Source organism: Emydura macquarii, unplaced genomic scaffold, assembly GCF_026122565.2.
Source record: "Emydura macquarii macquarii isolate MOO-44397 ecotype Brisbane River unplaced genomic scaffold, CSIRO-AGI_Emac_v2 contig_383, whole genome shotgun sequence".
NCBI lineage: Eukaryota > Metazoa > Chordata > Testudines > Chelidae > Emydura > Emydura macquarii.
Genome location: NW_027130520.1, coordinates 7,833,073 through 8,121,430, shown reverse-complemented (window position 1 = coordinate 8,121,430; position 288,358 = coordinate 7,833,073). Strand labels below are relative to the sequence as shown.

General features: G+C 42.1%; 3 protein-coding genes across 8 annotated transcripts in view; 2 read left to right on the top strand and 1 right to left on the bottom strand.

Moving 5' to 3' along the window:
* KLF10 (KLF transcription factor 10) overlaps window positions 1-5,936 on the top strand; it is a 6,699-nt gene extending 763 nt beyond the window's left edge. Inside the window, exons 1-4 of one of the 2 annotated variants that reach the window (XM_067537340.1) lie at window positions 419-1,547; window positions 2,170-2,409; window positions 2,523-3,429; window positions 4,338-5,936. In XM_067537340.1, the coding sequence (XP_067393441.1) occupies window positions 1,545-1,547; window positions 2,170-2,409; window positions 2,523-3,429; window positions 4,338-4,597 (1,410 nt within the window). In that variant the 5' untranslated portion in view covers window positions 419-1,544 and the 3' untranslated portion in view covers window positions 4,598-5,936. Of the gene's footprint in view, window positions 1-418; window positions 1,548-2,169; window positions 2,410-2,522; window positions 3,430-4,337 lie in introns of those variants that run through there. The other variant, XM_067537339.1, reaches the window with a different exon arrangement.
* Window positions 5,937-61,458: 55,522 nt separating this feature from the next.
* On the bottom strand, window positions 61,459-65,806 carry ODF1 (outer dense fiber of sperm tails 1). The gene is made up of 2 exons (XM_067536011.1): window positions 65,419-65,806; window positions 61,459-61,993 (listed from the first exon to the last, which is right to left on the bottom strand). Exons 1-2 carry the CDS (start codon window positions 65,712-65,714, stop codon window positions 61,678-61,680), a joined length of 612 nt encoding a protein of 203 aa, XP_067392112.1. The 5' UTR covers window positions 65,715-65,806; the 3' UTR covers window positions 61,459-61,677.
* Window positions 65,807-104,614: 38,808 nt separating this feature from the next.
* On the top strand, window positions 104,615-261,056 carry UBR5 (ubiquitin protein ligase E3 component n-recognin 5). 5 transcript variants are annotated; one of them, XM_067537335.1, is made up of 60 exons: window positions 104,615-104,916; window positions 129,668-129,712; window positions 130,159-130,240; window positions 130,408-130,484; window positions 131,304-131,423; window positions 134,834-135,023; window positions 140,766-140,925; window positions 150,058-150,207; window positions 152,219-152,412; window positions 168,017-168,133; window positions 168,221-168,331; window positions 169,010-169,164; window positions 169,986-170,103; window positions 173,529-173,713; window positions 177,002-177,111; window positions 179,408-179,520; window positions 187,049-187,192; window positions 187,284-187,395; window positions 187,607-187,761; window positions 189,626-189,823; window positions 191,066-191,276; window positions 191,940-191,984; window positions 196,401-196,527; window positions 197,738-197,889; window positions 198,305-198,400; window positions 198,889-199,012; window positions 199,832-199,929; window positions 200,615-200,763; window positions 201,623-201,714; window positions 202,818-202,964; window positions 203,094-203,212; window positions 203,306-203,432; window positions 203,536-203,665; window positions 203,968-204,128; window positions 205,684-205,923; window positions 206,868-206,991; window positions 207,860-207,971; window positions 211,023-211,154; window positions 212,665-212,922; window positions 213,304-213,572; window positions 220,106-220,317; window positions 220,761-220,991; window positions 224,600-224,673; window positions 228,571-228,743; window positions 228,825-228,959; window positions 229,660-229,880; window positions 232,909-233,029; window positions 233,110-233,208; window positions 233,619-233,862; window positions 235,426-235,537; window positions 236,065-236,209; window positions 236,517-236,647; window positions 237,309-237,369; window positions 237,788-237,963; window positions 241,181-241,265; window positions 242,803-242,958; window positions 243,421-243,534; window positions 256,063-256,207; window positions 256,876-256,961; window positions 257,991-261,056. In XM_067537335.1, the coding sequence occupies exons 1-60, from the start codon at window positions 104,855-104,857 to the stop codon at window positions 258,201-258,203; spliced, it is 8,445 nt and encodes a 2,814-aa protein (XP_067393436.1). In that variant the 5' UTR covers window positions 104,615-104,854; the 3' UTR covers window positions 258,204-261,056. The 5 variants fall into 5 exon arrangements, with proteins under 5 accessions (XP_067393436.1, XP_067393437.1, XP_067393434.1 ...); XM_067537336.1 differs by having other exon boundaries at window positions 152,201-152,412; window positions 228,846-228,959; XM_067537333.1 differs by having other exon boundaries at window positions 152,201-152,412.
* Window positions 261,057-288,358: the final 27,302 nt, after the last annotated feature.

Below are 288,358 nucleotides of genomic sequence, written 5' to 3'. Positions count from 1 at the left end.
TGGGGGGGCGGGGGTAGTTTTATTGGGGAGCCCGTGGTGCTGTATGGAGGGGGGATGGCAGAGAGGGGGCAGCCTGGGGGGGCTGAGGTAGTTTTATTGGGGAGCCCGTGGTGCTGTATGGAGGGGGGATGGCAGAGAGGGGGCAGCCTGGGGGGGCTGAGGTAGTTTTATTGGGGAGCCCGTGGTGCTGTATGGAGGGGGGATGGCAGAGAGGGGGCAGCCTGGGGGGGGCTGAGGTAGGTTATTGGGGAGCCCGTGATGCTGCGAAGAGGGGGGAGGAGGTCGTCGGTCTGCGGGCGCTGGCGGTGGAGCTCCTGGGGACCGGAGTCTGTGGCGGGGGCGGGGGCACGTGGTTAGTTAGGCCGCCTGGGTGGAGGGCGGAGAGAGGTAGCAGGGCGCGTGTGACTGGGGCTAGGATGGTTTGTCGGGGGCGGGTTGTACTGCGGTGACGGTAAAGCGGGGGAGGGGGCTGGCCGTGGGCGACGCTGGGGTGGGGGATCCCCTGTAGGGGCTGAGTGAGACAGCAGGAAGGCGCATGGCGAGGCTCCGGGCGGGGGATCGGAACCGGGAGGAAGGAGGCTGAGGCACGTCCGCGGGGGCTGGAGGTCAGCCGGGGATGGGCGAAACGAGACTAGCTGGAGGCTGGGGGGATGGCGGGCCAGGCAGCCTAGGGCGGTCAGCTCCCGCCAGGCAGGAGTCGGTTGAACGGGATCAGGCTGCGGGCTGGGCGGGCTTGTGGCTGTTCGCTGGAGGTTCTTGTGCAACCTGGGGACAGGGAGCGCCCTTCCTCCGTTCTCCCGCAGCCCCTCCCGCCGAGCCTTGCCGCCTCCCTGGGGTTCGCTCGGGGAGCCCAGCGGTGCGTGGCGCGGGAACGCATCGGGTGTGGACACGTTGGTGATGCCGAGTCGGCGCCGGCGCCCGCCCTTTTGAGAGAAGGGGGTGTCAGCGCCTCGCTGGCTGGCTCCTGGGAGCCGCTCCGCCCTGCTGCGTAGGTGTGGCTCTGGCCCGCCCGGAGCTGGGAGGAAGCACGCGGCTGGCTGTCAGCCTTGCCGGGCACTGCGACGGTAGGCGGGCTCCGGCTCGGACTCAGCCCCCGCCCCCGCAGCAGAAGTAGGGGAAAGGTCGGCGAGCGCAGTCCCCAATCCAGCACGTTTCCCGAGCTGCGGCTCCAAGGCAGCTCCCTATGAGCAGCCAGCCGCTGATCACGCTTTGTTCACATGCCTCCGCCCCCAACCCCTCTTCGGCCAGTGCCAGCCAATCGGCTTCTGAGGTGCGTGACCTTGGGGACCAATGGGCGACAAGCGGGGGCGGTACTGCGTGGTTTGAGAGCACGCACTGAGGGAGTGAAGTGAATAATCACAAGGTTCAGTGAGGTGAGCGTGGCTCGGAGCCAGAATCCGGCTGCCCCCGAGGAGAATCCTCCGCTGCCTGCCTCCCTTCGGAGCAAGAGACGGTTTTTTCTCTGCTGCTTTTGCTCAGTGATCCATGCCTCTGTTCATATAGGTCAATTCCTTATAAAATCCAATGAGGATACCCTTCCCTCCATGGTCCGTCTTTGTCAATGAGTTTTTAGCAGGGTTTCCTTGATCTTCTGAGTATTATGTGTTCCATATTTTCTTGTATTTAAAACATTAAAAATCCACAAAACATAGGTCTTTTATCTATCCATATTATCGGGCAAACTTTCTTAATCAGGTCACAATTTAAGTTGGTAAAATTTTGTGCTTCAACCTCAGTATTGTCCCTTTTCATTTTATTCAAACAAAGAAATTAAGATTGTATCCTAACTAAAACCCTTGCAGGATGGAGTAAAGGAAGAGCAAGTACAAAATAACTGAAAGCAAAGTGTTCCATCATTCAAAACTTGCAGTAAGGGAGTAACTTACTGTTGCTTTTCAAAAGCTGTTTTGTATTTTGTTCCAAATAATTTCCTTAGACAACTGTGCAGACCCAATATTCATCAGTCTGATTCTCTTTTTCATATGAACCTTTTTATAAAGATTATATAGGAGAGGAAATAGGAATGAAGAGACTAAAAATATTGAATGTGCTCTATGAAGTATGATATGTTTTACAGGTTGCATTTAACTTTTGTAATTTTTCTTTAAACAAGGAACTTAATAGGTTAAATTAACAGTAAGCTGAAAAATATTCCTTTTTTCCTTTTAGGAGGAAGGATTAGAGATGATTACTGAAAAGCAAAGCAATATTAGACATTTCTGGAACAATATTGCTGAAAAGAGTGATTTTGAAGCTGTAGAAGCCCTTATGTCCATGAGCTGCAACTGGAAATCAGACTTCAAAAAACATGCTGAACTGAGACCTATAACACCAGCATCTGATATGTCAGAAGAAATTGATGATAGCCTGCTACCTGGTGCAGCTGACTGTCATGCAATACCAGCATTTGTAAGCTTTATTCTATTATTGTACATTCCTTATTAACGTTTTTAGATCACACTGTCAGAAATAATCATGCTGAATAGATTTCATTACCTTGCATCTTTTTTCCCTTCTCTTAGTGCTTGACTCCACCCTACAGCCCTTCTGATTTTGAGATGTCTCAAGGAATTCATCTGCCAGCAGCAGCGCCATCTGCTGTACAGTGCAAATCATTCACTAATATTTCAAAGCCTGTTCCTTCAGCAACTTTTAAAGAGACTGAAATGTCTCCAGCACCAAGACCAATGAAAGCTCAAGCAACAAGTGTCATTCGCCATACAGCTGATGCTCAGCTTTGCAATCACAGAACTTGTCCAGTGAGAGCAGCTAGTGTGTTGAAGTATCAGGACAATACTTCTAGGGAAATAAATAAACAAAATGATGGAACTGCAAAACAAAATCCACCCTGTGCAATTGAGTCACCAAACAGAGCAACTTACAAAAGTGATAAACCGCCAGTTTTAGAAGAAAAAGCATGTACAGCACTAGCTGTCAGTCCATCATCCCTGATCCAGACTTCAACCAGTAGACCTCAGCCTGTTCCTGGATCAGTACAGCAGTCATCGATGATAGTATCTTCACCTGCTGTGCAAGCAAGTAGTGTCTCACCTGTGCCAGTAATTTGCCAGATGGTTCCTCTGTCGTCTAACAACTCTGTTGTGACAGCCATAGTGCCCAACACTCCTTCTAGCCAACAGTCAACCCTTTGCCAGTCTATGGTGTTCATGGGAACTCAAGTTCCTAAAGGTGCCGTTATGTTTGTTGTGCCCCAGCCAGTTGTGCAGAACGCAAAGCCTCCAATCATTAGTCCAAATGGCACTAGACTCTCTCCTATTGCTCCTGCTCCAGGTTTTACACCTTCTGCAGCAAAAATCACTCCATCAATTGACTCATCAAGAATAAGAAGCCACATTTGCAACTATCCAGGATGTGGAAAGACTTATTTTAAGAGTTCCCATTTGAAGGCCCATGTGAGAACACACACAGGTAAGTCGTTAATCAGTGGATATTAGGAATTCAAAAGAAAGCTTTTCATGTATATTTATGCTAATATTTATCAATGTTCTAGTGAGTGCTGATTTTGTTCATGTTTGCAGCTTTCCAGAGGGGAAAGGCTAGTGCACTAATTCTTTTTACAGCTACCTTCCTGATGATGGTGACCTTTCTAGTTAGCTTTGGCTGAGCTATTTTAACATTGTACATCTCTGAGGGATTTTTGTCTTGACTGAATGTAGTCTGGCATTATGGAGCAGTCCCAAAGTGCTACTGCTTGTTTTTCCCAATAGGTGTTAATAAATGACTTCATCTTTGGGAGGATGCTTCAAAAAGGAAAGGTGATTAACATTCTCACCTTCAACATCAACACACCAGAGAGTTGTTCCTTCAGGTGTCCAGCAGGTTTTTTTTTGTTTCTTTGTTTTTTTAAAGTGGTAGTGAATCCCAATCACACTAGCAAAGGATAGGAACTATGTATTTTTACATAGCTGTACTAGTGCACTTCAGTCTTGTCTTGTAGCATCCCTCCTGCTTTTGGTACAGACTGCATCTTCAGCAGTAGGTGCTGGTCATGGAAAGCTGTCATGGTTTTGTAATGTATATAAATTGAGATTAGCATGAGAATATAACTGTTTTGAAACATGAAGCACAAGCTGAACTCTGCTTTCCAGAGATGAAAGGCTAGTGCGTAGATCCTTTGTACAACTGACTTTCTGATGATTGTGCTTTTTTGGAGGGTCACCATCAAAATCATCTTAATATTGTATGTCTGAGGGGGTCGAGGGGTTGTCTTGGTTGGCACAGTAGAAATTGGTTCTAAAAAAGTCAATATCGCCAATACTACCAGTCAAAAGCAAAATTGTTGCTAAATAAATGCTCGTGTCTCTATTTTGTTTTAGGAGAAAAGCCCTTTAGCTGTAGTTGGAAAGGCTGCGACAGGAGGTTTGCACGGTCTGATGAACTGTCTCGACATCGCAGAACACACACTGGTGAGAAGAAGTTTGCTTGCCCAATGTGTGATCGGCGGTTCATGAGGAGTGACCACTTAACAAAGCATGCACGGCGCCACTTGTCAGCTAAGAAGCTACCAAACTGGCAAATGGAAGTGAGCAAGCTAAATGACATTGTTGTGCCACCTGCATCCACACCTGCACTATGAAAGAACTCCTGAAGTTACCGGAAGTAACTTTTGTCACTATGGTATACCAGCAGTGATGTATAAAATCTTCCACTCCAGGTCTGTGGGTTCTTCAGTGCCAGCTGTGGATGGCACTACAGCAGAGAGGCAAAGGCAGTCTGTGCTTGGTCACAAGAAATGCTACCGAGAGAACTAACAATAGAATGTCAGGTTTCTTTTCAACTTGGTGAAAAGAGAGAATGTGTGAAGGTTTGAGAGCAGAGCAGCATAGGTTGTGAAGGGTTTTGAATTTATACAAATAATTCTTGTGTACTATAGAGTGGTCAGACATAAGTCCTGCAGAGCATTGGCTGATAATGCTTGAAACCAACTGAAATTACAGCTTTCAAAGATGTAGTGAGTTTTCAGTAGAGCACAGACTAGAGAGAAATATCAACGTATGGTACAGACTTGTAGATCAGAAATGCATCTGCACGAGATGGTATAAAACAGTTATCCGACTGCTGTTACCTTTCTTTGATAGGATATTTATTTTGTTTTTCTATTCACAAGGGGGCCCAATCCTGAGAGATGGGCATTGAGTCTCAGCACTCTTGAGATTAGGCCTTTTATCTCCAGGATATAGTATTTAACATATCAAGTACATCAGTTATGCCGGTTTTACGCTACTGTCCAAGTATGGAATTGAATGAGTGCTGCCATGTGGCAAGAGACAGCCAAAAGTACCTGAATCCCCATTAAGTTATTATAATATAGAATGCTAATACTATTTTTGCTATTCCTTTTGAAAGCCTCATGATTATTACAATTGGTTATATTTAGGCATCGTTTGATGCTTCTGCTTTTAAGTTGCTTACTTTCAAAATTCTATACCACTGTATTTTTTGTAAACACTGAGACAGTATGTTTTTTTTTTTTTTTAAGTATCCTTAAGAATAATAAACTACTTGAATTTATTAAGAAGGAAAGAACAAGAATGTTATGCTAGGCTACTTGCTGTGGAGGTCATTCTTTTGAAGATGGTTTCTATTAGAGATAAATGGTCTTTATGTAATGATGATATAATCTATACTGTATTAAATTAGAAAGTTAGGAGTTATTTGTAAAGTAAAATAAGGCAGTAAAGACAACGGCCTTGAATTAATAGTTTAGATTTTGTGACAAATAATGCATCAACTTTCACTAACTATATTTCTATTGTATCTTATTATGTTGAGTACACAAATATAGACAACTGAACAGTTGGATAATCGTGTCCTAGATAATGCTCTTTTGTGACTACTTTGAAATTTTGCACAGTATTTCTTATGTTGTACTTTATACCTTGTTTACAATAAAGAACAAATGTCTTTAATATAAACACTGTGTGATGCTTGCTAGTTATTTGCTTACAAAACACTAAAAGCTAGTGACAATGCCCATCCATTTTAGTCTTGATTAGTGATAGACTAGATGTTGCCCTCTTATTTATAAACTTCGTAAAGCTAACTTGAATAGAATGTACATTTAAGCATATACTACTTCTAAAAGCCATGTTCTGTGCCCTCTTTTTCCAAGGCACTCTTATTCCAGAATAAGTGTCCATGTGGGGAGTTATACCAGTATAATTATAACAGTAAAATGATACTGTTTGTACTGATTTCTGTTTGTAAATGTTCCTGTGTAGACCAGTCCTGAGAGTGCATCAACCAAAATCTGTTCTCATAAAGTCAGATACAGAGGCCTGGATGCACAAAAGGAGGTAAGTGCCTAAGCACCTGATATGGGACTTAAGTCCCAGTTTCTGGGCCCCTGCAATGCACAAAACTTCATCTGACACCTGTAGGTGTCTAAACTCACTCGGTGCCTAAGTTTTTGCAGTATAAATTCCCTAGGCACTTAGTTTCTGCCTGTGTGTGTGTGTGTACTGCTGCCACCCTCTAAACCTTCACATACCTATCTCTTACCTAAGCCCCAAAACGATTCACAAACTGGGGGAAGATAGGCATTTTGCCTCCTAAGTCACATGCAGAGCCTAATCCAGTAGGATCTAGTTCCCCTGCTTCAATGACTATCCACAGTGCAACAGCTTTAACAGGAGAGAGTCAGGGAGCCTCGCATCAGAATATCCCATAGCCCAATGGTTAGAGCACTCACCTGAGAGTGGCAGGTCTCAGTTTCAAAACCCTTCTCCCTGTCAGGGGGAGAGGGACTTGAACTGGGGGTCTCCCACATCCCATCTGAGAAACCTAATCCCTGGACTAAAAGTTATGAAAGATCTTTTCCTACCTCCTCTGCCCCTGCTTCTTGCTAAAAGAGCATAGGCACCTCACTCCAGGAGAGGGTTCACACTGGAATACCTACCCATGGTGCACCAGCACAAGCACTTCTGGTGAGTACCTGCAGTGCTGACACAAGGAGCCAAGTATGCCTGTATACAAGTGATATGCTAACTGTGGTGGCTGTGTGCTGATGTAACTTGCATTGGCAAAACTTTGTAGTGTAGACATGGCCTAAGAAATTCTTACTAAAATTTCCTGCCATTTCCTGCTAAAATTCTACCAGGGGTGGAGCTGCAATAGTGATAGCAAGGGTAAGTGAGCTAGTGTGGATAAGATGCCAGAAGCATCTAATATTTCAAGCACAATGTCATGTAAACGTGCTGTGAACAGGATTAGAAGACCTAGTTCAGGAAAAGCATAAGTGGCCATTTGGAGCATTGTGTATGCTAATTCTAATGTTGCTGTTGGTGGGGTTGAACTGAAGGATAGCAATGGGAAACTTCTGTCCAAAGTCTAGTGTAGATGCAGACTTTGTGTCACTGATGCTCGAGGCCTGTGGTGTGTATCTAGTGTGTATCTAGATTCTGGACAATTTCCTCCAACTCATACATATCCTTTAGCTGCTCATTTGCTCCAAACATACTCAGCTGGCCTCCTATCAGACCATTAAGGATGATATTTTACTCCAAGTGAGTAAAGTTTTTCTTTTTCATGTAAATACAGTAGGCCAAATCCTCAGTTAGTATAAGTCCACTGAAGTCAATGAAACTGCTGATTTACACTTGCTCAGTGGATCTACACTGACTTACTCTAGCTGAGTTTTTGGCCCACCAAGTAGTGCTAAAACTTGTAGAGCAGATTTCTACGAGTATGGGGGTGGAAGCATTTCTGACAAATTTCTCCAAAATCCAAAGTTCTTCGAGTGCTTGCTCATGTCCATTCCACTATAGGTGTGCATGCCTCCATTCACGGCTACTGGAACACACGCACATGTGGCGCTGCCGGCCCTATGCCCCCTCAGTTCTTTCTTCTGCCCGTGACTGTTACTGGACCACCTGTGCTTGCATTGCAGGCGCTTAATTCCCCATATTTTAAACTTTAAACAGGATTTTTTGTGTTAGTTATTTAGTTAGATTAATAACTGTTGTAGTGGTAGTTAGAGACTTAGAGATAGTCTAGCTCAGACTTTACCGGGAGCAGGTATGCTCCAATGTCATGGCTTCAAGCCGCGCGCTTTCAGTGGGAAGGCTTTCCCGCTAACTGACCCCCACTGCCTGAAGCATGGGTGGGAAGCCCTTCGTGAGAAGAGAAAAGCTTTCAGACCTCCGGAAAATCTGCCTGAAAGCCTGGCTCATGGAGCCCCCGAGTCGGCTCCAAGCCAACCCACTTCAACGCGGTATCCAGCATGCTGTCAGTGCAGAGGGCACCATCGGCACCAACCCAACTTGGCACCGCGAAGACGGAGCATGGATACTCTCCCGCAGCATCGGAGCAGGCGGGGTGGAGCATCTACCGGTATAGTCAACTTCAGTGGCTGACGGGCAGCAAGAGCCTCGTTTGCCTTGCATATGCCACCACCGCCCATGCCTTCACGAGGGAGAAGGGGCTGGCATTACAGGGAAGCCTGCGTTGGGACCCTGAATGGCTCAGGAGATCCCCGGTATGGGGAGGAAGATCTCCTGCAGACCGGTTTCCTAGGGTAGAGCAGGAATGTTCCCCTAGAAGTCATCCCAGGTCACGGTCGCCAGACTGACCTGCATCGAGGCGGACAGTGAAGTCGCCCGCCCGACACCAGTCTCGACATCCCCCTCCCCCCAGCACTGGGTGAGGTCCATCCCACCGCTACGGCAATGAAGAGTTCTCCTGCAAGGACGCACCACCGATCCCGGTCACCGGAGACAGTCTCAGTACCAAGGAGTTCGCCAGGCAGTGCAGAACCCTGTAGCTGGAGACAGGGTTGGCACCGAGGAGTTCACCCCCATGCCGAGACAATGCTGGACGCGGAGGCCGGAGACGGACTTGGCACCATGGAGTTCTCCTGCATCAAGGCAGAGCTGAACCCCAGATGCCGGAGATGAACTCGGCACCGAGGAGTTTGCCCCCCACACCGAGGCAAGCCCAGATGCCAGAGACAGCCTCAGCACTGAGGTTTCACCTCTCCCCTTCCCCCCATACCGAGGCTGCACAAACTCGATGGCCAGAGACAGTCTCGGCACCGAGGAGTTCGCCTGGTACTAAGGCCGGCCAGAGTGGGTTGCCGGAGCTTGACTCAGCACCAAGATGCACAGAGCGCAAAAGTCCTCAATGCAGGGAGGATGCCCTGGTCAGCCCAGCTCGCCGGAGCATTGTCTGTATGCCTGCTCTGGCCGCGGCACCCATGCTGAACCTGGTAGTCGAGGTTGTTGTCGCCGAGGGGTCACACTCTGGAGCGATGGTACCTCACAGTAAGAGGCTTTTGGGCAGCCCCAGCAGTGGTTTGTCCATGGTACCTCAGTGTCCCCTTGGGGATGCAGTACCTGGGGGAGAAACCATCAATGAAAGGTGCCAGAGCCCCAGGCGGATGGCCTCAGAGGCAATAGTCACCCCAATGGCTGTATGGGGGCCTAGGGGGTTTCCTGGGGAGGGACGGGACCACGGTCTGTCAACCCCTCAGGGATGCAGTCAGTGCCTCAAGTACAAGGAAAGGGCCACCATGCGCCCTCGGACGACAACTCGGCCCCATGGGCAGGGACTTCTGTGGGGACCGCCTGTCAGCGGGATGAGGCAGCCTGCATGGAGGCAAAGGAGCAAAAGGGGCATCAGACATCCTTTAATATGCTACCAAGGGGCTCCACAGTATGGTAGCCTTCCTGGCCTACAGAGGGGCGCTCAACATAGTGAGGGTCTCATGGCAAATCCCCTCCTCTGTAGCCCGATGCCTAAATGAGCCGAGAAAAGTATTACACTCAGCCAAGGGGTTTGAATACTGTTCACCACCCCGCCCCAGGTCTCTGATGGTGGTTGCCGCCAGCCACAGGGATGGGCAGGGCAGACGGGTTCTACTCCAAAGAACAAGGGCGACTGCAAGCCAGACTTGTTTGGAGAAAACTTTATCCAATAGCACTACCAGCAAGTGGAAGGTGAGCCCTCGGGGGACTCAGTGAGCCGCTTTGCTGAGGCTCTGCCTGGCAGCAGGTGCTGAACCTCTATGCCATTATAGAAGAGGGTACCATGGGAGCTAGAGCAGCAATCCTGGCACCCTCAGTTGCTGCTGATTACGGTGGGCAGAGCCATACCCCTCGCCATTGGCATACCCAGACGTTAGCGGCTGCAATCCTGAGCTATCCCGAAAAGGTCCAGCAGCCCATCGGGGCCCTTCTGTGGACAGGTCAGCCTTCTCTTCGGTTTGGATAGAGGTGAAGCTGCATGGTCTCAGGGACTCCTATACCATGGTCTATTCCCTGGGCTGCTACGCGCCACAGACCTTCAGGTGTCAGGCAGGTCTCCAGGGACAGCAGCAGCAGAGGTGCCAGCCACAGCCGTCTCGAGACCTACGGGCAATGGGACAGAGTCAGGGGGTCTAGGAGACACCATCTGCCCTGACTGGCTCCTTAGGCCCTAAGTAAGGGTTCTCTCAACAATAGGGCAATCAGAAAAGGCCCTTCTGCTGGTGAATGCAAGGGCAGTGCCCTAGCCTATACCCTCCTTCAGGCTTGCGTGAGCCAGAAGGCCTTCGGACCACTGGGTCCTTGAGATAGTTCAGTGAGCTAGGGCCCCCGGTTGTCTCCTCCCCCACGCCCCTCGATGCCTCCCCCTTCCTCCCTCTCAGTGGCAATTCCACATCTAAGAGGTTGAGGCCATCTCAGCCAGGAGCAGCGGGAGAGGTCCCGCAGGCGATGGTGGAGGAGGTCCTACTCGAAGTACTTCTTTGTCCCCACCCCCCCCAAAAAAACGGGGGATTTGAGGACGGTGGCAGACCTATGTCATCTCACAAATACCGAACACGTCTCACATGGTCCCCCCAGCTCCAGGAACCCGGTATGCCACCCTAGATGTCAGGGATGCACATCCTCAAAGATTCCTTCCCTTCGTAGGGGTTGACTCCCTCTAACACTTACGACTTACCCTGTGGTCTGCTACTTGGCCGACAGTGTTTACTGAAGATCTGGCATGGTAGCTGCGCGCTTGACGGTGCATGATCCGCCCAGGCAGGCCCAGGTCCCAAGCCCAGAGCAGGATGAGCCGGTCAGGCATCTCTTGCGGCTGGCGGGTCCTGCTGGTAAACACACAAAAGTTCACATTAACTCAGGTGCAGCCTGCAGAATGCATTGGCGTGGCCGGTTGCTTCCTGGACCAGACCTTCTTACCCCAGCCGTGCTGTGGGACAGAGTCCCTCTGGATGGGCCACATGCACAAATACCCTATGACAACAGCCAAATGTTGCCGCCAGCTGAGAGGTCACAGGGTGGCCTGCACCTATGGGGTGAGGATAGCTAGCCTGATGCTTAGGCCACTTCAGTCACGACCCTGGGATACAATCCGAGCAGGCAGCTCCTGCACGGGGAGGCTACGATCCCCTAGCCTCCCGAGACGGGTGAATGACTCCGCAGGATGTGCGAAGGGGCATTCCGTTCATGGAACAGCCTCCTTCAGTTACCCTTATATCGGCCGCCTTGAACAGAGGGTAAAGTGCCATATCAACGCTCACCTCGGCTCACAAGGCGTCGGGCCAAGGGAGGAGAGGCATTGGCACACTGATGTGAAGACCTGGGCTTGCGGAAGGTCCCTCCGCTTTATCGAGGGCAGGGAGGTACAGGTGCTGACAGACAGTATAGCAATCATGTACTACATCGACAGGCAGCCGGGGCCCATTCGTCAGCCTTATGAAGGGAACCTATCGATCCTTAAGACCTGGTGGTGATCACCTCCCGGGGGTGAGAAACGGCGAGGTGGACCGCGTCAAGGGGTCGCTCTTCCTCACCATGAGAGGTTGCTGCACCCACTAAGGGCATTTACAACCATCTGGAGGGGGTGTTTCCCCGAAGGGAATCCGTCTGTATCGGAGTGCAGCACAAAGTGTCCCCAGTACTGCTCTCTACATGGTTGAGGGGCCAAGCCACTCGCCAAAGCCATTCACCTGTAGCGGTCAGAGACCCTCATATTCACTTTCCCACCTTTCCCCTCCTACGTACAGTCCTATTCAAAACCAGGAGGGGCTAAACAGATGCCATTTCGCTTGTTCCGCCTTGGCCACGCCAGCACAGGTTCAGCATGCTGCTGAATTTCTCGATCACCTGCCGCGGGAGCCTCCGAACCAGCACGATCCCAGCTCCAAGGATCACGGTCACCTGTGGTGCCCAGACTGGACCCTCGATACCTCAGAGAGTGATAAATTAGTGGCCAAGAGGTGATGAGGGAGCCTCTCAGAACAAGCCCAGTGAGTACCGATGGGTAGCAGGAAGCCCTCCAGGCAGGTCGTGTACCAGGTTAAGTGGTTAAGGGCTGTTGCCTACTGGGAGCAGTCCCGGGATACTCTGCCCGGCCTCTTGCCAGTATAGGCGATCCGGGAAATACTTGCCGCAGCTAAAGCTCCAGAGACTGACTGTGGCCTCCCTGAAGGCCCACCTAGCAGACATATCAACCTTCCATCAGCTGTTGGAAGGGGGACTGCAGTCCTCCCGTCAGATGGTGGTTTAGTCCCAGAAAGGGGTGGGAGACTCTAGCCGTAGGCCCGCGACCCACTGCCTCCCTGGGATCTCGACCTAGTACTTCTTGGCCCATGGGCCCCCCCCCCACCTCAACCCACAGTGTCATGCCCTCTACTCTGGCCTTCCGGGAAGGTGGCCTTCCTGGGGGTGTTTACCTTGGCAAGGAAGGTCTCCAGGATCAGAGCTCTGACCTCAGAGCTCCTCCCCCATACTGTAGTCTATAAGATAAGGTTCAGTTGAGACCACACCGGGCCTTCCGGCCCAAGGTGGTTGCCCAGTCTCATTGGACCAATCATATATTCTCCCCAGGGTTCCCTGAACCACACAGTTCGGAGGGAAGGAGATGGCAGAACTCGCTAAAACGTGAAGAACATCAATTACTAGTAAGTAACCTTTTTTTCTTTCTGTACCAAACAGTAATTTCTTGTTATAAATGCAGCATTTTGAATGTAAAGAAGTGCATTGATGATTTGTTCCATTTGCAGACAAAGAAGAGAACTATGATCTATGAATTTAACACACAGATCCCCACACATGTAATTTTTAAGCTTAATTATGGAAGCCAAACTTGGAAATGAGGCCAATTATTCAAGTGCCTATCTCTAGACACCTGAAATAGGAAAAGTTTAGTTGAAATCCAGGACAACAAATCTCCATCATTTCATTGTTGATGGACACATGGCTTAGGATGTTAATTTATTCTGCAACCAAATTCTGTTGTTTGGTGGGAAACCTTATATTTTGTCCCTTAAGATTTTTATCATTTTTCTATTGATTGGTGGCTTGAGTGACACAGGACAGTAAGGGAAAACTAAAGAGAAAACTATTTTATTTATCATTTTCCTGGTGCCTCAGCTTTTGACGGGTCCAAGTAGAATAGAAATAAAAAAACTCAGAGATCTCTCTGGAGGATTCCCATAAAATCTTGGCATGCATTAATACGCTTCTCTGCCTCACTGCCTAGTTGAACAGGGGAACGAGAAGCACATGCAAACGCAGCTACTCTTTGCATTTCTATCCCTTCAACCACTTGTATAATGCAACAAAGCAAAGGACAGCTGTATCTCATATAACTGAGCAGCATCAGCTCAAAAAAAATCACTTACCCGAGCTCCCCTCTTCTGCATCCTGCACACCAGAGCTAGAGGGCTGGAACTGGCTTGAACCCTCCAGGGTCGGGAAGAGGTCCTGGCTCCCCATGTCAGCAAATGACCTGGTCCTCTGCTCTGCATCATCCTCCTCGCCTAGACTTCTTCATCAGGGTTGAGTCTGGTGTACGTTGCCTCTGGGCCCACAGAGGTATCCACTGATGTCTTGGGGGTGGGGATGGGGTTGCCACTGAGGATGGCTTCCAGCTCCTTATAGAAGGGGCAGATCTTTGGCTCTGCACCAGAGTGACGGTTTGACTCCCTAGCCTTTTGGTACCCCTGCTGCAGCTCCTTGATTTTTTCACATGGCACTGCAGCGTGTCGCATTCATAGCCCTTCTCTTCCATTAAACGAGAGATTTGACCATAAGTATTGAAGTTCCTTTGGCTGGAGCAGATCTGGGACTGCACAGCCTCCTCTCCCCAAATGCCGATCAGATCCAGAAGCTCTGGTGTGCTCCAAGAGGGAGAGTGTTTGGTGCGTGGAGCTGCCGCGGTCAGCTGGAAAGATGCATTGTGAGCTCTCCACACCAACCAAGCAGGAAGTGGAATTTCAAAAATTCCCAGGACTTTAAAGGGGGAGGGGTGGATGGCTGTAGGGTAATGGAGGTCAAACTGATGGCCACAGTGGTCAGGATGGGGATTGTGGGACACTTCCTGAAGGCCATTTACCACAACAAAATCAAGCCCGGTGCCTACATGATGCTTTGTCACTAAAAGTTTGGCGCAAAAAGCTCTACACCTCTCATCAAGGTGGTTTTATTTTGTCACAAAGTCAGGGGAGTTGGGTTGGCAGGGGGGGGGGGGGGGGGGTGATTGCAGTATGTACACCATCACTGTTTTGGTGCAAAAAGGTGACTTTGGTCGACAAAAGTCTCTAGTGTAGCCCAGGCCTTACTCCTTAAGTCTGACTGTAGTTACAAACTATTGTTCCACTTTTCTTACTTCTCTCCCTCTGTCCCCCATCCTTTCACACAACAACAGCATCTTTCTAACATGCTTAACACAGAGATGGTGTTACACCACACACACTAGGAGCTTAAAAATAAGCACACACACCCCCTTTTAACCCAGAAAAATCTCTGACTAATTAGATAACAGACTTAGTTTAATATTCATTTCTGGGGAACTACTAATGGTGCTGTTTTCCTACAAACACACACACACTGACGCAGTGCTGGAGTTTTGAGGAGTCCCTCATGCCATATAAGTAAGAAGTCTCTCTTCTTTGTTTCTTGAAGTCTTTAACTCACATGATTGTTGTTAACTGGAAGCAGGTGATAGGATAGGTCTCAGAACACATAAGGTACCTTAATGCCTATGAGGGGGCCGTCTCATTTGATTGCAGATTGGTCAGGATGGGCATGGCCAAAGGCCTGAGTCTTTCATCTTGTCTTTTGTGGATGACCTGTCAAAGGAGGATCAGGTTCTGGTGTTGCCCACGTCCCAAGAGACATTTAATTTTCATTGTCTTAACTTTTATAGGAGTCAGTATCCCCTTTACTCTATCTCAGGGGCCACTTTTGTATCTTCAAAGGCCAGTTGGATGGTCCCTGCATGTTGGATATGAGTGATGTGGTTGAAAGCTTTGGCAGTCTCAAGGTCTTCAGTCATTATGGGAAATTTCAGTCAGGAATGACTGTTTTCGTGCAAGATCTACTGGGGCTCTTCCAAGGAAACCAAAACCAGGACACATGTAGGGCTCATGCCGGAGGATCTGGCAACAGGCTTCTGCTCAGCAGGGTGGACATGGGGCCCACACTTCATTTATTTAAAAGTGAATAGCAACTCATCAGCCATTCTAGGCAAGAAATTAAGGAAGTGTCTCTGAAAATCCCACCTCAATGCAACTCAATGGCTTACCTCAGCACCCTCTAACATATAGTCACAAAACTACTTTAACATTTCTATCAAACTAATTTTATTTAGTGTTGAACAATTAAGTTATCCCAGACCCACTTGAATATGGACCCATGTACTTTACAACATACACACTGTGTCCCTTCCCTGGAAACTTCAGTCTATTTGGACAATACGGACAAAGGGTAGGAGAAAGGAGTATTATTTTCCCATTTTATATATGGTTAACTGTTAATTTTTGTGACTGGAGAACTATTTGCTGGAGCAATAGGTGCTATACAAATAAATTAAAATCCCTTTATTTCAAATGAGGAAGCAGTGGGGTTAAGTAGTTTGTCCCAAGCCACACAGCTAAGATTAGAACACGGCACTTCCTGTATCACAGTCGAGACCACTAGACCCTGACTGAGGTTGTTGATGCTGGAGTTTACAGTTAAATGGTGTTATTTCAAGCTTCCCTTAACCAACTAGCACTATGATCTTGGCAGAGATTGGCATTCCTTCTGGCTGCCAGGCTGGATGCCACAATGCAGACGTGACATCAGCCTGAGCCAATTGGAGGATTTGGTCTTAGACGTGTACAAAATATGAAGAAATATAGGGTTCCTCTCTTACCTTGCTATTTGTGCTGTAAATAATCTGCTTACTGGCTGCTTTGCCAGGAAAATTTGCACCATTCAGCAGATTCTCACAAGCCCTCAGAAAAGTGAAAACAATGACTCTGGGCAGGGCAAATGATGACTGCAGAAGTCAAAAGCCCACAATTCCTGCTATTCTCCACCGCAACCCTGTGTTTACCTGAGGGGGAAGTGAGAGCATATTTGTGTGGCCAGGGTCAGATGAGGCCCATACTCAAATGCCGCAACACATTTAGCTGAAAAATGTCTTGCCTTTTAATAAACTATATATAGATTATATACACCATATATATGTTTAAGATTCTGTCATGGGTAGTTTTAGTAACAATCAGGGACAGATCACGGGCAATAAACAAAAATTCATGGAAGCCCGCAACCTGTCCCTGACTTTTACTAAAAAGTTTACTATAAGTGTGGTGGGAGGAGGGAGGACTAATAGTGAGAGCGCTGCTGGGGGCTGACCTCCAGCAGCTGCTCCAGCTCTGCTGCTGCTCCAGCCCCAGAGGGGCTAACCCAACCCCAGCTGCAGCTCCAGAGGCCTGGAGATCACCGCTCCAGCGGGCAGCTCCAGCAGCTCCAGGGCCTAACCCCAGCTGCCACTCCAGTGGCCTCGGAGCCAGCCACTGGCCAGTTGCTTTGGCGGCCCCTGGGCTTTCCACTGGCTGCCGCTCTGGTTAGCCCTGTGGCTGGCTGCTGCTCCAGTGGCCCCAGGGGAAGATCGCCAGCCAGCTGCTCCGGTGGCCTAGAGGGTCTGCTGCTCTGGTGGCCTTGGGATTGACTGCCAGCCAGCTGCTTTGGCTGCTGCTCCAGCCCTGCTACTGCTCCTGCAGCAGGGGCTGACAGCCACTGCTCCAGTCCTAGGGGGGCTGACCCAACCTCGGCCATTGCTTCAGCCCTGGGGCTGCTGCCCCAGAGCTGACAGCTTCTCTAGCCGTGCCCCAGAAGAAGTCATGGAGATCCCGGAAAGTCACAGAATCCGTGACCTCTGTGACAGAATCAGATCCTTAACTATAGATTATATGAACTATAGATATTTTTCTAGAGGATATTTTGATCTTGAATTTTGTTTTGTTTTCATTGAAGGAAATCTGAAATGTTTAAGCAGTGAATTATCAGGAGAGTAAGACCATAGTCCACCTTTGTACCTCTCATTTTCTCCACCTGCAGTGCATATGTACTGTAATGATCAGTGTCCTACCTTTAGAGAGATTAGATTTGCTAGATTAAAAGCCTGATATTTCCTGAAATGACACTGATAATAAAAGTGTCAAAGTTAAAATCCCAGAAGCCTATTTTGATGACATATCTCACTTTACCTGTGTGTGTTGCTGTGCAATACGTGATCATTTCCTTTCAGAAAGAATTCTGCTATATGTACTTTTTTCATCCATTTTGAAGATTTCAGTAGTTTACTGATAGGTATCACATTATTATTTTGGCAGTGACTATGCAAATAAGTTGATTTAGCATTAGCTAGAGAATGACTATGCCAACAGCTGTGTTAAGTTCTGAGCATGCCAACATCAGCTAAATAGTCACGGAAACTCAAGCCTTAGTAAACTCAAACTGAATGGTTGCACTTTTAAAGAAAGCTTCTGTCTAACCAACCTGACTCCAGAGTGCTTATGAACTATTACAGGTAGAACCAATATAGAGGGGGCATGTTTGTGGTTTATAGATTGTTATAATAAACCATAGTTCTAGTGTCACTATTCAGTCCCTGATTTTTAGTGTCTAACAAAGTAATGAATTTAAGCTCCTAGGCACATCTTTTGAAAGTGTTGTGCAGGTTTCCTTTGAGGATGAGGACTGAGAAGTCAGATACACAGTGATCACTTTGTGAAAAATGTTCATCCACAAATGGTGTGGTGTTTTTGTCTTTGATCATTTTCCTGTTTGAGTTCACATGGGAGCATAGTGATTGTCAGGATTCACCCACAGAGTTGCTATGAGGCATTTAGTGCACTGCATGAGGTACAACACATGTTGTGATATCAATGGGTCCTACACATGCCTTTTGAAAAGTGTGTTTGGCGGGGGGTATTGATCGTTGTAGCAGTGGAGATGTGTCAGCAGGTTTTGTTGTTCTGGCAGGGTCTGATGCCGCTTTGACTTGGTGTGTCCTAGTCTGTGGGGAGCTTGCTTCTGATGATGAGCTTGGAGAGGTTGTGGGGGTTGTTTGAAGGCCAGAAAATGGAGGGGTTCAGGAAAGATCTTTCAGGTTTGTGTCCCCATTGAGTATGGGTAGTTGTTGGTTGATGATAGCCCATATGGGTTCCAATGTGGGGTGGTAGGTGACAGTAAGGGATGTGTAGTCAGAGGGGGTTCTCTGAGGATATTTCAGTGGCCCATTTCATGATGTGATCTACTTCTCTGGTGGAGTATCCTTGTGTAATGAAAATGATTCTGAGTGTTTTGAGGTGTATATCCCAGACTTGCTCCTCAGAGCCTTTTCTGTGGTATCTGAGTGCCTGGCTGTCGATAGATTTCTTGGTGTGTTTGGGGTGGTTACTGAATCTATGAAGGTAGGTGCGGTGATCCATGGGTTTTCTTATAATAGTAGTCTGTAGGGTTCCATTGTTGAAGCTGATCATGGTATCCAGGTAATTGATGCTGGTGTGAGAGTGTTCCAGATAGAATTTAATGGACTGGTGGTGATTGAAGTTGTGGTGGAAATCTCTGAGGTAGTTTAAGTCATCTGTCCAGAGGATGAAAATATCAATGTATCTCAATATATCGATTTCATAGTGCATTTGTCCAGAAAGTCTTCTTCAAGGTGGCCCATGAAGAGGTTGGCATATTGGGGAGCTATCCTAGTACCATGGCTGTTCTCATGGTTTGGACAAAGTATTTGTTGCTGAATGAAAATTGCTTTGGGCAAGGATGAAATGGATGAGTTTGGCAATGGGTTTGGGGTGGATATTTGAGGGTTGTCCATAATCTTGTAAGTATTTGAGTCAGGCAGCTATGCAGTCATTGTGAGGTGTGGTGGGGGCAGCTAGTTCAGCCCTCTCATGGGTACTGTGCCCTCTTTGGCTACGACTATGACGTGCCTGGGTGGGAGCAGGGGGAGAGCCCGGTCCCGCCCTCTGCTCCGGGCCCCAACCCAGGGACCCTGTGTGGAGTAGTCTTCAAACTGCCCAGTCCGTGACTTACTCCCTTTCCTGGGTCACCTGTCTTTGGCCCCACTGCTCACAGTCTGCTTCCTGGAACTGGGTGGGGAGGGGTTCTCCCTCAGGGCTGTGCCTTGGATCCCTGGCTGTAGCCAGACAGGTACCGTCTCTGGTACCTTTGGGGTTGTAGTATGTGGCAGTGGTTGCTCCAAGTCCTGTAGCAGCTTTCCTCCACTCCTTCTTCTAACTCCCTTCCAGCTGCCCCCATCTGCCTGACAGGGAGGCTTTTAACTGCTGGGGCAAGCTCCTTGATTGGCCTCAGCTGGCCTAATTGGCCCAATTGCCCCGGAGTAGCCCCAGCTGGATCACCCAGGGAACAGGGATTTGTTCACTCTGGGGCTAATATAGACCCCCTCTACTACTCTCCTGTAGCCATCAGGTCTGGCCCTGTCACAGAGGGATGTCAGGTTAGAGGGAGGGAGGGAGGTAGGGAGGTAGGTAGGTAGGTAAGTAACATCCATGGTGGCAAGGATGGTGTTCTGAGGGAGGTTATTAATGTTGCAGAGTTTGTAGGGGAAGTTAGCTGTGTCCTGGAGGAAGCTGGCCCTATATGTAGTGAGTGGTTTGAGAATGGTTTCTATGAGTCCCGATATTCCTTTAGTAAGAATGCTGTGGCCAGATGATGGGTCTGCCTGGGTTCCCATGTTTGTGTATCTTGGAAAGCACATACAAGGTCCCTGGGGTGGGTTTTTTTGAGGATGAGTTTGTAGAGTTTCTCTTTGAGTTGCATGGAGAAGGATTTGAGGATATCCTTAAATTCCTATGTAAATTGTGGTGTGGGGTCTTCAGGTTCTCTATAGTAGGTGGTGTCAGAGAGTTGGCTGCTAACTTCATTAACGAAGTCATCAGGGTTGAGGAGTACAATGGCACCCCCTTTGGATACACAGTGTCACATATAGTCTAATCAGTACTAAAGAAACCATTGCTTAAGGCAAATCACCTCACAAACTGCCACCCACTGCCTAACCTCCCTTTTCTCAGCAAGTTAACTGAGAAGTTAACAAAACGAAAACACAAACATCCCCCCCCCAGCAGCACCTGTCCGCTACCAACTAACATCAGTGATCTACCCCATACAGATAGAGCCATTGCCAAATAAGAAGTCAATTAGAATCCATGGCATGGCAAGGAGAATAAAAAGAGCCACAGCCTTTGAATAAAATAAAATAAAATTGGAATCACAGACAGTCCCCTTGGGCATTCCAGTCTATCTTGCCACACAGGCAAGCTGGATTTAGTGACAGTTGCTATACACCAAAGATCACAAAATATTCTGGTTGCACCCAGTCCCTAGAGACCAATCACTGACTCCAGATCAATTTGTACCTTAGATCTCACACCAAAGACAACGCTTGTAGCCAATCCTATAGTAAACTATCTAAATATTTATTAGCTAAAAAAAAAAAGTAATTACAAAGTAAAAGCAAGAAAACATACACACACAAGTGAGTTACAGTCTATGGTTTTAAAAGGTGATAACTTGTTGTGATGTCTCAGCTCTGAATGTCTATTAGGGCTAACCCAGCTTGACCCTGGGGATCTCTGCTTCTGTTTTGTAGCTCCGGTACTATGCGAGTCCCAACAGCAAAAGATGAAACATTTTCTTGTCAGCTATTTTTATTTCCTTCTTCTAGAATTCAAGCTGATGGGATAAGCCTTTTTGCACATAGCCTTTTCATGGATGCAAGGGAGTAATTCACAAAGTCTTTGTATTATGATGTTCCACAATGGTCCATTTAGTTTGGAGAGGCCTTCTTGATAGGCAAGAAATGATCCCTCCTGTCCAGGGTCACAGTTTCAGAGCAAACATTTTTTTACTTATACAAAGCAAAAACTTAACTATTACCTTATAGCATGTGATAAAGGTATTACAAGTGAGATTAATACATTCAGCATTTCATCAAGTCTAAACACTAAGCACATTGTAAGTCTAATACCCATCTTAACCATACTACACCCAGGGGAAAGACTGGTTTTCAGCAATGAATCTCAGTGCTTAGCTGAGGCCTCATGTCTTGGCAAGAGTTGGCACCTGGTCTGTCAGTGTCACAACCAATTTGTAGTTGTAGTGCAGCACTTGGCTATCTGGTGCTGTGTTTGTTGGGCTCCCATATTCATGAAGTATTTGTCTTTTAAGTATTTTTGACTGAGTGTACATAAAGTTTAGTTTTGTTCTTTCATCTCTATAAACAGCCTCTGACCTCAGATTGCTAAAAAGGTCTTCATCCTTGGGGGTCCTTTAGACTCCTCAAGGATTCTGGATACCCAAATAGCTCAGTGGCCAAAAATGCCCACTTCCAACTGCAACTGGCCATAAGATAATGCCCCATCTTTCTGGACTCAGTCCTAGCCACAGTGATCCACACCTTCATGCCCTTCCAGCTTGATTATTGCCATTCATTATATCTAGGAATTAAGCCACATGCTTTGAGAAAGCTCTAACTGCTACAAAACACAGCAGTATGTCTGCTTAGCACCACAGATCCCCATGAACACTGTCACACTCTCTTAAGTGCCTACCTCAGGGCAGACTGTTAAAAATAGGGCAGACACTCCAACCTGGTGGTGGAGTCTCTGATTAGATTTCACCACGCCAATAACAAATGAGAATTCCTGGATCACTTAAATAGTCTTACCACAGAGTCACAGACAGTCCCCTTAGACTCTCCAAATCTATCTTGTCACCCTGACAAATTGGAATCTGTAGCCAGAGTTTAATCAGCAAAAAATATGGAATATTATCCTATGACTTTGTTTTACTTCTTTCTTTCAGCTTCCAAGTCCACAGGACCAGCTTCCTTGCACATAGCATTTCCCAGGTGTGATAGGGCAATTAACCAATCTTTTGTATTGTGATGTTCCATGATGGCCCATCTGATAATGATAGTCATTCTGGATGGGCAGGGGGACAATTCCTGTGCTTGGGTTCACAAGTTGAGAGCAAACATTTTCAGTTATAAAGCAAAACGTACATGTTTTCTAATAGCATGGAATACAGACATTACAAGTGAGATTAATGCATGCAGCAATTTACAAGCATTTCATAGAGTCTAAACACTAAATACATTCTTATGACACTAATCCCTATTATGAGCAAAACTAAGATACAGGTGAATTGGCCTGGTGTCCAGCTATGAGTTTGTTAGTTCTTAGCTAATGTCAACAGCAAGAGCTGGGCAAGAGCTGGCGTCTGGCCTGCCAGTGTCACACACATCATCCCCATGCTCCATTCTCTGTGTTGACTCCCCACTGAATACAGAATCCAATTCAAAGTCTCTGTCCAAATAAATCACTCTCTCCATGGGATTAGCCTTAGCTACCTGAGAGATCATCTCTTCCTCTGCCAACTAAGAGCTACCACGACAGCTATGTTCCACTGGAACAATGGAACTGTCGATCAATATGGGGAAGCTTGTGAGCATGGGAGAGAGAACATTCACAGGAGTTAAAAAACAGAACTATGAAACTTGTAACTAGATTAATTAGAAGTAACTCACAATTTTCAGAGCTAACTGGAAAACTCATTTCATGGGCTTTGCTTCCCCGAAACAAGCTCTTCTCATTTATACCAACAAAACAAAAACACCCATCAATAAATTAAACTATTTCTCATACAGGGACCATATAAATATGTTGTGTGATTGAACAGAATGCATCGTTAATTTTAACAATATACTGTACCTTAACATGATGAAATGGCAGAAGATGCAGTATTTTAGATCTTTCTCAATAGGACAACATCATAAATAGTAGGTTGCTGATCTGAAGCTGGTGAATTTTTTCATTGATGTGACAGTTTCTAAATTCCAGGTTTAATAAAGATGACAAGTCTGATGATTCTACTATGAATCATCAGGGAAAAAAGCCAGAGATGACTGGATTTTTTTTTTAAAGTATTTTATAGATGCAGGGAATCTAGTAGATGAATCAAACCTATTTTGCTGGATTGTGTATTCCCACACCGTGGAATGAGAAAGTAAAACTCCCTGAGAGGAAAGGAGGAAAGGTTGGCCATGTATACATGGTTTTGGTGTGTGGTGAGACTGAAGATATTAAATTTTTTAAAATGGAAGCTGCAAGAGGACCTATGGGCCATTTGGATGAGCATACAGACCTCCTACAAAATACTGAAAACATTCAGGGTAGCTGCAAACACTATTCCAGGAATCCAACTATACCCACTCTCAAGAGTGTGGGGCAAACCTTCTACTTTATAGGCTCATATAGTCTGATAGTAGCAAACAGGCATAACATATAGAAACTGTACAAGTATTTCCAACACATTTTGCGTCACTGTTACTACTGGCTGCTGAGGGATTCTGGTTTCATAACAGAAACCTAGAAGGGAGAAAAGTTTAATATTTTGTGATAGTCTTAAAGTTGACACTGAATTTGTGTGTTAAATGAGAACTTTTATGATGAAGAAGAGCTCTGTTTGACTTGAAAGCTTGTCTCTCTCACTGACAGAAGTTGGTCTAATAAAATATATTACCTCACCCACCTTGTCACCTTTTATAACAGACTGGAGTGTGGTCTCAGTTGTGAAGCAATACAAAAACATCTATTGTTGGAGCCTGGTTTTGCACACCAGAGGTCTGTGGAAATTGCAGTTTCTCCAAAAATTGCTTGAAATGGTCTTTAAACATATGACATGAATATGATAGTGGAATTTTCAAGCAAACCAGCACAGCAGTCCTGGCACAAGAACACCAGAGGGTTACCACGAACCCTTACTGTATTTTGACGTTTATAACTCTCCGTAAGTTTAACTTTCCACCTTTGAATCTGTGTGAAAAAATGATTGCTAAGAATCCAAGTGGCATGTCTGAGGTGTTGAAAAGTCTAACAGCAAAATATTAATATCCATCTGAATGAGGATTAAAGCATGTCAGCATCTGCTGCTTTAATTTTGTTGAGGTCTTCAGTTTTGGCTTTTCAAGCTGCCTGCCATGGCTTTGCACTGCATTTCTTGGCCTATATCACATGATCTCTGTTTTTGCAGCTAAGGCAAAACACAAAGATCCTGTTAAAAAAGTATTTCAAAGGGCAATAGCTGGAACACACTACAAAAGGATTTGAAGGTAACAAACTTTACCTTTAGTCACAGATTGGATCAGTCATTGGCTTGATACAGTGCTTGTGATTCTCATGAGCCATTCATATCATTGTTTGGTGGCATTATCTTGTCTGTTTCATTGTTTAATTCAAAGTACACTATAGTAAGGGGGCTTTTAGATACCTGTAAGATTTAAAATATGAGTTTTAGGATCCAGCCCCACAAAGTACTGAGCTAATGGGACTCACGGGTACTCAGCACCTAGCAGGACTAGATCTTAGTGATTATGGGTTTGTCTACACTAGAAACTTGTATCAGTGCAGCTGCACTGATGCAGCTGCCCTGCTGTAGTGCTTCTGATGAATACGCTTTTAGCCAATGGGAGAGAGCTCTCCCATCAGCTTAACAACTCCACCTCCATGAGAGGCAGTAGCGATGTTGGCAGGAAGCTCTCCCATTGACATAATGCTGTCTACGCCAGCACTTAGGTCAGTATAACTACATTGCTATGGGGTGTGGATTACTCACACCCCCTAAGCGACATAGTTATACTGAATTAATTCTGTAGTGTAGAGCAGGGCTATATGGTAAACTTTTAAAATGCTGAATGCCTGAAACTGACCAGTACACTTTAAAATAGCAAATCATGTGCAAATATTAAACAGGTATATAGCGAGGGGGTGTAGCCTCCCTCCAAGACTGACAAGGAGTCTTGTCTACCTCCTAGTAGGTGGTGCCAGAAAGGCCATGCTTATCATGCGGGAAGCAGATGGGTGGCACAGGAACAGGAAGTATAAAGGGTGGGCTGGCCTAGTTCAGCTCAGTTGGGAGAGAGCTGCTGGTGGAGAAGGATGTCTCTTGCCTACTGCTGGAGCGGGAGCCCGGAAAGGACTTTGGCTGCATCAAAGACTCGCCCAATCCACCTGAGCTGCCTGACAACCCAGATGCTGAGGAGCTACTGGGATTACTACTGATGACTTATCCTGGGGAGGTGGATGACAACCCCTGGACTCAGGTACACCCCCAAGGGGAGAATAGGAAGTAGCCCAGGGATAGCTGACTACATTCTGGCTCTGCTCCTACCTGAGCACCAGTTGGCATGTTTGGCCAGAGCCCTGCCAATCCAGTGGTGGAACCCTTCACCACTGTTAGGGCCCTGTGCTGGGACCTGGTAGAGTAGGGTGGGGCTGGATCCTCCTACCCCTGCCATCCCACTGCCTGGTGTGGCAGGCTCCCCCACTAGGCCAGGAGGCCTGTGTTTGGTGCTTACCCCGGCCAGTGACCCCCAGACTGTGTTTAGTGCTCAGCTGCCCTGCCCGCCCGGAGGGCCTGGGGCCCTAGACTGCTCAGCTGCCCTGCCCGCCCGGAGGGCCTGGGGCCCTAGACTGCTCAGCTGCCCTGCCCGCCCGGAGGGCCTGGGGCCCTAGACTGCTTGTGACATTCCCCTCTGCTATCTGGACTGGTGTATAGCCGTGTCACCCCAATTCCTCACTCCTGAAGCCCATCTTGCTCTGCCTTACTGTGTGAACCCCCACTCCTGGGTCAGCCCACCCACAACCTCCTGCAAGCAAGCAGCCCTCAACTCAGTGAGTGAGTGCATCTGACCAGCCACTAATAGGATTATGCAACAGAATGATCCCAGCAAACACCCCCAGTCCCAGATACAGCTCGAGGAATTTCTGTCTTGCTATGTTCAGTGTTGCCCTCTGAACCTTGCAAGCTCGTAATTAGTTTGTCAATTTATCAAAGAAATTGATACACACCAGCTCTGTCACTTTAAATAAAGTCTCTACACATACCCAAACCACATGCACTGCTGTAGATAAAACAAAAAAGTTTATTAAGTACAGAAAGATTTTAAGTGATTATGAGTCAGAGGAAAATAAGTCAGATTTGATCAGGATGAAATAAAAGCAAATCACATTCTAAACTAAGTTTAACACTTTCAGTAACCTTGCAAAGTCAGATTATGCTCACCACAGGCTGGCTGATCTCCTTCAGCCAGGCCTTCCCCTGTGGACAGTCCTTCAGTTGCTTGATGTTTGTTGTAGATGGAAGTGGAAGAGAGAGTGAGAGAGCTCCCAAAATGTTCCCTTTTTTAACATGTTCCTTTGCCCCCCTTCCCTTCAGGGCCAGGTGACGATCCATGTCCATACATGGATCCCTCCATGTCCTGAGTCACATGAGCATCCCGTTATTGATGCTTAGGTTAGTCCATTGTTCCTGGAAGACCTGGGTTGTCTTATGCATGCCTTAGTAAGGCATGAACGATCTCTCTGCTTTTGGCTTAGGATCTACCTCGAGCCATGAGATACATATTTGGGAATATTACATAGCAGAGCTTCATAAACATCCATATGACATTGCAACAAGCATACTTCTATAACTATAACAATAAAGTTATGTATGCCATGAGCATTCCAAAAACACCTTACCTGACATACTTTGCATTAAACAATACACAATTACACTATAAGGATGAACATGAATGATACAAAATCACACCATAAGGGTGTACATGGGGTGCAGTGTGTCACACTGCTCAGTTGCCCTGCCCAGCCCGAGGGCCTGGCACCCTAGACTGCTTAGTAGTTTCTCTGCTTTGAGCTTGCCTACACAGGTGTGATAGTGAGGGACTCTACAATGTAGCAGCTTAGTGAATAAAAATGATGTGCTTAAGTGAGAACCCAAAACCTCGTATATACTTAAATGAAAGTATTGAAATGTGTGTGCGCTCCTGGGGATGTGGCCATCCTTTTAAGGAAGTCAAGGAGATTACTCACGTGAGTCAAGTTGCTCAGTTCCTTAAGCGTTCGGAGGAACGTCCCCATGTTTATTCTAGTTACATTAGGAAAAGTCTCACAATTTCCATGCACATTTAAAAAAAAATACCTTTCATGCAAAAGTAAAAAAATACAAACTATTTATTGGGATTTCTCTGGCACTCATCACTGTAATATCAAAGCTCCACACAAACATTAATGCATTTATCCTCACAACAGCCGTCTCTGGTAGGGAAGAATTCTATAGATTTTTAGGAACATACGTACAAGATTATCTTGACTTGATTACATCAAATCTAGCAAATACAGGCCCTAATTTGTGAAAGCACTTAAGCACATGCTTAAATTCATTCTTATTCAGGACATCATTTAAGCACATACTGTACTTAACTTTAAGCACACACTTGAAGCTAAACACATGCTTAAGTTCTAACCTGAAAAGGGTTGCTTCTATGAATCAGAACATTAACTAAAATAAAATTATCCTCAGTAATTAGGAGTCAAACTGTCTTATTGCTGTGCATTTGTAATATGTCTGATTGGCATGAACAGGATATATCCCGAACAATTTATTTAATTACATTTTGTTTCATTATATTTGTTCTTACTATATTTAGCTTGGTAAAATAAAATGATTAATTGAACAAATTCCTGAGAGACTGCTTAATTTATTTCACAAAGTTTTAGTAAGGGCTAATCTATATTTAAAACTTACAGCGGCACAACTGTAACAGTAGCTGCATTATGTTGGCGGGAGAGAGGTCTCCTACTGTCATAATAAAACATCCTAAAGAGCGGCGGTAGCTACATCAGCAGGAAAGCACTGTTCACACATGTGCTTATACCAGCAAAATTTATGTTGCTCAGGGGTGGTTTTTTTCCATACCCCCCAAGAGACAAAAGTTTTGCCGGCATAAATGCTAGTGCAGACAAGGCCTGACAAGGCTTAAGTTTGGCCATGCACAAAATTTTCCAGAGAAACTTCAGAATTTGTCAGGAAGTAAGTATGTTAGCGGCTTAACTTTGTTGCTAGTCAGGAGGGTTTCATCTGTTGTATTTATATCAACAGCGAATATATATCAATCCTGCTTTTTTTCAGATTTCCAGGAACTTGTGTTGTGTCTGACAGTTTCTTTCCTGTATGCAGTGTTTTTGTAGCTGTGTTGATCCCAGGATATTAGAGAGACAAGATGGGTGAGGTAATATCTTTTAGTGGGCCAACTTCTTCTGGTAAGAGAGACAAGCTTGCGAGCTTACATAGAGCTCTTCTTCAAGTCCAGGAAACTTACCCTGGCTATGGCTTCACTAGAGAGCTAATAGCAGTGCAGCTGCACCAATGCAGCTGTGCCGCTGAAAGTTCTCTGTGTAGCTGCTCTAAGTCAATGGGAGAGCTCTCCCATCAGCTTAATTACTCCAGTTCCCGTGAGCAGCAGTTGCTATGTTGGCAGGAGAGCTTCTCCTGCTGACATAATTCTGTCCACATTGTTGCTTAAGTTGTCATAAATTATGTCACTCAAGGGCTGGCTAATTCACACCTCCGAGCGACATAATTTGTCTATTTAAACTGTAGTCTGGCCATAGCCTCAGAGTGTCACAGCTAAATACAAGGTGGAACAGATTGCTTAACATAAGTCATTAACACACATTTCAAGGGATCATTCAAGGTGAAGTGGCCCATTAATGGAACCCTACAGACTACTATTACCATCCCAAACACACCAAGATATCTGTTATCTACAGCCAGGCACTCAGTTACCACAGAAAAGGCTCTGAGGAGCAAGTCTGGGATACACCTCAACACACTCAGAACTGCTTTCATCAAACAAGGACACTCCAGCAGAGAAGTAGTTCACATCACGGAATGGGCCACCCAAATACTCCAAGAGAACCTGAGTCAATACAGAAATAAAACCCCCTCTGACTGCACATCTCTACTTGTCACCTGTCACTCCATACTGGAACCCATATGGGGTATCATCAACCTACTACAGTAGAACCTCAGAGTTACGAACACATCGGGAATGGAGGTTGTTCATAACTCTGAAATGTTCATAACTCTGAACAAAATGTTATGGTTGTTCTTTCAAAAGTTTATAGCTGAACATTGACTTAATACAGCTTTGAAACTTTACTATTCAGAAGAAAAATGCTGCTTTCCCTTTATTTTTAGTAGTTTACGTTTAACACAGCACTGTGTACTGTATTTGCTTTTTTTTTTTTTTTGGTCTCTGCTGTTGCCTGATTGGGTACTTCTGGTTCCAAATGAGGTGTGTTGTTGAATGGTCAGCTCGTAACTCTGGTGTTCATACTCTGAGGTTCTACTGTACAACCAATACTCGATGGGCACCCCATCCTGAAATAAATCTTTCTTGAACCCCCTCTTCTGGCCTTCAAACAACCTCCCCAACCTCTCTAAACTCTTCATCATCAGAAGCAAGCTCCCCACATCCCAACTCAAAGTGGCACCAGGCCCTGCCAGAACAGCAGATGCAAAACTTGCGACAGACATACCTCCACTGTTACAATGATCAACATCGCCCACAACACACCTTTCAAGCTCCATGGGTCTTACACATGCCTATCATATCATGTGTCGTACCTCATTCAGTGCACAAAATGCTCCATAATGACTGAGTGAAACCGGACAATCATGATGCTCTTGAATGAACTCACCTAGGAAAATGATAAAAGCACCATATCACCTTTTCACAAAATGCTCATTCTATATCTGACCTCTTGGTCCTCATCCTCAAAGGAAACCTGCACAGTTTCAGCGCTACTCCTATCCCCTTCTGGTAACAAAACTGGAAACAGGCAACCTGGCTGGAGGGTTGGGCCCTGGAAGATGTAGATAGAAACATGCCATTGCAGGGCCAAAGAAGTGGTCAATAGGAGACACTAGAGGTGACCCCTGCAATGCCATGCTCTCATGTCAGGGAGTGCTATGGTAGTGAATGGAACCACTCACAGGACCTTATCCATGTCACAAACAATACCACCACGAAAGACTCTCTCAGCAGAGACAGCTATCTTCTCCCTCCCTACTGGTAGTCCCTAATGGGAAGGCATGTTAGCAGGAACAGATAGATGCCTGGGTGATATGGGTAGATGCCTGTTGATATCACTGCTGTAATACTTCTGTGGATAAATAAGGGACTTTGTCCTCTTTGAGTGATGAAGCAGAACCTTTCATCAATACTAAAATCACTCTAGAAACTGTGACAAAGCTCTTCCTCTACCTTGATGGGTCCAGCACTTTCTTCTAGCGGTAGGTCAGGGAACTGCTTCATCTCTTATTGTTCTTCAACCCTCTAGCGGTGGATGAGGATAATACAGCCTCTCTAAAATGGCCGCTCCTTGCTGGCTCCCAGTCCTGTCTCCGGTTGTCGTGGCTCTTGCCTCTTCGCTGGAGCTCTTGCCCCTCCAGTGAATGTGGTCAGGCCCTGGGCCCACGTCTGCGGTGGGACAGTTGCCCCCACCCCCTTCTGAGGGCCCTGGCCCGAGTCACCCCCTGCCCGTCTTCCACGAGACCTCTCCGGTCTTCTACCAGGACCTCCTCTGGACCTGGAGGCTGCTTTCAGCCTCCAGGTCTGTTGTGGGTGCTGAGTGGGAGGATCTCCTTGTGGAGCTCCTGCTACACAATCCACAAACTCCGTGTGCAGGTGGTGGAGACCCCCTCGGCATGACGGAGGTTGGTCCTGGCAGGCATCACCAGGATCGGAGACCTCCTGGACTACAACCAGAAGGACTGGGTGAATTCCCAGGCACTGGCCGGGTGCATGGGGCTCTCCACCGTTTGAACCCCCTGGCACGTACTCCAGGAGATGAGGGCAGCCTTGCCTCCCACTGCTCGGGTTTACCTGTGAGAGGACGCTTCCCACCCACCCCTCAGTTCTAGCCCTGTGGAGCTTTTCATTGGGCCCCGACCCCACGAAACCCCCTGGCCACCCCCTTCCCACACACTGAGCTGGCTGCTAGACTTGCAGCCGGTCCGCTTCTGAATCATGCCAAGGGACCATCTGTCCATGCTCATGCTCCATATCCTCCATTTGCTTGCCCTCGTGTCCTGCCCAGACACCAAGTGGCGGGACCTTATACCACCTGTGGAGGGCGAGGAACCCCGTTGGGCCAGCCTCTATTCCATCCTGACCCCATGGCCTGCTGGGGACATCAGCTGGTGGCTCCTCCACAGAGTCGTGAGCACAGGCATGTACTTGGCGCGGTTCACTCTTTGCCCCGACACCTGCCCCTTCTGCAGTGTGAGGGAGACCCTGGCACATGTCTATCTCGAGTGTGCCAGGCTGCCACCCCTGTTCCAGCTCCTCCAGAACCTGCTGCTGAGGTTCTGGTTGCACTTTTCCCCACACCTGTTCCTTTATGCACACCCCATCCATGGCCCCATGAAGTCATGGGACCTCCCGTCAACCTCCTCCTAGAGCTGGCCAAAGTGGCCATCTATAACACCAGGGAGACGAGGTTGGTTGAAGGGGTGCCCTGCGACTGTGGGGCCTATTTCTGTTCCTCCATCCATTCACGCATCTGGGCAGTTCCTCTGGGCAGCATCCACTGGCTTCCCAGATACCTTCTGGGAGCAGTGGCACTGTCCAGGGTTCTCTGCTCGGTGTCCTCTTCCGGTTCCCTTCGTTCGACCCTTTGACCCCCATGCCCGTTCCTGTTTTTTTTATTTGTTGTCCCCCGTAATTAGTTGAGTCCCAGGCCCAGTGGCTCCTCCCTTTAGGCTGGGGGAGGGGCCTTTAGCAGTGGTCTGACCCTGTCACAGAACATAAAATAAATGAAAAGTGATCATCCTCAGCAGCTCTCATAGCTGCTGCCATTCTTTCTAACTGCTCATTCCAACAGTTTGCAAACGCCTATAGAAAGGCATGTTTGGCAAAGTTATGCTCAAAGAATATTTTAGCTATTAAAAAAAAGTTGCTAGTTGAATTTATCAAATGTAATCAGAAGCCCTGAAAAGTATGATTTTTCAGGGTTACTAGTAAAGGTGAACAGCACGAGAACTCTTCCAATAAGTCACACGTTGCTCTGGCAGAGATCCAAATCAGATAGGCTTCTGGAAGTTACATGGACTGATTTCACCCTCCTTCCAGGAAGTGTGGACCAAAGAATTTTAAACCTGGATACTTGCTACTTGATATTGTGAAGTGATGAACTGAACAGCAGCTGTGGGCCTAATTGTCCAGGGAATTAATCTTCACACCATAATAAGACAGAAACATGGAAGAACTTCTCTTCAGTCCTTTAAACTGGATTTCTGTCAGCCCAGTGAAGTCCTCCCCTCCTATTATTTATCCATTGATTCTTCAATATTTAAAATCCCCTCCCCCCATATCTCAGTTCTCATTACATTCCTCTTTGTAAGGAAATCTTGGAAAACTATCCAGACTCTAAGGAAGCAGAAAGAAAATTAACCTCTTCCCCCCCCCTCCCCCGCTGTTCTGTTCAAACAAAGTGTTTTCTTATTTAAAAAAGCTTTACATTCTTATATTACTGATCCAGCAGAAATAGAGCCTACTGGTTATGTCTTGTTTTTCAAAGAGCAGAGTATAGTGGGTTTTTTTTTTTTTTTTTTTTTTGAAGAACGGCCAAAACAGCTTTGGATTAAAGATTTACTCCAGGTACGTAACTGCACAACTTTCAACAACTGTATGCAAGAAAGGGACAAATACCATGTCTGGTAACACCATAACTGAACATATTTCAAACCCTTAGAAACCTGACCTATACAGATGTGGCTTTACATCAGCGGTTCTCAACCTTTTTTTCCCAAGTACCATTTGACCTGATTGTACCTGACCCGAGTACCACTCGAGGAAAAAAAGGGGGGGGGCTTTCGGCGGCGGTGGGGTTTCGCGGCGGAGGGAGACTTTCAGCGGCGGCGGGGTTTCGCGGCGGAGGGAGACTTTCGGCGGCGGCGGGGTTATATGGGGGGAACAATGCCCTCCGCCCTCTGCCGAAACCCTGCCACCGTTTGCCCCTTTTCTCCATGGTGACTATGGTTACTTACTATGGCAATACAGAACAATAGAAGTTACACAATTAGATGTAGCTCAACTTTCTGATTACTTTTTTGGTACAAGTTCTGTAGGCTGGGTAGGGGAAGAAATATTTTTCTTTTGCTGTGTTTTCTTCCCTGCAAAGCCTCCACAGTTCAAAGCTGCCTTTTATTCTTTTGTCATAGCACTGGCTGAGCTCCCACTTGTTGGACACTCACCAGGCTGGTGTGCTTGGATCCAGACACTGGATTTATGTGCTTCTAAGCTTCCCTGGGTCTGAGCAGGCACCTGCCACCTTAGCACACTTTCTGGGCATGCACACATTCTGTCTTGTACGCCTTCTCAGAAGTTGCGACCATGTGGCCCAGCAACCCTAAACCTCAGACCTGTGCTGAACTCCCCTCTTACCTCCATGAGATCACCCATTAGCTTAAGCACACCTTCCTGAGAGCTTCACGCTCATGGTTATAGTTTAACCCTTCAGGGACACATAATAGATGAAGCAAATAAGGCACAGACTTTGCAGCGGGGTTTCCAGAAACACTCTTCTCTTTTAGACAGCACAAGTAAGATATATGTAGTCAAAACAATAAACACCTGTATGCCATTCCCTGCCTCAGTTTCCTCACTACTTTTGAGTGCTCTTTGGGATTTGGACAGTGTCCTTTAGGGTACCTGGTCGGGTCCCCTCTCCTGAACCTCACTCCTTCTAGATGAGATTCTCCTCTCTGATCCTGCACCCAGCCTCCTTCAGTTGGTGCAGAAGCTGAAGGTTCCTCTTTCTCAGAAAGTCTCCATCCTTGACCATCTCACACTCTGGAGTTTCAAAGGACTGTATCCACACCTGTCTCTTTCCCCTTTTGGGGGGATTTTCACTCTGTCCTCTGTAGACAATCTGGAGAGCACTGGTTTCACCTAGGTTGCAGCCAGCACACGATCTGCTAGGGCAAGATCTATTCAGTTGTTGATGGTCTTTAATAACTGTCCCATGCAGAGACAGATACCCAGGCACCACTTCTTATCTTCTTAGCACAAGAAGTATGATGCAGAAATAAAGTCACAAGGACATAAACATACAGAGAGTTCATAATATCTAACAGAATTCCTAAATTGTACAGACTCCCCAAATTGTTGCACTAAAGCAGAGCTGTGACAATAGCCTCATTAAGAAGTGCTGAGAATATTTTCATTTCCATACTCTACACATTCCCTTAGTTTATTCAGGATCAAGATAGCCTGAGTGAGACAAATCTGATCCTCAATGTTCAGAGCCAGAACTGAACTTTCTCAAGGTCTGGGAATGTTCAGATCAACCCATTAGAGATAGGGATTAGATCCAAACTTCAGGGTATTTTGTGTGATGGGCAGTGTTCACAAGTGTTATTGCCTGGTGGTTAGGGGTTTAGGCCCCTGGCTACCACATCTTTACTCTTTTCCACTGGACCACCTTCATACCTGGTGTTAGTCTGTCTTTGATTGGGGGTTGCCTTGACCCAATGGTTAGGTTATCACTCAGTCTTATCTTCCCCCTGTGCAGCAGGGTTTCTGGAGATAGAAGGTATGGCTATGGATCCCCACCCTGAGTGTCTGATCCCAGCTGGGGGTTGCAAGAAGTATTAATCGTTTGCTTCCTTCCTGCCCTCCAAGGAGGAATCTAGAAGGAGAGGGTTTTTGATGAGATGAGGGGTTGGTGGGCGGCCCAGGCCCTCCCACTCCGTCAGGCTCCAGCCCAGAGCCCTGTAAGTGTTACCAAATGTCTAGCACCAAGGACTATTTAAGGCTGCCTCCCACCACCCACTCTCTTGTCAAAGTCTTGCAGCCCAGTACAAAGTCATAGAGCAGGATTATTCACTCCATCACATCTGGATCCTGGGCTTTGGTTCAGACACATCCCTAATCCTCAATGATTTTGTATCACTTATGCTTGGGAGAACATAAACTAAGGATTGTAGTCCAGAGAATTTTATTCCTTTTCCCCTGTTTGGAGTGGTGAACTCAGGGGCACAAATATTTCTCTAGCACAGAGGTTCTCAAACGTTTGTTTCTGGGTCCTCCTTTGAAAATATTTCAGGCTGTGATGACCCCCCCGCAAGCCATGTGACCCTTACATGGCTGACAGTCACAGCCATGGCATGCGTGGGGGCTGACAGCTCACGACACCCCCTCCCCCATAATAACCTTGTGACCTCTTGAGGGGTCCCAACCCCCAATGTGAGAACCTCTGGTAGCCCCCAAAGTTGCTTGGAATCCATTCATCCAGGAGGGCCTGTAGGAGCTGCTATCACAAGCTCCAAGCAATACCCTTCCCCTCTCCTGGATTAGGCTGTAGAGGAAGAGGGGTGGAAAGAAACAGGAACTGCGGGGGAGATAAAGCAGCCACCGTCACTGCAAGAAGCTCCTGCTGCTGCTGCTAAGCAGGAAAACAGCTAGGAGTGGCTCTTTTTAAGCCACTCACTCATCCACCCACCCATCTAACTTGAAGCAGTCCCTCAAGGAGCCAGAGATGGGAGGAGTGAGAGAGAGTGAGTGTGTGTGTGTGTGTGTGTGTGTGTGTATATATATATTACTGGTAATAGGGTTGCCAACACTCGAGGATTGTCCTGGAGTCTCCAGGAATTAGAGATTAATCTTTCATTAAAATTATGTCATGTGATGAAACCTCCAGGAATACGTCTAACCAAAATTGGCAACCCTCCTGGCAAAGCAGTGATCTGCCCAGGGGAGCAGAAGACAGCAATAGCCTTGTTTTTTGCCAACCTCTAATGGGAATAAGTCAAGGCATCACCAGGTGGAGGTAAGACACAGCTGGGATGAACTTGCTGAGTGAATGGCAAAAAGGGCAGGGCACAGAAGAGTTGTAGATGAGGGAAAAGTAGAATCTTTGTGTGAGGGCCCCTCTGATTATTGCTACACTCTAGCATGCACTATTCTTGTCCCTCTATCATAGTGCACCTTTTATGTGCTTAGGTATCTTCTTTCAGGTTTTGCTAAAAAAGGGCCTCTTCTCAGCATTCAGAACTTCTAAAATCATGTGACATTTTGATGCGTAACAGCATCCCTCCTGGGCTTATATTTGCCATGTGACAGTCTCTTTTGCAATTCCAAAAAATCATAGTAAAACTTCTTGTATTAATTTTCCTTTTGGCATTAAACAGGCAAATTGTTGTTCTTGGTAGATCTGACTGATTTGATTGAATTCTGAGTGGTTCCTGTGTTAGTGTGGGTACCTAAGATGTCTTGTTTAGATAGCCCAGCAAACATCCTCTGGTCCAGTGAATGTTATTGCAGGTCCCTAGAGATGTCCTTGGTTTTCTTCCTCTCTCCTGTTCTACATGTGTAAAATGCAGAAGCAAAAATAAGTCCAAAAATTTCAGAAAAAGTCAAGGACCTGATTCTCCCTTACATCCTGGCAATTTAAAGGGGCCTTTAAAATGGCATAAATGAAAATGAAAATCAGGTCCTCTGTGTAAAGTAAGAGCATGTGCCACAAGATGCTTTTAGACTAAGTTAACATATTATCCAGTGAACTACTGGGTATTCCAGCAGAATGTGTTGTGTGCTACAGACCAAATCCACCCCTCAAGCAGCATCATTGATTTCCCTGTGGTTACACTGGTATGAATGTTGGCCCTGTGATGATAAATTTGAGCCACTAGCGGCTGTCTTTCAGGTAGCGGAGGAAAGTATACTAAATAGAAAAGTATCCTGTGTGGTAGGAGTTTTCTTATGCTTCTTCTTGTAAACAAATGCCAGACCATCTAAGATGCCTGTCCTCTATCTATGACAATGAGTAATCCAGAATCTGCACCAGCAGACTCCTCATACCTATAACTAATGCAGTGGGAAAACCCTAATTAAAAACCCTAATTAACCTGCCCTGGGGTGGGGAGTTGACTAGAGGATATTTCACTTAATGTTTTTTTTAAGTGCTTTTGCCAATCTGGCTTTTACAGTCAGAAATTTTTAACAAACCCACTGCTTCAGCCTTGGTTTCAAGTGATTTACTAGTTTCAAGTGATTTACCAATTGGGTTATTTATATTGGTTTAAGTAAAACTCCTCACCTAGTAGATTATAAATTGCTTCTGGCACCACTCAATATATTAGATACAAGAGGTGATACTCTGCTTTTGTTCATCTTTGTTTTTCTTTAATTGGAAGCTTTAAAACTAGTTCTTTGCCTGATCAATGACTGAGGCTAGATCACCTTTAGTACAGCCAAAATATGTTCCTGAGCTAGTTGTAGCTCCTGCTCAAAGACTGTCTTGCTGCTTCTCTTCATTCCATCACTTGCTATCTGCCATGATCTAGCATAATTGTTCTAGGAGAAGGTCAGAAGGATCAAAGCTGTTGACGTCACAAATGTCACTCGTTATTTGGCTTCAGAGGTAGATTTTTATTTATGTGCCTTGAATCCCCATGATTTTCTGCAATACTCCTTTGTACCTAGAGGGTTGAAAATTCTCCACTGTACCTCTAGAACATTTTAGAATGTAACTCCCTAGGCAGCCTGCGACTCAACCAGCTGATGCACACCTATCTAACCTAGATCAGCTCTTTTACATGATGCTGGTACATCAAGCACAACACCTTTTAAAGGTGCATACCTTCTTTTCATAAGCACAGTGGAAGAGCAGAAGAACGAACGGTCAATGTACAGGGAAAAGGACATACTAGTATTATTACAAAAGGACCAGTACTTTTCTGGAAATTTAACGAATGTTAAAAGATGCTTGATAGATAAATTCTAGTCAGTTACATAAACAGTAGAAATTTTACACTGTTTCTACAAAGCAGAAAATAGTTTCTGAATAATGATTATAAAAGAGTTTGAATAAGTCTATCAATCAGGTTGTGAAATATAACATAAACATCTGTATTTACCTTTGACTTTCAGTAGTGACTTTTTTTTTAATCTAATAAAATCTGCATATCTGAAGGAAAACTAGCACAAATAGTAAGTCAAAGAAATCTGCATTAGTGTTAGCCCAAAGAAAATCTCCATCACTTAGAATACATTTAATTATCACTCCACCAGTAGCAATCAATGGAAAATCCCAGACTGGAATTTTCTGCCATGCCCCCTCTCTCAGTGAAATGCAATATTACTGATAAAATAGCTAGATTTTCTCCATACTATGTTTAGTAAATAAAATGACCATTTTAATGCATTTAGTCATCACATACTGTACATAGATATACACTATATACAGTATATGATGATTAAATGCATTAAAATGATCATTTTGTTTATCTTATCTTTGAAATAAGCAAATCACCTTATATAAAGCAAATTTCAATAGGATTCCAGTTGCTGTAGCAACTGTGCTGGAATTGATTTTATATTCCTTTTGTGTCCTAGGATGATGATAAGGAACAAATCGGAGCCTTACCAGGATATATGCACACTCATGAGAAATGTGATCATACTGATAAAAACTTTGTAATACACCATCTCTCTCTCTCACTCTCTCACTCACACACGCACACAGATAATCTCTGTCTGACTAATGCAGAAGTGACTTCCAGACAATGACCCTCTACCAAAAATACTTTCTTAGCCCCAGGACATTCAAAGCTACAGACTGGGAGAGCTCCAGTGGTGCAGAGGCAGAGGTGATTTCTCAAGTAGCAGGAAACCAAACATACAGGTCTTGATCCAAAGTATGCTAAAGTAAATAGGAATCTTTCAATTTACTTCTGTGGACTTTGGATCAGGCTCTTAGAACAAAAAATTATCAGCCTTTTGAATCAGACCTGGAAAAAAGCACAGAGACAGAGCAGTTTTTGCAGCTCCAAGAAATGTCACAGGAAATATTTCTTTTTTCACACAGCGTATCCATGTGGTATCTATTGCTCATTTCTCTGTCGCAATAGCTGGTGGACACCATGGGATATCCCAGTTTTTATTCACTGGTGGTTTACCCATTCTGCTGGGAATGCTACACAACTTATATTGTTTTCATCACCTACAAAGAGGTCAGAACCCTGAAACAATAAGAATTAAGAAATTCATAGTTGGCGTTAGTTCCATCCCTGCATTTATTTGGGGATGTACAGACTGTAACATTCACTGCCATGGAGGAAGCAGCTCTTGAGCAGAACTTGAGTCATGCTAGGGATGAGCAATGAAGGCTTCTTGTGCCCTTCCTCCACCCCCACTGCACTGCTGTGTAAGGTGCATTTTGCCCTAAACAAATAATATTAGACATAATTCTGGTCATTTAAATACCTTTTGTGCAAGCATTTGCTGACTGGCTGGGGTCAGAAATTACTAATGAAAAGCACGGCCTTCACTGCCAGCTCATTGCAGCTGTTAGGCCTTATAGTCCTTCAAGTGTGCTGGTCTTCAAACCAGTCTCCCATTTCTGTTTGCATTAGTGTTGTTGGTGAGGAACTTGTTTCCCTGTGGCTCTCTTCATTTTGTTGGGTGCATCCTACTGGTCGTCCGTACTGCTCAGATACCTAATTTCTTTTAACTCGCCTACGTCAGGCCCGCTGATGTTTGTCCTAAGTCTTCCTGGTCCTGGCCCAGGCCCTGTTGTCTGCTGCTAATCCACTGTTGTCTTTGGTTTTGTCTCCCCCATTGTCCTGAGTCTGTAGCTACCTCATATAACCTGTGTCCCTCTGCAGCTTGGACTGTTGCCACTTGCCATTGCTTTGTGTGGCTACTTGATGGTTGCACCCAGACCCGCTCACCTATGTTTAATGGCCTCAGGTTCTTGGCTCCTTTGTTGTAGCAGGCTGCTTAGCGTTCTCTTAACTATTTCTGCATCTTGTCCATCATTCCTCCGCTGGGCTGCAGCAAACTACCCATCATGGGAAGCAGAGTCTTGGTTCTCTGACCCATCAGTCTCTGTAATGGGCTACTATCTAATCCCTGGGATGTGTATTGCAATTGTCCAATGTTGCAAAGTAGGAATCCCTTCCTGTCTGTTTTGCCTTTGCGATCAGTCTTTACAGCCTTTGCCATAGCTGTCTTTATTGCAGACTCCACCTTCCTGTTGCTTTGTGAGTACTCAGGGCAAGACATCTTGTGTTCAAACTCCCATTTGACGTACTGTGACCCACTGTCTGAACATAGTGTCAGGTATGCAATACCTCACAAAATGTGCCTCCTGATCATAGTTCTTGTCTGAGTGTTCTCCAGATTGTCCGCTGCCCAGAAATAGGAGTTGTAATCTACTGTGACCATGCAGGCCCTGTCGTTAAAAAAGAGCAGATCTGTTCCGACCTTTTCCCTAGGTCAGGTTGGGATTTCATGAGTCTGTAGAGTCTCCTTTTGTTGTCAATCACTGTACGCACTGTGAATATGTAATTAAAGACTGTATCATAATGGATATGCAAATAGGAGCCAAATTAAGGTTGCATGGGCAACCACAAGTCTGATATTTCCTAACTTTTGAATGAGAGAGCAAAGGAGTGAGAGACTGTGAGGGAGCTGCTGGGCAGAAGTCTTGCAGCCTACAGCAGGCTTCCTAAATGAGCCAAATAGAGACTCCTGGCCCAGGGGAGGAGTTGGTATCTTAAGCAGCTGATTCTTGATATAAGAGAGCCTGAAGCCTCCCCTGGTGTGAGCTCTGGGAAGTCTGCAAGGGAGTCAGCTCTGAGCAGGGCAGTCTCCAGCTAAACTGCAGAGCAGGTAAGACCTGATAAAAGACTCTGTGAAGGAACCTCTCTGCTCACTCAGGCTCTGAAGTAAGAGCCAGGCCCTGGGACAGATTTTTGAGTTTATTTTTTCTGAATAAACTTAGCCTCCCCTTACCCCCCAAAAGGGTGTTGTGAGCGGACGAGCAAAATGTGTGGTGTCTGTGTAAAAGGGCCTGGAAGAACAGAGCCAAGACAGTGGGGGTGCACAAGTGGTGGCCAACTCGCTGCATGACTTGGCAACAGTTCTGTTAATGTAATTTGTGTGTGTGTAGAGTACCATATATATGAAACTGCACTAACAACTGGTTTGGGGGGCATTGATTGTTTACCACCCCCACACACCCTCACGCTAGGGATAGAGACGTAAGCGAATTGATGAACAAATGCCTGAAATGTCATGTCAGTCTTGTGAAAGTTTCCAGACTGACACCCCGGGCACCTGAAGCCTCTGCCTATCCACACAGCAGATACCTCATGGGCAGTGCAAGTTCCTCTACATTCTTTGGCATTTGTCTCCACTTGACCTTGGCCTCTTTTGCCCATTCTTTGTTATTGTTTCACTCTTTTTAAAGTACCAAAGCAGGTGCTAGACAGAGAAAAGCTCCCACTGCTGTCCAGCATCAGATGGAGCTCCTGCTGCTGCTGTTCCCCCTCCAGGAGGTGGTTGTTGGGACTCCTGCCTCATATAGGTGTGTCTATGCTGCAATTAAAGATGCAATTGCAGTTAGGTAGGCATACCTGCACTAGCTTTAATCTAGCTAACATGGCTACAAATAGCAGTGAAGAAGCAGTGGCTAATACTAGTGGTGCTAGCTACACCAGGGTGTGTGCTGCTGTCTTCCCTGCTATTTGTAGCCAGGCTAGCTAGATTAAAGCTCGTGTGGATATACCTATCCAAGAACTTCTGATTGCAGTGTAGAGTGTAGACATACCACAGTGCTGGCAGTGGGTGCTTAGCGCACCAGCTAGCTCTCACCAGTGTCCAAGTGTTGGTAAGGGGGGTGATCCTGCCGGTGAACTGACGGCAGTTGCAGTGGTAGTTTTTTGCGATATGCACACCAGTACCATGGCAAATGGAGAGACCAACCCACTCATGTCGTATAAGCCATCAGACAGCAACTTTTGGTCAGTCACTGCTGACCTGTCCTGGATATAAGCTACAGATGAAAGGGTCTACAGTCTACTACTGAGCCCCAGAATTAGCCAGTCCTTCACTGGATTTTTTTAATGCCACTTTTGTGTCTCTTTTTAAAAAAAAACACATTGCCTTCTTGCATGTAAATCATACTGTTGTGTATTTTGTGTCTTGCCTTAGTGCCTAGGTTGCCATAGCAACAGAGCTTAGCTTGTTGCCAGAGCAATAGAGTTAGACTATTAGGGGATAGGTCAGCCAGTCCTGGCTGGTTTTAGTATAGTTCAATAAAGACTTGTCCTGGGTTTGCATCTCTCTGTGATCCGTGCTGAGCTCTCTCTGAATACAAGTACTTTCCAAGGAGTAAACATAACACTTACTTTGATAGTTCTCCCACTCATGATATACACTGCTGTGTCAGCTATACTGTTCTGTAAAAGCACAGCATATTTGAGTATAATAGGGCCAGGGGAAGTGGCAAGGAGGCAGGATTCAGGTATAAACATAAAACAATTCTCTGCCCAGTTTCAGGTTTATTTCAAAGGTTCTGGCTTAACCAACATGACATAAATTTGGCAAAACTCTTTGGCTGCATTCCTTGCATGGAGCTTTACATGCAGTAAACATCAGATCAAAAATATGAGACAAAAAAGGTAGCTTCTATGGTTCCCCAAAGTGCCTTGTCTTGGCTTCTGGACAGCCACACCAATCCCTTTACCAAGGGGTAACCCAGCACCCCTTTAAGGTGTTACATGTAAACAGGCTCCCAGCTAGGAAGGTGTTCCTGAGCTGACACAGAGCAGATAGAGTGCAATTATCCACAGAGCATACAGCATAGATAGTGACTGGGCATTAACCTAGACCACTACCCAGTTTCCAGGAGCTCCTTCTAGCGGGTACCACTAAGATGGAGGACAGCAGAATCCTCTTCAAAGTGGATACCAAAAAACTCCTTTAAAGACTAAGTTCTTCACAGCAGGATTATCTCTTTTCTATGGCTGTACATTGCTCAGCAAACTGGGGCCCCAGTCCTGATCGGGGCTTTGGGACTAACATAATATAATATTTACTACTTCTACTGCTACTCCTACTCCATCATGCTGCGTATGTGCATTAAGCTATTGTTTAGTTTTGTGAACTACTGCCTTATTTTTAAGACAGTAAAATTTTGAGATTTGTACCTAACTGCTTATACAATGCTGAAGCGTAAAATGCCATATATAATGCTCCATTTTATTTAATATTGCTACTTTGGGGAACATATATTATTATTTGTGTTAGCATAGCACCTAGGAAGCAAGCCCCTAATCACGAACCAGGAACCCATTCTGTGTTAGGCCCTGTACAAAAACAGTGCTTACTGTAGTTTATTTTGTTTTGCCTTCTTGATTTAACACAAAATGTTGTTCTTTATTCACACTTACATACAGTTTCTAGGAGGAGACTACTATATTGTCATTAAATCAAATGAACCATGCCGTAAAATAGCATCATCCAAAACAGGAGCACAAGCTAAGTTAGAAGTTTCACAGACTAAGTGGGCCAATCCCTTGAGCTATTTTTAAATAATAGGGTCATGTTACACTGCTATATTAACATGAGTAAATAGCTTTGGGTGGCAGCCCAGGGTGTAGAGTGACTGTCTGATTCTTAGGTCACAGTGATCTGGCAAGGAGGGCCAGGGACCAACACAGTGATTATTAATTGTATTAAAACTTCATACAATTCAGAAAGAACTTATGGCTTTAAACATCCACCACTATTCATGGCACAAACTGTTAGCATGGTACAAGAGCCTCATTGTCATCTACAGGCAATAAGAAGGTGTTTTCTAAATCTTTCATTCATTTTTGAATGAATGCCAAAACTGTATGCAGTACCCCAGCTGTGGCCTTACTAATAAGGTCCTTGCTGTGTCTAGTAGCTGTTTATATATCCCATTTCAGCAGTTGTTGTCTTATGTGCTCTTGTGCAATATGCTGTCTACTGAGTCCCTGGATTTGTTCTTGTAATATTGTTTCCTAGCCACTGTTTTCCTATTGTAGACATAGATGTTTGGTTTTTTTCCCCTCCTCAAGTGAAACTGTTCTCCATGCATTCAAATTAATAGCCCAGTTCTGAACATCTTTATCTCCCAGTGAATATTGTGGGAGCTGAGGGTGCTCAGCACCTTGTAGGACCAGGCCCCAAATCTCATTCTATTATTTATGGCCGTTCCTTTAACTTCTCTAGGCCTGGCCAAATTTTATAGCCCTTAAAACAGCATAAAAGCCGCAATAATGTTTTCTTTAGAAATCATATTCTACTCTTACTGCATGCCACATTTTATTTTCCCCATCCTTCTCTTTTACTACTAGGGACCATTACATTAAAAGAGAATCTGTTTTTAGGAGTTTATCTGCACATACTCCATCTGTTGTTAAAATCTTCCGTTAGTAACATCAGTTTTCTCCACTGACTGTTTATATGGAAAAGTCTTTAACAATTAACCAAAAGGTAGGATATACCTTGGAACTCTGACCTAAGAGGGAAAGTTGTTGCTAACAGAAAGCCAAGTTGTGACATTTAGCCACGGCCCTGGATAGATGGTGAAGACCCACACTGCCCCATGGGAGCAAAGGGAGAGATTGTGCCAGTGCCCACTTACTCAGTACTGCTGGCCTGTTCCATGAACCAATGTGGAGGGAGTATGGTGCTCTGGTCCCTCCCTTCCTTGTCCATCCTTATCCTCTTTGGGTGAATACAGAAGTGTTCTCAGCTGGCTGGTTCTTGCTCAGATGGTCAGGATCTAACTGATTGCCATATGTGAGGTCAGGAAGGAATTTTCCCAAGATCAGACTAACAGTGAGTTTATGGGGGTTTTTTGCCTTCCTCTGCAACATGAGGTACAGGTCACTTGCCAGGATTATCTGGGTATATCTCACTTAATCAGTTCCCTGCCATTGCAGGGGCCTCAGGCATTGGTGCAACTTGGTCCCCCCATTATCTCCCTATGGCATTTAACAGTCTAGTCTATTCCAGATTGTGGGGTTTAGTGCTTGGGTGCTGGGTGGTGTTGGTGGCCTGTGGTACACAGGAGGTTCGACTAGATGATCTGGTGGTCCCTTCTGGCCCTAAACTCTATGACTTCCCCGGTGGTGTGCCTAAATACAAGGACTGCAGTTGTGACAGGCACTTGTGGGGGTTGTCAAGGGAAGATGTGTATGCCACTTTGGCACTCTGTGTGACCATGAGTAGCAATGAGTCCAGAGGGACCCCAATGCTTTGCACTTCTTTAACAAGCGGTAGTCTGCTTCCAGTTGTTACCGTGGTTAGCATATTGGCAAGTTCCTCCAATGTTTATCTTTTCTTATATACAGTGTTGTTGTAGCCATGTCGGTCCCAGGATATTAGAGAGACAAGGTAGGTAAGATTATGTATTGTATTGGACTAACTTCCGTTGGTGAGAGAGATCAGGATTTTGCTTTGCAGCAGGGAGTTCCTTTGCCAGACCTGAAGAATTGTGTGGCTCAAAAGCTTGTCTCCCTCTCCAACAGAAGTTGGTCCAATAAAGATATTACCTCACCTACTTTGTCTCCCTTCTTACTAACATAACTTAACTCCTTCTCCTCCAAATTCCTCAACAGTCCAAATGCAATTAAGTCATATGTTTTGGGTGTTGTTCCTTGGTCAAGTATGGTTAGTACTGTCAGAGGAAGGCCCATTCTGATTTTGATTATCTGCAAAGAAGGAAAGAACTCTTTAAAGCAGGCAAGATTTGAGTCTAAGTTTGCGTGTAGACATCTGGACCTATTAGATTGTGTACAACACTAAACTGTTCTGCTTGTAATGAGCTAACTGATGCAGTGGTTTCTGTGTTCTTTTAGCTTCTTATAGAGCTAAGGCATACTGTAGGTCTGCAGAGGACTTTGAGATTTCATAGACTATGACTGAGTGAGTTCTGAGCCATAGGCATTCCAGTCCTCTGCCCTTTTTATTTATTTTCTGCCATTTGTCAGAGAACCACAGTGACCTGCAGGAACAGCGTGTGGGGGCTGTGACAGAGCCACCTTGGCAAAAGGTCTGTTCTTTGCAAACAACTCTTATTTCAGACCTGACAAACTCATTACACCAAGCACGTCTTGCAGGATATTTATCCATAGAGAGTAACAAGTAAAGTATCTAAAGAAAGCTTCTAACTTGTCAAGATTCATAGTTATTGCAAGATTATGTATGGGTAATACTTAAGAAATAATGTATTTATGTTGAAAGTACACTTTATGGTTGTGGAATAGAAATTAGTTGCTTGGAGATAGTGTCTCATTGAAGGCCCATTCACACAAGGGGAAGTTGCCACCCAGCCCTGCGTGACCAGTGATGCACTGCAAGGCTCAATTATTTAGCTTTGTGCAATACTAAGATTTTGCATGGGAAATCAGAAGCAACTGCAAACGATTGAAACCACTTAAAGGAAAAAAAGGAATTTTACAACAAGATCGGGGTTTGCCTTGTGTGAATAGAAACAAAACATTGTTTTTGGTCTAACACAGAAGAGGGAGAAGCACTCTATCCTTTCAGTGAGGAAACCCTTGGGGGAGCCGGGGTATGTAAGCCAGTGGCACCATCTGGCCAGGGCATCACGACCCTTCCTCGGGCCCAGGCTCTGAGGAGGGCCACAGCGTCTTCCTTTAGGGGGAATAAGCAGTGCCCGTTCACAAGTCTTTAGCCCCAGCCCTCAGGCAGGGTGGCGCAGGCAAGCAGTTTGCAGTCCCTAGCCTGCAAACTGGGCAGGGCTGGTTGGGTAGTCAGCAGTCCCCAGCCTTCCCACAGGGGGGCTTGTACAATAGTCTGGGATCCCTGGCCCCGCCTGCCTGCAAGGCCAGTAGAGCTCAGGATCCTCTGTCTGCAACTGCAAAGGATAGCACTCCCTCCCAGGGTGATTAGGGAAGTGCGGGGAGGAGGCACAGGCCCACCCCTCTCCACTGCATCCCAGCCCAGGGCCCTATCTGAATCAGCCAGGCTCCAGCCGCAACACATTGATGTGGGTTAGCCCCTGACTCAGCCACTTGCTAGCCGGCTGTCCCTGGGCCACTTCCTCCCTCTGGTCCCCAGGTACCTGTATGCCTCAGTTTCCCCCAGGTCACTGAGGTACACTGCGAGCAGCAGGCCCACAAGTCCCTCCCCATTGACTGGTGGCAGATCCAGGAACTCCTCTGTGTCATCAGCAGAGGACAGCTCCTCCAGGTCACAGGGTTCCAAGGCTTCCTCCAGTCCACAGGGTTCCCTCAGCTCCTGGGGTCCCCCAGCATCAGGCAGCTCCTCCAGGTCAGGGCCAGCCTCAGGGGGTATTACCCAGCCAGGAATCTCAGGTGGCCTGGTCCAATCACTAAGGCCCAGCAATTCAGGCAGGTTTTGGACATTCCATTCGGTGGAGAAGTTACTCCAAACAGCTGCTCAGTCAGGCCTAGGCCGCCAGAACAATACATCTGCCTGCAACTTCCTCTCTACTGAGCTGCTAAGCCAGCCTTTTATACTTCCCCTTCCTGCTTTGGCTCCGCCCCTCTGTTGCCAGACAGTTTGACCTGTAGGGCCCTGTTCTGCCCAGTAAGGGCGTCATGACCCTTCCTCGGGCCCAGGCTCCAAGGAAGGCCACAGCGCCTTTCTACAGGTGTTTCATGAACATTTGGATCCTGGTTCCTGAGAAACCAGCCAGCGTTGCAACAGACTGAACTTTGGGGGGAGAAACCTACTATATTAGTAAGGTCCCCGGATCAAGAACTTCTGTGGATGAATTGTTTTGGCTGGTTTACTGAAAAGACAAGGATAAATCCCACTAATCCAGTGTTTTCAAAGCATGGAGTATGCATCTCTGGGAAGGGAACACAAAGGACAAGTGGGGCAGGGGGAGTGAAATGTATAAATGAACACTTTACACACCACATGGCAAGACTGAAGGAAGGCGTGACTAGCTTTTTCTTCTTGAAGGAGGCATCAGTTTTCAAAAGTTTGGAAAATGCTGCTCCACTCTTTGTTCTGAGGAGGCAAAGGTCTGTCCAAGTATGCTACATTGTTCACTACTCTAAGATGCATCCCTAAACTGGAGAAAAAGGTCTTTGATGTGATCAGAGATCTGGTTACCATGACAGGTAGGAGACCTGCCTGACTTGTCTACATGGATTTTGAAACTTCCTATTATCTGAATCACTGTGAACATGTGGAATGAATTAAAAAGTAGGCATCTTGGCCTGTCACTTATTCAAAATAACTGAAAGAATGGAAACTCACAAATATTTGAATCACTTTCTTTATTCCCATAGGCACCTTTGTTTGTGTTCAGATCTTTTAAAAGAATATTACATTTATTTCTACTATTTTGTATTCACCTAGGACACAGACTATGGTTGATAATGCCACTTGAGCTGCATAAATATGAGGTATATCCTACAGTTCGTCTGCACTTCACATAGTGATCTTTTTTAAAGAGCCACAAGCAATTAGAATTAGCCTTAATTATTTGCTAACTAACTCTTTTTAGGTTTGCTATAGGAAGCAGTGGCAGGGCTTATGCTGGAATTGAAAGCTGCAAATAGAATGTTAAGGAAAGCTGACCCAACACAAATCTATTCTCTGCTTTGGTTGCACACTGCTAATGCTATATGCCATTTTGTTTAATTATACTGTCCTCATTTGAGCCTCTGGACTGTAAACTCATTGGGGAAGGGATTTTGTTCTTTGTTTTCTCTTTAGACCATTTTACATGTTGTAAAGTGCCATGTCAATTTATGTGGATAATAATAGTTCTGGCAAATACATCTCTCAGATACAGGAACACAGATGCACAAAACTATAACCAGAGACTACATTTTTTTCCAGTAAGTTAAGGCCCATACTTTTGATTGTTTGTTTGTCTTTTGCTTTTTATATAACTTTTACTTGCAGACAATCAAGCATTGTCTCCATGAGATATTCCAAATGAGGTCCTGGGAGGAAGGAAAGACACTAAAGACCTTAGATTATTTCAAATTAATGTTGAAAACGGAGAAAATGTTCCGTGGCATGTGTATCATTTCGCAACACATAAAAGCAACAGGAAGCCACATGATAACCTTACAATATTAGTACTTTTTGGCTAATCATCAGCTTGTGATATAACCCTTAATGAAGGGCAGTGCATTGTTGTGATATTTCTGGGGCAGACTAGGAGGAAGACTATAACTCCCCAAATCACAATCTCCCTTCTGGTCTCCCAGCTGCACTAGGAAGGAAGTAAACTGTAATAGTCACAGCATAGAATGGTTGATGCTGCGCTGATGTAACAGCACCACTGGGAGCATTGGAGAGGAGTGGAGCCTTTAGGAAGGGGAATTTTAAAAAGGAAAAAGAGGACTTAATTAAAAAGAAGCTAAAGACAAAATTATGAAATGCCAATATTTATAAGGATCCTGGAGGCTAGGTAAGCATTCCAAACTAGAGTCACCAGAGGCATTCCTATCACTTAACAAAAAAGGAAGCAGAAAGGCAAGAAGAAAATCAGTATGGTTAAATGGCCCTGTACAGAAGTTTTATTCAAGTGAAGAGTGTCCTTCAAGAAGAGGGAACCCAGCCCAAGTGATGCCAAAAGAAAGGAGCAAACTACAGCAATTAAAATGTAAGATGAAAACTAGGAGGGGAGAGAGGGAATTTGAAAAACAAATAGCCAGAGATATAAAAACAAATATAAATAAAGAATTTTTCATCTGAAACAGGAAGCTTGCAAGAGAGTCAATGGATCTGCTAAACTACCAGGGAATAAAGGGAATAAATAGAGGTGAGGGGAGGAATAACATTGCAAAGAAGATAAGAGACTTTGTTAGTCTTCACCTGCCACAGAGACTGAAGTGTCAAAGGATGTATTGGAACAAACTGATAGTGTAAATTGAAATGTCACCAAGACCTGATGCGTCCAAGAGTTCTGAAGGAATTTAAGAATGGAGTGGCTGAGCTATTAAAACTGGCCATTGGAAATGGGCCTGACTCTCCCACTGACTTGCTTCTCATATAATTACCTACACCTTTGCAAAGTAGGTGTAAAAAGCGACCAGGTCGGAATTCTCCATGCACTCACACTCAGGGTATGATTTTATACTCTTTTGCAAAGGCATAAATAACTATGTAAGTAGCAAACCACTGAAGAATCAGCTGCAGTGCCTCTTAGTAATTGAAGTAGTACTTCCCAGTCCTATCAAAAACTAATGAGAGGGATAATTTTGTCTCAATCTAAAGCCAGTACAAGATCATTCATGACAAGTGTGGTCTCTTCTTCTAAAGAGCCCAGGATGGCCACAAACCCAAAATGCCATTGGTGTCCAAGTATACTTGTACCTTCAAGCAACTGTCTGCTGAATTTAGTGGTTTTATCTATGGGAGATGGAGGAGAACAGGAATGTGGGAGTTTCTATGCAAATTGGGGGAACCAAAAGGATTAAAAATTATAATCGATTAATGTATTACTTCACTCTTTCACCTCTGGGTTAAATTTGGCTATAGTCACAAATCAAATGATTGAACTAAGCTTCCCATCTATTTCTACTTTATTTTCCTTGCAGGATAAAGTAATCAAATACTGATGCTCCCTCATAATTTTCTTTCACCTCAAAATGTTGTATCAGTGCAGAATGACAACACGTTCCCATGTTGTTGCACAAAGTCATCATGTATTGACTCCTCATAAGGTCTGAAATAAATCCAGGCTTTTTAACTGTCCAAGCTTGCAGGATGAGACAGATCTATAAAGGATAGGACTGTCCAGTGAATTCGGGCTGTATAGCTTTCTTGGGCATTCGCCCACTTACAAAAATCCCATCTAATCTGGTGCAATTTGTAGTTGCTAATAAAGTGACATAGGTGCCTGCCCAGGACTGGAATAACAAGGGTATTATTGACCATGACTGAGGTGCATTGGCAAAGCTACATCAGGAGAAGTTATTGTACCTGCCTGCACCTTCAGATTGTCATGCAGTTCACCTCATAATTTAAAATGTTTGAGGCAAATTAAAGTGGAATCATATCTACACAGCCCTCCATATAACTGCACCTCAATAGAAAAAACTCCTACATACCCATACATCAACCACAAGACACCTTGAGACAATATCCTTAAGCGACTTCTCATTACAAGTACTTTGTACTATTTTTATAAACTTCTGATAATGCAGCAAGGTCTCTAGTATCAGGGATGTTCTAACAGTAACCTTTATGTTAATAGGCCAAATCATAGACTCTTCACTTGGGCAGAAATCCAACTGATGTCAGTGAAGTCAAAGGACTTCACTGGTATTGCCTGTGTAAGAACAGAAAACTATGGCCCAGAGAGCATATTTTCACAAGAATAACTGAAGAAGAGTGTGCCCTTGTTACCAAGGCTAACGGCATACTGGGCTGCATTGGTAGGACCATTGCCAGCAGATCGAGGGAAGTGTTTATTCTCCTCTATTTGGCATGTTTGAAGCCTCATTTGGAGTACTGTGTACAGTTTTGGGCACCCCACTACAGGAAGGATGTGGACAAATTGGAGAGAGTTCAGGGGAAGGGCAATGAAAATTATTAGGGGGCTGGAGCACATGACTTATGAGGAGAGGCTGAGGGACCTAGGCTTGTTAAGTCTGCAGAAGAGAAGAATCGGGGAGGGGGGTGGATTTGATAGCAGTCTTCAACTACCTGAAGGGGGGGTTCCAGGGAGGATGGAGCTAGGCTGCTTTCAGTGGCAGCAGATGACAGAAGTAGGAGCAATGGTCTCAAGTTGCAGTGGGGGAGGTCTAGGCTGGATATTTGGAACAACTTTTTCACTAGGAGGGTGGTGAAGCACTGGAATGGGTTATCTAGGGAGGTGGTGGAATATCCATCCTTAGAGGTTTTTAAAGCCCTGCTGGGATGATTTAGTTGGGGTTGGTCCTGCTTTCAGCAGGGGGTTGGCTAGATGACCTCCTGAGAACCCTTCCATCACTAATCTTCTGATTCTAATACATCTTAAAAATTGTTTGCAGTGTAGAATAAGACCAGTCCTGTAAGCTGTTGCTTTTGCTAATAGTCCTTACATAAGCAATCCTACTGAAGTCAATGGAACTACTCACATTGGCAAGGTCTCTAACATAAGTGTTGCAGATTAAGTCCCATTATAGTATATTTTTGGTAACTAATCGATAACACATTGCATTTCTTTTTTATTTGTTACCCCTTTTTGACTGGAGTGGCTAGTCAAAGTCCAAGGCTCCAAGGATGTTCTAGTTGGGAGCAGAAACTGATGCTTGCTTTGATGCAGTCTTGTTTATTTACAAGTAATGTACAAAATCCTGCCTTTCTGAATGCAGAAGAAACAAAAACCAGGGGATAGCTTTTCTGATTATAACCCCAAGCCTCTTTTGCCAACACCAGACCCAGAAAGTTTTCAGTTCTCTTCTTCAGCTTCATACATAGGCTTGGAAGTATTAGATTTTTGTCAGTAAATGCTGGTAAACATCTATTTCTCTCTACACACACAAATGGCTGGAAATTCACAGATAGGCAGAGTAAGAGATATTCTCCTTGAGAACTTAATGGAGTCCCATACTTAAATTGTATAAAATGTGTTGTAATGTTGCTGTTGGTGGAGCTCGAGATGCCATTTAGGTAGCTTTAACTTTTTGAATCTCAATGTCCACTATCATTAAATAATTGTCTGGTTTCCCCCACCCCAAAATATCTTGCAACTGTGAAACTTTAAAATGATAAAAATAGGGAAAAAATGCTTAAAATAGCATCAATATTATCCATCAAAATTATTTTAAAAAAAAATCAAATTCTGCCAAGCCTAGTTAGACAACATGCTTGTTCAGGCTGTCCCCAGTCTGCCTTCCTCCAGATTGTCCTGTCTCTCTCTCACACACACACACAACAGTTCCACCAATCAAAACCCCAGCTCCTGCATTTTAAAACTCTTGGGCTACGTGATTCAGCATTTTCATTTGTCTGTGTTTTTGGTGCTACTGCCATTGTTTCAGTACCTGATTACAATGGCATCTTCACATTTATTCTGAATAGCAGGTAGCAACTACACTTGACGCATAACAGTATTTAGCCTAGCCCATAACAATTGCTATTAGTGTTACATGAGAAAATATAAATTGTAATTTTTACCAACTTAACTTCTTTTTGAGCATCAGCATCTTTATTATTTTCTGGTGTTTTTTTTTAAACAAATCTATAGCATCATACACTGTTTATTTTATAAAAACATATGCCACCTACTGGTAAAATTTATGTAAGTGCACCTAATTAACTGATAAAATAGGTTTCCAAAAGTATGTTTATTTAGCAAGGCGGAGAATCCAAGCAGAATTTGTTATACATGAGTTCTATTCAGAGCACTTCTGTGTCTGGCCACAAGCTGTTTTACAAGACATGGGCTTCTAATCCTAGAAGATTAATTTCTGTTGCAGAAAAGGTCGCAAAGGTGTTGTCAGTTGTTGGCTGCGTGTGTGTGAGTTCTCTCTGTGTGCTGCATTGGCTCTGACCAGGTAGCCAGTACAGTAGAATCAGATTGAACTGCCCAATAAATCCATAGACGGGATTCAGTAACGAAGACATACAGCCAGGTTTATTGCTGATAAAGCACAGTATTAGTGCCCTATATGTGCTACAGGTACACTTAATGCATATATGCCCATGACAATGGACACAGCTCAGTGAATGGTGGGACTTTCCATTCATCCCTAGGCTGGACAAAAACACTTCCTCTGAGACCCACTTTTATAAACTGATAGAAACAAGTCACATATTGCCCCTCTGACGGGGTTAGTTACTACCCTTTACCTTGTTCATGTTGGTTTGCTCAAAACATCTCTATCCCTCACCCTGTCATCATGTCCTTATCTTTAGGAGGGGTCAGTGTGTTCCTTTTATTATCTTTGGGGAACATGTTTACACCATAACTTTGTATCAGGGTGTTCTGGGGGTACTACCCTTCTGGAATGTGTTTACATGAATACTTAGTGCCTAGGAGTGCTTGTGTTTTTGCAGTGCCAGCCCTGTTCTTGCCAAGTTCATGTATTGGATAGTGAACCTGCAAGCAGGCATCTGCTTTGTAATAGGGCAGGGCCTGACTTGGCCTGACTCTTGCTAACTGCTTTATATTAGCCAGGCTTGACTTTGTTTGGGCCTTAGGCCTCACACTAGGCCCCTTATATTAGGCCTCATGTCTCAGGTTCTCTCTTTCTACTCTACGAGGTGCTTCTGTGAGGCATAAGGACACAGGAATTTTCTTTAGAATATGGTTCTTAATCTGTCTCTCAGCTCTGACGTCATCTTTGAGTTTAAACAGTAACACAGGGACAGCTTAATCAATAGAAAAACAGCTGTTCTGGGCCTCATAACATGAAAGTCAAAAACACAGAAAACTAGTCCGTTTATCTTACTTTTTGTTTTAATAACTGAAATGTGATTACATACTGAACTGTGCACATTTTGTCTCTAGGTTACTTGTTCAAATCCATCCCACATCAATAGTGACTGAAAGTTATTACCATTTGATGGCAGTTGTCAACAGAAAGGCCAAGGAGTGAGTGGGCATGGAGAGTAAGTGCACTGGGACCCTAGAGGTGGGCCCCCTAGGTCAGGGTTAAGTGACATTAACAGAACAGTGAGAAAAAGCTTGCACTGTTGCTGTCCAGACTGCATCTGTACAGGGCATAAATAGTCTTCCAGGACACATTTTTCAAATTTGGATTGCGAAAGTTAGGTTCCTAAATCCCAGTTTACATACCTGAATAACAGATTGGATTTCCCGACGTGGTGAGCTTCTGCTGAAGTCAATGGAAGCTGCAGGTGTTCAAGATCTGGTGAGCAATTACTAGGTATCCTAGTAATGATATACCAGCCCATTACTAGATGAAGATGGTAAAATTGTTAATGAAGCAGAAAAGACGGAAGTGTTCAATAAATGTTTTGAAAACAGCAGGATGATGTACTTGTATCACATGAAAATAATGAAGTATTTTCTAGTTCATTAGTAACCAAGGAAGATGTTAAACAACATCTACTAAGGATAAACATTTTTAAACCAGCAGGCCTGGATAACTTGCACTCAAGTACTAAAAGAGTTGGCTGAGGAGACCTCTGGCTCATTTATGTTAATTTTTAACAAATCTTAGAATACTGAGGAAATTCCAGAAGACTGGAAGAATGCTAATGTCATGCCACTATTCAAAAAAGGCAAACAGGATGACCTGGGAAACAGTAGGCCAGTTAGCCTGACATCAATCCTATGCAAAATAATGGAAAAGTTGACATGAGATATAATTCATAAAGAATTAAAGGATGGGGATGTAATGTCCATCAACGTTTTAATGTAAAGTTGGTCTTGTTAAACCTGATTTCACTTTTTCATGAGATTACAGATTTGGTCGATCAGGATAACTGGGTAGATTGCAATATACTAGACTTTTATAAGGTGTTTGACTGAGTGCTTTCTGACATTCTGTAAAAAAAAAAAAAAAAAAAGCATTATATGATATCAAAACTCATGTTAAATGGATTAAGAATTGACTAACTGACAGATCACATGAATTGAACAACATTGCTGAAAACAAGGTTTTTATTTAGGTATTTTAAATATGGATATAGGCCCCTGAGTTTGAACGCGCTGGCCATACTGTTAAAGGAGTCAGACTAGCAGTGAGAATAAGAAGCAGGTACAGCTAGTACCGCTCTTGATTCTTGTAAGAGTATATAAACACTTTGAAAACCTGAAGTCTCTGATCGATGGGATTCATTGAAACACATTCTTCTCTTGTGCCCCCAGGTAATGCCTGTTAACAAGAGCTGTCAGAACAGAATGAGCAGAATGACTTCCCAGTTTTTCACTCTGTGGATTACTTTGTAAGAGAGAGAGTCTCTCATAGACTCAAACTCCCAACACCCCAGCACCCTACCGCTGGTTTCTCAACATGTTTCGCTCAGTGGAGCACCAGGCCAGGCTTGGCACAACACTGGATGTCCACAGACAACAGTGTGAGAACCATGCTACCCAAACAATCCATATGCACACAAATGTTGCCAGTTCTTGGGACTTTTTTCATAAGTGATGGATTTCAGCCAGTGCTAGAGTCTGTCCAGGGATATCAGGAGAAGCTCCAACACTCGTGAAACCCCCTCCACTTGGCTGCATTCCCCAGGTTCCTGCTTTTGGGGTAGGACAGCTAATCAGGGCTGCTGCATACCTCACAGATAAACTAATGAGCACCCCTCTGCACATGGTGACTCAGATTGGGCGGGCGGATGTTGTGGAGCATCTGATCAACACTGGTGTGGATGCCAATTCCCAGGACGGGGAGGGGCCACAGTGCTCTGCAGGACACTGGGCAGTTCAATTGCTATAAGATCATTAAGACGCTGATCCTGTGCGGGGCAGACGTGGTGGCCCAGAAGACACAGGAGCCTGGCGTGAGAGATGAACAGAAGAGGTGCTGGATGGGGGATGGCATTCGGCTCCGGGGAACAGGATCCATTTCACAACTCAGCTGTGCAAATCTATGAATAAAACCCAGTAAATATGTGTGTGGGGAGGACTGGATGCCACTCTCACAGGAGAGGAAGGGGAAGAAGGAGAAAAGAGCCCAGCAGCTCAAGGTGGCTCTGCTCCCCTCATCCCTCCTGTTAGCACCCAGACAGCGCCTCTGCTCCTTCCACTGCCCTCTGCAGCATCAGACCTGGGAAGGGGCAGGGGTATGTGGGAAGAACCCCTGCAGCTGATCTCCCAACCTGGAAGGGGAAGAAGAGACCTTGCTGCAGTTTCCTCTCCCCGAAGGCCTGGAAGTGGGATGAAGAGAACCCCAGGAGGAGCAGAGATGAGGCTGGGTGGTGGTGGAGGTGCATGTTGAACTGATGTGAGGGGCAGAATTGATCCAGGGGCTGAATGGAGCCATAGGGGGCTGGATGGGAACTGAATGGCTGGGGAGCTGGTTGTGGACTGAGGAGCAGAACTGATGTGGGGACTGGGGGGACTGGATTGATTTGGAAGTTGGGGACAGAATAAATTGCTGGGCAGGGGATGGGCACAAGTGGGGGTGAGAGCTCACAGCATGGAGGCCAAAATCACCATACTCAATGCATTCTGGTGAGTTGGCCACACTCTCACTCTCTCTCTCACACACACACACACACACACACACACACACACACACAGGGGATGGGGAAGGGGGCATTCAAAAACTAAAAGGCAGAGCAATTAATACAGTACAATCTTTTTTTTTTTTAAAAGTCTCATGGTTTTTGAACCTGTGCGGTTGGCAATTCTGCATTAAGCTTTATGTATAGCTTAAAGTTCCTTGTCAACAACTTCTTATATAAAACCTGGGACGCTGAAAGTATGCTAGAGGAGGCACATAAATCTCATTGACACTAAAACACATTGTGTGTCAAGGCCAAAATAAGCCTCATACAGTTCCAAGGCACAACTTCCCAAAACATCAGCCCTAACAGGTTGGTCTCTGGAATCCTGTGCCTTCGCTAAAGATGCTTCTGGAACAATGACCCACCCGTCCCCACCTCTCCCCATATCCGAGCACAAGGTTGGAAAGACTAACACTGTCCAAGCCAAATCAAATCTACTTGGGGAATGATTAGACCTTTAGTGAGCATATTACAGCAGAAGCCTCTGTCTGTTTTTAACAATTTTCCTGTAGGGTATGTGACTAGCAAGAGGAGATGGGGTTGCAGTGGGGTGGGATGCTTTCTAACTACATAGTGAAATAGGTAATTGTTTACTCACTCCCTTGTAACCTTTGTTCTCTTATTTGGCTATCGCTGAATGGCAATAGTGTAAGCTGCAGACCTTAACCTGTGTATCAGATTCTGAACATCAAGACTTTTCTAGACTTTAGTATCTCTGGAGGAATATTCCTGGAAAACAGCTGTAACAATACAAGGGTAGATGACAAAGCTTCCCGGCTCACGAACACCAGAGTTGCTCAAGAGGCACGTTGCCAGGGCAGGATGGGAAGCTTGCACTGCTGCTGTATATGCTCCACTGGTACTATGGATAACGAGTATATTGCCCAATCAGTCACATCTCATGTGACTGCTAGGGAAGGCTCATTATTATGCAACTTGTTTTCCAACGAGACTCTTAAAGCTACAGCCTGCTTGCCTAGTAACACTGCCACCCACCATGTTGCTGGCTCAATTAACATTAGAGGCCCAGATTCATTCCTGCTTTATTCCAGCATAAATCAGAGTGCACAGGACACCCTGCTTGAGGGGTTTGCATTATTCTGTGGGGGGGGGGCGGTTGCAGCAGAGAGAGGTTGCCACCTTTCCTTCCCTCCTCCAGCAGGATTGTTGAGGCCCAGTTCAGTCTGAAAACAGTGCTGTTTGGGGAGAAGCCTTAGCCAGGCAGCCAGGAGTAGTGCAACCTGCCTACACCTGTTTCCATTAAGCCCTAAGTATGAATTAAAGCTGCCCTCTCCAGGCATAATCTGTGAAGGAGTGGAAATGCAGCCTGTTTTTCCCTAAGGATGAATTCTGCTTGAGATGCACAAATCTGATGTGGCAAATGCAATTCCTGAGCAAATCTGCAGTTCTAGTATTTCAAGACCATTTTAACCTCAAATCCTCCTGCCTGTGCTTAGAACAGCAATAAAAAGAACTTTAGGGTTGTACAGTGAAGGTACACAGCAGTCAGAAAACCAGACAGCTATATAAGATCTGAAGTGGCAAATATTTACCAAGCTGCTAGGCAACTGGTCTAAATGTTTTTTTAACACTGTGCAAAACGTGTGTATTTATGCCTTTCTGCCTCTTTCAATATGAAAATGTTTCCACCAAATCCCAGGCTATTGATTCCATTCTATCCTAAAGCAGGAAATGCTTTTAGTTGTTCTTACGTGTGCTGATAACTGCTGTTCAATATATGTGGGGCCTTGGAAATAAAAGCACTTTGTCTGTGAAGTGCTGCTCCGCCCTATCGTATCACTTTTTGTAAAATGTGAGGCAGGGAGAATAAATGGCCAGTGTTAGTCATCTAATTTATTTCAATATTTGTACGTGAATGTTGTCAGACTCCCGCTCTCCTTTTTCTTCCAGAAAGCAGATAGAAACCTCACCCACATAGCCTCCTACCGCATCAACAACCAAGGGGGCAAAAAAACCTAACTGGCTTCAAGGCTGAGCTTGATAAGTTTATGGAGGGGATGGTATGACGAAACTGCCTACAGTGGCATGTAGCCAGTCTGTGACTGCTAGCAGCAAATATCTCCAACAGACAGTGACGGGATGTTAGATGGGGTGGGTTCTGAGTTACTACAGAGAATTATTTCTGCGTGTCTGGCTGGTGAGTCTTGCCCACATGCTCAGAGTCTATCTGTTCATTATATTTGGGGTCAAGAAGGAATTTTCCTCCAGATCAGATTGGCAGAGACTCTGGAGGTTTTTCACCTTCCTCTGCAGCAAGGGGCACAGGTCACTTGCAGATTTAAACTAGTGTAAATGGTGAATTCTCTGACCGGCCTACATCTCCCACAATGAACCATGCTCAAGGACTCCTGTGGATACACTCTCACCAAGAGAGGAGAAAGTGGTGCATTATGGAAGATATAATCCAACCAGGAACCCCAGTCTAGAGGTGTGAATGGGCATAAGGCACCTAAATTACAACTCCAGTGAAGCACTAGAGTACCATTTCAAATGCACCATTTTTTCTCCTCTTTCAGTGGAAACAATTTCAGTAGAAAATTTGCAACTATCCCTAGTTTTTGTTTATTTGTGTTCCTAAAAATATAAGGATATGCATATGGTATAAACTAGAACACTAAAGTACTGTATATATATATATATACCCATGTCCATAATTCCCAGTAAATGTCCGAATGGAAGGATGGAGCAAAGAGGCATGGCCTCCTTCAGAGATTGACAGCAAGGGAGGGCCATACACCCCCGGTGGATGGAACCAGGAAAGCCACGCATGCCATGCCAGAATCAGGGGGGCAGGACAGAGACAGGAAGTACAAAAGGCAGGCCCTGCAGCTCAGTTTGGGGAGGTAGCTGCCAAGGAGGACAGACAGATCCCACCAGCTCCGAGAGCCAGAGGAGCTGCTGGGGCTGCTGCCTGAGGACTGGCCTGAACCAATGACTGACTGAGAGTCAGAGGAGCTGCTGGGACTGCCACTTGCAGTGTAACCCGGGAAGATGGAGGACAACCCCAAGCTGCAGGTACACAACAAAGGGGGTGTAGGAAGTAACCCATGGGTAGCTGACTACAGTCTGGCTCTTGTTCTGCCTGAGCACTGGTCAGCGCATTTTGGCCAGAGGCCTGTCAACCCAGTGGTGGAATGCTCCACCGCTGTTAGGGCCCTGGGCTTGGAGCCAATGGAGTAGGGTGGGGCTGAGTCCCTCTACCCCCTGCCCCTGCAATCCTGGGGTGGCAGGCTCCCCCCCACTGGGCCAGGAGGCCTGTGTTTGGTGCTCACCCCTGCCTGTGAGGCCTAGACTGTGTTGGTGTTCATCCCTGCCTGGGCCCCTTTGATTGTTTGGTGCCCCACCATACCTGAGGGCTTGAGTTTACAGACTCACTCCTGCTCTAACCTGCTGGAGGGTTGGAACCCTGGAGACAGCTAACTTCCCCTGTTGACAAACTGTCATCCTAGGACTGTGTAGCAAAAAGCCATGGCTTCCCTCGGAGATTGACAGTGAGGGAGGGCCCCGCATACCTACATCCCTACAAAGGGACTATTTTATTTCACCCCCTTTCTTAGTGAATGTAACGTAAAGGCAGCTGACAGTGCTGAAGAATGGAGAACATATCAGGTACATCATGAGTAGTGGGAAAGTGGTATTACCTTTTGTATATGGCATTAGTGAGACCATTAATGAACGCTATGTCCATGTCTGCTGTCCACATTTAAAAAATGATACTGACAAATTGGAAATGGTTCAGGAAAGAGCTATAAGAATGATTCACGGTCTGGAAAACATGCCTTATAGTAGGAAATGTAGGCAGCTCAGTCTATTTAGGTTACTCCAGAGAAAGTTAATAGGAGACTTGATCACCTACATAGTGAAGAGATTTCTTATAGTAGATGGCTTTTTAGCAGAAAAAGGCATAAGGAGATCCATTGGCTGGAAGCTGAAGCTAGATATATTAACACCAGAAATAACAGAGAAGGTAATTAACCAGTGAAACAACTTACCTAGGGATATGGTGTATTTCTCATCACGTGATGCCTTTAAATCAAGACTGCATATTTTTCTAAAAGATACGCTATAGCTCAAACAGAAAGTATGGATCTGATGCAGAAATTATTGGGTGAAATGCTATGGCCTGTGCTATGCAGGAGGTCAGACTAGATGATCATAATGGTCCCTTCTAACCTTAATCAACGAAAATATGAGCAGTGGTAATGCCAGCTTCTTGAATTACACTACCTGTGTAGGTCTTTTGTTATTTAACAAGTTACCATAGTTTCTAAAAAAAATTCTATCTTCGTATTGCAAAACTTTCCTATTTATTTTGACTGCTGACAAAGTCACAAGAAAACCTTCAAAATTAAACGAAAACTTGCACTCAAACAAGTAGTTTTGCAGCACTGTTTGTTTCTAAACTGGTCAGAACGGTTGCCAACTCATGCTTAAAAGGTAGAGTTAAAAAACACGGGAGGAGTTGCTTGTACTATGTACATGTACTATATGATTGCTGCTGCTCAGAGTCCACTGTCTTCATATTAGACTTAGGAGGCAAGGATAACATTTGCGTGGAGTTTCAATCTTCACCAAACTGCTAGGTCCTACAGAGTACATCACCTCTTCTTCATGCACCCCTGGAGGCAAGCTGATCTCCTTGGTAATGTTCGTGTAGTTGTATTCCTTTCCTCTTAGGGTCCTATGCTCCTCCTCGTGTTCAGCTAATACTTTAACTTTCCCATCTTTCACCTTCACTGTAACTTCTTCTGGGTCAAACCCCTTAACGTCCATCAGAGCTAAAACCTTATGCTCATGGCATGAGTTCAACATCCTATTAACTCTTCTTCGCATGCTACAATAAAAAAAATAAAAACAAGAAAATAAATTTAGGTCACCAAAAATAAAAAGTCACCCATTCATCCAAACCACCTTAGATGCTTTGGACAATTTTTTTGAAATTCCTGTCACCCAAGGCCTCTCTCTTAGCTACTTTCATTAGTACTCAGGAATTTATCCCTAGGAAGTATCAGAGTGACTATTCATTGTGTGTAAAAGCTGAGATACTTAATTCAGAGAGCTGTGCTAGGTCCTGGTTTGAAATCATACCAAGAGGTATGTAATAACGTAAATAATATAAAGATCCTGTATTTTCAATATTTACAAGTCAAATATTTTATTGTGAAATATGGATACAAGGAGGCTTTATCTAGACCTTTAACCACATTTGAGGAATCGACCCAAGAGTAAGATGGAACATAAGGTTCAGTTTCTAAGATTCAATCAAAATTGTACGTAAATGCTGTTGATAAAAAAACAACCGAGATGAAAAGATGGGAGAGAGATTTTTGACAAAGAAATTGATCTGGATGAGTGGGTCTGTATGGGGGAAAGGGATAAACAAACTTCTTCAATTTGTGTAGCGTGTAAAGAATTTTTACATAAATTACTGTATAAATGACATTTGAATCCAGTTAAGATCCATCATATTTTTGCTACTAAGGAGGCGCTCTGCTGGAGGGGTTGTGGGGCAAGAGGAATGTACTTGCACATGTGGTGGTTGTGTGCAGGAATTAGATGGTTTTGGGAGGAAATTATTAAAGAGATTCATGTTATGACAAAATGTTGGCTTCCTAGAGATCACCTGACCTGGTTACTTAATGCTCCATTAAAGAATCTAAACTTTAAACAGCATGACAAATTAATTTTTTTTATTGTTAGCAGCTAAACTTTGTATCCCACATTATTACAAATGTGACACCCCCCCTCCTATGGAATTGTGAAATATAGAAAAATATGGACTATCTTTGTAATGTAAAAGCTCAGGTATGTACACAAGAGGAGCACTAAAAAGAGGATAGGCATTTAGAAATTTGGTCACCTTTTCTAGCATACTCAAGAGAGGTGGGCTTCTCACCCAGCAAGCCAAAATCTTTACTTATTCAAATAATTGGCTAATGTATGACGTAGAATGTTAATGTTTTATTTTAACTTTGCTCAATAAGAAGTTTCAAAAAACAAGAACAAAGTTAAGATGAATGGAGTATACAGCATAGAATAAGAACACATTTATTTGAGGAACAAGAAGTAAATCAAAGTGTAGGGTCTATTCTTGTATATTAATGGGAGATAGGTGCATATTTTGATGCACACCATTGATGTGGAATTGGCTACACCATCAATGAACAAACATCCGTGTGCTTTGGTAATCAAGGATTTGTGTTTTCTTAGGATGAGACAACTGTGAAGATGAAACGTTCTGTCACTCTAAAGACACAACAGCCAACACTTATCATTAGCCAATAGACACCAATGTATGTCCACTTAACAAATCATTTGACATTTTCAAATGAATAGTTATAAATAATTACATTTTCAAGTGAGAAATTTGTTAAATGTGATCTATGTACAAGAGACATTTTTCGCATGCACACACAAAATTAAATGTCTCCTGTACAGTACTGGGATGGAAGCTAATTGGGCCATTAAAATCACTTCTTGCACTGTGAAATGACACTGTAATCAACCAAAACCATGACTCTCATTCAAACCATTTGCAAAATATCCAATAAAAGAGCCCAGTCTCAATTGTAACCGACTAAATGGGACTTAAGATATCAAATTCAATAGATATTATGTGTGATGTAGGAGTATACAGGAAAATAAATGAGAAATTAGACACAGCAAATCTGAGTGTAGCAGTTTATTACCAGTATACTCCAGATCCAGGTACATTATTCCTATGATACAAAACTAAGATGATTCGATTTAGCACAACATTTGGAAATATATTTATCTTGCTTTGTGAGAGTTCATGAATTCTGTGCTGCTGCCTCCTTGGGAATTCTGGTCAATCACTTAGGGATGTTTAATCTTAAGTGAATAAATATTGTGGAAAAGGAGTGATGTGACTGGACATTTACAGCATCACTATGGGTTTCAGTGTTCTTCGAGAGAGGATGATATTTGATTTTTCCAGACTTGTAGGCTGTGACAGTAAGTTAGAGCAGTGCAAGCAGATGCATAATGAAAATGAGGCCAATTTCAGAAACAGTGTGGCAAGGATTACACTATGGACCTGATACTTGGGCAAAACTCTCACTCTATCATTGGACCAGATCCTGAAGCCCTCAATCTGCTTTTACTCAGACAAAACTTCTGTTAACTTCACTGGGATTTGCATGAGTAGTAATGTCACAATTTGATGTTATGCATCAAATTCTGACTTGAATTCAGCTATTGAAAATCTAGAGTATCTTCATGTGCCAGCACCTACTCCACCTCCTCCTGAAGCCTTTGGCATATGCCGTGTGAAAGGGCTGTGGCTGCACTATCATTACTCTGAGATGGAGAGTTGTTACAGTGGAGAGAATTTAAAGCAGCCCCTCGGCTGCTCTCATTTCTGCTAGGGCTAATGTAAAACCCAACCCAGGGATTAAGGATCACTATACAGTCCCTAGGGGTTTCCCTCTCCTCCAGCTCTGCCATATCCAGTGGAGACTAGGCATAGCAGAGAATATAAACCTATATTCGATCCTCAGTGTATAGTTACAGTATCACATTTTAAACTGGCAAAATCAAGGCCACACCTCCAAGCCCAATATTTAACAGAAGTTTAAATTTTGTGTAGGGGGAAAAACTGCAGTTAAACAAGATATATTAAAATAATTTATTAGGTAAATACTATCCAAGTCCCCATCTCTTAATGAATATGATTGTCTCACTAGCAAAGGATTGCTTATCCCTTCGAGTTTCAGATTGCTCATTAATCCTTAACTTAAATGACAAGTTTATCATTTATCACAGCTTCTCATTTAGACCCAGATTCCATTTATACCAGTGTAAATCTGGAGCACCACTGAGCTCAATTTCATAATAAATAATACCTAACTCTTAATAGAGTGACTCTGGATTTACAGCAAGATCATTATCTGGCCCATGACTAGACCTATGTATTTTCATTTAGTTTGACATGTAGTCTGACATTTAATTTGTTGCTTTTAAAATTTTTGAATGATATTCTATTTCTTCTCCATAATAAGACTACAATATTTAACACTCAGGCACTGCTGGTATAACTACCTCCATACCTTCTAAGCTACGTCATTACATTTTTTTTCCCAAACTCTTACAGTTCCTACATTTCCCTGAAGTTGAGTTTTGTCTATTATTGTGTTTACCCGTTTCCACTTTTACTCAAAACTCAGCTGTCAAATTTCTTTCCTTAATTCAGTGTAAAGGTACTACTAGCTATAAAAAGCTAATAATAAGCTCATTTACCTGTCCAGTTCTCGCTCCGCCTCAAGTTTTGCTTTAATGGCTTTCCTCTCCCAAACTGTGAGGCATGATGGTCGGCAGCAGAGTGGGTGTATATCACACAGGCAATGTGGATATGGATGTATTTCACACACACAGTGTGGATGCAGATGTATATCGCACAGGCAGTGTGGATGCAGGTGTGTATCGCACAGGCAGTGTGGATGCAGGTCCATCAGCCTTATCTGTCTCCTTATTTCTCGATCTGCCTTTCTCAAATCTCGCTTGGCATCTTCCAAAAAGCGACAGCACAAAGACATCTTAAAGCTTTAAACCATATTAGCTTACGAGTACAGCTTTTGATAACTTGCACTCGTGAGGGAAAAAATTGTCTTGCAAGCTCTGGCCAGAAGTTAGTTTTAAAAACAAACTGCAGATGCTTTAGCTGTATTCCAACAGGTATTTTATGACATCATCAGCCTGCAAATGTGTCACAATCCTGCAGTTGGGATGGGAACTGCAATCAGGGGCTGTCTCCCAGAGAGCTATTAAATACAAAACACTACATGGATTAAACATTCTGGTTGGTATTTTATACGCACACAAGTCTGTCAGTTCAACGTTCTGGATAATTTATGGATTCCCCAGCAACTGTATCTTGGCCCTATTGTACATACATATTATTTTGTGTCACTGTAGGTGGTGTCAGCTTGTACTGTATGCTCTAACAGAGTATTTCCTGAATCATGAATAAAGTCTCAATAACAATATTGCATTAATGTAATAATTCACATAAATGTCCTCTTTTTAAAAATACAACATATGGATCAAAGCTGGAAGAATGTGCACAGATGTTCTCAGCCCTTCTATAGGCAAAACATTCTGTGGCCCAAGTCTGAAGTCTTTACTCACTTTTTAACTCATTCTTTATTTAGATACTCAATCCCTGGCTTTATAGACCATGGTGGTCCTTGGACATTGTCACAATTTGCCCCCACCTCTTTCTGTCCAGGCCCCTATTTTTCCCATGGATGGTAATTCACATAAAGAGCTCTTAGGTCTTGCTCAATATTATTCATCCATGTTCTTATTGGCTGGCCACTATAAGGATGTCCTCCCAAGAGAGGCTAAGCTCGCCTGTCTTGTGTCATTGTAACTACATGCCCTGCCTACTGAACTTCTTGGGATTTCAACTCAATGCTTACTCAGTTAAAATTCCCACTGACTTCACTGCCTTCAGAAGGAGATTCACTTAAGTAAGAAGTGAGTTAAAAATGTGAAAGGTACTTTGCCTGAACAGTAATGCGATTACTATCCCTCTTAAAAAAGGATTCCGTCAACATTCACCTACCTGGTACTTTTGTTGTTGCTACATTTACAATCTTGAAAAGGAAAAAATGTAAATTAAAGAGAGATGATCTGTATATGCTGATTTAAGACAATGTGGTTATTGCTTAGCGTTATAGTGGATTCCATTGTCAAAGTGGTACTTGAAGGTACAATGCAAGCACTTCTCTACATATCTATCATGTGCTCATCCCTACTGTACCTGAGTACCTGGGAAAGTGATTATGGTCCAGATTATCAGATGCATTACAGCCCCTTTATACCAACTTTAATCCAGGGAACCCCAACCCCTAGGAAATATCTCTATCATAGATAGATTTCATATGTGGCATAGAGTTGGTATAACAGCTCTACAGCCTAGGAGATGTAGCCAGGATGTGACAGGTTCAAGGGGGCATGGCTAAATGCATTCCAACTATTTTTAGCTGCTAGTACAGCTCCATGGGGCTGAGGACAGCCAAGTGTAAATTTGAGTAACCCTGAGGTTGCTCTGACTTGCACCTAGGGTTAAGCAGGGCCCTGGCTGGCCTCAGAATAAGAAGAGGTGCAAAGTTAGCATAAAACTACTTTTGTCTCCTCCATTGGGGCCTGCTGAGCATAGCATGACCACAATTGAGAAACTGGAAACTTTTATTTGTGTTATTTTGGGGACTTCCAGTTTGAATGATCTGGAGTTCAATTATCGAGGTTGGAAACTTTTGTACTAAATGGAAAAGCCTGTTTTATTGTTGTTGTTATAAATAGTTTCCCATTGTTGTAGGTTAACACTCTGTGCCATGTCTGCATGTCTCAGTGGGCAAGGCATTTTTCAAATTGTTAAGAATGTTCAGTCATGGATGCCTACATTTAGATTCCTGAATCCACAGGTGTCAAAGTGGCTTATTTCAGGCACTCCAGATTGAAAATTTTGGCCTTGAAAAATAAAATGATTATTTATTGGTTTCATTCTCATCTTCCTTATTGTCAGTGACTGGCATGTGTGCGGTCATGCCTAGTGGTTGGAGCAGGAGCCAGGAATTGGAGACAAGGGTTAGTCGAGACGAGTCACAGGCCAGGTTCCCAAGCCAATGCTCACAGCTGGAGTCAGAAGCCAGAACTGAAGTCAGAAATCAGAGCTAAGGGTCAGCACAGGTTACCTGCAGAGAGACAAGGCAGGGGCAAGACTGGAGCTAAGGCTGGAACAAGACTGGGAACAAGGAACTACTACAGTTGTGGGCAAGCATTCTGAGCAGCTGCTGAACTGCTGCTGGGATTAAGAACCAGTCTGATGACCCTTCCAATCAATCAGGCAGCATACTACAGGCCAGCTGCACTTGTTAGGTTGCCTTAAAACTGGCTCTGCTGCAGACCCTGATTCCTGACACTATCACATAAATAGTGACATTGAAATCAACTGATCCAGGTACGCACCTGTTGCACCTGACCTTTACAGATCTTGCATCACAGGCTTTTTCTTACTCACAATATCACATCGCCAATGAGTAATATCATAGTAAGAGTAGATGATATTTCAGTCAACAAAAGAGGGTGGACTGTCATTTCCTTTATAGCAAGGACTTCACAAGGAACAAACTGCAGCACATGTAACACATTCAGAAGCATTTATCTGAGATGACAGTTTTACCTTTTCAATACAACAGTATGATGAATAGTAATATCTACTTGCTCCATGAACATTGGTGCAATTTTCTGAAGCAGTGCTTTGATGACAAATGTTTGTGAGTCACGAGCTGATGCCTTTAAGGACTTTTGCAACTTCCTCTCATGTTGTTGCATCAGTTATTGCTGAAAATCACATGCATGAGTCCTAATCTCAGCTAGATGCCACTAGAATTGCTATAGATTTGCCTGATTTACATGGGAAAAAAACCACTGGCATAGCTAAAAGTAATTGCGAGCAGCATAACTCAGAGAAGGTTTAAATTTAGCATCAGACCACAAGGGTTCATTCCACTCTGCTGGGCATTTTCTATCTCATTTCTTCTAGGTGACTGAGCTAATAGCTCAGGAATTGCCACAGCATAAGTGTATCAGATACTGACCATAACATCTAACTGAACTCCATTATCTGCTCTAGAATAGCCATGCTGAACATGTTAAGCAGGATGGGAAACACAAAAGGACTCTTATGTCACATTACTTCATTGCTTTTCAGTTAGGCAAATGGCTATGAAGGAACTTAGCACACATAGCTTCAGGTATTTTTTATAAGCAGAGGAACTGGCTGAAGCTCATTTGCTCCTGGAATTCTCTCTCTAAAGAAATCACTCAATCATTTTGATGGCCTAACAGGCAAAGGATCGTTAGGGCCTTATTTTCAAAATTGCTGAAAACTTACACTTCCTATTGACATGACCTGGAGTTGTGCGTGCTCAGCACCTCTGAAAATCAGACCTTTAACTGCTTATAATGGGCTGACGCATCACTAGGAATTTATACTCCTGTGTTGCTAAGAAGTTGACTGAGGCCTTATCAAAAGAAGTAGAACATATTCCTTTACCAGGTGTCTGAAAAAATATCCCTTTCCCCTGGATATCATAATGAAGCTGGGCTGCTTAAACCTGAACAACTGGTGCCAGATGTCAATCATGGAAACATCAGAACACTTCTGTGTAATCAGCCACATGCTGGAATGCATTGACCTTGATGAACGTATCAGAGAGGCAACTGGTGCCAGTGTTACAGGAGAAAGAACTGAGCAATGGGATAATAGAGTGGGTCTGCTTCTCTATTGCCCAGTACTTTGCATTGTCACTCACACCTGTGCAAAGTGGGTGTCAAGGGCTACCTTTCTGACCCACTCCCTTTGCACTTGTGTCAATTACAGTACAAGGTGCAAGACAATGGAGAATTAGGCCCTAAATGGTTGCTTTATCAGCTTACCCCGGAGAACTGCAACATGATGGCAAGAGTTTGCCTTCAATAGATAGAGGTGAGTCAGCCTCCTCCCATAGGCTGAGCACACTGAACACCAGACCCCTGCAATGCCTCCAGGCCTGTCAGTCATAGGAATGAAGACAAAACCATGGCTTATGGTATTTAGCAGACGATGGGATGGGGTGCAACAAGACAGCCCGAGTGGAGGGAAGTTGTTAAAAGCAAGAAAATAAAATCCTTGAAACTTCTATTGGGTTCTCAGGTCTTTCCCCTCTTTTGTCCTTCAGGGAGATTTTCCTTGTCCAGAAAAAGGCTCCAAATGGAACCTCGTTTGTCTGTCAGTGCTGTCTCCCTGTGTCACTACTGAGAGATGCACAGTGCTCCGTTGGCTTCACAGACTGTATTTTCTGCCACTCAACACTTCTAGCCTCTGCCACCCCAGACAGTGAGAGATCAGCCCTAGGAATCAGACCCAGCTCTTTTCCTTTAACGCCTGAAGCTCTAACAATGGACGCATTGGTTGGCCTGCTAATTGTTTCTGTGTACTTAGAGTATGCCTGGTGTAACGTGACCATTTCCGAAATAAAATGTATTTATTTATAAAAACAAATCCTTATTTACATAGAGATATTTTGTAAGTGCAGTAAGATACTCCAGGGTGAGTCATGCTGAGGTATTGCCCCTTCTTGGGTGGTTACTATGCTCAGCCCTCAGCTTACGTGGTCTAAATCCTCTAGACTTTCCAAGGGTAGGACATTCACAAAAGCTCAGCAGTGGCCCAATTCTACTCGCCACTGAACTCAGTGGTACAGATCCCACTGCATTACACAGGAGCAGAGTTAGGCCAGAGCTGAACTCTTCTGAATATGCCCTCTAAGGTTCACAACCTTTTCTCTTTTGACAACTCCACCCTCCAAACCTTGGGCCAAATTCAAAGCCAAATCTCAGTGAGCTTAAGTAAGTCTAGAAGGAACCTAAATTGGAATAACTGACACCTTTGTTCGGCCCCTCTCTCCATTCCAGCATGTATATTGCACCAGTTTAGACTCCCTCTAGACCCCCCACCACTGATCAATATCTAACTTACACACCCCCTTACACATCATCTCTGAATCTGATGTTTTGAGGATAAAAGCATCTAAACTGCTATAATCCACCTGCTGAAGGTCCAGAAGAGGGGAGTATAGCAAGAAAAGCAGCTAACAAGAGAATGTAAGATTGGTGTGAGGCCATATTCTGCAAGCTTCTCCGTGTATTAGACTTGTTTACCCCTGTTTATATGTCAACTTACTGAAAAATAGGGGAGCTTATCGGTCTTCAGCAGTCTTACTGAGCACAAAGGGACTCTACCTGTCACTCCCACGCCCATCACCTCTGAATTTGTATCTGAATGACTGTTTGTAGCAGCTGGTCACAACCTTCTCCTTCTGGAGTCTGTCAAGGCTGCTCCTAGTTGGCCAGAGTGGTTGCTGCACTCCATCACTCTTGAGGATGAATGTTTGCCTCTCTATTTCTGTCAGCCGAAGAACTAGGGACTGAGTTTGGGTACTGAGGTTAGAGTCATATATTGTGCTAATGCTAGACTGCATGGCCAGCCTAAAGACCAGTTATCTCAGGCAAGAGGTTTCCTTCCTTAGCAGAAGGCAACCTGCTCCAGATTACAGCAGGGCTTTCCTAAGCTGTTCCTGAAATCTAGTCGTGCCAGTGAAAAAAAAATCTAACATATGACCCTGCTCATAGGAAGAACAGTTTACTACTGCCCACCATGGTTATTCCTTTGTGACTAATGGCCAAAATAGCATCAGACCAGAAGATTTCACAACAAAAAAGTAAACAGTATCTGAATATATCTGAGGCATTGGACACTCAGCTGTTGATCAGACTCTCTAAAGTGGGCATGCTAATATTTTGTCAGAGGCCTCTGTCAAGGACAATATTGATTTGGTGAAAGATGTGCAAAGTGCTCCCACTATGTTGCTGTGAAATCCTCTAGTTTAGACCAGGTCTACAGTACAGATTTATATCTGTATAACTACATTGCTCCGGGGTGTGAAAAATCCACATCCCTGAGTGATGGTAGTTATAATAACCTAGCCCCCAGTGTAGACAGCACTATGTAGGTGGGAGAGCTGCTCCCACTGACATAACTACCGCCTTTTGACGAGGTGAATTAACTACGCCAATGGGAAAAGCGCTCCCATCAGCGTAGTAGCGTCTTCACTGAAGCGCTGTAGTGGTGCAGCTGCACCGCTGATACAGCTTTTTAAGTGTAGACCCGCCTTTAACGTTTTCCTAAGGTTTGAAGCATATGACAAGGGCCCTACCAAATTCACAGTCTATTTTCTTCAATCTCATGGTCATAGGATTTTAAAAATCATAAATGTCACTGTTTCAGATATTTAAATCTGAAATGACATGCTGTTGTAACTGGGGGTGGATGTTGTGGGGGGATCACAAGACTATTGTAGGGGGGTCGCGGTATTGCTACTCTTATTTCTGTGCTGCTGCCGTCAGAGCTAGGCAGCCAGAGGGCAGCATAGAAGTAAGGGTGGCAATACCATACCATGCCACCTTCACTTCTGTGCTGTTGCTGGCAGCAGCACTGCCTTCAGAGCTGGGCTCCCAGCCAGCAGCTGGGGAGCTTCCTGCAGCCAGGGGAGGCTGCCAGAGGTGGGTCTGACCTGGCACTGGGAGCGGCCCAGGCAGGGGGAGAGGAAGTCCTGTCCCTCCCCAGCCCAACCAGGACTAGTAGCTGGAGCCCAGCGCACAGTAGGAGCCCCTGGCTGCGGCCCCCCCAGTCCTGTCCCTCCCCAGATCCAGGCCCAGCGCTTGGGAGTTAAAGGGGCCTTGGGCTGGCTGTGTGTGAGAGGAGGGGGAGGCGGTGACCACAGGGCTCCTTGACCACAAGGCCCTGGGTGGTCACCCACACATAAGGCTGGCACTGCCCCCCCAAAGTGACAACCCCACCATACCATGCCACCCTCAAATCTGTGCCACGGCTGGTAGTGGTGCAGCTTTCAGAGCTGGGCTCCTGGCCAGCAGCTGCCACTACTCTCTGGCTGCCCAGCTCTGTGAAATCTGGTCTCCCCTACAATAGCCAGATTTCACAGAGGAGACCAGATTTCACGGTCCGTGACCAATTTTTCATGGCCATGCATTTGGTAGGGCCCTACATATGACTATTATTACTAGCATAGGGCATTATAAACATCTGTAGTGCTTTGCATACATAGAGAAATATTTTGTACTACAGTCTAATAAAGGCTGTGTCTACACTACCAGCTATGTTAGTGTCACTTAGGGGTGCGAATAAGCCGCCCCCCTAAGCAACATAAGTGACACTGACATAAGCGCCGGTGTGGACAGCGCTATGTCAGTGGGAGAGCTTCTTCCGCCGACATAGCCACTCGCTTGAGGTGAATGAGTTATGCTGACAGGAGAGCTCTCTCCCATTGGCAGAGAGCGACTACACTAGAGATTTGACGGTGGTGCAGCTGTATTGGTACAGCTGTGCTGCTGAAAGCTCTCTAGTGTAGACATAGCCTAAGACAAGATAAATCAGGGTTAACTCCACAGTTTTCACTCTGTGCTGTTTGCTCCTCCCATGAAGGAGGATATTCTGCACTGCAGTGGTCAAAGAGGCAATGTGAATAGAAAAGGGCCTGAGAAACAGCATAGAGGATCAAACCATCTACGTGGATGCACTGCACCCTGCAGGATTTCCTGTAGTACATGAATTACTCTTGTCTTTCCCAGTGATTGTATTAGTTAAACTTCAGCGTGTGCTTGTTTTAGTATAACAGCCATGCAGCAATACATTTGGACAAGTTCAAACTTTTGAATAATTTTCATATTTATATGAGTCTGTGACAGGGTGGACCTACCCTACACTGGTTCCATAAGGCTTAATCACACTCTATGGGTTGAAGAGGCCACACCTATTCACCTCTGCTGGGCATGCTCAGACTGGAACCAGAGTATAAAAGGGAGTAACTTAGCTCACTCTGGGCTGAATATGGAGGAGACCAGATGTGTGTCCCAGGGTCCTATCGGGAAGCTGCCAGAGCCCCAGGTTGCATAGGCCAGGAGTGCTGAGACCCTAGTAGACACCCAGCTGACCACCAAGGCTGAGAGAGAAGAGACCGCTGAGGCCGCAAGATTGCTGCCACTAAATGTTAGGGTAGGAAGTGACACAGGGTTCGGGACAGTAGCAATGAGAGACTGAAACTGATCACAAAAGTGCTGGTTCCTCAGGGCCCTGGGTAAGGACCTGGTGGAGAAGGATGAGCCTGGGTCGCCCTCCCCTGATTGCACCTGTCCCACGGGGTGAGCTTTACTGTCAAAGGACAATTTATTGGCCCGACCACTGGGCCGCACCACCCTGAGCAGAAGGGTGGCCACGTAGACCCTGGCCACTGGGCTGAGATGCCCCGAGCAGAAGGGCGGCTTTATTGACACAAGATACTAGACTACTTGAGCTGTCGAATCCTTGTTTTGTCATCCCCGCCCCACACACAACCTGACACCCCATGATGGGATGCACCTACCCCATGATATCATCTGGAAATTTTTTCATTTTATTTATATATATGCTTTTCTTGCTATAACCACAAAGAAAAAATGTTGTTAAAAACCAATTAAGGTTTTTTAAGGGGAACACCTGCCCACACAAACACTTAAAAGTGAGGAAATGTACAGTTAATATAAATTTACTCTATACACCATAAATTCCAAATATCCCATTTACTAGAGTCACTTACCTTTCCCTCTATATCAGTTACATCGCCTCCAATATGTGCAATAGCACTATGCATGGACTATATTCCCTGATGTTGTACTATAATAGAAAACCTTAACTCTAACCTCAGCAACATCAACATGCATTCATGAACTATATGATGTGTTATTTACAACACATACAGGCCCAGGCTCATTGAACCTGGTGCAGGCAGGTAAACTCCACTTCCCTATACCATCCTGGGGGAGTATTCCCCATCAAGTGGGGCAGGTGATGCCACTGATCCCATCCTCCCTCAGCAGTCTCATGGGGAAGAGGAGCATTAGTGTACAGCCAGGACTTCATAGGCACCTTGCCAGCTGCTGAGTAGATATGCTGAATCAGTACATTGCCAGCCAGACCCCCTCCCACCCAGCACCGCCTATTTCTTGGGGCAAGGTGGGCTCCCGGCCTGTCTCACAGACATCCCACAAACGGGTGGTTGCTGGTGCTTTCTACTGCCACAGCCTCCTCTTCTGGCAGATTTTCCATTTAGTCAGACCCATTCCCTGGACAAACAGAATCTAGCTCATAGTCCTTTATCAGAAGGTCCTGGAACTTTAGACAACAACCACTGCCTACCCAGAATGGTTCTTTACAGTGCTGCAGTGCCTAGACCCAATGGGACTGAATGAAGAGTGCTGTGGCTAATGTACAAGGACCTTGCTGTTGTGAGTTTAAGCCATGAACAATATTTTCACATGTTAATAGTGAATTTAATTTTCTTAACAGACGTTGTTACATTACAGCACACACTGCACTAAAATCACGTTACAAAATGCTGTTTAAGAAAAAGGATTATGTCTTCATACAAGATATTTTTACGCAATGTGAATTCCACTAAAATTATTTTGAAGCTCTTACGTCTAATGGAAGAACCTCACATCACTCATTATGTTTGATGATTTGCACTGTTCCACAGATGAAAAAACTAAATGCTTTGGTGTGGTCTCTTGGCTCCTGCCACAACATCCAGTCAACAGTCCACTGCACAGGGAGTGGGGACTATTACAGTAACCAGCATCAGCAACAGCCACAAAACCATTAGGATCATATGATCCCAGTCAGTTTCCCTCAGAAGCCACTCCACAAATAAAGCACTGCTATTCACAATCCAAGTGCTACTCTTTTGCTGTTGATAGCAGCCTTACCCAGAGGAGAAAGAAGCAGGAAATGAAAACTAAACTGGTCTGAAGTCTGGATTTTCAATATTCAGCCTTGGGCAAGTGCCAGGAAAGAACTGCCACAGTGAGGGACAAGTGTATCCTATTGACCATTCTTTATACCATTAGAAAGCTGAGAATCTCAGCTTGCCAGTTTTATAAAGCTTTCCCTTCTAACCCTGCCAGGTCATGATACAGCTATCTCTGAAATCACACGATTCTAATTACCATCTTCTTGCCCTCCCTCCCCTTCATTTCATACATTGGCAGTCACTCTCACAGACAGCTAAGATTGCAGATTACTAATTTGAGATGAAACTCCCACTGACGTCAGAGTAGTTTCACCACTTACACCAAATCTGGATGTATTTAATGCTTTAAACCTTTGAAACCTGGAGTTCCAAGTTGCTTTGACATGGTATAAAGCCTGGGTTTCTAGTTCTAGCGGTTCTCGAGACCATTAGGCTTAAATTGCTACAGAAATGGAGTGGAAGAAAAGGAAAGTCATTATCAGAATACCACAACTGTAAGTTCCCATAGCTCATGCCCCGCCAGAGCTAGAAATGCTTTATGCAGGCCAGTACAAATGCTTACAGGCATAGTAAATATTTCCAAGTACTGGTCCTGGACCAGTGACAAGAGAGAAAAGGCAGAAGAAGGAAGTGGGAGAGAACTACCAATCCAGGCAAAGAAGAAAGAGCAGGGAAAGGCAAAAAAATGATACAGCAGAAATAACAGCAGATGTCCTCAGAGCAAGCAACCAAAGGTTAGAGGTGAAATACTAAAATAAATCTGTTGTGGCCCATTAGAGTACTGTATAACAGACCAGTTTGTTCCCTCCTGCTAACCAACCTAAAGAGATTAGTTGAAAGCTATTGTGTATTTTGTGTCCTGCCTAGCTTGCCATAGCTAACAGAGCTAGACTATTATGGAATAGCTCAGCCAGTTCCATCTGGTCTTAGAGTAGGAGAATAAACTCAGTCTGTGTGTTTATATCTCCGTGTTCCTGTTTGCTTGTTTCTCTCTGAATGCAAGTAACTTCCAAGTATCCAAACATAACAAAGTGGTGACCAGAATGGGATACTGTGCTGGTGCTGCCACTGGCGAGAAGCAAAAGTAAAACATAAGGAAAACCTTTTGCTATTCTGGGTGGCTGTGCTGTTTGTCCTAACGGTGGAAACTGAAAGTGAAGCAGACAGATTGGGAAGGGGGAGGAAACAGTGCTAGTGAAAGGAAATTGCTAGTAATTGTGTGTGATTGACCCCCAACACACATGAAGAAAAGACACTACAAGAAAAGAAAAGAAAAGAAAAGAAAAGCAGCAATGGCTAGACTTACTGGGCCCCTGGGGCATTTTGATGAAACTGTGGAGCAATGAATATAGAGCATTTTGAGGTTTTTTGTTGTTGCAAATGGAATTGGAGATGATAAGAAGGTGGTAACTTTCTGAAGTGTTGTGGGAGCTAAAACATTTAGTTTGTTGCGCAGCTTAGTGCAGCCTGATAAGCCAGGCACAAAATCTTACAGTGACGTGAAAATCCTAGAGGCACATTTTTCCCCAAAACCACTGCTAATTGCAGGGAGATTTAGGCTCCACAAAAGGAATATACACATGGAACTGGACACAGGAGCAGCAGTTTCGCTGGTCTCCGACATTGTGTATAAGGAGAAGCTAAAGCATTTTCCGCTTAAGCCAACAAAATTTGTTCTGAAGACGTACACTAGAGAAGCTGTACCTATGTTAGGTACTAGTGATGTTAAAGTGAAGTTCAATGGACAGACTGCTAAATTGCCATTGTTTGTGGTGGAAGGCAATTACCATGCCTTAAAAGGAAGGTCATGGCTTAGGAAGATCCAGCTGAACTGGGCAGAAGTGCACACGATGGCTAAGGGAGAAACAGATCTGACAGCTATATTAAAGAAACATGCAGCTGTTTTTGGAGAGGACCTGAGAAGTATGAAAGGAATTACTGTGAAATTGAACATTAAGTCTGACAGCCAACCAAAATGTCTGAAAGCCAGAACTGTGCCATATGCCAACAGGCCAAAAGTTGAAGTGCCTCGTCAAAAATTGAGTCCTAGTACCAGTTACTCACAGCCAGTGGGCAACACCATTTGTTCCAGTATTGAAGAAACATAACTCCATTCAGATTTGTGGGGATGTTAAGGTTACTGTTAACCCGGTGTTGTGTGCAAAGCAATACCCTCTTCCCCACATCGATGACCTCTTCGCTGGTTTGGCTGATGGACAAAAGTTCAGCAAGGTTGATCAGTGTCAAGTGTATTTACAGATGCACATCGATGAGAAGTCCCAAGAGCTGTTGACTATCAGGACGCATAAAGGGCTGTACTGATACTGTCACTTGCCCTTCGGAATAACGTCTGCTCCAGCTTTGTTGCAGAGGGCTATGGACCAGATCTTGAGTGGCTTGCCAGGAGTCCAGTGCTATCCTGATGACATCCTGGTCAGTGGCAAGAATGAGGATGCTGCCCTGCAAAGACTGGAAGAGTACGGTCTAAGAATCTGCAAAGACAAATGTGAATTTTTCCAGCCCTCTGTTGAATATTTCAGATATGTCATTGATGCTATCGGCCTTCATAAAGCTCCTGCAAAAGTCAAGGCTATTGTGGAAGCTCCACCTCCTAAAAATATGAGTCAACTTTGCTCTTTTTTAGGGCTATTGAACTATTATGGAAAATTTATTCCACAGTTAGCAACACTACTAAAACCACTACATGAACTCCTTGGCCAAAACAAGGTTTGGAAGTGGACTGAAGCCTGTGATGTTGCATTTAACAAGGCTAAATGCGCATTGCTAAATTCAGAGGTTCTGACGCATTTTGTGCCATCCTTACTTCTAAAGTTGGCCTGCGATGCCTCTCCTTATGGCGTAGGAGCAGTTGTGTCACACATTATGCCTTCTGGAGAGGAGAGACCCATTGCTTTTGCATCACACACCTTAAGCAAGGCAGAAATTAACTATGCCCAAATTGAACGTGAAGCACTGGGAATCGTTTTCAGAATTCGGAAATTTCACAAGTACCCATTTGGATGGAAGTTCACACTTCTCACCGAGCACTGAACTCTAACATCAATTTTTGGATCACGCACAGGCATTCCACCATTGGCTGCTAGTCATATGCTACGTTGGGCATTGTTGCTTTCCGTAAATACATATGATATCAAATATCAGAAATCCACCCTGCACTGCAATGCAGATGGTCTCTCAAGACTGCCTTTATCAGTTAAACATCAAGATATTGGCCAGAAAGAAATCTTCTACTTTGAACGGGTAGAGAACACACCTATCACCGCTACTCAAGTAAAGAAGGCAACTCGCGTTGACCCAGTACTGTCCCAAGTTATGGAGCTAGTGATGCATGGAGCATCTCTATGGGATACTCAGGTCTCACCCGACCTTCATCCCTACATGTCCAGGAGGATGGAGTTATCAATCCATTCTGGTTGCTTGTTGTGGGGGATGCGTGTCATTATTCCACCACTACTGAGAACGCAGATGTTAGAACAGCTACATTCGGGTCACCGTGGAATAGTGCGCATGAAAGAAATTGCTCAAAGCTACTTTTGGTGGACTGGCCTGGATAGTGCCATTGAAGAGAAGGCAAAACCTTGTACTTCATGTCAGACTGTTAGGAACACACCTCAGTTGGTGCCCCTACACCCATAGGACTGGCCTGAAAATCGGTGGCAGCGTATTCACATTGATTTTGCCGGCCCATTTGAAGGAAGCATGTTCCTGGTTGGTGTCGACGCCCACTCCAAATGGCCAGAAATCTCTGTAATGCCATCCAATACTGCTGAAAGTACTATGAAGAGACTGCGTAAAATCTTTAGTCGTTTCAGTCTGCCAGAACAACTTGTGAGTGACAACGGACTGCAGTTAGTCTCTCAGGAGTTTGAAAATGTTATGAAAGCAATTGGGATACATCACATCACTTCAGCACCGTATCGTCCATCCACAAATGAATTAGCAGAAAGGTGTGTGCTGTCTGTGATTACTACGGTAAATTTGTAGTGCTGTCTTACCAATACAGTGGTAATCACAGTAATCACCCAGGCATACGGTCAAAGACTGGTAGGTCTGACATTAAATCAGTCAAGCTTAGTTTTGGCTTTAATTGTGCTCTGTGTGTCTGCTCAGTTTCTACTTCCAAGCAGGATATTGAAATAGCCTGCTCTTTTGAGAGCGAGCTTTTTGTCTATTCCCGTAGTTTTTTTGCTCACAAAAACAGAGAAGACAGCAGTGCAGCCAATTTTCACTATTTTTTGTTTCTGTTTTTTGCAAATCTCGCAATATTTGGTATTTTTTCTCAAAGGCCCAGCTATTGGGTTCATTTGATGAGGTAAGAATCTCAGCTTTCAGGGTTTTTTTTTTGTTTTTTTAAATTGTTTCTAGCCCTCATCATTACCTAGATAAGCTTGAAAATGGGAAGTGAGTGTCCCCTAAATGCTCAGAAATAGAAGGCAAAGAAAAACAACCCAAACTGCAATTTTTTTAATCTCATGGTTTTGGGGACCTGACTCAGGATGTTTGAACCCTGGGGGTGGCAAGACAGAGAGTAGAGGGTCTCTGTGCTGTATGCACTCCACATCCACAGAGAAACTCAGCACTGTGGGTTTGGTGTCAGCAGATAGACTCCTAGCTGAGAATTTGGTATTTTAGCAATGCTGCACCCTTGAGAACAAAAGAGGATTAATACATTTTTTCATGATGAGGAAGACTGTTGAAAAAAAATTATGGCATTTTTAGGTCAGGTTTAATGTTGGATTTCTCACTCTCACTCTTTAATGCAAACTATGGGGTGTGCCCCCCTAGGGGGTGCACAGGAATGTTGAGGGGAGGTGCAGCAGGGCCCAAGACGGCCCTCATGGGGGGCGGGGAGGGAGCGCCACCCAGCCATGCCCCACCCCCCACCCACACCCGGCCCCTGGCTGGGCCTCGGCCCCCAAGCACAGCAGTGGTGCATGGCCTTGGTATCCAATCTCCAGCTGCAGCGCCCGGTCACGGTGTGTGACCTCAGCCCCTGGTCACAGCCCCTAGGCCCTGCATCTCATCCCCCAGCTGCAGTGCCCAGCTGTGGCCTCAGCCCGCTGTGCCCAGTCCCCACCTCAGCCCCAACCATATCCCCTTGACCATGGCCCCACTCTCAGCCACAGCCCTGGCACCCACTGTGGCCCCCCCTTCAGACCTAGCCCCAGCTGGGGGGTTGCAGACAGGGATAGTGGGGGCACAGGGTAAAAAGTTTGGGGACCACTGCCCTAAGAAGTGTGAGTGATTGGCCCTGGTCTCTTGTTAAACGTAGCACCCCATTAAGGAATCTTTGTTTAACAAAAATACCTTTTGTTGGTTTTCTGTAAAACAGAGCCCATGTCTAAATTACGCTGCACCTAAAGAGTCAGAAATGCAGCCATTCCAAAGAGCACATCGCCTGGCAGATTTAAAAGTGCTACTGAAATCTGACATAGAAAAGTTTGGAAGAACCATTGGGTAAGAATCAACCCAAAGAGCACTCAAAAGCCCTATAAGTTTGGGTTATCCACACTCCTATTCTTAGCATTCCTTTAATTTGAAAATGTTGACTTCACAAAAGAGGAATCAAGACAGGGGAGAAGGAGGGTGAAATAATAGAACTTCCATTGAAGAAGAGGGGGGGACAGCAGTCAGTGATTCCCCATACTCTTCACAGGAGGAAAGAGACAGAAGCCCCCTGTCCCCACAGGAGAAAGTCACCTCCTCTCCCCCTAAGACAGGGAGATGCTGGAGAAGAGGGATCAGGCCACCCATCCCCCCCTTTAATTTGCCAAAAATATACAGAGATGCTTCCTCCTCAAATACATCTGAGGGTGCCTCCCCCAAAGAAGACATCCACAGGTAGGAAAACATATCAGGAGACAAAGGCATAACCATAGTTTGACTTCTATATATGGGGGTGCAGCTCCAGTCAGGCCAATGGGGCTGTATATGGGGAGGCAAATTCCATGCTTGCCTGAGGTTTGCAGTTGGGGGGGGAGGAGATCAAAGATATTACCTCACCCACCTTGTCTCTCTAGGAACAGTCACAAACAGGCTTTATAAGTTGAGGTGCTCTAACAGGTGCACACAAACAAGTGATGCATTTACTAAAGCAAAAGCAGGTGTATACTTCTGCTCAAAGCTTGTGACAGAGAGCAAAGGTTATTACCACATCCATCTTTATAGAAGAATCATAAAAGTAACAGATGGAAAACACCTATTAGATCATCTGATCCATCCCTCCCAACTCTCATCCATCTCATGCAAGTACAATGCAACTGACTTGAGCAAGAAATACTAACATTCTTAAGAAAACTCCATACAGCTATGGAGACAGGGAAAAAATTGTTGCTAACCTGTAACTCTGTATGGCAGTAAAGTGAATATAGTGCTGCAAATTACTCAGGGCTCTACACTCTGGTTTAGTTTTATGACCTACAGCCCAGGTCTGAGAGTGGATTTAGCTGCATTTTCTAACTCAGGTCATCATTTATAACTTTAAAAGGCTTGTTGGCAGTATCAATAAAGATATCAAACTGGTATTTTGTGAGGACTTTGGAATGTTTAGTGCCACAAAAGATGTTCCAAATTCAGGTCCTCAGGAGGTGCCTGTGAAAACATGATGGATACTCTTGTGTTAACTGATTTTACAAAGAATTGTTTGTCAATGGTGAATGGTATTGTGATATTTCCACAATATCATGCTGTGCTATTTCCCCCAGGGTTCTAAGAAGCAGAGTGGGGGAGGGACTACTTCAATACAAAATTGGCAGAATCTTCATAAAAGTTACCCCTGGTGTTTGAGATCATTTTCATGGCTTTCAGAGTCAAACAGGGACAAAGAAATGAAAAAAATCAAGTAAAGTATAGTTTTCTTTTTAATGAGTATTTGTCCATTCCACATCACCCATACTTTTCTTATTATAGGCAGCATCCTGTATATCCTGTACCCATACAATATGCCTCCATTTCACTGTCCAATCCTGCAAAGTGCTGAACAGTTGGGCCTGGGGAATCAATCCTTTGCCACAGAATTGTGCTCCACAAGCTGAGTTTGCATTTTTTTAAAAAAAGTCTCTAGCCCTGAAAACCCTGATGACAAGAACCAAAAGTGGAAAGTGATGGAAGAGGTGTTTTCTTCTTGAGCCTGCAGATGGCCTGAAGTAATAACATTGGAAGGCATGAAGTGCCCAATTCAACTCAATGAACTGACCTTTAACAGCAACAAACTTCCATACTTTCACAGGTTCCAAAAGCCCCAACTGTCTTCTACCCACCTGTCAAAATCTCTTGATTCCTCCCTGGCATCTTTTCTAATGCCGTTATATGTTGCCAGTACAAAATTCGATGGTACATTGTAAATGTGGGGACAGCATAAAACAAATGGATTTTAATAACAAAATAAATAATGCAAGGGCTGCTCTGCTAACTGTATTATTCATTTTCATCTTTAATTTATTTTAAAACTCATCTTTTGAATATAAATTAAACTGATGAAGAATTACCAGTGTCCACCAATGGGAGAGAGAGGGAGATAGTTCCCTTTCACTGATTATCTCTGAGGTGGGTCCTCCTTTCCCTCAGGCAGCTGTGCCAGATTCTAAGCCTGCTCTCTTCCAGCTCTCCCACTCAAATGAGTTGTTTCTCTCTCTTTTAAATGCTCCACCAGATGGAGCATTTGCTGCAGGTGTGGGAGGGCGGGGCTGGCTGGGTCCAAAATAATCCCTTAGTCCATTGTTGCCCAGTGCGTACACCCCATCTCAGGCCCTTAAAATGGATGTAAATAAGGCACACTGGCCACACAGTGAAAAAGGGACCTTGGTGTAAATGAGACTCAGGCCCTATCTGTTTAATTTCTACAACAGAAACAATTCCCTCCACACATCTAATTCCTATGGCTTTTTTTCCCCCATCTGTAACATGGGGATACTAATGCTTCCCAACTTACCAGAAGTGTTGTGAGGATTCGTTAATAATTGTAAAGTGCTTTTGGTTATAAATTACTATTTTATGAAGGAGATTCCCCAAACAGTAATGTCCTCAGACAGAAAACACTGCTCTCCTGGAAGACTGTTGCCAGCATCTAATGGGAGGTGAATGAGAATTGGTTGGAGGTCTTGCTTGTCTGGTCTCCACATCTGTGATCAAAAACCCCATCAGTTATTTATAACACTAGTTTGTATTTTTATGGTGATTACAGCTGGTTGAACTTTAAGAATTCTGTTTCTTGGGAAGTTCACGCATTTCCAATTTCCTTTCATCCCAAAATTGGAACAAAATGTCAAAATTTCCCATAGGATCATGTGTCCCAAAAAAATTTCATTTAAAAAATGTCAAAATGACTTTATGAAATGATTCCTTCCATAAGGTCAAAGAGCTTCAATTCAACTGCATCATTTCAATTAATTATCATTAATTTATTTATTATATTTTATTTTATTTTAAAAGTCAAAATGATGATGTCTAAATGAAGCACTTCCATAAGTTTTCATCAAAATTTGACAAAAATGGATACATTCCTGCAAAATGTTTCAATTTAATCAAATCAGCATTTTCCACCAGATGTAATGATGATGAATTATTAGTTACCACCTATTACTATATCATTCATCAAATCAGTAATTGAACACTCTACTAAATTAAAGGATATTCCTGCAAAGGGATTGTTCCCCTCTCCCTCATTTCATTTGGCCATTTTCTGTAACATGTTTGCATCCAAACCATGTCACAACGTCTGCTTCCTCCTATGTAGACAGCAAAATATACATGTTATAAATCTGTTAGAGAAATCTATTTAGATTCCAGTGCCTTAATATGGTTATAACTTTTCTTTTTTGTTCACACAGCATAAACAATCCCTGTTATAACATAGCTTGCCCACAGGTACGGGCACCATTTTAGATTGGGGGGGGGGGCAACTTTAACCTTGATTCCAGGGGGCTACATTACAGACACAACTAGATTTCAAAAATAACTAAATACCACCACTAGCCTGCAGACTAATTACTTTAAACCTTGTGGTACTGTAACAATTTGAATGATGCACATGAACAATATTTTATCACACCCTAACTCAAAGATTGTTTCATAGTACCCCATAACTGAAGCGCTTTTCATAGCAGCAGATTTTGTATTCTTACTTTTCCATTGAACAAATGATTGAAATTCTACTAAATTTAGAATTTCAATCAATGAACCTCAGGTTTATATTAAGAAGGTCAAAATATATTATTCAAAATCCTGTATGAATAAGATCAAAACTAAAAATGAAATAAGATGGACCATATTCTGTTCTTATTTACACAACTCCAAATTCAGAATAAGGGTTGAAAACCATGCAATTACTCCAGATTTACAGCATTGCTAAGGAGATCAGAATTTGCCCCTTTGTGTTTGTTAGTTGCAATTTCTATTGAAAATGGTGTTAGAGATAGCTATGGCTAGGGATTCTCTGCTAAAATCTCTCCATATGTGTCACACTATGTTAAAGAATTTATTCAGCACAACTTACTGTAAGTATTAAAGTGTATCTAATTACTAGAACCTACTTAATGATGTTTCTTTGTAAAACTTCTGTATAGTAAAAGTTGGAACAAACATTGCCTCCCAGTAACATTAGACCTTTGTGTAGGACCAATTGCAATGAATTAACTATGATAAAAGGTCCATCTGTATGGAAATTATCCACAACAGAACCCTTTCATGGGGAGGGAGTGGGCAGGAAGCAAGCCATTTTACAAGGGAGTACCCTTGATACAAAGTTGTACCAGAGGCTAGATCCTTAAACACATATATCACAAGATATTATCATCCAATACTTATGCATAGGAAAATGCAGGAGCATTCTGGAAGTAGCTCTTGCTCTTTTTCTTGAAACACTGGAGATGAAACTAGAAGCTGAGGAGATCTGAAAAGAAACCCCTTTGGATAATTCAGAGCTACCCCTCGCTGCTGAGCATCATTTACCCTCTCTGATCTTTTTCCTTTAATTTCTTTAGGGTGCTGTCCTAGGCATTTTAGAAATAATGCTACATCATGTCAGTAAAATCACTGGCTTTTATTGACTTGATTGCATGACAGACAGCAATATATTTCAATTGTGAAAGGTTAGAAAACGTCTCAAAAATACAATGAACTCACTAACGGTGACATAGATCCATTTGGCAGATAAGGATCTGAGATTATCAGATCAAACCCTTTTTGCAGGGAAGGGGGTTTGCAATTGGCATCCTGGAGGATGAAGGAGAGGCAGGATCCAGAGACCAGAGATCCACCTCCATTCCCTGCTCCAGGACAGTTCAGCAAAGGAGCAGCCTGGGGTAGTGCAAGCCCAAAGCTTTGGCAGGGAGAGGCACAGCACAGAGCCCCCGGGGCAGGGTGCCAGCCAGGCAGGAGCTGAGGACTGTAGGACATCAAAGAATCTGCAACATGAAGACTGACAGCTCAGGAGAGGGGGTTGTGTAACTTCTGCACATACACAGAGATCTGCTGGCCTGTGTTAAAGGGCCAGCGCTCCTGCACACCCAGGTTCATCCATGCTGAGTGATCTGGAGCCTGGCTCAGGTATGAAACTCAGGGGGGCAAGTGCCCCCCTGGATCCTCTAAATGGCACCCCAGGCTTTACAGGCTATAGCTACCCTAGCCTTAAAGGAGATTCAGACAACATGGTGATTAAAGTGCAACAGCTGTTGGTGCCTTGTTTGCCTGGTGCCTGTGACCACCAATGGAGCACCAGTGGATAGCAAGGGTAGGCAACATTAAGGAACAAAGGCTATTCTAGAGCTGGCCAGAGTGATCAGACCCTGGTCGTACTTCCAGGAGAGGAGCATCAGGTGCATTCCAAACTGGTTACTTTGGGTCAATGCCTTCATAATCATAGCACTGTACATAATTAAGTAATGCTAACTACATCCATATGCATTGCTAAGTACTGTGGTCCCCATTTTAGAGATGAGGCCATGATGGTAAACCCAAAATTTTTAAGATGCTTCTAATTTTGAGTGCCTACTTCTAGATACCAGGATGTCTAAAGCTGGACATACAAAACGGAGGCATCTCAAATCAGAATCCACTTCTCATACTTTGGCCCTAAGCGACTTGCTCAAGGTCACACAATGAAGGGGTGGGTCCCTCTAACCAAAAGCCAGGTGAATTTCAAATGGCTAATGATATCAAAGCCAACGTGTTGCTAAACTGGTGGAAAAACAGCCTGAAACAGGTGTATGAAGAGTTAATTCAGGGTTAATTGAAATGATTTTTGATTCTTCTGGGCTTAATCATCCAGTTAAATCGCTTAATAATAGAAATTGGACAAATATTTATTCGGAGAAAATAACATAATCCAGAGCTTGGTTTCCTTGCCCAAGAAAGTCATGCAATCTCTCTTACGAAAAGAGAAGGGTAATTTTAACTTATTTTATTATAAAATAAAATGGAGAAATTAAAGAGTCTGATTGAATGGCTAGTATTCCCAGCCAAATATGCCTTCAAAAAGCACAATTCATAGCAAGGGAACATGCTAGTCATATCTAAATTAATACATCTATAAAAAAGCTGAAAGGTAGCAGAGAATTACTATTCTTACTATATTTACTTAATTTTAAATTACTGTTGAATCCACCTATTAAAGAAACTGTGCCACAGGTCTGATCTTTTGGAGGGCTATAGCACATTTACATCATTGTTTAGTCCTCTCTGTCATAGTTTGTGCTATGTTTAAAATAGAATTGGTCAGTATCATGGCTTTTTTCCATAAGAAAGTTTTTAAAACATTTAAATTTTGTTAAAAAATTTGTTTTTGATAAAAAATTCTAGATGATAGTTTTCTAAAATTTTTTTCCAACTCTGCTCTCTTCACTTTTTCAAGGAGATGGAGAGAAAGAGCATGTTCTCTTCTCTACCATAACCCTCACAAACCATTTTGAGAGTCATTGCGTCTCAGGATAGAGTCCCCCATTCTGTAACCATAGCCTATATTCTTTCTCTCCCATTCTGTAACCATAGCCTATATTCTTTGATCCTAGATGTGTAATTTTACATTTGGCTGTATTAAAACTAATGTTGTTTGTTTTGGCCTAGCTTACCAAACAATTCAGATCTCTTTATGCAGTTCATTTGATACTAGTCTCTAGACTGTATCTTCACAGCAGAAATAGCCTTGGCAATTGGCATCCACATTAGCCTCCTCCGGGAAGGCAGCCATATTGCAAAGCCTTACCTGAGATACCTTGCCTTCGTCAGTTCTGTGTTCCCCCATGCATTACTAGAACTTTTGGAAACACAGTTCCTGATTCTTTGTGCTGTAGTAAGACGAGCCCCTCTGTGATTCTTTCCTCATGAATTGTGAGAATTTGTCTGTCATTCTGGGCACTCGAGGACTATTGCCACTTGAATGGCTCAGTCTGCATCCTCACTGCAAGGTGGGCCAATTACCAGCCCAAATGAAAGTGGAATCTGGGCTCTAACTCTCCCCAGTCCAGTGATGAAAGCATGACTGAATTCGGGTGAGAGGTTTTTGTGTGTTGATGGGACTAAGGAGTAGGGTTTAGTGGCAACACCTGAATAAAAGCCTGGGCTAACTCTGTGGTGAATACATACCAATGTGCTTCCATAACACTAAAGTCTACGCAGGAATATAAAAACAAACCATGTCAAAATATTGCTGGAGCTGCAATATGATTATAACAGCAGTAGAGATGGGACTTAGAGCCCTGCCTTCACTGTGATAAGAATGGTGCCAGAAATTACTGCATTTGAAGCTGGCAGCTGTTAGCAAGGTCGTAGCATGATTTTCCTGAACAGCATGAAGAGGGTCTTTTCTGATAACCTATTTATGAGTGTATCACAAACAAATGGTAAGAGACAAGTGATCAAATCTTGTCTGAACACAGATGTTGTTGACTTGATTTTCTCAGTAATGTGGACAGGACCTTAATGTCTAACCTTCAGCAAGACCCCTGGAATGGTCTCTGTTGCCCTGCGTTTTCTTTTGAGTTTTCAATTTTAAATGGTTTTTGAGGCATTTCCTGGCATTTCATTTAAGGAAGTGTATGTTGGCTGCAATTTTGCACTTCAGTTCTTGTGAAACAAAGACTGGGAATTGGATACAATTCCATCTTTGATAGGCACATTAACTGCAAAGTTAGCCCAATGCAGCATACACGTTTCCTAGCAACTTCCTTTCACTGTATCTACACTCAATCTGTTTTGAGAAGTGGTATATCACAAAATATTATTCTTACTTATTTAAATAGTTGTCTAGTTCTTTTAAATTGGCAAGGCAAGTGTGGTGACAGCATCAACATCTGTTAACTAATATACTTTGCAGCTGTTCACTCCTAAAATAACAATAAAGCCAAGACTCTATAAAAGACAGTTGCTACTTTTCCTCTACCTAGATAACAGATCTATAGCTTGAACTGCTGAGCATTTGAAAAAGTTTATTAAAAGTGGGCACAACATTCCCTTTGTCTGTGCCCTTTCACATCACTGATCACCTCCTTTTATATTTTCAAAACCAGCCTATGTTGCTTATATGCAATGGACCCCTTCCCACTAGATAGCTATTGTGCTTTCAAAATAACAACACAAGGACCTGGCAGATCTGTGACCCAAGCTACTTCAATCTTTGCATATCCAAAACTCCCACACAAGGCCTTGTCTAAATACAGGATTTACATGGTTTAACCAAAATCAGTAAAAAATCCCAAGTTAGCTAAACCAGTGCAAATACCTCTGTACACAGTGAACTTGGTTTAAAACTGGCTATCTCTGTTTAGTTTGTGAAGTTTATTGATGCTAACTAAATAGATATAATTCAGGTGTAAGCAGTTTTAAGAGTATCCATGCCAGATTTTGTATTAGTTTAGCTAAATCCGTTTAACATTGCATCTTTTATTAAACTGGTGCAACTTTGTGTGAGTAGAACATGCCTAAAATAGTGCAAGTTTGGGGTACACAAGGAATAATTTAAACACTTTAATCCATGGAGTAGCATCAAATCAAATTGTTTATTTTAATAGGAAGTCCTTTATTCATCTCTTCAAGGCTCTTCAAATCTAACAGACAAGACAGAAAACATTTAGAATTTGATAAATGAATTTAAAGTATCTTATTGTTTTCCTTGGAACCTGCTTGTCCTGAATCTCAGCAGGTTTTCTCTTGTAGGGCAACCATGAAGCACTGAAGAGGCAGAGTAGAAATAAAAGTCCTCTCAAGTCTTTATATGCTGCATCCAGTCTCATTCTTCACATCAGCAGGGGCAATTCCCATCCTTTTCTGAACAAGCCACACATTTATGAAGTCACAATAAAATCTAAATAAAAAGGTTACTCCAAAATAATCCTATATGAAATGTCAGCCCCCAAGCCTTCTTCTCACGTTTAGCTACCCCTTTTATTACTTTACCTTAGCAGAAGACCTCTTTCCCAGCTTAATTATACAAGGAATTTGTCCTGATCTCAGCTATCTTCTTCTTCCACTAATATAAATAATGGTTTTCTTCATATAAATATGGGATTTACACTGGTGCAGCCATATCAGTGACTGGAATCAGGGCAAATTTTCAAAGCAGCTAAGTCTTAGAACTCTTTCCATCAAAATCTCTATTCTGGTTGAGGGAAACTCCTACCATAATGAGCTAATTAGATCCATTAGTTAGCATAACACTTAGCTCTTTAAATAACCCTCTCCCCTAGAAAGTGATTGATTTTATTGTATTTTGTAGTACCAGTCATTTCAAAGAGTTTCAAAGTTAACTTTCAGTTGACAACATCAATTGCTTTTAAAGTGATGGTGCAGTAATGGCATTTGGAAAGCAACTTCTCCCATACTAGTCAGTTCACACCCTTCGGAAACAGTTTGTATTAAACAGTGACTGACTGGCAGCTATGCTGCTCCTATTTCGCAGAACACCCACACTGAATGCTGGCTTGTATTGCAAATTCTGGGCAAGAGAGCACGTTTAGCTTCCCCAAGACTGGGGCCTGATGGTGCTAGGCACTGCACAAACAGAGTAGATGGCTCCTGCCCCAAAGAGGTTATAATCTAAACAGATAAAACAGACACAGGGTGGAGGAAAAGGTATAACATAAAAGCAGCGTGAACAATGTGATGGCAGCAAACAGCATGTTAATTCCCTCTTTTTCTTTTTTTTTTTTTTTTGAGGGGGTATGTTTACTTAGGAGGGGATCAGTTAAATTATAAGTGAAGGGGAGGGGGAAAAGAACAGAGGAGAAGAGGGTAAGAGGGCAGATGTGGAGCTGAGCCAAGGTGCAAAGACTCTGAGGGAGAGGGAAGATTGGAACAAACAGTTCAAAGCAGAAATAGTTTAGTCAAAATTTTAGAAATTTCTCTGAATGTCTAAAAGGCAAAAGGTCCATGGCTTTGGTCACTTCTGCTACACCGATTGCAAATTGGGTATTTGCACAAGGGTTAGCCTGTTCATTCCCTCAAGTCCTGCCTTAATAAAGGTTATTAGAGAATCCATGGGAGTGAAAAGAATTCAAAATCGTAGTTCTTTTGTTACAAAATCTACAATTAACCATAACAATAAAAGTTAATGTTATGCTGAACGTCTACAAAAAATCTGCATGATGTGGTATTTGGCAGCTTTTCTGCATCATTTTAAATTTCTCTTTTTCTTTTGTAAATAAAATCTAATGAAGAATTTCAAAAAATAAAAGTGGTGGATATTAACATAATAATTGCATTGTCCTATTATACATATCTGACTTATTCATTTAAAAGTTTTAAAATAATGTTTACTGAGAATTTGTTTAAGTATTTAAATGTATTTGATGCTTATGCATTATTATTATTATTTAGTATTTGCATTATCATACCACAATCATAGTATGGTAATGCAAATACTGTGCAAACACAGAACAACAAAGTACAAGGAAACAATGGGACGATATTGATCAGCATGATATGCTGTGGTCTGAATACAATAGAAGCCTAACTGTTGTCAAGTTTTTTGTAGGCATCACAGCAAAGGAGAATTTTAAAAGGGGTTTTGAAGGAAGATATGTGTTAGTTTTGTGGATGTTATGGGGAGCTACTCCCAATGGTAAAGAGCAACATGGGAGAAACCACAAAGGTGATTATTTGAAAATGTAACAATTGGGCAATGGAGGTTGGCAGTATGGGCCAATCGGAGATGTATGTCAACCTCTCAACAGTGAATGAGAGATGATAGGTAGGGTAAGGATAGGCCATGAAGCTCCATGTCTTTAATTTCAAGGCCATTGTGTTTTAAAAGGGGGACCCTCTGAAAGGACACAAAAAGAGGAGTGACATGGTCAAAGTGACAGGCTAGGTAAAGGATCTTTGCAGCAGCATTCTGTATGGATATGAGTGGGGCAAAGTTACATTTGTTGAGGCCAAAGAGAACTATGTTGCAGTGCATAAGAAATGAGATGATTAGAGCCTGAGCAAAAGTTTTAGCTGCATGGGGGGATAGGAAAGGCTGTATCTTAGAGTCATCATGCTGAAAGAAAAAGCATGATTTAGACATAGTCTCAATGCGAGGGCCTAGGGAGAAGTCTGAGTCTAAGATGATGCCCTGGTTACAGGCCTGAGTGACACACAGAATGCTGGTGTTTCCAACAATGACTGAGAAAGGTGGTAGCGGGGAGAATTTGGAGGGGATAATTTAGAGCTCTGTTTTAGCCATGTTGAGCTTGAGCTGATAACTAGACACACACAAGGAGCTGTCAGGGATGCTTAGTTTGGACAGAAGGAGAAAGGTCTGGAGTAGAGAGGTAGGTCTGTGTGTCATCAGCAGAGTGATGGGAGTTAAATTTGTGTTTGCAGATGAGATTACTCAGAGACAGGGTGTAGAGGGAGAAATGAATGGGACCAAGGACAGAACCCTGTGGAACCCACACAAAAAGTTGGAGCGGAAATGAAGATGATCTTCTGAAGAACACGTTGAAGGAGCGATTAGAAAGCTAGGAGTAGAACCAGCAAATGACACAGTAATGGAAGCCAAGAGAGGACAAGATTTCAAGAGCAGCATGGTTGGCCATATCAAAGGCAGCTGACAGGTCTAGCAGGATGAAGATGGAGTACTGGTTCTGCGTTTTGGGTACGAAGAGGTCATTAGAGACTTTGGTAAGAATGATTTCAGTGGAGTAGAAGAGGCAGAAGCCAGACTGGAGAGAGTCTGGCATAGAATTGGAGGAGAGGAACTCCATACAGCAACTGTACACAATTCATGAGCTAAGAGATGAAAGAAGGGAGGGGGGCAATAGTTGAAGAGGCAATTTGGGTCAATTGTGGGCTTTTTAAGATGGGAGAGACTAAAGCATGTTTGTATTGTGAGGGGAATGAGCCAAAGGGAGTGGAAGGTTAGGGAGAAAGTGAGGGGATGAGAGTGGGTGCAAAGGAGATCAGGAGTTACTGGGGCAAGTGGAAGGGATAGAGGAAGACAGCAGAAAAGAAAATTTCTGTGTCTGTGATTGAGGAGGAGAGAGTTGTAGGAGCGCAAGAGAAGGCAAGCTGAAGGAGAGGGGCAAAGTCACATTGTATTTTGTCAATTTTCTCTTGGAAGATATTGGTGAGATCCTGCACAGAAAGTGAAGTGGAGGTAGGAGAAGGGGAAGTTTTGAGGAAAAGGCAGCTGGGATTGAAGACATGGGGTTAAATTAAACTGGAGTAGAGTTGTTTAGCTAGGAAGAATGTAGAACTGAAGGAGGAGAGAACGAATTTGTAGTGCAGGATTTTTGCCAAAGATACTCTGCAACATGAGTGCAGAGATATTGGGATGAGACAGGGGTTGGGGATGGAAGGGTTGACTTTACAATGGGAGAGAGGGGAAAAGAGTCAAGGAGGAGAGTGAGACGTGGAGGGAGTCAACAACCATATCAATGGAAGAAAGGGAAGTGAGACTGGGGAGGAGAGAGCTGAGAGTAGACAAGAAGTCACAGAAAGGCTGAGTAAAAGGGCATAAGGGGGGGCTGATGGGTGATATTGAAGGGGCAACCCAGCAACAGAGGGATCAGGGAGCAGTACGTGGTGAAGACCAATTCATGGGAATGACCCTTTTGGTGTGTGGGAGTGTTACCCACACAACAGAGCATCCCACCTTTACCCCCAATCCATAGGGCTCAAGGCATAACCCAGTTAAGGCACCCCCACCCTTTCTCAATTCATAGGGCTCCGGATGTAATTCTCTGTGGGCTTGCAGGATCTTTTACCAGTGAAGGAGCCTTACACAGTAATATCCTTATTCTCTATTTATTAACAATTACCTAAACAGAATACACATGCTAAGCATACAATGCTCACCACTCCCAATAATGCAGACAAACTTCTCCGGGTGGCCAATCAAGATTAGGGACTCCAGCTCCTGCACGGTATGGTTGGCAGTATGTTGAGGTCTGGCAGCTCTGATCTTGGGCTGTGTTCTGGAGTTAGGTTCCAAAGAACTTCCTTTTGGACCTCAGTTTACATAGTTAAAACTTGGGTCCTGCTTAGCTGTACCTTAACCAATCATTTTAAACTAAAGTACTACAAAACACAAATTCTAGTCCATTACGAAACAGTTCTTTAACCAATCATATCCCACCACATTAATTGATTTAAATAGTGCACACTTAGTTATGCAACAAAAAGAAATAATCAAAGAACCAGAAAGAAATCATTCAGATAAACAGTAGAGAAGAGGGTACCGTAAAGACAAAACAAACAATAAGAAGTGTACTCCTTGCCAGAAAAAATGCTATCAAACGTTTTCTTTAAAACATCTTAAGATCTGTTTCTTTATCTGGTGATGGTAGATACTATTAGGATAGTAGCACCTTATTAACAGCTCAGTATTACATTGTCTTGATGTAATTTTAGGAACGTGTAGATGTGACTACATGCTACTTAGCTTATCAATGATGTCTCTCCTAATATGTCTGCTACTGCTTAACCCAAGAACAAGGCCTAAGCTTAGCCAAAAAAAAACCCAAGGCCTCAGACTTTACAGGAGAGTTGAACCATGACTGGGGTTGAATGAAGAGGTGAGGATGAGGGAAAGTACAGCTAAGTGGTCAGATGGTTCATCAACATGGAAGCTGAAGTCTCTGAGGCTGAGGATGAAGGATTTTGAGGAGAGAAAATGGGAGAGCCAGGAGTTGAAAGAAGAGTTGGGTGGATAGTAAATGACAGTAACATGGAGGTGGAGAGGAGAAAAGGGATGGATGCAGTGCTGTTCAAAAGAGGAGACTGGAAAGGGGGAGGAAGGAGTGTTGGAAGCAAAAGGAACAGGAGAGAAGTCCCACACCCCATCACGATCTGATCCAAGGTATGAAGTGTGAAAGGAGAGGCCTCCATAAGAAAGAGCAGCTGCAGAGGCAGTGTCAGATGAAGGGGGACAGATCTCGGAGAGCCAAGAGGGGGATGGAATGAGACATGAAGAGGTTGTAGGTGGTTATGATCTTAGATAAGGAGTGGATGTTCCAGAGACAGGAGGAGAAGGGAGGGAGGAAGGGGGGATAGGGGTAAAGTTAGGAATGGTGGCAGCAAAGTGTCATTTTAAAAGTCCTGAAGAGTGAAGTCTTATTTACCCATAGAACAGAGGCAGCATGGAGGGCAGCAACAAGGCAAGATTCCTGGCTCTGCCCTGCCAACGCTCAACCTTAATCTGGAGGGATCCCCAGCTCCAGTTCTCCTGGCTCTACAGTCAAGTTCCTGTTGCACTTGCTGTCTAGGAAGAAATGGCTGCCTTTGAGAGCACAAGTGCCAGTGGATAATTGTTACCAGACTTGCCTGTCACCTTGGTGTATGCTCATTTATTAGGGTTACCTTCCTGGAAGGGGTGTGTGTGATTCTACTAATGTACTGCTTGTGTTATTTCTGTGTTCATATGGCTATAAGTCCCCTCCCAATGGAGCTATCCTGAAGAACCTAAGGTTTTTAAGGCTGGGTTCCTCCAGCCCCAGATTCAAATAAACCCCCCACAGATACACACACACATTCCAGATTAACTGAGGGCGTCTGAGCGGACCGGGCTATCAGCACGCTCAGCTGACCCCTTATAAGTCCCTGAACTCAGCAGGCTGGGTGACACAGCACTTTCAGTGACCACCCTTATATGCCCTTTTACACCACACCAGAATAGAGCACACTTCTGAGCAGGCCGGGTCAAACAGCACTTTCAGCTGCCCCCCCCTTATATGCCCCTGGACTCCGTAGGCTAGGCAGAGCAGCACTTCTCAGCTGCCCCTCACTGCTCTACAATTGTTCTAGTAGTAATCCCCTTGATGAGCAAACCCCATAGGATTTTTTGGGCACTGTAGGGATCTTTGGCTTAGGTAAAAGAAGTGTTGCTGCAGAGCAAGATAGGGAAGCCAAGAACACAAAGGAGTAAATGAAGTTTGGAGAGAGAGACTGGCAACCAGCGTGATTATAAGAGTTAGTTTATTGCCAGGTATATAAAACTTATACTAATAGTAATATCATACAAGGAGAGAAAAACAATCAAACGCTTACAATACTACACAATTACAGTTGGGGTATTGGAGAAGGCTAGCCCAGGTTTGATTACAAAAGTAGAAAGTTATACCTGGACTGAGAGAGAGAGAGAGTGTTGGGGGATGATGGGGTCTCACCACTCCGTGTGGCTCAAAGGTTCCCAGGAGACAGGCTGTTCAGCTTAGGGTCTGGAGCACATGAGACAGGCAGAGCCCCCAACATGATCGGTCAGGAAAAGGTAAAGTCCCAGTGGAGCTGATGCAGCATTTGGATCCAGGCATCAGAACCCAGGTTTGAACTTGGGTAGGGGTTTTTGTAGGGAAAAAACAATGGTTCAAGGGAGAACACTAGGTTTGTTTATGGGTAAACGATGACTCAAGGGAGTATACCAGAGTGGTTTTGTTTATGCTGGACAATAGGAGCTGATCATTCCTGGCTATGGGCAGTGTTCCTTGAGGGAGCTCACAATGCAATCAGGCAGATTCAATGTTTTGGATATCAATAACTAGAATGGTCTGATAACTGAGGAGCTGGGTGTGTGCAGGTGTGGGTTCATTAACACCAGGAGCAGAGATCTCCCATCATGCAGTGTGTCCCTGATTTGCCACTCCCAGAGTTCAGTGCGGTTCCTGCTTTGGAGCTTGGTTCTCCATTCAGTATGCTAATTCTTGTTCCATCTTTGATGTAGATGAGGCTTTTGTTCTCCATTGGATGTGCTAATTGGGATGCCTCCTTTTTACATCTTTGATGTAGATGAGGCTAGGGGAGTTGCCTTAATCCTATCACCCTTGTTTGGAGGGGTTTAGATGTGTCTCCCGCTGCCTTTTCATTGCTTTTCTGGTTCAAGCAGAGGCTGAGGGGGGAATTCAGGTGAGCCAGAGAGAGTAGGGGTTTTGTGCCTTGCTTCCCCAAGAACACAGAGTTGACAGGCAACTAATACCCCACTCTTATGGGCTGTTCCCCATTGTGGAAGGCCTCAAAATGCCACCAAATTTAGGACCCAATCCTACAAGGAGAAGGCATGTGGTGAACCTCACGTACTCCCACTGACTTCAATAAGACTTACTCACAGTGCAGAAAGATCAGCACATGCAAAAGTCTTTGCAGGACTGGAGCCTTAGTGAAGTTTTTAAAAAGAGACAAATGGCATAAAAGCATTCCAAAAAGCCAAATCTATTTGATCATTTACTTTTCTTTGTCTCAAAGAAAACATGAAATTCAGAAGCAATACATATGATTATGTATGCTATCTCCCTGTTTTCTTCCCATGTTTTCTGACTACTGTAGTTGCATTTCCATGAAAAGACCTTTATATTTAAGAGCTCATCTGTTAGTGCTGTCTCTTTCCCACGTGAGGTCATAATCTACTTTTGGCAATTTAATCATTTTCACAGCAACTAGCTGTGTTGTCCTGGCAGGATTATGACCTCAGACTGGGAATAAACCACAAGAGAATAGATGAATGTTTAAAGAACAAAGATTCTGTTTTCATGTAAATTTCACTAGTGATTAAAAAAAAAAAAGAAAAAAAAGTAGTGTAAGGTAGCAGCTGAACAGTAGCCTCTTTCCTGGACGCAAAAATCATCACTTGAACGGTAACAGGATGGTTCAGGCGATTGGTAATGGAACTATAGAGCTTTCATTTCCAGATTGCTGGTTCAAAACCATCTCTGGCTGGCAGTGACTGAAAGTTGTTGGTTGGTGGTTTATGTGCAATGACTTTTGTGGTCTTATCCAATTCCAGTATAGGTTCTTTTGTTTGAGGAACCCGTAAAAGCATTTTTGGGTCAGTCTAATATACAACATGTCTATACTAGGAGGGTTTGCTGGTATAGCTATGCCAGTATGGCTATACCAGCAAACCTTTTCTAGTGTAAACTAAACCTAAGGTACCCAGCAGCACCATTTACAGAAAGGGGAAGTGTGACATAATGAACTGTATTTCCTGTGCCTAACCTATGTTCTTGTGATTATCTGTTAATTTCTGAAGAAATTTATATTTAAAGCATGGTTTAGTTTTTCATGAGTTAGTAAATGCATGTTTTACTGTGTTTTAAAAAATTTATTTTGTAATCAGATGTAGTGATTAGGGTCTCTCAAATTATTCAAGTTTTCCTTAAGAATGTCTTTTTGATGTCCTTAAAATGTGAGCATTGTGGGAATAAGCTGTTCTGGCATCAGAAAGATTCACTTCTACTGAGCGAAGAGACTCTTGAATGCTGCCATCCATCTACATATGTCAGTCTTTACAGAGAAATATGTGCATGGTGCAACAAAAACATGAACAATATTGTGACTTCAGGGACTTACGGCTTGCAATGTTGAGAATCAAAGCACCTAATTTTTAGGCACTTAGAAAATCACAGGAACAATACTGGGAGTGGGATCCATAAAGCTGAGTTATGCATCCTATACAAATTTTGAATGGGGAGGGGCGCCTTAGAATGCAATCCACAAAAACCAGCATGCTAGGTGGCGCCACGCCTTAGCTAGTCAATGGGACATAGTGAGGAGAATGGTGTGTCTTAAGCCACACCCCTCTCATAGAAAGAGGCATGGCTGTTCCACTGTGGATAAACAGTTATTGGGCTGGAGAGACAGCAAGAATGACTCTGTAGTCCAGTGGTTACCTACGTGGGAGATACAGGCTCCAGTCCCCGAGTCAAAAACTTTCATTATTTATCCACAGTGAAACAATTTCAACGAGCGAGACTCATCAGAGTACTCCCTAGCTCAGTGGTTACATCACGCTCCTAACAGGTGGCAGATCTCTGTTCAAATCCTTTCTCTCCCTGTAGCAGAGAGGGAATTGAACCAAGTGCTCTAACAACTGGGATCAAAGTTATAAATTGGGCATCACCACCTCTTCCTGGGGCAGCCACTATTTGAATGGAACTGAGCAGATAGGTAGGTAGCCTCTGAGTACACCCACCGGACTAAGTCCCACATGCAACATGGCAGATGCTCATCTTCTCCTGGGTTGTGAATCATACTGGAGCTTGCTGGGGGAAATAGGCAGCTAGACATCTAGAGTGAGGCAGCGACATAGATGCCTAGGGAACTTTTACCCTGAAAACTTAGGTGCAAAGTCAATTTATTCATCTACGGGGTTTGGTGGGAGTTCTGTGAATCACAGTGGAGCCAAATCTAGGACTTAGGCATTTATGTACCTTTCTGGCTCTGGACCTTACCGCTATCCTGAAACTGAATTTATAAATAAAAATAAGGAAGTTGACTCAATGCTGTACATTAATTAGGTCTTATTGATAAGTGACACTGTGACAGCCAGTTGGAAATTCCATTTATGTCCATTGTTCCAAAATAATTACAGATTACTGTGTTATTCTGAAAACTGCTGGTTTTCTCTGATGGATGAAGCACCCTTAAGTCTTGTCTATGCTTGAACTTCGCTACAATTTTAGCCATCAGCATAGCATCATCAGTGCAAACCCTTACTGTGAAGAATGCAAGCTGAGATTTGCACTAGTGGAGCTTATTCTGATTTCAAGTGAGGTAAATTCCACTGGAGCAAATCCTGGCTTTCCTTGTCTACACCAGCAGTTTACACTGATGCAGTTACACCAATGGCTAAAATCTGAGCTAATTCCAAGTGTAAACAAGGCTACAGGAAAGGCCCATATGCAATTCTGGGCCCTCAGAAGAGGCAGGCTCCCATAGGTGTTTTTCCACCATTTTTTCCTTGTCTGTCTTATTTAATGGGTTTCATAAACACCTAAATTCCAAATAGTGCATGTAAGAAAGAGGAAGGAAGCAGGTGACAAGTTGATTGTTCCCTAAGAGAGTTCCACTGCATCAGTCTTTGCATTTGCCAATTTAAATGACTCGGAGAACCAGGAGACCCCAACTAACTAGTGCAGTGTTTCTCAACCTGGGGGTTTAGAGGGGTCGCAAGTGCAGAGCTGGGGGTGGCAAGAAAGGCAATTGCCTGGAGCCACAGGGGCGCCATGAAACTAAGTTACATGCCTCAGCCCCGTGGGGGTGGGACTCAGGCTTCAGGGGTACAGTAGTTTGGAAAGGTTAAGAACCACTGAACTAGTGTGTAGAGGCCTCCAAGCACCTGTACATAAACACACTGCTAATATATTTCTTAAGAGAAGCAGCAAGATCCATGGCAGAACTCCCCATGAGCCAATGTTCTACTCACAAACATAGTGCAATGGAGAAAAGGAATATGTCTGTCATGAAGACAGGTATTTGAAAATTATTTGAAATAAAATCAATGAAATCTGAGATACAAAGCACCAAGAGGAAATTGTTAATAGATGTAGAAGATCCTGCTGTTTCAACTTCAGTTATTCTGATTTAAAGAACATTCAGCTGTACTAACTGATGTAAATAACAGATTCTGATTGGCTGGGAGCTTGATAAGGAAATTCAGCCTTAAGGCATCCAAACAATCTTAACTCTGCCCTCTAGGGATACCAGGAGGAAAGAGAGTAAAAAAGGAAAAAATCTACTATCTTTATAAATCCATCTAACCTGGGACTACAAACACTAACATTTCTTATTCATAAATGTATGATCATTGTATAGCATCATTACAGAGGAGAGTTCATTATTTGTGTGTCTTAAATGTGCATTTCCACACTAAGATATTAGGATTTCTTTTAAGCTTAACCTTAATACCGAATATGTTGGGTCAATAATGCTTGTATTGGGATAACTGCAACATCACTGTAATGTTCTTCTACTTTAAATTACTGATTTGTACTCAACTCCATTTTAATGCAGTTATGTCTGGAAATAAATATAAGAGGGTAATAACAAAACTAGCAAGATGTGCATCTACCTTCTTGGGAATAAATGCAGAACAAAATTGTGCTATATTCAGCTGTTTTGATAAAAGCTACTCTCTACTACAGTGACTCGTTATGAAAAAATTATGGAATTTGGAAAAATTATAGACTCACCAAATCCTAAAACAGTGAGCTATGCTGGCTCCTTCTTGGCATAGCTCATTGCAGCTGTGCTGAAAAAGGGAATAAGTTTCAAATGAGCCAAATTTAGAATCTCACCTCTATCTGATGACATGGGAGCACTGTGTGGGGGTAGGAAGGAGAGGGCAATTTGGGATTTCTAAGGATTCAGGTTCTGTAACTGCAGAGGTGAAACTCCCAACCTTAGACTTTACAAAAAGTGTGACTTTTTTCATCTTACTGTTGGTATACTTGCCAGTGTTCCAGAGATTTTAAAATAATTCAACCTGAGTGTTCGCTATTTTTAGAAAAACAAAACATAGGAAACAGGCTGAGTTACAAACAGATGTTAAGGTCCCATCACAGCAAAGCTTGGTACAATTTTAACTATGGTGTCAACTCCATTATAAGCCACAATTTGTATTGGTGTTTCATTATTTTGTTTTCTCTCCACAACAGAGAAATTAGAGTGGGATGGTTGCTTGTATTAGAATCTGGTCCATTCCAGAAGATATCCTCTCTTTAAAACTGTTTGGTCATATACTGTATTTCTGAATTCTAATTATGGCCATCTAATCCTGAAATATTTTACCTGGACAAAACATCCATTCCAATTTACTGCACTTTTGCCTGAGTAAGGACTGCAGGATTTGCTCACTTGCTAAACTTGGTAAGAGCTGTGAAACAGCAATCCATGTTGCTGGCTGATCAATACTAGAAATGAAAATTCTTCACACAGGCTGCTGAAAAGCATGCTACACAAACAAGCTGATTTCCCAAACTTTTGATCTGACAGACTCATGAGTTCATGCATACAATGAGGAAATCAAGAGAAAATTAACTTTATTACTAGAACTTGGGTCACACAGGAAGTCTCTGGGAGAGCCAGGAATAGAAACTATGTCTACTGTCCTGTGCCTTCATTTCTGAAAACAGGTATTTGTTTAGCAGTGATAACATTCTCAATATCATACAGTACACAATCTTGTACCATATATAATATAGCATTGTTGGTACACTGAATTTTCCCCCACTCACACCAAGTTCAGGGAGACTGATAGGCAGCAGAAGGCTAATGTCACAAACAGCTGATGGGGAGAGAAGTATGGGAGCTAAGCCAACCTGTCACTGGCAGGAGTTGGAGGAATCAGCTTCAGTGCAGCACCCACATTCCATGTAGGGAAAGCACTCTTGAGCCACACAGTAATGTTATTAGAAGACAACTCATGCCCAAAGCAGAGATGTTCTCTCTCTCTCTCTCTCTCTCTCTGATTCCTGTCTGTCTGCCCCCCCATGAACCATTAGCAGAGGAAGGGAGCCAGCGTTCCCACTGAAGAAACAAGTTAACTAGTAGAAGGAAATGATCTAGAAAATGAGCAGGTGCATTGTGCTCTTTTTATAGTTTTCCATTTACAATCATTCCTCCCACTCCTATACAGGTGATCCCTTTAAAGGAGAAAAAAGGAATGCCCCTGCCCCCTTTGCACTGAGAACAAAAAGGGGGAAGAAAAGCAAGAAAAAGAACATTAAGCTAAAGAGCAGTCTTGGTTACATTTTAAAGTGACATTACTAAAGAAAACTGTACCACAGCATTCACTAAAATTGTTTTATTAGGTTTATAAAATGTTCAGTTTCAGGGAATCTTTAACTGTTTTCTCCAGACATCTCATTCAGAATCACTTGTTACAACTTAATGCAGTTGGTTATGCATCTGAAATATTGTGGAAGTGTAGATCCTATTAAAAATTGACCTTATCTACTGTTATTGATTCTCTTGAGAAAATATTTTATGGTAGTGCTTCACTATATTTGATACATAATTTGTCTAGTTTTACAAGTGGGTTCTCCAAGATGATTATAATCATTGTGTAAATGAGATGTTAAGGAGAGCTGGAAAAAACTTACAAAAAAATGTCTTTATAAAACCTAACACCTCAAATAGTTTCCCTCTTGTAAAATGCTAAAGGAAGGTTGCTTTAATATGCACAAAGAATTGGATATTCACAGAGATAAAGAATATCCAGTTATCACTAATGACAATTTTTGAAGGCATATTAAACCTCATACTTTAAGTCAATTCCTAACTAGTTCAGGTTATGTGGAATCTTCCCTCCCACATGCCCACTGCAGGGCTCTTACACCATTCTCTGAAGCATATAGCTGTGGCTGCTGTGGAAAACAGGCTAGTAGACCACCCATCTATTTCATAAAACTGCATAACTGGTGAATAACTAAATTAAGATTTCCATGTTAATAACCTAAATGTTTTAAACAAATGCTTTTTAATGTAACAGTAAATTGTGAAAAGACAGTGCCCTTGACTACGCAAGTTGAAAATACATGTAGTCTGTAATATTGGGCTGGGGAAGTCCTATTTAACTGAATGTAATGCTAGTGAAAGTAGCCCTCGTGCCGACTTTGCAAACTGCAGTTATCTATCCCTACAAAAGGGTACAACAGAGAGATGCTGACTTGCAAAAGCAACGTCTCAGGCTCTGTGGGCTGTCATGTTACCCTAACAAGATTGAATACCTCCCCTTCTCCACCCATAGCAGCTGTCAATGGCTTTTAACATTGCTTCAGTCTCTCTCGGTCCCTCACTAGTTAACACGATTGAAACACCAAACTGTCCACAGTGCTGCTACCCTGATGGCTGGAAGTCTTCAGCACACCCCAGGTCAGAGCATAAATCTCTTCTGGAGTCTGCTGTCCCGCTTGTGGCTGTACTTGCTATTGGTTAGCTGGCAAACGCGACTATAATCGCTAGCCTGGTCCCCTCACAAGCATTGGAGCGCCCACACCGCCCTTGTCCGTTGTGCCGTTAGTTAACGCGTTGAAGTTACACCCTCCCGCCAACGAAGGGACTAGCCTGGCCGCGGCCCGCAGAGGTCGCCACCCCCCACCTAAGGGCAGCGGCCCGAGGGGAGCCTGAGGCAGGAGCCCGGCTGTCCGGCGGCGACTCCTTTCCCAGCCGCTACTGGCTTGGGCTGTTCCGGCCCTCAGCAGGCGCCGCCCGAGTTAAAAGCAGAGCGGAGGCACCGGGGGGTCCTGAGTTCCGACCGGCCAGGGACATCCCCCGGTCTCGCCACCCCGGCCTAGGGACAAGCCGGACACGCCCAGCAGGCCCGGCGCCCGGACACGCCAGACCAGGCCGGAGAAAGGCCTCAAACCGACGCCGTGAGCCGAGCGGGGGAGGGGGAGCGGCCCAAGCCTCCTGTCTGTCATAGGGAGCCGCACCGGGCGGCAGCGGCGGCAGGCCAGTAGCCGCCCCCACCGCCAGGCTCAGTGGCTGGCGGCTGCCTGCCTCTAGGACTCGGAGCAGCCTTGCCTGCCTGCCTGCCTGCCTGCCTGCCTCCCTCCCCCGCGGTAGCCCAGGACTCAGGAGGGCAGTGCCACTGCGCGCCGCACCCCCCCCCCCCCCAGCTTCTCCCCGTTGCACGTGGTCTTCACGCAGTTCACGTCCTACGTCGTCGCGCTTCACAGGCTTTGGTAGCCCAATCCGTTACTTCGTTACAGACACACCGCCGATGAGCCTCCCGTGCACCAGTAAGCGCGCGCCTTACATCGCGGTCGGTCGCTCGGTCGGCTCCCCGCCCCTTCCCGGCGCGGCGCAAGGAGGGAGCGAGAAGGGGCCGCTGGAAGTTAAGATGGCGGTGCGTGTGTGAGTGCGGCGCGGAGCGAGTCTTTTCCTGGCGCTGCCGTTGCGGGCTCTCGCATCCCGCTCCACGTCGCCTCGCCGTGGTGAGGGAAGGACTCTGCTTGCGGGTGCGAGCGCCCCCGCCGCCCCGGGGGAGACGCCGAGCTCCCCCCACCTCCATTGTGTGCCCGGCCTCTGCCTGCCTCGCGGGGGAGGAGCGCAACATGACATCGATCCACTTCGTGGTGCACCCGCTGCCGGGCACCGAAGACCAGCTCAATGACCGGTGAGGGGAGGCCCATGTGGGGGAGGGGGAGGGGCGCGGCCCGGCTCCCGTGTGTGAGGGGAGAGGAGGAGGGGCCGGGCCGGGCCCATGTGTCTGGGGGTAGGAACGCGGCGTGTGGAGGCCGGGCTTCGCGTAGGCAGGCAGCCTCGCCGTGTAGGTGTCCGCGGGGTCGGAGGGATGGGGGAGGTCGAGAGTTAACCCGCTTCTCTGCCCTGTGTCTGATGAATCGGAGGGATGGGTCACCCCCCCGTTCCCCATAGCCAACTGATGTGGGGGGTGCCCCCGCCACCTCTGCGGGGAACGCCTCTAGGCTACACCGTTTACAGCATGATCGTTTCTTTATAGTCCCCTGGGACCGTAAACGCTGGAAGATCGTGACCTCTGCGAGTGGGTGTCTCACTCCCTTCCCCGTCTGTCTGTCTCCACCCAGCTTTTCCTGGTCAGGGGGAGACCAGGGTTGTACCAGGCTCCCGATGTGAGAAGAGGGTTATAATTACTCCTGGGCTGGGGCTGAGGAGGAACAAGAATTTGTCTGTATAAATTAACGATGACTTGACAGACGATGCAGATGGAAGGTTGGGGGTGGAAATGATGGAAGATACGCGGGGATGGTGAGGGAAGTATACAGCGGGATAAAATATAAATGTTGTATTAGGTTTTAGGCTTTTATTTGGAAAGGGCTGTTCTATCAAGTGCTGACTGAGTGGCTCAGGCAGGGAAGAGAAACAGGAGAGAAACTTGGAAACCCATTGCATCTTTGGAGTGTGGTAGTTGGAAACCTTACAATTATATTTTAGACTCTGGGGAGAAGAATGCAAGCTATGAAGAAATTAAAACAGATCTGGGGAAAGGAAGGAAACCTTTTATTTGAATCTCAAGAGGTGTGATATGTTTTAGAATTCTTTGTTGGTGTCTTTTACTCTAGCCTTTATTAATTGAGTTTTCTGCAACTAGTAAATTTCAAAAATATAAAATCTTAATAGGATCTGAATTGATATGTTCTCAGCTTGTATTAATTTCCTGTCAAGTTGTTTGTGGTTAATAATAGAGAAGACCTGTATTTAGTTATAGGGTGGAAATCCAAGTATTCTCCTTTCTAAACAGGTTATGTGTGTCTTTTGGATATGGACTTCTGGCCTTTTTGCTGTCTCCCAGGTTTGAGAATAGGTCTAGGCTGCTTCCATCATGGTGTCTTGCTGAGCAATTTGGAGTAGGAAAAAAGAGAGAGAGATGCCTCCATTAAACCACATCTGAGATTCAAGGGCTTAATGTTTATAATGAACAAAGTGAGTGAAATGTGATCCTTATAAAATGACTTAATCTGCTTCATCTTTGACCTTAAACAGAGAGGAGAGATTTTTAATGATAAAATGTGGGCTGCGATGTGAAGGTTGTCAGTTGGGTGTAACTTTTTTGGGGTTATCTGGTGACACGTTTTACAGGACACTGTCATGTGTTTCCCAGAGGAGGGGGCCTAACTACTGTTGGGAGATAGACCTCCTCCACAATTATGCCTTAAAGTATGGTATGCAGCTATTTCCTGCAGGAGGAGGAAAATGGTGAGCACTAATACTGTGTAGGTAAAAAAAATGGAAATATCCCTAACTTTTGGCTTACAAAGATTTTTGATCTTGAAAGAACCAGTGTGTTTTTTAAAAAAATATGACAAGGCTGTTGTTCATATAATTATCCACATTGCTCCAAGTGTATTGAAGGAACGCTCCAGGTTTTTCTTTAATGTATTACCTGTCTTGTTTATTGGCTTATCTTGTGAAGATCTTGCATTCAGCTAGCCTGCATTTCTCTGTAATTCAGTAAGTTTTGAACACCACAGCTGATCAATTTCAAAATAACAGGAAATGTGCTAGAAATCCATGACCAGAATTCTATTGATTTGGGGAAAAGGGGGAAAATGGGGGACATACGGAACCTGTGCTATCTAATTAGAAAAGCATTGCATGTCCTCTCATCAGAGCTTATCATCTTGACACCTTGAATAAATTATCTCCTGGGCAAGGTAAAATAACAGTGCGGGGAATGGGAGTGTGTGCATAGTCCTGGGGGTGGAGAGAATTGGGGACCTGGTATGGGGGAGAGAGGCAAAGGGGTTACCAGGGCCATTGGCATAATGGGTAAGGTGAGCATGGGATGCAGACAGAGTCCCGATCATCAGGGGTTAGAATTGAGGACACTGGAATGGAAGGGGGAAGAGGGGACACACACAGCTCCTTATGGGGTGGAGCAGGGGGACCCTGCTATGGGAGGTGAGGAGGAATGGGGAAAAGGAAGTGTGCACAGAGCCTCTGCTATGGGTGATATAATGGGAGATCCTGGAATGTGGGAGGAGGAATGGGGAGGGTGCACAGAACCCTCTGATGTGGGAAGATTGGGATACCCTGGTATGGGGAGAACACAGAACCCCTGACATAGGGGAAGGGTAATGGGGGGCATATAGAACTGCTGGCATGGAGAGAAGATTGAGGAGCTCTAGTATGGGAAGAGAGTGAATGGGGGGCACACAGACCTCTGGGAGGGTGGAGGTTGAGGGACCCTGGCATTTTGTGGAGTTTGAATAGGAGGGTACACAGAGTGCCAAAGTGAGGGGAGGTGTTGGGGGAAGTTGCATGGAGCTGCTGAAAGAGATGGATGGCAGAATGGCACATAGAGAGTTTGTGATGTGAAATGAAGGAATTCAAGAAGCCCTTCGTACAGGGTTGGGCTAACTTTTTGGCCTGAGGGCCACATCTGGGTATAGAAATTGTATGGCGGACCATTAATGTGAGAAGGGAAGGGGTGAGGCCGGGAGGGGGAGCGGCCGTGGTGCTCTGGCCAGCGCACTGCTGGGCCCACGTGGTGGGGGAGGGGCAGAGGGAAGGTGCAGGGCTGGGAAGAGGATTGGCCACTGCCGTACCGCACAGCTTGTTCTGCAGCCTTTCCGTGGACCAACTGAATGGAGCTCATGGACCACTGGTTGAGCTGGAGGGCCTGATGAAAAGCTTAGATGGACCATAGTTTGCCCACCCATGCCCTGGTATGTTCAAATACAATAACCTTGGCCTACAAGAATTGCAAAGTGTGTGCCCACTCCTGCTCCCCCTTCCCCCGCCACCGGTTATCTGTACTGAATATGTCCCTACAGTCCTTATATACTTCCTAATTTTATTTTACCACAGCAGCAACCCTTAAGACTTTTTTTGATACAGGAAGCTTCACAAAATGTGGTAATTAATATATGAAAAAAGCTGTAAAAGTGCTAATAAGTAGTGACTTCTGTTGAATCAAGTGCCTTCCTAATCTAAGCTGCAAATCATAAGTATCCTCTTCACAAACATAATTTTACTAGAAATGTGGTAAATGTGTATCAGAACTTGTAACTGTATGAATTGAAAGAGGTTCCAACTTGAGTTTGTTGGGGGGAGGAGGGAGGTTTTACTCAGGAAATGCCAGTTCTCATTCGTTTATAGCAATACTACTTATCTCTATAATGTGACTATCTATAATGGGGTCTAGATAGCATTATGCTTGGTTTCCCATAAATACGCATTTAAAAATTCCTGTTGATGTAAGATGTTTTTCCACATCTTTTTTCCATTTTATAAAGTTTGTTTTTTTTCTTGACTTGCTATTTTTTCTACCACGAATATTGGCAAAGTCACTTTTCTCCATCCCCACTGCAGTTTCTAATTGCTTCTCAATCTGATTTTTGTGAGTAGAATTCCATTTTGACTGCCTACTGTATACTCTGCGCAAAAAGAACCCAATAACTAAATAATGTTGGTCTCATGAAATGATAAATGGATGAATGTCAACTGTTTAAATTTTACATTTGGGGTATCTTTCCCTATTGAAGCATGGGATTGACACATTTAACTTCCCTGTGAATCAAGATACTGGATGGCCTCAGATCTTAAAGTAAGGCATTTAACCAGTGCAAATTTAGAGTAGCAAGTATAATGTATGAAAGAGGCAAAGTCAATTTAAAAAGCACAGTTCTCTGAAAACGTTTAACTCCTATTGTTACAAATAACACTTGAAATTTGAGGAAAAATCTTTTCACTTTACTTTGTGAATTTGATTGCAGTTAGTGTATAGTTTTCACTAATTTCTCCCAACATAATTAGTCTCCCCTTTTTCTGAGTAGGCATTTCACCCAATAACGGGAAAGGAAAACACATTTTAAAAAAGATAGTAAAACCCACAAAAATTGGGAAGGGGACTTGGACAGTTGTAGTACCTGAAATTGCTTTTTAACTTTTCTTTTTGAAAATAACTAGACTCCACCTTGATTGTGTCCCTTAGTACTGTCTCATAGAACTTGAAGTAATATTAAAATAATTGTTCAGGGAATTTACAAGATGCCTAGAAGCTATTTACTCTGGAGAAAACAAAGTACAAAATTATGTTTACAAGGAAGGAAATATATGGGGCTTTTATTAGCATTCATTTTTTGAAATGGTTAACTGATATGCTTAACGTTTGTTTAGGACGAATTGAACTAATGAAGCTTCTCCAGAGCAGTACTATGTTTGTTAGAAAAATAGGTGACTTGAGATTTTTCCAAACAATTTTTCTGCTCTGCAGACCAAATAGGAAAAATTTGAGCTGCAGTCTGCAGCTTGATGAGCTAGAAATTTTTCTTTTTGCAGAGTATAGGTGACACAAGTAGTTTATGGCTTTAATTTTTAAAAGCGAAGTGCCTAGCTACAGTGACAATAGGCATTAAAGATATTAATATACTTGGGTAAACTATGTTCCTTTGCTTAGTAAGGTGTTAATGTGTGCAGGGCTGGAGACCATGTATTCTGTGTACACCTCATGGAGCATAGCTCCACAGGGGCTCTTGAACTGATGCAGAGAGGGTATCCCGGGAGAGGCAGGGATCTGGTGGATCCTTAACTTCTAATTAGCCTCTTCCCATTGTAACTTTCTTGTTTAGACAAGCCCTTAGTACAAACAAGTGTATTGGGATTTTGTTTTAAGGCAGGGGTGTCAAACTCATTTGCCGTGGTGGTCCAGATTTGAATTAAATGTTCTTCAGGTGGGCCATACATACCATAAATCGAAATATTAGGCACAACCATTTTGATGTAGTATTGTATTTTATTTGCTAGATATCAGCGATATAAAAACTGCAGTAAATTCACTTCTACAACTACTACTACTATTTTACGATTAAAAGAATCGATCACTGATTAAGAATTATAGTACTGCACGATGCCCCAAGACCACATTGTCCCTCTCCCGCCTTTTGGAGCGCTGTGTCTCGTGCACACAGCGCTCCACGCGCTGCTGCCAGAGTACAAAGATCTCGCGGCGTACGTACCCTCTGGCGGCGTGTCGCGCTGCCGCGAGATCTCGCGGCGTACGTACCCTCTGGCGGCGTGTCGCGCTGCCGCGAGATCTCGCGGCGTACGTACCCTCTGGCGGCGTGTCGCCAGGGGCTGGACCAAAAAGTTTAGTGGGCCGTATCCGGCTCGCAGGCCGGATGTTTGTCACCCCTGTTTTAAGGATTTATTCTCTTAAATGCACAGGGGATTTAAACTTAATTTCCAGAAGTTTTAATGTGAATGACATGTCTGCTTCCTGTAATAAATAATGACATAGCATTTAAATATCTATTTATTGTCTTGAGGAAAGTATCAGTAGTGTTTCTGGAAAGCTTAGTCTTGAAACAATCCATTTTTTTGAAAAACTAGGAATTTGTTTGCAACTTATCATAATGCTGCTGTTATCAACATCCTTTATCTTCTTACTGACTGCCATATGTTGTGAAAGATAACTAATACAGTATGAAGATGTGTGATAACAAACTTATTTACAATGCTTCATACACATTTTTAGGAATTGCCCACTGATTGTAGCTTATGTTTCTAGGCAGTAAACCATAAAACTTGTATGCTCCTGTCCGTAATAGACCCAGTTTTGTATGTAATTGATTATATAAGGATTCATTTAGTACTTGTCCACTTTCTGGAAATAAAGGTATTTGCAAACTTGTAGAATTTTTTCCTTTATCAATCCTTGTTGCTAAAATCCACCATTTTTTATCTCAAAAGGTTTAAGTACTTTGTTTTATTATTCAGTTGTTTGTAATTATTTTGAATATGAAATAAGATTCTTGAAACTGTAATGGTCTGCAGGAGTTCTCAAATTCTTTCATAGGGTGAATTGTGTTTTAAGAGAGATTTCTGTCAATCATCTCCTCATCCATTCATGATTACACAACATCCCTGTGGCAACTGTGTGACTTAGAAAATATTCAGTATATTTGTAGCTGTCCCTAATGCAATTTAGGAGGTGGAGACAAGAAGACACATGACCACCAGCTCTTCATAGACGGCTAGTGGTCTACAGGCAGCAGTATGAGAACCTTTGTGCTATAGAGCTCTTTTCTATATCAGATCAGACCTTTGGTCTGTATAGCACAGTATCTTGTCTATGACAGTGGCCAGACAGTACCAGGTACTCCAGAGGAAAGTTACAACAATTTCTATAGTGTACGACTTTGAAATAGCCTGCCAATAGGATAAATTTTGTCCAAACTCCAAGCTGTTAGTGCAGTGGTTTTCAACATTTTTTTTAGATTTGTGGACCCCTAAAAAATTTCCAATGAAAGTGTGGAAACCCTTTGGGAATCTTAAACATAGTCTGCAAGACCCCAGGTTAAAAACTACTGTGTTAGTGATTTTTTTAAAGTGAAGTTGCATTGTATGCATACTTTGTGTACCTCCAACAAGGACAAACTTCTGATCTGATGTTCATATGCAAACTCTGAGCTCTTTTTATGAATGGCACCACAAACCTGAGATTGAAAATGGGGGTCAGTGTAGAGTCTCTTCTTAAAAGCCAGTAGTAATAGGCTCTGCTCAGACTGCACCCCAGGCTTGACTTCAAGGACAGCACATACATGACTGACCGTGCATATTTTTCCGAATGTGTGGTCTGAGGTGTAACTGGCAGAGCAGAGCCAGAAGAAGAATTTAGCAGCGTAGCAAGCTGGTCACATAAATTCTCCAATTCCTCTTCCTTCCTCCCCTCAAATCTCCAGTTTTAGTTGCCTTTGGGATCAAACTTTGTGTTTACTAGTCTTGCTAGATTAGCCCAGTGGAATGAGATCATACTAGCTATATCCTGAGGATGGATGTGTAAGTCAGAAAAACAGTCACTTTTTGATCATACACAAAAGTAGGATTTTCATTATTAGTATTGATATTTTTGTAATGTTTTAATTGTAAAACTTAAAACCTATAACCAACCAAGAGCACAGTACTAATGTGATTGGCTTCAACATACTAAGTATGTATTCATATATCAAAATAATTCCTGATGACAGTTGCTTTAGTTGCCATGCTGAATGAATTTGTAACAAGATACATTTGGTGCCATAAATTCAAAGTTAGGTTTAAAACAGATTTTGTATGTGATCATATGTTCTTAATATCTAGAAAGACTGTTGAGAGGAATATAATGGATACAAACATTTGTACATAAATGGAAAGAAATTTTCACATAAATGTAAATAATAACCTTCAGTTGTTTCACCCAAATGGTATGCCTAAATACTAGTTTTCCAGTATGTTGCAGCTATACTTACTACGTCATAATTGTAAAAGTAATTATGATATTATCTTAAATGAAATACTTACTGTAGGGTATGTGTATTATATAAGGATATATATTAGGTCTATCAAACAATTTAAAATGATTTGTAATTAATTGTGAGATTAAAAAAATGAATCGCGATTAATCACAGTTTTAGTTGCACTGTTAAACAATAATAGAATACCATTTATTTAAATATTGCAATAACCTATGCAAGAGGAGGGTGAGGGAGCTATCTTTTTGCTGCTTCTGGAAGGGTGGTTTCTGGTGCTGGGGCTCACCTCCTTTTACTGAGCTAGGTGGGCTTCCTTCAGTTGAGCGAGCCCTTGTTTTCAAGGGAGACTGAATTTTATCTCAGGGACTTGGCATGTTGCAGGGAAGGAGAGGCTGGTGGAGGAAGGCTGAGCTCGCCAGGCCCTTGTTCTCTGTGGCGTACACTCTGGAACAAGGGTCCAGCCCCAGGGGTAGTGGGGCACAGCTGGGGGGGGGGGAGGGAGGGAGATGACCCCAGGAGCCATGGGGCATGGCACAGGGGACATGTCGGTTCCCAGAGCAAGGGGCATGGCACGGGGACAATGGGGCATGGTGCAGGGGATCGGGTGGGTAGCCCCCAGAGCGAGGACCTGACCAGAGGGAATGGGACATGGCGTGGGGGATCGGGTGGGTGGTCCCCAGAGAGAAGGGTAAACGGGTAGAGGGGCATGGCACAGTTGGGCGGTTAGTCAGTCCCCAGAATGAAGGGCCGACATAGGGCATGGTGGAGTAAGGATCCCTGCCTCTCCGCCAGAGCCCGGATGGGAGCCGCTTTCTCTCTCCTCCTTTTCCTGCCTTCTGGAGGCTGGATTCAGTTACTGTGCCTGACCAGACATTGTCAGGGTCCTTCGCAGCCGATACCTCCCTCCCTGCCCAGAGATATGTGATTGACGCTGTTAAAAAACTAATGCGTTAATTTTGTTTTCCGTTATTTGCAGGCATTAATTGCGATTGACAGCCCTAATATATATAATCAGAGATGGGGGTTCGAAGGGTAACTGACAGAATGCTTGTTTTTATAGTGGCTGCACTTTTAGCATCCTCTGTAGTTAAGTTTGCAAAACATCCATGTTATAGCCTATTTCTATCCTTCCCACCACATATCAGCCCTGCAGTCTCCTTGCTTCTTACTGGTTTAAAATACACATTTTTTTTTTTAAAACTATGCTGGAGACTCCACGAAGTCTTTACTGCTAGCGACTTTACATGGTAGGCACTCAAGCCCAGATCCTCAAAGGGACTTTAATGGAAGTTAGAATCTGGGCTTCAGATGCTACAGGGGTGGGCAGTAGTATAAAACTTAGGTCGGTAGGTAGAATGAATAGACTGGGGGACTGGCTAGGGACAAGAAGATGCAAGTCAAGAAGCAACAAACAACTTAGGCAAAGATTGACTGCCTTTAACAAGTTTGGGAAGTGTGCAGTTCAAATTGTGCATGTATTTGTGTTGCATCTAACCTCTCAAATGAAGGGTCTGTGTTTGGTCACTAAGCAATTTTGAAATAACTCATTAAAGCAGTGGCTCACTTTACCAAGTATCTGCTTTCAAACTTTAAAAACAATTTATATTTTTTGCAGAGACTTTTAAGCAGAAGTATTTTACCTCCACCATCTCACTGATTCAAAAAACAGATAGCAGGATTTTGTTCAAACTTTCACACACAAAAAATTACTTTCTGAGACAAAACATGGAAAATTTCTGAAAGCTATGAACATGTGAGAAGCGCTTTCATTCATAACCATTGTTTTAAACTGGTCATTTGTAAACTTATTCAAGAGCACAGATAAGGAAATGTGTAGAGTGCGTTTTGAGTAATACTGTAGTGCTGTACATGGCAGGATGATATCTGTTACATATTTGAAGTGCTGATCTATAAAGACAGAATAAGAAAGTGGGAAAGGAGATGCAATATACAAGCATAGTGGTCAGGATGGTGATTAGCAATTCCAAAACAAAGTCAGGACTGAAGGATTGTTCATTTAATCTTCTTGAACAATTATTTCTTGCTTTTGTTTTTTTTAAGTGACATATATGTGAAAACCACAGGTTGTAGGCACCTGAACCACATAGGATATGACATTTACTCCAGAAGAAGTGACACTAAAGATTTGTAACAGTTTGAAAAATGTTGCTGAAGAGCTGAATCTGTTTACGCACAGTCAATACTAGAAATGCACCTCTTCCCCATCTGAGATTCAAACATAGCACTTGTTGGGGAAATGTGTGAGGCTTATCAAGATGCAGTTCCTGAATCCTGCCGACCAGCCCCATCTTTTGTATCATACATTGATAGCTAATGTTTACTAAGGCCCTAATGCTGCAATTGGATTTACATAAGTTCAAAAAACTGCCTGTGTGAGAATCTAATAGCTGATCGGGGCTTAAATATGGAGCTTGCCTTTACCTTGCCTTCTGAGAAACATAAATCTTCTAGCAAAGCAGAACTGTCACAATTCTGCATTTCATTCTGTTGCCGTTGGTCCCCATTTGCCAAGGGAACTTTCTTACTGATGAATGAGAGGGTGCTCCCACTCCTCCAGGCAAATCTTGATAATTAAATCTTAAAACATGACAGGCTGTACATCTTAGGTGTGTTGGGGCTTGAGGAGAAATGCTTCAAATGCAGTTTGTGCATTTATCAGCACTACTACACAGTTCATCTTATTGCTGTTACAAAATGGGCCTTTGATTAAGATTGTGCTATATTTCACATGTTTTGTCTTTCTCTGTAATTATTAATTTGATAGATATGGATTGGGACAAGATTGTTACCCAAAAAGCCACCAAAATTATGTTGTGAAAGGGCTCCTAGGGATTTCTTTGTAGATTTAGAAATTTTAAAATAAATTGAGGCAATTAATTGTTTGTTTGTTTGTTTTGGTTTTTTTTGGTTCTGACTCTGCCCTATTACTTCAGGTCCCTTCTGTCAAAAATGATCTTTTCCAAAGTGTCTTCTACCCTTCCTCCTCCAATTGATTTTCTCATTTCAATTTACAAAATTTTCATTTTACAAAATTTAAAGTGCAAATGCTTAATGCTCCCAAATGCCTTTTAAAAAAAAAAAAAAAAAAAAAAGGCTGGTCAAACTGTAGGAGGAGTTCAGTGAGGACCTGCAACTGCAAATTTTAAAAGACAACTGCAGTGAATTTGTTGTAATACCATACATAGCAAAAATGGTTTTACTAAAAAATACCAGTTAACAAGGGAGTTTTTAAAATGTTTTGCTGTTTTTAAATACCTCTTTGCTGAATCAGCAGAAGGAATTACAATCACAATTGTTCTACTACTGCTGCTACTAGTATGAAGTTCAGTTTTGCTGATTTAGTCTGAGACAATAGAAGTGTAACTTAGCAGTTGAAAGCATGAAAGCTGAAGACTTTCATAGTTTTGTCAGGTTTATCTTTTAATATAAAATATCGTGTAGAAAAACACACAAGCACAAGTTGCTTGCTGTTCTTTACTCAAAGCAATTAGTACCAGCCACAGCCAAAGATGTGGGTAACTTAGTATCATTTCTGCTGTATTTCTGTAGTGCTTTAATGCATAACAGACATCTTCACCGCTTTCTAGGATACCAGCTTCAGCAGCCTCTCCTCCAAATGGGAATCAGTGGTAATAGCCAGGAGGATCCTTTGTTGCCTCTTGACATCATTCACTCAGCTCAAACTTAGACTCTGGATTTCTTTTTTCTTATGCTATATTGCCAGTAGTTGTTGGCCCCTTCTTGAACCTCTCCCATTGCAGCATCTCTTCATCTGCCTAATCTAATTCTCTCTGCTTATTATTCTGCTTGCCATCTTTTCTCCTACTCCTCAGGTTCCCTTGCACTTTATCCACTCCTGCTTCAACAGTTCTTTCCTATCCTCCCATTACTCCCTGGAATGGAATATATTTTTCCTATCCACCTGGAATGGAATCCTCCCAAAGTATCCTTAAACCTATTGTCATAAAATTGTCATAAAAATAGATGGTTTATATGAACCAGCATATAAATAAAATAATCAAAGTGATAGTAGATCCAAGTCTTTGTTTAATTATATATAAAAAAAACTTACAAGACTGTCTATCATTGCACTGACTATTTTACTTACATGCTGTATCCCTTTCACCCACCTTTCATATGTTTTGCCTTTTTAGATTATAAATTCTTTGAGATAGAAATTGTTTTTCTGTATGTTTCTACAAACTTAGTGCAATAATGCAACCATCCTGGTTGGGAGTGACCACATACTAAAAAAATAATTTACCACAAATTTAGTATTAAACTTCCCCTTTGCAATTTGACCTTACTTAATATGTACAAAATAAGTATCTGTGCTGCACTAAATTTTCTAATCAAAATGCTTAGCCACCTTAATGCATTTACCTGAGTGTTGCTTCCTTGGTCACAAGCTATTGGTCTGATTCTGCCACCATTGAAGTCAATGAATTTTGCTGTTTATTTAGGTAAGAGGAGGATCTGGCCACATAACATGAAGAAAATGAAGATTTCCTAAAAACATTGATTTCCTATTTCTTTAACTTTCATTTGTAGTACATTCTTTTAAAATTGTTCATTTTTTACAACTAGATGAAATATTAAATCACTCTTCATAACTGACATGTAAAAGGGAAGAATTGGCTTCCATGTTTTGTGTAAAGAGCCTGAAAACTTAACCCCCCTCTCCAAAAAGATTCCTAAACCTGCTTGTTCTTTTCTTTAGAAATACCAAAAATGTCAAGTCTGCTTCCCTGAGTTTGAAATATGGATATTGAGCTTTCTCATCTTTTAATATTAAGGGGCTGAAGATGTCAAATCTTTGACACTTTTCTCTAGTATTTCTTAACTGTTGTTACAATGTGGTTTAAACATTTCAAATAAAAATAGCTTCTTCTCTCATATTTCGTTTACATTGTCTCTGATTTCTTATTCCGACAAATTGCCTATAGTGGCTTCCAGGTTTAAATAGAGTAGACAAAATCTGAATTTCTAATGGAAAAAAAATTACGCCCTCCCAAAAATTTCAGGCTTCCTTTATACAGCATAAAGAAGCAAAATAATTGGGAGCCATTTCTTTCCTCCGCCCTCCTTTCCTGTTCACTTTTTAAAAAGTACTTTTTAAAAATGCTATGGTATAATGGCAAGGGTTTTTTCTAGAGGTTCCCTCTTCTTCCTTCTTTCTTGACACACAGTGTTCCAAATTATTAGTATATTTTTTTTTCCCTTGGTGAAAATAGATTACTTATATAGTACTTCACAGGCTTTACTGTCAGGACCGTTTCACCCACTTCTGAAAAGTGCCCATCTGTAGGGTGGAACTCTGGAGCTATTTAACAGTACATAGTGATGTGCAACCCATTTTAAGGTATTCAATACTGCATGTTGATATTACAGGGGGAAAATAAGGCAGGAAGAATATAATGTGATCAGAACAGCCCTACTCCTGCAAAAAGGTATCGTTCCCAGGATTGGCCAGTATCTCAGCTTTTAATATCTGCTGAAAGACTGCACTGCTGTGTGGAGCCAGTGGTTCAGTCAAAGCAGGGTTAGGCAGCTTATATCTGACAAAATTGCTACCCTAAATAGTATGGTTGCAGGCACAATATGAAGCAAGAGCTATATAGTGTGTTGTTTAATGAGTTTCTCAGCATAAAACCAAAAGGCTTATTGGACTGTGGGGGAAGTAGCTGGAAATTCTGTGGCTGCTGTACTACTGGTAGATGGAGTGAGTGGGGGGAAGAATCAGTTTTTGGGAAATGCAGGCAAAGTGGTTTGGTAACCTCCCCACCTCAGAGGCTGACTAGCTGTTCAGTTTTCTTTTGAGTTATTCAGCCTGAGGTCCCACTTCTGACAAAAGTATAGCTGCTTGTTTTCTGCACTGTCTCCTAGACAAGTTCTCTCTCTGTTCCCCCTAGAACAAGGTTGCAGTATCTGATGATAGATATAACTGAAAATGATTTCCATGTTCTTTAAAAATTCTGTGATTATAAAGGTAAAACTTCATAATCTAGTCAAGAGATTTTAGTAATACAAGCGAGGCACTATGTAGCCTGTCACTTTCTGAACACACATTCTGCAGCAAGTCTTCTTAATTTCTGCAGCATAACAAAATTCTGACTGTTGTATTCTGGCTGCATTTGAAAGCAAATTATAAATCAGTTTTATTGAATTTATTTTCAAATGTTATAATGCAGTTAGAATAATGTTCCTTAGGTTTAATTTGATAAATTTAACTTTGGAATGTTCATATATTTATCATTTGTGTGCTGCTGTATTTTGTATTAACAATTGCATTATTGTATTTGTAAGTTAGGAAGACTAGAGGTTTTTGCACCTGCTTTTGGTATTGAGAAAGTAGAGTTGAGGTGGTTAATTTTGGACTTGGAGGATTTTGTTCATCAGAAAAGTAGGACTGACTTTTGACCCTAAACTATTTCAGAATGTGCCTTTAAGATAATATTGTTGGACTGGATCATGGTTGTGCATTGACCAGTGTATCTGATCTGGAATGTGATGTCTCACATTTCATGATTGAGTGTGTAGGCTGCTGGCCTGTCTCCCCAGTCCTGGAAGGATTAAATGCCATGCCCAAGATCTATTCAGGCCCTTTCTATAGGCCCCACTTATTGGTTGAACCAACAGTCTTTAGCAAATCCCAAAGTAAAACAGTTCAGCATAAATCCAACAGCTTTATTTCCCCTGACACAAGAGCTTTCTTGCCAGAGCCTCCCTGCTCCTGGCAGCACTTCCCAGGTTGTCCTATGGACCGTCTATCTGGTAGTCCCCTTTCTCCAGGGCCTGCCACTGGAGCCAGTCTGCTGCCTATAGGTTTCCCATCTCAGAATTAGCTCTTTCAGCCTTTATAGCAGGGGTGGGGAACCTTTTTTCTGTCAAGGGCCTGATGGTGGCCCTGGCGACGGGGGAGAATTCGGCGGCGGCGCGGTTTCACTACGGCAGTGGGGTTCCGTTGAGGGGGAGGGGAGGGCAGTGCCCGCCGCCGAAGTCCCCCGCCACCGAAAAGGGGCAAATGGCAGCAGGGTTTCGGCGGCGGGCGCTGCCCCCCCCACAGAACCCCGCCGCCACGAAACTGCACCGCCACCGAATTCCCGCCAAAATCCCCCCCGCCGCCAGGGCTGGACCAAATGATTTTGCGGGCCTTATTCGGCCTGCGGGCCGGACGTTCCCCCACCCCTGCTTTATAGGAATTAGATGCTCATCAGGCAATACCTAACCTTTTCCTAGCTTGATCTGGTGATCCCTTTCTGCCAGGCCCAATCACCTATTTATTCTAAAATAATTCTGTCTCAGAACTGCACTGGCTTGCCTCAGGCCCTCCAGCCCTTAAGGGGCAGACCACCCTGTTTTAGAGTGTCTGTAAAAATGCATCAAGACCACTGTGCTTGTGGGGCAAGTTCTCTCAAGACCATCTTCTAGCTTGCAGAATGTGGTCTGCAAATCCACTGCACTCTGCCTGTTTAAAAACCTACTTATGCTCTGATGGCTAGCCGCTAGAGGAAAGTAGCTGAACAACTCATTTGCTCATTTATCTTTCTTTTTAAGAGGGGGAGGGGGAAGGAACCTCTCCACTTGCATACACTGTATGCCATGCACAAGGCTTTACTGAGTATCCATGTTGCCTTACTATTATTGCCTTTGTCTGTTGTTCCTTATACTTTTCATTAAGGTGTCTTGTGACCCTCTTTATTGTATCATGTCCTAAAGTAGTTTGTAAGTTTCACTGGGTATGAGTCTTAGTACATTTTTTTAATTATGTTAAAATAATCCATAAACATGTCCTCTCCTACAAAAGATTTGGGTATGGATGTGAAAAAATTGGGTATGGTACACTTTGAGGATCCAGTAGTAGGAAATTATGTAGTTGAGGATGGATCATGGCTTCTAAGGTTCTCTACACACAGTTAGCCCAGCCCATTAGACTCCATATGTCCCAAGTACACTACTTGATATTAAGACTGCTGGTGGTAGCTATAGTCCTCAGTAACTTATTCAATTCCTTGCACCATGTCACCTCCAAAAGGTGGGGGAGGCTTGAAAATCTGGTCCTTCCCTGAACCAGTATCTTGTTTCCCTATGTACTGTAACAGTCTCATGACTGAAGACTGCATGTGTGGACTGCTTTGCCCTAAACCAGTTGCCATTGCGTTGTTACTAACAGCACTTTGCTACTATGGCTCACTGACTTCTGTGAAGGAAAGGATTCCATCAGATGGAATAAGGTTTTATATTGACTATAGATGTATAAAGAAGATTGTTTAGTTAGTGTAATGTATATGGATGTTGATCTAAGTGATGATTTTATCTGTTTTCCCTTTTGGGAAATAATTTCTGTCCTGTGTTCTAAAGAAAAGGTGGAGTCAGTCTGTCAAATACACCATATAAGTATCGATGCAGTTCTAAATGGCTCTGTTATGCCAGTAGTTCAGGGACCAAATTTCTGCCTTGTGTTTTTGACTTCAGTGCGATTGCACCAATGATTTATTTAGTTTAAGGTGTTGTCACCTACTTTTATAAACTCTCTTCCTTTGAATGTTCTCTTAGAGCAGGGGTATCAAACATACAACCCACATATTGTATATACTGGCCTACATAACATATCTAGATTCTCTAGAATCTAAGCTTTCATTTAAAAAAAAATGTCTAGTGCTACTATCTACAGAGATGCATTTAGTTCACATTTGGAAGGTTAATTGATGCAGTGATGTTGGCTTAAGTCTTCAGACAGCTTGAAATGATGACTTAAAGGTATGAGCTGCTCCCTCTTCCCCTGTCCCAAGTTGATATTCCATTCAGAATAAAGCTCAGTAATGGTACTTCAGTTTCAACTTTAACAATCTAATCACTGATCATTTTAGTGGTTAGAATGGAGTAGGCAGTAGTAAAGTGGAATGGAGGAGCACACTTGGTTGGAAATTGGGAGTTGCTTGAGGGAAGGAAACAAGGAGAAAATTACAGAAGACTATTAAGGATATGGAAGCAGGAGCGAAACAGACAAAGGAGGATAGAGAAGGAAGAGAAACAAAGCATAGAAATAGTGGTTGTAAAGGGAATCATGTTTCTCAATAAGTAATGTATGCAGTTAAGACACTAAAGAAATTTACATAAAAAGCTGTGCCAAAAAGAATTATTAAAGTTGCCTAGTCAAAAGATTGGAAATGACAGAAATAAAGGTTGCTTGTTCATATGCTTTGTTAGTCTTTAATTATTTTTTCCATAGGATCTGCCTCATTCTACAAATGTGTAGATATTCAATATTTCTTTTTATTTTCCTCATTCACTGTGTGGCCCCAGACCTTATTTAACACACACCATTCACTGAATACAAAATTATTAATGTCCTAATCTGTCTTTCTGTGGTGTTCTCATCATAGTATCTGAGTGCTTCATAAACATTTAATTAATTTATCTTCACATCACCCCTCTAAGTTTAGGTAGTATTATCAATTTACAGCTGGGAACTGAGGCAAAAAGAGAGGAAAGACTAAATGAAATGTCCACTAATCTGGGTTCCCACTTTGAGAAGCGTAGGGCCTGATTTTTTTTTCAGAGTACTCAGTATTTTATATGTTCAAAGCACAGCTCCCATTGACCTAAATTGCAACTGTGCTCAGCATTTCTGTGAATCAGGCCACAGATATCTCATATTGGGCATGTAGAAAATGAGAAACATATAGTGACTCTCTATGAAAAGTTCAGTTTAAGTGTGAGTGTGTTGCCCACAGTCACATAGGAACTCTGTAGCAGAGGCAGGGTTAGAATCCAGTTTGCCAGTGTGACATTCAAATTCCTTAACAGTGACACAGTCCTTTCTCTTCTTGCAGTCTCTTGCCTCATTCACTACCCACCATCCAGTTTCTGCAACAAGTGAGGCAGGGGTCCTCTGGAAACAGAGTCATTCACTATACAACTCTGATTCATTCCCAGAGTTGTCCATCCTGTGCACTGATCAAGGCGGGGCCCTGGGGAAAATTAGTATGTAATCATGTGCTTAAAGACTATACATCATAATTCCTACGCACGAGATTAAATTAAGGTTACATAGTCAACTTTAATTTTGGAATTTTCTAACTTTCCAACGCTTGACTTAGCAATCATAACGTTCTTTTAATTTTAGTTTTTTTAATATAACTTTCTAGCATTTATATATAATTAAAAAAAACAAAACAAAACCCATCATGTGTAACCCAAGTGGGGAAGATCGCTATTGGTATCAGCAGGGTTGGGATCTTAAGATCCCCAGCACAGTCCTCTGTCTCTTCTTGAGCAAATGGTGTAAGTAGTAGTTGTAGAGGCATTATCTTCTATGTGGACCTTCTGCTAAAGGGGGATGGAGGTATGCACTTTGCCAGTCAGCTGTTTGCTGACATCAGAAGAACATTGAGACTTGATAAGAATGGATTCAATTCCAGATTCTGGAAGGGAGTATTCTGTAGTAATTGTAGACCCATGTGCCCTCAGCCTGTTTGGCTCTTTTCATCTTCTATGCAACCTATCTAGCTCTTGCCTACTCCCCTGCTTCTATCCAACAGATCAATCCTGTCCTTTGCTCCTATCCCCATCCCTTTTTGCCTCAGCACCTATGTGTCCCGACGCCCTCCCCTTTGTAGCTGTACAACTTCCTTACCAGTGTCCTTTTCCCTTCTGCTCTTCCACACCCATAATTCAAGAAACTCTCATTTCACCACCCTTTAAATCCCTCACTTATCTGCATTCCAGTCAGACTGTTCCTCCTTTTTTTCCACACTGCCTAGATGCAACAAATGGGAGCACGAGAAATAGTCTCTCTGCTCTCAGTTCCAGTGTATGGCACCACAGTAGTCTCTCGCAGTGTGGAGCAGCATTTGTAGGGAATCATAGAATTGTAGGACTGGAAGGGACCTCATGAAGTCATCTAGTCCAGTCCCCTGCACTTATGGCAGGACTAAGTATTATCTAGACCATCCCTGACAGGTGTTTAGTCTAACCTGCTGTTAAAATCTCCAATGATGAAGATTCCACAACCTCCCTAGGCAATTTATTCCAATGCTTAACTACCCTGACAGTTAGGAAGTTTTTCTTAATGTCCAATCTAAACGGCCCTTGCTGCAATTTAAACCCATTGCTTCTTGACCTATCCTCAGAGGTTAAGGAGAACATTTTTTCTCCCTCTTCCTTGTAATGACCTTTTATGTACTTGAATATTGTTGTCATGTCCCCTCTCAGTTTTCCCTTCTCCAGACTAAACAAACCCAATTTTTTCAATCATCCTTCATTTGTCCACATTTTTTCTGAAATGTGGTGCCCAGACACTGTATTTCAGTTGAGGCCTAATCAACGTGGACTAGAGCGGAAGAATTAATTCTTGTATTAGCAGGAATGTTGTAAGCAAGCAACATCTCAGAATGATGTTTTGGGTTTTTTGCGACAGGGTCATACTGTTGACTCATATTTAGCTTGTGATCCACTATACCCCCCCCGATCCCTTTCTGCAGTACTCTTTCCTAGGGAGTCATTTCCCATTTTGTATGTGTGGAACTGATTGTTCCTTCCTAAATGGAGTACTTGGCATTTATCTTTATTTAATTTCATCCTGTTTACTTCAGACCATTTCTCCAGTTTGTCCAGTTTATTTTGAATTTTAATCCTATCTTCCAAAGCACTTGCAACCTCTCCCATCCCATCATCCACAAACTTTATAAGTGTACTCTCTCTGCCGTTATCTAAATCCTTGATGAAGATATTGAACAGAACTGATCTCTGCAGGACACCACTTGATATGCCCCTCCAGCTTCACTGTGAACCACTGATAACTGCTCTCTGGGAATCGTTTTCCAACCAGTTATGCACCCGCCTTTATAATAGCTCCATCTAGATTGTATTTCCCTAGTTTGTTTAGGATAAGGTCATGCGAGACAGTATCAACAGTCTTACTAAACTCAAGATATACCACATCTACCACTTCCTCCCATCACAAGTCTTGTTAACCAGTCAAAGACAGCTATCAGGTTGGTTTGACACGATTTGTTCTTGACAAATCCAAGCTGACTGTTATTTAACACCTTATTATCTTCTAGGTGTTTGCAAATTGATTGTTTAGTTATTTGCTGCATTATCTTTCTGGGAACTGATATGTCCTGCTTGGTTCCTGCAGCTCTCCTGGCTTGGAGCACACTCAGTGCAAATGGAATCCTCAGAATTTACATAAGAACATAAGCATGGCCATGATCCATCTAGCTCAGTATCCTGTCTTCTGAGAGTGTCCAATGCCAATTGCTTCAGAGGGAATGAACAGAACAGGCAGTCGTTGAGTAATCCATCCTATCAACTCTCAGCTTCTAGCAATCAGAGCCTCGGGATGCGCAAAGCATGGGGTTGCATCCCTGACCATCTTGTCTAATAACCATTGATGAACCTATGCTCTGGGACTTTATCTCATTCTTTTTTTAATCCAGGTATACCTTTGGCCTTCATGGCATCACCAGGCAATGAGTTCCACAGGTTGACTGTGCAGTGTGTGAAGAAATACTTCCTTTTGTTTTAAACCTGCTGCCTATTAATTTCATTGGGTGACCCCTAGTTCTTGTGTTATGTGAACGAGTAAATTACACTTCCTTATTCATTTTCTCCACACCAGTCACGATTTCATAAACCTCAATCATATTCCTCCTTTGTAGTCTCTGTTCCAAGATGAAAAGTCTTGAGTTTTTTTAAACTTTCCTCATATAAAAACAGTTATATACCCCTAACTATTTTTTGTGCCCTTCTCTGTACCTTTTCTAATTCTAATACATTATTTTTGGGATGGGGTGACAAGAATTGCATACAGTATTCAAGATGGGGACATATCCTGGATTTATATAGTGGCATTATAATACTTTGGTTTTTAATTTATCCTTTTACCTAATGGTTCCTAACATTCTATTAGCTTTTTGACTGCCACCGCACATTGACTGCATGTTTTCAGAGAACTGTCCAAAATTACTCCAAGATCTTCGTTGAGTGGTACCAACAACTAAGTTAGATCCCTCATTTTGTATGTATAGCTGGGATTATGTTTTCTAATGTGCATTATTTTGCCTTTATCAACACTCAGTTTCATCTGCCATTTTCTTGGCCAGTTCATCCAGTTTTGTGTGTTCCCTTTGTAACTTTTCATAATCTTCTTTGGATTTAACTATCTTGAGTAATTTTGTATCATCTGCAGCTTTTGCCACCTGTTTACCCCACTTTCCAGATCATTTATGAATATGCTGAACCGCACTGTACCCAGTACCGATCCTTGGGCGACACCACTATTTAGTTCTCTCCATTCGGAAAACTGACCACTTATTCCTACCTTATGTTTTCTGTCTTTTAACCAGTTACTAATCCAGGAGAGGAGCTTCCCTCTTATCCCATGATTGCTTAGTTTGCTTAAGAGCCTTTGGTGAGGGACCATATCAAAGGCTTTCTGAAAGTCCAAGTACAGTATATCCACTTACACTTGTCCACATGTTTGTTGTCTCTCTCAAAGAATTCTAATAGATTGGTGAGGCATAATTTCCCTTTACAAGGGCAATGTTGAGCCTTTCCCAGTGTATCGTGTTCATCTGTGTATCTGATAATTCTGATCTTTACTATAGTTTCAACCAGTTTGCCTGGTTCTGAAGTTCAGCTTCCCGACCTGTAATAGTCCGGATCGCCTCTGGAGCCCTTTTAAAAAATTGGTGTCACATTAGCTATTCTCCAGTCATCTGGTACAGAAGTTCATTTAAGTGATAGGTTACACAGTAGTTCTGAAGTTTCATATCTGAGTTGATTCAGAACTCTTGGGTGAATACCATGTGGTCTTCGTGATTTATTACTGTTTGATTTATTAATTTGTTCCTACATTTCTGCTACTGATGCCTAAATCTGGAACAGTTCCACAGATTTATCACCTAAAAGAATGGCTCAGGTGTGGGAAATCTCCCTCACATCCTCTGCAGTGAAGACCTATGCAAAGAACTCAGTTAGCTTCTCCACAATGGCCTTATCTTCCTTGAGTGCTCCTTTAAGCACCTTGATCTTCCAGTGGCCCCACTGATTGTTTGGCAGGGTTCCTGCTTCTCATGCACTTAAAATGATTTTTGCTGTTAGGTTTTGAGTCTTTGGCTAGTTGCTCTTCAAATTCCTTTTGGCATGCCTAATTATACTTTTACACTTGACTTGCCAGATTTTATGCTCCTTTCTGTTTTCCTTTGTAGGATTTAGCTTCCAATTTTTAAAGGATGCCTTTTTTGTCTCTAACCAATTTTTACTTTGTTTAGCTATGGGTGGCACTTTTTTGGTCCTCTTACTATGTTTTTTAATTTGGGGTATACTTTTAATTCAAGCCTCTGATGGTGTTTTTAAAAAGTTTCCATGCAGCTTGAAGGCATTTCACTCTTGTGACTCTGCTTTTTAATTTGTTTAACTAGTTTCCTCATTTTTGTATAGTTCCCCTTTCTGAAGTTAAATGCTACTGTGGTGGGCTTCTTTGATATTTTCCCCCCAAAGAGGATGTTACATTTAATTATATTATGGTCACTATTACCCAGCTGTTAAGCTATATTCACTTCTTGAACCAGATCCTGTGCTTCATTTAGGACAAAATCAAGAATTGCCTCTCCTCTTTGGGTTGCAGGACTAGCTGCTCCAAGAAGTAGTCATTTAAGGTGTCAAGAAACTTTATTTCTGCATCCTGTTGTTAGGTGGAGATATGGGGATAGTTGAAATCCCCCGTTTTTATTGTTTTCTATTTTATAGCCTCTCTAATCTCTTGGAGCATTTCACGATCAGCATCTTGATCAGGTGGTTGGTGATTGTATACCCCTGTCAAACTTTAACAAGTCTCTGCTGAGCATGTGTGAATTGTCATTTGTCGGAGGCTCATAACTTGGCCAAATTTGAGTGAATTTTAATAGGGGTGGCAACAGGCAAATCCTTCACACCAGAGAAGGATCGTCTCCCTCTCCCCCCTCCACTGTTGTCTCCAAAACATGTATATGCTAGAGCTTCTCCACAAAAGAATTTCAATAATTGTTTTCACATGGGCTAAACAACATATTCCCCCCCTCCCCATCTTGTTGTTTGGAAACATCTGAACAGTTCTAGTTGAAACTTTTAAAATACATAAAAAATTGATTTTTTTTTTTTTAAATGCAAACACCTGGCGTGCAGAATGTCAGGTTGAACATTTTAAGTTTGGCAAAGTTACAAGCAAATGAAAATAGGGTCTTACAAAGTTTAAGCAAACTTACTGTAGGACATGCTACCAGCTCTCCTATAATAGCTAAATGTTTAACTACATAAAGGTAATATTGTATCCTTAATCTTTGTGCTAATCCTATTGATACCAGTGGGCATGTCATTGAGGATTGTGGGGAGTATATAGTCTTGGTTTATACCCTAGCCTATCTATGGATTGTAATTAAACATTGAGGGAGAGAGCTTCTCCCCTGCTTTGTTTCCTTTATGCTGCATAAAAGTTCTGGAGTATGGTGTGAAGAGACCTTTAAATGTCCTATATCTAGCTGGGAAAGGATAGCCATAATGCTGCCTCCTGTTGGTCCTGTCCTAAGACCTGGTGTTGGAAATGGGGGTCATGGATCTGAGGTGCCTATTGGGAGGTATGAGTGCAGCATGTGTAGACATAACCAAGTGTCCTGCAGCAAGCTCTATGGCCCTCACTCCCAACTGCAGTGTAGCTGTACAAGTGTTCCTGCTCTCTGCAATGCTTAGGAGAATGTTACTTACAGAGAAGTAACAGACTTACCCCTTTGCTCCATAAAGGCTGTTTTATGCATTTAATTTTTCCTTATCCAGGAAATAGTTGTACTGTATTTATAGGGTAAGAGTCCCCCTGGCTTTGGCTCCCAAACAAATTAAAATACGATCTTTAAATCTGGGAGACATTTGGAATCAGTGTGTTGATTCTAAATCTTTGAATCCTCTTACTCTGAGGCTTCAGGCACCTTGTCCAGATCATTGAGGAGAGAGAATAGGCGTAAGCAGTCCCTGAACTCCCACTCATCTGTTGGCTAAATGGCGCTGTAAGCATCTTCAAACTGAGGGTGCTTCACTGTCTAGAGACAAATTTTGTTCCGGGGGAATGGAAGTTACTACATGTTCCCTGAGGACTCTGTCCCATCTCTGAATACACCACTTTTGTAATGGAGCTCTATCCAATGGATACATGCTTTTGTGGGTTCTATTCAAGCTCAGATCTTTCAATCAATGAGTGTCATAAACAGCGTCTCAGAGATGCTTGTGTAAATATTAGACTTCCAGCTTTCTGGAGCTGGGACCATATCTTAGGCACTATTGAATAATAAATATTTTTGATTTATCTCATTTGTATATTTTCCCCATCACCAAGTTGCATTTATCATTTGTCTCTATTTGACCCTTCTTGATTTTTGAGCTTTTTTTCCTGTCCCTCACTTCCTCTTATTTGAGAATCATGTTTGTTTTAAATCTTCCAAGATCCCACAGCCTTAAATGCCCTGGAAAATGGCAACTCTCCCTTCTGCTAAATGGGGTTGGATATAGTTTAATCTTAGAGAAGTACTTGTTCCACCTGATGTTTGCTCATTCTTCTCCTGCGTTGTTTCATATGATTGGCTAGGAAGTGTGTGGTGATGAGACAGGAGTAATGAATGCACTTTCCTTTCCAACAACCAAAAAAGAGTGAGAAATGGGAGCAAAAATATATTGTATTTGGATACTATAGTAATGGGTGGTAGCATAAAATCCTAAAATAGATTGTTGAATTGAGGTTGACCCCCAGAAGAAAATTGTATTGTTTGTACAGGGTTTCATCACTATATAGTAGTGAATAGTTGCTATAATGCAACTTTGTTGCCTACTGATGTAGTGTCCAGACAAATTGTGCAATTTATTGTTGACGACTTATGCTCTGAAATGTAATTTGATTATTAAGTGGCTGTTCAGGTCTTCAAAGTAGAGTTAAGCTGCTGTGGTGATTTCCAGTTGTATAGTATGTTGGAGAAACAATAAAATGGTAAGTCATTGACCAGAATAAATCATGTCACAGAACAAATATGTTAAGTCAATTTTGCATATAATAGAGGATATCTTTCATATAGCATGAATTTTTTTTCTTTTCCTTTTTTGCAGGTTAAGGGAAGTTTCAGAGAAGCTGAACAAATACAATTTAAATAGGTAAGACATATTAGACAATGCTGTAAAACCATGCAGAAAAAACAAATTTTCCGACTGACAAAGCAAAAGTTTACTTTGTAGATATTTTTATTACTAATGTTAACTTATGTCTAGGCAGGAAATGTTAGCTGTTGATCATTATCTACAAGCACCTATCTCATAAAATGACTTTAATTTTGAGTATAGGATCCACTTTTTATTGTTGACTGAAATAAAATATATAATAATCCTCTATCACCTTTTTAAGGTTTTTTTTTTGCATTTTCTATATTTAATGACTGAAAATACATCATAGTTGCTTCAACTAATGTACGTTTTTAGTCATTTTTAATGTTTTATATCTGTAACCATCATTGCACATTGCTCCTTCCATATACCACTTTTTTATTTTTGTTCAGAGTTCAAAAGTTTAAAAAATATTATACATGCTCACTTTTTGTTTTCAGCCACCCCCCTTTGAATGTATTGGAACAGGCAACTATTAAACAGTGTGTGGTGGGACCAAATCATGCTGCATTTCTTCTTGAGGTAAATTACTCAAATCTGTTTTCATAACAAATTTGAAACCATACAATTAAACATAGTCCTTTAACATCAAATTAATCAGCATTAATGAGCAACTAAAAACTTGATTTTTCTCTAATTCTGACTTACACTTCAATTTTGGATACTTGTTTTTCTTGTTTTAAATATAGGATGGTAGAGTCTGCAGGATTGGCTTTTCAGTTCAGCCAGACAGACTGGAATTGGGTAAACCTGATAATAATGATGGGTAAGAAATACTTACTTTTTGTACTCAGCAGATACTTGAACTGGATAAATCTGGGTTTTCTTACATATGTCTGTGAAATCTATCCTCAAAATTTAAAATGAATGATAATACCATGTAGGAAATCTTTGAGTATTCTACAGTGGTTGTGATGATGTAGCCAAACAATTCAGTTCTAGTTTGATAGTTATATTTCTGTGTTGAAAGAAATGCCATACCTAATACTAAAATAAGTCATACAGGATCTCTTTAATGTATTAAAAATAACTTTCTGAAAGGAACAGATTAAGTATTTAAGCCCCATATTGAACCTACTTTGACAGTGGGCCCAAATGGAAGGACTTTCAGTAACTTTAGCCCAGGTAAATCCTTTTGATAGGACTACTATCAAAATAACTCAAATCTGGTCTTAAAACAATCTTTTTAATGCTAAAATAGCAAGCTGTTGCCTCTGATTTACAGAAATAACATTTGACAATTGCAATCTGTACATATACCATAAATTAAACATTAAGTTCAGAGGTTACCTCAGTTCAAGGTAATTAGAATAATATGTGTTTGTGGTTATTTTGTTGAACAGTTATTTTGTAAGAAGAAAACATCTGATTGCTGTCATGAATATCTTTTTAGGCATGCTTTCCATTTTTCAGTAGACATCTTACTATTTCTCAGTTAGATTAGTTTGGAATATTCCCCAAGGGTGTTGCTTAAGCTGGTATGTTACCAGACTAAGTCCCTGAGACTTTAGACCTGGGATTCCAGGTTTTGTTCTTAACCCATTTGGGATTGTTTTGTGACTGATTTACCATCTTTTACTTTCAGTTCAAAGTTGAGCAGTGGCTCAGGGGCAGGAAGGACATCCAGGCCAGGCAGGACTAGTGACTCCCCATGGTTTCTGTCTGGTTCTGAAACTCTGGGCAGACTGGCAGGCAACACCCTTGGGTAAGTTTTGATAGGCTTGAGGCTGCAATCTTTTTGTACCATATTTGGGTATGTGTGTATACACATATATAAATTGTATACAATTTGTATGAAGGAGGTTTAAATGCAGCAATTGTTTAGCTAGGGCACAACAAAAATCCCTGTTTGTTAAAACAATGCATTCACAACTGACCACTGGGCCAACTGACAGCTTGACACCTAAGATTTGGAGATATCCTGTATTCAGGAAGTAACCAATCCAGAATATGTACAACCAACACTAAACTCATGTTGTTGGTTGTATTGTCCTTTAAAAAGTATTAGTATTTTGAATTTTGGGATGTCATTAATTTTTAGAGGGACACTGTCATTTTAAACACCACAGTTCAGCTGGAAATCTTTTAGACAACTAGTATTAAAGTAACATTTAAAAATTTTAAATGAAGGGATTACAGAGGGGGGGAAATTATGGTTTATTTTGTGAATTTGACAACATTCTGTTTTAAGTCAGTTTTATTGTTTGTCCTCCTGTGTAATTTGGTTGGTTTCCCCTGTTTGTATAGGGCTTTCACACAGTAATGGGAGACAAACTCCTTTAAAAAAAAAAAAAAAAAAAAAAAAAAGTGACTGCAAAACCACAAAAATTGAAAAAAGAATTTGGAGGAGTACTACATTAGTTTTAATTATTTCAAATTGACTATATTTCAAATGAATGGTATTCTGTTTAAGTCAAATGTATATATATATCCATGTAAATTAGTCTTCGTTATTTAATCACAATAGGTTTTTGCATTTTATACTTTTTAAAGACATACTGCTGCATCTTGTTAGTGAATATTTCTGTGGATATTATGAAATTCTGTAATCATAATCGCTGAATACGTGGCAAATTTGCAGCATGGTTAAACAGAGGGGAGGCAAGACTTTTTGACCAACGTGGAATTTGTCTCTTACTTATATCAAAGAATAAACTAACTTAAGCTAGTGCTTTGTATGATTAAAGTGTCTGTATGATTAAAGAATGCAACCCCGTGAAACTTATATAGAGAGTCTGAGCCTTTTGTTCCAAATTTGTTTTTAAAACAAGCTAAAAAATGTCTGCGTTTGTAAATGTGTAGAAAAAACTTTGTGTTGGAACAATTCTTTTCTAGTTTAAGGAAGGTAGTGTCTCTCTGGGATCTAGAGAGCACTAAACTGAATTTTTATATTCTTAATTGAGCACAATCAGTGTGCTTGACACTGAATGAACTGGACAGCAACCCTAAGAAGTTTCTGACCTTCCCTGGCACAATTTGGAGGTGGATAACTAAAGGATACCAAACCAGCATACCAACAGTAATTGTGAACTGCTGTAATGAAAGGGATTATTCACATCACTACATTGGTTCTCAAACTTTTTGAAATTCTGGAATACTTAAACTAGAAATCCTCTCATGGTCCACATCCCGTATCTGCTTAAACTGGGGTTAACAAAGTTATAACACATTATCCAGAATCACTGTTTGCAGAAGCAGTGTTTTGTGCAATTGTTTAAATTTGGTTTCTTAGCAAGGGGAAAGTGCAGAGTAGTAGACAGACCTCTAGAAATGAGATGAAGACAAACTTCATCTATTTCAATACTGGATTTCATTCAGTCCCGTTTCCTCCCAAATATTTCACTTTTTCTTTTTTTAAAAATCTCCTGGGATGTACAACTTTACATGCATTGGTACCAAATTTCTCCTCGGTGATTGAAGCCTCTGTTCTTATTTGTCCAAGTTATTTCATGTTTGTTTCTGTTCACTTATGTTTTTGCTGTCTCTCCAATTTTGCTGCCATCAAGAAGTTATCCTTGTTGATGTTTATACCAAAGGAATACCCAAAAGAGCCTTGTTAACAGGCTTCCTATTTTCTTGGATAATATGTTTCAATTGTGTATTTTTTCTTTGTTGTGACAGACCATGTTTAGATCATCAGCAGTCTACTGTGTACAGTTTGAGAACTGCTGTCTTAGTGCATTCATAGAAATAACTTGATTATTTGAACCATGTAGACAATATTTGCCTATTATAATTCAGATTAGTTGCTTGTATTCTGAAGTATAGGATTGCACAAATTAAGGTGAAAAACAAGATATAGGTATGTCTACATTCAATAAAACTCTCACAGTTGACTATGTTAGTTGACTCTAGGCTCGTGGAGCTTGTGCTGTTGGGCTGCAAAACTGTAGTGTAGACATCCAGTCCTTTTTTTTTTTTTTAAATCCAGCAACTGTATTTGTGTCTGAACCGCTTTCCCAGGAAACTTTTAGCAGGTACTACTTCAGACAGCATATATATATTTCCTCTTACCGATCAGAGATTTGGTCGTCTTTATTTTCTCTTCTTGAAACCATAGTAAAGATGAGGCTGGTCCTGTCTAACTGGTTCTGTTCATACTGTTGATTAAATTGTCAGTGATACTATATCTGACGTCCTTAAGCCTGCAGTTTGCAATATGACAGCATCTATATTGGTCAGAAAAGCTCTCTTTCTGAAGGAATGGATGGTTGATTCATCTTCCAAAGCCTGGTTTTACCTAATGATAAACTAGGGAGACTTTCAGATTCTTAGCATGCTGCGAGTTACCTAGGTTTACTCCAGGATAGACCCATCTGAAGGAATTCTGTGGCTGATTTAAACTAGTTATCCTATCTGTAAAATGGGAATGTGTACGCACCCTTGTGAAGTAACATACCGTAACTCCTAAACTTTAGTAACTATAATAAATGGAATAGGTTCAGACAGGGTAGAATCTGCCCCTTGCAGGTAGACTAAATAAGTAATTGGAGAAGCTTGTCTTAGCATCAGGCAAATGACTGAATGCTTCAAAGCACGATTCTCTTGAGTAGTGGCCTCTTCTAGACACAGACATCAGAAGAGCTGTTAAATATTTGTATGGCAGCAAGCTGAGTGCAGTGACCATCTCAGAAGCTCTATTGGCTGAATGTGACTGTCTCCTCTGATGTGCACTTCTCAGTACAATCTTATGCAAATTCTTGTTGATGTTACTGTTGCTTTGAGAAACTCCAACATTCATGATTGGTGTAGAAGAATGAACATTAAAATTTGTTACCTCAAAATTTTTTCTGTATAGCCAAAACTTATACTTTCAGTTCTTCTAAATTGGCTAGTCTTACTGCTGTTTATGCTTTATTAATTTAGAGACTACTGCTCTGGAGAAATCAACTGAGGGTTCAGATTGACACGCTCCTCTCCCTCTTACATGGGGGTAACACAGCTCAGCCTCAGTTGTATTGTCTCAGCCTGACAGAAATTAAATATATCCCATAAGTGATCTGATGTGAAGTTTCCTGTGAATAAAATTAAATACCTTTTACCCTTTTAAAATAGCTCAGAAAATGTACAGATGTGTTTAAAAACATAATAATAAAAAAAATGTAAATCCTTTAGAAGCCGCTGGAGTTCAGGGGTTGGTGGAAGTGGAGGAGGATCCTCTGGTAGATCATCAGCTGGAGCTCGAGATTCCCGAAGGCAGACCAGAGTTATTCGCACTGGACGTGACAGAGGATCTGGACTGTTGGGTAGTCAGCCACAGCCAGTGATTCCAGCATCAGTAATTCCAGAAGAACTCATTTCACAGGTAGGTGAGCTGGCAAAACTTTGTTGCCTCTGTTGATAAACCTTTGGGAACTGCTTGTAGACTGATAGTTGGTGGGGTACTATTTGGTATTGTGTGTTCTCTTTGCCTTTTAATTTTCTCTTATGTCTGAAAAACTGTACCTCGTCTAGCTGAATTTTTTTTATTTTTAGATTTATCAAATCGATATTTGAGGACCCAATAGTACCAATTTACTCATAATGGAATGAGTGATGGGAATGGTAGATATGGGGATCTGATGACTTTGAATCTGGGTGTCTGCACATGAGGGAGTTGAAAATGACCAGAACTGGAGAGGTGGAGATGAGGCATGACATACATGTGAAATGTTATGGAATTGGTAATCTGCAGATATAGGGGATGTTGGAGAATGCATGTCAGGTTATTGACAGTAGAGGCAATGAATGTCTGTTAAGGAGGGTAAAGGAGATGGAATTGATTGGGATTGCTTTTTGTCCAATAGAAACACTTTTTGGGTGACAATCTGGGGATCACCTAGCTATGGATAACTGTTCAGGTCCACATTAGAGAGAAACTGTAATAGTTGCACTTCCATTTGTATTGGACACTGTCAGTTTGTGGCCTTCTTACCCACCTGAGACTCGAAGCAATTGGATATATAGTAAGACTCTGTACTGACAGTGGCTCATCAGACTCCTGTAGTCGTCAGAGACTATCCTGACCATGCTCTTTGCTTTCCTCAAGGATCAAAGCAGTAGGCAACAGATTGAAATTGACCTGATTCCTGTAAATTTTATTGCTACCTGCAGACTTAAGACAGCATTTCATTCACTTCCACTCATTTCACATTTGGAAAGCTTTCTTTGAATTAGAATTTTTTTTAAATAAATGCTTAAATGCTGAAGAAGCTGAGAGTATTTCCTGGGAAAGTTTTTGTTTGTCATCAGTGATTGAGGGAGTTTTACAAGACCTGGTTCAGCAAAGAAAAAAGAAAAAGATGCATAAGCAGAGGAGGGTAGACTTTAAAAACAAACCAACCAACCAACCCCAAACCAAGCTGCAAATTGAGAATTCATTCTTAAAAAGTCTGTCTAGGATGGCATGGCAGCTCAGGCAGAGGAGAGAGAGAGCCACTGCTGGCAGAAAGGAAGGGATTAACAAGGTTATGGAACCAGTTGCAGTTTCGTAGTCAAGGTTGAGATTTTCACTTGCAGCTGGATTAAACATCTTTATATGCAGAAAATACATAATGGGGGACTTGGTCATTAGAAACATATATAGCTGGGTTTGTGATGATCAGGAGAACTTCATGGTGACTTGCCTGCTGGGTGTGAAGGTTGCAGATCTCTCGAGACATCCAGACTCATGTAGTGCTGGGGAGAGCGGGTGGTTGTTGTACATGTAAGGACCAATGCCATACGGAAAGGTAGGAGAGGTCCTGGAGGAGAGAGGTCCTGGAAGCAGTTAAGTAAGAGGTTGAAGTCCAGAACCTCCATCGTAGAATTCTCTGAAATGCTTCTGGTTCCATGCGCAGGGCCAGTTAGATAAGCAGAACTTCAGGGTCTCAATGAGTGGATGAGACGGTTTTGTAGGGAGGAGCAATTTAGATTTATTAAGAACTTGGGAACCTCTTGGGAAAGGGAAGGCCTATACAGGAAGGATGGGCTCCACCTAACCAAAATGGAACCAGATTGCTGGCGTGAAAAATTAAAAAGGTCATAGAGCAATTGTTAAACCAAGGGCTGGGGAAAGCCGACAGCTGCAGAGGAGCATGTGGTTTGGACAGAGACATCCCTTACGGGAGGATTTATTAATGGAGATTCTCTATATCCTAGTAAGGAGGAGAGGATGTAAGAAGATAAAATATGGGTAGGATCTGATAAGAAATAGTCAAATGAAAGAATCCCATTCAATTACATCACATAATGGCAGACATCTAAAAAGTGACCATTTTTAAAAAATTGCTTATATACAAATGCTATAAGTCTAAGTACTAAGATGGGTGAACTTGAATGTCTCATATTAAATGAGGGTATTGATATAATAAGCACCGCAGAAACTTGGTGGAATGAGGATAATCAATGGAACACAGTAATACCAGGATACAAAATATATTGGAAGGACAGTATAGATCGTACTGGTGAGGGAGTGGCACTATATGTGAAAGAAAGCATAGGGTCAAATGAAATAAAAATCTTAAATGAACCAAACTGTGCCATAGAATCTCAGTAATAAGAGTATATCAGTAGGGATATACTACTGACCATCTGATCAGGATGGTGATAGTGACTGTGAAATGCCAGAGAGATGGGGGAGGCTATAAAAATAAACTTAATATAAATAGGGGATTTCAGCTATCCCCATATTGACTGGGTACATGTCACCTCAGGATGGGATGCAGAGATAAATTTTCTTGACACCTTAAATGGCTGCTTCTTGGAGCAGCTAGTCCTGGAACCCACAAGAAGAGAGGCAATTATTGATTTAGTCCTAAGCGGAGCACAGGATCTGAACTGCTTGGTAATAGTGACCATAACATAATAAAATTTAACATACTTGTCGGGTGGAAAGGGAGGCACACCAAAGCAACCCACCATGGTAGCATTTAATTTCAGAAAGAGGAACTACACAAAAATGAGGAACGTAATTAAAAAGAAATTAAAAGGTACAGAGCCAAAAGTGAAATTCCTGCAAGTCTCAATTTAAATGTATACCCCAAATTAAAAAACAGTAAGAAGACCAAAAAAGTGCTACTGTGGCTAAGCAACAGAGTAAAAGAAGCAGTTGGAGACAAAAAGCCATCCTTTAAAAAGTGGCAGTTAAATCCTTTTGAGGAAAATAGAAAGGAGCATAAACTCTGGCAAGTGAAGTGTAAAAATATAAATAGGAAGACCAGAAAAGAATTTGAAGAACAGCTAGCCAAAGGCTCAAAAAGTAACAACAAACATTTTAAGTACATCAGAAGCAGGAAGCCTGCTAAACAACCAGTGGGCCCACTGGATGATCAAGCTGCTAAAGGAGCATTCAAGAAGATAAGGCTATTGCAGAGAAATTAAATTTATTCTTTGCATCGGTCTTCATGCCTGAGGATGCAAGGGAGATTCTTAAACCTGAACCATTCTTTCTAGGTGACAAATCTGAGGAATTGTCCCAGACTGAGGTGTCGTTAGAAAGGTTTTGGAACAAATCGATAAATTAAACTGTAATAAATCACCAGGACCAGATGGTATTCCCTGAAGAGTTCTGAAGGAACTCAGATGTGAAATTGCAGAACTGCTAACTGTGCTATGTAACCTATCATTTAAATCAGCATCTGTACCAGATGACTGGAGGATAGCTAATGTGCCAGCAATTTTTAAAAAAGGCTCCAGAGGCGATCCCCACAATTACAGGCCAGAAAGCCTAACTTCAGTACCAAGCAAATTGGTTGAAACTATAGTAAAGAACAGAATTATCAGACACACAGATGAATATGATTTGTTGGGGAAGAGTCCACATGGTTTTTATATAGGGAAATCATGCCTCACCAATCTACTAGAATTCTTTGAGGGGGTCAACAGCATGTGGACAAGGGTGATCCAGTGGATATAGGATACTTAAATTTTCAGAAAGTCTTTGACAAGGTCCCTCACCAAAGACTCGTAAGCAAAGTAAACCATCATGGGATAAGGGGAAGGTCCTCTCCTGGATCGTGACTGGTTAAAATGTAGGAAACAAAGAGTAGGAATAAATGTCAGTTTTCTGAATGGAGAGGTAAATAGTGGTGTTCCCCAGAGGTCTGTACTGGGACCAGTACCGTTCAACATATTGATAAATGATCTGGAAAAGGGGTAAACAGGAGGCAAAACCTGCAGATTATACAAAGTTACTCGAGATAGTTAAGTCCAAAGCAGACTACGAAAAGTTACAAAGGGTTCTCACAAAATTGGGTGACTGGGCAGCAAAATGGCAGATGAAATTCAGTGTTGATAAATGCAAAGTAATGCATATTGGAAAGCATAATCCCAACTATGTGTATAAAATGATGGGTTCTAAATTAGCTGTTACCACTCAAGAAAAGAGACCTAGAGTCATTGAGGATAGGTCTCTGAAAACATCCAGTCAGTGTGGGGCGGCAGCAAAAGAGCTAACAGAATGTTAGGAACCATTAGGTAAAGGACAGATTAAAAAACAGAAAATATAATGCCACCATATAAATCCACGGTATGCCCACATCTTTAATACTGCATGCAATTCTGGTCACCCCATCTCAAAAACTATGTATTAGAATTAGAAAAGCCACAGAGAAGGGCAACAAAAATAATTAGGGGTGTAAGGAGAGATTAATAAAACTGGGACTCTTCAGCTTAGGAAAGAGATGTTTAAGGGGGCATATGATAGAAGTCTATAAAATCGTGACTGGTGTGGAGAAAGTAAAAAAGAGTGTTTACTCATTACATGAGAATTAGGGGTCACCAAATTAAATTAATAGGCAGCAGGTTTAAAATGAACAAAAGGAAGTATTTCTTCACACAACGCACAGTCAACCTGTCGAACTCCTTGCCAAAGGATGTTGTGAAGGTCAAGACTATAACAGGTTTAAAAAAAGAACTAGATAAGTTCATGGAGGACAGGTCCATCAATGGCTATTAGCTGGGATAGGCGTGGATTGCTGTTTGCCCAAGTCTGGGAATGGCCGACTGGATAGGTCACTCAATGATTGCCTGTTTTATTCATTCTGTCTGAAGCACCTGGCATTGACCACTGTCGGAAGACAGGATACTGGGCTAGATGGGCCATTGGTCTGACCGAGTATGGCTATTCTTTTGTTCTTATACATGAATGTGTAATTAGGGCGCCCAGACAACCTTAATGCTGTCCCTCTTGCAGTCTGATGGGACGAAATGGAATTGGGAGGGTGGGGGCTTTCTGTTTTTTTAAAAAATTGGTTGAATCCAATCAAGCACAAGTATTCAAGTGTTTTAATCATAATTCTGTTATTTTTTCATGTTGTTCTTATCAGGTAGAGTTAAAGTTGTTTCTGTGCCCCAACTGCACAGTTCCATACCTTAATACATTTGGATTTTTTAAAATTTTAATTCTGAATATCCTGGGTTTCGCCTTCTTGGTTATGAGATAATTACTACATCCCTATAATGTGTTTTACTTTCTGATTACTTTACTTTAAATTACTGATGTGTACTTTCAACCTTAACTCCATCTTAATGTGGTCTTTATCTGGGAATGAAGAAACAACTGTTGGTGAAGCCCAGATTGCAATCAAGCATAATAATGCAAAGCATATGTATGCAATGTTGTATTTTCAGAAGGTGATATTATGAGAGGTGGAAAGCCAGCTCTTTTTAAAAGGAAATTGGAAGATCTTATAGTATTGGGGAAAGTATGTGGGGCAAAAGAATGGAAATGCAGTATTGGCTCTCATAACAAGTTATCTTTCAGCTGCATTACTGCTTCTCATTAGCTTCTTCACCTTGGCATTCTTCTCTACTGTATGCAAATTCACATGTGGCTCTTGGGGACTTACAAAACCCAAATCCCCAAATTTTGCTTTTCATTTTAGAGACTTGATTTCCAGGTACTGGTGAACCAAAATGTGTGACCATTTTCCTTTATACACTATGCTTGCCTTTTGAGGAATCAATAGTAGTGTTCCAACTTTTCATTACTTCAGGAAGTTTTGTTCTTCTAGACAGAAATCACCCTTGGGAGTGGTGGTTGGTGAATGGGAATGATGAATAACAAACTGTGTTTTGCATTTTACAGGCACAAGTTGTTTTACAAGGAAAGTCTAGAAGTGTCATTATACGAGAACTCCAGCGGACAAATCTTGATGTAAATCTTGCTGTAAATAATTTGCTGAGCCGTGATGATGAAGATGGAGATGATGGAGATGACACAGCAAGTGAATCATATCTACCTGGAGGTTTGTATATTGTGATGCTTCTATTCTATTCTTTAGCCACAAAATATCCTCATTTCTAAATGTTATAGCAGTGCGGGAGTGTTGCTCTAGTGCAAGTCAAGCCTTTTTTGGAATAGTATCTTTCCCATGTAATTGCTTTTAAAGTCCCTTGAGCCTTTTCTTGCATTGACTAATATCCTTTTTTCCATCATCAAAATACTGTTGAGGTCTGCTGTCCCAAAAGGGTTATCTGAAAATGTAGACAAGTTCTCAGCTCTCTATTTGAACATCAACAATGTGCTCTCTACTGTGCAAGGTACAAAATGAAGACAGTCCTTGCATCCAGGAGATTTCAGTGTAAGATATGGATAACAGGTTGCACTGGGAAGCCCGGAGAAGGGAATAGCTTTGACGTTTAAAAAAAATTAGCTATGGTCTCTCTACTTTGTGGGTAACCTATAAGTGAGTCTTCAGGATCTGGGCTTCATATTATCAGCATTACAAATTATGCTACTGTTCAGTGAGATGACTGCCATGCAGTTTGCCATAGATGCTAATTCTAATAACAAAATCAATTCTTTACATTTTTTGATCTCAGTCTTTATGTGATAATATTGTGAACTTTTACAATGCATTATTTAGAGCAAAATGTGTACAGCTTTCTATTAAGATATTGTTTTGTTTAAAGGCCAAATAAAGCATATTAAGCTAGATCTTGTCAGTTTTAATGAGAAATTCTATTCTTTAGCCACAAAATATCCTCATTTCTAAATGTTATAGCAGTGCGGGAGTGTTGCTCTAGTGCAAGTCAAGCCTTTTTTGAATAGTATCTTTCCCATGTAATTGCTTTTAAAGTCCCTTGAGCTTTTTCTTGCATTGACTAATATTTACATATGTCTTTTTTTACTGAGTTAACATGCTTGAAATTATGTAGTAGCCAAGTCTAATGTTGTCTAAACTGAGTGAATAGTAGTTTTTCTTTTTGTATAATAGAATGACATTTTAGTATATTTTTCTAATAAATGGGTTTTTCTGCTCATCTGGTTCACCAAGAAGCTCATGGGCTTCCTTCATCTTTATCTTGTCTATCATGTGATTTGACTAAGTGTTTTCCTGCAGCAAAGGCTTTGTAATCCCTTTTGCCTCTTCTGTTTTCATTTGCATCTGACAAACTTCTTTATTTTGCTTGAGAATCAGGGGTCCTTTGATTGAACCTGTAGGCACAGAGAAAGGGACAAAGTGCCTTAATTTGCATCTTACTCTTCTGCAATTGGTTGCATGATCTCTCTGCCAGAGATGTAGTTGAGGAAACAAGTTCAGTTTACTCTGTCTTCCCAAACTTATTCAAAGCAAGTATTCTTACTCCTGAGAAAACAAGGATACATCAATCCTGAAACTGCCTTCAGCTTTGTAGGTAAGCGGAGTTGGTGACTGTTTAGACCAGAGTTTCTTTCCAAACCAATTGTATGCTGACTTAATGATTCTCTTGATTAGTACTAATTCAGATTACAGGGGCAAGATTGCGGGGACCATCAGATAACCTATGACTTGTAACACGTCTGTTTTAGAACGCTGTGACTTCATTTGATGATTCTAGCCTGTCTTGAATCAATGCAAGATAATTAGTCATGAGCACAATGTCTAAGCGTTCAGTAGATGCCTAGACATTTTTTTCTTCCTTAATTAACTTTAAGAGCCTCCCTTTAGAAAGACCAAACCTTTCCAGATAAGACTGCAACTTCCTGGTATGAAATCTTTCTTACCATCCTTTACCCCACTGAGAAATGGATTTAAGTTTTTGTGGGGAAAGCGTTTGGGAATGGCAACAGAAATGGCACTTTTGACACCCTTCAGCTCCATCCTGGATGAAATTCATCCATAATTCCCAATTCTCAGAATATGCTTTCCATTGTCTTTTTTCTTTTTTTTTTTTTTTTTTTTCTTTTACGGACTAAAGTTGATAACTAAGAATTGTCACTCCCCCAAAGAGAATTATATAGTCAAGATATGGACATGGCAGAAGGCCAACTTAACAATATTATGTCTGTATACCTGTGACTTTGTTCTTTTGTACACTGAATTTTGCCTATAAATTTAGCAGTTATCCTAGCTCTTTATAGTCAAGTTAATTGTTAGGATTAGGATACAGTTAGACTCTAGGAAAAATGGTGGACCAAAATGTCTTCCCTGCATCTCTTGTTAAAAATAGTGACGCTCTCCTTTAGAAGACTCCCATAACAGATACAAATCAAATTTTTGATTGTCTTAATTTCTCATCCACACAGAACATAACCTTGACCTAAGTCCTCTGAATCTTCCTTATTATCTGAAAAATTTTCCTCTGCTCTTGCCTCTGGATATTCTTTTGAACTTACAGTGCTATAGGCTTGAAGAGGAAGAAAATTACAGAAGACCAACATTTACTATCCAGAATCTCATGTAATAACTGCAAGTAACTTTTTTTTAAAGGTGATCTTGAAATATATTGTTTTTCAAAAGTGGGGTTTGCCTCTTAGTTTTTGATGATGTAGAATGAATGCTTGAAAGTTGTTGTTTCTGCTTGTTTTTAAACCTTAGAAAAAGCAGGAATGTCAAGGCTGGCTTTGGTGGAGGGCTTCTTGAGCTCTTCAGGGGTGTTTATTTTAAACTCTGGCCCCTTAATTAAAAGGATAATGGTATTGAAACTTCCACACACTGTTCCTTTCTCCCTCATGGACACCTGGTGCTCCATGATCCACTGTGGTTGGTTATTCCTCCTCCACATCTGCCAAACATGGAAATGGCTTTTTTTCAAGTGTTCATTAAAGTTAAATAAGTGTTTAAAAAAAATTTTTTTTTTTAAATCTGAGTAGAAAATCCCTTCCCCCTCATTTGTGCAATTTACAGCTTCCTGTCTATTATGCTGTCATAATTTCACTTGTACTTCAATTTCCATAGTCTTCTAGGTTACATAAGTCTTGACTTGAATTTCAAACATTAAAAAAAGATGAGCAGAAAACACTTGGCAGTACTTTCAGACATTTTTTTAAACATCATAAAAAAGCAAAAAAGGGGCATAAGCCCAACTTGTTTTTGCTTTTCAGGTCACCTTTAATGAATGCTTTTGCTTTTCTTATGGATTCTTGCTTTCATGACCTAGGTTTAAAAAAAAATCTTGTTTGCTGGTGGCAAAAGAAGGAGACTCCATTGAATACATTACTATTAAGTAAAATAAAGCCAAGTAAATGAGACTGTAGAAAAGAGACTGTCATTCGGTAGAGTGAATTTTGGAACAGCCTTCCAAGGGGAGCAGTGGGGGCAAAAAACCTAGCTTGCTTCAACTGAGCTTGATAAGTTTATGGAGGGGATAGTGTGATGGGACAGCCTAATTTGGCAATTAAGTGATCTTTGACTACTAGCAGTACATATGCCCAATGGCCTGTGATGGTATGTTAGATGGGGTGGGTTCTGAGTTACTACAGAGAATTCTTTCTTGGTGTCTGGCTGGTGAGTCTTGCCCACATGCTCAGGGTTTAGCTGATCACCATTGGGGGTAGGAAGGAATTTTCCCCCAGGGCAGATTGGCAGAGGCCCTGGGGGTTTTTCGCCTTTCTCTGCAACATGGGGCATGGGTCACTTGCTGGTGGATTCTCTGTACTTTGAAGTCTTTAAACCATTATTTGAGGACTTCAATAACTTGGTCATAGGTTAGAGGTTTATTACTGGAATGGGTGGATGAAGTTCTGTGGCCTGCCAGACTAGATGATCATATTGGTCCCTTCTGATCTTTAAAGTCTGAGTATAGTGTCCGGTTTAGCTTTTAGTTGCCAACTAAAATCAGGTGATCAGGTGTCCGGTTTAGCTTTTAGTTGCCAACTCATGACAAGTGAGCCAGCTGGCTTGGAGTCTTGACTTGACTTTATGTGGCTCTAATAAATTGCTGTGATTCTCCAGAACTTAAGATTCTGGTAGGTAAGTTAATTAAATTTTGTATTTGTTCCTCCCTAGCAGCTTATGCATGATACACATACCTGGTTTTTGTTTTCAATGTGAAGAATATATTGATTCTAGGGAAACTTGTGAAGCATAGTTGTAGTGATGTTACTTATTGCTTTAAATATTGGAACCTAAAAGAAGGTGTGTTCTAAAAGTTCTGATTGTTTGGTAGGAAGAATTTTTTAGTGGTGCAGCACTGTCTGCTATATTTATATTACACCATAATGAGTATGAACCAGTAACATTGGGAGATAGCTACCTGAGCAGAATACAGGGAAAAGATTAAAAGTGGGATCTCTAGAAATTTCCCTATTTTGGAGAATAACCAGTTGTTTTCTTAAAATGATGCCCAAGGTGGAGAAGATCCAGACACAATACCTATAAATGTGTGTGATGACAAGTTGTTTGCTAAAGTTATGGATTGCTTGTTGATGCACTTATTGAAGTATTTGGGTGTGGTCAAAAATAGTTTTGTTTTTACCACAGTTTTCACTGGTACTTCATTCAGATGAAGTAGGTGTAAATCCCTTCTAGCTGGACAAAGCTATCAGGATCATAATATCTTGATCACCAATGAGAAACATACGATCACAAGTTAACACTGCTGGAAACATGAGTGATCAAATCTAATGGGATTTTTGAGAACAGTGGAGCATAAAGTCAAGTGGAGGCATTTCTTGAATAAATAATGGAATATTTTGTGTTTTCACCCAAGCTTCTTAGGCTAAATTTTAGCCTGACTAAATCTATTTGTATCTCCACAGAATCCAAAGAAAATACACGAAGGATACTAGATTTGGCTTCTAAGTCCAGTATTTTATGTAATTTGCTGGTGTACAGAATGGAAGGAAGAGGGGACTCCCTAAATTTTATCTCTTAAAGTGAAACTGGTCCTATGGGAGGAAAGAGAAATGTTTAATATTTGTGCCCTCCTCCTCCTCCTTTTTCATAACAACCTCTGAGCCAAAAATATATATGGTTTGAGTTGTTAAAGGATTTATTCATATTTATGAAGGAGTTGTGCTGACTTACCTACAGAAAAATATTTCACAACTTCAGATGAAGAAGAGGGCTGGAGGGATGCCTGTTAAGTTCTAGATGTCCTGTATAGGACCCTTCCATACCTGATAGAAGAGCTGAGGAAGTAGGCTATTTTACTTGGATGAATGCTTGAGAGCATTCTCTGAGATGCTCTCTATAGCTTAATTGTATTGAAAAGGGCTGGAATGATGGCAGACTGTTGCTTTGTGGAGAGCTGCCAGTAGGTACAATGAGGTTAAGCTGCTCTGGTATGTGTATGGAAGGATCTGGTAGAAATTTGAACAGCAGGGTCCTTGTTTTTTCCTACACCGTTATATGTACTTGGATGGTCTGATAATATAGGCTGGTCTGTGCTGCTGCATTGCTGAGGAAAGCCAGTGGAAAGTGTGGTAAGATGACAGGCTGGGTTAGGGAATCTAAAGCACAATCAAAGGGAGCGGGTAGAAATGCATTCAGCAAACAGGATTCCAGTGGCTGAGAACAGATAATTTGGAATTTCCAGCAGTTTGTGAGGGAAAGCTTCCTCGTGAGTTTTGTTGTGGAGAGCACTAACTCTCAAAATATGCCTGTAATGCTGCAGTAATCCTTACAAAGTAAACCTGAAATGCCTCTATTGCTATGAAGTGGCAGCTCAAATGAAGTACATCAACATTTTTTTTTAAGTTCACCAGAAGCAGGAAGCCTGCCAAACAATCAGTGGGGCCACTGGATGATCAAGGTACTAAAGGAGCACTCAGGGAAGACATGGTCATTGTGCAGAAGCTAAATGAATTTTTTGCATAGGCCTTCAATGCAGAGGATGTGAGGGAGATTCCCACACTTGAGCTAATCTTTTTAGATGACAGATCTGAGGAACTGTCCCAGATTGACATGTCAGTAGAGGCGGTTTTGGAATACATTGATAAATCAAATAGTAAGAGTTCTGAAGGAACTCAGATATGAAATTGAAGAACTGCTAACTGCTATGAAACCTATCACTTATTTCAGTCCTGGTCTACACTTACCTGGCGATTCAGTGGCAGTCGACGGGAGTTACGCAAGCTACTCTGCCTAGTTTGCGTAACTTCCGTCGACTGCTGTGCTTCCCTTCTGCGTGGCGTCTTCACTGCACTGTGCTGACAGGAACTGCATTCCCGTCGACACAGCACTATGCCACTTGAGGGGGTGGTTTTACAGCATCGACTTCTGGATCGATTGAGCGGGTCTTCACTGACAGCTCAATTGATCCAGAAAGGTCGATCTGACAGCGGTGACTTTGCTGCCGTAAATGTAGACATACCCTCAGTTTCTGTACCAGTTGACTGGAGGATAGCTAGATTGACCTTTTTTTAAAAAAAAAAAAAAAAAAAGGCTCCCGAGGTGATCTCGGCACTTACAGGCCAGGAGGTCTAACTTCAGTACCAGAGAAATTGGTTGAAATCATAATAGAGAACAGAATTGTCTAACACACATATTAAAACATTGTATTGGGGAAGAGTCAGCACAGCTTTTGTAAAGGGAAATCATGTCTCACCAATTTATTAGACTTCTTTGAGTGGGTCAGCAAACATGGACAAAGACGATATAGTATACTTGGACTTTCAGAAAGCCTTTGACAAGGTCCCTTACCAAAGGTTCTTAAGCAAAGTAAGTGATCATGGGATAAGAGGGACGGTCCTCTCGTGGATCAGTAACTGCTTAAAAGGTTAGAAACAATGGGTAGGAATAAATGGTCAGTTTTCAGAATAGAGAGAGATAAAAAGTGGTGTCCCCCAAGGATCTGTACTGGGATGTGTTCTGTTCAACATATTTATATATGATCTTGGAAAAAAGGGTGAGCAGTGAGGGGACAAAATTTGAAGATGATACAAAATTACTCAAGATAGTTAAGTCAAAAGCTAACTGTGAAGAGTTACAAAGGGATCTGATTAAACTGGTTGACTGGGTAACAAAATGGCAGATGAAATTCAGTGTTAAGTGCAAAATAATGTACATTAGAATACCATAATCCAAAATATATATACAAAATAATGGGGTCTAAATTAGCTGTTACCATTCAGTAAAGACATCTTGGAGTTGTCTTGGATGATTCTCTGAAAACATCTGCTCAATGTGCAATGACAGTCAAAGCTAACAGTGTTAGGAACCATTAGGAAAGGGATAGAAAATGAGACAGAAAATATTATAATGCCACTGTCTAAATACCTTGTATGCCCACATCTTGAATACTGCATGCGTTTCTGGTTGCCTCATCTCAAAAAAGACATATTAGAATTGGAAAAAGTTCAGAGAAGTTCAACACAAATAACATAAATAGGGATATGGAACAGCTTCCATATTAGGAGAGATGAGAAGACTGATTGTTTATCTTAGAAAAGAGACAGTTAAGGGCGATATAAATGAGGTCTATATAATCATGCATGATGTGGAGAAAATCAGTAGGGAAGTGTTATTTACCCCTTCCCATAACACAAGAACCCGGGGTCACCCAATGAAATTAATAGACAGCAGGTTTAAAACAAACAGAAAGGAAATATTTCTTCACACAATGCACAGTCAACCTGTGGACCTCATTGCCAGGGGATGTTGTGAACACCAAAATTATTAGTGGGTTCAAAAAAGAATTAGATAAATTTCTGGAGGATAAGTCCTTCAATGGCTATTAGCCAAGATGATCAGGGACGCACTCAATGCTTCAGGTGTACCTAACCCTCTGACTGCCACAAGCTGGGGCTGAATGACAGGGAGGGATCACTCGATAATTGTGCTGTTCCACTCGTTCCCTCTGAAAGATGTGGCACAGGCCACTGTCAGAAGACTGCATACTGGGCTAGATGGTCTGACTCAGTATGACCATTCTTATGTTCCTAAGACTGTCATCAGTGAATGTCCATTTATGTGAAATGCCTTACTGCTAAGAAAGCAATTGAAGGACTTAGTCTGGCTTCAGAAAACGTTATTGTCCTTCTGGTCTTTAGACTGAGGTTCACTGACCTTTTCACTGTCAAGAAATGAAATGAAACAGTTGCAGTGAACAGATGCTTAGAAGTTACAGCATGAGGTGTCTGCTTCTTTTCAGTTTTTGGATGCCATCTCACCTTAGTTTCCCCTTCTTAATTCCAAAAATCCAAGTAGAAATTACTATCTAGTAGCCGAGGTTCAGAGCTTTGATTATTTAACTCTCAGATTAATTCCACTAAATCTAGACTGTTGTTGCTGCATTTTTATTTATTTATTTGGTGTATGATGATTTAGAGTCTTTACAAATTCCATAATAGGAGACGTCGTGGCTGAAGAAGCTGGGTGTATTGGATTAGATGGTGGTTTAAGTTTGAAATTAGCTCTATTTTTTTTTTATTATGGGATTCGGTGTTCCTACCTTATGTTAGACTCATTTGATAGTACGAATGTAGAGGAAACATTATGAATGTCTGTATTTAGGGTCCTAAGATTTTTTTGACTAGTGGTTGGGATTAGACTCATGGTATTTCAAATTAGCTCTTAAATTTTATTGTATATATCTGAAATAGTGACCATTTCTTGTAGACATCACTTCATTCATTTTAATATAGATAGTTAACCGTATGCCTGACCCCAAAGCTTACATTCTCTGAATGCACAGCGACTATTTCCTGGACTGAAGACCTTTCTTATTTTCTGAAGCAAACTTGCTGGACAGACACATGGAAATGTGTATAGTCTTTTTGTCTGGCATCAGAGGGGAGAGGCTGCAGAATCTTTGGAGGGGATGGCTTTTACCAAATAGTGGTTCCAGTCTTTTCTAATTCTAGGTAGCTAATTTATGGAGTTAGGCTGTTTTTAATTGATGTTTTGTTCTTCCCAAGTGCGTGACTAATGTTTGAATTTCTGGGGTATGGAAACTTTTTTGTTTTGGAGTAAGATTTCACTCGAAAACTTGGCTAGACTAGTGACAGAGCAGTTCCTATAGGGATAATTGGCTGCATACCTTGGTCCACTGTGCTTGATTGTAAATGTGGGTGCATAGGAGGCACATCAGTTCGCCCTGGTGAATCTGAAGAGCAGAAATTCAACTTATTGGTAGGAAATTTTTGTTTTGATGTTTATTTGGTGATGGTCTCTCTAGTTGATGTTTTAAGTAGCTGATTATTCACTTAAGACCCTTGTCTCCTCTTATAGAGGATCTTATGTCTCTTCTGGATGCTGACATACATTCTGCTCACCCAAGTGTCATTATTGATGCTGATGCTATGTTTTCAGAAGATATTAGTTACTTTGGTTATCCATCCTTTCGGCGCTCATCACTTTCGAGGCTAGGCTCATCCCGAGGTAATTTTGCATCTTTTTTTCATTGTAATAAGTAGTTTGCAGAAAGCTAGTGATAGTACACACTGGTTGTTTAGTCTTTGAATTGTGTGCACAAATTCATTGTTAAACATTAAGTCTATAATAGTTTTGATAAAATCAATAGTAAAAGATTTTGAATATGAACAGGTAAGTTTTTTTTGTAAAAATCACAATAGCAACTTGTTTGAAGTTTGTCTGAGAAAGTTACATGCAAAGTGTTGTAGAAATTTTTAAAATCACAAATACCTACTAATTATTTTTTAAATCACAAGGGCCTACTCATTATGTTCATGTATCTAATTGAGAATGTTAATTCTGATCTAAAAGTAATACTCAAAATTCACATGACATGCAGCCTTCTGAAAGCTAGTTTCTTTGGTTTAGGTTGCTCAGTATGCAGTGCTCTTCTAACTTTCTTAACTAGTTAACTTATTCCATGACAAAAAAAAAAAATAAAAATGATTGAAGGCCATTTTAAATGCAGGGGAGGGAAATGGGAGCTAACCTGCTCTTCTTGAAGCATTTTTAGAAATGGGCTAGTAAATTATCTGAGGTTAATAAACACTTGCAATAGTAAAAATTATTACAAATGCTTTGAAAAGTATATTAAATCTTAAGATTTCTGGCACAGAATCTGTAGCTTTTTCAAAATAATTCTACTCCGTAGCTGTCTAGAGCATTTTACAAACTGTTAATCCAACCTCTGCCATGATTGTTCATCTAGTGCAGCTCTAACCTGTTTCATAATTCTGTTTTCTTCATTAGTATATTAACTGCTGAACATATAATTGCTTAATATAAATTATCAGTCAAGGGTCAGTATGTTTCCTAATAAGCAGTAACTTTGTTGTGTGAACTTTATCTATAGGGAAAGGATTATGGATTATGTAAAAACTTGCTCCCGTTTGTCTAGTGTAGTAAAAGACCCTAGACTTTTGAGGAATTTATTGAAAGGATGATACAGTAGTGACCATTTCATACATGTAATTCCAATTGAATTTTATGAATACAAATGGTACTTAATGGGCTAAATGCATTATGTGCATGTACAAATATTCAACATTTGACATAACTCCTTCTAAATCCCTCCTTTTTTTCCTTTCCTAAGGTTATTCTATGTAAGACGTTACCACGAATTTTATAATCCTTATTTTCCATGCATAGTTGACTCTTGGAAAGTTAGTTTGATTACCTGATTTAAAAAATTTATCTGCATGAGCGAACTGCAGAGTACTGGCTTTAGACAGTTTGTAGGCCAATTGGAGGGGAAGCATTTTGGTAAGGAACATTTTCCTACAAGGATCCTTTTTAAAACTTGTCTGACTGATGAAAAGTTTTCATTTGAACTACTTAAAAAAACAGAACAAAAAAACCCCCCACACTAGATATGCTTTAATCTATTAAATCCAGTCGTGTAAAACGTTGCTTTAAACAAAAGGGGTTGGATTATCAAATTTTTACAAGAGCTTTTTTTAAAGATTGTTTTGTCTTTAACCTTTTCAAGTTATTATTTTTGGGAAACTTGTTATGAGACTCTCTAATAAATACTCTTTTTTGGCTTGCCTAAATGTATCTAACAGATGTTACAGATTATATTTTTCTATTAGATAAACCATCGTACGGTAAAACTTCAGTGCATATCGTAGTATAAAACCTTAAATTACCATGTTAAACATTTTGTCTTTACCATTCTGAGTAAAAAATGAAGCATTATGTTTTCAGTTGTGGACAAACTATATGATTTTCTTATTTCTAAACTTTATTTCTAGTTTATCATTCATATATTTTATATTGTAGTAATAAGTACATATGCTTGAAAGGGTTAATATATTGAATGTTGCATGTCAGGATTTTTGATATATCAATATTTTAAATTTTTGTGAATAGATTTAACTGCTGTTAGTTGCATCCTGAAGGGTCTTTACTAGAGAGTGGCTTACTTTTATCCCACTGGTGTGACCCAATTGCATACCAGTTCTCCTTCTTCCCTTAGAGAGAGACTCTGAGCTGTTGCGTGAACGTGAGTCCGTTTTACGTTTGCGTGAACGAAGGTGGCTTGATGGAGCCTCATTTGATAATGAAAGGGGCTCTACAAGTAAGGAAGGGGAACCAAACCTGGATAAGAAGAATACACCTGTTCAAAGCCCTGTCTCGTTAGGAGAAGACTTGCAATGGTGGCCAGATAAGGTACTGAGAATTTTTTTTGGCTCCTTTATATGCTTAGTATATTGCATGCATTGCATGATCTTACTGTTCCACAGAAATGTTTGTACTTTTGATTTCCCTGGAGAAATCTTGATTTTTTTGTAAGTGTGATGATATTGAAGTAAAATAATTCCTTATGTGCTTGTTTAGTTCTATTAATATTGTTGCCATTCATGCCCTTATAACTGAGATTCAGTTGCCACTTCTATTCTGACCTGGTTCATCTCTGTGGCTGCCACTCGTGGGCATCAACCAGAGAAATCTCAGAGAACTTAAACTCTCTCGTCCATGAAACAATTTCCTGTTTCCTGTTCAGTTGCACTTGTGCCAGGGACAGAATGGTCATATTCATGTCCCTCTCCTTTCAAAGAGGCTCGTATTTTGATTAGTCCAATTTTTTCAGTTTTGTTTACCAAGCAAAACAAAATAGAATAAGTATAATTTAAGGGAAGATCAGGAGCTGCACAAATAATAATTAAGTATCTGTCTGGCTTTGATAGCTGAATACACTTGCAGCCCATATTCCATCTCCATGGGAGCTCAGGTTAAAATTATAGGTGCTCTTCTTCAAGCAGATGAAGATATATATTCTACCTAAGTGTGTGGAGCTGGACCCCCTGGCCTAAGAATACCCATAGAGCGGTAGCGCTTACACCTTGTGGCTGTAGCCCTTCCCCTGGCTATATAAAGCGCTGCCACCCTGACCCCTTTCAGTTCCTTCTCACAGCCCATAGAGGGAGTCAGAGCTGTGTGTGTTTATAGTTATGCAACCTCATATTTAGTCTTAGGCTAGCTTATTGTATATAGTAAGTTAGTGTTAGTCATTAGTCAGTAGTTAGTGTCCCCAGTGAAGCCCTCATCGGTATTTAAGTACTGTCCTTCCTGTGGAGGTGTGGTCTCCACAGTGACCCCTTGCTTTGTCTTGGCGAGGCCCCCCCTTGAAGAATGATGTTAGATTTGTAAATCATTTAGAAAGAGGACTCATGGCGCGGGACCTTCGCATCTAGCAGTTCCTGCTTGAACAGGCCATGTGGCCTGATTTGGTACTCAGACTCACCTCAGACCAAACATTACCCTCTGGCTCAGAGAGCATTGTTGCCTCTTGTACCGGGATAGGCGCCTTGCCAAAGAGGCAGAGGAGCCATTCTCTGTTGTCGGCAGTGAGGAAGAGGTCTCATAAGACCAATCAGGACCGCTCCAGGTCACGGGGTGACTCCTCTGCCTCCCCCAGGAAAAGCGTGGACCGGCATGGTGGTGGTTCCGGTGCTGGGATAGTGCAGGTACTTCTGATGCTTCCCAGTACTGAGTGAGAAGGCAAAAAACCCATACTGTTGACTCCAAGTTCTGGCCTCCATGTGTCTATTGAGCCCAGTACCAACAAGGAAGATGCCAGAACTGACTGTGTCAATGTCGTAAATGTATGAGGCAGCCACAGACCTCTTTTGCCTTTTAGTCCCAGTCTCACTGTTGGTCCAGGACTTTCCCAGGGCTGTACCACCTATGGATTCCGATGGAGTGAGCCACTGAACTTTCATGTTGGTCAACACTGCATCCAGATGCTGGTACTGGAATCATATGGGGGACCTCAGCATTAGGACCCTCTTCAGTGCCGCTGCTTTTGATGCCACAAGTGCTTCCATGGTGGCTGTCACCATCTTTGACATCGACGTATTCGAGTGCACCAGTACTGTTTGTGCTGGGACTGAAACTGTCAGTGGTACTGGCATGCTCTGTGCCAATGGTACTGTCTTAATCAGGGATGCTGATTCCTGCCTCGTTCTGAGTGATGTACTTGTAGTCAATGCTTTTTTTGTGTCTATTTTCAAAGACCAGGTCAGCTCCCAGACTACTGCACTGGGCAGCACAGTATGAGGAGGAGGTGAGCAGCCCTCAGTGGTGAAAGAACAGGTTCAGGACTACTTAGAAAAGCTGGACACGCACAAGTCCATGGGGTCGGATGCAGTGCATCCGAGGGTGCTGAGGGAGTTGGCTGATGATTGCAGTGCCATTGGCCTTTATCTTTGAAAACTCATGGTGACTGGGGGAGGTCCAGGACAATTGGGAAAAGGCTAATATAGTGCCCATCTTTAAAAAAGGGAAGGAGGAGGATCCGGGAACTACAGACCAGTCAGCCTCACCTCAGTCCCTGGAAAAATCATGGAGCAGATTCTCAAGGAATCTATTTTGAAGTAGTTGGAGGAGAGGAAGGCATGACCAACTTGATTGCCTTCTCTGAGGAGGTGACTGTCTCTGGATATGGGGAAAGCAGTGGACATGATATACCTTGACTTTAGCAAAGCTTTTGATACGGTCTTCCACAGTATTTTTGGCAGCAAGTTAAGGAAGTATGGGTTGGATGAATGGACTATAAGGTAGATAGAAAGCTGGCTAGATCATCGGGCTCAACAGGTAGCTCAATAGCTCAATGTTTAGTTGGCAGCCAGTATCAAGCGGAGTGCCCCAAGGGTTAGCTTCTGGTTCTGGTTTTGTTCAACATCTTCATTAATGATCTGGAGGCTGAGGTGAATTGCACCCGCAGCAAGTTTGCAGATGACACTAAGCTGGGGGAAGTGGGAGATATGCTGGAGGATAGGGATGGGATACAGAGTAATCTAGACAAATTGGAGGGTTGGGCCAAAAGAAATCTGATGCGGTTCAACAAAGACAAGTGCAGAGTCCTGCACTTAGGATGGAAGAATCCCATGCACTGCTACAGACTCAGGACTGACTGGCTACACAGCAGTTCTGAAATAAAGAAATTGGGGAATTAATTGGACAAGAAGCTGGATCTGAGTCAGTGTGCCCTTATTGCCAAAAAGGCTAACGGCATATTGGTCTGCATTAATAGAAGCATTGCCAGCAGATCGAGGGTAGTGATTATTCCCCTCTATTCGGCACTGATGAGGCCACATCTGGAGTATTGTGTCCAGTTTTGGGCCCCCCCACTACAGAAAGAGTGTGGACAAATTGGAGAGAGTCCAGCAGAGGGCAACATAAATGATTAGGAGGCAGGGGTACGTGACTTATGAAGAGAGGCTGGGGGAACTGGGCTTGTTTAGTTGGCAGAAGAGAAGAGTGAGGGGGGATTTGAAAGCAGCTTTCAACTACCTGAAGGATGGTTCCAAAGAGGATGGAGATAGGCAGTTCTCAGTGGTGGTAGATGACAGAACAAAGAGCAATGATCTCAGGTTGCAGTGGGGGAGGTCTAGGTTGGATATTAGGAAAATCTTTTTCACTAGGAGGTTGGTGAAGCACTGGAATGGGTTACCTAGTGATACCATTACTAGGTAATGTGGAATCTCCATCCTTAAAGATTTTTAAGGCCCATCTTGACAAAGCCCTGGCTGGGATGATTTAGTTGAGGTTGGTCCTGCTTTGAGCAGGGGGTTGGACTAGATGACCTCCTGAGGTCCCTTCCAACCCTAATTGTCTATAATTCTATGACAAAATAATCTAACAGCCTATTGGATCCCTCAAGGTTTCTCTGCCCATTTCGTCAAGATCCCAGGGCTTCTCCAAGTTGGAGTCGTCATCCTCCTGCTTCACATCATCCAATGAATTCTGAGGGATGCAAGTAGATCATATGGCTCCCAGGGCTGGTGTGTGCCCCGTGACTAGGATGGAGGTCTCTGGCCCAGCCCCTACTGGCCACCAGTGCCCTACGTATATCTGTGGCCTTGAACTTAGTGGCATGCTCCTCGTTTGCTGAGATCCTGCTTTTCGTTCTGTTTGAATCCAAAATCATCTGCCCAGTTGACGGTGGAGGATTCGGGTTGACCACAGACCCCGGCATCAGTGCTTTTCCTCTCCGTGGAGTCAGTGGAGTTCTCCATCCTGGATACGTCTCCCTGGGAGCAAGAGCTGGTTTGGGTTCAGCTGAGACCTTCATCCTCATCACCGTGCAATGCTATGCTGCCTGGTTCGTTGTCGTCTTCTATTCTGGAGGACTTTAAAGCATACAAGGACCTTTATGCCATGGAGTTCCTCCAAGAGAACGTGCACAAATTGGTGGACATTTCACAGTCTGCCATCCCTGGAAGAGCTGGAAGAGTGGCCATCCCAATCAATGATACGCTCTTTGAACCGGCCTCTGTAGTGAAACGCATGGAAAAGCACTACCGTGTTCCCAGGCAGTGATTTGAAGGGTTTATTCTCATCCAGCCTCGAATTCCTGCGCTGTAACATTGGTAAACGCCACTGGTAAACAGTAAACGCCTGCACTGGCAGAGTAGGTTCCAGTCTGAGACAGAGACTCAAAGTGGCTGGATCTTCTGGGCAGGAAGATCTATACCTCATTGTCCCAACAGATGAGGATTGCATATCAAGAGGCTTTGCAGGCTAAATATGATTGTCTCAATTGGTCAGCCATGACTAAATTCAAGGATCAGTTATCTGAGGCCTTGTTTGGGGAGTTCTGGGCATTCATTGTGGAAGGCTGCTTGATGGCCAAAATGTCCCTGTAGTCCACCCTTCATGTTGCAGACACCTTGGCCAGGGTCATGGCCTCGATGGTAACTATGATGTGGGCTTCCTGCTTGCAAAATTGTAGAATCGCCCTGGATGTCCAGCAAGCCATCGAGGACTTGCCCTTGGCAGTTGTCTTGTTCTTGAACGAGACTGATAATACTTTGCACTCCTTCAAAGCTTTCAGGGCTTCCTTAAGATCCTTGGGAGTGTACATGGCATCTGCAAAGATGCCACTAAGGGGCGCAGCAGCAGCAACAGTATTGCTTGCAGCATTCCGTTACACAGTCTTTTCCCCACAAAACACCAGGACTACCTTAGAAAGAGGGATAGATCCCACAAGAGGAAGCAGTCAGACAGTCCACATGTCCTCCCTCGGCACAGACTAAGCGCCCATTTTGACTCCTTTGTCCAGCGCAGTGGTCCAATTGTTACTCCACCCCCTCTGTCCTTTTTGGGATGTGCTAGCCCCTTTTTTACAATTTTTCGGACTCATTTACCTCTGACAGCTGAGTCCTATACTGTCAGATTGGGCTATGCAGTTCAATTCTTCTCCATGCTCCCTTCCCATTCCCCTTTCCTGTCACTCTTTAAGGACTCCCTCATGAGACACTGCTCATTGAGTAGGTCAGCTCTCTGTTGAAGTTGGGAGCTGTGGAGAAAGTTCTGCAGGCACACCAGGGCCTGTACTTTTATTCCCAGTGCTTCCTGATACCAAGATCCAAGGGTGGGATGAGACCAACCCATTCTTGACCTTCATGGCCTCAACAAATTCATCAGGTATATGAGAGTCTGGATGATCATTCTGTTGGCTATCTTCCCCATGCTGTCTCAGAATGACTGGTTCGCTGCTCTGGACCTTCAGGATGCTTGCTTTCATGTGGCAATTCTGCTGAGCCACAGAAAGTTTCTGCGTTTTGTGGTAGGAGAATGCCATTTTCAGTACACGGATCTCTCATGTGGCTTCTTTTCTGCATCCCCCTCACCTGAGTCTTCACCAGATGCGTGGCGGTGGTCATGGCATATCTCAGGAGGAAGGAAATCACCTCTTCCTGAACTTCAACAACCAGTTGCTGAAGGATGGCTCCAGAGAGGAGCTTCTCGCCCACGTTGACACCACGTTGCACTTGCTCAACCGTCTGGGACCCATTTTAAACATTGCAAAGTTAACCTTGGCACCCATTCAAAAAATCTAATTCATTGGAGCCCTGTTAGATTCCACGAGGTTGAGAGTGTTCCTGCCGACTGACCACTTCCAGAAGATTCAACAGCTCTGTCTTTTTCTGCAATCTCAGTCATCCATGACAGTTCGTATGTGTCTGAGCCTGTCGGACCACGTGTCCATGTGCACTCAGGTGGTTCAGTTTGCCAGGTTGTGCCTTTCTCCTCTTCAGATGTGGCTCATACCAGTTTACCCCACCATGCCCTGAATCTTCTTGACAGGTTGGTTCACCTTCCTCCACCATTTCTAGATTCCTTGCGCTGGTGGGAGTCCTCACACAATGTGGGCCAAGGGGTCCTTTTTGCTCAGCCTTCTCCAACCAAGTCAGTGGTTATCAACACTTCCCTTTTGGGTTGGGGTATGCATCGGGATTCGTTGAAATTTCAGGGCCTGTGGTTGAAACAAAAAGCCTCACTCCGTATCAATAAGTTGGAACTTTGGGCCACCCACAATGCATGTCTTGCCTTCTGAGACTGCATCAGACACTCAGTGGTTCACATACTCACTGTCAATATCATTGCGATGTACTATGTGAATAAGTAAGGAGGAGTGCATTCCAGGTTACTCTGCCTGGAGGCAATCACCTGTGGCAGTTTTGCATAGAAGAAGTTATCACTACTGTAGCAGTCCATTTGCCAGGGAGGGTGCAAAATCATTTCATGGATCATCTCAGCAGGGTTTTCTCCTTGAGCCACAAATGGTTCCTGAAGAAGAGTGTTCTCTGGTTCGTCTTGCAACATGGGGCATCTCCGTGACGAGGGAAAACAGGAAGTGTCTCCTCAAGGGGGCCTTAGCCCAGGTCCCCTCAGACATCTTCCACTGCAGCTGGTGGTCAACTCTTCTGTATACTTTTCCGCTGATTCCAGTTATTCCTCAGGTTATCCTCAAGGTCAGAGCGGATTAGGCCAAGCTCATCCTCACAGTGGCAGCATGTCAGAGACCATGCTGGTTCTCAGATCTCCTTGCTCTGTCAATTCAACCTCCAATGTCACTTCCCCTCCATCCCAACCTGTTTGCTCAGAACTATGGCTGCACCATCCTATCTGGGTAGGACTAAATAGTTTCCTGTTTCACCTTACCTATTTGTGTCATATGCAGACCACATAAAGGAACAAGCTGTCTCTGCACAGTCCATCTCTAGAGGGATAACATCCTATATCAAAGCTGCATACGAAATAGCTTCGGCTACGCTGCTTCAGCAAATACGGGCTCACTCCATGAGAGTGCAAGTGACTTCGATAGCATACCTCGGTGACATTTCCATACTGGACATTTGCGGGGTGGCCACATGTTTGTCCATACATACATTTATGGACCATTATGCAATTTAATGCATCTTCCAGAGTGGATGCAGGCCTCAGAAGGGTGGTCCTATGATCCCTATTGAAGTAGACTCTGAGCACATTTTCTGGATTGGGGTAGTACTCTTGAGTAACATAAGTGGAATACATGTCCGCATTTCTTGGAAGAAGAAGAAACGTTACTTACTGTAATTGTGGTTCTTTGAGATGTGATGCAGACACGTATTCCACGACCCACCCTCTGTCTCTTCTGCATCAACGTCTTCTCTCAAGGGCTTTCGGTACGAAGGAACTGAAAGGGATCAGGGTGGCACCACCTAATATAGCTAGAGGAGGGACCACAGCCATGAGGCTAGGGTGCTGTCCTTCTGCAGGTACTGCTAGGCAAAAGTCTCCAGGTCCAGTGCACTGGGTGTACGCACACCTAAATGGAATACATGTCTGCTTCACATTTTGAAGTTACTGCAGCTGTGGTTCTGTTTCATAGTCATGTTCGCAGTGTAACATTTAACTCTCTAAAGCCTTCTGTGCCCCAATGATCTTTTTCTCTGTGAGGATCTCTATGTTGATGCATGGGGAACCAAGAAGGAAGAAATGGCCCAGAATCAGGAGTGAGAGACTTGGTTATTCTGAACCCTCACTGGGACAGATCTTTCTTGTGGAGGCATTCTCTCTCTCCTTCTTTTTCCCGTTCTCTCCTACATTCATTGCTCAGCATTCTTTTGTTGTTCTATGTTTTGATTTCCCACTTCTCTGGTTTATTTGCCCTCTTGTGAGGCTAAGGGCTAAAGAGCTTGAGAAGGGTTGTCATGTTCCATTTCCATCTGCTGACCTTGACCACCACTTCCTCCTTCCTAGTACGTAGGCTGAGCAATGTGGATACTTGGAAAAACTGTTCATATTTGAATAAGTGCATTTCAACCCATGCCTGGGACTCTAAAGGACAACCTGAACAGGTAATTCTGAACTGTTAAATCAGTGCTTTTGGCCTTCTGACTTGTCTTAACAGTAAAATGAAGAAAGTCATATAGCTCATATAGACAAAATAATCTATTTTAAGTAGTGTTAGAATGTGACAGACTTAGTCTAGTAACCCTAGTCCTGAACTATCCTCCAGATTTCTGCTTCATGTTGTAGTATCCATGCTTTTTCTTGGGGGTGAAGAGGTCTACCTCTAAAGTGTCTCACCCCTCTTATTTTATTCTAATACTTCCTTAAGAGACTATTTTCTGGACTGGATTTCTTGCTGATTCAGCCATTCTTGCTTTAGTGTAACTTTCTGGGACATCTATCTCTGGGTTTTTGTTTTTTTTAATAAGTTCATTGTCACTGTATCTAAGCACTTCCAGTTAAAATAGATCTGCATAACATGGCCCAAAGTGGATTTAGTGTTCTGCCCTTTTCAGATTCTAGGAGGCCTCTCTATGGCTCACGTCTTTGTATTTTTTGAATTTATAAATACATTTTTGCATGTTATGTTTGAACACCCATCCATGAATACACACATGCCCTATCTCCCAGTTAAGGCAGGAAAGCTTGATCAAAAAAGATCTGGCATCAAGTTCTAAAAGGTGACCAGATTTTGGGTTATCTCCTCTTAGCTCATTCCATAGCTGAACCCTCTTTACTGGGAATGCTTTTTCTTCTGTCATTCTCCATTACTTCATCCTGGGTTTTGTTAGTTGCATTGTTCAAGAGGAATACTGCTGTCTTGGGGATCATGAGTGGAGGTAATCTAGCTGAGGGACCTGGGTCCTAACCCACTGATGGCCTTAAATCATAAACAAGGCCTTGAGTTGATAATGAAAGAAGTCTGGAAGCCAGTGGAGGGTACACGGCCAAAGGGGTAATCCCACATTGGCACATCCCACTGACAAGATGAGCAGCTAAAATCTCCATTGTTTCCATCTTCAGTTCCAGAAACAGAATTGTACTAATCCACAATGAGAATGATGAACATGTGGATTACAGTGGCTAGGTCTCTAGTCTGAGACGAATGAAGGAGATCTAGCAAACCTGAAGGCATTTCCCAACACACCCTGCTTACTCAGGTTAGGGAAGAGCCCAGCTAGAACCTGGGACTTCGCACAGCTTTGATAAGTTGCGTGAATGTTGATAGATTCTTGTCCACTAAACAGTAAAATGAACTCTTGCATCAGTTCTTGGCTTTGAATTCCCTTCCTGAAGGCTCACATTAGCATCAACTGCAGTATTATCCAAGCACAGAATTTATCAATAGCAAATATTTGCCATATGCACCAAAGCCACTCTTGAGTTCTGCACAGTGGTATAGCCATTTCCCTTCCCAGGATGTCATTTGTTGCAAATAGAAGTTTCTCGAGTTATTTTACTGTACCCTTTTAAGTGTGTTCATTTTATTCAGCTAAGGAGACATAAAAGCTTCACTACAGCTAATACCTTCAGTCTGAGGTCTGAATCTTCAAGCGTGTGATCCTTTCTGTCTGAAGTGGGAAAACTAGTAATTGAGTCCCTGAGACTGTTTTGTCATTTAGGATTCTCATTTAGCTCAGGCACCTTTTTGGGCTTAACCGTTCTCTGGACTGCCCTATTTGTTGAGCATGGGGCTCAGTGTTCGGCTTTAGAACACAATAAATATTAACTTTTAAAAAAGATATAGGCAGGAGAATTGAAACATATTGCCCACCTTCACTATTTTAGCTTTCAGGTGTTTTATTATGCTGGATCACCCCTGGAGGTTGTGGTCCCCCTGGTCAAGTGGAGAAAAGAGATCTTGGTGGCTGAATTGTATAAGGCAGCTTCTTAGAACTGCTTTTATAGAACATTGCAAGCTTAGTTTGGGTCTCAGCATCCAGTAACAAATACCATGTTTGCCAGCAGTTGTCAACATTAGTGTCTAACTTATGGTAATGCTGCTGCTGCAGTCTACACTGATGGCAGCCAGATCACACCAAAACAATTTATCTACTAAGTTATTTTATTAACCTGTTATGCTAGTACAGACAATGACAATAGAAAACTGTTGTCTTTTATTTTTCTTCCTCAGTTTAAATGCTATTTACTCCCAAACTTAGTTGGGAGAGAATTTTGGGTTAGTAGTGGGCTTACTAAATCCCAAATGCGTATGTGTGTCCTTGTGTATGTGAAACTCAAGATGTATGCACAAGTCAAAATTTGGGTTATATGTGCTTCTGAATATTGTACCTCCTGCTTCTGATTGAAAACTTCTGAAACTGAAAGGAAAGTCAATTAATCACCAGAGGGCATAAAAATGCACTGAAATTTATTGGCTGACATCCACCCATGTGCCGTCTATCTTGATATAGTCAGATGACTGAACACGGACATCTTATTACTGCAATTTATAGCTTTATCCGTGTCCAAGGACCACTTGATAAATACATGTTTGATGTTAGCCCAGGAGTGTTTTGAGACCCAGTTAAAGAAAACAGATTGCATCACTTTTCAAAAGGGAGGAGGGAGGGGGGGATGTTTTGTAGGTTTTTTTTCAGGTATAGAAGATAATCAGAATGATTTATGTTACATAATGCTAGTTGAGGTTGGCTTCTGTTTTTCTCCTCTTCCTCCTTCTAGCAGAGGAAACTTTTTGGTTCCTCCTTGTTTTCGGCTGCTTCTCTTGGTAATGAAGAGTCTGGATGTCTGTAGGAGCAGCTACAGAGGAGCAGCAGCTAGCATTTTGATTTGACAGTTTTCCACTAACCAGAAGCAAGTGTTCCATGGAACTCTTGTGGTTCACAGATTTTCAGTTTGAGAGCTGATTTTCAATACTTGGGAGGAAAAGGAAACATCTCAAAAAGTGGAGCTGCAACTAAACAGTTGCACACTGTCATAACTGCAGGGTAGGTGCAGAATCAAGACTGGAAAGAAAGGTGGTCTGCACAACAAGATATCTAACTAAATAAATTGTCTTTGTGAAGTGGTTAAGCACCACAGCATTAGTTACAGGATTAATAGTAAAATGATTGCATACAAAACTAGTTAAGATATTGGCAAGCTTGATTAAAAACTACTACTGTACATTAAGAACCAAGGATTCATCTGGCATGCAGTGTCATAAAAGCGCATTGTAATGAGATCTTGTACACTGATTTTAGAACTCTATCTTGCTCACACCGAAGTTATTGACTTCAGTGGGAGAGTTAAAATTGTTCTAATTGATACAACACTGGATTCAGCTTGATCTCCTCAATTATTTTTGGATCACTGCATTATAAACATTCCCTAGATTTGTATACTTCCATGGTGGGTGTTCCTTTAAAAAAGCAGACATTTAGAGGGAAACTTTCACATGCCTATATTACACTTGAGGTGACAAACATCAAAAACCAGAAAATTTTAACATTTTAAACTCTCTGTGTGTAAGGAGAGCATGTTGAGGCCTCAAAAATTGTAATCATATAAGCATACATTGTGTACGTAGAGTATGTGTATGTATAAAATAATATTCAGCATCAAAAAAACATTACAATAGTGTTGAGGAATCAGGCACTGAAAAGTTAATATTGAACATTAACTCTATCCCCACTTTCATATGTCTAAAAACAAAAAGACTTTTCAAAGTAGTGAAGGAGATTCAGCCACATCTTCCATTAAAAGGTATGGCTAAATCCTCTGCACTGCTTTGAAATTCTCAGTCATGCTCACTTTAAATAATATATTTATCAAATAATATAAAATCACTAGGATTCTGTACAGTCTTTATATTTATTATTTTATTACTATAAATTTAGATTTCTGTAACACCTGAAGGCCCCAGTTGGTTGGCATTCCATTCTGTTTAGCTCTGTTCAATCTTTTAATAAACTAGAATCCCTCCTTCAGGGAGCTTACAGTATAAAAGACAAGACATGACAGATGGATGAGACAAAGAAGCAGGCTGGGGCATAGTGAGTGAAGGTAACGATAATAAACATAAGGTATACCCAATTTGTAGATGTCAGAGGTTGTTGGAAATTTGCCAATGGAATGTGTTTCCATCAGAGAATACGAATTCATCTAAATCAGAGACTATTCATTTTTGACAAAGGTCTAACAACAGTCAAGCAGGAGTCCAATAGAATCCTATCTGTTTTCCTTCCAGCTTGCCCACCAGGCTCCTCAGTAGTCCGCCTGGTGAGGAGCCAGAGCACTGGCTACTTTACATCTCACCTGTTGGGTTGCCATGAAGCAAGGCTTCCAGGCTTCTTGCTCCTCTGCAGCTCACAGGTGGGCTGACTGGGAGCCTGGGAAGTATGGCTCCTTGGCATCCCAAACTTTCCATAGCTCTTGAGCAGCCAGCTGAGCAGACTGTCCTTGGGCTGGGGACCCCAGGGCTTTCCACTTTGTAGAGAATTTCAGAATTTTTGGTTTTCATTCCAAATCAGAGTGAAACCAACTTTCAGAATACCCAGATCTTCCATTAATGGAATTATCTTTCTCTACAGCGCTCTGGTAGCCATACAATAGCAGTGATAGCAACTTTCCATCTATCTAGCTGTTTTTGTGTTGCTGTTTTCTATATGAAGAATAATTCATGTTATATCCTCTCATACAATTCTGTATCTGTATACTTAGTTAAATTTGTTACTGAATAAGACTTTATTATATTTTGGTATTATTATAGTAGATGAATTTGTAAAATGAACATTTAATTAGTAATAAACATTTGCTAGAATATGCATATGAAGTGTGAGCATTAAATGTTTCACACTCAATTATATTAACTATTGTAAATGTTTTGTTTTTTTATCACAAACCTGATGCTTAGTTACAATTTTTGAGGACGATGACCTTAATCAATGTAGCATGTAATATTTAATTCATCCAGAATCATCTTGGAGTGGATATTTGAGCCCCTGTTTATAAACGTATCTCTAAAATGGCAATCTATATTAATTAAAAAAAAGAAAAAAGGCAATTCTTGTAATGATATCAGATGAATAGCTTTTACAGTTTTGTTTCACATGAATAAAAACTATCCAGAAACATTTTGGAAAGCCTAAATTAAAAAACGTATACTGCCAACAATATCTGTATGTTAAAAAGTTTTGTACTTGTCTGGTTCTGGGTCTAACTTACATAGTATGTTGGCCCTTATAGCCACAGTCTGAATACATAATCCAAAGCGTATATATACATTGAAGGTCACTTAAACTTGAAACATTTATGAAAGTTTCACCTAAATTTTATGAGTGACATCATTACACCATGTTACTAATGGTGCCCTGTATATGTAGGGCACATCACAAAACATTTTTAGACATTTCTTGCCTAAGGCTTTTAAAATATAAATCTGAAGAACAATGCATAAGATTAGGGATGAGTTATGAAAATAAGAGTGGCATAGTTGATCAGTGCCCATTTTATACATTTGTATGTTTATAAACACTTCCTGTGGCACTTTGATATGTTTGAGTGCTCTGGGGGCAAAAAAGAACTAGTCTTTTAAAAATACTATAACCTAAATGGGTGTCACAAATCACAGCATGGCAGTTGATTTGCAATCAGTGTCCTGTGAAAGAAACAACCTGACCTTTTGGAGGATTTTTCTGTTTTTCATAGAACAGAAAACAAAATGATCAGATTATATGCTGAATCTGTGTTACATAATAGTATATTACTATATATATTGTATACATTATGTGAAATACACTTGTTTGTTTATATGTATGTATTCATAAATATATATAATACTCTAAAGATACAACTTTTAAAGCATATGCAAAAAGGGGAAGTGTAAAGGCTTTAATGTCCAGCCTTAACCTCATCCTTATTGTTGTATTTGCTCTTTTTTTGCACAAAATTTCCTTTTTAGAGAGAGAGAGAGAGAGAGAAATCTGAGCTACTCAGTTGCCTACTAAAATGGACCCATCTCTTAACTGGGACTATCTTGAACATTTTTTCAAAAGATTTCCCAGCTGAGGAACTGATTTTAAACTTTTGTAATTTTAAATCCTCAGAACTAATTTAATAACAAAATCACTCTCCCCAAAATGCCACCCCCCCAAATAAAACCAAACCGAATGAAAACCTTATTTGATCTTTAAAACCTTAGTTTTGCAAAACAAGCTAAATTCAAAGAAAATTAATCTTAACTTTAAAGTTGGAAAACTGTCGTGAACTAAGAAGGCCTTAAATCCCACTTTTTAAAAAAGTTCTACCACCCTGTGCATGAAATTGACAAATTAAAGGCTTGATCCTGTAATCAGATCTGCATAGGCAGGTCTTCTTTACCTGCATGGAGTTCTCTTTCAAGACAGTGGGGCTTCACATGGACAGAGAAGTCCACCCGTGTGGCTTTGACTGTCGGATCCAAGTCCTAAAATGTCTGTCATTTTAAAACTGCTGAATACCTTTGTTCTAATGTTTTGAACCTTCTACCTTGAGCTATGTAAAAGTCAAGTGTGATGTTTTCCTGCTTAAAACATTTTGACTTGTAACACAAAATTGATACATTATTATATCTTCCCCTTCTTCTCCCCCACCTCCAGCTATGCTTGTATAATTTAAAAATAGCCAAACAGATTTTGCTCATACTTAAAATAAAAATAAAAGTTTTCAGGGATGAGACAGAACATGAAATTTTCAGTCCCAAAAGAGGAAGCCTTGATAAACTGAAAAAAGGGGGGTTAGAATGGAAACTGGAAAAGGGTACAACCTTAACTAATAGCATGTAAGCAGGCACACACTGGGTTGCAGTTCTGAGATAACAGAATTTAAAATTAAGGGAATGCTGACAGCTTGAGATTTTTAATTGATGAACTTAAAAATTCTTGAGCACCCTTTAAATGGTGTATTTTGAATTTTAAAAAACTTTTAAAATGTTTTTCTATATCTGTATTTATGTGTAGAATGGTGAGAGGCTCAGAGATAATGAGAGCAATACCAAAAGTAATTATATCCAGCTTTGCTTCCATCTCCCCCTTTCTTTGTGTACACATATACCTGCTACTTGTTGTCAGCCGCTCTCTTCCTGTTACTTATCACCATTCTCCAGCAGGATCTGAAGAAAGTCACTCCATCACCAAAAAGTGCAACTGACAGTATGCAAAGATGCTGTCAAATATATAATGTAAAAGAGACTTCAGATTTATTTTTCTCGAATTTTGTGGTTATGGTATTTTTAGTTGTCACTGATGACAGTAATGGGTACAAATATTTCCACATGGAAATGGGACTTTTCTAAACTGATACATTCTGTCTCTAACAGGACATTTATCTGTAACATTTAAATATCCTTCCATTTGTATCTTTGAGCAAAAAACCCCATGGTCATAAAAGTTTTGTGGTTGTGAATTGAATTTTTTTAATGTGATTATGATATTACTAAACTGAAGGAAAATAGCTTCCTGAATAAAAGATCTTGAATGCTGAGTTATTTGGTTTTGAAAGCATGATCAGCTTCAGGCAAGCAGACACATTAGATAAAAAATAAGTTATTACTAAATTTTTAATTCAGTGGAACTCTAATAGTACAGATGAATTGATTAAAATTTCAGTAACCATTATAAGTTGTTCTTTGCACACTTGACATTTTTATAATGTTTGTTAAAATTTGCTGTTCCTCAAAGTTTTAGTTTACAACACTATCATCTTAGACTTCATCTTTTTGAATTTGTAGGATGGAACAAAGTTTATTTCTATTGGAGCTTTATATTCTGAGCTTGTGGCAGTTAGCAGTAAAGGGGAACTTTATCAGTGGAAATGGAGTGAATCAGAGCCTTATAGAAATGCACAGGTACTGTACATCCTTAAATCCATCTTTAAAATAATTCTGTATGTATGAATTTATAAAATAATAACAACCTCTTTTATGCTTTCAAAGAATCCTTCATTACATCATCCACGAGCAATGTTTTTGGGGTTAACCAATGAAAAGATAGTGCTTCTTTCTGCAAATAGTATCAGAGCAACTGTAGCCACAGAAAATAACAAGGTATGAGGCTCTCTTCATTGTTGTTGAGTTCATAATTAAACTCTTGGTGTATTTTTCAGCTATTGTTTTGCTCTATGAAGAATTAAGTAAACCAAAGTCTGCAGCTAATAAGTCAGTAGTAGAGATTAATTTAATTATAAAGATCATATTTAATAATCTTTGTTCCCGGGTTCAGCTTTTATAATTGTCTTCTTTTGTACTATATCAATTTTAAATTAAAAGCAATTCTGAAGTCTGTCAGTAAGCAAAGCGTCACTGGAATTTGATATCAGAGAGGCCCAATTCTGGAATGGAGTTGTAGCAAAAAAAATATTAGGATTTAAAGATTTTTGAGCTGCAAATACAATAAAACAAATTACTCAAGTAGTAAGTTTGTTTTGACTGATAACTCCAAACCTTTGAGGTTCATTTATTCAGGTCTGGTTTGGATAAATATTCAAATTTGTTGAAATGCTTTGTCAGCAGTACCCCTTTCAGTATTTTGATACTTTCATTTTCTGGTTGGGACCAGACCTGGAAGGGAAAATTATCCAAATAGATCAAAATTTTAAAGGGTCAGTTCTAAAACTGAAGTGAAAGTTGAGGTGATGATACTTTTCTCAAACTGATTAATCCTGAAATATGTAAATAGTTTATTTAAGATGCAATGTTTGGGTTTTTTCTCCTTTTCCTCCTTAGGTGGCTACCTGGGTGGATGAAACGTTAAGCTCTGTAGCTTCTAAATTGGAACACACAGCACAGACCTACTCAGAGCTGCAAGGAGAACGGATAGTTTCATTACATTGTTGTGCTCTTTATACCTGTGCTCAGCTAGAGAACAACTTGTATTGGTGGTAAGTGTATATGGTATTGAATATATTAGTCCAAACATATCTGCAAACCTTTTATAATGAGGCTCATTGCAAGGAAACTTCATGTTATAGTTCTAGTGATGACGTTCTGTAACTCTGCTTTTATGGCTTATACTATCCTTGAGGGAAGTATTTGGATTATTGCACATTGTGATTATAAAAGAGAAGGATACATAGCATTCCAGTGGGCATGGCGGGGAGTATGTTGTAATTGCTTCTCAACTCAGTCTCTTGAATGACAGCACAACTTCAACCGTGTTGCCAGGTTGGTGACAGTGTAGTATTTTAAAACATATTTAAATAGCTTCACCTTGTTCTTTTGTTGAGCTAGATCCAAAATTCCATTATGATCAGATGACTTGAAATTGGTCCCCTTTTCCTGAACAGATCTCTATATAGTATCTCCATTTAACATTGCACGCACTGCAGAAGAGCAAGTGGTGTTTTTCCTTGTTTCTTTGGCAGAATTGCAAAGTGAGTTTTGATTATAGATTCTCTATTGTGGTATAGAAAGCCTTAGAAAACTTTTTTCATTTTTTCAAATAGTATGTTGAGATTTCAGTACAGTAAGTTTACAAGTCGTTTTTTTTTTGTTGTTTTTAAAAAGAGCATTTTGATGTAAACACCTTTGAGATTGAGGTGGCTTGAATATGGAACAGCAAGATGTCACTTTTAACGTGGGCTTTTGGCAGAGTTGTGTTTTACCATGTCTGCTGTTTAAGCTGTAGACTTGAGCAGTTCAAGACTATGAACAGAAATTTCTTTTGTAGCTCTTGGTTTAATAATTTTTGTTCTTTCTCTAGGGGAGTAGTTCCTTTTAGCCAAAGGAAGAAGATGCTAGAAAAGGCCAGAGCAAAAAATAAAAAGCCCAAGTCTAGTGCTGGCATCTCTTCAATGCCAAATATCACAGTTGGCACCCAAGTAAGTATAACCACTGTGTTGTGAGCTGTCCTAAGTGTTTTGGGAGGGGATACAGGTTGTCAAAAACATATCAGGCCTGGTTCTCATTTACACTAAGTCCTTGTCTGTGCACAAAAGTTGTACCACTTTAACTATACCGGCATAGTTAAAGTGCTGCAATCCTCAAGGTGTAAATGCAGTTGTACTGGTATGGTTTATTCCTGTAAATTTAGGGGAATTAGCTGTCACAGTTCCAGAGTTAACTGCACCTCTGACCGCCTCCTGTATCCATGAGAGCACTCCACTTAGATGATGGACAGAGGCCTGAGACCTGCCTCAGGATAGGATCCTATTATCCTTTCCCTCCAGACTGGGGACTTAGGCTGCAAGTTTCTGCAATTTATTGTGATTATCTCAGCAGTCTGACTTTTGTTCAGCACCTGCAGTAATGTTTCAGGGACAATGATAAGGTTAGCCAGTGATCAGACAGCTCTCATAAAGCTAAGTACTGTTTTTTTGGAATAAAAGCACTACAAAGAAAACATCTTAAATAATAAACATCTTCTATGCATGTCTAACTGAGCAGACAATCACCAGTCTCCCACATAGGAACCCTAATAGGTAGGGTCCTACCAAGTTCACGGTCCACTTTTGTCATTTTCAGGGTCAGAGTTTTTTAAAATTTGTCAATTTCACATTTTTATATGTTTACATCTGAAATTTCACAGTGTTGTAACTGTGGGGGTCCCGATCCAAAAGCAGTCTGGGGGGGGGTTCGCAGGGCTATTGTAGGGGGGTCATGTGATTTCCACTTTCACTTCTGCCCTGCTACTGGCTGATGCGCTGCCTTCAGAACTGGGCAGCCAGAGAGAAATGCTGCTGGTTGGGCGCGCAGCTTTAAAGCCAGTACCACCAGAGAAGTGAGGATTGCAGGATATGGGGGGCAGGTTACCATATGTCCAGTTTTCCTAGCAATCTCCAGCTTGCACCAGGGGATGACAGCTGGAGCCGCAGCCTTCCCACACTGAGAGACGAAGCCTGGGGGGAGGGGGGAGAGTTGCCAGCTGGAGCCATGGAGCTTCCTCCAGCTGGAGGAAATTCCCAGAGGTGGATCTGACCTGCGGCCCCTGCTGGGAAGTGGAAATCTCTTTCCTCTCTATCCAGGGCTGGGACTAGCAGCTGGAGTCCTGTGCAGAGTAGGAGCCCACAACAGGGTGCCAGATTTCATGGGGGAGATCATATTTCACAGTCCATGATGTGTTTTTTCATGGGCATGAAATTGGTAGGGCCCTACTAATATGACTAAAGTGCTTTGGGCCTTTCCTGCAGGGCCTGCCTCTCTTGTTCACAGTCTCATGTTTATTCTTAGTTTGAATGTGAGTGGATTCTCTGTTCATAACTGATATTTTATACAGTTTCCAGTTCTTTGTCTGCCAGGCCTCTTACCAGATCAAACCAAAAATGTGCTATTTCCCCTGAGGGAGTGGAGTGGTGAAACTTTCACTGACTTGTTATTTGCCTTGTTTAATCAGTGAGGATTAGCATCAATTATCCTTCAGTTACTATAATTTCTGCAGAAAACCCTTTAGCTCACCCGTTGAGCTAGGAAAACAAAATTTAAAATTTGTTTTTGAATATTCCATGTGCCCATAACATCTGTCACATCTGAATGCAATAGGCTGTTTCCAAAGCATCACATCTGTCACATAAGGTTTCCAAGTTCAAGGTACCTTTATACTGGTATAACTACATCCTCATTAAGGGGTTGTATAGATCTTACTACTTTATTTAGGAAGCTGGATTAAAAAAGTAGAATGGTACACAATTAACGTGGCATGCACATATTGAATAGATTTAAAACTGGCTCACTGATGGGTCTCAGAATGTAATTTTAAACAGGGAATCCTCACTGAATGTCTGTTTCTAGTGGGGCTGCTGCAGGGATCAGTTCTTGGCCCTATTTAACATTTTTATCAATGACCTGGAAGAAAATGTAAAATAATTGATAGAGTTTGCAGATGAGACACAAATTGGGGGAGTGGACAGGTCACTGATACAGAGAGGCTTGGATTGTTTGGTAAGCAGGGTGCAAGTAATACGTTTTAATACGGTTAAATGTAAATGTGTACAAGTAGGAACAAAGGGAAGGCTAAGGAGTTACTTGATCACAGCCTATAAATACCTACATGGGGGACAAACATTTGATAATGGATCCTTCCGTCTAGCACACACAGGTATTATGATGACTAGATGTTGAAGCTAGATAAATTCAGCCTGGAAATAAGTCCTGCATGTTTAACAGTAATTAGCCACTGAAACAATTTACCAAATGTCATAGTGGAAACTTGATCACTGGCAATTCTTAAATCTAGATTGGATTTTTTTAAAAATCCAGTGCTGTATTTCAAAAAGAATTATTATTCTATCGTCTGTGTCATGTAGGAGGTCAGACTAGATGATCACAATGATCTCTTCTGGCCTTGGAATCTGATTTTGTTTAATAATAATAAAAAAAAAAAAAAAAAAAAAAGTTAAATCAGTACAAAAACTCTGTGTAGACCCGGCCTAAGATCCCTTTACACTGTTCTCTGAAACGCAAGTGGTTAGGTGTGGATATCGCCTTCATTTCTTAACAGCTGTGTACAACTCTGAAAGTGTATTGTAGTTATTGTTGCCTAGCTCTGAACACCAGTTTTGTGTGTTGAATGATTTTAACTAATCACACTCTACAAATGCATTAGGAGTATAGAACAGACAATACAGATGAGGTAGCTTAATCTCCAACTGTTTTATCTCTCTAAAATCTACATACATGAGCTTTGCCCAAGATGTGTCCATAATTCAATATTAATTGCTTTAAAAAGTAGTAAAGAATGTATTATGGGCAGGGGGACTAAACACCTGATGTACTCTATTGAGCATACTGCTTTATAAGTCATTCAACATTTATGCTGTGATCTGGCAAACACTTATATGTTTACTTACATAAGCATTTGCCAGATTGGGGCCTAAAATTAGTGAAAAGGTTTTAAAGAACCTAAGACTCTCAGCATTGCATGCTATGTGATTACCATAACAGTGCTAGTCACAATGCCAGAACAGCCCCTTTCCAAGGAGCAGCCTTTTGTCCTTTTTGACTCTCCAGGACAGGATGGCACTTCTCTGAACATTTTTTCCTATCATTCTTTTCTGAGGGTTGTAGCTGCTTGGTAAAGTTATATTTTAAATGGCCATTTTGCACTGGCAGCTGCTGGCTGCATCTGTATCTGTTGTGTTTATGTCCCCTCCTCCCCCTCAAGTTTTCCCTTTCTAAATTGCTGAGAAAATGAGACACTTTCACAGAGATGTTTGTAGGTTAAATGTTTGCTTGTACTCTTACTTGACTCAATATCATTCTTTGTCTGATCTTACATAGAAATATTTAGTTATTTCTAACTCGTCTACAGGTGTGCTTGAGAAATAATCCCCTCTACCATGCTGGAGCAGTGGCTTTTTCCATTAGCGCTGGAATTCCTAAAGTGGGTGTCTTAATGGAATCTGTTTGGAATATGAACGATAGCTGTAGGTTCCAGCTTCGATCACCAGAGAGCTTGAAAAACATGGAGAAAGCTAGCAAAACTACTGAGGCAAAGTAAGTGCACTAAAAAGAATCTTGATATATATTTTTAGAGTGAAAATTTTCTAGTTTGGCAAAGTATTGAATATTAACTGAAGTACTGATTTAATTGATACTAGCATTAATCAGGAGTTTGCATTGAGCTTTTATGAAGTACCTGTTAGACTCTAATGAAATCCTATCAAATTCTGCAGGGTGCCGCTGTGAGCTCTTTCCTGACATCACTGATGGAAATTATCTGGCAAATAACTATTCAGTAAAATTGATTATTTTAGGGGTAATAAGTGAGTGACATTAACCAGTTGCATTGTTTAACGTTAAATTGATGGGGTATAGCAACAGAGCAGCATATGAAAAAGACTTTCTTGTGAAGGATCTCTGGATGACTGAATCTAAAGGAGGGAGTTATCAATAACGGGGATCAGGATAGGCAGGCAACAAATAGAGGCATGACATTGCCATTTGTTGAAACTACTAAACTATTAAAAAAAAACTCTACAGGTCACTAAAAGAGATTTTCATAGGGAAGATATTGTAGATCCCAGTCTTCTCTGGTACCAGCAGAACTGTTTGATATGAAAGGGGAAAACAGACTATTGGGATAACTGAGTTGTTGTTCATGTCAGGCTGTCTGACTAAAATATCACAGGATTACTGAGCACCATATTTATGCTTCAGTCTAGTTCAGCCAGTAAATTTTGCTCTGGAATTAATGAGTAGAAGAGAGCATTCTACTTACCTATTGTGTCACTTGACTGTGCTTGTTTCTTCTCTTCACCCTGCTCACATTTTCAAAATCCATATGTTAATATATTTTTAAACTGTACAGTACTTATTTGTAAATGTAAAAAAATTAAGGGACTTATCATTCTGGTAAGGTTTTAGGCTTGCCTTAGTGCATTTGCTTTAGAAATTTGTAATCGCTAAGTTGTTTGGGTTTTTCCTCAGTTCTTATTAGGACCCTTTTCTGGAAAGTTGGCATCTGTTAGATATTTAGCCTAATGTCCATTAAAATCCAAAATCCAGCTTTGTTTGAATAACTTTTTTCAAATAAAAATGTAAGGCCACTGAATGGTGGTGCCATTTTTCTCCCTACCTATGGCCAGCTCAGCTATTACTTCCTCCTATATTAATCAAATGATAACCTGCCAGATGTCACTGCTGTCCTGGTCACGCCCCACAGCACTGGCCACTACTTTTTTCTTTTCTCTTAATGCAGTTCAGGTCAGATGTTTCCACTACCATTCTTCTTTCCCATATCCTTCTCCTGCTTTTGACTGTCATTTCCTCCTCAGAGTGAACTCTGGTATAGCTCAGATGTAAAGAGTGAAGGTAATCTCTAGGGAAATTCATTAAAACAATGGTTTTCAGCCTATGGATCCCTGGGGGTCCGCAGACTATGAGTAAGATTTGAAAAGGGGTCTGCACCTCCATTTGAAATGTTTTAGGAGTCCGCAAAGGAAACAAAAGTTAATGACCACTGCAGTAAAATAAGCAAGAGCATTCAAGGTATGGTCCTCATAGTTTCCAGACGGCATTAGTCCACTTTTTTTTTTTAAATACAAACTTATTTTTTGGAATATATTTGCTTTCCCAAATAGGAATAATAACTTTTAATTTTTTATCGCTGAGGGACTGAAATTGCAGTTCATCTGTTAAAATTAAAAGTACAAAGATTTGCAGTACTTTTTCTATAATTTTGGATAGCAAATAGCAAGTTAACACAATTTTAAAGAAAAATGTCTAGTTGATACCTTGTTTTGAGAGGTGGTGGCTGACTTCACTATTGCTTTTGGTTTCTGTTACTGAATTATTGATGTATTTTATTTGATTGATTTAATACATGTGACCATATTTATTGCTTTAGCTTTTATTTGCTTTTGGCGGAATATCATTTCCAGTTGGTGGCATTACTTGGATAGAGCAATAAATGATTCTCTTACATATTATAACAGGAGATTTGTAATTAGGCAAACTATTGATATTTTTAACAGAGCATGCTTGCTAGTTTATAGCATCTTGTTATAACTTGACATTATCCCACAATGGAGGGAGAAGGAAAAAACACTCCAAAAAGAGTGACTCAGTTATTCAACAATGTATCTGCTTGATAAAGTATTTTATTTGAGAGAGCTTTGAATTGGTGATGCCAAAATATAAAATAAAAGCATGGAAGTTTTATTTTAGCATATTTTAGCTCTGGAGTATGGGATTGAGCCAAATCTTCAGTGTTTATTTTTATTCTATCTCTGATTGAGACTCAGATTTGCTGGTAATGTTTGCATTTTCAAATTGCCTAAATGTGCATATATTTTAATTGCAGTCAAGATGTCACAGCAAGTGTTTGAAACTATGGACACTTGAGGAGTATTATGTGAAGTCTGAGACTCTTTTGTTTACTGTGTTGTTTTCATAGTGGTAGTAAGTTTTACTTGAACAATTATTTTGTATTTTAGTAAGCTGGAAATTGCTTCAGCCTTGGTACTAATCATATTTGAAAAGCTGTATTAGGTAATCTCTCCAAAGTTAAGAGATCAGCTTCCGTTATAAAGTCCTGTCAACCTGTTGATTGCTCTGATTTGAAAAAACTGGTCTGGCATCAAAATTCTCACTTATTCCTAAAAACAAACTGTTTCTCTGAAGTTGTAAGAAAACTGTCAAACTATTTTGAGTTATAGGGCACTTTAGAAAATAAACACCTTTCTTTCCTTCTCACCCCATCCTCCCAAGTTAGTTCACATTTGGGGATGTTTTAACATTCTGAAATGCCTGATTTAAACTCTCCAATGAGCACTAGTGTAGACAGTGCTATGTCGACAGGAGAGCTCTCCGACAGATATAGCTACTGATCCTTGTTTAGGTGGTTTTATTATGTCAATGGGAGCACTGTCTCTCACCAACATAACGGGGCTACACTAGCGCTTATGCCGGCAAAACTTGTCACTCAGCGGGGTGGTTTTTTTACACCCCTGAGTGACAGAATTATACAGCCAGATCCTGAGAGAGGAACATAGCATCATCTAGCATTACAACTTTGTCCTAGTAGCACTATTATGGGATATGTTAAAAGCACTGAAATATAGATTTATGTTTAGGATTTTTATTGTTTCATTCTAAATTAAGAAAGTGTTTGCAAAAAGAAAGTGTTTTTAGCTCTTACACAAGTTACAATATGAAATGCTTGGCTAGACTAGCTTTTTGTTCAGTGGAACAAGCCCAAGAAACTGTTTGTCCAAATCTTGAAATAGGCTTCACATTCTGTTAATGTTTTTTCATAAATATAATCAAATTCTTAAATGCTAGGCCTGAAAGCAAACAGGAACCAGTGAAAACTGAAATGGGTCCACCACCATCCCCAGCTTCTACTTGTAGTGATGCATCTTCAATTGCAAGCAGTGCGTCAATGCCATACAGTAAGTTATACTTTAAATATTAGTGCACTGTCTATATAACTGTTATATATCACAGCTACAGTAAGTTTATCACTGTGTATGTTTGATTTTATTTAAATCTAGCACTGAAGAGTGCTCTTGGCAAATAATTTAAAATTAGTGAATGGCAGATGTCTTATGAATAGTATAGTTAACAGAAATCTTTGAAAATGTAAATTTCTGACTGGCAAAATTCATTCTGGCTCTTCCATCCTACCTGCAGTTCACTTCAAAAACGTTTTCACAATGGTCTTTAATCCACGGATGCTGAAAGTTTAGATACACCAGTTTTATACTAATGTAGAATTTATTAGCATAAACAGTGGGAGCTTAGTTCTGGATATCTCCAAGTAAATTTAGTAAATTTCAGTCATGGAACTTCAATAACTATATGATGCTCATTTGGTAGAAACACTGTAGTTAGTGATACAGAGACTTCAATTATAACCCTGTTTGCATATGTTTAGAACTTCCTGGAATTAAGTTTTTTCATGCTTGGTTTCAACCTAGATAAGAACTGGTTTTGAAAAATTGAGTAAAATCCATTCTTCCATTTTTGAAATGTGCAAGGGTAGCAGAAATATATCTTAGGCACTTCTAAATTATTTAAAGACATTTCTTTCTATTTTGCTCAGGCAGGGCTTGTACACTGGTGCTTATGCCAGCAAAACTTTTGTTGCTCAGGGGTGTAGAAAAAACACGCCACTGAGTGACACAAATTTTGCCAGCATAAGCACTAGTGTAGACAGTGCTACGTCGGCAGGAGAGCTCTCCCGCTGATATTGCTACCGTCCCTTGTTTGGGTGGTTTTATTATGTTGGCAGGGGAGCTCTCTCCCATCGACATAATGCGGCTACAACAGCACTTATGCTGGAAAACTTACGTCACTCAGTGGGGTGTTGTTTTTTTCACATCCCGAGCGACAAAAGTTTTGCCAGCATAAGCACCAGTGCAGGCAAGCTCTAATTAGGGCAAGCTTCTGATTGGATAGTCTTCCATTGAGGACTTTCTTCCACTCTTATGCGCATATACACGAAGTAACAGTTTAAAAAATTTAAAAGTTCAGTATTGCACATATGCTGTGAAACTATTTGCATCAACAGTTCTCAGAATACCTAATGTACCACATTAAAAACTCAGATGTACTTGTCCCACTGTTCCACTTGCAATCAGGATAGATGTAATGGATTCTTATTTTGATACTGTAATTTAAAACAACTTCCTAATTTTGTCCCCTGTACCTCCAGTTGTACACATACCAGAATGTACTGAAGGGCCATGTAACTACCTAGATTAGAGAACTTAAGGTTCAGACCTACAATACTAATTTTGTTGTTCTAGCCAAATCTAAATATAGAAAGCTTTTGAATTAGAAAACTCTTTCATAGATCAGTTTTGAATTCAGTAACTGTTTCTTTTGACTTTAAAAACCTTAGACCACAGTTGTCTGTTTAATCTTTCTTTATAGCAAAATTTAAGCACTACAATCTTTCACGGTTGACTTAGTTATGTTGCAGGTCTTCTGGCTATTATAAGACCCCGTGTTATCAGCCCTGTACTTACACATTTGTGTGAAATTTAAAGCTCTAAGTGCAGAGCTTTAAATGTGTGGAGCTTATAAATCTTTTTCCTATTTATTTAAAAAAAATACAAAATCAAATGTTCAAATAGTGTTAGTTAATATGAACTCTTACAAGTAAGGAAGCTAAGGGTCTCATTCTAATGTTAACTCAGACATGTTAGACTATTAACAAGAATACAAATGTGCATCTTACCACTTACTCTTCTGATATTGATCTTTAAAACAGACTTTATAACACTGCCATGAATACATTGCAGTCCAGCTACAAAATGTGTTCTATCACATTTACCATGGTAATACTGTTTTATTCACCTATCAAATATTGTTCTGGGGTAGTTGGCAGAATTCTGCAAGGTTGTCATAAATCATGCAGCAGATTTAACATGTCTGAATTAAGGATTCTATACTAACTTTAACTTTTTAGGTCCTTTATCTTACTTATATGAACAGGTTTACTATGTAGTACAAATTTATTAGCAAAATATTGAAGTAGTATTGTGAAATTCTGTCATGCTACTCTGACTTCAGACAGTGTTGGAATCAAACTGAAGTTTACCTCTGATTTAAATTTTGATTTGAGTATTGGTACACTTTTTTCAAAGAGAATTTGTGCTAGGCATAAAGTAAGATCTCTGATTATATTTAGATGAAATGTTTCAGATTTTTTTGGTACTTATTATTTTGTTATTGTCTAAGAACGACGACGGTCCACTCCTGCTCCAAAAGAAGAGGAGAAAGTGAATGAAGAGCAGTGGTCCCTTAGGGAAGTCGTGTTTGTAGAAGATGTTAAGAATGTTCCTGTTGGCAAGGTTTGTTTAAAAAGAATTCTGATTGCTCTCCTTTTTAATTGCTGTGAAATAACTTTTCCTTTCGATTGGCTGACTCTACAGTTGGTTTTACTTTGTCTGTAACTTGACCTAGTTTGAGGGACAGATGGGAGTGTTCTTAGCTGTGCTTCCCAGCACAACTTTTGCCGTATTTTAATATTTGTTCTTAATACAGTCAATGATGCTCATCAACTGCAAACACACACTGATTCCAAAACGCTGACTCTGAAGGAAGTAATCTTTGATTTTTTTCTTGGACTTGAGCCAAGTCTAGCATTGCAAGAATGGTTCAAAGATTTGGCCTTGCTCAAAAGTTCTTACAATGGAAGGAACAGCATCACCTGAACATTTGCTTGGGCAAATCTGTTGGTGAAATGGGATCCTGGAAAGCAAACAACAAGATTCAGGCTAGAAATAAACCGACATGTTTACTGGAGACTGGGAATAATTTTATTTCATTTTTTACAAAATGGCACCATCAGATATTTCATACTTTATTCAAGAAAACCAGTTTGTCTGGTCCTATGCATCTCAGGAGCCCAAGCTCCCCTCTGTTCCCACAAGTGAAGGTGAACGTACTTTCAGAGATCTTGCACAGGATCAAGAGTGCCAAAGAGGGCAGTACTGTCCTACACTGTACTGCCCTTTGGTTCCAGCACTACTTTGGTTCTGGTTCTGTGAAACTGGTTGTAAGGGATGAGGTCAGCTGGGCAGATTTCTACTGTATTCTCCAAACTTACAGAAAAGCCAGCACTGCAATTTGTAGTAAACTGCAGAAACTTGCACTGCTTCTCATTCTGAAGGGGGAAGATCCCATAATGAGTTTCCACTCCCTTGTATGGTTTATTGTGGCATAGGGGAACATGGAATGGTTTATGTAAGAACACCCGAAAGCTATTGCAGATTTCTCTAGGGGAGACAATGTGTTCTAGTGGCACTGGAGGGCACTGGACTGGGAATCAGGAGACTTGGATTCTGTTCCCATTTCTGCCACTGACTTTCTCTGTGACTTTACAAAAATCATTTAATCTATTTGTCTGTCTCTTCTGTTTAGATTGTAAGCTCTTCAGGGCAGGGACTGTTTCTCACTGTGTCTGTATTGGTGTTCAGTCTGGGATGAGACCTGTAGGTGCTACTGTAATACAAGTTAAATAAATTAGATTACATTTGTCTTGTGTACACAGTTTTTGTGATGTGCAAATATAGCAATCTTTTTCAGCCTGTACATTTTTACAACTTACAAATTTCCACCAATTGCTATTAAGGAGGCCAACCACTCAGGACTACTCAGAGGCAGCTTTGCTGATTTTTTAAAATTTAGAATTTAATACAGAAGGCTAGATGGCATTAGTATAATGCAAACAATGTTTCTAAAAGTAAAACTGTAAAATGTTCGTTATCAAAAAGAAAGGGATGATTCCTGCTAATGGTCACCCAATCCTATTGCTTTGAAGAATGCTTCCCACCTTCTCCTCCAGTAATCTCTGCACACTGTCCTTTGTCTGAACAGAAGTGAAGCCTAAAAAACCTATTCCTCTCTTCCAATAAATGGTATCAGGCATGAACACTTTGGAAAAAATAATTCTCGGTCTCCAATTCTTGAATTACCAACTAAAACAACCACACAATTGCGCTGCTGTTATCCATGTGCTCCCTTTGCCCTGGTTTCTGTAATCATGTGATATCAAGTTGACTTATTTTAGAATGTGAACTCTTGATGGCTAGGAACACATTTATGGTACTGTTTAAATATCCTCTTATATCTATCTTAGACTGTAGTTCTTTAGGGCAGGGAAACATTACTTATTATATATTTATACAGCACTGTAAAATGTACAGTGCAATATAAATGTCAGCTAATTTTAAGTTGAAAGCAATGGTATAAAAATAGACAAAAAATAAAGTTTTAGATGAACACAGTCGCTTCCAGAAGCCAGCATGCAAAAACAGACATTCACTTGTAATGTTCAGTGAAAGAGGGCAAAGAAATGCAAGTTGCAACCTTACTGATTCAGAAATGGCTTAGCTTCTTTCTGCCCATGAAGTTGCATAGAACAAATTAGGGTTGCTCTTGATATCCACTGGAAAAATACTGTTTGTTATGCTTCCCTCTTGCAAGTCTCCAGAATAGCCAGTCTTGTTCATCTTGAAACAGAAGTCTTTATAATTGTTTAACCTTTTTAAACTCTTTATGGAATGGAAAGAGGATTTGAGTTCTTAGATTTATACATTGCATGTATACAGATGCATACAGACTTCCAAATTGCAAGCAATTATCAAACATGTCAAAATGACAAGCTGACTTGCCCAACTGTGGAATGGACTCAATCCTATTCTTTTCCATTTCACCCCTTCCTTCTCCCCACTCCATATAACCCAGTCGTCCCTCTCTCTGCTCCTGTACCATCTTTGATGACTGGAAACGTAGATGTTCTGCACAGTGTCCTGTAGTATAAAATCAGGGATCTTGACAGATCAGGGTTTGTGAGACTTCCATAGCTGGAGGATACTTCAGTGAGAATCTTCTCCCATTTAAAACAGAAGTCTGCTACCTTAGGTATCCCAAATAACTGGAGGGGGGTAAAGCAGTCCCTCCATTAGCCAAGGTGCAAACCATATAGGCTTTCAGGGTCAAAACACACCACCTTAAAACTTCACTCACTTAATTTGGCTTCTAGTGAATCACATGGAGCACAGAACTAATGTGACCTCTTTGAGAAATACTGCTTAATAAGCAGGCAGTCACAACCTTCTTGCCAAGAGCAATACTTGATAGCTCTCTTCTAACCAGCAGAAAGCATCTGAATTTCCCTATGATTCCTCTGTTGGAGCATGGTGACAAAAGTAAATGTTTGGGTTTAGAGTAAAAGACCCTGTGGCTCATGTATTGTCACTCTAGGGTAAAATTTCAGTTGCTCCAGAAATATGAAAGTGTCAGTAAAAGTTTCCAAAGGAGGTTGAGTTTATAGCTAGGGGACTAGTTCAGAATCACCACAAAGTATTTGATGGGTAGATTGATCCAAGAAATAACGTTCAAGAATCTAGATTAATAAAAACAATGAGCTATTCTGATCTCTGGAAAGTTTTAGTTTGGCAAGTACACTTAGCTGTGTGCAATGCCTTTTAAAGATTTAGACGATTTCTGAATGCTGCTAAAATACCGCGCAGACCAGGTGGTGTGATCTGTTTGTAGGACCATGTACAGAGGAATGAACTTAAGCTTTGACCAGCAGAGGTTTTTGATTTGCTTTGGGGGGAGGAGTGGTGAAGTGGGGACTCTGCCTCTGATCCTGGTAGGCTACAATCCTTATATTGGTCCCTTTGTCCCATAGCTTGACTTCTGCAGTGATCCTATTAACACTGGGCTTGGTCAGTTTCCTCCAGAGTTTCTACAGCCACTATGTAATAGAAATGGACCACATGGAATTGGCAGGAATATACTTGTGTATTTTTTCCTTTGGTACTACAGAGAAGATGGTCTGAGTGCAGTAACTGCTAGTTTATTGTATCCATAAAAGACATGAGACAGGAGAGCAGCAGAACTTGTCAGATAGAAGCTCTTGGATGTAGGTTCAGGCTATTTCCCAGACTTATATTGTTTCCTACTCCTTGATGTTCCACTTAAATCTTAATCCTCATGGGTTTAGAACAGAATCCAGTGCATGTTCCTTAAAGCCCTCTGGGTCAAGGAGATCCTAATTAGAAGGTTTCCACGGTGGTGAAAACTGGATACAGGGAATGTAGATTACTTAGTGTCAAAGTCTTGCCTCCTATTATTAGTATTAGACTTTGCTGCTTGGAATGGTTGAAAAGATGGCTTCTAGAAGCAACTAGTAAATTGGAAGTGTAGGGAACCTGGGTTGAAGCTGCTTCTTTCTTGAACTTTGGCAGCTACTGTTCTTTTGGTCAGAAGTATCCAGGGCCTTCCCAAACAACTTCAGTCCACTAAACATATCCTAGATCAGGTGAGACTTCAGGATAGTGTCCATTTTTAAGTTCCTAAGCCAAAATTTTGTTCTGATTCTGAGGAATCTTGTGTATAATACACAAATTGGATTGAATGGGTGGAAAAGCTTGGTCAGAAGGTTGGGATATTAACCTTTGTAGCCAGTACTTCAAATTCATTTAGTCTTTGGTTTAGTTTCTGGAATTTTTGTCTAGGGCCTCAACCCCATAGGAAAGATGCCTTGGAGGTGCTCACATCTAACATGGTCCCAAAAAGATATCGTAACCTCTTTTCATGGCTGTACTTGTCTTGATTCGTTATTCCTATAGGCATGGCCTTTTGTACATGTCCCCTGTTCTCTGAGAGTAAGGAAGCAGTCTTCTCTTTACATAGAGTAATTATGGAAGCATAATAATGAAGTAGGCCAAGCTATTAAACTGGTCCTGTTCAGTCCCATGATGAATAGGTTAAAAAGGATAATATTGCACTTTCACTTGGCTAGCTGTGCTGCTTTTTGGAGAGGGAATGCAAACACCCTGCAGAGATGGAATATTTATGCAGATTACCAGTAGATCCAAAAGATGTAGTTTCTAAAAGGATCAGTTTTGTAACAGAGATCTTCCGTATTCTTTAATACCGGGATATGTTACTCTCACATAGTCTACTGAGCCCTAGGGGGAGGAACCTCAGCAGAATTGCCTCCATTTGGTGCTGAAGGACAGAATTTACCATTGAAAGTTTGTCTGATCATTCAGAATATTTTTTGCTCCACTTTTGCTTTTTCAAGTATAACTTAATGAAATGCACGAGAAAGTGTGGTGTGTTTGCTTAGTGTTAGTAAATGCACATTTTTATGTATGGGAAGCGGCAAATTTAATAAATATTTTCTTTCCATCCAAATTCTAAAATATTGAAAAACTAAGGTAAGAATAGTATAAAATTGTATTTTATATAAGTGGAATGAATGCAGCATCAAGGGAGAATCGTGAAAGTGAGCAGATGCCATGGAAGATGAATTTTGCTTTTGGAAATATATTTAAACTTACATTTCAGCATTTTTAAACTTCTTGTCTTTATTCTAGATAAATTTTTGACAGCTCTTAGAGGCTATCTCTTACTGATGTGTACAATATATGTATATATTTTGTTACTAAAATTGTAATGTTCTTATCACGTGATGTATTGCAGTTTGTGATAGAATTTGCACGAATTGTGAAAAGTTGCACTAGAAGTGTTGAATGTGTGTAGTAAACAATTCTGTTTCTGAAAGATATGTCTGTCAAGTATTTTTATTAAAAAGAATAAAATAATAAAACACCAGGGTTTAATAGTGAGCTTCTTTCATTGAACTGAGACTAAAATAAACTGGGAATAAAAATGAGTCTGAGCTACTTGATTAGTTTTAAGAAAAATGTTGCTGTTGTATGCTGGTCAATTACTCTTTCTCTAAAGGCAAATATATAATAATTCTTGGATCTGTGTTCTTTGTGTATAACTGGGTTCAGAGCATCCAGTTTTACGTTCCCAATTGGTTGCTTGATTTGTCAGTGGATGGTCCATCCTGACTAGCTTGACATATAACAGCCAATAACTACCGTAGCATCTGTAAATGAAGGAGCTACCATAGTTGTCTTTTGCAGGAGCTCACTTCTCATCCCTTCTCTCCCAAATCTTCTTGAGTGAAGGTTCTCCCTAATTTTCCTAAATCAACTCCTAGTGACTATTAGTTTCTTTCTAAATATACATTTTAAATTTTGGTGCTTGACCTTTTAAAAAAAATAAAGTTTCCTTTTAGGTTCACTGCATTTTTCTTATTCTGTTAGTATTTCTTTTTACTGAATATATGAAAAGCAACACAGTTGCTTTAAATGGTGACTGAAGTATAATCAGAAGACGTCTAGAGCATATTTGCTTTAGGACGATGTGTTGGCCTGTTAGATGCTGGGGAGAGCGCCAACTTTGTTTTCCCCTGCAGCAGGTTATATAAGTCTTGAAGATGGGAAAGAAGGCAACATGGAAGATGGCCTCAGTGCTCCTGATAGACGTGAAGACTCTGTACAAAGCCATCTGTTTTCAGAAGAGGCCCAGATCAAGACTTCCATAGCAGCACTTAGTCATTTCTGAGTTCCAAGAGCAATGGTTGTGCCAAGGCTTCAGTGTGGGGTCTTGCACTCAATCTACAGCACTGATCACTGAAGAAGTTGACACTGACGCCTCCCTTAAAGTGTAGATTATTTATCAATACTTCCTATGTACAGTTTTCCCTGGAATGCCTGGATCAAACTGCTTGAGACCTCCATGCAAAATCATTCTTTCAGTAGCATTCCTGCTAGCTCAACTCTGATCTAGAACATGTTATCTTTTGGCAGGGCCAGGCTTGTGACTGCTTTACACCATGTTCTTAAAACTGTTAATCCTATATGCTCTGTATTAATTGACTGAATAGGGCATCAAGCTCACTCCCATCTCTGGGTGAGTGTGTCTTATGTTTTGGCACCAATGCTTATGATACTGCTGGTTACTTTGTCGCCATCCTTGGTGCCATCTTTCTTGGTAGAAGGTGTTAAAGCATTTTGTCTTTATCAATGCATCTACTTCGCATTTGGCAGCCTGAGATTGGTTGGAAGAAGGGTTGGGAGTCTGTAGGAAGTCTGTTACCCTGAAGATTTAGAGGGAAATTCTCTTACTCCCTACAACTCTTCAGGAAAAGAGGATACAGCAGTTGGCTAGTGAACAAAATATATCTTTTCTTTCCTTGCCAGCAGGGTAACTGCACCAAACTCACTTAATTTTAAGGACTAGCAAAAACTCCAGAGTTACCATTATTCCTTGAGATAAAGGCCTAAGTAAATCTGATGGCAGATCATATCACTTAGTTTTAACCAAAAGGTGGAAATATTATTGGACTTTTATTCATCCTAGACACCTCAAAAATTAAAGGAACATCACACTTTTTCTGCTGATTGCAGCTGGAGTGACCAAGGGACAGGCTGGCTTTGCAGTTTGGTGCAATTCTAGAACGCAATTCTGAACTGAGGAATTCGTTTGGCAAGCGTACCAGTTATGCATATATAATGAGCAGCTCTTCAAGAGCAAGTACCACTTAGAATTTCAGAAGAAGTGGCTTAGTGACTTTCAACTGTTTAGTTAGGGGAAAGATGTTTCTTGTAGTGTAAATGTTCCTGAGTACGTGTAGCTGCATCCTTAGACTCAGAGTTTTAATGGTAAACTTTTTGTGATTGGATTGGGGGAGAAGGGGTGCAGATAAGTAAGACCAATCTTTGTTCATTGGGTACTGTCATGCTGCTTCTTTCCTTAGTCATTCCAAATACTGGATTAACAGTAGGCATTAAGAAATCCACCTAAACAAATAGGTTCACAGGTGCCCAATAACTGCAGAAGAATAATGCCCTTAATAACCAGGGACCTCTGAGTTTGACCTATCGTCTCAGACTGAACTTCTGTGCTCTGACCAAAAGGTTCAGGGTACATAAAATTACTTTTCAGCTTCATCTCAAAGCTTTTAATAACAGATCAATTATATTTAATGTGTTCCGCTTGTAGGTACTAAAAGTGGACGGTGCCTATGTTGCTGTGAAATTTCCAGGCACATCCAGTAACGCAAACTGTCAGAGCAGCTCTGGTTCAGATCCTGATCCTTCTTCCCTTCTCCAAGATTGTAGGCTACTCAGAATAGATGAACTCCAGGTATGTTGGATGGAGAAATAAAAAACAGGAATTTGAAATGTTACGTTTCCTCGTGCTGTTTGCATACTGAAATCTTACTCTTGTTTTTCAGGTAGTCAAAACAGGTGGGACTCCAAAAGTTCCAGACTGCTTCCAAAGGACTCCTAAAAAGCTGTGTATTCCTGAAAAAACAGAGATTCTTGCAGTGAACGTAGATTCGAAAGGTAAGTGTTTTCAGTAAACTACCCTGCTGCCCGTCTTAGAGGTGTTTTTCCCTTTTGTGGAAAACATTTAAACTGTTTAAATTAAGGTGTATGCTTGGCTGCGTTGATTATCAAATCATTAGATACAATAGTTTGTATGTGTTTTCTGTTGTATTACAGAATGCTGCCAGTGAGAGATGTTAACTTTTTTCTTTCTTATGTACCTATGAAGGAGTGCATGCTGTCCTGAAGACTGGGAACTGGGTTCGATACTGCATATTTGATCTTGCTACAGGGAAAGCTGAGCAAGAAAATAACTTTCCCACTAGCAGTATTGCTTTCCTGGGTCAGAATGAGAGAAGTGTTGCCATTTTTACAGCTGGACAGGTTTGTTTGGGTTCTCTTGTTAATTTCCTTGTTAGATTTTAGTCATTTAACTTCTCAGTGCTAGTTTTCCTAATCTGTAAAATGGGAATTCTGCTTACTTTTCTAAGGCTTGTTTAAGGTTTGCAAAGGCTTGGATCTTCAAATAGTTTAAGGGAGCTAGACATCCAACTCCCTTGACTTTCGTTGGAAGTTAGGCACTTAAACACTTGTAAGCATTTCTGAAAATCCTATATCAGTACTTCAAAATCCTTGGGTAAAAGGTGCAAAGTATTTTTATTACAGAGGAAGCAGCCACTGCTTTAGTAAAGACTTTAGTGAAGAGTAGTTATAGCTTTGTTCAGGAAGAAAGTAGATTTTCATTTTACCCATTTCTGAACATTTGAAAATAGCGAAAAGTATTTCATGCTCAGTGTGTGATAAACTTGTTGAACATCTGTGAAGTGGCTTGTGGCTATAAAGAGCTTAATGAACACTAAGAGCTTGTCTATACTCGCACTTATGCCAGCAAAACTTTTGTTGCTCAGGGGTGTGAAAAAAAAAAATCCCGCTGAGCGATGTAAATTTTGCCAGCATAAGAGCGAGTGTAGACAGTGTTATGTCAGCAGGAAAGCTCTCCCACTGACATAACTACCACTGCTCATTTATATGGTTTTATTATGTTAGCAGGAGAGCTCTCTCCTCCTGATGTAACTCAGCTACACTCGTGCTTGTGCCGGCAACATTTTGTCGCTCAACGGGATTTGTTTTTCATACCCCTGAATGACAAAAGTTTGTGTCATTGTATGTGTAGCACATCCTTTCTTAAGTGCATTCTGAGCTACTAAATCCCTTTGAAGCTATTCCATAAGCCTGAAACTTCTTGAATGATTCTCAGACCCAGGATCTTATTAAATGGAGCTTCCACTTTGGTTTCCTGTGGCATCACGGATGACCAGATTCCAGTGGTGATGTACAGACAAATTGATCTGGCTCTGGACTTGCATGCTCTTCTTTGCAAGTCAGAGCTTCTAAGTCCTGTTGTATGAATCTGCTTCTTTTAGGTTTGTCCCCCTCCCCCTCTTAAAATCATAGAAACCATGGGTCAAAAATATATTCAATCAGTATAAAATTTCCATAGTTAAATACACAAGTCAGGAAATCCCAAACTTAAGGTTGAACATGCAAGCTTAACTCGTATTGTAATGCATATCCTTATTTCTCAATGCCGGTTATTATCTAAAGGCTATAGAGAAAATACATGACACAGAGCAATATTGAATTTTTCTATGTATTGTAGGCAATCCATGATTGTAGCCTTGATAGGTGACATAAGTGAATAATGCATCTGCAGGCATATATAGGTGTTTAGAAGAAGAAACAGAAAAATAATTTTCAGTGACTTCTGCAAGCTTTTGTATGACTCACATCTTTAGTAAAGATCTGTGAAAAAAAGTTTATTGTCAAAGGCACTTTGAAAATTAGTAGACTTCATTGTTTCCATTCAAGTTTGATTGTAAGTATTTTTCAACAAATTAGAGTGCCAAAGATCCAGGTGCCATATTGGGATCAATATGTATTTCCTTTTAATTACTAAAATTTTTTTTTTTTTAGTAAATTGACTCTTATTTGTGCTATCACCTGTAATGTGCTAGGCATTTTCCAGTCATTCAAGAAGACATGGTTCTTGCACCAAGGTGCTCAATCTAAGATTAGGTAGAGAGAGGTTAGGAATTTCAAATCAAATAGTTTTCTTTTAGGCAGCATAGCAGAAATGAGTCTTTAGGAGGGACTTAACTGTGGAAATATGTATTATATGATTATTAAAATACTTATTTTACAAAATGGTGATTTGGTGTTAATTTTTTTTTTTTTTTTTTTTACATAGGAATCTCCTATTATTCTTAGAGATGGAAATGGAACTATCTATCCAATGGCAAAAGACTGCATGGGTGGAATAAGGGATCCCGACTGGCTTGATCTCCCACCTATTAGTAGTCTTGGAATGGGTGTTCATTCCTTAACAAATCTTCCTGCTAACTCAACCATCAAAAAGAAAGCTGCTATCATCATCATGGCTGTTGAGGTAATGTCTTATGTCTTGCTTTCTTCATTACTAAGTCTCAATAGCAGCTTTAAAAAAATGATACATTAAAGCAGCTTGGTATTTCTCTTTAAATTACCATTGCATTTATACTCTTTTATCATTTTAAATAAACCTACTTAAATTAAGTAATCTTTTATAAGCACAAAAAACAAACAACTATTTTTTAAACCAAAAGGTCTTTGACACATGACTCCACTGAGATTTTTAAATCACTTTTATCATTGTTAGAATTATTAGGGATTATGCTGCTAAAATTAAAAATATTAGCTAGTATGTCTTGTATAAAACTGAATTATTCTATCATCAGTGTACCTGTTTTCTCAAGTGATCAGGAGTTTGTCATCTAACTGTAAATGCACTACAGTTTGCCTGTAATTTGAACTAGGGCAGGAAATGATAAAGGAATAATTGTAGGAGTGATTTCTTGTGAATCTCCACTGTTGTGACATAAAATCTTTGCGGCAAGAACCTGTCACATGAATCTTCTGTAGAGAGCCATATACACTTATAACACTGTATAAATAATTATAAAATATATCATATACTAAATTTATGCAAAATGTATACACATGCTAAAAGAACCTCCACTACTTCCTCTTAAAATAGCTAGCGTGGTGTGTTATCAGATTCCCTAAATTATTAATTTCATGCCACACATCATACTAAACTGACATTGAGTCTCGCATTGGGGTACTCCACAAAGGAGGAAAAGTGGTCACCCAGAAATGAGGTGAGCATCCAAGACAACTTCAACCCTCTCACCCGACTTCTACCAGTCATTAAGAGAAAACTCTTTAAATGCCAGTTCATACAGACCTCTTATGTCCCTTGAATCCTACCATTTTTCTGTGTTATGTAAAGTCATGAATCCTAGAAATCCTCTATCTTACAAATTGATGTAGCCATGTAAGAGCCAAGCTTTTTGTAGGTTTGACAGATCCTTGATATTTTAGCATGTCCTTTTTCGTCAATTTCCTTTTATTATTTGTTTACAGTAGAAATGACATTCAGACTCCATATGAGATCATAATATAAAAGAAAAGAAGTTCTTCTGGTATATTTGTTCTCAACATTTCCTGTGTTGGTTACTAGTGAAAATCTCTCAAATTTAAATTTTTATGTTCATTTCTCAGTGCGAAACCAGAAGAATCTAGAATTGTATAGCTGTCTAAATTTTTTGTTCCATTTTATTAAAGTCTTTTTTCATTTTTCTGAACACAGAAACAGACTTTAATGCAGCATATACTCCGATGTGACTACGAGGCCTGCAGACAATACCTGATGAATCTTGAACAAGCTGTTGTCTTGGATCAGAATCCACAAATGCTGCAGACGTTCCTCAGCCACAGATGCGATGGAAATCGTAATATTCTACATGCTTGTGTATCTGTATGCTTCCCAACCAGTAACAAAGAAACTAAAGAGGAAGAGGGTGAGCAATGTATCATGAGAACCCTTTTGAAACTACCTTTTTTTAATGCAGTTTGAAGAATATTCTGAGAAGAGGCCAAAATTTTCAAAACTAAGTGTCTAAAATCTGGCACCTAAAATAAATGGCCTAACTTTTCAAAGACGTGGAGCATATGCAGCTCCCATTTACGTCATTGGGATTTGTGGGAGCTCAGCTCTAGTTTATTTAGGTGCCTAACTATGGTTTTAGGACAAATTTAGGGCACCCAGATTAGAAAATTTTAGAAGATGAGATAACTGAGTGCATTGTCCCTTTATATCACTGTTAGTTTGAGGGTTGGTTTTTTTACACATACAGTATTGTTTAAGTTTTCTTTCCAGGATTATCAAATAACTTGCCTAATGTTTAGTGGTATCTTTGGTATTTCTTCCATTGAGAAATCTGTACTGGAAAATGTGAACGAAGAGCTTTCTGTTGATGTAAGGGACTGACACTTTTTTATAACTCTTAAAATACTATTGCATCCAAAAAAACACATGAAAAGAACAGCATTTGCAAAGTCAAACGCACAAAAGATAGGAAATGCCAGAAATAAGGCTGCCCATGCAATTTTAATTCAGCCCCCTTGTGCATATACATTATGATAGTCTTTAATTATATGATCACATACTATTGTTTCCACAGGACTACTTGATTCAGTGCACAAGATGGACAGTGCTCACCAAATGGGTAGCTATTCAATATTTCTTTTATCCTCATCATTCAATGTCTGGCGCCCCATTCCTTATTTATTGTACACCATCCAAACCCTGCACTGAATAAAGATTTAACTTCCTCATGGGGTTTACTATGGTTCTCTCATAGTAGTATCTTGGCTCTTTATAGACGTTAATGAATTTATCTTCATAACACCACTGTGATGACTGGATGGTGTTATCCTTATTTCATGCATGAGGAACCAAAGCACAGAGATTAAATCCAGAAGTGCCAACTAATTTTGGGTGCCCAATTTGAGAAGCCATGGGCCTGATTTTTTTCAAAGTACTTGGCATTTTATAGCACTCTAAGTTTAGAGCACACCCATTAATCTCAGTTGCAGTTGTAGAAGTGTAGACCACTCGCAAGTCAGATACCACATGTCTCAGGTTGGTTACCCAAAAAATGAGGCGCACAGTGATCACGAGTGAAAAATTTGATTTGTGACTTTGCTACAGAGTTCTTATATGGGGGAGGCAGGAATAGAATCCAGTTCTCCAGAGTGGCATGCAGCAGCCTTAAGTGCAAAACCATCCTTTTTCTTCCTGCAGTTCCTGCCTCATTCATTACACACCTTCCAGTTTCTGCGACAAATGAGGCAGGAGTCCTGAAGACGACAGCCTCATTCACTACACGACACTGATTCGTTCCCAGAGCACTGTCCATCATGTGCACTGATTGAGGCAGCAGTCCTGTGGGAAAAAATATTATATGATTATGTAATTAAAGACTGTATTAAAATGCATATCCAGAAGAGGACTAGAATAAGGTTGCATTAGCTGGCAAGCTTAATTCTGTCTCTTCCTAATTTTGAATGCTTCACTTTGCAATCTTAACATCCTTTTAACCAAGTTTTTTTTGGATGTAATTTGCCAGGTTTTCTTAAAATATAATATCCAAAAAGATAAAAATTACATCATGTGGAATCATATTGACTCCTCCCCTCCTTCTAAGTAGGGTTGGGCTCTTTAGTTCCGCAGCACAATCCTCCACCACTTGAGTTAATAAAAGCAGTATTTTGCAGTAGCAGTAGAAGGTTATCTTCTCTTGACCTGTCACTAGATGAGGATGGGGAGACATTCTACTTCAGTGGGTTTCACAGCTATTTGCTAGACAACGAAGGAATGTTGACTCAGGAATAATGGATTCAATTTCATATTCTGTAGAGGGTGTGCTAGAGCTTTTCAATGAAACAGTTATACAAATTTTAACATGGACTAACTGTTTGTTTCTTTTTGAGAAACAGCTGAACCAATCTGGCTTAAACATTTGAAAAAACATTTCAGCCCTAGGCTGTCAGAATGACATTTCAGTCCAAACGGTGCGAATTTGGCAAAGTTACAAGCAACTTAAACAGGGTCTTATAATGTAAAATGTCAGGCATCCTTAAATATAAGCGTTAAGACAGTATCACGTATAATAAAAACATACATAGCACTATATAGACAGTACCAATACTGTAACTTCAGAACTTGATCATATTAAAGTAGAAACCATACGCAGTTCTAGTTAAATGCTGGTACAGAAATGCTTATGAAATTTTCTAACTCAGATATAAATCCAGGATGGTGGGTTTTTTACAGTTTCACATTATCTTCCTGAATAAAATAAACTCAGAAAATGACCTTGCAAAACTACATTAACTACTTAACTAGAAATGTTTTGTTTTTAGCTTGTATCTTGCTGAACAATATTTCTAATGACTTTTATTGATGCCTGTTTTCTGAGATTCTGACCTAGAATATTTCATACGGAAGTAAGTAGAGGACTATAGAGGAATATAGTAGATAAAATATGATTTTTCATTATCCAGGCAGAAGCACTAAAAGTAAATGACTAATCAGTCTTTTTTTGGATTTTTTTAGTTACCACAGCATTGTAGTATTTAGCTGGCATACAGTTTCACAGGAATGTTGTAATCCAGACAAAACTCTCTTTACTTTGAGAGAAACCCTTTATACTAAATTAACAAATATTTTTTGTAAAACTTTTTTAATACACAAAGCAAAGTACTATTTGTACATTACTTTTAACACTATTGCTTGCTCAATATTGTTTTGTCATTAGTATCTTGATGAATTTCATTGGGTTGACACCTCAAAGAAATTTCAGAGGGGAGTGTTATGCAATTGTTTCTTTTCCTACGACTTTTCAAATGCTGGTTCCAATTTGGCACTTACGCCCTTTGTATGTCTTTACAGCCATTAGAGGAGATTTAAGATGTTTTTGGTTGTAGTATATAAAGATACTAAGCTCTATACCATATTCATTGAATCCAGAGTCATATTCCAGTAATTATTACACACATGTAAGGCACACAGCAGTGATATCTGGATATCACTTGCAGAATGAAAAACATATGATCTGTGTTTTTCCAGATAATAAAGTATATTCTATGTAATTATATCCCATCAACAGTAACTTTCCTCCTAGAGTCAGGAATTTGCAATTGGAAGACTAATTTCCAAGAGAGTGCCAACTTCTCCTTTCATCAGCTAGACCAAGGTTAAATTTTGCCAGGTGACCTAAACATGGAGGGATTCATGTTTGGATGGATTGTCAACAGGAGTGAGTTATAGAGCTCAGGGACCACTATGAGTGCATCTGTGCTGTAGACCCTACAGTTTTAATTCTGGGGATCCCTACCAATCATTACCATGATGGGACATGAGCAGAGAAGTGTTTTTTAGGATAACTGGCTCCTAGATAGTTTGATTTTTATAGACTGAACTGCACCTGCAAGCAAATTGGCAGATAGTGTAGAGCTGAGAACACAAGTGTAATATTGCTCTTACTGGTCTACTGGAAATGCATTTGGTAGCATTCTGTGATCGCTGAAGTTTCTTGGGTGACTGAAAGATAGGCCTACATAAAGCACGTTACAACAGTCAATGCTGAAGGTGACACAGAAATGATGGTTGTGGAAAGGTCTGTATATGAGGAAATGACAAAATCTTGAGGTCAGGCAAAAATGAAAGAAGACATTAATTATTACTGCTAGAGGTGACTCCAGTAAGATCCTAAAGACTTAAACTAATGTAACCATTGACAAATATCTTCAATTTAGGTCTCAGACCACTTCTCCCATACCTTCTCAAAGTGCTAAAATTCTGCCAGTAAACACTTTTTTGTCTCATTCAGGCTGAGTTTAACCCAGCCATCTTTCATCCAAATCTCCTTACCGCTATCAAACACTGGGAATACAAAAAAATAGCAAAGGCACGTTGCGAACACACTGGGAAGATCAGCACCACTCACAGCAACATAGTGCAGTCTGTCCAAAAAAATGAGCAAATTCACTTTAAAGCATCTTTGTCTACCACTGTCATACTGTGCTTGGAATCTGCACCTTGTGAATCCATGGTATAGAAGATTGCCAATAATTCACTGTCAGCATGAACAGCTGTGGTGTGTGAGATTTTTTGAAGTGGCATACCCTATTGGTCTGAAATACTATTTCGGTGTCGTCATTTTCTCATCATCTGTCTGTGAAATGTGAATCTGGTTGAAACTTAACTGGCTTGAAATCAAGCTGCAGACAGAAGTCTTTAGAAAAATGGGCAGAGGTTGTGTGTATATGTGTACAGTTATGTGAGGGACATGAGCCCTTTTTTCACCACCGTAAATTGCACTCAGAGTCCTCTTGGATCCATTGCTACCGTTTGATTCATAGGTTACTATATGGTGGTTACTAGTGCATTTTTCTCGTCCACAGCTCTTAAGGAGACTGTAACAATTTCCCTCTGATGCAGACCTTGCAACAATCTCTTGCTATTATCTTTGTGCAGCTAAAGCACTTGAGAAATATTGTTTTTACAGACACATTAAAACTGGTCACTGCTCCAAAGAGTTTATGCTCTGTCATCACTGCCTTTTTTTTTTTTTTACTTGTGGATTAAACTGCTGCAATGCGCTCTACTTAGGCTACCCTTGAAATCACCCAGGAAGCTCCATTTGGTGCAGAATGCATGTGTTATGTGCTGAATCTTTGCATTGGCTTGCTGTTTACTTCAGGGTGCAATTAGAGGAGATGATGGTTCTCTTTAAAGCCCTGAGCTTGTTTGGCACTAGCTATTGGATAGGTCTCTCTCACCTTAGATGCTGTTGTGGAACTTAAGATCAGTGAGATGTCTGTTCTTGAGACTTCTGTCTTTTGACTTTCTTCCTTAACTGTCCACAGCAATATAAAATTAAATCAATAAATAAGATCAGAATTTGAGCCTAATCTCTGTCAGTGCCCTTTTGAATGTAAAACGACCCAACCTTCCCTCCCCAAAATGAACAATTTGCAGGAGAGTCTTTTTGACAATAAAAGTTTTGTTTTAATTCCTTTCTTTATAATATACTTTATTTAAATTTTGGCACCAAATGTTTTTCTTAATGTTTCAGAAGCAGAGCGCTCTGAAAGGAATACGTTTGCCGAAAGACTTTCAGCTGTTGAGGCTATTGCAAATGCAATCTCAGTAGTATCGAGTAATGGTCCAGGAAATCGGGCAGGATCATCAAGCAGCAGAAGGTATACATTGGTTTTAACAAGCTTGTTTTGTACTTTGAGTACCCCTTGTACATTAATGTAAGTTTTTTTGCCTTTTAGTTGTGGTCGAGCATAGGCTTTGTTGTCAATTTAAAGAGAAGGAAGTGGGGTGGAGAAGGTCTAGTGGTTAAAGTGCAGGACTGAGGGCCAGACAATCTTGGATCTGTTTCTGGCTCTAGCATGGACTTGTGAACATGTCTCTTACCTACTCTGCCCTACAGCTTCCTCAACTGTGAAGTGACAAGAGTACTTACCTACTACCAGGAGATTTTGAGGGTTTAATTAATTGCTGCTTTATAAAGTGCTTTGAGAGTCTAGGAATAAAGGTGTTATAGCAATGTTTGACAATCACTACTTGTATTTGTGTCTTAGGAGGACTTCTAGGGTAGGCTTATGATTTCAGTGTGGGTGGTCTGTGTATATTAGAGTGTAGTTTCTGTGATGGCAAAGTGAATGAGTAATATTGAGATTGATGTTCCTAATATTCCCTTTTATGGTGATCCATTCTGAAAACTTCTTGGATTCGCTCAATTCTTCTTCTTCCTCTCCCCCAGCCAGTCATTGTTGAGGGATGGGAGGGTGGGTATAGTACCTATGTTGCACTACGTATAGGGATATCTTGTGAGTTTATAAATTTATTTGCCCTCTCCAAGACCCCTAATTTCATTAAGACCTTTCGTACCTGAATGGTGTCTACATTGACAGATGTCTAGGATAGAACTTATAGATGAGTGTAATAGTTCCTACCTTTCAAGTGTCAGGTTCCAGAGCCATTCCTCAGTTTCCCTTTGACTGGATGGAGAGACTGTATGATATTTGTGCTTTGGTTTTGTGGCCAAAGCACAAATCCACATGAATTAAAGCAGTCCTTTGCTATCTCTGGACCACTGTCCTCTGCTCAGTATCCATACAGTCTTCCCTTCTGATGCAGGAAAATAAAAGGTGGAGCCTTCTTCACACCCTCTCCGAAATCCCTTGGCATTGACCTTGAAGGGCCAATATATCCTGCTACAATAGAATGTTGAGAGTGAATTTAAAATTACTGCTTTGACTATGTTCTATATGTACCTAAGAATATTATAGGAATAAAAGAAGTTTGGTCTGCCTTTAACTACAAAAATTTTGCTCTAAGTATACTACCTAATTATAAATCAGCATAGAAGTGAATTTGTTCTTTATGGTTTGTATTCAGTTTGAGACTAAGGGAGATGATGAGAAGATCCTTGCGAGCAGCTGGATTGGGTAGACATGAAGCTGGAGCTTCATCCAGTGATCATCAGGACCCAGTTTCTCCACCAATAGCTCCCCCGAGCTGGGTTCCTGATCCCCCAGCAATGGATCCTGGTAAGACTGCTAATTTATCAGTTCATGTGAGTGTAAACTAGACATGTTTTAAAAAAAAAAAAAAAATCCTGACTTTTAAGGTGAATTTAAAATTTAGTGTGAGACTCGCATGTATAATGTTAAAAAATGCCCTGAAGAGTAATGTTAGTAATGGGGAGTAGTCAGATGTACTTTTTGTATGGGAGCAGTAATTTAGAATTTAAAAGCACTTATTCAAATTGATACAGTAAACAAAATTTATTTAAAATGCTGTTGCCAAACTTTCAAAAAGTATTTGCTATAATGCGGGCTAAAGTGTCAATTAAATATAAAGAACATATGTATAGTGTAGCTTGCTAGATACTACAGAAAGAATTTTGTTAGGGATATTTTTTATATATTGATGTGTACATCCTACTGTTCTGTTTACTGAAAGATGGTGACATTGATTTTATCCTGGCCCCCGCTGTGGGATCTCTCACCACAGCAGCGACTGGTACTGGTCAAGGACCTAGCACCTCCACCATACCAGGTGAGAACCTGTTCTTTATCTGGATATGCTTTAGAAGGGGGAAAAAATCACAGAAGCTACCTTTCGTAGGTTTTTGTGTATCCAAACTCTTCCTTCTTTGTAAATACAGATAGCTTTGGCTTGAAGCAGCATTTTACTAGTATTCTTAAACTTATTTTTATGTAAAGCACAGCTCAAGGAATTTATAAACTTTTATTTACCTGCAAATTATGTGCAAGTGAAAAATGTTTTAATAGTGGTATGAAATGGTTTACTGTCTGTTTCAGCTGATAACATTTCACATTCTCAAATATATGATCCTTTATGTACAGTGAAATGCATAATGTGTTGCTGAAACTGCTAAGATCCTGTCATGGTCAAGGTGCTGATGAATGATAATCTTAACTCAGCTATTTCTCTTTTTGATTAAATATTTTTAGTAAATAACCCATTTTAATAAGAACCCATTTTGGGCATTGTTTCCACAAAAGTATTTTTTCTAATTGCAGGTCCTTCTACTGAGCCATCTGTAGTGGAATCAAAGGATCGGAAGGCAAATGCTCACTTTATACTGAAGTTGTTATGTGATAGTGTCGTTTTACAACCTTATCTTCGAGAGCTACTATCAGCCAAGTAAGGGTTTTCAAATTAAAGTGTCAAAATTGTTTAATATAAACGTCCCCTGAAGATGGTACATCAGCTGAAACTTATTCATGAACATCTTGGTGAAAATGTGTTCAGTATGTAGGCAAATATTAAATATGAAACAGTATGTTAAAATGGACTTAATGCAGAGTGTCTGCAAGAGAGTGTGTGCACACATATATGGATTACAAAGTACTTCTAATCCATTTGAGGATATTTAATTTAGGCATTTACACTGTGATAATGCTGTATTGTAGAGGATGTAACATAAGCAATCAACACCAGGTCTAGAGATTCATTGTGAAGAAAGTATCAGGAAATGGTAGAATTTTGGAAGAAAGTATCAGGAAATGATAGAATTTTGGAAGATGTATTGCCCTTATAGCAATATACATTTGCTATAAGATACCAGACGAGACTGAGTCAAAGATTATAAGGGGGTCAAACATTTGAATTCCTTTCCAAAGAAAGACTATTTAGAATATTACAGTGAAAAAACAAACACTCTTAGTTAATTATGTTTCTCTATTTAATCAATGTGACAAAGTTTTAAAAATATGGTAAATTATTAAATTACCAACTCCTGGCTTTTCCTTAGTGTCTGTGCTATTGTCCTGTTACACACCCACACACACCCACCCTCATTCTTTTTAGTTACTTTACATGCCATTATTCAGCAGCCCCATTTATCCAGATTAATTCCTTTGTATATAGGTGTAAATTGGCTATTTCGTATATTTCTATGGCAACTACAAGTTCGGTATATTTAGAGTGATTTGGTAATAATTTTACAAATCTGTTTACTAGAGATGCAAGAGGTATGACACCATTTATGTCTGCTGTTAGTGGCAGAGCATATCCTGCTGCAATTACCATTCTTGAAACTGCACAGAAAATTGCTAAAGGTAAATGAGTTTCAAATATGTTTTATACATATAGAGTTGTTTCCTGTTCTTAATTTTGGTTTTGGCATGCATACAAAGACAGTAATTGAATGCATAACTAATTAACATTCTTTTGTGTAAAATGTCATATGTTTGAGTAAATGATGGTGTTCAACATTTACCCCCTCCCAAAATACAGTGCCTATTGTTGTATGTTATGGAAAATTTGCTATTTGAGAACATGTGCTAATATGTGTTGTAGTAGTAATGGAGTTTTGGTTCTATTACTTACTACTTCGATGTTCTATACAAGGCCTTTCATTCAAGGATCTTGTGGCTTTACAAACACTAATGAATTAAGATAGTATTCTTAGAGTGCTAAATGATTAAACTTCATAGTACTCCTATAATATAAAGGAATCACTTGACCGACTACTTAAGTATATTCTTTATGGTTTGGAATACAGTATCTAGTGCAACTATATACCTATTTATATCTCATTCCTGCAAAGACTAATGCACCAGCTTAACTTCCTGTTACAGTTATCTGCAGTTGTTCTCTGTAGGGAAGGCCTATAGTGTGGTGGGGAAGAAGTCTTCTAAAAACTACAGGGAGCATTTTATTATTCATATTTCTAACTTCTTTAACATGGATTTTACCATGGAAAAACTTCATTATAAAACAGTTATGCTTGAATTTTTCTAGCTGAGGTAACGTCTAGTGAAAAAGAGGAAGATGTGTTCATGGGAATGGTTTGCCCATCTGGCACAAACCCAGATGATTCTCCATTATATGTTCTGTGTTGTAATGATACATGCAGCTTTACGTGGACTGGAGCAGAGCACATTAATCAGGTAAGTTAAACACTTTTTAATAAGTTAAATGGGAATGTGTTTCAACTATGCATTATCTATACTTTATAGTTAGTATACTGAACACCACTGGCCCCATTCTTGTGTAGACTTAGTGTATTAAATTCATTTTATCAATTCGAAGTTGTGCTATTGCCATTCGTATCCATTTCTGCTTCTGAAAAGGCAAAACATAAACAGGAAGCTGTTTTGTTCAAAACCTTGTTGCTAAGAGAGTTCTAGGGTTGTTTGCCTGACCAGTGTGGACAAAGATTTTTAGGTGAGCAGAGCATTCTGCAGTCTGCTTTATGGACTAACTTGCAACTAATATTTCACAGTAGTCCTTGTTGTGTTACAGGAATATTTTTAAAAGCATGATTTTAGAGGCATTGCAGTCTTTGATCAACCAACAGAAATGCACCTGCTTGGCAACTTTTAAAGTCCATTTTACCTTGGCATCACTATGGGTACTCTTTAAGCCTTAATGCAGCTCTAAAAATCGAGGTCATCTTCCTTTCAGCTTGCTCTCTCTCCTCCCCACCCCCCGCCACCCCACCCGCCTGAACTGTCCTGTTGCTCAGTCTTGCCTTGGTTTGACATTCAGTTTTAATAGCTTCACTTTTACTGAAGGGAATGCCAAAGGAAAGCTATATATTTAAGTATACTGTAATATACTTAATCCTATATCAGTGCAGAGGATGGAGGTGGACTAGATGACCTCTTGAGGTGTCTTCCAGCCTTATATTTTTTAATACTGTATTGAATTATATAACAAGTGAATATTGATACTAAATATCCATTGTGAGGGGAACATTATGCATATAACTTTGTGTTTGTAAAATGGTAATTTTTTTCATTCTAGGATATTTTTGAATGCCGAACATGCGGCCTACTGGAATCTCTTTGTTGTTGCACAGAGTGTGCAAGGGTTTGTCACAAAGGTCATGATTGCAAGTAAGTACACACTGAGTTCAGTATCTTAGTGAGACAAACTCAGGTCTTAATTGGTTCCTCTCACTAACTGCTTTCTCTTCTAATTCGTTGTTGCTTCATATTCATTGGTTTATGTACAGAATACTTGCAAATTAATAAACTATTAAAATATAGTTTAATGTACACCAGTCTATATCCATAAATTGCCCTGTTTTAAGTCTTTCTGCTATTTGACTGGAGGCAATTGTATACAGAGTAAATGATTTGTGTATTTAACCACAACCTCAAAAGTTTGCTCTGTGTATATAATGTGAACCAAAGCTATTACGCATCAAAACAAATTTAATATATGTTACCCCTAAAAACTAGCCCTGAGCAAGGGATGGAAGAACTAGAAACCAAATATACATCCAAAATATTTGATTACTACAAATTTGAAGCTACAGGCTAGGTAATTTTATTAAACTGCTTAAGCTCAGCTGCAGTAATAGTGTGTGTGTGTGTGTGTGTGTGTGTGTGTGTGTGTGTGTGTGTGTGTGTGTGTGTGTGTGTGTGTGTGTGTGTGTGTGTGTGTGTGTGTGTGTGTGTGTGTGTGTGTGTGTGTGTGTGTGTGTGTGTGTGTGTGTGTGTGTGTGTGTGTGTGTGTGTGTGTGTGTGTGTGTGTGTGTATATATATATATAAAGTAACAAGTTATCAGCTTCCACCCACAAAGATGCACTTGCTATTTTTAAGAATCTTTGATTCTTAATCAGGAGGAAAAAAGATTTTCAGTTTAACTTTTTTTGCTGCTTTTGAGACCCTTTTTCCTTTTTGTTTTTTTAAAAGCTATCTTAAATGTGAAAGGCTGTGCATTGAAATTTTCTTGATTAAATCAATAGTAGAACATAAATTGAAGTTTACTTATATAGGAATTGTAATTTTTTTCTTTTAAATCAAGGTTTTGGTTGTTGACTTGTTTTTCAAAAGTTTGTAGTATAAAATGCAATTTATTTAAAAAAAAAAAAAAAAAAAAAAAAAAAAAGGCAAAACCCAAAAAATATTTTCAAAAATTTATTTAAAAATGTTTACTGAACAGTGAAGTTAAAGATTTTTTTTTTTTTTTTTTTTTTTTTTTTTGTTCCAGGCTCAAGCGAACATCCCCCACAGCTTACTGTGATTGCTGGGAAAAATGCAAGTGTAAAACATTAATTGCAGGACAGAAGTCTGCTCGTCTTGATTTACTTTACCGACTGCTTACCACTACAAATCTGGTCACAATGCCAAATAGCAGGTGAGTTTGTATTTGTAGTGACTTGCGGATCTGGGGGGATTAGGAAATTTAGTGGGGGAAGGGAAGGAATAATATATATGACAGGTTTGTTTTTAAATATTTTTCTTACTAATCTGTTCTGCATTACAGGGGGGAACATCTTCTGTTGTTTTTAGTACAGACAGTAGCCAGGCAAACTGTAGAACACTGCCAGTACAGACCACCTAGAATTAGGGAAGATCGTAATCGTAAAACTGCAAATCCTGAAGGTGAGAGCCCTTTTTTCAATGAAAAGAAGAATACGTTGGTCCTGGCATTTCACTACTTTTCTCACATGTTACTCTTCCTTGTTTTTTCTTTAGATTCTGATATGCCCGATCATGATTTAGAACCTCCACGATTTGCTCAACTTGCTTTGGAACGTGTTTTACAAGACTGGAATGCACTGAAATCTATGATCATGTTTGGCTCACAGGAGAATAAAGACCCGTGTGTATTTACAAATATTGTTTCAATTAATATTTTAAAACTGATGTTTTGAGATCTGCCAACTTACATAATTTTTTTTTCTTTTTGCTTTGTTTTTTCCAAGTCTTAGTGCAAGCAGTAGGATAGGTCATCTTTTACCAGAAGAACAAGTTTACCTTAATCAGCAAAGTGGTACAATTCGGTTGGACTGTTTTACACATTGCCTTATTGTCAAGTGTACAGCAGACATTTTGGTAAGCAATCTTAGCCATGTTTTAAATAAATTTTGTACATCATGCAAAATCCATTAGATATTGATAAGCCTAAGAGTTGGTTTTTAATTCAGCTTCAAATATAAGGATACTGGGGTTTCCACTCAATTATGCTCTTACATATACTACTAAATATGCCATTTGTACATTAGGAGCTATCACATTTTTAGATATCCGTTTTCTTTGATGACTCTTTAATTTAGACACTTGTGACAAAATGCATTAAGAATTTCTAGTGTGACTTCTTATGTAAATGATACATTATAATGTTATTGTTCCCATAGCTTTTAGATACTTTACTGGGTACTCTTGTAAAGGAGCTACAAAATAAATACACTCCAGGGCGTAGAGAAGAAGCTATTGCAGTTACAATGAGATTTCTGCGTTCTGTGGCAAGAGTTTTTGTCATTCTTAGTGTGGAAATGGCTTCATCCAAAAAGAAAAAGTAAGGGTTGTTTTACTTATTACATAAAGAGATGTGTGTGATTTGGAGTTGGTCATTAATGGGGGAAAACATTAAAATGGTCTTGTAGGGGATAGGTGATGCATATAATGCTCCTGAACTCCTTTTTACCTCTAGTGATCTTAGGATGACCAGATGTCTCAATTGTATAGGGACAGTCCCAATATTTGGGGCTTTGTCTTATATAAGTGCTTATTACCTCCTACCCCCGTCCTGATTTTTCACACTTGCTATCTGGTCACGCTAGGTGATCTGGATTCAAATCATATATAAGTTCCATGTAAAAAGGAGAGGTTGACTCTTATTTTAGTTTCTATTTGCCTATAGCATAATCAGAGAGACAAGGTGGATTAGGTAATATCTTTTATGGACCAACTTCTCTTGGTGAAAGAGGCAAGCTTTCAAGTTACACAGACCTGAAAAAGAGCTCTGTGTAGCTTGAAAGCATGTCTCTCTTTCACCAACAGAAATTAGTCCTGTAAAAGATATTACCTCACCCACCTTCTCTCTAATTGACTACACCAGTATGCATAACATAATCACACAGTTCAGCACAGCTGTCAGTTTCTTGTAGTGTCTCTAGACTAAAATGTCAGGTGTTACAGGTCAAGATTGAGGTGCTTTGGAGGAAATGTGAAGTTTACATCACACATGGTCCTATGTAGTGCTGCATTGGACCTGAGTTTTTATAAATTGTGCACCAAACTTACTCTAGTTAAGGTACAAAAGGAGCCTTAAGTTTTAATGTAGAATAAGTTGTTTTTTATATAAAATGTACTGCCTTGACAAACTTTGTTCTGTCAACAGTTCACTTGCATGTACTGCTTCATTTTTGAGGAATTAACAAGTAGTAGTTTGTCTAGAACTGGCTAGGAATTTTTCAGTAAAATGCCAAAATGCCAATGGTGGAGGGAGACAGGCTCACCCATTGCAGAATAGTCAGTGGTCAGGTTCTCATCTGGAATGTGGGAAACTCAGGTTCAAGTATCTGCTTCAATGGAAAGGTCTACAAAGTAGAACTGAAAGACTGAGAGCCCCCATCTCAGAATAGCCAATAGCCTGGGGTTAGGTAGGACTCTGTCTTAGGCTGTGGGGGGCTGGCAGAGCAGGGATTTGAACCTGGGCATCTGGCATCTGAGGTTAATGCCCTAGGCCCCAGCTGTTTTGGGAGATGGTGGGGTGGGGTGGGGTGTCTGCTCTTCGGTGAAAAAATTTGAAAGGTCTCTGTATATGTCGTGGTGCAGAACAGGAGAACTTTGGAACTCTCTGAAAGCTTTGCAGGATGGGAAGGTGGTTCTCCCCACAGCTCTAATTCTAGCTCTCTTTTGACCAACAGATACATAAATTATTGCAATTTCTTGTGTCTCCACTTGCGTCATGTGTAATGTAGACTGAGTGTTTTGCTTTTTGTTTTGAGAATTCATTACACATATATTGCCTTTTATTCTGTCATGAGTTAATTTTTGCCCACCTATATTATATAAATTCTTTTCAAAAGATGACCTATTTAATTCTTCTTTCCCCAATTTTTTTCTAGCAACTTTATTCCACAACCAATTGGAAAATGTAAACGTGTATTCCAAGCATTGTTACCCTATGCTGTGGAGGAGTTGTGTAATGTAGCAGAATCCCTAATTATTCCAGTCAGGATGGGTATTGCGCGTCCTACTGCACCATTTACTCTTGCTAGTACTAGTATAGATGCCATGCAAGGCAGTGAAGAACTGTTCTCTGTGGAGCCTCTACCACCAAGACCATCATCTGATCAATCTAGCAGGTAAAATTAACTACTTATTCTATTCTCTTCATCATGTGCTTACTAAAATATGGTTTTGGAGTGTTCTTTAAAGAATTATTTTATATATTTAGTAGCAGAATGTAAAGGCTCCTTATTGCAAGTAAAATTTTTCCAGAATACTTGGCCACCAGTATATAAATCACAAAAAATTGTGTGGCAGCATCCACATGAACATTAAAAAAAGAATAACTGGCCTGTGTACTTGACATCTGGAGTACAGTGTGTGAAATGCAGGATGCTTTTTACAATGTTTAGGAGGCGAGAAAAACCAAAATCGGTTATTCTGAGGGTGATCTGGTGGTGTTTGGTTGAGTCTAGAGAAATGCAGCTGCTGCTGGAGACCCCCAATGAGCATGAAAGCAAATCTGACCATATTGGAAACACAGAGAGTGGAAGACAGTCTGATTCCAGCCCAAGTGCAGTAAGAGGTAGTGATATTGAAGCTCTGTCACAGTGAGACATTAGATCAAGTAATTAGCCAGAAGATGAATAGAAAAAATGCTGATGTCCCACAGTATTGGGTAAAGGCAACAACTTGATAGTGCCCATGGTACTTTCCTTTCTTCACTGACCAGTGCTGTCATCCTCTCTCACACACATGAAGACACTGATTAATTCTTCTTGTTTGGTTTTGTGGTGAAAGATGAACATGTGCTGAGTAAGTGACAGTACAACTTGTCAATTTTAGTCTAATTTGAAAGTGTTTTTCTCATCTGGAGGAAAGGAAAGAAGAAAGCTGGTCTTCCTAATTTGGTAGTAAATCTAAGGAGGAAGTCCTTTTGTTCTTCCTTCTCACACTTCCACTAGATTTTAGATTAGTTCTGTTGTGAGAAGGGAAGTAAATGATTACTTTTTTGTTTAAAATATTTATACTGTAAATTTTTCTGTTGCAGTAATTTACTTACATTTTTATTTTGTTGTAGTTCCAGTCAGTCTCAGTCCTCTTACATTATAAGGAATCCTCAGCAGAGACGGATCAGCCAGTCACAGCCAGTTCGTGGCAGAGATGAAGAGCAAGATGATATTGTATCAGCAGATGTAGAAGAGGTTATTTTCTTAATTTTTCTCAGTTTGATACATAATGTGCATTTTGCTGTTTAAACATCAGTGCATAATCAGTAGCACTCACCTCTGAGCCAGAATTCAGGACTTGAGCACATACAGTGTTCAGACTGCAGTGACCTCCAGGAATGCAGCAAGTAAGGTCTCATATACTTTTTTCCAGTGTATGTTGAAGGTCTGAGTTATGATACAGTAGTGCCTGATATGATTACAACATGGTTTAATCTTGCTATGGAAATGGGATTGGACTGAATGGTGTTTAGACATGTTCTTAAAATCTTGAATTTTACAAAACTAGAACGTGTTTCGGAACACTGTTAAATAACATTCGGTCTTTTATACACTTCATGTTTCAAGTTTGTTGATGATATTGTGTTGTAACAGAATCTGTTAACATATGGTAGCTTTTAGAACATAGGTCCACCAAGAGATGTCTTCCCTTTGGATAAGATCCCTTTTAGTTTTCTAGGTGGATGATTAAAAAAAAAATCCATAAATTCAGAAAGGATTAGTTAATCCTGGTGTTCTTGGCTAAAATTTTCCTTTCAATATTATATTCTGATGTCCAAGGCAATTTTATTTTTGGGTGTCTTGTCTGTTCCATAGCACTTAATTTATGGACTATCATATGAGCTGCCACACAAACCAGAGCAAAAAAAAAAAAAAGGGTCTTCCTCCTCATCTATACCAGAATTGTATGCTCATTTTATACTGGTATTGCTACAGGAAACGGAATTGTCACTTTGCAGTATGATTTCCAGAGCGAAATTCTGGAAAAAGCAAGACAGTTTGTACTTGAACAGAACTAAAATAAACAGACATGATACAGTTAAAAATAAAACGCATGTTTCAGGTTGAAGTGGTTGAGGGGGTAGCTGGAGAAGAAGACCACCATGATGAACAAGAAGAACATGGTGAAGAAAATGCTGAAGCAGAAGGACAGCATGATGAGCATGATGAAGATGGTATACATTTTTCATTCATATACTGTTCCTTTTATTAACAATTTTATTCTATAATGCAAAAGGAGCATCTCTCCTTTCTCATCCTCCCTTCACCACCCATTTAAAAGACAAGGCTCTGGACAAACCATTTAAAAAATCCCCTCCACAGGAAAAAGAGACACGTTATTTTTATATATGTCTAAAAAAGCATAATGTAGATATGAATATGCTGTATTATTGCTGGAGCATTAACAGCAGCTAAAGTAAGTAACAAATTAAAATTTAAGTACATCTGAGCCAGGAAGCCTATGAAAGAATAGATGAGTTTGCTGATCTACCAAGGAATAAAGGGAGTGATTAAGGAGGCTAAGGTATTGCAAAGAAACTAACTGCTTCTTTGCATTGGTCTTCACCAGAGAATTTCGAGTAATACAGACTTCATAGTTTCTCTTTTCAGCTAATAAATGGGGCACTAAAAGGGATTGAGATTTTGACATGCTGGAACAAATTGACAATTAGAGTAACAAATTACTATAGGTCTTGATGATGTTTATCCAAGAGTTCTGAAGGAACTTAAGAGTGAAATGATTGAATTGCTCATAATGTTACACTTACAAATGAAATAAACAGTAGGATTTTATTTAGGGGGTCAAGGCAATACGCTGTGTTTATTGTGACTACAGAAATTTTAAAAAGCAATTGCGCACACCCACGAGTTTTGCAGGTGGCATATAATTACCAGCCTTTGAGTTGCTCGAGCTAGTCCACTGGCCAGGTGGACTGAATACGAGAGTGGAGCTGGGCTTTGTCGATTGCAAATTTGATGCTTTTGGATGTTTGCAGAATGAACCTAAAGTTTTTATGTTTTTATTTTATTTGTATAGAGATTTATTTTATACAGATTTATGGGTTTTGCTGTGTTATGCTGCTTTTGCATTTTGGTGTGATTGTTAATTACCCGTTTGTTGTTGCAAGCATGACTGTTTTTGTGGGGTTTTTTACATTTTGTTTTGTTTTTGCTTTTGGGGTGGACTTTTTTAGCCTTGGGGTTAGTTTGATTTGTGTTCTTTGGCCATTTGGATTGTAAAATTTGTTGCAATGAAGTTTTGCTTTACTTTTTTTGTTATTAGGGAGACTGAGAGTTGCCACTTTTTTATTTTATTATTACACATATACCAATTTTTTTTAGTCACGCTAACTAACTTTTATTTTAAAGAGAAACAAACTTAAACAAAAATTACAACTTTTAATTAACTACATTTCAACTAAATAATATATACTTTCAGAAAAAGAGGGGAATAAAAGTTATTACAATTTTAAAATTGTTAAGGTGGACTTAGCCATCAAAATGGATTATTCCACTGACAGAATAAAAAAGCACATTCATAGTAAATGTTCTTAGCAATAGAGTCCCAGGATGTTATAATTACTTCTGCCTCCTGAGTACTGGTAACAAGGCAAATTAGTTGCTCTTGGCCTATGATAAAGGTATTCCGTTTCACATTAAAATCTGTTGCTATACTAGATAATAGTAAATGCTGTACCTGTTTTTTACAAGGATGCTGTGGAAGGTCATGGGAATTACAGAGCAGTGAGATTTACTTCAATATTAGATAAACTGGATGAAACAGCCATTATAGAGAGTTATAGAATGCTTAGATGAACAAGATGTGAAAAGGACTTTTGCAAAGGAAAATCATGCCTCTCCAATGTACTACAGTTGTTTTTAACATGTCAGCAAAATAGCAGTAAAAGGAGAACTGATGTGTATAATGTATTCAAAGTTTTAAAAAGCATTTGAATAAAATCCCTCACAAGAGTAATTGGTTAGAAAATGGCATAGATTTAAAAAAAAAGAGGAAAAATAGTCAGCTTTAAACATAAGAAAAGATTGGTTGGGGTGCCCCAAAGATTCATAAAAGGACTGGTGTTTTGTTCAGTACAATTATTACTGATGTAAAAAGTGGAGTGAACCAGGGAGATGGCAAAAATTTTAGATCACACAATTGTGTGGGTTAGTCAAGACAACAGAAGACGGGACTTTTAGAGACACATAACAAAGCAAGGCAAATGAATGGCATAATGGCAAACAAAATACAGTATTGCCAAATGCAAAATAATACAGGTAGGAAAGAAAAATTTGAACTGTTAACAGAGATTTATATCATATGGAAAAATAGGAGGGATATAACACTTTATGTTTGAGGTCTTAAGACAACCACAAATGGTGTTAGGTTAGGAAAGATTTCTTTCTATGGCAAACTATTCCATAATTGCAAGAGTCCTGTGGCATATTAAAGACTAACAAATTTATTTGGGCATAAGCTTTTATGGGCAGAAACCCACTTTGTTGGATGCCCATGAAAGCTTATGCCCAAATACATTTGTTAGTCTTTAATGTGCCACAGGACTCTCTCTCTGTTTTGCTAAAAACAGACTAACGCGGCTACCCCTCCTGAAATTTTTCCATAATTGTCTATTATGGGAATTCTTGCACTTTTGTCTGAATTGTCTGGTACCAACCATTGTCAGAGACAGTATACCAGTCTAGATGGACCACAGGTCTGATGAAATATGGCATTTTCTGTGTTTCTAAAGGTAGGATTGCCCTGGCTTTTCCTTTTGAACCCTTTTATTTGTAGGTAATTCTGATTATCCAGATTTGGGATTGTCCAAAACTGAAATGTGACTAGAAGCTGAGTTATGTTATCAAACTTTGATTACCTGAAGGCTTCAGATGCCCCCAAGATAGTCAGTTTATCTGTATATTTTATTTCTTGAAACAGACTGTGGTTCTGTAATTAAAGATTATGTAATACATTTGCACAGGGAGTGGAGTTAAAGCTGAGTGTGCCACTTTAAATGTAGAATGTTGTAGCTTTGAGTGCTTAATAGTGAGTTCTTAATTCTCAGAACTTAGAAGAAATAAAAGTGTAGAAGTGAGATGGTGTTAAGATGCTTAGTGCTTTCTTAAGCATGACGTGTACATAAACAGGACTACACAAATTCCTTTAATATTACATTATTTTCCTTTAAGCATTAGACGTTAATATTGTGTTTTTATTTTTATAGGCAGTGACATGGAGCTGGATTTACTAGCTGCAGCTGAAACAGAAAGTGACAGTGAGAGTAACCACAGCAACCAGGACAATGCTAGTGGGCGTAGAAGTGTTGTCACTGCTGCTACTGCTGGGTCAGAAGCAGGTATACCATTTCATCCTCTCTCACATCGTTCTTCATTTAGCTGCTGTTTAAACTTGGATGCCAAGATTTAGGCATACGTGATAAAGGAAGGTATCTAACTGATTAAATACAGGGTGGGAGAGACTTTCTGTACTAGAGACTGACAAGTAATCTTTGTAGGGTCACATGCTGCCTCTCTAAAGGCAGTAAAAGGCAGGGAATAAATGCAGGAGAAATGTGGGGAAATAGTTATTTATACCCCAAACTTGTAGGGAGGAGACCCTCAGCACTTAAATGAGACTTTTCTTTTTGTAATCTTCCTTTTGAAGCTTATTCTTCTCTGTTTTTCTCACCTAATGTCTTGCGCTTGACTATAGTCAGAAGGCAGCATGAAGCCCTCTTAGGGGAAATGGGCTCTTGTAGTATGGCTTTCTTCCTATGTTTTGTTGCCATGCAGCCTCTATTAGCATTAATGTGAAAATATATGGGAGTGTTTTAAAAATCATCTTAAAATGTTTTAATTTTCTTTTCCCTATGTAACTTGAACACTGCTTTTAAATAACAGCCCTAGTGTACACTTACCTGGCGATTTGGCGGCAATTGACTGGAGTTATGCAAGCTATGCAGAGTAGCTTGTGTAACTCCCATTGACTGCTGTGCTTCCCTTCTGCGCGACGTCTCCACTGGACTATGCCACTTGAGGGGGTGGTTTACCAGCGTCAGCTTCTGGATCGATTGAGTGGGTCTTCACTGACCACTCAATCAATCCAGATAGGTCGATCTGACGGCAGTGACTTTGTTGCCGTCAGTGTAGATATACCCTTAGCCTTGGTCTACACTTACCTGGAGATTTGGCGGCAGTTGACGGGAGTTACGCAAGCTACACAGAGTAGCTTGCATAACTCCCATCGACTGCTGTGCTGCCCTTCTGTGCAGCGTCTTCACTGTATTGCGCCAACGGGAACTGTGTTCCCGTCGACGCAGCACTACGCCGTTTGAGGGGTGGTTTTACAGCGTCAACTTCTGGATCAATTGAGCAGGTCTTCATTGACCGCTCAATTGATCCAGAAAGGTTGATCTGACAGCAGCGACTTTGCTATACATACCCTTAGTGTATAATTTAAAGTATTTTTGAGAGCAACATTTCTGCCTTCTTGTTTTGGAGCAGGACCCTTCTATATCAGAGTTGTCTGAACATCAAACTCTCACTTTCTGCTCTATTACCTGTTAATGGAAAGGACTGTGGTTATAATTAATATGTTTCTTAATCATTTAACTTCATCTTTCAAAACATAAGAAGTAAAACTAATGTGATTGCCTTTCCATAAAACTTTCATGGAAAGTTAGCACTCGTATTTTATGGACAATTTGTAAAAATGAGTTTCTGGATGTTTCGTAAATATGGTAATTGAATGTTATAAATTGAGTTGTTTTTCAGTAAGTTTTCAAACACTTACTATACATGTACAATAGTCTGATTATTGTAATTCACTTATAAGCAGTGATTCACAAACACTCCTTTCCTACATAGGTGCTAGCAGTGTTCCAGCATTTTTTTCTGAGGATGACTCTCAGTCAAATGACTCCAGTGATTCAGACAGTAGTAGTAGCCAGAGTGATGACATAGAGCAAGAGACCTTCATGCTTGATGAGCCTCTGGAGCGAACTACAAATAGCTCTCATGCCAATGGTGCTGCCCAAGCTCCCCGTTCAATGCAGTGGGCTGTACGTAACACCCAGAATCAGAGAACTACTAGTACAGCTCCATCAAGTACATCAGCCCCAGCAGGCAAGTTTCAAAGTGAATGCATGTTCATAGTTTATAAATGGTTTTGTTCCTTGTTTTTGCTGTTGAGTTAGGATTAAGTGTTAGTACAATTTTTTACCACATTATCTTTTTGCATTAGTTTAAGAAGAATATGTGCAGTCTTAAAGTGCTTTGCCTGTTTAAGCTTTAGTTAAGAAATGAGTAGAATACAGTATCTACTCCTACTCCAAGAAGATTATGATGTTTTACTAGTTAGAGCTGCAGGGCCAGTACAGGTACATTATCCATGTTAAATCACTTAAAAGTTTAGTTTATTTTAATAACTTTTTCTGTTGTCAAACACAAGAATTAGTAAAGGATGTATAAAATCATTAATGGTGTCATACTTTCTTTTATCTTTAGCAAGTTCAGCAGGTTTGATTTATATTGATCCGTCAAACTTACGTCGAAGTGGCACCATCAGCACAAGTGCTGCAGCAGCAGCAGCAGCTCTAGAAGCTAGCAATGCAAGCAGCTATTTAACATCTGCAAGCAGCTTAGCGAGGGCATACAGTATTGTGATTCGACAGATATCTGATTTGATGGGGTTGATTCCCAAATACAATCATCTGGTGTACTCCCAGATCCCAGCTGCAGTGAAACTGACTTATCAGGATGCAGTAAACTTGCAGGTATGGTAGAACATTCTAGACGTTAATGCTGGTTTCTAGTTAATTGCTGTAGAACTTTAAATGTTTTTATCACATTGAATTATCCGTATTTCACACACACAGAGTAATCTAATCTCTCTGTTACAAGCATTTAGGGTAAAGTTTTCAGACGTTAGTTGAAATTGCGCCCACAAACTTTGCAGTATTGCTACTTAGCATTTTTATAGCACCTTCTGTCCATGCTTGAGTGCTTTGAAATAATGTATTATGCCTTGTAACAAGGCAGCAGTATGACAGGTATATCTACTTCAGTTTCACCTTCTGTTTGCTCGTGTAAGGAACAGCCTCTTCATGTCTGATCCAAAACTCAGCTCTGGACATAATTTATTTATATACACTAGTGCAGTAATTCCCTCCACCCAAAAAACCTTGCAGTAAAATCATTCTCAACAAACTCACAGTAAATATATACAGGAGCAATGTTTTTTCCCCCCCACTCCTCTCTTCAAGGAAATCACCTCCCGGTCACCAATTCAAGAGTCAATAGCAGTACTGTATTATGTTCCCAGTTCCTTGAGCCCCTGCTCCAGGGACCCCACTATCTAGTCCAGTCTCTGACTCTTACATGGCCCCCAGGTCAGGAGTCCTGTATGAGAGCTCCCCATAATGTCCCACGCTTTAGGCCTCCCTAGCCCCATTCAGGAAACATCTCTTCAAGACCAACTCCTTCTCCCTCAGCTATCCACTCAGGTCTTCACCCTGAGAGATCCATTCAGTGTTCTACACCTCAGGTCTCTCTGTTGCAAGTGTAATATAGGCCCTAGAGTATTGCACATCGAATTTCTGGTGGTGCTTATTGAAGAAGCAATTTGTAAGGAAGGAATTGAAAGGGTAGAAGGCTGACAGCTGGCACATGGGGAGAAAGGGAGTTCAAAGTCTAAGAGGCATCATGGAAGATGACTTAAAGAATGCTTGGAAAATAGACATAGGACTTCCAGGAGGAAGGCTTGAGGAACATAGGCAATGGGAATAGGGAGCAATAATTTGGAGATGAAGATGAGGAACTTGAACTGGATACAAAAGGTGAGAAAAAGTCACAGAGAGGAGTGACACTATATCAGGAGCTGACGAGTAAGTTGATTTTTAGCTATGCCATCTTCTGTAGGCCATATGTAGTGTGGTGGGATATGGGGATTACAGAGATGAGTGTTTTTCAGAAATTGAGGCAAAAGATGCTTAGAGTATGGAAAGAAGTTTCAGTAGTGGGACAGGAGAGGAGAAAGCTGACTGACTTAGTTGCGGAGGAGGAACAATACTTCTTCGAGTGCTTGCTTCGTTCCCAATTGTGTGTGTGTGTGTGCGCGCGCACCATGTGCACTGGGGTGCTGGAAATTTTTTTCCCTAGTGGTACTTGTAGGGCCAGCTCTAGCGCCCCCTGCAGCAGTGCACGTATGTGCCCTCATAGAGGTGCTGCCAGCCTCCCCCTCCTTCTCAGTTCCTTCTTACCACCAGTGACAGTGCTGGAATGTCTCTCACTCCCGCAAGTCTTTCAAACCTAGTGGTTTCTTTGTTTATAAGTGTACATGGTTGGTTGATAGTTTTTTGTTACTTGTAGAGCTTATTGTAGATAGGGACCCAGGATCGGGGCATGCCCTGTTCCCTGGGTTTTAAACCCTGTGCTTCGTGTAGGAAGCCAATGCCAAAGAGCGACCCACATCAAAGCTGCCTGAAGTGCCTGGGGAAGACTCATATTCGTGAGAGGTGTAAAATTTGTAAAAGCTTTTGCTCATGGACTGAAAAGGACTGTTACGTTCGGCTGAAGGCCATTCTAGTGGAGTTGGCACTCAACCCGTGTCGGAGCCTGGTCACTCGGACTTGGCGCCGAGCACCACAGCCTTGGCACAAAGTGCTCCTCCTTCACCATCTTCTTCCCAGCACCGATCGCCATCTCTGGTGCTGAAGAAGGGGTCTAAAAAGACGTGTGCTGATCTGGGGCCTCACTGGTTGGAAAGAAGAAGAGTGTGGGAGATCAGGCGAGACCCTTGTCAGGCCACCAATCCCCACAACCCCCGATGGGCCCGTTGCCGTTGCTGGTTTCGAGCCCTGTACCAGGCTCATCACCAACTCTGGGTAGTGGTAATGGGCCAGGTCACCTGGCAGTTCCATAGGCTCTGAAGGCCTTTCAGCTGATGAAAGACCTTCTCATGATGCCCATACCGCCAACGCCTAGGAAGGACAGACCTCCGCACCGGGATTCGGCACCGACACCAGGAGGCAGTCTATCAAGTGGCAAACCAGCACGACAGTCCCCATCTCCCACTCACCAATGCGTAGACAGTCCCCAGACATGAAGCCTTGCTCACCGCAGTAGCGCAGCAAGAGGTCGGACTCCCACCGTTGGTCTCTGCATGCCTGGCACAGGTCGGCAGAGCAATGGTACCAGACCCCGGAATGCTGCCAGTCTCCGGACTCCTGGCATGGGTCCCAGGAACCTTGACCCCGCTCTTCTAGTCCTTATAAAAAAGCCTAAGGACAAGGGCTGGTCCCGGAACGCCAACACGCTCCCTACAGTGCCGAGGGAATTTTGGAGTCAGCACCACCCTGGTCTTCAGACAGCAGCTCCTTGACCACGGAAGGAGAAGACATGGTCCGGCAGATGGGACAGCCCACCTCAAGCCTGATAGGAGCTAACCTGGCCAGGGAAGAGGATTCTAATTCACCACAGCTACCAGCCTCTTCCTCATTGTCACCAGATGAGATGGTAGTGGAATCCTCCACAGCGGCTCCACTGGATGATTTCAGATCCCATCAGGATCTGTTAAAAAGAGTAGTGTCCAACCTGGGCCTTAAAATAGAGGAACTGAATGAGTCTGCAGATGAGCTCTTTGGGATCCTGGCATCAGCAGCCCCATCCAGGGTGGCCCTTCCCATGCACGAAGAGGTGGTGTAACTCGCCAAGGTGCTGTAGCAAACTCTGGCCTCCTTGCCCCGCATGTCAAAAAGGGTGGAAAGGAAATAATATATGCCAGCTAAGAGGTTTGAATACCTTTACACCCACCAATCCCTGGGATTGCTGGTAGTCATAGCTGCCAACGAGAAGGACAGGCAGGGTCAAGTGAGCTCCACGTCAAAACATAAGGAAGCAAAAAAGTTGGACTTCTTCGGGTGCAAGATTTACTCTACCGCAAGCCTACAACTGCGTGCGCGTTTACCAAATGCATGGCGGTAGTTGCAGCCCACCTCCGACGCAGAGGAGTTCAGATCTGTCCTTACCTGGACGATTGGGTCATCAAGGGCAGGTCGAAGTCACAAGTCCAGGGCAGCATTGCGATCTTCCAAACGACCTGCCAATCGCAAGGCCTACTGATAAATGAGCAGAAATCAACACTAGTCTCAGTTCAAAAGATAGAACTTATTGGGGTAATTCAGGATTTCACTCGGGTCTGGGCACTCCTACCAGAGGAAAGGTTCCTAGCAGTGTCAAAGCTTATAGCCTGAATTTCAGCCCACCCTCTTCCCATGGCAAGGGTATACCTCAGCCTGCTGGGTCACATGATGGCCTGCACTTATGTGGTGCAACACACCAGACTGCACCTCAGGCTCCTCCAAATGTGGCTGGCGTCAGTGTATTCCCCAGCCAGGCATTACCTGAACAGAGTACTTAGGGTCCCTCCATGGATACTTATCTCGTTGACATGGTGGAGAAGACCGCAACAAGTGCTCACAAGAATACCTTTCGAGGTCCCACAACCGACGTCACTAGTCTCAGATGCCTGGGAGCTAGGATGGGGCGCTCATCTTGGCCCTCTCGAGACTCAGGGCATCTAGACTGCAAAGGAACTAGCATTGCATATCAATGTCAGGGAGCTCAGGATGATCCGTCCGGCCTGTGTGGTGTTCCTGCCACAACTCTCAAACAAGGTAGTGCAGGTTCTCATGGACAACGCGGCCTCAGTGTGCTATATCAACAGGCACGGCGGGGCCCAGTCCACAGACCTGTGTCAGGAGGCCATATGTTTATGGGACTTCATTTTGAATCACAACATCCACCTTGAGGCGGTGCATCTCCTGGAGTCAGCAACACTTTAGTGGATCGCCTCAGCAGATCCTTTTGCTCTCACTATGAGTAGTCCTACACCTGGAGGTGGCCGGTCACATCTTCCAAAGGTGGGGCAATCCCTGAGTGGATTTCTTCGCCACCAGAGAGACCAGGGAATGCAATCAGTTCTGCTCTTGGCAGGGGCTCAGCAACAGCTCACTGACCAGTGCCTTTCTCCTGCCTTGGTCAGGGAGTCTCATGTAGCCTTCCCACCAATACCACTGATCCACAAGGTCCTTATAAAGGTGAAAAGGAACAGAGCACGGGTCATCCTGGTAGCCCCGACAACATTGGTTTGGGAAGGTGCTTGAACTATCGGTGACCTGCCTGTGGATACTTCTGTCACAGCCGGATCTCCTGTCCCAGGATCAGGGTCACCTAATTCTTCCAGACCTGGCCTTTCTGCATCTGACAGCATGTATGTTCCATGGCTGAGCCAGGAAGAGCAACCCTGCTTGGCCCAAGTCCAACGGATTCTATTAGAGAGTAGAAAATCATCCATCAGAACCTCTTACTGGGCCAAGTGGAGATGCTTTACCTGCTGGGCAACTGATCGTGGTACCTCCCCAATGGAGACCCTGGTCCAAATGATCTTGACTGCCTGCTCCATTTGAAGCAGGAAGGGTTGGCCTTCTCATCTATTAAGGTGCATATGGCAGCCATATCAGCCTTTCACCTTCCTGTTGATGGTAAAACAATCTTCTTGCACAAGATGATGGCCAGATTCCTCAAGGGCCTGGAAAGACTCTTCCCACTGATACGGGACCCGACTCCCCAATGGGATCTGAATCTGGTCCTCTCCAGGCTCACTGGGCCTCCATTTGAGCCCCTGGCTTCGTGTTCCTTCATGTGCCTGTCCAGGAAGGTCACTTTCCTGGTGTCCTTTACATCAGTGAGGCGAGTCTCAAAGATTAGTGCATTGACCTTGGAACCTCCCTATACTATCTTCTATAAAGACAAGTTTCAACTGCACCCACATCTGGCCTTTTCCCCAGAAGATGATTTCACACTTCCATCTCAACCAAGACATCTTCCTGACTGTCTTCTGTCCAAAGCCTCACAACTCTAGTGAGGAGAGATGTCAGCACACCCTCAATGTTAGGAGAGCTCTACCCTTCCAGCGTTCCACGCAGCTTTTCGTTATGATTGTCGAGCAGATGAAAGTACTTCCGGTGTCATCGCAGCGAATCTTGACATGGATCACGGCCTGTATTCAAGTTTGGCAGGGGTCGCGCCTCCAGCATCCTTAACGGCCACTCAACCAGGGCCTTTAGGCATGCTCAGCGGTCTTCCAGGCACATGTCCCAGTTCGGAACATCTGTAGAGCTGCTACCTGGTCACCAGTACATACCTTCGCTTCCCACGATGCCATAAGACAGCAAGCTCGGGACGCTGCTGGCTTTGGCAGAGCAATGCTACAAGCATCACGTCCATGAGCTCCTGCCCACCTCCAGGAGTGCTGCTGTTAAGTCACCTAATTGGGAATGGACATGAGCAAGCACTTGAAGAAAATGGTTATTTACCTCAACCATTGTTCTTCAAGATGTGTTTCCAGAGATAAGTTGAATATTGCACTAATATGGTGAACCTCCATGGGATGATGAAGTTGTTCCCAGAAGTTTACGGTTGACTATATTGAGTTTGAAGTGGTGGTGGGCCATTCAAATGATATAGAACTGATGTAGTCAGGTAGGTGAGTATATAGAACAGACTTGAAAAGCTTCTGAGTTGGACTGTTAGTTGGATATACAAATGGGTCAAAGGGAAGGTCCCATTAGCATAACAGATACAAAAACATGACTGATGTCTGCAGAGAGGGAGGCAATGAGTAAGGAAATGCGACATTACGTAGGGTGAGGTCAAGAACAGATTGAAGGGTTAGAAAATGATAGCACAGAGCTGTAGGATAGAGTCAAGGACTCAAGTACAAAATGGTAAAGGAGTGTTGAAGATAAAGATTGTGGAGTCAACATGAGAGAGGAAGATTAGAGGCGGAAGATGGTTCTTAGAAAACATCAGAAATATCAGAGTTTGGATGGAACTCCCTGAAAAATTTGCATTTGGAAGGTGGGTTGTGTATGATCGGTATCAAATGACACAAGAAGGGGATCTCTGTGATTGAGGTCAGAGTGTTTGGGGAAGATTACCTTGAGATAACAAGGTGGTGAATAATATACCACTCACCATGCAACACATGCTCCCTTAGAGTAGTGATTATGGCAGCAGGCAATAGCAGAGTGGATCTTTCTGATGGCTTTCATAACTTGCTCCAGGATGGTACTGTATGGCCTTGAAGTCCTAGTGGAGAGAGATAGCAAGTAGCAGAGAGATTTAAGTATTTACAGTAAATCTGAGTGAACCTAAAAATGTCATGGCAGAATCTCATACTTTAATTGCCTTCCTTTCTGGTTTTGCTTGTGATGCCATTAACTCATTAGGTCTCATCTTTGTTCAGAATTATGTAGAGGAAAAGCTTATTCCCACTTGGAATTGGATGGTTAGCATCATGGACTCCACTGAAGCTCAACTGCGTTATGGTTCTGCACTAGCATCCGCTGGGGACCCTGGACATCCAAACCATCCCCTCCATGCTTCCCAGAACTCAACAAGAAGGGAGAGGATGACAGCACGTGAGGAGGCTAGTTTAAGAACACTTGAGGGTAGAAGGTGTGAAATTTTATATCATGTTTCAATTATATGCATTTGTTCATTTTGCAGTTTTAACCTCTTTACTGACTGATGTTTTGGAAACCTGGACTTGAGGCATAGAATTGTAACTATTTTTGTACTGTAACATGAGGCTTCCTTAATCATTACTATTAATATCTTCAATATGTATATATATTTTGGTAAATGAAATGCTTTCGTTGCTGATAACTGGACTGATTTCTGTCATAAGCCTAAAATTCATAACCTTTCTTAAATTCAAGAGTCTCAAATGTAATCATTTGGCTATATATTCATATTAAACTTAACATCTTGTGTTTTTTTAATTATTGTACTTCACTTTTTAATGCTGGTAATATTGCAGTATCATTTCACTACAGATATTGGAGAATACACATTCATATACTAAACACCATTTATATATTAATTTTTTTCCCTAACAGACGTGCTACTTTGCTCAGTGCCCGTCAAGGAATGATGTCAGCCCGTGGAGACTTCCTAAATTATGCTCTCTCTCTGATGCGTTCTCACAATGATGAGCACTCAGATGTTCTTCCTGTTCTGGATGTCTGTTCACTAAAGCATGTAGCATACGTTTTTCAGGCCCTTATTTATTGGATTAAAGCAATGAACCAACAGACAACATTGGACACGCCTCAGCTGGAACGGAAAAGGTATTTAAGCCAACTCCAGCAAAAACAAATGTTTACCAGAGTGGCAGAAATTTAGTGCTCTGTAAGCTTGAAAATTCAAATGTTTTGTTCTTTTGTGGTAGCAATGTTTGGCAATCATCATGCCCACCACTGCACTATGTCTAAAACTGGGCATGCTGTCTGTGATAAAATGCATTTGTAGTCATTTAATGAAACCTTGAAGCATCTTTAAAGCACTCTTACAAAGTTGGCTTGAAAATTTACCCGCAGAGACATGCAATCTACTCCACATCTTTAACATGATGGTGGTGATAAAATATTTTACTCTCAAAAATAATATCCCAGTCAGGTAGAACTTTGGCAAGCTGCTTAAATTATCTGCTAGCTTTAATTGTGCTAAGAAATGCTGAATAATCAAAACTACCTGAACTTTTAAGAATGGTTTGTGGCATTCGATAGGTTCATGTGACACTGACACAATTTGCACAGCAGTTAGTTCCATTTTGTGTAGGCACTTAAGGCTCCACAGACATAAGGCACATCAGGGAAGCACCACACAGTACAGGGTATTGATACAAAATGGTTTGCAGGAACTGGAGCCAAAAAAACCCAGCCAATATAAGCATATGACTAACTGTTTATGGTATGAAATATAATTAAATTAGAGATCTCTGCCTCCCAGGTGCCTGTATGGCTTTCTTTAATAGCTGTTCAGTCTCATTGCTTGACAGAAGCGTAGTAATTATTTAGAAATGTTGGCCTTTGATAATAGTTAAATACTTTCCAAAGGTATGTGTTTTCCATTGATCTCTCACTACTTGGGCAATGTGGCCGCTAGTGTAGAATAAGGAGTTAGTTGGCTTTCAAACCCTTCAGATTTTTTAGAAATCTCCCATTTTGAGAGGAGCAATTAATCATCTTAGCGGGAGCATATATTGATTGACAGCCTTCATCCATCAATTCCATTTCCCCTTTGAGTTTTGTGGTGCTAACACTTGCTTATGATTGCTAGATATATGGGAACACAACATAAATCTGTCCTTAGTTCTCATTATTGGACTTTATCATTTTTAGTTTTTTCTTTTTATCTGCAATGTTCATTAACTGTTTGGGATGTTTTTGTGATATGAATATTTTAGGGATTTTTTTTACTGCTCTTTTGTTTTTATTGTATTTGTTATTTATTGTATTTAGTCAAGAGATTCTCCAATGCAACATCAAAATAGTCGTCATTGTTAGATTGTATGTTTGTTGCTAAATTGTCATGATCGTTCAGCACAACACATTCAAGATTTTACCCAGGTTAATTTTGGACTGGGGAGCTGTGGTTCAAGCCTTGGTCAGCCACTGCTGAATGCCTAAGTTTGGCTTGTTGCCATAAATCTGTATCTGTAACTCCATATCATAACTTGTCTAGGAATTGGAACATTTCCTTGAAACATGGAGCTTAGTTCTGCATTGATGTGTTGCATTTTAGCTTTGAAGTACTCACACCACTCTTCATGGGTGTCTGTTTACCAATACGCTGTAAAAACCTAGAACATGAGAGATTTTTCCATTATATGAGAGAGTAAATACTACATTAGTATAGTGGCACTGTATCGTTGCTCTTCCAGTTTGCTAATATATAGAACCTTTCAGTTGTATATCATTGATTCAAATCTAGCCTTAGTCAGTGATTACCATCAGATGGGAGTTCAGTAGCCTGTGTTTTTATTGATCTCTATCTAGTTTCCAAAGGACAGTTCATACCACGTAAACCACCATCAAAATTGACACTAATTGAAAGTTTTGGTAGCCTCTGTTTAGAGGCAGAGGACAAATGGGTACGGAGATTGAACTATCTTGTCAAGCCTAGAGATAGTTGCTTTTAGATAAGATTGAGGTACATCTGCAGGACATTTGAGGGAAACATACTATTTCTGTGCTCCTGCATTATCCTTCCTGTGGGTAGACTACTTCAATCTCCACTTCTTTCAAGTTTCTCATCCAGTACATTTAATGAGCTCTGAATTCTCTCCCTAAAATTTAAAGAAGAGGGTAAAAGCTATAACATTTCCCACATTTTAGATCCACTTCCTTGGCATACTGCAGACTGAAGTTTTCTATTTGGAAAGTTATTGGTGGGATAACTATTAGACCTGTCAAGTGATTAAAAAAATTAATCGTGATGAATTTCTAAATTAAAGAAATTAATTGCACTATTAAATAATAATAGAATACCTTTTAAAAATATTTTGGATGTTTTCTATATTTTCAAATACATTGATTTCTATTACCACACAGAATACAAACAAGTACTGTAGTGCAATCTCTTTATCATGAAAGCTGAACGTAGAAATGTAGAATTACTACTACCACTGTCTGATTGTGATACACATTAGATATGGATTTTACCTATTTATATGCACATGAATAGCACCATTACACAATATGTCCATGTCTTCACAATCATACATTATACCTAACTTTGCAATGGTTGAAACTACAGCTGGTCAAAAGGGTTCTAACGTAACAGTTTCCACTAGAAAATTCTGATTGGACAGAATCTAAGCCTTCTGAGTCTATTGTTCTGGAAATGTAGATGGAAAACAGGTTAGTGAGCCCTTGTTTGCAAAGGAGGGGTGGATTTTACTTCTGGGACTTGGCATATGGCCAGGGAGGAGAAGCTGTTGCAGGGAGGCTGACCTCACCAGGCCCCTGTTCTCTCACTTTTTTTCTGCTGGTGACCCTATTTAGACTTAAAAAAAATAATAATCGTGGACACCTCCTCCCTCCCCATACTCAGGGCTTCACCGCCACTTAGTTTGGGGGGCTTCAGCCGCGTTGGGCATAGGGCTCCGTACTTCAGCCCCTCTCAGGGTATGGGGCACCATATTTCATCCCTGCCTTGGAGCTGGGGGCTCTGGGCTGGGGCTACCACTTCTGATGCCTCCCTTCCTGCCCAGAGGTTTGTGATTAATGGGTTTTAAAAAATTAACACAGTTAATTATGTTTTCTGTTAATTGCAGGTGTAAACTGCAATTAATTGAAAGCACTGCTTACTATTGATTAACAAGGTTAGGTTAACTATATGCCACTGATTGACTTACTACTTAAATTACATGCCAAAAGAGTACATTTTGAGTACATGGTTTTTTTAACTCTGTCCTGGAGATGCAATTTTCTAGTACCTGAAAAAGGATTTATAGAGCTTAGCTTTCTCCAAAAGTCTGATCTGTCATAATTCTGAAAGTAGTATCCACTGTACACCTCTTTTGTAGCGTAACTCAAGTGTTAATTCCTTTTCTCTTTATGTGAAGCAGTTGGAAAAAACCCCCTCAAAACATTGACTTTTTGAAGCTACAGCTCAGTTTAGGTATATATCAGAAGCAGTGTGTGCCTCAGTGGAAGGAGGGGGAGCTGTCAGAAAGTGGTCAAAAAATACTTTCAAACTTTGTGAACCAAATCCCAGTATAACACAGTGGAGGCCAGTTAGGCTGACATTAAGAAGGCACTACCTTCAGAGAACTACACTTACAGTAGATTAACTACTCTTACTAATTATTCTGTTGCTTTTATTGCATGGTATTAGTGTTATATTTTCAAACCAATTTCTTGTAGAGGACTGACTGATTACTTTCTTAAAGGACTCGGGAGCTCTTGGAACTGGGTCTTGATAACGAAGATTCAGAACACGAAAATGATGACGACACAAATCAAAGTTAGTATGAGAGAAAATTTCTGTCATTTACCAATATGGAGCATCCTCCATGTTTATTCCCCTTTGGCATACTAGGGCTTTAACTACACTTTTTTTTTTCTGGGTGGGAATTTTGCTACTCCAATATACAATGTAAATGGTGGGAGGGAACACACAAACATTTGGAGTAAAGTTCTTTGTTTTTAGTAATAACCCACTTACAAGTATCATTTTACAAAATTTCTTCTCCTTCTCTTAGCCTTCCTCCTCCATCTTCTCCCTGTGTCCGTTTCCTAGTTGTGTGTTTCTTCCTAGTTAATGCCCCCTCACAGTAGAGAAAGATGATTGCAACTTAATTATTTCTATATTTCTGCACAGTAATGTTTTCACAGTGGCAACAAAAGTTTGAACTGGATTAGGACTGCATGATTTCAAGTTGGTACAAACTGTTGCTAGTAAAACTGGGAAAGTATCATTGGGCAGGAGCACAGAATCCATAAACTAAGTGATTGTTCTGAATTATTTTCCCAAGTGAATGAGTGTGAGGAGAGAAGATGCAGGTTTGTTGTTCTGAATCCAATTTATAATACCAGTGCTCTGATAGCGTGGGGTGCTATATAAATATTAGATATTGCATGGTTCAGTTGACATTACTCCAGACTGGGAGTGAGGAGGTCTGGGATATATTTCCAGTCCCGAAACTGACTTGTGTAACCTTTGGAGATGTTGCTTCACTTTTTTTGTGCCTCAGTTATATTCCATTTCTAAAAAAGATCAGGATGCTTGATGTGCTAGGCTTCATCGTGGTGATCCCAATCTGTGTGTCTGACTTTCAAGAGATGGAATTTAAAAGGGGCCTTGCTAGACATACTCAGGTGAAAGTCCAAGATGCTTTTTTTGCTTTTGTTTTTATAAAAATTACAATTTGAGGGTATAATCTTCTTCTGTAAATTGAACTCTCACTGATATCAGTAGCATTTCTTTGCCAAAATCGGAATATGGCCCTCAGCAAGTTTAGAGTTCTGTTTCCACTGCAGGAGTTGACATATGTACAGAAAACTTTGGGGAATGCAGAAGAATGCACTGCTTTTAATACTTATCAACTTTTCCAGGGAAAGTATGCAGTGTATAATTTGAGTTTTGGCAGATTTAGGAAGGAGAAATTGTCTGTCAGAATTGGTTTTTTTTTTTTTTTTTACCCCATTAAAAAAAAAATAATATGCATGTTAACTTCTGTTATTTATTTGGAATTGTAAAGTGTGTGTTTACTTTAAGCTTTTGAATTCACCTGTTCAATATGCTTTCAAGGAATTAAGCTTATATAAGTTTGTAAGCCTAGAGCAATGTGTTTAGTCATTTAAAGGCTTTAGCAAAGGTTTGCAAAATTACCCAGCTGTAACATTAGGTACTTTCATCCTTAACTTTGGAGTGACCCTTACAAAGTTTCATACAGGTTCAGATACTGACCTCTTCTGAAACTGCCAACATAAGTGTCATTTGTATTAGTGCTTTCTATTATGTGCATACTCTCTATATAGGAATTGCACTGAGACCATCAACTTGTTTCACATTAGACACCTTAGACACAGTTGTCTTATTGCCAGAAGTGAGCTGGACATCTTGAAGACCTTGTTCTTTCCAGTCAGACCATTGCTTTAATTTTATCATTGGTATCAACACATCCTAAAGAGAGGAAGAAATCTGTTTCCACCTCTCTGTAGCTGGCAGTGTGACGTTTAGGGTAGGATTTTCACACGTTCTTGGCAGTCATCTAATTCTCCTAGCATTAAAATAAAGGGACTTTATTTGACTCGCATTGATTTTTGTGGGAGTAATGTTAGGCCAAAGCAGACTTTTTTAAGAATCACACCGTCATGGTCATGCCTTCTTGTATTGAAGGTATGAGCTTTTATTACTTTGCTCCTTTGTTGTCAAGAAGCCTTTAATACTATCCTTTGAGCTTTATTCCATGCAATATTCATGATCTGTTTGAGATTGTGTTTATTCTACTCGAGAGCTAATACTGTGTGGCACTGTGCAAAGCCTAAGATGGGCATAAAGATATGGTTCCTTTCCTTTTGCCTTCAAAGATATTGGGATAGTTCCAATTCTTTAAACTACACCCATCTTGAATTACAGATAGTCTCATACAAAAAACAGTTAAAAGAATGTTAAGGTTGCAAAATAAAGCACTCTAGCCAAGCAGTGTCAGTTAACTTGTGTATACAACTTTCTCCCTTTTGCACATATGGCAACTTCAGTTACATGGTGGCATGCTGTTTTCTTCAGAACTCCTTCTTCATTTAGTGACCAGTGAGGTAGCTGTTAAATATTGATTTTTATATTCTCCATTCAATGAGTTTGACTCTGAATTTATTCATTGCATATGCTCCATGCTGCACAGTGTATCCTTGCCTCATTCACTCCAGACATACACCATGATAACTTCAAATAGAATTGGGTCAAAAATAAGGTACAGCTGTTCAGGCTCCTGTCTCATTCACTGAGCTCCATCCAGTCTGCACATAAAGTGGGGCGTGGGTATTGCAGAAAAGAATAGTATGTGATCATGCAGGTAAGCATGTGTTGTAATACTTAGGGCTTGTCTACATGAACATTTAGTTCACAGCAAGCTGGGGTGTGAATCTATTCCACGCTAGCTTGCTGTGGACTAGCTATCTGCATGGACCCTGCTGATGTGCATTAACACTTTGTTAATACCCTTTGATCGGGTCCTCTGAAACTGGGGTAGGTTAACAAATGCATTAACAAACTGTCAGGTGGTCCACTCATACAGTTAGTTCAGGGCAGGCTACTGTGGGGTATATTCACACCCCAACTTGTCATGAGCTAATTGTTCATATGGGCAAGCCCTTAGACGCAAGGGAACAGAGTTAAGGTTGTTGATCTAAAAATATAAGATTGTTGGCCAGTAAAGTGGGGCCTTACGTTCAGCTAGATGGAATCTGTTTGTAACATGGTTACTTTTAAAACCACATATGTTGCATTCAAAGAAATATCAGGGAATATTCTAGGCATCAGTGGGAAGAACACTATTGATTTTGATGACAGTTGGAAAACCAGGACATTGGAGAAGCTTGATTTCCATGCAGTGCTCATTTTGTGCTGCAGAGGAACATTATGACATAGAAGTAACTCAGCCAGACTCTCATTAACTTAGGCCAGTTCATTTGCATACTTCAATCCCATTGGTTGAAACGAGTCAGCAAATGAAACTGCAGGTCAGAACTGAGGTGCTTTGACAGAATTGAGAGTACCTGGGGTTCAGGACTGGAAGAGCAGAGGCTGCTTCAGATCAGGAGCTACATTGGCTGAGTAGAAGTGAGACTGAAGATTTGTACTGTGGCTCCTCCACACTATTTCTGGCTCAGGTAAGATCATTTATATTTGGCCAGTCAAAACTGTTCGAATTCACTTAAACAGTGGTCATTTGGTGGTACTGCCTGCAGCATCAAATGGGCACTGTCAGTGGGAAAGAGGATCAAAATGGGTCAGCAGGTTAGGATTAGGGTAACTGGAAGCAGGGAAAGAGTGACTGGCTGAGTTAACTCTGAAGTCACATTGCTACAGCTCAGGTTCTTCTGCACTGTTGCACTGTCAAGGGGAACAACACAGAGAAAAGGAGGAGCAGCTCAGAGGACTTAATAAAATGTAGGTTTACTGGCAGTATCCTGTAAAATTACTACAGGTTTAGGTATAGAGAGACTGTGTTCTTGCCCCTCCCACCAACTGCCAGTTCAGCCTACATAAGCTATGAAGTGTGTGATCCTCTAGTGAATTCAATTTCAACTTTGACATTTCTTGGCTTTTAAATCCTTAACTTTTCATCCTTAATGTAACTCTTTTATAACCTTTCCTAAGGTTTTTTTTAAGAGGAAAAACTTTTCTGATATTTAGGTACTACACTTAATGACAAGGATGATGACTCCCTCCCAGCAGAGACTGGCCAAAACCATCCATTCTTCCGACGGTCAGACTCCATGACATTCCTTGGTTGTATTCCACCCAATCCATTTGAAGTTCCTCTGGCGGAAGCCATCCCTCTGGCAGACCAGCCACATCTACTACAGGTGACACCAGAGACTGTATGCCTGAAGACCCTTACTTGTAGTTTGTTTTTCATTTCTAACTGAAGTATATTATTTACCCAGTATGCTTCTATTAATTTTCAGCCAAATGCTAGAAAAGAAGATCTATTTGGCCGTCCAAGTCAGGGTTTATATTCATCCTCTGCCAACAGTGGGAAGTGCTTAATGGAAGTGACAATGGATAGAAACTGCCTTGAGGTACAATTACAGGAATTTTGTTTTATTTCAAAGAATGATGCTTATGAAAATTAATAATACAGTGTAATCCCTTTAAAACAAATAAGACAGTTGCTGGGAATGCTTCACCACATGGAAAGTATGAAGATATCTTTTAAAATGGTGGTGGGTCTAAAATAGCCAAGTAAAATTTGAAAACTTAAAAAATATATTGTTTGAACATACTTTTGTCTGTGTTTAAAATAAGCTGCTGTTTTTTCAAACATATCTTTAATAATCAAATGCATGCTCTGATTTGTTTTTTCAAGGCTACAGTAGTTTTTTGGGATTTAGTCTTGATTTATTAGCATTTCAATTATTTGAGAGAGAAAAAGGGAATAAAAAGTCTCCACCTCTAGAATGTCTTAGTTAGATCCCCCAGAGCCTGAACTGCTGCCATCTTGAAGTGCTTTAGTGCTTAAAATTCCACATTGTATGGTCTCTGGGCAAGCTAAGTTCATCATACATTAAGTGCCACTTCTGTATTAATACAAAAAAATTAACAGGAAAACTATATACAAAAGGTCCTCTGAAGTTTTACACACTAAAATTGTGGTAGAAGTATATTAGTCTGTTCATGAAGGACAATATTCAGTTTTTCTTGGTTTTCTTTAGGGTGTCTAATTTGAAAAGGTTCATGGTCTGCATTTGAAATGTAATTAAATGACATCTTCTTGTTTAGGTTCTTCCAACCAAAATGTCTTATGCAGCCAATTTAAAAAATGTTATGAGCATGCAAAATCGGCAAAAGAAGGAAGGAGAGGAACAAAATGTGCCAACAGAAGAATCTGAGAGTTCAAAACCAGGGCCTTCAGCTCATGATCTTGCAGCACAGCTGAAAAGCAGCTTGCTGGCAGAGATAGGATTGACGGAAAGTGAAGGCCCACCTCTTACATCATTCAGGTACTCAAAGAGTAAAAAATAAATTGTTCTATAAAATAGTGCAAAATTAAAATATCTTATGTGGCATTACAAGCCTTTAGTAAGAAGCTTCCGGAAGTAATTAGAGACTGAAAAATATTCAGGACACTTCTAAAATTGTATCCAATCAACTTTGAAACTAAGTAATGCAGATAATTGAGCAGAGGTGGATAGAAAGATGGGTGAACTAGAGTGGGAGCCTTTTACTACTTACATAGTTTGTATCCAGAGGAGGATTAATTGACTTCCTAGGTAGCCAAGTTCCACACCGGAATTGGCACTATTACCATCTGTACTGGGAGTCTCAGCTGGGTACCAAAGATCATTTGATGGGCTTAGAGATTGAACTGCCTTCATTATTAGTCCCCTCCAGAAGAGAAGATTGAGGTATGTGGGAAAGGTGGACAAAGCTGGTGCTCCCACTGTTTGTTTTGCTACTTCTAGATGGGACTTTGCTCTCTAAAGTCATGATCAAATACCTTTTATAAACACTAAAAGCATCCTTGGAAAAAAAAATTCACAAAAACTACTTTTGTTAGGAAATTAATTTTGAAATGTGTATCAGTGGAGTCTGTTTAACATCTAAAAATGTTATACTTTCCATAGAATAATTCCTCTACTTACGTTTATTTAAAAAAAAAAAAAACCCTCAAAAGAATGAGTATGGAAATGAATAACTAAGGGATGCAGCAGCTTCTCTGACTCCTTTTCTTACTGTTACCCCATGTGAGTTACAACTCCCTACTGAACCTAAATTGTGCCCACCTTGCTGTGTTCTGAAATAATATACATCTGTGTGTATACACAGTTATAAGAATTAATATGCAACTTAAAGCTAAATATTTCATAACTAAATAATTCACAGGATTCATTAGCATAGATCAGAGCCCCATACATTTTATGTTTGAGTAATATTTATATGAATGCACAGGTAAACATTATCCTTGGAAGTATGAGATAGGGTGAATATATGTTTAAATATATATAGACATGGCTGATTGGTATGTTTACCAGCGAACATTTTTACTGTTTATAATGCGTAATAGTAACATACTGTATTTTAAAGAATCTTGGAAATATATCCTGTCATACAGAAAGGGTGTTTTCCAATCCCTTAGTAATCTTAATTTTATGTATATATGCAAAGGGGGCATTGCTGAGACTGGGTAGGGAGAAGTTACTTGCATAGCAGGATAGAAAGTAAAGGAGGACTATATGGCATGAGTAAAGTGGTTCAACTCTAGACTTTTATGTTTTTGAAGTAGAAGAATTACTTGGAAGGCATAATGCATTTTCAGAGGCTATGTCTACGCTGCCAGCTCTGCAGCGATTGATGCCATGAGATCGATTGAGCAGTTTGTGGAGACCCGCTCAATTGATCCTAGATGGGCTCTCTGGCTGATGGTGGTAATCCACCTCCCCAAAAGGAGTAAGGCTGCATCGACGGAAGATACGCAGGCCACATAATGTAGCTTGCGTGTCTCCCACCAACTGCCGGCAGCCGTGTAAACCAGGCCTAAGTGATAAGACTCCATTGATGCACACCTTATCCTCGATTAGGAAATAGTTAAGTTTTTGTTAATACATTATTTGTGTAGTTGTTTTGGGTGCCATAAGGTTAAGTTGGGTTGGCAAATAAGATAGATTCCCTGCATATGCATCCTGTAATATCCCTCTTTTCCTGCATCCACTTCCATGCCCTCTTTTGTGTTTTCGTTCTCTATAGTTCTGCTATCCCAGGGGTTCTCAAACTTTTTTTTGCTGGGCCCCCCTTTGAAAATGTTTTATTGTGACAACCCCCTGCAAAAATGATGATCCCTCCCATGCCATGGCACGCCATCCTTATCAGCATGCATGGGGGCTGGCAGTTCACGACCCCCTGACTGGTCATGACCCCCAGTTTGAGAATCCTGTTGTTTCCCCTTCATTTTCCTATGACTCATCAATTTTTGTCTCCCTACATATGACCCCTTTTGTCGACCTCCTCTCCTAAAACATGCATTCATAAATTTGAAATTATGTTTTCATGTCATCCCTTCATATGCCCTCTCTCCATTTTCACTGCGCACAGCACAGTTGCTTCTGGCTCAGCTCAGCAGCTGGAGTCAAGGTCATTTTTTACATAGCTGTACATATTTTTTTTAAATGATGCTCTTTTTGCACTTAAACTTAGTTTCTAACACTTCTCACTCATCGCACATACACACCTTCAAAATGGGAAAAGCGTTAGAATAAGTTTTAGGAAGTAAACTAAGCTCAACTTTCATAAGTGTGACTTTAAAAACTCTTGACTTTTACACAACTTCCTGAAAAAGTATATTCTGAGATGAGATGCAGCATGCAAAATTTCAGGAAGAGTGGTGTCTCTTTGGAGAAGTTAGCATTTGAAAATTGGGCATAAAATGGACAGCTACTTGCCCCTTCGTTATTTAAAAAAATAAATAAATGGTAATTACCAACACGGTAGGCACAGACTTTTATTTAATTGGGCAAGCTTTGAAGTATCTTTTGCCAGCTTTGTGTGATGAATAGTGATTAGTGAAAACTTATCTGCTCTGTTTCCTATGTATTACTTAACTAGGATATATGCCATAAATTGCATGCTAGCTGATATCTGAGCTGTATTTTTCAGGAGTTCTTACAATAAAATCATATTCCTTATTGTAGCTTTCTGTTATTACCACTTAAAACTCCTATTTTATATGTGGTGATTGTCATTAATAATTTACAGTGCCGCTTGAAGTTTAAATTTTGTCCAGATCTTACAATGAAGGATTTCATGTTTGATATCTAAACCTCTACATTTAAGCTTTCCATTCAAACCAGAGCATGAGCAGTTCTGAAGCTCCTAGTTCTAGGTACTAGAAAATCAGGGAATTATTTTGACTGCAGTAGTTAAACAAAAGTAGAAATATACAGCTGAATAATATCAGAGGTTTAACTTAGTGTTTACATTTTTTAAGTATTAAAAGTTTTTTTGGTATTTTTTCCCCCCCCCCTGTTCTGCCAGGCCTCAGTGTAGTTTCATGGGAATGGTTATTTCTCATGATATGTTGCTAGGACGCTGGCGCCTTTCTTTAGAGCTATTTGGCAGAGTGTTCATGGAAGATGTTGGAGCAGAGCCTGGATCGGTATGTATTTTCTGTTTTGAACACCATATTTTGTGTAATTAAATTCTACAGCTAATTTTATTATTTTGGTTTTTTTTAAGATTTTGACTGAATTAGGTGGCTTTGAAGTAAAAGAATCAAAATTCCGCAGAGAAATGGAAAAACTTAGAAACCAGCAATCCAGGGATTTAACATTGGAGGTAAAAAATTAGTTTTATTTTCCTGATTTATAACCTAATTAAAAGTAGAATGCAGTGAAAGCATAAACCTTGAACAACAGAATATAAAATTATATTAACACACATTACAATATCTGTGTTTTAGTAATTTGATACAGTAAGTTGTGTTTCAAACTCTGGAGCCAACATTTTGGAACACTTTTCAAGGTGGGGACTCCAGTGGATTGGATGGTACTGCATTGCCATTACTGTGTAGTGTTATGGATTCCTCCATCTAGTTACTCCTTCCAGTCATGTTTCAGGGAACTTCTACTCAAAAATACTAAAAATCCTCTTGAAATAGCATTTGAAGCTGAAATTAATATTTGTTCTGTTGCTCTGGTGATCACTACAGAAGGATAAACACTTAATTTTGCCTGTGTATTTGCTAGGTTGATCGAGATAGAGATCTTTTAATACAGCAGACGATGAGGCAGCTCAACAATCATTTCGGTCGCAGATGTGCTACAACTCCAATGGCTGTGCACAGAGTAAAAGTTACATTTAAAGATGAACCAGGAGAAGGCAGTGGTGTGGCACGAAGCTTCTATACTGCCATTGCACAGGCTTTTTTATCAAATGAGAAACTACCAAACCTAGATTGCATCCAGAATGCCAATAAGGGCACCCATACAAGTAAGTACCATAGAGAAGGTCTTTCATGGCTACCATTAATGATAACTTTGGACATGCATTTCATTTTGGAGTATTAACTATATTAACTCTGTTATGCTAGCTGGGAGCTAAAATTTCTAATATACATTAGTAAAACCAGAAAGACAGCTAAATGTCTAGTGGCTATAAGGTCTCCCCACAATGTCCTGGAAATGTGCCTGAAGGGATTTCCTCCAAGCTGAAAGGATATATCAATTCAATTCTTGTTTTTTTGGCCAAAATTGCCAAAAAGGGAGGCTGATTGAGTATTTTTTGTGAGCTAGCCTTTTGTCCACTTAGAATTAAATCAAAACCATCGACTCGCCTCACTTAGAACATAAACTAGCCATGAGTATCTACTATATTTGGACAGTGCCAGAACGGATGAACAGACAGCCGAAAGGTGAAAGGCTCTATAACCCACAACCATCCCATCCAGTCCCATTTCGTCCTTGAGATCAGAGTGAAGCGATATGCTATACCAGCACTTGTCTTGTGGAAATTTAAGTTCATTTTCTGTAGAAACTAATTTTTTTTATTTGGGTTGGGGAGGGGGAGAATGTCTAGTTCTTGCAATTGTTTAGCGATTCTGAACATGTGCTGGTGCAGTGCTGAGTCTTCAGGAAGATTAAAATAACTCTACATGCTTACCCTCATACCTAAGGTGAAAGATCCTAAATATAATGGAACTAATGTGGGTTTGCTGTGTGGGAGCAGGTTGCATGGCAACTTTACTTGGACAGTTTGGTGTGGCTGGAGCAGCGCAGAGGAGTGGACTACATCACTGTGGGGATCCACAGACTCTAATACTAAAGTCCATGGACTTCCAGTAGTGGCATTGGAGTCACTATACAGTTGTTCCTCACCTGCACACTGTTTGGGGGCCAGGGTAAAGGAAGAAAGGCTCTGTTTCCCCACAGTCACTCTTGGAACCTCTGCTCAGATCATTTTAGTTGGCATTTGTGTAGAGAGATCTACATTCGATCTGAATGTATAAATTTTCTCCATTTATCAGTTATGTGTTTAAGAGGTCATTAGGAATCAGTTAAGTCCACACACAAAATTTATTGATCTCTTAAGCAGAAACATCTCACTGCTTTGTGTACAAAGTCTGAATAAAGTATCACTTCTTCTCTTCTTCCATCCGCACAAGCACTGTCTCTGCCTAACCCCAATATTTCTAAGTTTTCTTAGAACACATATAATAGTGATTAACATGTCATCAAGAAGCCACCATTTGAAACAGCTTGATCACCTAATCTGAGATATAGAAAACACATCCTTAGTATTTGAAAGCTTACACCTGGCAGAAGATTTCAGAAGTTGTAAGATAAACTAGATGGTAACACCAAGGTCCCTTTTTTAAGTTGGGCTGAACTTCAAACCAATGATTGAGTTGAAGTTTTGAATCTCATTGTTACCTGCTAAGCCATCCAAGTCCACTAAAATTATGCTCTTTTCCTGCACAAGCAATGCAATAAAGAGTTTGAAGTACAGATGTATTATATAAGTATGAAAAGTTTAAAACATTTTTTTCCTCTTCAGGTCTGATGCAGAGATTGCGAAATAGAGGGGAGAGAGATCGGGAGAGGGAACGAGAAAGGGAAATGAGAAGGAGTAGTGGCTTACGAGCTGGTTCTCGGAGAGACAGGGATAGGTACGTGATTTATCTGTAATTATGTCCTGCTTGTGAATATTTTATGAAATAAATCAAACTCTCCTTTCTTCAAACTGAGAGGATACTATGCGTCTCTCTTTCAAGATAGGAGAGCATTTACTTTGAATAATTTCCAAATTCTTTTTTTGAGATTTGGTATAGAAATACATGCTCTAATGATATGCCTATTTCAGTGTCACGAGACTGTTCAACTACAGTTGTTGCAGTAGCAACACTTGCTGTGTAGCCAAGACAAGAAATGCTGTAGAAACAACATCATTGTTACTTGGTGGGTTGTCTACCTGTTTCCCCCAAAAGATTGACAGAATTCAACTCTGTTCCTTTCCCAAACCTTTATATTCAGCTAACTAAATGGAATGCTACAATTGCACAAACTGACTCTTACTATTTATCTGTACATAAATGATATTATCCAAGAGCTTCATATGTTTCCTTTGCAACTAACATAATCTTATCAAGTTTCACAAAATATAAACCAAGTGGGATGCAAACTGTCATTTTTAAAGGGATTTTAGAAGACAACTTTCCATTGACACAAGACCCTTTAGACCAGCATCAGAAGGAAATCCTAGTGATGATCCTGATCCTCTTCCTGCACATCGACAGGCCCTTGGAGAAAGGCTTTACCCTCGTGTACAAGCAATGCAACCAGTAAGACCAATCTGTGCAGTACATTTAAGTCTGTTGTTGTTGCTAAGGGTATCTTTCATTCAAGATTTCTTTTTTTATCCTTCGCTTGTGAAATGTATGATTTATTAAAATAGTTGAATTCTATAAGGGTATTTTTGTATCTCTTTTGTGACTTTCTGTTTGTATTTCTACAACTTGTCATTTGATTTACTGAATTAGTTTTTAATCTTGGATGTATTAAGATATGAAGACTTCCATACAATTATATTTGAGAGTGAATGCATTGAAGGAATGATGGTACAGTAAGATCTTGAACTCTTATTTCCAGGCATTTGCAAGTAAAATCACAGGTATGCTACTGGAGTTGTCCCCTGCTCAACTGCTTCTATTGCTAGCAAGCGAAGATTCCCTTAGAGCAAGAGTTGATGAGGCTATGGAACTCATTATTGCACATGGAAGGTAAAAGATTAAATAAGAATTCAGATAAAAGAGGAAGGCTGGTCTTGTGGTTACAACAGCTATCTGGGACCCAGCAGGTCTGGGTTCAGTTCCCTGCTCTAGCACACATGTTCTCTTTGCCTTGGGCAAGTCACTTAATCTCCATACTCTAAGTCTCTGGAAAATAAGAAAGTTCTTTCTTTTCTCCACACTGTCTGACATGTATATTTAGATTGTAAACTCTGAGGCAAGGGCTACTTCTTACATTGTGTATGAACAATGGGGCCATTATCTTGGATAAGCCTCTAGGTTCCACTGTAATATAAATAATAATATGATATTCTTGTTTGTGTTTTGCTTTAAAACCAAATTGGCAAGAAAACTGGACTTTGCGCAATTTTGTTTTCAGAACTTAGTTAAAATGGCTTAGTGTTCCTCCTATCCAGCTGCAGAGATTGGTTGAGGAAACTCAACTGTATAAGTGCATAATAAAGAATTGGCAGTCTTGTTCCTTTCAAATTTTTCTTTACTAAATTATGTTTTCAGAATCATATCTGTGTTTTTATTATTTTGACCTGTCATTTAAAACATATAACTTTCCTAGTTCCGTTCAGAATGTGACTATTAATTGATAGTGGTAAATTAAATCTTAGCTTGCCTCTTCTCCCTTTGCCTCCCCCAGGGAAAATGGAGCTGACAGTATTCTGGATCTTGGGTTGCTAGACTCCTCAGATAAGGTACAGGTAAGAGTTCTGTTCTGTATCGGGTTCACATGTGAACTGAAAAATATTTAAGATCCAGTTATATTGACTTGCCATAAAAAGATGCATGAGTTTAAAATAAATGTCATGTAATAACCTCTAGATGACCTACCATTTTGCGTGAATTATCTTCTCGTCACATAAAATGAGGTTTTTTTTTACTGATTCTTTGCTGAAAGGATCTGCTTCTTTAATTACTTTATTTTGAAAATAAAGTAACTGCTTAATTATTTAAAAATTCAACATTACCAAATATTCCCAGTCTTTTGAACTAGAGAGACTTAAAAATCTTGGGTCCAGTAGTGAACAGGTTTCAGTAGTCGGCGAGTAACAAAAATTAGGATAAATGTTTGATTTTTAACTGGGATGCTAAAATATCTTCTTAATCTTTTTATACTAGGAAAATAGAAAGCGACATGGCTCCAGTCGCAGTGTGGTGGACATGGAATTAGATGATACAGATGATGGGGATGATAATGCACCACTGTTCTACCAACCTGGGAAACGTGGTTTTTATACACCAAGACCTGGCAAAAATACAGAGGCAAGGTTGAATTGTTTCAGAAACATTGGCAGGTACAATATTGAGCTAGTTTGCTAGACTTACGTTCTCTTAGCATTGCATATATTTTGATAGTTTGTATTTCTCCAAAGATAAAAGCTGCAATAGTTTCTTGTTCTTGAGTTTATACTCCTAGCATGAAATCATGTGGGGGACCTTGAACAACTCAGTCTATTAAAATCTTGACAAGCTTGTTAAAATTTGCACTAGTGCCCCTGTGTGCATGCGTGAGAGAGAGAATTTTATTAGCATCAGATTTATTGCATCATTGGCATGTCAAGTCTCATGACACCCTGGTCTCTGAGGAGGTAAACTTTCTGTCAAAGGCAACTGTTTTGCTGATTTCGTAAGCTAAAACTTGTATCTTTGTGCTTTTTGTTTTCCCTGCCCCTTTTTTATTTTCAAGTATGTCAAAGAAGCAGGAGCCTAAAGTGCCACATTGTCTAACTTGGACATGCACAACCAGCAGTGTAGACAGTAACTGTCTTGGCTTTAATATCTGTGTCCAGATGTCACTATGGGCTCTTAAGTTCAAAAGTATGAGTCCCTGAAATCATTCCTGGTTTTCCCCCACAGTTTTCATAGTATAATACAAAGTCTGCCCAGAACATCTTAAAGGCAAATGCTCCTCAAATAGTTGAACATCCTTGCTGGACATCATAACTGTCAGTATTGTCCATGTTGACAAAGATCTTGCAGAATAGGCTGTCAAGATGTGTTTCCATACTCTCAAAACAACTAGCTAGTTCTAGTACTTTGGTGTAGATGGACTCCAGGACCCTCCTCGTGTTTTTGGGCACTGACTTGAAAAACAAGGCCTTCTCTTCCCAAGAAAACAAGGTGTGTATCAAGTAGAACTCAACTCACTCCAAAGACGTTTCACTTCCTTAGACTTCTCAAGGCAAGTTCTCAAGGGTCCTGTTATACATGTCTTTAGCACCTCCTGTCTTGATGATAGCAGTGCAGTATACATGGGCATGAAGGCATCAGTCCTTGGAGTTTTTCCAATTATGCAGAACTCTGCGGTGTATTCCTCAGCAATGCTGGCTACTGTGAGTCCATCAGACCTTGATTCTGCTCTATTCATTGACTTTCCAAAGACTATTGAGTAAAGTTCAAGGTCTCAGTCCTTCACTTCAAGGAGCTTAGTGGTCTGGGCCCAAAATATGTAAGACGACCACCTAAAGCTACAGGATGAGGACCATGGTCAACAACTCCACGTCCCTGTCACAGTGGAACATTCTACCATAGGCATAATGCTTGTCTGTGCAGGAGACACAACTTTTTCACAGGCTAGTCTCAAACTGTGGAATGAACTCTGTCTCAAACTAAGGACCATCGCAAACCTCACCACATTTCACTCCAATGCTAGGTGCTCTTCTTTGACCTTGTCTTCTTTGACAGAAATGTGTAGTATGTTAAACAAAAAAACTGCACTGCACACACAGTTCTCCCCTGTGGCGTGGATGGGAGGAGGAGACTAAATCACATATGACAGAATTTAGTCATGTTGCCTAATACACTACTAGAAGGTGGTGTTGATGAGGGCAGAAAACCTATAATAGGTAGGGCCCTTTCAAATTCACAGTCCATTTTGGTCAATTTTATGGCCAGAGGGTTTTAAAATTAGTCAATTTCACATTTTCAGATGTTTACATCTGAAATGTTATGGTATTGTAACCATGGGGGTCCTGACCCAAAAGGGGTTTGTGTGGGATTGCAAAGCTGTTGTAGGGGACTCGTGGGATTGCCACCCTCACTTCTGCACTGACTTCAGAGTTTTGCTTCCTGCAGACGGGAGATATCTGGAGATGGGTCTGATCTCCTTCCTGAGAGCAGCCATGCAGGGGAAGAGGAAGTCCCGTACCTCCCCCAGCCTGCCCCTCCCTCACTCCTTCAATAGCTAAATTTCACAGGAGAAGTCTGATTTCATGTCCATGGTGTGTTTTTTACAGCCATGAATTTGGTAAGGCCCTAACTATAGGATAGGATAGAAGTCCTCCAATTACACCATTTCCTACAGTAAAGGTGACCTTTGAGTTCTGAATATATTATGGAGCCTGGTGTTGTCTTACTACCACATGGCTTCAGTTCCACTGAAAACGTATGTGACAGAAGTTTGATTCTGACATTTGTCATTGGATGACACTGTTCCTTTGTGGCATCATGTGCTTCAGAACAAGGCTTGTGCCCATCATCTGTTCTGTTGAATAACTGTTTTTGAACCTCATTGGCGCTAATGGGCTCTGTATATCAGAATCTTTGTGCTTCAGTGCACCTGTCTGTGAAGTAGGTGATCATGAAAAGAACATGCGGGATTGCTTTGCTGAGGCTTTTGTTCAGAATGAATTTGTGGAAATCCATAGGCGTATGCCTGGAGAAGAATGACACCCTTAAAATCTACTCACTTCTTGATTGTTTTCACACCAGCACAGCAGATTTTCCTGATTCCAGAGGACATGTCTAAATGTTTGTCTGACTGCGTTTTTTATTGTAACAACTTGCAGGACCCAGAGCTTTAAGATTCATTCAGTCATTGATATTTACTTATATGGCCAAACTCATAATTTTCCATACAGATTTATAGGACAGCTATATAGAGTTCTCTTCATATCTTTATGAAGTTTGATAGGCCTGAAGGCAGGCCTCAAAATTCAATTTACTGTCTCTAACAATTTCTGCCTATATTGTCCTGTCCTTGGTGGGTTTTTTTTTTTTTTAATTTTTGGGAACTGCCTTATTTTATCTTTTTCTTTTTCTTTTTTTTTTCCCCCCTCCCCTCAATAAAATGTTTGGCTTTTTTTCTTTTAATGACAGTATTTTTATAATCTCGCATTGTTTCTTTTTTGATATTTTCTTTCATAGAAATATCTATGGAGTTTTTTAGTCTCCAGGAGTGGAATTCTGTTGCAGCAGGTATTTTTAAGGAAGTGATCCTTCTTTACCCCTGACTGTTCTTTGAGGAAAACTAGCTGATTTTTTTTTTAAACCAAGCTTCCCAGAAAAATTTTGCCCATTGGATGAAATACTGCATGCATCATTTCAGAAACAGTGATTTCTTTTTGGGGATGTTGGCATTGCGAAGTTTTAAATAAGAAGTTTTATAACCTGAATTTCAGAGTTCATTATTTTATGTTTTCTTGTTGAAATATTCAGGAAACTCTCTTGAATCCCACTTTTTTTTGACAATTTCCTTTTGTGATTTTCTAACAGCACTCTTTCTGTTCTCAGAATTCTAGGGCTGTGCTTGCTGCAGAATGAACTATGTCCCATCACGTTAAACAGACATGTTATCAAAGTTCTTCTGGGCAGAAAAGTAAGTTGATTACAGAAATCTGAATTGCCTTTAAGTACTACATAAGATTTAGTTTTTAAAATCAAATAATTTTTTTTACAAAGTATATGTTTTGATGTTAACACTGTGCTTGTTTGACAATACTACATTTAATTAAAACAGTTGATTTTTTTTGGTTGTCTTACAGTTAAACTGAGTTTGTCCAGTGAATGCTAAGGAATTGACTGAGAAGGAGGGTTTCCAATAATATAATATGCTATCATTTTTTAAAAAAGGACAGGGTTGTGATCTTCCTTCTTTTTTCTGCTCCTGAAATTGAAAAACCTGTCTATAGTATTAGTTTTCTCTTGCACTTTCTATGTTACAATTTACAAAAAGATATTTTGTTTAACAATTGAGAGAATTCTTTAATCAGATTTTAAATTCTGCTTCAGGTGTAGACATAAAATTTAAATGCAGTCCAGCAATTGCCCATGTATCCACTGTTTAGGTCAAGACCACACTTTAATCATCTTTTGTCAATATGCCTCTAAATGCAGTGTCTGATGCAACAAACTGAACAAAGGTTTCCATTATCCCTGGCCTTCTTTTGTTTTGTTTTTTTAAAAAAAGGCCATCCGAGCCAGTCATTGTCCATGATAGATGTGATTTTAACAAATGGGGCTGGGGAATGGTGACAAAGGAGCCAAGAGATTATGGACACACAAGAACCACTCTCCAAAATAGAAGGTCTTGCTCCCTGCTCTATCATCTGGAAAAGCCTTGTAGGGCTCCCTCATAAGTCATGACAACAGCAGAGGAGTGGGCAACATGAGAGCACCTGTGCTGACATGGGAAAATGAGAAGCACCAAAATTCCCTGTACCTGGGTTAGAGGGCACCACAGAGTACTGCCTTAGATGGAAAGACAGATGGTAAAGGAACCAGTAGCTTCCCTTCCTGCCCGATAATTGACAGAGGGAGCAAAGGCCCCCAGAGTGTGGCAAAAAAGGCAGGGATCTGCTCAAAAAATCTGCTTGTTGAGGGTGAGAAAGGCGACTATTGGGCACAAATAACCTTCTCTCCACCTAAAGGAATTTACAGATGCTGGGAAGGCTCTTCCTTTTTGCGAAGATGCAGGTGAACTTCCTTCCAGAGTTTTAGGGAGAGTGGGGATGAGGAAAGGAGTGGTGACATGTGACCTCACTTTCAGATCCTGCTGAAAAATCCACCAAGGTCTGTTCTCACCCAAGCTGATTTATGGAAGGGGTACATTCCAAGAGTTCAGTTGCCTAAATCTATAGTCATTCTTAGTATGGGCAAATGCTTTACAAACTTCTCTGTGCTTTGCCAGTGTACTTCGTTCTGGTGTTATGTTCCTGCACCTCTAAAAATCAGGATGAGAATGGAAATTATTTAACTTATTTTTTTTGTCATTCTTTGTCATTTGAGTGAATGCCTCACTACATGGCTATTTAGGTGTCTTATGCTAGTGTACATATCATGTCAGTTATAGATCTCATTATGTTGAATATATTTATAAAAACTATGCTACATTTCAAACATCTGCCTTATTTTAGGTGAACTGGCATGACTTTGCTTTTTTTGATCCGGTTATGTATGAGAGCTTGCGGCAACTTATCCTTGCCTCCCAGAGCACTGATGCTGATGCTGTTTTTGCAGCAATGGATTTAGCATTTGCAATAGACCTGTGCAAGGAGGAGGGTGGCGGGCAGGTAGGTACAAGCTGAACTTGACTTAACAGTTTAATGTTTCTTGTTCATAGCCTGTCAAACCCCCGACTGTAGATTTAGGGTGAGATTTTTCTAAACTGCATAAGTGTCAGGAGCACAAGACCCATTGGAAGTCTGTGGGATTTGTCCTAAATCACTTACGTATGTTTGAATATCCCACCTCTAATATTTATGGGCTGTATATAATCTAAATGACAAATCAGCAGTACAGAGATTATCAGTCTCGTCATGTAGACTGGTTTTAAAATATAAAACTTCTGTTCATGGTAATAGTCCGAACCAGTAACCCATTGAAAACTTGTTTGAGGAGTTAAAAAGCTATATAATGCTACAATATATTTACTGTATACAGTAATAGAAATAAAACAAGAGTATCAACTGTTGCTTTTTTCTCCTTTTAAATATTACTTTTAAATTCTCTCCTCTTTTGCTACTTCATCATAGGTTGAACTTATCTCCAATGGAGTAAATATACCAGTCACCCCTCAGAATGTTTATGAATATGTCCGGAAATATGCAGAACACAGAATGTTAGTGGTAGCAGAACAACCTCTACATGTAAGTGCTTTATAGTGTTTTGGAATGATGCTGTCAATTTCTGCATATACAGGGTTCCATTTCAAGTTGTCCGATTTCTGAAGGGTATTAATCTTGATTTCTTGTAACACAGCTTCTAATTTAATTATGTGGAGACCCTGATTACCCTAAAAGTTTATTTGAATAGATAGGAGGATATAAGTTCAAAGGAAGAATTAAAGTTAGCTCAATGACTAGTTAAACTTCAGCATTTACATATAGATTTAAAAAGAAGATGCCTATATTGAGGGTATGTCTACACTACAGACTAAAGTTGATTTACTTTAAATCGACTTTCACCCACCGAATTTTAGAAGTCGCAGGAGTGTGATCACACCATGCTCCTTGTGCTGGGTTCTTGCGTCCCCACTCGCCGCACTTGGGTCAACATTCAAAGCAGTGCACCATGGGTAGCTATCCCATAGTGCAACTAGCCACAGAGGCTTTTGGGAAGCTTGTCATCCTCCCATGATGCGACGTGCTCCCTCCCCCTCCCTTCTTGTCCCAAACAAACTGCAAATGCTTTTTTGCGCCGTTTTTCTATGCCACGCATATGCCATTGCCAGAGAGACATGGAGCCCACTCAGCTCTGCACTATCATTGTGAGCATCACAAATACCTCATGGTTTATCCTGCAGTATTTTCAAAGGCGAGAGAGGAGCTGCAGCACAGAAAATAGCGATGTTACTGAGGCCACCTGCTGCAAGCCATAGAGCAGAACAATTTCCATTTGCTGCAGGCTGTCATGCATCATCTTCAGTCCGTGGAGCACCAGTTCTGGTCCCGGGAAACAAGCACGGATTGGTGGGATCATATCGTTATGAAGGTGTGGGATGATGAGCAGTGATGTAGAACTTTTGTATGCGAAAGGCCACTTTCTTTGAACTTTGCGCGGAGTGGTCCCCAGCCCTGAAGCATGTGAATACTTGCTTGAGACCAGCTCTGACAGTGGAGAAGCGAGTGGCCATCACTCTGTGGAAGCTGGCAATCCCAGACTGCTACTGGTCAGTTGGGAATCAATTTGGAGTTGGTAAATCCACCGTTGGAGCTGCTGTGATGCGAGTGTGCAGGGCCATCAGTAGGTTTCTGCTAAGAAGGGTAGTGACTTTGTGAGACGTGCAGGACATAGTGGACGAGTTTGCTGCAATGGGGTTCCCAAACTGTAGGGGGGCAATAGATGACACGCATATCCCTATCCTAGCACCTGACCACCTTGCCACAGAGTACATAAACTGGAAGAGATATTTCTCAATGGTGTTGTAGGCCCTTGTGGATCATGGGACGTTTCATCAACATCAATGTGAGGTGGTCTGGAAAGGTTCATGACGCGCATCTTTAGGAATTCGGTTCTGTTTAATAAGATGCAGGTGGGTACTTTCTTCCCTGACGAAAAAATAAACATTGGGGATGTGGAAATGCCAATAGTGATCTTGGGGGATCCTGCCTACCCCTTGCTCCCTTGGCTAATGAAGCCCTACACCGGGCACCTGGACAGTGAGAAGGAGCATTTCAATAACAGTCTCAGCAAGTGCAGAATGGTGGTGGAATGTGCATTTGGCCATTTAAAAGCCAGATGGAGATGTCTGTTTACTAGGCTTGACATCAGTGAAAAGAACATCCCATCAGTTATATCTGCATGCTGTGTGCTCCATAATTTGTGTGAAACGAAGGGGAGGGGGAGTTCCCCCAGGGTTGGGCCATGGAGGTTGATAGGCTGGCTGCAAATTTTGATCAGTCAGATTCCAGCACTACGCTCAGAGCCAACCGTGGTGTGCTTCAGCTTCAGGAATCATTGAAAAACAGGTTTTCCAATGAACTGCAGTAATGTATGCCTATGCTGTGCCTTTATTTCCCATCTCTCACTCTCACTGCAGTGGCCCCCTCCCCTTCTCTCCTCACCCAAGCTATGACTGAATAAAGACAGATGTTTTTAATGCTACAAAGTTTTATTTGTGACCCGTTTCAGTGGGGGAAAAGGAGGATAACTTAACATTATAAAGTGTTCCTGTGCAAGCAACTGTGGTTGCATGCAGTTCTTAAAGGCACCGTCATGTCCTTCTGCTTGCCTTCACTGGTGTGGAGTGCAGCACATACTGCACCCTGCTCAGTCTCTTCCTAGACTGCTGGGGTGGGGGCTGATGATAAAGCGGAAGGCAGTGAGGTGTTTTGGAGGGACTGCAGAGGGAGTCTGTCCTGCTGCTGCTCTTCCTGGTCTACCAGACACCTCCGCATGTCGGATTGATCCCTCATAATATGCAAGATCTCCTGTTGCATATCACACTCTTGCTCCTATGCAGATCTTCTGTGTTCCATGACCATGTCTAGTTTTTCAAACAAGGACATCCTCTAGGCTCTGAGCTCTGTGTCAGCAATCACGGAGGTGTTCATTAGTTCTCTGAACATGTCATCCCACATCTTTTTTTCTGCTTCCTAATCTGGGGACATCTTTCAGTTGAGTTCGGCAAGGGGGACCAAAGGCCGACTACTGTAAAATAAGCAAAGCACAAAGTTGCCATTGTTAGCTGACCCAAAGTAGTAAAGGAAATGTTACAATGTAAAAAGTACTCCTCCTCTTGGTCACAAGACTAAACCAGACCCGCATTCCATTCTCTACATCTCGGAAAGGTTGGACTGGCGTTACAGACATGGTAAGCAAGGGGCCCCTACATCTGTTATAGAGAGGCTTCATTAGCACTAAAATCCACAATCTACACTTGAGCAAGGAGAGGGAACACCGTACTCCCCCGTAACATGCCAAAGACCGGTTTGGGCGGAGGTGGACAGAACAGATTAGAGGACACTGTGGGTGAATTGTAGTAGCAGAAACCATAGCACCACCAGGGTCCCAACCCATAGTGCCCATTGCAGTAGGACTAGGAATAGTCTTGAGGAGGTGCCCAGAGACCCCATCCATGGCAGAAGAATAAAACGGAGTGACTGTATTGGTTGGGTACTTTAAACTTGCACCATCTTCCCTAGGTGACCGTGTGTGATATCAGTCTCCTGAGGGTAACGCAGGCAGAAAGGAAAGATTTGCTGCAAGCATCGGGGTACAGGCCTGGCCCTTATGCTGCTATGCTGTGTTCTGCTATGATGCTTGCTCATTTAATAGCAGAGTGGCGAGGAAAAGTATCCTCCTGGGGTGGAAGAAATAATACTGCCATTGCCAGAAACGTTCTGCAAAGGTTAACAGATTATCTTCATGAAAGTTTCCTTGAGAGATCCACAGAGGATTCTCAGAGCATACCTCTGCACATAAATAGTCTGTTCCGGAAGTAGCCCTCCACTGAAGTTTGCCACCACACAGTAAGACCCTCCCTCAACAACACAAACTCCTTTTAAGAAGCTAGACTGGGGCATAACCGCAAAACAAAGATTTGCCGCACACGCTCACCAGATATGCCTTTCCCTGCATCTCGATCAGTCTTGATGTCTTGTATGTGACTGGACTGCTCTGGGGTAACGAACAGGTCCTGGCTCTCATGGAGAATGGATACCCTGCTCTCCTCATCCTCCTCATCCACAGAGTCCTCCTCATTCGTCCTGGACTGGTCTTCTGTGGAAGTATCGATGCTGGTGATGGCACAGTAGTGGGGGTCACCACCAAGAATTGCATGCAGCTCCTCGTAAAAGCAGCATGTTTTGGGCGAGGAGCCAGAACAGCTGTTAGCTTCCGTAGTTTTCTGATAAACCTGCCTCAGCTCTTTGATCTTAACATGGCACTGCTGCGTGTCCCTGTTGTGCCCCTTCTCCAACATGCCGCAAGATACCTTCTCATATGTATCTAAATTTCTTTTGATGGCTCGGAGCTGAGCTGAACAGTCTCTTCGCCCCACAGACCGAAGAGATCCAAGACCTCTGGTCAACTCCAAGCTGGAGCGCGTTTGGGCCATGCAGTCACCATGAGCAGTTCAGCTACAAAGTTCTCTCCACGCTGTCTAAACTGGAAATGGAAATTCAAAATTTCCCGGGGCTTGAGGGGAGGAGCTATTTCCTGTTTACATGGCCACGTCACAGCAGAGCATGAATGTCCAGAGTGGTCACAATGGGGCATTATGGGATACCTCCCGGAGGCCAATGGCGTCATTTACGTTGCACTCTTCCTACGCTGACACAAATTTGACCCATGGAATTCTAATTCAGCGCTACGCAGAAGTGGTTTTATTAGGTCAACTTTTACTGAGCTTTAAATCGACAGAACTTGCGTGCCAGTGGAGTCACATACTTTAGGGGGTCAATGTAAACGGCATTACATTGACCTCCATTGCCGGTGTAGATGAGGTCTGAGTTTACATAATATGTATACTGGGGAACTGTAGTGCATTTTATTTTTTTATCTTCAGAAACATAAATAGATTCTGTAAAGTCTTCTATTTTTCTATATTTCTTTGTATGCTTAAATGTATTTAACCTCTTAGCTCAGAGATTTAACATGCCAAACTCTCTAGAATGACAGCATAAAGTCCCTGGAGTTTGACATCCTAATCCCACTCTGCAAAAGATCATGTGGTTATGATATCTAGAAATTTTGTTCTTACCATTCTTAATATTTTAACAAGAAACATGACCAGAATATGTCAAAAATTATATTAAAAGAAAACTTGGTTCTCATCTTCGAGTAGTGTCCCTATGGGTGCTCCACTCCAGGTGTTAGTGCGTCCTCATGTCCTTGATTGGAGATTTTGTCAGCAGTGCCCATTCAGGTCATGCATGTGCCATTCCCGACTCATGGCACCATTGGCACCCTTTTCGGCACATGCAACCCGGAACCCGCAGCTTGTTTCAGAAACCTTCAATAATCTGTTTTTCCCCCATAAAGCTAGTCAGTTTACCCTTAGTTTAGATTAGTTTTACCTCAATCCTTCCCTGTTTAAAAAAAAAGAAAAGAAAAAAAGAAAGACATTCCCTCAGACGTACTCCGTAGTTAATAGAAATATCATGCCGGTTCTCCCAGCTTCAAACGATGTGCTTCATGCAGGGACGCTATGCCTGCTTCTAATGGGCACTCGGAGTGCATCAGATGCCTAGGCGAAGGGCATATTGCCCAGAAATACGTCCATACAAGAAGATGAAATCCAGAGCCAGGCAACATCCCTTCACAAGAAAAGACCAGAAAAAGACACTCTACTCCACCAATGACAGAACATGCCAAGAGAAGAAGATAACCAGGAACAGACAAAGGATCTGGTACCAAAGAGGCTTTAGGTTCCTCCAGTACACTGACCACCACAGCAATGAAAGACTCTCACTCCTCCAGTAAAGAGCCAAGAGATAAATCAAAACAACCCCATTCCAAGACAGCACCAACAAAACCAATGATTCCCAACCTTTTTTGCTCAAGGGCCACAGATATCATTTTTACAACCCTGAAGGGCCACCAGTCTCTGCCAGCAGGTCCCCTCCTCACCCCCACTGCAGCCAGATGGAAGGAATTCGGCGAGAAGGCTGCCTCTACGCTGATCTCCCGTCTCCCCGGCTACAGCAGAGAAACCATACGTTTCCTGTAGCCCCGTGTGCTCCACCTGGATCCCTAGGCAGTGGCTCCCTTCTGCAGCCAGGGGGATGGAAGATCAGTGCTCCCTTCCCTATGGTTCCAGCAGGGACCTCAGCACCTAGGGACCCAGGCAGAGCACTTTGCTCTCGGCTGGAGCTGGGGGAGGAGAGCACTGATCTCCCCTCCCTCGGGCTCCAGAAGGGACCCCAGCGTCTATGGACCTAGTTAGAGTGCTTTACCATGCTCCCTGCTACAGCCAGGGGGAGGGGAGCACTGATCTCCCATCCCCTCGGCTGCAGCAAGGAGCCTGCACTGGTCTTTTAGCCCCACGGAAATGTGCTCCGCCTGGGTCCTTAGGCAGCGGATCCCTTCTGCAGCTAGCAGGAGGGGAGCCGTGGGCCACTTTGAAAGCCCCCATGGGCCACAGGTTGGGAACCACTGGTCAAAAGTAACAATCTGCGAAGTGGCGGTAACCGCCACAATATCGGCACTGACAGACTGTGGCGTCAAGAGGCGGCACAGCACTGGCACACACCAAGCTGGGCACCAATTATGTCGACAACACCAATAGTAGCTGAGGCACTGATGGTCTCAAGGACATTAACGGTGCCGATGGCGCCAACAACTGTATCCACACTGAAAAATTGTACAGATCAGACCTCAGCATCAACACTAACGAGGGAGTCAACTATGCCAGCCACGCAAAAACACACTGAAAAGTGCCAGCACCATGAGAAGGAGGAAGAATTATACGGGACTGACACCTCCCCAATACAATTCAGTCAAGATGAGGCCATTTCTCCTATCTCCTTCTCCAGTGATGAGGAGTATGAAGGTGAACAGGTTACCTTTTTTCCCCCAACAATCCTCACGGAGGGGGCATCCAACTGAACACCATCCACAGTCCAGATGTCCAACATATCCATGGTTTGGACCCCCACGGTTTGGTCCACCAGCCCCATACCGTATGCATTGGCCTGGATGGGACACCTGGTCTACTTATTCTGCATCGCACAGTAGACCATCAACTTTCCATAAATACAAGGAAAGATCACTTGATAGACCTACTCCAACAGCACCTGAACCAACGGGTCTAGCTGAACGAGATGAGAGTGCAGAACAAGAAACAGTTCCACCAGCACACAACTCTTCCCCCATCGAGGCCATAGTTCTTCCCCCTCCAATGACTATGGGTGATTTTAAGCAGTTCCAGGAACAGTTTAAGAGGGTGGCTGACAGCTTGGAGATTCCACTCCAGGAAGTGGCAGTGTCACAACATAAATGACTAAAAATTTTGCAGACCCCAGCTTCTTCCAAAATCTCCCTTCCAATGGACAGTACCCTTATGGAGCCAGCAAATAACATCTGTCAAACGCTCGCCACCATTCCCCCTACTTGTGAAAGAGTTGACAAAAAATGTTATGTCCCTGCTAAAGACATCAAGTTCCTCTTCACTCACCCAGCTCCTCATTAGTCATAGAAGCTGCTAACCAGAGGAACAAACAGCAACATCACAGATCAACCACATGACAAAGACGATAGACTGGATCTATTTGGCAGAAAAATCTACAAATCAGCAACCCTACAATTAAGAGTAGCAAACTGTGCTGCATTATGACCATGGTGATTACTCAAAGATGTCCGAATTTATTGAATTTATCCCCGAGGAAAGAAAACAACAATTACAGTCAATGATAAAAAGTGTTGCAGGCTTCCCTTGACATCGCTGACATCATGGCTGAAACTGTTGCTACTGCCATCGTCATGCACAAGGCATCATGGCTTCCCTCCGCAACCCTCCCCAAACAACTATAGTCAATTATCAAGGATCTCCCTTTGACAATGTGAAGCTATTTGCACATAAAACTGATAAAGTCATGCATACCATGAAGGATTCTTGGGCTATGCTCCACACCCTTGGAATTTACCATACCTGCAACAACAAGAACCACCTTTAGGTATCAGCTGTATAATTCCAGACACCAACATTACTTGCACAACAGACGGTATGAGCAGCCATGCTCCTGACAAAGGCCCCAGCGATGCCAACAGACAAACCAGCAGCCATCAACGTCCCACCCTGCTCCTCCAAAACCACAGTTTTGAGGACTTGGTCCAGGGTCTGCACGACCACCCCAGCCTTCCACAGCCAGAGTCAACAACACCCACCATCACGTTCAAACATCAATTATGCCCCTTTTACCAACACTGGGTGAACATAACAGACAAATGGGTACTAGAAATAATCTGACGAGGATATACTATCCCCTTTACCTCCATACCTATTACCCAAACCCTTTCCCCATCCCTATTTAGGAACCCATCTCACAAACACCTGTCACAACAGGAGGTCGAACATTTACTCCAAATAGGTGCAATAGCGCATGTCCCCTCCCAGCACAGGGGCAGAGAGTTCTATTCCCATTACTTCCTCACCCAAAAGAAGACCGGAGGTTGGAGACCCATCTTGGACTTAAGAAAACTGAACAAATTTATAAGAGTACAAAAATTCAGGATGGTTACCCTTGCTACCATATTACCGGCGCTGGAATTGGAAGGTCAAGGGGGAATAGTTTGCAGCCCTTGACCTTCAGGACACACATTTCCACATTTGTATTCACCCACCCCACAGAAGATTCCTAAGATTCACACTACGCAACAACTACTACCAATACACGTTGCTACCCTTTGGCCTTGCACAGCCATGAGGGTCTTCTCCAAAATACTTGTCATCGTAGCAGCCTACCTTCGCAGACTAGGGATCACCATATTTCCCTACCTGGACAATTGCCTGATAAGGGCACGCATCCACATGGAGGCTGTCCAAGCAATTCAAACAACAAGAACGCTATTTCATACGGTAGGGTGGATGATAAATGACCATAAATCCACCCTACTGCCTGTGCAACAACTAGAGTTTATAGGCGTGCACCTGGATTCTCTCAATGCCAGGGCATTCCTCCCAAAAAACAGATTTGACACCATCATGAATGTGGAATCTATAATGGAAAAAATCCCAATCTTGAGCATATGCACATGTCTCCAAATGCTGGGTAATTTGGCAGCCACCACCTTTGTAGTGCAACATACATGATTACACATACGAGCCCTCCAAAACGGTGGTAATGCCGAAAAAGATCAAACAATCATTAAAATGGTGGACATAGCCCAACAACTTTCAAACAGGAACTGGTACATATGCCACAACATTCACACTTCAGTGGCCTACTTACGCAGTATTCAGAACACCACCACAGACAAGCTCAGCGGACAATTCGGCAACAATCACGTGTGGGAATTGCACAACAAAGTCCTGAAAAACATTTTTCAACAATGGGGTTATCCCACTATCAACCGATTTGCAACAATAATGAACTGCAAATGCCGTTATTTCTGCTCAAGAGCAGGATTGGGCAACGGTTCGATGGGAGATGCATTCCTTATCAACTAGAATACAGGTCTCCTTTATGCATTCCCACCCATCCCCATGATATCCAAAACCATACACAAAATACACGAAGACAAAGCAAAGATAATAATGTTATAGCATCAGCATAGCCCAGACAAAAATGGTTTACTTACCTCACACAAATGTCGGTCCACACACCAACCTCTCCCCCACAGTTTGAGGATCTCTTGTCTCAGGACAAGGGATGCATCGTCCATCCACATCTGAAGAAATTACATCTGACAGCATGGCTCCTAACTAGTTCCGAAAAACTGAACTACAATGTTCAGAACCAGTAAAGCATATTTTACTAAATAGCAGAAAACCTGCTACAAGAAAAACTTACCTTCAAAAATGGCATAGATGTTCCTTATGGTGTCAGAGGCAGATCCCTGCAATAGTTGCTCCAATCCCCATTATATTGGACTTCTGGAAATAAAAAAAAGTAGGATTATCAATTAACTCATTTAAGGTACACCTAGCAGCTACCATGATCTCATAGATACCACAATCTTTGCACACCCAATTGTGAAACATTTCATGACTGGCATACAGAATGTGTACCCAGACATATGTTCTCCCATGATATCTTGGGACCTCAATTTAGTCCTAAGGACCATCATCAAGCCGCCATTTGAACCCTTAGCGACTTGATCGTTAATGTAGATGTCGATGAAGGTATCATTTCTAGTGGCAATCACATCAGCACAATGCGTAGGTGAGCTCGGAGCACTTATGGTCCACCTACCATGTACAGTATTTCACAAAGAAAGTAACGCTACGACCTCCTCTGAAATTCCTCCCCAAAGTGACATCAGCATCCCACTTTAATCAGACCATTTATTTACCTACATTATATCTGAAACCCCATGTTGATGCACAGGATGCAGCCCTCTGTACACTAGACATCAGATGAGCCATTGTGTTTTACCTAGAAAGAACAAAACCATTCAGGAAATCCCCCCCAGACTTTTTATATCACTTGCAAAATGGTCCAAGGGCACTGCCATAACCACCCAAAGACTATCAAAATGGATTTCCAACTGCATCCACCCATGTTACACACAATCGGAGTAACACCACCCAGAGGCACACTCAACCAGATCAATCTCCCTGTCCACAGCCTTCTTACGCAATGTATCAATTACTGAAATATGCAAAGCAGCTATCTGAGCTTTGACCCACACTTTCATAAAGCATTACATCAATCAAGCATCAAGACATGATGCAGCAATCAGACTCTCAGTACTCTCAGTTCTCAGTACAGCCTAACACCTCCGAAGTCCCTTCCACCAATTGAGGGCACTGCTCGAGAATCATCTGGAGTGGAGCACCCACATGAACACTACTTGAAGAAGTTTACTCACCTTGTGCAGTAACTGAGGTTCTTCGAGATGTGTCCCCCTGTGGGTGCTCCACTACCCACCCTCCTCCCCTCTACTTCAGAGCCAAGTGTCACAGCTCTACGATAGAGAAGGAACAGAGGGGGTCTGATCGCGCATGCCCCAAAAAGGACAGCGCATACACTACTGACAAAATCTCCAATCAAGGATGCAAGGACACGCCAACATCTGAAGTGGAGCACCCACAGGGACACACATCTTGAAGAACCTCAGTTACTGCACAAGGTGCATTACCCTCTCATTTTTTGGAAGCTTGTTTTGAAATAAAAGATTAGGCATACAAATACTTGCTTTGTGATCAGTGATTCAGAGACCAATGTTTTGGGTAATTTACTGGACTGCCAAACCGTTTCCAAGCATTGTAGCCCATGGGATATTAGAGTTTGAAATTTATATTGTCCTTACTGCCATTTACCTCCTCCCCCCTCCTCTCTCTCACTTCCTCCCCAAGAAACAGTTCTGACATGATTTAACAGTATCTCCTAAATACTCATTTAAAGAACATAAGAATGGCCATACTGGGTCAGGCCAATGGTCCCTCTAACTCAGTATTCTGTCTTTCGACAGTGGCCAGTGCCAGATGCTTCAGAGGGAGTAATAGAACAGGGCAATTTATTGAGTGATCCATCTTTTGTCATCCAGTCCCAGCTTCTAGCAGTCAGAGGTTTAGGGACACCCAGAGTATGGGGCTGCGCCCCTGATTTGGCTAATAGCCATTGTTGGGACCTATCCTCTGTGAACTTACGTAATTGTTTTTTGAACCCAGTTATATTTTTGGATTTTACAAAGTTCCTTGGCAGTGAATTCCACAGATTAACTGTGCATTGTGTGAAGAAATACTTCCATACGTTTGTTTTTAAATTGGCTGCCTCTTAATTTCATTGTGTGACCCCTGATTCATGTGTTATGTGAAAGGGGTAAATAAAATGTCACTATTGACTTTGTCTAGACCATTCATGATATTATATATCTGTCATAGTCCCCCTTATTTGTGTCTCTTCTAAACTGAACAGTCCCAGTCTTTTTAATCTCTCTTCATGTGGAAGCTGTTCCATACCCCTAATTTTTTAGTTGTCCTTCTCTGTACTTTTTCTAATTTCTTTTTTGAGATGGGATGACCAGAACTGCATGCAGTATTCAAGGTGTGAGTGTACCATAAATTTATGTAGTGGTGTTGATATTTTCTGTCTTACTTCTTATCCCTTTCCTAATGGTTCCCAACATCCTGCAGATGTTTTCAGAGAACTATCCACAATGACTCCAAGATCTTTCTTGAATGGTAACAGCTAATTTAGACCCTATCATTTTGTATGTGTACTTGGGATTGTTTTCCAATGTGCATTTCTTTGCACTTATCAACATTGCATTGAATCAACATTCGCATTGAATCTTTGCACTTATCAACATTGACTTTCACCTGCTATTTTGTTGCCCAGTCATCCAGTTTTAAGGCTAAAACTTTCAAAACTGAGTGTCTAAAGGAGTTAGGCTCCCAAGTCCATATTTAGGTATCTAAATAGGTGGACTAATTTTTCAAAAGTGCTGAACACCCAGGAGCTCCCACTAAAACTCAAGCATAAATAATTAAATGAGTTGGTATGTGTTAAAAAGTGATGGCCAATGCTTTCTGCCTCTTTGAAAGCTAAGTTCCAAGCTTTCTAATGAGATACAGCTACAGAATTTGTTTGTTAGGTCTAATGGTTCTCAAAGTGGCAGATTTTTAAAGCAGTATCAGAATTCAAGGAAGTGGGAGTTCAGAGTAGAGGGCAGCAAGGTAATAAAAAGAATTGTGAATATACTGTAACTGATTGATTAGGGCATAGAAAATATGGCTATATGGAAAAGTTCAAATTCCAGAGAGAGAGAGAGAGCATTTGTTTCTACTCCCACTGGTTTGCAAGGTACCAAACTTAAAAATAACTGTCCCTCAGTGCTTTTGTAACTGGTCTAGGTCTGAATATTGTAAGTTCTAGACTTTGGACTCGTACAGTTTTCCATTCCAAAAGACATTTTTACCTTTTGAGATTGAACATGGAAGAGTTGAACAGCCAAGAGGAAAATGTATTCTATTTGTGAGCTGTGAATGTCCTTGTATGTAATTTCTCAGAGATGCACTTAAAGGGGAGCCAAGGTGGTCAGTAAAAAGTGAATCTTGTGACTTTCAGGCAATGAGGAAAGGTCTGCTGGATGTGCTTCCAAAGAATTCATTAGAAGACTTGACAGCAGAAGATTTCAGGCTTTTGGTAAACGGCTGTGGTGAAGTAAACGTGCAAATGCTGATCAGCTTTACCTCTTTCAATGATGAGTCAGGTATGAAATACTTTGTTTAGGATATGAGCTGTACAGCTAGAAAATTAACATTCATCTATTTATCCAGTATGTGAAGATGGTTATCAAAGATAATTTTTTCAACTTTTTCTAAACTTAAAACCAGCCCTGTGCATTGATATTAATGAATGGCTCTAAATATAATATGTTAAAAGGATTTTCAGTGTGCCAGACCCTATTATATGCCAATTTTAAGAATCTTCGCCTCAAAATGGAAGGGTACAATATACAACTTTTTGCAGGATACAACCTCGGTATCACTATATATAAACAATCCATCAGAATGCAAGGAGAGCATATTATGGGTAGTGCTATTTTTCCTGCCAAATCCTGGCCTGGATATATTTAGAGTTATGACTGATGTAGTCTAATATTTTTAAAGCAATATTTCGTTGGCATGTTACTAACTTAGATACAGCTAGTTAGTAAATCATAAGGGCGTCTTAATTTTCTTAGTTGTTTACACCAGAGTGCTTAGGTCTAGCCTTACCTTCAGAAGTGTTTGTATTAGTGTTTGACATAGAATTGTCCTCATTCCTGGTATCCAGGTTTTGTGGGGAGAGAAATTGAAACAAAGTGTTTTACTTGCTGGCATGTATAAAACATGTTCATTGTTGAATACATTAACTTAATTATTCCATTTCAAACAGGAGAAAATGCTGAGAAGCTCTTGCAGTTCAAGCGTTGGTTTTGGTCCATAGTTGAGAAGATGAGTATGACAGAAAGACAAGATCTAGTAAGTTGTCCTTCCCCTGTGAAAGGTTGTTTGACTGCTTCTCAATAATGGGTACTGCTTTTCGATATTTTTTTTTCTTTTAATGGAAAGATTTTCTACACTGATAGGGTGGCAAAGTAGGTACTAGGAAGTTAGAGTCTCCAGAGTTGAAAGTCTAATGCACTGGGTACAAAGCCTAATTTTGTTCACAAGAAAATAAATATTGGTGTGTATCTTTCATTGTCCATATCTCAAAATTCTCAGGAACATTTGCAGTCCCTGCTTGAGAGGTACAAACTAAGTAACAGATGGGCAAAATGTCAGGTTTGAATTGCATTTATTGACGATTGTGGAAAAGTTTGCTTGTTATGCACTGTATTCACCCACTTTTTAAATGTTCTCTTTTTATCACCTCAGAGATGTGAACCTTCTCATTTTTGAGTGAACTCAGCAAAAAAGAAAACAAGGATTGGTGTAAAAGAGGAAAATCTAGAGCAGATGCATGCAATGCAGTATTCACTTTGCTCTGCAAGAGAATATTTCAGACTTCTAATGTAAAGTCTTGGTACTGCAATTGCCATTGCTAGCTGTTAATGCCTTTGGTATCGGTGCTTTTTAAAAAAAGTAATTCACTTGATAGAAAATGGAAAATTAGATTGTATATGAAACTTGTTATATACAGATGTTTTCCTCTTCCCAAAAGGATGGGAAATCCCATCTTCCTGCTCCAATATATAGTCAATATCACTTGGAGAGTGTTGTTTCTTTTCATAAGTTGCTTTGACAAATGTGGTATTATATATTTGTAGTTGAGAAGAGAGGAAATGACTAGGTGTATAACATGTTGTCATAACAGTACACAGCACAACCACTGAGTCGCTACACCACAAGGAATGTTTCATGATCAAGTGCACCATGACTGCCCTGTGACTTTCCCATTTTACTCATGGCAGAATAATGATCAGTATGGGAGACCAATGTTTGTACCATGGAGTCAGTTTAAATATTTCAAGACCAGCAAAAGTTAGAGCTTACTTTCTGTTCTTTTAGGTTTACTTTTGGACATCAAGCCCGTCATTGCCTGCCAGTGAGGAGGGATTCCAGCCCATGCCATCAATCACAATAAGGCCACCAGATGACCAGCATCTTCCTACAGCAAACACTTGCATTTCTCGCCTTTATGTCCCCCTCTATTCCTCTAAACAGATTCTGAAACAGAAATTGTTACTCGCCATTAAGACCAAGAATTTTGGTTTTGTGTAGAGTATAAAAAGTGTGTATTGCTGTGTAATATTACTAGCTAAGTTTTGTAGATTTTTCCATTTGTCTATAAAAGTTTATGAAAGTTAATGCTGTCATACCCCTGGTGGTACTTTAATGATTAAATGCAAACATTCCTGTACTAAGTTTGTAACCTACAGGCCTAAGAAGCACTAGCAATGTTTCACTGTAACAGTTCGCTAGTCAATAACTTCTTGGCCTAACCCCAGCCAAAGATGACAGCAGAACAATATAATTTACACTGTGATTTATCTTTTTGCTGAGGGAAAATATGTAAAATGTTCAGAAAATTCACTGCTGCCTTTGTGGAAAGTGTTTCAGCAAAGGTTCTTGTATAGAGGGAGTAGGGAATTTCAAAATAAAAAATTAAGTATGTTCTGTGTTTTTATTTTAACTTTTTTATGGTGTTTAATTTGTGGTTGGCTGCAGTTGTGTATCATGTATATTGAACTTGTAAAAAGTTCTTGACAGTTCAGATCTAAGAGTTGGAATCATTCACTTTTACTTATGAAACCACTTTCACTGCAATTTCTGTTCTGGTTGCATTGAACTCTGGCACATTAGATCCCATCACTAATATTTTGCATGTAATCTGTACCTTTAGTGAGGTTTTTTTGTACATATGATGAGGCCAATGCACAGTATTTCATAGTTCACAATCAACCTTTTTGTATCCCTATTTCAGTAAGCAGACAGTCAGGAGGTTGTTCCACTTCCAGTTCTAACCAGACACTTGTACTGCGATATCTCAACTGTGTAAACTCAACTTGGGCACTTTCTGGTAACTGTAAAATGTTTATAAGATCATGATTATTGAAGATACAGTTTGGAAAATTTTAATGTTCGTGAGCAGCTTAACTACTTTTGTATCTAGCCTTTTTTAAGTATCTTGTTACAGTTTTTTAATAAAGAAATTATAGACAAAATACCAAGTCATACTGAAGACACAATAGTTTTTATTTATGTAACTCTGTATATTTTAGCTTAACAGCATACACCAGACACAGTTGTCCATTAAAAATTTCAATTTCATAACAAAAATTGATCTGCATCATATAATAAACAAAATGGAAGCAATTCAGCCCACATTTTACAGTTAGCAGAGAATCCTGAATGGAGTGGGCCAGGCAACCCTTTCTCTTCACAAAAAATGCAGGGTTTAAGGGAAAGTGGTTTGTTCCCCCTCCCCCACAAAATCAAAATGAATTACAATAGAATAAATCTGCAGACTTGTTGTAGTGAGACCTACTATATAATTCACTCTTTAATAAAGCGATTATGGGTTTTGGAAAAGTAGTCTTTGAATATAGAGTAGCCTAGGACTTGTTTGTCATTAAATTCCTAATGATTTAATGATTTCCATTATAAATGTTAGAGGTCATTAGTAATGAAAGGAGCAACTTTGGCCATCCTCACTATCATAATTCTGATGCTTAGTAAGGCTTAATAGACTACACATCATGATGATGATGGGGGTTTTGATGTAAGAATTTGTTGTTCTCCTACTTCCCCCTGCACTCTGTGACTCCACATTGTGATGACTTTTCCCTTGCTGAGGGGAGCTAAGCTGGTTTTCCACCAAAATTGGCCAGTGCCACTTTCAGTGCCAAGCAGAGGTGGATGGTCAAAAGTGACCTAAATCCCTTTTTCCATCCTACCTAAAAATGCAGCATCCTGCTTCTGTAGCACTTCTAACAGTTTTATGCATGGAGGAGGGCTTGGGACCATAACTCTGATCACCATGTGTGCCACACTGACTCTGAAGACTGTATTATAAGGCTAACTCTTCAGGACTTGTATAGTAGAAATATTTTCACATGTATTAATGAAATGGTAATAGCATCCCCAAGAACAGCACTCATAGGCAGAGATGAGGTTTCTAGTTAGGTAATGGGGACTGGAAGTCTGGCATTTTGGATTCTATTTCAGGAAGTTATTTTAGACAGACCCTCAGTTCAAAGACTTAAATACGAGCTGTACTGCTTTTTCTGGAGTGGCTTTACATCAATGTAGCTATTCCTGTATGGGAAGGGGAATAAACTATATAGGTATAAGACACTTTTATCCCAGTATAACTGTCCATGCTAGGGGTTGTACCAGTATAAATACTTCAGTTTAAAAAAAAAAAAAAAAAAAAATGGCACCCCTAACTGAAATAGTTCATATTGGTACAAAAACTGTAGATCAGGCCTCAGATTCACAGTCTGTAACATAAAGAAGCTGTCTCCCTCACAAAAGCTTTGTGAGGCTTAATGATGTAAAACTCATCCAAGATCCCCTGATCAAAGGCCGTATGTAAGTGTAAAGTATTGTGTATATATGTATTGTGTGTGTATATGTATAAAAATGTATGTGTATGTATAACATATAAATATATGTTATATGTATATATATTTCTGTATATAACAAACATTTTTTAAAAATCCTGTACTGTATAGCTAGGCAGAAACTACACAGGTAACTAGTCTTACACAGTAGTTCACCATATATACACAACCAAGGCATTCTGACTACATAAGCAGAGGGGTAAGCCAGAATAATTTATGCTGCCATCATTGACTTGAAATATGTATGTTGCTTTATAAAATAGCTTTTCTCTCTGTATGGTATATTTAAGCAATATCAAGGTTTTTAATAAGAAAAATGTTTATTAAAATCATACACCTTGTTTCCCTTTGACGTAAGCCCTTCTGTTAGTTTATTTTTAAGATGCAGTAGAGAAATAAAAGAAAAAAAGGAGAAAAGTTTGTAATATTTCAGTTTTATGGCCTAATTCCTCAACTGTTCATAATTCTTTTAGTACCGCAGCCACCAATAAAAAATGTCAACTTTTGCCAACACATCAATAGTTGGTTGTTCTTCGAGTGCTTGCTCATATCCATTCGATGTCAGGCATGTGTGTGCCATATGCACCGATATCAAAGATTTTTCCCTTAGGGGTATCCGTAGGACCAGCTCTAGCACCCTCTGCAGTGGCACGCATATGTGCTGGTATAAGGGGCGCTGTTGGGGTCCCCTCCCCTGTTCCTTATTACCACCTGTGACGGTGCTGAAACGTCCTTGCCTCGGCAAGCCTTCTACCAGTGGTTTCATCTGTAGACTTAGTGTACATAGTTTGTTAAATAAGTTAATTAGTTAGAGTTAGCAGTTAGTCCCGCAGGGACATTAGCCCCAGGGTTGGGCTGCTCATCAGAGCTGCTTAAAAGTGTCTGGGTGAAACCCACATTCAAGATAAGTGCAGGATCTGCAGAAACTTCAGACCCCACACTGAAAAGGACCGGGACATCAGGTTAAGAGAACTTCTGATGGAGTCTGCTCTCAGACTGGACTCTCAGCCTGGCCGGTCGGACTCTGCGCCCAGCACATTGGCATCAACTTGAAGCGTCCTGCTGGCACCGAATTCTTTATTCTGGCACCAGTCACCATCCCTGGAGCTGAAGAAGGGGTACAAGAAGCTGCACACTGTAAGAGGGTGCTAGTCAGCCTCTTACGACGGACAAACAGAGTAGAGTATGAGCCGACACCCGTGCCGGCCTGCTCATCTTCCCTGGAACTTGGGTCGACTACGTCTTCACCCATCAGAGCTTCCAGTCCTCCCCGGACCTGCCTCTGACTCCTGGCAGCAGTAGGGGTACCAGCACCTCGCGGCACCATTCACACCTGAGGCCTTTCAAAGTGGCCAAGGACTTGCTCTCGCTCCCTGTGCTGCCCACTCCTTAGGAGGAGAGACCTCTGCAGCTAGACCCCATGCTGGGGTGGCTGGCCAAAAGTGTGTCCAGGGGCAAGCTCATGATGGAGGCCCTGCACAGATCCCTAATGCCTTGACACCACTCTCCAACCCTTCGTTGGTTGCCGACATCCTGGCAGTGGTCACTAGGACTCCTGGCGCCGTTCCCCTTGGTACCAATCCCTGGAGCCTTGATGCAGGTCACCATGGTCCCGATACCAATCCCCAGACCCATGGTGTCAGTCTCCAGAGTGCTGCTACCCATCGCTGGAGTACCGTCATTGATCACCAGATGCTTGTCACCAATAGACAGAGTCCCAGCACTGCTCCCCAGTACTGGGACACTGCACCTACCGTGCACTAAAAAGTTGGAAACAGGATTGCAGGTGCAACCATCTATCTCAGGAACATCTGAGAGATGCTCGGACAGTGTCGCGCTTGTCCCCAGACTTGGATGAGGCACCAGACCAAGATGGCGGGGGTTGGGGCTTTAGCAATACCCCAGCTGCAGAACAGTCGCCTACTCCACCTTTACCTGCCGCTGCCACCTCCTCCTCATTGTCGTACTCTTCATCATCATCACCACTGATGAGATGTTAGTGGGTTCTTTTGCCATGGTTCCACAGGATATTAGAGCGCACCAGAAGCTACTCAAGAGTAGCCACGAATTTGGGCTTGGAGGCAGAGGAGCTGAAGGAGCCCGCTGATGCGCATTTTGGCAGCAGCAGCTCCTTCTAGAATGGCCCTTCCCGTCCACAAGGGAGTTGTCAAACTTGTCGAGGCTTTATGGCAAACCCCCTTCTCTCTGCCCCCCACATGTAAAAGAGCTGAGAAAAAAATATTATGTACCTGCCAAGGGGTTCGAATACCTGTACTCTCACCCATCCCCAGGGTCGTTGGTGGTGTCAGCTGCCAATGAAAGAGATGGGTAGGTGCAGTCAAGCTCAACCCCCAAGAACGAAGATATGAAGAAGCTTGACTCTTAGACAGAAAGATTTATTCAGCTGCTAGCCTCCAGCTCTGCATATCAAACCAGCAAGTCCTGCTGGGGAGATATGACTATAACGTATATGGATATAGCCCCAGAAGTCTAAGCAGGAGTTTGCAGTTATTTTGGAGGAGAGCGAATCAGTAGCCCGAGCTTCTGTCCAAGCAGCCTCTGATGCGGCCAACTCAACTGCCAGAAGAATGGCATCAGCTGTCTCTATGCAGAGGGTCTTGTGGCTGTGGCCATCTGGCCGATCTGCAGAGGTCCAACAATCTATCCAGGACCACCCCTTTGATGGCGCAGTGCTGTTCTCTGACCAAACGGATGTCAGGCTGCCCAGCCTAAAGGATTCCCAGCTACACTCCATTCCTTAGGCCTGTACACTCCATCTGCTTCCAGGAAGCATTTCGGGCCCCAGCAACCACAGTAGTTCATGGGCCAGGTCAGGAGTGAGCCCTACAAGAAGAAAAGGCTATAAGCACTGTCAAGGTCAACCCCCTGCCAGCACTTCCCAGTCAGGTTCAAGTTGCTGCCCACCAGGTGGCAGGCAGGCCTTCTGAGGGTGTTCCCAGGGGCAGCCTAGCAAACTTAACCCAGGATCCAAACCTCCCCTTCTCAAACCACCTTTCACCCTACCTTCCTGCATAGGTGGCTATTAACATTGGACAAGTGAGTGCTAAGCACCATTGCAGTGGGGTACACTCTTCAGTTTATTTCGATCCATCCTTCCCACCCCTCCATCCCTGTCCCTCTTCAGGGACCTTTCTCATGAGCAACTTCTCATCCAGGAGTTGAGGAAGTTCCCCTACAACTGAGGGAAAAGGTTCTACTCCCATTACTTTCTAATCCCAAAGGAGGCCTCCGACCCATATTGGACCTACATCGCTGCAACAAAGATCTCAAGAAGCTGAGATTCCATATGGTCTCCCTGGCCATCATCATCCCCTCCCTAGATCCTGGATGCTGGTACACTGCCTTCAATCTAATGGGTGCATACTTCCATTTTCCTTGGCCACAGACAGTTCTTATGGTTTGTGGTGGGAGACAACCACTACCAATTCACAGCCCTCCCGTTTGGTCTATCAACAGCACCAAGAGTGTTCACGAAATGTCTGGCAGTAGTTGCAGCCTGCCTCAGACATCGGGGAATACAAATTTACTCTTACCTCGATGACTGGCTCATCAAGGGTTCCTCGGAAGCTCAGGTTCAGCACAGTAGCACAGTATTACGGGCCACCTGCCAAGAGGTCAGCCTGTTGATAAACTAACAGAAATCTACATTAGTACCAGTGCAAAGGATAAAGTTTATAGGGGCAGTCTTGGACTTTATCTGGGGCAGAGCATTTCTAACACAAGCCAGCGTTCAAACCATGTCAGAGCTGATTATCCAGGTCACAGCTCATCCCCTCACCACAGCGAAAGTTTGCCTTAGACTGCTGGGTCACATGGCAGCATGTACCTACATGGTACAATACATAAGACTGCACCTCAGACCCCTTCAGTTGTGGCTAGCATCAGTTTACTCCCCAACAAGGCCTAGCCTGTTCATGATCCTTACGATCCCGCCTCATTGGCATGGTGGACAAACCCTGCCCATGTAGCAAGAGGAGTTCCCTTTGTGGCCCCCAGCCCGACTGTCTCCTTAGTATTGGACGCTTTGGACCTAGGGTGGGGTTCCCATCTCGGCTCCCTCAAGACCCAATGCCTCTGGTCCACAGAGAGGCTGACCCCCCCCCCCCCCCCCCCCCCCACACACACACGTACGTCCCAGGGCAATCCATTTAGCCTGCGAAAGTGTTCCTTCCCCAGATGTCGGAAAGGTAGTACGGGTATTGACGGACAATACAGCATTGATGTATTATGTCAACAAGCAAGGAGGAGCAAGATCCTCAGTCCTCTGCCAAGAGGCACTCTGCCTATGGGACTTCTCTGTGTAACATGCAATCTGCCTCGAAGCCTCACACCTCCTGGGGGTCAAGAACACATTGGCAGATCACCTCAGCAGGTCCTTCTCACCACAAGTGATCCCTGCCCCTGGAGGTAGTCAAGGTTATCCTTCAGAGGTGGGGAACTCCCTGGGTGGACCTATTTGCAACCAAACAGAAGAGGAAATGTCACTGTTTGAGTTCCCTGCAAGGACCTGAGAGTGGCTTGCTTCCCAACACATTCCTCCTGCAGTGGTTGGGAGGCCTGATGTACGCCTTTCCACCGATCCCTCTAATCCACAAAGTCCTCATAAAGATCAAGAAGGACAAAGTGCGGGTCATAATGATTGCTCTGGCATTGTCCTGCAAACACTGGTTTGGCATGTCACTGGACCTGATGGTGGCAGCCCTCTGGACACTCCTGGACCTTCTGGACTTGATTTCACAGGATCACGGTGGGCCGTCACATCCAAACCTCACTTCCTTACACCTAACGACATGGATGCTGCATAGTTAAGCCTTGAGGAGCAGGCCTGCTCCACTCAAGTTCAGAAAGTCTTGCTGGAAAGCAGAAAACCCTCTACTAGAGCTACTTACCTGGTGAAGTGGAAATGCTTCTCCTGCTAGGCAGTGGAATGAAACCTCTCCCCAACCTAGGTACGGTTGTACTCCATTCTGGAGCACTTACTCCATTTGAAACATCAAGGCCTGGCATTATCTATCAGGGTACATCTGGCAGTCATCTCGGCCTTTCATCGCATATTCAGGGCAGATCAGTCTTCTCTCATGAGATGACTGTCAGATTCCTGTAAAGGCTCTTTCTGCAGGTGAGAGACCCAGTTCCCCCATGAGATCTCACCCTAGTTTTGTCCAGACGCACTTGGCCTCCCTTTGAGCCCATGGCATCCTGTTTGCTTCTTCACTTGTGGAAAGTTGCTTTTCTGATGGCAATTGCATCGGCAAGGCGAGACTCCGAAAACAAGGCTATAACTATACTGTGTTTTACAAAGATAAAGTTCAGCTGGCCCTCACTCTGCATTTCTATCAAAGGTGGTATCGCAGTTTCATGTCAACCAGACATCTTCCTGCCAGTCTTTTTTTCCATAGCTTCACAGCTCTAGCGAAGAGAGACTCCTGCACACCTTGGACTTAGGCGAGCGCTGGCTTTCTACGTGGAAAGAAATAAGCCCTTCCAAAAATCCACGCAGCTCTTCATCGTGGTTGCCGAGCAAATGAAGGGTTTGCCAGTCTCATCATAGAGGATTTCCTCCTGGATCAGCACCTGCATCCGAACTTGTTACAAGCAGACAAAAGTCATGCTTCCTGCCACTCTGATAGCCCATTCAATAAAAGCACAGGATTCAACAGTGGCTTTCTTAGCTCAGGTTCCAGTACAGGACATTTTCAGGGCCACAACTTCATTTTCTGTTCATACCTTCATGTCTCACTATGCTATCACGCAACAGGGCCGGAACGATGCAGGCTTTGGCAGAGCAATATTGCAATCAGCATGTCTGTGAACTCCTGGCCCACTTCCAGAGGTACTGCTTGAGTCACCTGACATGGAATGGACATGAGCAAGCACTCAAAGAAGAAAGAACCGTTACTAACCTTCTGTAACTGTTGTTCTTTAAGATGTTGCTCATGTCCATTTTATGACCTACCCTCCTTCCCCCTCTATTGAAGTTCCAGCAAAAAGGAACTGAGTGGGGAGAGGCCGGACACATATCTTGTACTGGCGCATATGCGCGCCACTGCAGAGGGCACTAGAGCTGGCCTTATGGATACCACTGAGGGAAAAATCTGTGGCACACATGCACACCTGACATGGAATGGACATGAGCAATATATTTTGAAGAACAACAGTTACGGAATGTTAACTGTTCTTTCCTATTATAATGATAGGAAGGACTGATATACCACATCATGCTAACCTGGTGAATGCTGGCTTTTAATGGTAGTCACTGTTGTTCAACTAATCATACACTTCACCTTAGTTAAATTTCATGTTGCAATCCTATTCTGGGATTCTAGATTTTAAAAATTGATCTGGATTTTTCCTCATACTTACCTGATATAATTTCCCAGTTGCTTGGCTTTGAAATGACAACTGTTTGTTGCAAGTGAAATTTCTGTTAATTAAATCTAAACTTTGAGACAAGAGCAATTGACTAGAGAATTTGCAAACAAAAGCAAATGTATATCTTGCAGAATTTTAGTCATTTCCAACAGACGTAAGAAATTAGACTTTACTCTTCTCTTCCAAAGATAAGTGTGGGGTTCTTATTGTAACAGCATTGACTGTATACAAAACGAATGGGGTATTCTGATTTATTTAAAATGCACCCATCCAAAGATGTGTATGGAGGACAGGAAATATTACATTGCCCTTTATCTTTAAATCTATCATTCAGATGGAAAAAATGATGAGTCATCCAGTCCATCTCCCTGTTGTTGCTGTACTGTTACATATGGTACATCTTCTAGGTAGGTATCGATGGGGTACCTATGGTATATTAGTTATCTATTGATGTGGTCTTTTGTAACAGCCGTCGATACCATTCCACAGTCTAATATAGCCCATTGTCAGGAACCTTTCCTTGTTATTCTACCTAAAATTTCCATTTTGTAATGTCATCCTATCGTAACCAATATCATAATCATACACCTTTCACCATCCTAAGTAGTTCCTTTCCAGTCTCCGTTTACACTCTTCAGATGTTCATAGATTTTTCTCTCTCCCTCCCTTTGTCTCTTCACCAAGCTATGGATATTTAACTTTTCTGAACTCCCTCCAATTTCTCTATCTTTCTAGTAGTGGTTTGCCCATGATTGATTGCAATACAGGCAAATCCCAGTTATCTGAATTTCAGTTTAGCTGACATTTGACTGTCCCAAATCCAAATGTTCATATAAAACTGAAATTTGTCATCTTAAACTGATCATATGAAGATTTCAGATGGCCTTTTAAGACCTTAGGATAACTGAAATGAATGTATGTTACTGATGCAGCTGCACCAGAGTTGTGTAAAAAAGACACTAGAACATTCCTGATTTGTGAAATGTCTCTGTGTATGCACCCCAAAACTCTTAACAGCCTTTTTTTTTTTTTTTTTTTTTTGGCCACCAATTACATTGCAAAGTATGTCTTATATTAGACCACTTTTAGCACTGGATTTATTCTCCCTCTCATTGGGTGTGTCATATTTTCCCCAGTGTTGTTAACTTACCTTTCTTCATTTGAATTTCCTATTGTTTTGAGTCATAACTATCTTGCAAATTTTGTCACTGAACAAATGACTCAGACATGCCGAATTTGTGTTAGATAACTGAAAAGTTACTTTCTATGGATTTTCAGCTTTCAATTATAGAATCATAGAGTTGGAAGGGACCTCAGGAGGTCATCTAGTCCAACCCCCTGCTCAAAGCTGGACTAAGCTGAGCTAAATCATCCCAGCCAGGGCTTTGTCAAGCTGCAACTTAAAAACCTCTAAAGATGGACATTCCATCACCCCCTAGGTAATTCCATTCCATCACCCCATTCCAGTGCTTCATCACCCTCCTAGTGAAAAACTTTTTCCTTATATCCAACCTAGACCTCCCCCACTGCAACTTGAAACCATTGCTCCTTGTTCTGTCATCTACGATCATTGAGAACAGCCTAGCTCCATCTTCTCTGGAACCCCCTTTCAGGTAGTTAAAGGCTGCTATCAAATCCCCCCTCATTCTTCTCTTTTGCAGACTAAACAAGTCTAGTTCCCTCAGCCTCTCCTCATAAGTCTTGTGCTCCAGCCCCCTAATCATTTTCGTTGCCCTCTGCTGGGACTCTCTCCAACTTGTCCACAACCTTTTTGTAGTGGGGGACCCAAAACTGTACACACTACTCCAAATGCGGCCTGCAATGCCAAATAGAGGGGAATAATCACTTCCCTTGATCTGCTGGCAATGGTCCTACTAATGCAGCCCAATATGCTATTAGCCTTTTTGGCAACCAGGGCAAACTGCTGACTCGTATCCAGTTTCTTATCCACTGTAACTCCCAGGTCCTTTTCTGCAGAACTGCTGCCTAGCCCATTAGTCACCTGTCTGTAGCTGTGCATGGGATTCTTCCATCCTAAGTGCAGGACTCTGCACTTGTCCTTGTTGAATCTCATCAGATTTCTTTTGGCCCAATCCTCCAATTTATCTAGGTCATTCTGTATCCTAACCCTATCTTCCAGGGTATCCACCACTCCCCCCAGATTAGTGTCATCTGCAAACTTGCTGAGAGTGCAATCTACCCCATCCTCCAGACCATTAATGAAGATGTTGAACAAAACCGGCCCCAGGACCGACCCCTGGGGCACTCCGCTTGTGACCGGCTGCCAGCTAGACATAGAGCCATCGATCACTACTCGTTGAGCCCTATGCTCTAGCCAGTTCTCTATCCATTTTATAGTCCATTCATCCAACCCATACTTCCTTAACTTGCTGATAAAAATACTGTGAGAGACCGTACCAAAAGCTTTGCTAAAGTCAAGGTATATCACGTCCACCGCTTTCCCCACATCCACAAAGCCAGTCACTTCTTCATAGAAAGCAATCAGATTGGTCAGGCATGACTTTCCCTTGGTGAATCCATGTTGACTGTTCCTGATCACCTTTCTCTCTTCCAAGTGCCTTAAAATGGATTCCTTGAGGACCTGCTCCATGATATTTCCAGGGATTGAGGTGAGGCTGACCGGTCTGTAGGTCCCTGGATCCTCTCTCCTCCCTTTCTTGAAGATGGGCACTATATTTGCTTTTTTCCAGTCATCAGGGACCTCCCCCAATTGCCATGAGCTTTCAAAGATAATAGCTAATGGCTCTGAAATCACATCAGCCAACTCCCTCAGCACCCTTGGGTGCATTGCATCTGGCCCCATGGACTTGTCTGTGTTCAATCTTTCTAAATAGTCCTGGAAGGTTTATGGAAGGTTTTCTGTGAAATACTTCAAGGGAGTAATTGAGAATTCTTGTGTGTTGGGTTGGAGGATATCTGTCAAGGTTGATTTGGGAGGAAGATGCTTATGTGGTTAAAGTATAGAACTGGAAGCCCAGGGAAACCTGGGTTGTATACCTAGTTTCACCATGGACTTTCTGTGGAACGTTCTACATGAATCTCTATGCCTCAATTTTCTTATCTGTAAAATTGAGAATACTTCCTTATCTTGCACGTTGTGATACTTAATACACTGTATCTTAAATACTTAAATATCTTAGATACTTAATTCACAGATAGTACAGCCTTTTGAGAACTGCAAAGTATTTTCATATGTGGTAACATATCCACACATCTTATTTTGGTCAGTAGTAATGACCCATAGAACTAAGAAATATGCCCTGTGATTAGCTCGATTATATGCTGTAAATGTCAGTGCATTATAAGGACTGTCAAAGTCATCTTTGTTCTCTGCTGTGCTAGCTGCCACTACTGTATCAAGATTTTCAAATTTTTCATAGTGATTATACCTCAGCCTCTTTCATGCTGAAAGACAAACCGGCAATATGTGTGCAGTGTTGTAGCCGTGTTGGTCCCAAGGTATTAAAAGAGACAAGGTGGGTGAGGGAATATCTTTTATTGGACCAATTACTGTTGGTGAGGGGACAAACTTTTGGGCTTAAGAGCTCTGTGTAAGCGTGAAAGTTTCTCTCTCACCAATAGAAGTTGGTCCAATAAAATATATTACTTATATTTATTTACTTATATACTTGTCTCTCTCTACCAACAATATGGTCAATATGACCAGATATGCCAGGTACTTTTGAATGTATTCATTTGAGTGGGCTTACTGAAATAATTGGTTGCTGGCAAGGAGCCATGCAAAATTGGACAGCCGGGAAGGTATTAAGTGATGACCACATTTGGACGTGAGTATAGATGAATTGTCAAGGCTTTTAGGGAACTTACTCCATCAGTTTTGCTTCTGGTAAGCTTTCCTTACAGGGAAATAAAGTGCCCCAAAAAGTGTAGCCAACACTATGGTAGATAACTGAAGCTACTGAAAATTTTATTTCTAAAACAGCTAAACTTAAAAGCAATTTGCAAAAGTTTATTATTATTGAATGGGACAATGGACACTTATTTTAACCATTGGTGAGAGGTGATTGAAACTGCTCACTGGACAGATCAAGCTGGAATTACAAATGCAATTATTTTTTTAATGTTTTATATTACCTTAACACTTATAGACCAGCTGAGATGGAGCCCTATTGAGTTAAGTGCTCTCCAACTATATAGCCAGCGACTAGCTGCCTATGATGCATCTGCTATGTAAATTTATAATTTTGGCCAGATTATGCTGGGAACTAATAGGCAGGCTCAGGTGCCTAGGCCCCTACAGAGTTTTTGGCGCACGTTTTCTGCTATTTTCAGAGTTCGCTTGTGCTGTTTTTTCCCCTTGAAACATTAGTTCACCTGAAAGGCCTGGATTTGAAAGTCTGGGGACTGAAGTCATGGAGCCATACAACAGGTGTGCAAGCTTTTTTCACACTGTTCTATGCCTAAAGCTTGATGAAATGGGAGTTGGGGCGGGCAGCAAAGGTGGGATGATCATTGGGGATGGAAGGTTAGTTCGACATCCCCGGTGCCGAAGAAGAAGAGGCCAGCGCACGGAGCATGGACACTCCCCTGAGCCGCCAGTAAGGGCAGGGTCGAGTGCGGAGATGCATCAAGTATGGCCCGTTGAGTCTTCTCCAGTGCCGGCACCTCCGGGCAGGGAGCCTCCCCGGACTCCTGGGAGCAGAAGAGTGCCTCTGCCAGTGCCCTCGACACTGGATGCTTTTCAGGAGACAAGAGCCTTGCTGGCCTTTCCTACCCCACCTCCGCCCCCGCCTCTGCCAAGGGAGAATAGGCCGCTGTCCCGGGGCAAGCCCCCACAGGTTCCCCTGAAGGGCGATTGAGACCCCGCTAAGGGTGGAAGGTCTCCCACTGGATGGCCACCAGGGATAGTGCAAGGACGCTCCCCTAGCAGTCACTTCAGCTCGGCGGCGTCCAGCCGGTCTGTCTCAACTCAAGACGAATCCCCCTCTTGGCACTGAAGTCGGTCCCCGACATTGGAGGTAGTGAAGACCAGAAGGTGGCACTGGTTGAGGTCTACCAGGCGGCTCTTGGACAACTCCAGTTCCCAATCCCCGGCACCGAGGCAGCACAGAACCCAGTCGCCATCAGAGAGCCCGGCATTGAGGAGTTCACCCGCATGACGCAGAACCCGCTCGCTGTCAAAGGATCTGGCACCGCGGGGTCCCCTATGTGGAACCCGGTCACTGGAGTCTGATTCAGCACCGCAAAACTCTGAACGGCACCAATCCCGATCACCGAAGGGCAAACGGCAGTGTAAGTCGTCGGTGCCGAGATGGCGTTCGAGTACATCGAGCTCTTCGGAGCATGTCTCTGCTCGCCGGCACCATTTGCGGTGGCAGTCCTCATCATCCTCCAAGTCGGAGGCGTCGAGATGGTGGGCCCCGGCATAGAGCGGCACCAAGGACGGAGGGAGGGCTCGGCACAGCCACTTAGTGGCTCGGGGTCCTGTAAGGGGGGCAGTCTCCGGGACAGCCATAAGGTCAGCCGATGCCCCCACGAGGTGCCACAGTTGGTGGCGCAGCCAGGTCCTGGTTGCCACAGGGCCAATGGCCACAGCAATGGCCTTATTGGGCCCCATGGGGCATCCAGGTGGGACTGGGGCCACAATCCGTCCTATCAGCAGGGGTTCAGTCTGCACCTCCTGCACTGGACAAAGCCTGTAGACATCATTCCTCAGACAAGGAATTGGACCTGATGGAGGGATCCTCCATGGGTGCACCCCACCGTCAAGGGGGGGAACAGCCACAGGTCGCACCTTGGCAGTCCTCCTCCTCCTCCCTGGATGAGGCAGTCTCCAGGGACCACATGGCGCCACTGGAAGATTTCAGGGCGCACCAGAAGCTGCTTAAGAGAGTAGCCTCTAACTTAGGGCTGGAAGTTAGAGTTAGAGGAGGACGAGGATACCCTCTTCAACGTGCTGGCAGCAGGTGCCCCATGACAGGGTCCTTAAAATTGTCAAGGCCCTGTGGCAGACTGCCTTCTCGATCGCCCCTACATCGAGGGTGGCCGAGAAACAGTATCATGTCCCGACTGAGAAGTTCAAGTATCTATTCACCTACCCAGCCCCGGGAACCCTGGTAGTTGATGCAGCCAATCAACGGGCCAGGCAAGGTAAACCAGGGTCCACTCCCAAAAACAAGGACAACAAAAAAGTAGACTTGTTTGGGAGGAAGGTTTATTTGATGGCAGCCCTGCAGTTCAGGATTGCCAGCCAACAGGCCTCACTGGGCAGATACAATTTTAATTTGTGGTACTCCTTGAGCTGCTTTGCTGAGGTCCTGCCCCAGGGCCAGGCTCCAGACTTCGCTACTGTCCTGGATGAAAGAATCACGGGGGCTAGGGCAGCACTACAGCCATCCAGTGACGCTGCAGACTCGGAGGGTAGAGCCATGGCCTCTGCCATCACCATTAGATAGTGCTCATGGCTGCAATCCTCAGGGCTATCCTAGGAGATGCAGCAGTCCATTCAGGACTTCCCCTTTGGGTTGGGCCTGTTTGCGGATTGGACTGATGCGAAGCTACACGGTCTTAAGGACTCCAGGGCCACGCTTCACTCCCTGGGTCTGTACATGCCCCAAGCTTCCAGGCGGCGGTCACGGTCCCAGGCGTAGCACCAATCCAGGCCTCCACCTAGACCCTTCCAGCCACACTGGAGCAGGGATAGAAACGGGGGTTAGAAGGTGAAATCAGCCCCCCAGCTCATCCTCGGCCCCCCCAAGGGGTCAGGCAATCGGAAAAGGCAATTTTGATCACCCCTACAACCCCCCTGGATCTGCCCTACCTCTGTCTAGACAGATTAAGGCCCTCCTACGCCACATGGGCAAACATCACATTGGACCGTTGGGTCCCTGGGATAGTCCTTTGGGGCTACGCCCTACAATTTACATCCACCCCTCCCATACGTCCGTCCGTCCCCCCCCCAACCATCCCTCTTCAGGAACCCCTCTCACGAACAACTCCTCTTGCAGGAAGTGGACACTCTCCTCAACATAGGAGCGGTGGAAATAGTCCCTCAAGGCAGAAGGGGGAAGGGATTCTATTCCAGGTACTTCCTCATCCCCAAGGCGAAGGGGGGTCTGAGACCCCTATTAGACCTGCATTGGCTAAACAAATACATCAAACGATTCAGGTTTCACATGGTCTCCCTAGCCTCCATTATCCCTTCCCCGGATCCAGGAGACTGGTATGCCGCCCTCGACCTCAAGGACGCATACTTCCATGTGTCTATCCAACCCAGCCACAGGCATTTCCTCCGTTTTACGGTGGCTGGTTCCCACTACCAATTTACAGCCCTGCCCTTTGGCCTCTTGTCAGCCCCCAGGGTGTTCATCAAATGCATGGCAGTAGTGGCTGCCCACCTGAGACGAAGAGGTGTGCAAACCTTCCCTCACAGGGATGACCGGTTGATCAGGGGTAGGTCTAGGTCCCACGTGCAGGACAACATGTCCCACACTTGCTCTACGTGCAGCAGGCTGGGACTGCTCATAAATGAGCAGAAGTCCACACTAACCCCAGTGTGGTGCATAGAATTAATTGGGGCCACTCTGGACGCTTCCCAGGCCAGAGCCTTCCTCCCTCAACCGTGGTTTGAGACGATGACCCCCCTCATCTTCCAGCTGCACCGATACCCCACGACAACAGCCAGGCACGTAGTGAGGCTAGCTCGCCTGAAGCTCAGGCTGCTTCAGGCATGGTTGGCCTCGGCATATGTGCCAAGTAGACACCCCTTAGACCAGGTGGTCACAGTTCCCCTGCCTGTCCTAGCCTCCCTAAACTGGTGGCGGTCTCCCAGGGCAGTGATGAAGGGGCGTCCCATTCAAGGAACTTTGTTACCTGTCAGCTCTGTGTTCCTGGAGAACCAGAGCGCAAAACCCCTACTCTCTCTGGCTTTCCTGAATCCCCCCCCCCCACTCCCCAGCCTCTGCTTAAACCAGAAACCAAAAGTAATAAAAAGGCAGTGGGAGACACACCTAAACCCTTCTAACCAAGGGTGATAGGATTAAGGCAACTCCCCTAGCCTCATCTACATTAATGATGTAAAAAGGAGGCATCCTGATTAGCACATCCAATGGAGAACAGAAGCCTCATCTACATCGAAGATGGAACAAGAATTAGCATATTGAATGGAGAACCAAGCTCCAAAGCAGGAACCGCACTGAATTCTGGGGTTGGCAAAGCAGGGACACACTGCATGATGGGAGATCTCTGCTCCTGATGTTAATGAACCCACACCTGCACACACCCAGCTCCGCAGTTATCAGACCATTCTAGTTATTGATATTCAAAACACTGAATTTGCCTGACTGCATTGTGAGCTCCCTCAAGGAACACTGCCCATAGCCAGGAATGATCAGCTCCTATTGTCCAGCATAAACAAAACCACTCTGGTATACTCCCTTGAGTCATCATTTACGCATAAACAAACCTAGTGTTCTCCCTTGAACCATTGTTTTTTCCCTACAAAAACCCCTACCCAAGTTCAAACCTGGGTTCTGATGCCTGGATCCAAATGCTGCATCAGCTCCACTGGGATTCCCCTTTTCCTGACCGAACATGTTGGGGGCTCTGCTTGTCTCAAGCGCTCCAGATCCTAAGCTGAACAGCCTGTCTCCTGGGAACCTTTGAGCCACACAGAGTGGTGAGACCCCATCATCCCCCAACACTCTCTCTCTCTCTCAGTCCAGGTATAACTTTCTACTTTTGTAATCAAACCTGGGCTAGCCTTCTCCAATACCCCAACTGTAATTGTGTAGTATTGTAAGCGTTTGATTGTTTTTCTCTCCTTGTATGATATTATTATTAGTATCATAAGTTTTATATACCTGGCAATAAACTAACTCTCATAATCATGCTGGTTGCCAGTCTCTCTCTCCAAACTTCATTTACTCCTTTGTGTTTTTGGCTTCCTTATCTTGCTCTGCAGCAACACTTCTTTTACCAAAGTAAATATCCCTACACTGCCCAAAAATGCTATGGGGTTTGCTCATCAAGGGGGTTACTACTAGAACAACTGTAGAGTGATGAGGGGCAGCTGAGAAGTGCTGTTCTGCCTAGCCTACGGAGTCCAGGGGCATATAAGGGTGGCAGCTGAAAGTGCTGTTTGGACCCGGCCTGCTCAGAAGTGTGCTCTATTCTGGTGCGGTGCAAAGGGACATATAAGGGTGGCTCCTGAGTTCAGGGACATATAAGGGGTCAGCTGAGAGTGCTGATAGCCCGATCCGCTCAGATGCACTCGGTTAATCTGGAATGTGTATGTGGTGGTGGTTGGGAGGGGGGGTTATTTGAATCTAGGACTGGAGGAAACCAGCCCGGAAAACCTTAGGTCCTGCAGGAGAGCTCCATTGGGAGGGGACCTGTAGTCATATGAACACACAAGTAACACAAGCAGTACATTAATAGAATCACACACCCCTTCTAAGAAGGTAACCCTAATAAATGAGCATACCCCAAGGTGACAAGCAAATCTGGCAACAACTGGCCCCAGGGGTCACCCTAATCTCTGATGCCTCGGATGTGGGATGAGGCGGTGGGGGAGGAAAGGTGCCTGCACATCAATGTGAAGGAGCTCAGGGCCATTCGCCTAATGTGCAAGGTGTTCCTCCGATTCTTCACAGGCAGAGTGGTGCAGGTGCTGACGGACAACACCGCAGCCATGTTTTATATAAACAGGTGGGGGGAGTGCGCTCCTCAGCCCTCTGCCAGGAAGCCACCCACCTGCGGGACTTGGCTGTGAGACACGACTTCCACCTGAATGCCTCGCAGCTCCCAGGAGTGCGGAATGACGAGGCGGATTGCCTCAGCAGGTCATTTCTACCCCGCCACGACTGGTTGTTGCACCCGGAGGTCGTGGCTTTGATCTTCCAGAACTGGGGTGTTCCCCAACTGGATCTATTCACGTCCGTCTGGAACACAAAGAGTCCAAGATTCTGCTCGCTCTGGGCTCGTGAGGCCAGATCGATATCTGACATGTTTCTCATCAACTGAACGGGAACCCTCATGTATGCGTTTTCCCCCCCATTCCACTCCTGCCCAAAGTTCTTTTGAAAATAAAGAGGGACAGGGCAGATGTGATACTCATCGCTTCGGCCTGGCTGCGACAGCACTGGTTCAACATGCCGATGGACGTTTCGATCACTCCGCACATGGAGTTCCCAAAGCAGCACAACTGTCTCGCCCAGGACCATGGTCACCATTTGCACCCAGACCTGGACTCCCTGCACCTCACGGCCTGGAGGCTCTGTGGCTGACTGAGGGAGAGAGAGCCTGCTTGGTGCATATCCAACAAGGCCTGCTGGGCAGCAGGAAACCTTCTACACAAGTCGTGTATTGGGCTAAGTGGAGGCAGTTTACCTGTTGGGCGGAGTCCCAGGGCATTCTGCCCAGCCTCTCTCCTATTCAGGCGATCCTGGCATATCTGCGCCAGCTAAAGCTCCAGGGTCTGGCGCTGGCCTCGCTGAGAGGTCACCTGGCGGCCATTTCGGCCTTCCACCAGCCATTAGACGGGAGATCCCTGTTCTCCCACTTCATGTTGGTCAGGTTCCTCAAAGGGGTGGAGAGGCTTTACCTGCAGGTCCATGACCCAGTGCCTCCGTGGGATCTCAACCTGGTCCCCTTGAGACTCACAGGGCCCCCCCTTTGAACCCATGGCTTCATGCCCTCTGCTCGTGCTTTCATGGAATGTAGCCTTCCTGGTGGCCATTACCTCAGCTAGGAGGGTCTCTGAGATTAGGGCCTTGACCTTGGAGTCCCCATATACAGTATTTTATAAAGATAAGGTGCAGTTGAGGCCGCATCCAGCCGTCCTGCCCAAGGTGGTTTCCCAACTTCACTGTAACCAAGATATTTTTCTCCCCATGTTCTTTCCCAAACTGCACGGTTCAGAGGAGGAGAGGATTTGGCATTCGCTGGACATGAGACGAGCCCTGGCCTACTACATCGAGCGGACAAAGCCGTTCCGGAAATGGATACAGCTCTTCGTCGCAGTGGCTGACCGGATGAAAGGCTCACTTGTTTCCACCCACCACATCTCCTCGTGGATTATATCTTGCCTCAAGTTCTGCTATGAGCAGGCGAGAGTCCCGCTTCCACGTACCATCACAGCGCACTCAACCAGAGCTCAAGCCTCGACTACAGCCTTCCTGGAGAGAATGCCCCTGCAGAACATCTGCAAAGCTGCTACCTGGTTGTTGGTGCATACCTTCGCGGCCACTACGCCATTGTCCAGCAGGCGAGAGAGAATGCTGGATTTAGCAGAGCCGTACTGAGGGCACCTCACTAGTAAGTCCGGCCCACCACCAAACATATGGCTTGTTAATCACCTATAGGGGAATAAACATGATCAATCACTCGAAGAAGAAAACAAGGTTACTTACCAGTAACTGATGTTCTTTGAGATGTGTTGCTCATGTCCATTCCACAACCCATCCCCCGTCCCCACTGTTGGAGTTGGCAGAAAGAAGGGACTGAATCTGCGCGTGGGACTCCAGGGGGCACCATAGCTGGCTCTACGAGATCGGCTAAGGGGAAAAAAGTTCCGGGAACCGTGCATGGTGGCGCGCACTCACCTATAGTGGAATGGACATGAGCAACACATCTTGAAGAGCATCAGTTACTGGTAAGTAACCTTGTTTTATCATTTCCTGTGTTGCCAGCATGGAGAGAGCTGTGTCACTGGACTCCTTATGGGTACTGCAAGGCCCAAACGCGCTCCAGCGTAGAGTTGACCAGAGGTCTTAGATCTCATCGATCTGTGGGGCAAGGAGTCTGTTATGGCTCGGCTCAGCTCAGAGCCAGCAAAACGAATTTGGACATTTACGGGAAGATATCCCAGGTCATGCTGGAGAAGGGACACAACAGGGACGTGCAGCAGTGCCAAGTGAAGATCAAGGAGCTGTGTCAGTCATATCTGAACGCCAGGGACGCTAACAGCCATTCTGGCTCCTCACCAGAAACATGCCGCTTCTACGAGGAGCTGCATGCAATTCTCGGTGGCCACCCCACCACGGTGCCGCCCCACAGCATCGATACCTCTGCTAGATCACAGTCCATGGACAATGATGAGGACTCCATGGATGAGGAGGAGGAGGAGGCTGAGGAGAGCAGGGTATCCGTTCTCCCAGATAGTCAGGACCTATTCCTGACCCCAAAGCAGTCCAGCAGCACACAGGACAGCACTAATGATCTCGGGGAAGGCACATCTGGTGAGGTTTTTTTCTTCTTAGCAGTTCTGTCCTTTTAAAAGGGGAGGGGGGACCAGAAAGGGGATTTCAGGGGTTTAGCTGATGTTACTGGGGGGTTACCCCCAGAACAGATTTATGTGCAGAGATATGCTCCGAGAATCATCAGTTGATATCTCAAGGAAACTTTCATGTAGGTAATCTGTTATCCTTTGCACAAGATTTCGGGGGAGGGCAGTCTTGTTCCTTCCTCCCTGGTAAGATACTTTGCCACACCACGCTGCAATCAAGGGAGCCGGCATCATGGCGGAACACAGCATAGCAGCGTAAGGGCCAGGCCGGTACCCCGCTGCGTGCAGCAAATCTTCCCTTTCCTCATGCGTCACCCTCAGGAGACTGATATCGCTCATGGTCACCTAGGGAAGACGGCGCATGTTTAAAATACCCGAGCTGTGCAGCAGATACCCTGTACCTCTCTGTATTCACCATTTTAGTGTCCTACCAAGTCACTTAAATTATTTTGATTTGGTTTCAGAAGAGACTATTAACCCCCCCAGTTCCCCCTCCCCGTGTTGGCCTCAGCTCCCCTGTGGCCGCCTCATGACAAAACGTTCATCCAAATTAAACCATGTTGGCTAGGTACCCCTCTAATACAGGGCATTTGAAATGAGTTTTTTAAAGATCATTAATTCTCTCTACAGCAGAGAGAAGTGGCCCTGCCTTACCATCTCTGTAACAGCACAGCGAGCCGACCCTTCTGGGATGTTAGGAATGGAATGAGGGTCTGGGTTTGCCTTGTGCACTCAAGGGGAGTATTTTATACATTGTTGCAGTTGTTTCATTTTCTTGGATCAGCTAACAGTGACAACCTTGTGCATTTCTTTTCATTCTGTAGACACCTCGGCCTTGGCCCAACCCTCTAGAAATGCTGCGGAAAGACTATCGCAGATTAAAAAGAAAAAAAATCAAGAGACGACATGTTTGGCGAGCTCATGAACGACTTCGCGGCCACAGAGACAGAGCTCAGAGCATGGCGGCTGACTTTGTCCCAGAATATGGACATGGACAGGGAGCGTCTCAGAGAAATGCAGGAGCATGATCGCAGTACCATGCAGGAGATGCTGCGAATCATGTGCGACCAGGCAGACATGCTCCGGCGGCTTGTGGAGCTTCAGCAGGAGTGGAGGCCGGATAGAGTCCTGCTGCAGCCCCTCCATAATGCTCCTCTGCCTATGGCTTTGCTGCCCTGTGCCTCCCCCACCCCTGAGAGGTCTCGGAGGAGAATGGCCAGGCTGCAGTACGTGATGCACTCCACCCCAGTGGAGGTGAGCAGGAAGCAGCGACGGCCCTGCTGACAGCTGGCCTACAAGAAACCACGCTACCCCTTGAGACTGTGAATGAACATTCCCCCACGACTTGAATGTTCATAAATAAAAGTTTGCATCATTTCAACATGTTTCTTTATAAAATCATATCTTGTTTGGGAGGGATTTGGAAAGTACTGATATCGATGATGGGGGGATGTTGAGCAAAGGCAAATAACATACAGGAACAGAAATCAGTCCTGCATCTCATTGCAGAACCTGGTTCTACTTCAAGTGATTGCTCATATCCATTCCAATATAGGTGAGTGCACGCCAGCGGAACTTTTTTCCCCTTAGCAGACCCCGTAGGGCCAGCTCTGGTGCCCCTGGAATGCCACGCGCATGCCGCGGCACTTGAGGCACTGCTGGCCCCATGCCCCTCAGTCTCTTCTTTCCGCTCCTGACGGTCGCATGGAACTAGCACTTGCTCTCTGCAAGTGCCATTCCCCTTCTTTGAACTCTCTGTTAGTCGAAATACTCTAGTTAGTTTTAAGTAGTTGTTAAGCAGTGTAGTAAATAAGAAGTCCCTGAGGGACTTAAGGTGGCCGGGTTATGTCCCAGCCGCCTGGTTTTAAGCCCCCCCATCCCCGCTCAGTACCTTAAGTGCCTGGGGGGGAGAGCAAACAGGAAAGTCAAGAGTAAGATATGCAAGGCTTTTAAACAGTGAGCTCAGAAGGACAGAGAGATCAGCCTTGCAGCCTTGCTCTTATCACAGCACTCTGCTCGGTGTCTGGGCCGTCCTGCTCCCCCCCACACACCCTCTCCCGGCACCGGATTCGACTCGGCACAGAGAAGCATCCCCGGTGCCGAAGACAAGGAGAGCGTGTGGAGCACGACACTCCCCTGCACAGTGGATACGGGCAGGGTCGAGTGCAGAGATGCACCAGCCACGGCCCGTCGAGTCCTCTCTGGCGCCTGCATCTCTGAGCAGGGAGCCTCCCCCGATTCCTGGGAGTAGGAGAGTGCCCCTGCTGATGCCGTGACACCGGAGGTTTTCAGGTGGCAAGAGCCTTGTTGGCCTTGCCTACGCCACCGCCACCCACTCCTCCACCAAGGGAGAAAGGGACGTGCAAATCTTTCCTTACCTGGACAATCAGCTGATCAGGGCCAGGTCCGTGTTCCAAGTGCAGGAGAGCGTGACCTTCACTTGCCCCATGTGCAGCAGGCTGAGACTGCTCATAAACAAGCAGAAGTCCATTCTAACCCCAGTACAACGCATAAAATTCATTGGGGCCACCCTGGACGCTTCCCAGGCCAGAGCCTTCCTATCTCAGCCAGGTTTTGAGGTATGGTCTCTATCATCTCCCGGCTACACCAATGCCTCATGACAACAGCCAGGCATTGCCTCCAGCTGTTAGGCCACATGGCGGCCTGCATGTACGTAGTGAGACTAGCTCGCCTGAGTCTCAGGCTGCTTCAGGCGTGGTTGGCCTCGGGTATGTGCCGAGCAGACACCCACGGAATTGTGTGGTCACAGTTCCCCGCCCGCCCTAGCCTCCCTAGACTGGTGGAGATCCCCCAGAACAGTGTGGAAGTGTGTTCCATTCAGGGAACTGGTTCCATCGGTCACCTTAATCTCCAATGCCTTGGATGTGGGATGGGGAGCCCACATCAGGGCCAACTTGAGCACTCAGGGGCTCTGGTCGGGGGAGGACAGGAGCCTGCACATCAACGTGAAGGAGCTGAGGGCTATTCACCTAGCGTGTAGGCTGTTCCTCCGATTCCTGGCAGGCAGAGTGGTGCAGGTGCTGACGGACAACACCGCAGCTATGTTTATATAAACAGGCCGGGAGGGGTGTGCTCCTCGGCTCTCTGTGAGGGAGCTATCCATGTGTGGGGCTCTGCCGTGAGACACGACTTCCACTTGACTGCCTATCACCCCCTGGGGGTGAGGAATGACGAGGCAGATCGCCTCAGCAGGACATTTCTACCCCGACACGACTGGTCGCTGCACCCGGAAATAGTGACTACGATCTTCCAAAGGTAAGGTGTTCCCCAACTGGATCTATTCGCGTCGGCTTGGAATGCGCAGTGCCGAGGTTTGGCTTCCGCTGGGATCGTGAGACTGGGTCGATTTCAGATGCATTCCTCAGTGACTGGATGGAGACCTCAGGTATGTGTTCCCTCCCATTCCACTCCTGCCCAAGGACCTACTGAAAATAAACAGGGACAGGGCAGATGTCATATTCACTGCTCCGGCCCGAGGCAGCACGACTGTCTCTCCCAGGACCATGGTCGTCGGTTGCACCCGGACCTGGACTCCCTGCAGCTCACGACCTGGAGGCTCTCGGGCTGACGGAGGAAGAGAGAGCCTGCTCGGTCCAGCAAGTCCTGTTGGGCAGCAGGAAACCTTCTACACAGGTCATGTATCGGGCTAAGTGGAAATGGTTTACCCCTTAGGCGGAGTCCCAGGGCATTCCGCCCAGCCTCTCGCCTCTGCAGGCGATCCTGGAGTACCTGCTCCAGCTAAAGCTCCAGGGTCTGGCGCTGGCCTTGCTGAAGGTTCACCTGGCGGCCATTTCGAACTTCCATCAGCCATTAGATGGGAGATCCCTGTTTTCCCATCCCATGTTGGTCAGGTTCCTCAAGGGGTGGAGAGGCTTTATCTGCAGGTCTGTGACTCGGTGCCTCCGTGGGATCTCAACCTGGTCTTCTCGAGACCCACGGGGCCCCCTTTGAACCCATGGCTTCATGCCCTCTACTCATGTTTTCATGGAACGTAGCCTTCCTGGTGGCCATTACCTCGGCTAGGAGGGTCTCCAAGATTAGGGCCTTGACCTTGGAGCTCTCTTCTACAGTACTCTATAAGGATAAGGTGCAGTTGAGGCCGTGCCCAGCCTTCCTGCCCACAGTGATTTCCCAATTTCATTGTAACCAATATAAATCTTTCCCTGTGTTTTCCCAAACTGCACGGTTTGGAAGAGGAATGGAGATGGCATTCGCTGGATGTGAGACGAGCCCTGGCCTACTACATCGAGGACAAAGCTGCTCCGGAAATCGACACAGCTCTTCGTCACAGTGGTGTTCCGGATGAAAGGATCACCTGTCTCCGCCCAGCGCATCTCCGCGTGGATCACATCCTGCATCAAGTGCTGCTATGAGCAGGCGAATGTGCCACTTCCAGATATCATCACAGCGCACTCAACCAGAACTCAGGCTTCCTCTGCGGCCTTCCTGGAGAGAGTGCCCCTGCAGAACATCTGCAGAGCCACCACCTGGTCATCGGTGCATACCTTTATGCCCCACTACGCCATTGTTCAGCAGGCGAGAGAGGACGCGGGATTCAGCAGAGCCATGCTGAGGGTAGCTCACCAGTAACTCCTACCCACCTCCAGGGTATTGCTTATTAATGACCTATATTGGAATGGATATGAGCAATCACTCAAAGTAGAAAACAAGGTTACTTACCAGTAACTGTTGTTATTCGAGATGTGTTGCTCATATCCATTCCACACCCACCCTCTGTCCCTGCTGTCGGAGTTGGCAGAAAGAAGGGACTGAGGGGGCATGGGGCGAGCAGTGCCTCATTGCCGCGGCATGTGCGCGGCACTCCAGGGGGCACCAAAGCCGGCCCTACGGGATCTGCTAAGGGGAAAAAAGTTCCAGGAACTGTGCACGCTGGCGTGCACTCACCTATATTGGAATGGACATGAGCAACTCATCTCGAAGAACAACAGTTACTGATAAGTAATCTTGTTTTTTCAATGCTTACCTAATGCAAAGCACTCCATGGTTAGCTCTCAGCGTATTGCTGGCATCGGGCTGCTCATAATTGGCGGCCAGTCTTTCTGCCTCCACAGCCCAACCCTGGGGGAACCTCTCAGCCTTTGCTTCACACACATTATGAAGAACACAGCAAGCAGATATCACAGAAGGGAGGTTCTTTTCACTCATGTCCAGCTTAGTGAGCAGACTCCTCCATCTGGCCTTTAAATGCCCAAACACACATTCAAAAACCATTCTGCAAGTGCTTAATCTGTTTATTAAAACACTCCTTGTCGCTATCAAGGTGCCTGGTGTATGGCTTCATTAGCTGAGGGAGCAAGGGGTAAGCAGGATCCTCCAGGATCACTATTGGCATTTCAACACCCCTGATGTGAATTTTTTGGTCAAGGAAGAAAGTGCCCACCTGCATGTTAGAGAACAGCCCCGAATTTCGAAATACGCATGCGTCATGCACCTTCCCAGACCACCCCACATAGATGTCAGTGAAACGACCCCTGTGATCCACAAAGCCCTGCAGGACCATGGAAAAGTACCCCTTGTGGTTTATGTACTCAGTTGCTAGGTGGGCAGGCGTTAAGATAGGGATGTGCGTCCCATCAATGGTCTCCCCGCAGTTTGGGAACCGCATCACAGCAAACCCGTCCACTATGTCCTGCACATTTCCCAAAGTCACTAGCCTTCATAGCAGAAGTCTATTGATGGCACTGCATACCTGAATCACGGCAGCGCCCATTGTAGATTTATCGACTCCAAATTGATTTCCAACCAAGTGGTAACAGTCGGGGGTTGCCAGCTTCCACAGAGCGATGGCGACTCTCTTCTCCACCGTCAGAGCTTGACTCAAGCGAGTATTCACGCACTTCAGGGATGGGGCCAGCTCCGAGCAAAGTTCAAGGAAAGTGGCCTTTCGCATATGAAAGTTTTGCAGCCACTGGTCATCATCCCACAGCTGCATAACGATGCGGTCCCACTAGTCTGTGCTTGTTTCCTGGGACCAGAACCGGTGCTCCAAGGACTGCAGATGATGCATTATGGCCTGTAGCAATCAGGAATTATTCCGCTCGATGGCTTGTAGCAGGTCAGCCTCGGTAGCATCGCAGTTGCCTATGCTTCGGCTTCTTGCTCTACTTCGAAAATACTCAATGATAAGCCGCGATGTATTTGTGATGCTCACAATAATAGTACAGAGTTGAGCTGGCTCCATGTCTTCGCAGCAATCGCGAGCGCGCAGCATAAACAAACGGCGCAAAAATCGGTTTCTTGTTTGTTTGGGGAAAGAAGGGAGGGGGAAGGAGCATTGCATCATGGGACGATGAAACTCGTCCCAACAGCCACTGCAGCTAGTTGCTCTGTGGGATAGCAACCCACAGTGCACTGCTTTGGATGTCGACACAAGCGTGGCGACTGTGGACGCACGAGCCCGGCGCAAAGATCGTGGTGTGTACACACTCCAGCGACTTCTAAAAATCATCAGGTGAAAGTCAACTTTAAGTAAGTTGACTTCACTCTGCAGTGTAGACATATCCTAAGAATTTCATTGGGATACAGCTGGGACTGTGAAGACTTATCAGTTACTGTATGTCTGCTACAACACTTCTTATTAGGGTATTATTTATAAAAATAAAAAATAAAAATAAAAACAACCGCCACACCCCTGAGAGCCAAGAAATTCTAAGTCAAGGTTAAATTTCTGGAAAATAAATATTAGAACTTCTGGAAGGTCACATTTGCAATTCCACACACAGGCCTTTTGCTGGCTGGGCATTGGCGCGGACTATTTGGCAGTGGGGGCAGGGAAGGAGAATTTTGGTGGCAGCAGGACTGGCTGGGGAGGCCTTTTCAGAGTTCCCATCCCCTGTAGCATCCAGATCTCTGTCTCTTGCAGTGACCTCTGCCCCCCCACGCTCCTCTGTACCTTTAAACGTCATCTTAGTCCCAGCTCTGTCTGTGCTTAGTAAGTCAACTCCCTGCAATATTTGTAAGCCTTAAAGTATCAATGCTATTTGGTTTCCCAGTGCTGGGTCCTAACTTGGTTTAACCTTTTTTTCAACAGCCTGGACCATAGTACACGCTCCCATGGTCTTCATCCATATGAATGTAAGATGAGTGGGAGGAGTCTCCTGCTCTCCTAAATTTCTGGAAAGGCAAAAATCAATGTAGGTCTCAATTAGCTGAAGAACTACCTAGGTATTTTAATGGTATTCAAAAACAGGTGAGACACACCACTCTCATTTCCGTTATGTTCACATATGTAACTATAAACGGTATTAATCATGGTCAAATTATCAAGCCCTCCACCCTTTCTGGCCATAGGGTTTGACTTGGTTCCAGTGGCAGTGAATGCCACCGGCTAACTTGATGCTGTGTGTAATATTTCCTTTTACACTTCGTTTAAAAGTGGTGGTGGTCAGTGTAATTGAATGACCACTTGTTCTCGTAGTATGGGAAAGGGTAATAAGGCAGAAATGGATCATAATTTAAAATCGCTCACTCAGCTTTGTTCTAATCTTCTCTTCTTCGAGTGCTTGCTCATGGTGATTCCAGGTAGGTGCGCACGCACCGCGTGCATGGTTGTCGGAAGGCTTTTCCCCTAGCTGTACCCATCAGGTCAGTATAGGCACCCCCTGGAGTAGTGCCTCTATTGTGCCGTATATAGGGCCCTGCTGACCCGCCACCTCTTACCTTCCTTCTTACCACCTGTGAGGGTTGTTGGAACTATGTGTCTCTTCTCTTGTTTCGGCAAGGGTTCTCTTGTGGTCTCGATTTTCAACCTGTAAATAGTTAGATTTAGTTGTTAGTTCTTAGTTAAGCATCTGTGTGGTTCCTCCTTAGTTCCCCCCACCACTACCAGGGAATTGAGGCATGCCTTGATCCCGAGGTTTTAAATCATGTGGGACATGCCACAAGCCTATGCCAAAGGGCAATCCCCACAAATCCTGTTTGAAGTGCTTGGGTGAATTCCACCAGACAGATCTTTGTAGGATTTGCAAGGGAATCCGTCCAAGGACCAAGAAAGAGAGGAAGATCAGGCTGAAACACCTCCTCGGGGAGGCAGCTCTTCGTCCCCAACCACTAGGCCAGTCAAACCCTGGCACCCCTGGAGTGCACTGGCCTCAATTAGGGAGCCTGTGGCACTGAGGAAGGACTTGGCAATCAGAGACACTCAGCACCGCCTTTCACTGGCACCGAAGTCAGCTCGACACTGGTGCCACCCAATGAAACTGACAGGGGGAACTCGCACACGGTGAGAACAGCAGGGAGAGACAGTAATGGTGCAAGTCAACCCTATCCCCCACTCAGGGGCTCAAGTTTATAGGAGCTACCTTAGACTCCATTCAGGCCAGGGCATACCTACTGGAGTCTCACCTCCAGAATTTGCTCCATCATAGAGGACTTCAGGCGCTTCCGTACCACAACAGTGCGGAACTGCTTGAAGCTGCTTGGTCACATGACCACATGCACATACCTGATTCAGCATGCAAGTCTGCAGCTCTGACTGCTCCAGGTTTGGCTGGCATTGACATACCGCCCAAACAGACAATCTGGACAAGATAGTTTTACTTCCCCCTCATGTTCTCAGGTCCCTCCTGTGGTGGCTCAACCCTCAATCGGTATGTGTGGAAATACCCTTCTCCAGGCCACAACCCTTGATGTCTCTGGTCATGGATGCATCGGCATTGGGGTGGGGAGCACATTTAGGGACCTTCAGGACTCAAGACCTCTGGTCACAGACAGAGCTTTCACTTCACATCAATGTCAGGGAGCTGAAAGCAGTTCACTTAGCCTGCCAGGCCTTCCAGTCATGATAGACAACACAACAGCCATGTTTTATATAAACAGACAGGATGGAGAATGCTCCTCTCCCCTATGCCACAAAGCCCTCAAGTTGTGGGATTTCTGAATAGTCCATTCCATACACCTAAAGGCATCTTACCTGCTAGGAGCACAGAACAAGCTGGCAGACCACCTCAGCAGGTCCTTTCTCAACTACAAGTGGTCTATTTACCTGGACATTGGGAAGAGAATCTTCCGACAGTGGGGAGTTTCCCAGGTAGCTCTGTTCATGACAAAACTCAACAGGAAGTGTCAGCAATTTTGCTCATTCCTGAACCACAGCGCAGGCTCAATCA

Bases quoted from the DNA above. Each gene is read 5' to 3' on its own strand.
- ODF1 (XM_067536011.1), bottom strand. From the start codon at position 65,714: ATGTCTTTGTGCTGTCGCTTTTTGGAAGATGCCAAGCGAGATTTGAGA. The intron at 61,994-65,418 runs GTAAATGAGCTT...TTTTTATTGTAG, and splicing joins GCGGAGCGAGAACTGGACAG to CATGCGAAGAAGAGTTAATA.
- UBR5 (XM_067537333.1), top strand. From the start codon at position 104,855: ATGACATCGATCCACTTCGTGGTGCACCCGCTGCCGGGCACCGAAGAC. The intron at 202,965-203,093 runs GTGAGTTTGTAT...TCTGCATTACAG, and splicing joins GTCACAATGCCAAATAGCAG to GGGGGAACATCTTCTGTTGT. The intron at 237,964-241,180 runs GTACAATATTGA...TTCTGTTCTCAG, and splicing joins TGTTTCAGAAACATTGGCAG to AATTCTAGGGCTGTGCTTGC.